This window comes from Podarcis vaucheri (genome assembly GCF_965113315.1).
Source record: "Podarcis vaucheri genome assembly, chromosome: 5".
Lineage (NCBI taxonomy): Eukaryota > Metazoa > Chordata > Lepidosauria > Squamata > Lacertidae > Podarcis > Podarcis vaucheri.
In genome coordinates, this window is record NC_138763.1 from 10,163,821 (window position 1) to 10,452,178 (window position 288,358).

The 288,358-nt window shown below is 44.2% G+C and overlaps 4 protein-coding genes and 2 long non-coding RNA genes across 17 annotated transcripts; 4 read left to right on the forward strand and 2 right to left on the reverse strand.

Annotated features, from left to right (window-relative positions):
* The first annotated feature begins 11,201 nt into the window (after positions 1 to 11,201).
* LAMP3 (lysosomal associated membrane protein 3) lies at positions 11,202 to 24,486 on the forward strand. The gene is made up of 6 exons (XM_082224455.1): positions 11,202 to 11,542; positions 13,606 to 14,375; positions 15,882 to 16,004; positions 18,838 to 18,895; positions 21,760 to 21,927; positions 23,873 to 24,486. The coding sequence occupies exons 1-6, from the start codon at positions 11,491 to 11,493 to the stop codon at positions 24,010 to 24,012; spliced, it is 1,311 nt and encodes a 436-aa protein (XP_082080581.1). The 5' UTR covers positions 11,202 to 11,490; the 3' UTR covers positions 24,013 to 24,486.
* A 5,108-nt stretch (positions 24,487 to 29,594) lies between these two features.
* LOC309533348 lies at positions 29,595 to 40,703 on the reverse strand. 2 transcript variants are annotated; one of them, XR_014220151.1, is made up of 2 exons: positions 40,586 to 40,703; positions 29,595 to 29,701 (listed from the first exon to the last, which is right to left on the reverse strand). It is a non-coding gene; the product is annotated as an uncharacterized lncRNA (long non-coding RNA). The 2 variants fall into 2 exon arrangements; XR_014220152.1 differs by lacking the exon at positions 40,586 to 40,703 and adding an exon at positions 40,455 to 40,576.
* Positions 40,704 to 40,777: 74 nt separating this feature from the next.
* MCCC1 (methylcrotonyl-CoA carboxylase subunit 1) lies at positions 40,778 to 64,342 on the forward strand. Its single transcript, XM_082224154.1, has 19 exons — positions 40,778 to 40,946; positions 43,619 to 43,665; positions 44,389 to 44,528; positions 45,669 to 45,764; positions 47,398 to 47,519; positions 48,285 to 48,432; positions 50,175 to 50,296; positions 51,705 to 51,816; positions 52,858 to 52,939; positions 54,376 to 54,503; positions 55,367 to 55,550; positions 55,763 to 55,872; positions 56,445 to 56,661; positions 56,907 to 56,993; positions 58,605 to 58,654; positions 59,172 to 59,309; positions 60,160 to 60,267; positions 61,828 to 61,899; positions 64,106 to 64,342. The coding sequence occupies exons 1-19, from the start codon at positions 40,882 to 40,884 to the stop codon at positions 64,223 to 64,225; spliced, it is 2,148 nt and encodes a 715-aa protein (XP_082080280.1). The 5' UTR covers positions 40,778 to 40,881; the 3' UTR covers positions 64,226 to 64,342.
* A 7,951-nt stretch (positions 64,343 to 72,293) lies between these two features.
* Positions 72,294 to 89,200, forward strand: DCUN1D1 (defective in cullin neddylation 1 domain containing 1). The gene is made up of 7 exons (XM_082224640.1): positions 72,294 to 72,442; positions 78,747 to 78,963; positions 79,802 to 79,970; positions 80,985 to 81,115; positions 82,184 to 82,266; positions 83,395 to 83,491; positions 85,441 to 89,200. The coding sequence occupies exons 1-7, from the start codon at positions 72,440 to 72,442 to the stop codon at positions 85,518 to 85,520; spliced, it is 780 nt and encodes a 259-aa protein (XP_082080766.1). The 5' UTR covers positions 72,294 to 72,439; the 3' UTR covers positions 85,521 to 89,200.
* Positions 89,201 to 93,551: 4,351 nt separating this feature from the next.
* On the reverse strand, positions 93,552 to 180,176 carry ATP11B (ATPase phospholipid transporting 11B (putative)). 11 transcript variants are annotated; one of them, XR_014220093.1, is made up of 32 exons: positions 179,809 to 180,176; positions 158,548 to 158,664; positions 156,565 to 156,654; positions 152,006 to 152,086; positions 149,564 to 149,671; positions 149,226 to 149,354; positions 147,816 to 147,919; positions 146,912 to 146,959; positions 144,389 to 144,453; positions 142,620 to 142,701; positions 141,611 to 141,761; positions 140,331 to 140,528; positions 139,232 to 139,390; positions 137,867 to 138,042; positions 136,854 to 136,922; positions 135,204 to 135,277; positions 134,954 to 135,057; positions 133,727 to 133,908; positions 132,220 to 132,423; positions 131,806 to 131,959; positions 128,489 to 128,591; positions 126,318 to 126,463; positions 124,427 to 124,486; positions 123,270 to 123,397; positions 120,715 to 120,853; positions 117,214 to 117,279; positions 116,526 to 116,629; positions 115,625 to 115,790; positions 110,639 to 110,724; positions 101,697 to 101,830; positions 94,064 to 95,893; positions 93,552 to 93,697 (listed from the first exon to the last, which is right to left on the reverse strand). XR_014220093.1 is itself a non-coding variant. In XM_082223945.1 (31 exons), the coding sequence occupies exons 1-30, from the start codon at positions 179,833 to 179,835 to the stop codon at positions 101,728 to 101,730; spliced, it is 3,423 nt and encodes a 1,140-aa protein (XP_082080071.1). In that variant the 5' UTR covers positions 179,836 to 180,176; the 3' UTR covers positions 93,906 to 95,893; positions 101,697 to 101,727. The 11 variants fall into 11 exon arrangements, 9 of the variants coding, with proteins under 9 accessions (XP_082080071.1, XP_082080073.1, XP_082080070.1 ...); XM_082223945.1 differs by lacking the exon at positions 93,552 to 93,697 and having other exon boundaries at positions 93,906 to 95,893; XM_082223944.1 differs by lacking the exons at positions 93,552 to 93,697; positions 94,064 to 95,893 and adding an exon at positions 96,705 to 97,722 and having other exon boundaries at positions 179,809 to 180,175.
* Positions 180,177 to 180,342: 166 nt separating this feature from the next.
* On the forward strand, positions 180,343 to 220,903 carry LOC309533396. Its single transcript, XR_014220209.1, has 3 exons — positions 180,343 to 180,404; positions 219,263 to 219,485; positions 220,629 to 220,903. It is a non-coding gene; the product is annotated as an uncharacterized lncRNA (long non-coding RNA).
* The last annotated feature ends 67,455 nt before the right edge of the window (positions 220,904 to 288,358 follow it).

The following is a 288,358-nucleotide window of genomic DNA, read 5'->3' on the forward strand; positions in this document are numbered from 1 at the left end:
GCAAGTTTGCACATGAGACTAGACGGGATATTAACAGTGTAGATGCAATTCTTGGTTAATTAAATTGCAGGTGGGAAGCCTTGGCAACCTTTGGAGTATGGGAGTCAGATGGGGACGGGAAGTTTAACACTTTCATGGTCATGATTCTGACAAAATCTCCTCTCTGATGCTGCTAGTTGCTTTTTAATGGAAGCCCTCAATGCATGTGCAGAAGCGGCCGAATCACGACCCGCACGTGCGCAGACACAGCGCTGCGGGTTGTGAACGTGCCTCCCGCACAGATCACGTTCACAACCTGAGGTTCCACTGTATTAAAATCGCCAGGACACTAGAAGATCGCAGAGCAACATGGATATCTTAGGAACTGGGATAACAGAGAGATGGTGCAAATATAAAGCACCCATACAATAAAAATGAAACACCAGCACAGAACTTGATAATATGGAGACAACTTACAAGTTCTGGTCAGCTCATCTTGAAAAGGGATATTGGAGAGCTGCAAAAGGTTTAGAAAGGGGGATCCGAAATGGCCAAAAGGTTTAGCAACTCCCGTATAATAAAAGGACATTTGGGTCTTTTTAGTTTCAGGCTGGGGGGAAGGCAAGTAAGAGGGAACATGACAGAGGTATAAAATTATGCTTTGTGTCGAGAAAATGGACAGGGAGAGATCCCACCTTGCCAAAAATACTAGAAACCTGGGCCATCTGTAGAAGCTGAAAGTTGGATGATTCAGGACAGACAAAATTAATAAATAACTATTTGCATGCATTCATTTACACATGCAAAAGGTTATTTATTATTGTCAGGGTTGCTTCCAGATCCTAGCTCACAGAGGATCACGCCAGCCAGCGATCATTAAATAAAAGTCTTTATTGAGTTACAGTCTCCATTCTCAAGCTGCTGCGCGCAACTCTACGTCTTATGCTTAGATCGGCGAAGCTCCGTCTGAGTCTCCGCCCCTTGTGCACCAACTTAATATCCTAGCCCTGCTCCACCTTTTCCGCCTGACAGTTCTCCTCTGGGTCCCTCTGCCCCCCGGGGTCTCTTCCTTCCGGGATTCTTCTGACGCTGACCCCCCGGACCCTTCTGTCTCCTTGCGCCGGGCTTTAGGACCTGGCTCCCTTTCCGGGCTGCCTACTGCGCCACCTTCCTGTGCATTTGAACTTGGCGCGCGCGCCCAACCTTCCACTTTCCGTCTAACTGTCTCTTCGCTCCCCGATGGAGGTGTGGCCACTCCTGACTCGTGCCCTCCCTCCTGTTGTGAGCTGCCAGCGCTTGATCCCTGGCGCCCTTCCTCATCCCTGCTCTCTGGCGGTGACGCTGGTCCCGATTTCCAACTGCTCCCCTCTGAGTCCCCTCTGGCTCTATCTTCCTGGGGTGTCCCCCTAGTCTCCCCCCTTGCCCTGGCCACTGGTGCTCCTTTTTGTGAATCTTCTGATTCACTGGAAAGACTCGGAGATCTCGGGTCGTCGTCATCACTCATCTTTTCTTCTGCCTCCTCCCCTTCGCTCTCTGTTTCCTCCCTTTCCCTCGCCTCTGCTCCTGAACCCCTGACATCCATCCCCCCCTCGAAGCCCCCTCTTCCCCCCTCCCCGCCTTCCGGTGCTGGAGCTGGGTGCTGCCGTGTCGAGGGAACGAATGTCGGGTACAGTTCGCTTCCCGTGGCGGGCCTCCATCTGAAGTCTTCCGGTTCTTCCTCCCTGCTCTCGTCGACGACGGTCACCTCTGCTTCCATTTCTGTGCCGCCGTGCTCGAAACCCTGGTCGTCCCCGAAAACGTCCATGTCCGTCTCTCCCTCGCTTCCTTCTGGAGGCGTTGCTCGTCCTGGACCCTCCAGCCACTTCCTGCGCCACTGCTCCTCTGGTCGATCATCCCACCAATACGAGGGTTCTGAAGCAGATCCCGAGGGCGACCCCTCTGGGGAACTGGCGTCTCGTGTCGGTTCCTCATCCGAGTCGAACCCCCGGAACGTGCTGGCTGAAAGCGTGGGCGTGAAAAGCCAGTCGTCGAAAAAGTCCGCTGGCATTGGCCTATGCGGGAAAAGGGCATGAAACTCTTCCTTGAGCAGAGGTTCGTCTAAAGCGTAGCCCGGCACCCAGCTGTTGGCACTGGCCGGGGTGCCCTCCTTAGCGAGAAGGTATTCTACCCCGTCTTTCCCCCATCTGGAGTCCAAAATCTCCGTGACTTCGTTGATGCGCACCTCCTGTGCCACTCCCCGTTGCCCGGTTCCCTCGCGGAGCGGACTCGGCGCCGTTCCTGGTTCCTGAAATCTGTGAGGTGCCTTGTAGGGAGTGAGCACCGATCTGTGGAACACCGGATGCATCCTGGAACCCTCCGGAAGCGCCAGCCTGAAAGCCACCGGGTTGACCTGCTCTTCGACTTGGTAGGGCCCCAGTTGCTTATGCCCTAGTTTCTTCTTGGCCAACGACCTGGCAGGCACTGCGTGGGCTGCTAACCAGACCCAGTCTCCCACATGGATCTCTTCGCCAACCCTTCTGTGTTTGTCTGCCTGCACCTTGTATGCGTGTTTGGCCAGCTCCAGGTGCCGCCGCAGCTGATCGTGGACCTCCTGCAACTCCGACGCGAACGCATCTGCCGTCTGCGGCTCCCCCTCCACCAGTCTTTCCAGTCCCGGGAAGGTTCTGGGGTGCCTCCCATTGTTGGCGAAGAACGGCGTGACCCCCGTGGACACGTGCTTCGTGTTGTTGTAGGCGAACTCGGCGAGCGGCAGGTAATCCACCCACGTCGCAGGCTGTTGATTCGCATAGCATCTTAGGTACTGCTGCATGATGGCATTGACCCGCTCCGCTTGCCCGTTGGTCTGCGGGTGTCTCGCCGACGCCAGGTTGATCTTGACGTTTAGGAAGCCCATCAGCTTCTGCCAGAAATTCGAGATGAACTGCCGCCCGCGGTCGGACAGAATAGACCGTGGCAGACCGTGAACCTTGAACACGTGGTCTATGAACAGTTTGGCGGTTTGTTCCGCCGTGGCCACCTTCGCACACGGAATGAAATGTGCCATCTTGGAGAACAAGTCCACCACCACCAGCACAGCCGTCTTGCCCCTCGAGCTGGGCAGATCCGTGACGAAATCCAGGGCGACTCTCTCCCATGGTTCGACCGGAGTTTGCAGCGGTTCCAACAGTCCGGCCGGCGGTCTGTGCACTGGTTTGGCCCTCTGGCAGGTGTCGCACCTCGCCACGTAGTCCGCGACCTCCCCTCTCATTCCGGGCCACCAGAAATCCCTGGCGACTAATTCCACCGTCTTCTCCTTGCCAAAGTGCCCGGCAGTGGGCGCGTCGTGCAGCTGATGCAGTACCTTGGCGCGAAGTTCGTCTCCCGGCACGTAGATGGCCCCTTTACGGATGAGCAATCCATCTCTCAGCTGGAACCCATCGGTCGCCGCCTTGCCCCTTTGCATCTCTGCCATCTTGGCTTGCGCGAAGGAGTCATTCTGCAACGCTCGTCGCACCGCCTCCAGGTCCACTGTCGCCGCAGCGCACGCCCACACTGTTGGTGCAAAGATGTGCATGGCGGCCGCTGGCGTGGCGTCCTCCAGATACTGTGGCTTACGGGAGAGCGCGTCCGCCATGATGTTGTTGTCCCCAGGGACATACTCTATTCGGAAGTCGAAGTTCGCAAAGAACTCAGCCCAACGTATCTGCCTCTGGTTCAGGAACTGTGCCGTGCGCCAGTGCTCCAAATTCTTGTGGTCCGTGCATACTTGCACCGTGTGCTTGGCGCCGATCAGGAAGTGCCTCCACGCTTTGAATGCTGCATGAATGGCCAGCAACTCCCTGTCCCAGATGGTGTAGTTCTGTTCGGACTTGCTGAGCTTCATGGAGTAAAACGCTCCCGGCCTCCAAACCCCCTGCGGGTCCTTCTGCAGCAGGACGGCTCCGACGGCCCTGTCTGAGGCGTCTGTTTCCACCCTCATCGGCCTGCTGGGGTTGACATGAAGCAGCTGTTCTTCCGACGCGAAGAGACGCTTGAGTGCCTGAAAGGACTGCTCCGCCTGCGCTGTCCAGATGAACTTCTTTTTCTTGGAGCTGAGCGTGTCCGTGATGGCCGCTGTCTGCATAGCAAAGCCTTTGATAAACTTGCGATAGAAGTTCGCGAAGCCGACAAACCGTTGGACCTCCTTCCGGTTGCGTGGGCTTTTCCAATCCAACACCGCTCGAACCTTGGTGCTGTCCATGGCGAGCCCCTTGTCAGACAACTTGTAGCCCAGGAAATCCACCTCCGTCACGTCGAATTGGCACTTCTCAAGCTTGGCGTACAGCCTATGTTGCTGCAGCCTGCTCAGCACTTCCCTGACGTGTCTGTCATGCTCCTGCTGCGATTCCGAAAAGATCAGGATGTCATCCAAGAAACAGACGCACGTCTTGTAGAGGAGCCCCGCCAACACGTGATGCATGAAAGCTTGAAAAACGTGGGAGCCATTTTGTAATCCAAAAGGCATAACTCTATATTCGTAGGTGCCCAGGGGCGTGAACATGGCTGTTTTCCACTCATCTCCTTCCCGCATGCGAATGAGGTTGTACGCCCCTCGCAGGTCCAACTTGGTGAACACGCTGCCCTTGCGTACTTTTGCGAGGAGGTCGTCGATTCGGGGCATGGGGAAGTCCGATGGCTTGGTCACACTGTTCAAAATGCGGTAGTCCACCACGAGTCTTTTTTGGGGCGTGTCTCGCTTCTTAACAAAGAATACCGGACTGCCCCCCGCTGCCCTGGACTCTCGGATGAAACCGCGCTCCAAATTATGATCTATGAACTCTTTGAGTTCCTGCAGTTCGTCCTCAGACATGGAATACAGCTTCCCTTTGGGCAGCGCCGCCCCCGGCAGCAGGTCAATCTTGCAGTCATATGGTCTGTGGGGGGGGGGTAGCTTGTCTGCCTCCTTCTCGCAGAAAACCTCCAAAAATTCTGCGTACTTGTGGGGAATCGCTTGCAGCGTGCCTAGCAGCAGCGGTGACTCCTCTTGCTCCCCTTCCTGCTGGGGCATGATGCAGTGTTCAGCACAAAAGGAAGAGCCGAAGGTCAGCTGCCTCTGGTACCAAGCCAGCGTCGGGCTGTGCTTGTCCAGCCAACTCATGCCCAATACAATAGGCGTGTCCGACAGTTGAGTGACGTTGAAGCTGATGATTTCCCTGTGATTTCCAAGCCGCAGCACCATAGGTGGCGTCTGCTTCACCACTTGCCCCCCTAACAGCTCCCTGCCATCCACCGTGACGACCTGCAGGGGCAGCGTGGCAGGCAGCAACTGTATAGCGTGCCGGTCGACAAAGTCCTGCCCTATGAAGTCTGCATTGCTTCCCGAGTCGACGGTGATTGGCACGTCCATGGTGATTCCATTGGGTAGCTGGAGCGATGCGGTGAGCCTCACCACTGGCTTGGGCGGGAGGGGGTCCATGGGCGGTAAATTCCCTGGGGACTGCTTCACTGACACGTCTGGCTGGGCCCCAGTGCCTCTTCCTCCAGCCAGACATCGTCGTTTCCCTGCTGCGGTTCTCCTTGCTGCGTTGCTGCAGTCACCATTGCCGAAGCTGCAGTGTGCTTGTGGAGCCTCCGGGGACACTCTTTCGCCATATGCCCTGGATCCTCGCAGATATAACACTTCCTGTTCCCTCTAGGAGGCTTCGCTTTCACTGCTGCCGGTGCTAGGGCTCTGACTGCTGACTGAGCCCTTGCACTCCCAACCTCCATCGGTTCCACCCCTCCCCCTGTTGGAGGCGTGGATTGCGCACGCGCTGCTTCTCTGGGAAGGAAGGAGGAGCCCCTGGCTGGTTCGCGCCCGCTGCGCCCTTCTTCCCTGCTCCACGGACGTTCTTCCAGCCGCACCCCCACCGCCAGCATCCTCTGAACGATCTCCTGCGTGGTCCGGGGTCTCTCCCCCCTCGCAATCTCATCTTTAACCGAGCTGTGCAAGCCCTCCCAAAAAAGGTCTCTGACAGGAGCCGAATCTCTGTCCCATTCCAGGGCACTGACCAAAGCGAAAAAGCGGGCATGGTACTGCCTTACGCTGGCTCTCCCTTGCCTTAGTCCATGCACCTCCTTCCGGGCACGATCCACGTCAATGCTTGATAAAAAACACCCATCCATCGCTTTAATAAAGGCGTCCGCATTTTGGAGCGCAGGATCCTTATCTCTCCACAAATTGCGCAGCCATGCTTTTGCGTCTCCATGCAAATGGGACATGATGAACCCCACTTTCTCTTGTTCATCTCTAAAGTCTTTGTGCAGTAGTTGCAGTGCACACATTACGTCTGCTCTAAAGTTGGGGTACTGTTGCAAATTCCCATCGAAGTGAGAGACCAGACCGCCTGTGCGTCTCCCCAACCCAATCCCCTCTGATTTGGGTGTCTGTTGCCCTTGCTTCGTAAGCACGTCCAACCTGACCTGGAGATCCCTGTAGGCGGCAGCTGCGTCCTCCTCTCTCTTCCTGGATGCCAGCGCCTCGGCATTCAGTCGTGACACTGCTTCTCTCAGTTCCGCTATTTGCTGTTCGGCCGTCATAGCGTCTGCCGTTCGTGAGCTCTCTAGTAGGCAACCGCTTTCTCTCCTCTCCGCGAGGCCGTGGATGCCCACAATTTGATGAGACGGAGCTTACTGTCAGGGTTGCTTCCAGATCCTAGCTCACAGAGGATCACGCCAGCCAGCGATCATTAAATAAAAGTCTTTATTGAGTTACAGTCTCCATTCTCAAGCTGCTGCGCGCAACTCTACGTCTTATGCTTAGATCGGCGAAGCTCCGTCTGAGTCTCCGCCCCTTGTGCACCAACTTAATATCCTAGCCCTGCTCCACCTTTTCCGCCTGACAGTTCTCCTCTGGGTCCCTCTGCCCCCCGGGGTCTCTTCCTTCCGGGATTCTTCTGACGCTGACCCCCCGGACCCTTCTGTCTCCTTGCGCCGGGCTTTAGGACCTGGCTCCCTTTCCGGGCTGCCTACTGCGCCACCTTCCTGTGCATTTGAACTTGGCGCGCGCGCCCAACCTTCCACTTTCCGTCTAACTGTCTCTTCGCTCCCCGATGGAGGTGTGGCCACTCCTGACTCGTGCCCTCCCTCCTGTTGTGAGCTGCCAGCGCTTGATCCCTGGCGCCCTTCCTCATCCCTGCTCTCTGGCGGTGACGCTGGTCCCGATTTCCAACTGCTCCCCTCTGAGTCCCCTCTGGCTCTATCTTCCTGGGGTGTCCCCCTAGTCTCCCCCCTTGCCCTGGCCACTGGTGCTCCTTTTTGTGAATCTTCTGATTCACTGGAAAGACTCGGAGATCTCGGGTCGTCGTCATCACTCATCTTTTCTTCTGCCTCCTCCCCTTCGCTCTCTGTTTCCTCCCTTTCCCTCGCCTCTGCTCCTGAACCCCTGACAATTATTGTTGATGATGATTTATTAAATTTGTATACCGCCGTTCATCCATAGATCTCAGGGCATTTCACAACATAAAATACAAAATAAAAACACAAAATACATGATAAAAACAAGAACAAAAAACGCAAACCAATAAACCTCTCTCCTCCCCACCCCTGAACCCATTTAAAAGGGGTCTGTGAGGTTAATCAGCCAAGGCCTAGTTGAAGAGGAACGTTTTCCCCTGGTGCCTAAAGGTGTCTAATGAATGTGCTAGCCGAACCTCCTTGGGAGAGCATTCCACAAACCGGGAGCCACTGCAGAAAAGAGTTAAAACTATGGCATTTGCTTCTGCAAGGTGTAGTGATGGCTGCTAACTTGGATGGCTTTAACAGAGGATTAGACAAATTCATGGGGAATAATATCTGCAATCCACTCTGGCTATGCTCTGCCTCTACAGTTGGAGGCAATAGGTTACTGGAAATCACAGACAGTAAGAGCTGTTGTTGCACCCAGACATGGGCATAGCCAGGATTTTTGTTAGGGAGGGGAGCCCTTTTGCGGGGTGTGTGTGTGTGTGTGTGTGTGTGCAGAACCTCAGTTAGCTATGTATTTTTATTGATTTTTTTATTGATTTTTTTATTGATTTGGGGGAGGGCAGCTGCCTCTCTCTGCCCCGCCCCCTTGATGTTGCTGCTTACTATATGTGCCAGATTTACTGTAAGGAACAGGCTACAAAAGCAGGAGAATTAAGGTTGCTTCCAGATGGCCAGTGTGTTGAGCATTTATCCCTTTTTGTTTGCACAAAATTTGCAGGGAGGTTATACAAAACCTGCTGTTTATTGAGCACATATTACGATTTGTTGGGGGGCAGGGAGTATTAAATGAAGTTGTGTTAAGTACCGTATTTTTCGCCCCATAGGGCGCACCGGCCCATAGGGCACACCTAGGTTTTTTGGGGGGGGAATAAAGAAAAAAAAATATTTCCCCCCCAGGCGCGGGGCTGGGGAAGCCCGAGATTCCCCCGACCCCAGCCCCCAGAACAGGCTGCTATCCGCAAGCCTAGGGAGCCCGGCGGGAAGTCGCGCCAGTCTCCCCAGGCTTGTGGATATCTGCCCGTGCTGAGCATGCCCCAGGCTTCGGGATGCAGGCAGCTCTCCGCAAGCCGTGGGAGAGCTACGCGACTTCGCGCCGGGCTCCCACAGCTTGTGGGGAGCTTCCTGAAGCCTGCATTCGCCCCATAGGACGCACACACATTTCCCCTTCATTTTTGGAGGGGAAAAAGTGCGTCCTATAGGGCGAAAAATACGGTAGTTGTCATCGCATACTTTAAAATGCATTGTCCCATCACTTTCCTTTCTGTCATGTTTGGGGTACAAGCAGGTTTGTTGTGCAAGAGCGCCAAATCCAGTATGGTGAACCCCATCTGCAAAATAGCGACAGCCTGGAAGTGTGGATTTCTATGACTGTCAGTGATACAAAACTTTGTCCACTAGGGGGCTACAGAGGTCTTAGGAAATATCTTGTCTTTGTCAACAGGAGGGCTTAAATAAGAAATCTGTTTCTACCTCTCAAAATGCCCTTTGCCTCCTGTGCTAAATTCCGGCAAAAAGAGATTTCCGGACCACAAGCAAGGTAGCTGGTTGTGGCAGCTGTACTGCAACTTCTCTCTCTCTTTTAAAGAACAACAACAACAACAACAACAATGATATTTCATTTCTTTTCCAATTTCTGAAAACCCCTGCCTTCCAGGACTTCTGGGTATAGAAGAATAACAGGTCAGTATGATTCCAGTCTGAAAACTCATAAAATCCTTAAAGGGGCATTGAAATGGAGAAAGAGACTGATAATAACTTGAAGCGAGATACTTATGAACTGCATCACATATTCTCCAATTGCCGCTATTTACCAGAGATAAGGGAAGGGGGAGAATTTTGATTCAATTTACATTCAAAGGTGAACTTACCAAATCCACATTTTCTGAAGCCATATGTCAGTCATCCTTCAAAATTTGCACTTTTTCTAATTTTGCAGTATAGTTCTTCAGCTATGCAATGTTTCCGGAAATGTTTATCTGGGCAAAGTGAGCACATTAATGCATATATTGGTGAAAACATCATACAAAAATGCATTGTGTTCGGGAAATTGCTTACAAAAATGTGTACATTTGTCAAAACGGTCTTTTATTCAGAGGAATTCACACTAAAACATTGAAGAATTTTCCTCTGTTTTTTTTTAATTTTATTGCAGATTGCTGCAGAAGTGTAGAGAAGCGAATTTAAAACTGCAAAAATAAGAAACTAAGAGAACTTTAAATTGACACCATTTGTCCCTATTTTTTCTTTTGGGGTGATCTTGCTAAAACTTGTCTGCATGAATGTGTGTACACCAGAGTTGTTCAGTTTTCAAGTCTCCTTCTTTGGGTCTCTAGAAATTACATCTCCAGGGAAGGGGAAGATGAGCTGTGGCTCTAGTGCACATGCATGGGAACCAGGGATTGGGATCCTCTGGCTCACGTGCCAGAAGTGGCCCATGGATGTCCCTCCTCTGCATACCAGCCGGGCTTGGAAACAGCATGCATTTTTATAGCAGAAGTACACATATAAAGATGCCTGCATGATCAGGCCAAAGATGCATTAACTCTCGCATTCAGTTCCCCTCTTTTGCTAGCCAGATGCCTTCAGGGAGCTCAAAAACAGAGCAAGGTGGCAAAGTGTGTTGAGCATGCTGGCATTCAGTGGCATCCTCTGAACCTTGAGGTTGCTGTTGTTAGCATCTGTCTGCCTCAGGAGGCAATGGAGGAGTGTGCCTTCAGGGGCAAAGTGAAACTGCTGGAGAGTTACAGCGCCTGCTGTGGCTGTAGAGACCGTTACAGGGGAGACATGTTTTGTTGCAGCTGGGGCAGATGAAGGTGTCCAGTTGTGCTGCTGCAGATGCACCATGGCATTTCTTCTCTCTGCACTCCTCCATCATTCCTCCTCTCGTCACTGCTAGGGGATGCATGACCTGTCTGTCTCCAGGCACTGCAGTCGTCTGCAGGGGATTCCCATATAGTGGGATTAATGCTGCCCACCTTCATGTCACATTTGCAGGCATCTTTGTGTCGCAGAGTTTGTAACTTGGAGTGCCATGTAGTCATCATGACTTAGGGTGCTTCCAGATGACCTGTTTATTGAGAATTTTTCCTGCTTTGTTTAGTGGGAGATAAGGCAATATTGGCTATTTAATTAGCATTCATTCTCACTGTTTGCAACGAGGTTAGATGATGTCACTTCAAAACAAGTGTTGCCCCCCATTTTCCCAGTGCATTTTCCCAACTCCTTATCACAAAAGGCCCAGTGTTTGGGGGGAAGTTTGTTGTGCGAAACCTCCCAGTCAATTATCATTGCACAACCTGAATTTGCCAGTATGTGATCGAGTCCCGCCCCAAAATAGCTACAGGTCTGATGCTTCCCTTCTTCCACTCCATCCCTGATGACCTCCTCCAGATTGAAAAAGTTGCTGAATATAAAGTGTGCAATACCACTTTAAACAATCACGCTTTCCCCCAAAGAATTCTGGGAGTTGTAGTTCATTAAGTGTGCTAAGAGCTGTGAGGAGACCCCGCTATTCCCCTCACAGAGCTACAACTGATTGCCGTCAATCCCTCTTCCCATGGGAGTCTGGGAACTGTAGTTCTGTGGGTGGAAAAGGGGTCTTCTAACAAACAACTCTCAGCACTCCTAGTGAACTACAGCTCCCATGATTCTTGTAGGTAGGTCAGGACTGTTTAAAGTGCTATCACAGTGTTTTAAATGCATGATGTGAATGCAGCCCAAGGCACGTCAGGGAGAATTAAAATGCAATGGGCGGAGAGCAATGCTAATCTTGCTTCCACTTTCAGCTCCACCAATGTTCTTCAAGCACTTTCTCAATGGTTCAAGGATGCTTCCCCACAATCCATTCTTGCTTTGCATGTAACATTCCAGTTCTTGTGCTGGACTTCCCCTTTGCTCAGAGCTCTTTGCAAGAGAACAGCAAACCTCTTGTCTCCCAGAGGAGGAGGCATGCTAGGCTGGTTGTAGGGAAGAAGAAGAAAGAAGCAACGCGTACAAAGGTTCCTTGGGGCATCTGATCCGTGAATATTACTCTTTAATTCCTTCACCATGAGCTGGGAGAAGAACCTGTTTGTGGAACTCCTCCTGGTTGCAGCTGGCGGTGAGTAGATCAGTATACCCAGTTATCACTGTATTGTGTGTTGCTTTGTAAGGATACAGGGATGCAACAGACTCTCTAGCTTTTCTTTGCCTGTGTTAAAAGAGATAGTATTTTCTACAGGTTTGTTGTTTAGTCGTTTAGTCGTGTCCAACTCTTCATGACCCCATGGACCAGAGCACGCCAGGCACTCCTGTCTTCCACTGCCTCCCGCAGTTTGGTCAAACTCATGCTGGTAGCTTCGAGAACACTATCCAACCATCTCGTCCTCTGTCATCCCCTTCTCCTTGTGCCCTCCATCTTCCCCAACATCAGGGTCTTTTCCAGGGAGTCTTCTCTTCTCATGAGGTGGCCAAAGTATTGGAGCCTCAGCGTCACAATCTGTCCTTCCAGTGAGCACTCAGGGCTGATTTTCTTAAGAAATCAGCGGTACAGCTTGTTAAAAGCTGTGTTAAAAGAGATAGTGTTTTCTACAGGTACAGCTTGTTATGCAGGAGTAGGGAAAGCCTGTACAGGATCATCTGGTGACAAGATCCACTCCCCACAACCACCTTTGAGCTTTTTCCTGAAGAGCTTTGCTGCCATTAACCTTCCTTGCGGCCCTGAATCAGGTGTGGCAAAGCTTTGACTCTCCAGATGTTGTTGGACTGTAACTTCCATAATCTTTGGCTATGCTGGCTGGGGTTGGTGGGAGTTGTAGTTCAGAAACATCAGGAAGGACCAAAGTTCCCCAGCCCTGCCCTAAACAAGGAATGTGCAGAGAGGCTTTAGATAGTACCTGCGTGGGGTTGTTTACTGCAGTGTTTTTGATAGAAAATCTAAGTTTCTGGGTGGTTTGGTCTACTGAAGAAGCCTAAATATGAGGACACCTCAGTTGTGTTTTCTGTTTTGTACCAAATACACGTTAAAGATAAATACGGAGAGAGTATCAGGCTACTGCAAGGTTACAAAATACTGTGGAAATATCCCAGAAATCAAATGTAGAAGAATGGATGCATGGGATTTGCAAGGCAATCTTGCCCATTTTGTCAAACTCCCTGACAAAGGTTCCATGGGAAAAGAATACTGTAGTTCTTTTTAGATCTAACTGGCAATTTTATTCGACTTAAACATTGGAAATGCAGAGGTGTTTATGGTCCTGAGTTCAATCAGCAGAACGTTGTTGATAAAAATGCTTGATCCAACCTAAGCTAACCACTTTCCAGTCCTATTGATTTTAGTGGAAGAGTTAAGTACTGTACATGTGCATCTTTTGCCTCCTGGAGTCAGTTTGCTTCTACCTATCAGCAGATCCTTTGCAGGGCTGCAAGTTCCTTATGTGGGGAGTGATATTAGGTTTATTAGATAAATGTGTCCCAGGAGGTCTTATTCACTTGAGACAGACAGGACTCATACATACTTCTGCTTGCCCCATTGCTTTCTCCTGGGGAAACCTGCTGTTTACCGTTGCATTGGAACAAACATCAATGGCTTTATCTGAAGATTGGTGGGACAAATGAAAAGTCACTCAGACCCATGCCTAGAAAGAGGGAAACCTATTTCTAGGCATGGGGCAAGTGGGCAGTGTGGATGAGCCCTAACAGCAACACATTTGAGGAGGAAAGGTGTACAAGTCATCACTGCTAGGTCTGGGCGATATCTGGTTTTCAACATCAAGATATATCACCCGCTAAACATTGCAATGTATTGATATAGCACAACGTCTGAAGTAAAGATAGAGCTGCTTTTCAATTTTGTGATGTATTACCGGCTATATATTACAATGGCTGAAATAAGGATGAAGCTATGCAAAGGCATTGGCTGGCTTCACGGTTTTTCCCACGCGGTGATTGTTGCATAGCACATGTGCACAAACATACATCATAATTTGCAATATATTGCCAGGTCAAAAATTATGAAACCGATATCATGATATGGACTTGAGCCAGGTTTTGGATGATATATCGCTCAGCCCTACTCACTTCCCATGTCTCCGTCTTTTCAGAGACATGACTCGAGCTGAGAGATGCTTAGAATGGAAGGGATTTTTGGAAACGGGATTAAACTTACTCTCTGCTTGTTTGCAGCTATTTTATCCTGCAGTGGAGAGGTGCAGGTTGAAGCAACTCCACAGCCCATTTCAGTCTTGCAGAGAGCCAATCAAACGATCCCGACTCTTCCATATGGTCATTCAGAAGTTTCAGTCACACAGATAGGCAAGCAATCTGTACAAGAGGCTACCCAGAGAACCCAGTCAGTGTCAGAATTACCTGAAGATGCTAAGATGGTAAAAGCAGATTCTATACCACCAGCCAAACAAGTTTCAGTCAACAAACAGACAAACACAGCAGCCACTCCTCTAGAAACATCTGCAAACCCCACAAGTCCAACCAGTCAAGCTGCAAGTCGCGGAGTGATTAAAACTACAGTTGTTGCCAGGAGCACAGCCGTACAATCTGAAACACAAACTGATGAAGCTGGAATCCACGGAGCCATAAAAATGACTGTGGCTGCTCAGAGGACAGCTTCACAACCTGCAGCCCCAAACAGCTGGAACACTGCAGCTCCTGCCCTGCCAGCGAAGGCAGGAAATGCAAAGAAGACTGTAGCTGGAACAAGCGACAAGTGCATCACACAACATGTGCCAGCCGGAACGCCAAGCACAAACAGTACAGCCCACAGCAAGATGCCAGCTGAGCATAAAGCCACTGTTCCTGAACCAACAGCCCCAGTTGGGCCAACCCTCACACCCAAACCATCGCCAGCTGCAACGGGGGCTTATAGTGTTTCTAATGGAACTGCTGAGTGTATTAAAGCATCAGTTGGCTTGACAATGATAGCTAAAAATGGAAAAACAGTAAGTTGCAGCTTCCCCCTTTTCCATTATCCCCCCCCCCATTTTTTTTTGTTCAAAATATCAAAACAATCAGTTAATTCCAGGAACTGTGATTCTGGGTTCCAAAAGCTATTTCAGAAAAGCCTTAGGTTTGCATCTATAGCATGGGTAATATCTGATGCCGCCATGCAGTCAGCGCAAATATTTCTGTTCATGCAATGGAACTTCTCCCTTCAACAACAACTACTACTACTTTCTTATTTGTACCCTGCCCATCTGACTACTTTGCCCCAGACACTCTGGGCAGCTTCCAAGATATATAAAAACATAATAAAACATTAAACATGAAAAAGTTTACCTATACAGGGCTGCCTTCAGATGTCTTCTAAAGGTTATTTAATAACTCATCTCCTTGACATCTGATGGGAGGGCATGAACCCCCAGAGCAGATTCAGGGGGTGAGCCAGGGGAGAGATGGAGGAGATTCATTGCAAGAACCCTTGCGCTAATGGAACAAGTGACTTAGTGCTACTTAGTGATACATGCCTCCCCCCCCAAAAAAATAACAGGAACTGTAGTTTACACCTCACAGCGCTACAACTCCCATCACCCAGGACTCTTTTGGAGGAAGCTATGTGCTTTAAATGTATTTGAATTGATTCAGTTCATACCCCAGGAGCCCAGGGCAGCAAACAAACAATTAAAAGATCTTAAAATTCCAGTGCAGATGCAGACTGGGAAAGATCTCAACTTAAAAAAGCTTGGTGAAAGAGGAAGGACAACAAAGACAGTGCCTAATATTCAAGGGGAGGGGATTCCATGGGATAGATGCCACAACTTTGAAGGGATGGTTCCTATATTGTGTGCATTGGACCTCCTGGCAAGAGGGTATCTTCAAGGTGCCCTCACCTGTAGAGTGCAGTGACCAGGTATATAACTAGGTACCTGAGGGGTGAGACAACCTTTCAGGTGTTCTGGTGCCAGGCTGTATTGGGTTTCATATACCAAAAGAAGTATCTTGAATTAAGCTCCATAGCTGATTGGCAGCCAATGAATGCTGTGGATGTGACCAAACTCTGACGTAAGTTATTGGTCGGACATAGCACCAAATCAGGATAAGGGAGGTATGTGGAGGAGGTATTGGGAAAGGGGTGTGTGTGTGAACCTGTAGCTCACTTCTTCGTCCCCATTAACAACCAGCAGCGCCAGCCCACTCAGATGGGGAGTGTCAAGAAGGGACTGTGCAAGAACCATTCTGACCTGAGCTATGTGATGGGTATAAGAAAAGGCTCCCAGAGGTGCTGCTGGAAGCAAGTGTTGTTGAAATAGATGGGACTTCTAATAGTTAGCAAGGGACTATAACTCTCATCATCCCTGACCATTGGCTGTGCTGGGTGGGACTGATGGGACTTGGGAGCCCCCCAACATTTGAGTGGGTGGGCAGGTGCACAGGTTAGCCACCCCTGTTTTAGAAAGAAAGCATGTGTCAGGCTGTGTTGGGATTCATGCGCCGTTTCCCTTTTACAGAACAACCTGGAATACTTCAATATCAACCCAAACACCACGCGTACAGTTGGAATGTGTGGGGTTTGGGTGTCAACTCTGAGAATCTCATTTGAAGGTGGCTTCATACGTTTTACTTTCACCAAGGTAAGCATTTTACCAGATGTTGTTTTGGGGGGAGTGAGGAGGGGCTCCCAGAACGTTGGGAATTTTCCTTGAAGAGAGTGATTTTACATTTGGCTTTGGCTCGGTTTCAGTGGTCGAGCGTGAATTTTACCTTAGTTCAGTAGGCTAGTTTCTACACATGCTCACCCCTATTTTTTCTACACACGCTCACCCCTATTTTTTCAGGTATTTTTTTTAACATTGGCCTACTAATAACTTCTGGTTTGTGCATTTAAAGTGGATTAAAAGGACGCGGGTGGCGCTGTGGGCTAAAGCCTCAACGCCTAGGGCTTGCCGATCGAAAGGTCGGCGGTTCGAATCCCCGCGGCGGGGTGCGCTCCCGCTGTTCGGTCCCAGCGCCTGCCCACCTAGCAGTTCGAAAGCACCCCCGGGTGCAAGTAGATAAATAGGTACCGCTTACCAGCGGGAAGGTAAACGGCGTTCCGTGTGCGGCTCTGGCTCGCCAGAGCAGCGATGTCACGCTGGCCACGTGACCCGGAAGTGTCCCCGGACAGCGCTGGCCCCCGGCCAATAAATGTGAGATGGGCGCACAAACCCCACAGTCTGTCAAGACTGGCCCGTTCGGGCAGGGGTACCTTTACCTTTACCTTTACTAATAACTTCTGGTTTGTGCATTTAAAGTGGATTAAAAAGCTTTCTCTGCCACACTGGAGCAGCAAATCCACTTCAAAAGCAAAACAAAGAAATGGAAATGCGGCTTAAGTAGGACAATGCATTGAGAAATATGGGGTAAGCAAATGATTCACGAGAAGCTATGTAAACACCCTGCAGGCAAATTGGGATGAAAGACGCAAGAGGGATGTTTATTGTTGTACAACTGCCCGTTAAACATGTCAGGGGATGTGTGCGCTCTGTTTTCTCAACAGGGGACATGTGAGAACTCCTCGTTTGGAAGGGCCCCTTGCCAAACCAAAGCAACACCCTAGCTGTCAAACAAAGACCCAATTTTAAGTGTTTGCTCCGGCTGCTCTTAAGAGAGCGGTGTTGTTTAACTGAAGTAAGAGGCTTAGAAACTGTTCTGTCGTTGAGAGCCACATCACAGAGTGGCTTCAGTGAAGATGCCGAGGTAAAATTTTGAGTTGGCCACCCCAAGCAACACCCTCCAGAAGCAACGCAACTATTGGTGCAGCATTGCACAATCCAGCCTCCTCTTTAAGATAAGCATTCAGAGGCTGTTGAGTTTGAACCTGCTCTTTGAAATATATGCAGGCATGAATTCGGCTGCCAGATTCCCAGTGTGTGTGTGTGTGTGTGTGTGTTTGCCTTTCAGAAACTATTACAGAGGCCTTATTCTGATCAGTTAGATGTGATTTTGTACAGAGTGTGCCTTCCATTAATATGACGCATGCATAACCTGAGATCAGGTGTTGTGTGCTACAAAAATTGGATTGTGAAGTGTGTGGGAGGGAGAAGCTGCGTACTTGCTATACCTTTAAAGCATATTTGAAGCACATTTCCCCCCTCAGGTTTGTCAAGTGTTCTTGGGAACTGGAACTCTATGAGGGGAAAACTCATGCTGCCCAACTTTTTCAGATCAAAAACCAGGATGCACGTCTTCCAGGGCACATTCCAAGGGAGCTACATAAACTGCGTGGCAATCTCACCCTGAAAAAAACACTTTTGGGGGGTGTCATCTTGCAAGGTGCCCCAAAGGCCCTTTGGGGGGGGGGACAAGAACGCATGAGGTCACTTTGGCTGGGGAAACCCAGATGGGTGGAGTATAAAAATAAAAACTTTTTCCGGGACACTTGGTGGGTATGAAAACAGCAGCGCTTAGAATTCTTTGAGGTAAAGAACGTGCTTCAAATGTGTTTTAAAGATACAGTGTAGACACAGCCAGAGAGAAAAAATGAAAGTGGCAAGCCTGCTTTGGGGCTACTCAGAAATGGCTTTCAGGAAGCTTCCAGAAAAGGAATGGGGAACTTCAGGCCTGGGAACCAAATACATCCAGCCTTCCAGTGCTCTGTTGGGCTCTTGGGACTTTCCCCGGGTCACAGCCCTCACCAGCTGACTGCTTTCGCCTTGGCAAGGATGGAGGATGGGGAGACAGCATGTGGTAGAAAGGTCAGGCTTTTCCGTGGCTCAGAGTAGCCTACTACACATAGGTTAAGAGTCATATCTGTTGCCTCTGGCCTCACCTGCCACTGAAATGTGGCCCTCAGAAGATTCCCCATAAGGAAGGTTGCATCAGTTGGCCTTGGTAATAAACATTGCTAAATGAAAAATATTCTGATGTACCCCGGAGTCCTCAGGAGAGTGCTTACCCCTCTTGCACCCTGGCACCTCTTGGATGTCACAAGAAATACCAAATTCGCTGGGTGTCTGAAGCATTTCCCCTTGCTTTACCTAATGGTAGGGCCAGCACTGACTTGGAGGCTTTGTTATTATATGGGCAAAGGTTCCAGTTCTAAATGTTTTGCTCTAAAGCGCCCAAGGAGCATGGCTACATCCCTGCTGCAGGTACCATGTGGACCAAGGAACTGCTTTTACAGACATGCACATCATACTTCCCAACTACAGAGCATGAGTCGAACACTCCAGTCCTCTATGAAGGGCAAATACACTTCACAAGCAGCTAGCACACAAGAAAGCTCCCTTCTGTTGTATTAGAGGAGGATATGTGGCCTGAAATAATAGGAAAAGGTTGTAGTTGGTTTCCACTGAACTCCCTCTATCTGCCCTTGGTCATGAACCTTCTATGCATCTTCTTGTGTTTTCTAAATTGTAAGCAGTGATATTGGATAAAGCGATGCTTGCTTCCTTCCTCCCCCACCTTTTTTTTTCCCTTCCCCAGAGTGGAGAAGTGTACTATGTCAGTGTGATTGAAGCTTCTTTAACTGTACCATCTGAGGGTAAGTGACATGGTGATTCTTCCCCTGCCTTTGAACAGTTAGCAATTACGAAATCTTGAAGCTTCTCTTAAGAGTCAAGGCACTGGGTCACAAAACTCATAGCTGGCATTTGAGTAGCTTGTAAAGGAAGTTGTCTTTTTCAGCACTTTACTGCGTGCATTGATTTAAGATGTGTTGGGGATGAATCAAGCTTTCCGTTTCATTTTCTCTCAGCTTCTATTTTCTCTAGCCTTCAGTTTGACCTGTTTCCAAATCAATTTGCATTTAAAAAAATAATCATGAAAATTTGCATGCATTTTGCTTACATTTCTCTTAATATACACATTTTTGTGCACCAAACTGAACACATATTTCCAAGCAATTTCCCCTAATATTATGCTCCCACCCCCCCAAAAAAATTATATTAGGTAGTATTCAGCTAAATTTTATCCAGCTGCTGACATGCATCTGTCTTGAGAGACAATGGAGTGTGCCTCTGGGGGTGAAGTTAAACCACCAGAGGATCACAGCGCCTGCTGTGGCTCAGGAGCATAGCATGGGCAGTGGCTGCCAGGGTGATGGCCCTGAGCGCATTTTTCTGGGGGGCGCTGCTCACGCCACCCTACCAGCCCTGTGCCACTTTGCAAGGCTAGGATCAAAGAGTGCATGGCTGCTGTGTCCTTCGTAAGCCACCCTCCCCAAGCCACTTTGCAAGGCTGAGATGATAGGGTGGGAGCTGGGCTGGCAAGACAGGATCCCTTAGCCCTCCGTGCCCTGCCCACCCGCCCCAGGCACCAGCTAAACATGCTCCACCACTGCTGGGGCTGCAGAGACTGGTAACTTCTAACTACTGCCTCCTGCATTATTTCTGCTGTATGGGTCGTTCCATGTCAGTTCAACGTGGTCATGCCACCCACCATCTCGGATTTTGATGAAACATGGTGTACACCTTTCCCCTATGGTTGAAAGAAACCCCCTTAATTTTTTTCCCTCTATCACAAACAGTTCTGATTTTATAGCACTTCAAAGTTTCGTGAAATCTGCATTTCTGTCCTTCTTGAGATCCTCGGCCTTGTGTACATTTTATTTTATTTTTCCTCCATAACCAATGATCAGATCTCTGAAATTTTACAGAGCTCAATAACATGATGAGGATTTCAGAAAAAAATACACCAGCACTCAAAAGATTTTATAAATGCCTAAAAAATGTATAAATGTAGTTTTTTTGGCGGAGATAAGAGGCAAGACGGTGGAGGGGGCTGAAGCTGCTTGCCTTGCATTATGTATGTAATGAGTTTGTGGGAGAAGTGAGATTGCATTTAAGGATTCCTGGGTCAAGACTTTCCTTCTTGCCACCGCACTGCACTTTTTCTGGATTGCACTTCTGAGGCTTATTTTATGAGGATAAAAAAAATGCACTCATGGTCACCTTTGGTGTACTCAAAATCAGTGGAACTTAAGCATACATTTCGAGTACTTCTTAAAGTACTGACTTCAAAGAAGCCGACTCTCTGCAGAATTTAGAATTGTAGCAGGCTGTTCTTTTCTTGAATAATCATCCACTAAGAGTCAGTTGAATAATAGCAACACATGAAACCCCCCTCCAATCCTGGGAACTGTAGAATACCCCTCACAAAGCTATAATCCCCAGTACCCTTAAGAAACCAGTTCTCAGAAGTCATGTGCTTTAAATGTGTAGTGTGTGCGCAGAGCTAGTTTAACCCTAGTTCTTCATAAATTTACACAAATGTCTAATGACTAGGTGGAACAGGCACTGTAGGAGACAGCTCCAGAAGAGGAGCCAAGAGAAAGCTGGTCTTGGCAGAGCTGGTGGAGGCTCCTCACTGTCTTGTCTGCTGTGGTCAGGTGGATCTAGTGCTATGGAAAGACAGTTCTGGGACTGGAGGAAATGGATGAACGTGTAGCTTGCCGTATGTGGAACATATTTGCCTTCCACCGCCAGGCACCCAGTTCTAAGTATAAAGGGGTGGCAGACTGGCCGGCCAGTTGGCAGGTAAACGGTCTTGTGATAATGAGAAGAAGAGAAGAAGAGTTTGGATTTGATATCCCGCTTTATCACTACCCTAGGGAGTCTCAAAGCGGCTAACATTCTCCTTTCCCTTCCTCCCCCACAACAAACACTCTGTGAGGTGAGTGGGGCTGAGAGACTTCAAAGAAGTGTGACTGGCCCAAGGTCACCCAGCAGCTGCATGTGGAGGAGCGGGGAATCGAACCCGGTTCACCAGATTACAAGACTACCGCTCTTAACCACTACACCACACTGGCTCAAATGAGGATTTGTATGGTGGCTTTGGGTCGCTCTTGGGGGTTATCTCACACCCTGAACAGATCTGAGGTCTTAGTGTTTGCATTTGAACTGCCTGCAGTCATAGCTGTCAACTTTCAGATTTGAAAATAAGCAATCAGCGGCCTCACCTGTCCCAGGGACCGTCTACGGGATATCTAACAATCCAGGATAGCAGTGGGAAGCAGTGGGAAATGGCGCTGGAATAAGGGAATTTCCCGCAAAAAAAAGGCAAGGTTGACAGCTATGCCTGCAACCCATCCTCTAAGCAGCAGACCTAACAGCAAACCGAACAGGGGAACGTGCTTGATCTATAGCAGGGTTTCCCAAACTTAAATCACCAGCTGGTTTTGGACTACAACTCCCACCATTCCTAGCTAGTAGGAGCAGTGGTCAGGGATGATGTGAACTGTAGTCCAAAACCAGCTGGAGACCCAAGTTTGGGAAATCCTGAGTTATAAGATCGCAGCTCAAGCTCTGCAGTGCCTACTGCAACATCAGTTGGTGACCCTTCATTCAAGGAAAGATTTTGCCTCCAACAACACCATTTGTCGTTTCTTTTTATTTCTGTATTCTTCAGGTGTGCTGTACAGTGGAATTAAAAGCGACCAGCTCTTTTCAGTGCCTTTAGGGAATTGCTTCAAGTGTCTCAGCATGCAAACCATAGAGATGTCCAACAACCTTCAACTCCTGCTTTCCAGCTCTCAACTTCAAGCCTTTAATATCGTTGGCAACCAGTTTGGGAAAGGTTGGTAGCAGTGCTTGTCACTGGACCTGTGTTAAAGCACTCCTTCTCATTCAGTTGATTTAAACACACCACTGTGAGCAAGTCCAGGCCAGTAGCATGTTTTTAAACAGCTAGACACTCCTGTTGCAATCAAAACTGTGTGAAGCATGGTTCAGTTTCAAGTTATTATCAAGGACTTTCTCTCAAAAAACATATGAAATGCAGGCTCAGGTAGTATTCCTTGCTTTCATTTGTAGCTTAACTGGAATAGCTAGTTTGTTCATTTCAACAGCAAGCACATAGCAACCCGTGTGACTGTGGCAGATGGCAGCTCCTTTCCCACGGCAATTGACAATTGCATGGGGATCGCAGGTAACCTGAATGCATGAAAGGGGATTCCACTTGCTATCCCCAGCCAATGTGCCTTTGGCCAATGGTCTGAACAAAACCAGTATGCAAGCAATCTGTGACCCTGCCATTTATGGGCGGGATTCCCAGCTGCACAGAGAGATGTGCCATTCACACGTTGCAATTTATAGGCATAACCCACACCTTCAGTTGAACAAGTGAGGACCAAGAAGGTGGGATCCAGATCCTCATACCCACGCAATGGCTGATAGGAAATGTTCGGTTCACATTTCTGCACTGAGCTTGTAAATTTCTGTTTAGTCCTCATGAAAATTCGTCAACATTCTAGCGTGTGTATCTCGGCACATTCTCACTTTTACGCAGCTTTGCCCAATATACATCTTTGCAACTCATGTAATGAATTGTGTTTGTTATTTTCACATACTTGTGCATTTTTCTCAGTGATGTGGGGGTGGATAGTTCTTTGTGGATGTGCAGGCTCAGAGGTGACTGACTCATGAGATTTCGATTCTGTGATCACTGACAAGCTCCAGCTCAGGTCCGACCATGATCCTGGAGTCTTGGCCTGCACCGAACACCTCTGCCTCCAATACTGTTGGTCCAGCTACCTCAATGATCGTACCTTGTTGCAGTCAGAGTTCAGGCTGTTGCTCAGGGTGGGGTTCATGGCACAATATTGTAGACATGTGAAGACTTGGCAGAGGAGTTTCAGGCCAAAGAGTCTTCCCCTCCACTCTTGCTTACTGACATCCTTTTAACTGGGGATGCCAGGGATTGAACCCAGAAAGGTCAACCCCTGGGCCATAGCTTCTCCCAAATGGATTGGGGAGCGACTGTCAATTAAAGTATTTAGTATCAGATAAGAGGAACCAATATGTAAGGCATTCAGGCAAAGGACAGGTAGAGGGAAACCATACATCTAGATGCGCAGAGAGAGACCCAAGCAGTCTCCCCACACTGACAAGATTCAGGGGCAGACTTTGGTAATCTTTCATAATATAGTGCCCTGTGTGAGGCCAAAATCTGGCGTCCCCCAATGGATCTTCTCAGTTATGGATCTTCTCAATTTTGCGCCCCCTCGGCTCAGCGCCCTGTGCAAAGGAACTGCCCATCCTCCCTAAATCTGGCCCTGCCAGACTGAAGGAAGTTTTAAAGCTCTCCATTGAACCAGACTGGTCTGCCAGCATCATCTGACTTCCCAGGCCAAGAGGATTCTGGGTCTCTTGTAAATTCCTAGCCAAAATGAACTGTGATTCCCAGTGCCTGATCCACAGAATCCCCAGTTTGCAGCCCTGCCATGCCCAATATAATGGTTTGAAATGGACAATAGATGGATGTCTCAATTCCTGATTAAAACTAGGAAAAGTTCCAACCTACCTCACAACAATTAACTTTTTAAAAAAACGTGCCTTCCATGAGCACTGGGGAGAGGATATGCTATGCATCAAGAAATTAAAACTGACCAAAATGGCAGCTCTACAGACAGTGCTCATGGGTTTTTGTATAATTATCAGTAGCTGTATTTTACTGAGCAAGAAACTGATGAAAGCACATGATAATTGTGTAATATGCCATAACATTCTGATTTTTATTGCAGAGGAAGAATGTGCTCTTGACAGAAACAAGAGATTAATTCCAGTTACCGTGGGCCTCAGTCTCGCAGGATTATTTGTCATTGTCTTTGCCACCTGTGCGATTTACAGAAAAAAGCGCACCTCAAGCTATGAACGAATCTAAACCACTTCATTAAAGATCTGTGCAGCAGCGAGTGAAAAGGTTGTAGATAATGGAACGCTCTGCTTCTGCCTACTTATTTGATTGTGGCAACCACAATTGTAAACTGTTTGTGTTGTGTATTCACTTGTGTATGCTTGAAAATTGACACTATTATGTTGTTATTTCTATATTCATAACTTGCCTTTCTGCTTAGACAAGAGCAGTTATATATATATATATATATATATATATATATATATATATATATATATATATGGCTATGACCTTTAAGGAGGACGCAGCAGATTTTTACAATATTTTTTCAGGTTTCCATCTTCAAAAAAGCATTTCCCCTTCTCTCGTACAACAGGGAATGCTTCCATTCTATCTTGTCTCATCTATAAACTAAGGGTGTATGCTTTTTGCTTCAAACTATGGTTGTTTTTACTCGTATGCAAATATAATTAAATTAATAAATTAACCAACTAAAATTTATTTAATTGTGTCCTACTCCTAATAAGAATAATCTCTTTTTCTTTCACACATACAAAAACATATACACATCTCACCCACATCTCTGTCTTAGGCTAGAGTGGATCTGGGAGAGCCAGAACAGAAAATGGTCCAGGGAGCCCAGTTTTTACACCCTTCTGGACAAAGGCCTCAAAAGAAAATTCCAGCACAGCTTTGATTAAGGAGGTGCCACTCCCCATGTCCTAAACCTAGTATGGACTCATGTAGCCAGAGCGATGGGAATTTGTTTTTGTGGATGCAGGTGGTAGCATTTATTATTCAGATAGTTTGATTAGATCTAGATTTGAGCAATGTAAAGACACGCAACTATTTTTGGAATGCAATGATTGCATTGTGAAATCCTGTGTATATTACTTGCAACATCACTTCCACTGCAGTGACTCATTTAACACTTTCCCATCGGGTCTCCTGAAGCCTCTTTACCAAGAGAGCCAAACAAAAGCCATTCTTATAATCATACATGCAAGACATAGTAGGGTGGAGTGTCTCCCAGGTTCGTAAGTCCCCCAACATTACATGGAGCCACTGGCGGAGGAACAAGAGTGTGGAGGGAGCGGACCGCCCCTGGCACCATTATTCCAGCAGGGTGCTATCATGGAGGCCCCCCTGGACACGTGTCGTGTACCCCCCTCATGCACCGGGTGCCACGCCCCCACAGGCAGCGTGTCATGCCCCCAGAACGTGCACCACGCCCCTGCGGGTGGCACGCCACACCCTCACAGGCAATGTACCACACCTCCGGGATGCACGCCACACCCCCTGGGGGCACCAGCCACGCCGCCATCTGCTCTCCACCCTCAGTAGCAGAGCATGCAGCTTCGCCACTGCTTGGAGCGTCCCAGAATGGTACATGGAGACATCTCCTCAGCTTTCTCTGGCCCTGGGAGCAGATCCTGTCTTTAGACAACTGTAGGGGTTTGTCAGGGGGTCACGCCATTTGGGCCCAATAAAAGGCACACCAGGTTAGCCTCACAATTTTAACACTGAAGCAACCTTGCCAAAGAGTTCCCTCCCACCCCTAAAAGTGTTTCATAGATATGATTTCCGTAGATGAAAAAACAATTACTGCTACTTGTGAAGAGTGGCATAATATCTGCTTTACTATTACAGGCGTCGGGAAAGGGTTATAAAATGTTACCATTGTGGGGAGGGGCATAATGACAAGAATATATTTTTAAAAATAATGGAAGTCATTAGGGCTTAATTGATGCCTCGACGCCTTCCACATGTGCTGTGTCAGGAAGATTTTGGGTGTCACATGGCCAAACAGCCTGTGCTTTCCCAAGCTCACATTCCCAGCACGTTCGCACGCCTGTCTCAGTGACGTCTACGCTGGCTTGGTCATAGAATCATAGAATCATAGAGTTGGAAGAGACCACAAGGGCCATCGAGTCCAACCCCCTGCCAAGCAGGAAACACCATCAGAGCACTCCTGACATATGGTTGTCAAGCCTCTGCTTAAAGACCTCCAAAGTAGGAGACTCCACCACACTCCTTGGCAGCAAATTCCACTGTCGAACAGCTCTTACTGTCAGGAAGTTCTTCCTAATGTTTAGGTGGAATCTTCTTTCTTGTAGTTTGGATCCATTGCTCCGTGTCCGCTTCTCCGGAGCAGCAGAAAACAACCTTTCTCCCTCCTCTATGTGACATCCTTTTATATATTTGAACATGGCTATCATATCACCCCTTAACCTCCTCTTCTCCAGGCTAAACATGCCCAGCTCCCTTAGCCGTTCCTCATAAGGCATCGTTTCCAGGCCTTTGACCATTTTGGTTGCCCTCCTCTGGACACGTTCCAGTTTGTCAGTGTCCTTCTTGAATTGTGGTGCCCAGAACTGGACACAGTACTCCAGGTGTGGTCTGACCAGAGCAGAATACAGTGGCACTATTACTTCCCTTGATCTAGATGCTATACTCCTATTGATGCAGCCCAGAATTGCATTGGCTTTTTTAGCTGCCGCGTCACACTGTTGGCTCATGTCAAGTTTGTGGTCAACCAAGACTCCTAGATCCTTTTCACATGTACTGCTCTCAAGCCAGGTGTCACCCATCTTGTATTTGTGCCTCTCATTTTTTTTGCCCAAGTGCAATACTTTACATTTCTCCCTGTTAAAATTCATCTTGTTTGTTTTGGCCCAGTTCTCTAATCTGTCAAGGTCGTTTTGAAGTGTGATCCTGTCCTCTGGGGTGTTAGCCACCCCTCCCAGTTTGGTGTCATCTGCAAATTTGATCAGGATGCCCTTGAGTCCATCATCCAAGTCGTTGATAAAGATGTTGAATAAGACCGGGCCCAAGACAGAACCCTGTGGCACCCCACTAGTCACTCTTCTCCAGGATGAAGAGGAACCATTGATGAGCACCCTTTGGGTTCGGTCAGTCAGCCAGTTACAAATCCACTGAGTGGTAGCATAGTCAAGACCGCATTTTACCAGCTTCTTTACAAGAATATCATGGGGCACCTTGTCAAATGCCTTGCTGAAATCAAGGTAGGCTACATCCACTGCGTTCCCTTCATCTACCAGGCTTGTAATTCTGTCAAAAAACGAGATCAGGTTAGTCTGACATGACTTCTTTTTCAGAAATCCATGCTGACTATTGGTGATCACAGCATTCCTTTCTAGGTGCTCACAGACTGTTTGCTTAATGATCTGCTCCAGAATCTTCCCTGCTATTGATGTCAGACTGACTGGGCGGTAATTATTTGGGTCCTCTCTTTTCCCCTTTTTGAAAATAGGGACAACATTTGCCCTCCTCCAGTCTGCCGGGACTTCGCCTGTTCTCCAGGAATTCTCAAAGATGACTGCCAGTGGTTCTGAGATCACATCTGCCAGTTCTTTTAATACTCTTGGATGCAGTTCATCTGGCCCTGGAGACTTGAATACATCTAAACTAGCCAAATATTCTTGTACTATCTCCTTAGTTATTCTGGGCTGTGTTTCCTTTGCTGAATCATTTGCTCCAAATTCTTCAGGTCGGGCATTGTTTTCTTTATCGGAGAAGACTGAGGCAAAGAAGGCATTGAGTAGTTCAGCCCTTTCTGTGTCCCCTGTTTGCATTTCACCATCTTCTCCTCTGAGTGACCCCACAGTTTCTTTGTTCTTCCTTTTGCTACGAACATACCCATAAAAGCCTTTTTTGTTGCTTTTAACCTCTCTAGCAAGCCTGAGTTCATTCTGTGCTTTAGCACAGTCGTGTCCGCAGAATAAAGATCGTGTCCGCAGAATAAAGATGGCAGGATCCCCAAGGATGTGCTCTAGGGGGAGCTGGCTTCAGGCATCAGACCACTACAAATATGTAAATGTGGCATGAAGGCTGCCAACATCAGCCTCGCTGTGTGGGAAACCCTTTCGGAGGACCACAGTGCCTGGAGTCAGACAGTCAGGTTGTGGATCCACAGCAGCGACCACAGGAGTAATGACCACTTGAAGGAGTGCAGAGAGAAGAAATGCCATGGTATACCAGCATCAGCAGAACTGTGCGCCTTCATCTGCCCCAGCTGCAACAAAACATGTCCCTCCCATATCGGTCTCTACAGCCACAGCAGGCGCTGCAACCTTCCAACGGTTTGACTTCACTCCCAAATGTGCACTCCTCCATTGTCTCCAGAGACAGGCGAATGTAAACAACTGACGTTATGTAACCCTGTTTATATAAAAGGTCATTGGGGTTTTGTTTTTTAGGGTTGCGAGGATCTCATCAACTGGGACATTCCTAATTTCTTCACAGCTTTCCCCGCCCTCAGCTGTTTATAATGTCATCTTCTTTGGAATCTTGGCTTCCACATGATCATATGTCTCACAAGGGATGCATTTTCTATGGTGCTTGCCTCAAATGCAAACCATCAGTTTATGAAGAAGCCCTGCTGATAACTAAACGATTTCAGAAGAAGGAATGATAGGGGAATTAACCTTACTAGATATTGTAGACAAGCTGTATGTAAAATGTGAAAATGCCTCCCTCATGTGCCTCCCACAAGGGGGCTTGTGAAGAAGGCGCAGCAGAGACTGTACTTTTTGAGAATACTAAGGAAAAACCATCTTCCGCAGAAACTGCTGCTTGCCTTCTATCACTGTGCCATTGAGAGCGTGCTCACTTATGGCTTATGTGTGTGGTACGGAAGCTGTACTACCCAGGACAGGATGGGGTTGTGCAGGGTTGTTAAGGCAGCAGAGAGCATTGTTGGCTGCCCACTCTCCACCTTAAGAGCAGATTTATGCCACAAGGTGCCATAGGAAGGCACTGGACATAGTAAAAGATCCATCACATCCTGGTCACTGTCTCTTCGAGCTCTTGCCTTCGGGACGGAGATACAGGACGATGAAGACAAGAACGAGCCGTCTTAAGAACAGCTTCTTCTCCAGAGCGATCTCGGCCCTGAATGGGAAGTCCGGACTTTGAAAGTCATCTAATCTCCCTTGCTGTATTATACTGTATTGTTTAATTAGTGTTTTTATGGAGCAGTCAAGTAATTTCGTTGTCCCCAAAGGGGGCAATGACAATAAAATGTATTTTTAATCTTTGTTGGAAGCCGCCTAGAGTGGCTGGGGAAACCCAGCCAGATGGGTGGGGTACAAATAATAAATAATAATTATTATTATTATTATTATTATTATTATTATTATTATTATTATTTGTTACAGAGTAACAAGCAAAAATAACAGGTCTCCGCCCTGAGAAGATTACAATCTAAAATTCAAGAGAGTGGCTATTTACAATTACAGGTGCCACATAATACTCATTCCACAGGGGTAAGAAATTGATACTTTAGTGTGGCAGCAGCTGCTCTTTGGAACTCCCTGCCTCCTGACATTGCCATCAAGTGCTCCTACGGAAGGGAGGGTAGGATGTAAATTCAATAAAAGCTGAGGCTTTTGCTCCTTAGCTGTGAAGATACATGGCAAAATTGGATGTCACAGTACTTAATCAATTATCACTTAAGTGTATGGTAAAGAAGGCAGTGTCCTGTGACTCTTGTCTGACTGAAGCATAATAAATGCATTATACAGTTCATTTCTGATTTTGGGTTAAGTAGCAGAGCCAATAATTTTGACAAAAACATGATTCAGAGGTCATCCTTGAAACACTGTTCTTTGTTTATAAGAGAAATGCTTACCAAAATTGGTGGAGTCCTTTTCCTTGAGCCCGCCTTTCTCTGAAGGTAGAATATTCTCCATTCCTGTAGCAATATGTCAAATTTATTTTGGCATTAGAGACATTTTAAAGGCATGCAAATATTCAGCCCCATGAACAGGACTACTAATTCCCATAGATAGGGAGAGAAAATAGTTTCCTAATCACACTAAAATATGTGTCCTCCTAATGTCAGTAAAAACTCCTATGTATTGGCTCATTAAAAACAACAACACTCTCTTGTGGTTTTTTTAATTAAAGCTTAATGAGAACAAATTCTTGTGATGATTCACATTATTAAGCTGCATATTGTTATTTTCTAATCTAAATAGACAAGTAACTTCTACACACGTTAAATGCTATTTAGCAACCTCTTTTTCGGCAAAACTCAGCATTGCTTTCCAAGACTGCTAAATGATTACATAGGTTGCCACCTAGTGTACAGAAGCACATATTACCCAGTCACCAAAGAGCAATATTGAACTTGATCTGTTCTCTTTGGAACAATCCATGAACACTCAGTCACACCTACAGAATGGGGATAACTGACAAAGTTTTCGTTGGTATGCATTTTGGGCAAACCTTGTCTAGTACGGTGCTTTCCTGTTTCTGCAATACTCTCCCCAGAGAGTCTCATCTGGCGCCTTCGTTGCATATATTTAGGTGCCAGGCAAAAACATTCCTATACTCCTGTATATCTCCAATATAAGTAGAAGCAGAGATTTCTTTTCACCAAAAATAAAAAAATATGCACAGGTTGCCTCAAATAAATATTTTATATTTATATTTTATATACTATATTTTAATTCTCTTTCTTTTTCTTTCAAGTGCTCTGTTTCTGCCCATTGTCCTGTTGCCTTTGCATTTCTTTGCTTCTGGGAAATCGAGTAGATTAACGGCCTGCCCTTTTAAAAATTTATTTTTTAAAATATTAAATGTATACACTGCCCTCCATCCAAAGATTGCGGGAATTGTACTCTTTGCAAATGATACAACGGGGTACGCACTTGGTCTTGACCGATAAACTTGTACAAGGCTGGGATGTGTGGGGAAACCAGGAAACATAGTCTGGTGCTGACTAGCTTATAGTATTTTTCTTTTGTTAACAACCACTGGAAGGAACCCCCACCCTGCCCTGTAACTCATCTTTTCAGCTTGGTTATTTAACATGCTATTATTTTCTGCTTTATACGCATCATGACAATCTATCTAGCTATGCTGCCTTATTTTCTGCCTTATACACATTATGTCTATATATATATATATATATATATATATATGCAGGTTTTGGTGTCTTCGGGTGTCTTCCCGTGTAAGAGTCGGGGTGTCTGTGCGACGTTTCGACGAGGTCTCACTCGTCATCTTCAGGCTGGTGCTTTCGGCTTCTTGTTACTGGAACAGAGCAGAGTCTGGTGTTTGAGTTCCTATAAATACTGTTGAGGGGTGTGGTGTATAGCCTCCAACGTTCTGGGTAGAGAGGAAGTTCCTAGATTAGTGTGCCTTTTCTTCTTTTGTTCCTTAATTACTTGAGGGATATCTTGGGTGATTTCATGAGTGATATTCTGAATATCACTGGGTGGGTCATTAATTACTTGAGGGATATCTTGGGTGATTTCATGAGTGATATTCTGAATATCACTGGGTGGGTCATTAAGTGTAGATTAGTTGCTAAAGCTCTCGTGTCTTGACCTCTTGAGCTTGTGAAGCGTTTTTCTGAGAAGATGGCTGTGTTGCATTTAGTTGTGCTCTGGCTTGGCTTCGTGTATAGGGGCGAGCTATGGTTTTGTGCCTTGTGCCAGCCAGATCTGTGTAGGGATTGCAGGGGGGTGCAGCATCCGGAGGTGCCACTATAGTTTGGTTGCTGGATGGAGTCTGTAGTATGTCTGTGGAGAGGGTCTGGGTTTGGGTCTGGTGTGGTTGATTGGTGACGGTGTTCTGTGTGCCTCTGGTTCTGGTGTCGGTTTTTGTGGGGAGGGCTAATTTCCAGATGTCTGGCAGGCGGGACGTGTCGTCACGCTTGTTCATGTTGTGAGGGTGTTTCTCTATCTCGATGGCTTCCATGATTATTCTCTTGTGGTGATGTTCCATGTTAAAGAGCAATTTGGAATCTGCAAAATTAATTTCGTGTCCTGTTTCTTTCATGTGTTGGAAAAGAGAGGAAGTTTTTTCTTCTTTTTTGACGGCATTCTTGTGTTCTGCGATACGTGCATTTATTCGTCTGTTTGTTTGTCCAATGTACGTGGCTGGGCAGACTTTGCAGGGTATTTCATAGACCCCTTGGTTTTCCAGCTGGATTTTGTCTTTTGGGTTTCTGAGGATATTGGCTATTTTTTGGTTGGTGCAGAAGGCTGTTTTGATATTGTGTTTATGGAGGATTTTGCTGATTTTGTCTGTAGTGCCCTTGATATAAGGAAGGAGGGCCATGCCATTGTTTTCTTCTGTGTCTTGGTTTTTGGGGGGTGTTTCTTTTTGGATTAGCTTCGTAACCCTGTTTTTCTGGTATCAGGGTTACGAAGCTAATCCAAAAAGAAACACCCCCCAAAAACCAAGACACAGAAGAAAACAATGGCATGGCCCTCCTTCCTTATATCAAGGGCACTACAGACAAAATCAGCAAAATCCTCCATAAACACAATATCAAAACAGCCTTCTGCACCAACCAAAAAATAGCCAATATCCTCAGAAACCCAAAAGACAAAATCCAGCTGGAAAACCAAGGGGTCTATGAAATACCCTGCAAAGTCTGCCCAGCCACGTACATTGGACAAACAAACAGACGAATAAATGCACGTATCGCAGAACACAAGAATGCCGTCAAAAAAGAAGAAAAAACTTCCTCTCTTTTCCAACACATGAAAGAAACAGGACACGAAATTAATTTTGCAGATTCCAAATTGCTCTTTAACATGGAACATCACCACAAGAGAATAATCATGGAAGCCATCGAGATAGAGAAACACCCTCACAACATGAACAAGCGTGACGACACGTCCCGCCTGCCAGACATCTGGAAATTAGCCCTCCCCACAAAAACCGACACCAGAACCAGAGGCACACAGAACACCGTCACCAATCAACCACACCAGACCCAAACCCAGACCCTCTCCACAGACATACTACAGACTCCATCCAGCAACCAAACTATAGTGGCACCTCCGGATGCTGCACCCCCCTGCAATCCCTACACAGATCTGGCTGGCACAAGGCACAAAACCATAGCTCGCCCCTATACACGAAGCCAAGCCAGAGCACAACTAAATGCAACACAGCCATCTTCTCAGAAAAACTCTTCACAAGCTCAAGAGGTCAAGACACGAGAGCTTTAGCAACTAATCTACACTTAATGACCCACCCAGTGATATTCAGAATATCACTCATGAAATCACCCAAGATATCCCTCAAGTAATTAATATATATATATATATATATATGCTTTCGTAGATTTTCACGGGTACAGGAATGCAGGTTTTGGTGTCTTCGGGTGTCTTCCCGTGTAAGAGTCGGGGTGTCTGTGCGACGTTTCGACGAGGTCTCACTCGTCATCTTCAGGCTGGTGCTTTCGGCTTCTTGTTACTGGAACAGAGCAGAATCTGGTGTTTGAGTTCCTATAAATACTGTTGAGGGGTGTGGTGTATAGCCTCCAACGTTCTGGGCAGAGAGGAAGTTCCTAGATTAGTGTGCCTCTTCTTCTTTTGTTCCTTAATTACTTGAGGGATATCTTGAGTGATTTCATGAGTGATATTCTGAATACCACTGGGTGGGTCATTAAGTGTAGATTAGTTGCTAAAGCTTTTGTGTCTTGACCTCTTGAGCTTGTGAAGAGTTTTTCTGAGAAGATGGCTGTGCTGCATTTAGTTGTGCTCTGGCTTGGCTTCGTGTATAGGGGCGAGCTGTGGTTTTGTGCCTTGTGCCAGCCAGATCTGTGTAGGGATTGCAGGGGGGTGCAGCATCCGGAGGTGCCGCTATAGTTTGGCTACTGGATGGAGTCTGTAATATGTCTGTGGAGAGGGTCTGGGTTTGGGTCTGGTGTGGTTGATTGGTGACGGCGTTCTGTGTGCCTCTGGTTCTGGTGTCGGTTTTTGTGGGGAGGGCTAATTTCCAGATGTCTGGCAGGCGGGACGTGTCGTCACGCTTGTTCATGTTGTGAGGGTGTTTCTCTATCTCGATGGCTTCCATGATTATTCTCTTGTGGTGATGTTCCATGTTAAAGAGCAATTTGGAATCTGCAAAATTAATTTCGTGTCCTGTTTCTTTCATGTGTTGGAAAAGAGAGGAAGTTTTTTCTTCTTTTTTGACGGCATTCTTGTGTTCTGCGATACGTGCATTTATTCGTCTGTTTGTTTGTCCAATGTACGTGGCTGGGCAGACTTTGCAGGGTATTTCATAGACCCCTTGGTTTTCCAGCTGGATTTTGTCTTTTGGGTTTCTGAGGATATTGGCTATTTTTTGGTTGGTGCAGAAGGCTGTTTTGATATTGTGTTTATGGAGGATTTTGCTGATTTTGTCTGTAGTGCCCTTGATATAAGGAAGGAGGGCCATGCCATTGTTTTCTTCTGTGTCTTGGTTTTTGGGGGGTGTTTCTTTTTGGATTAGCTTCGTAACCCTGTTTTTCTGGTATCCATTGGCGATTAACACATTTGAGAGATTCTGTAACTCAGTTGTCAAGTGGTCTTTGTCAGCCAGGCGTTTGGTTCTGGAGATGAGAGTCTTGGCTACGGAGTTTATTTGTGCAGGGTGGTGGTGTGATTGTGCATGTAAGTAGCGGTTGGTGTGTGTTTTTTTCTGGTAGATAGTGTGTCCTAGGGAGCCATCAGGTTTTTTGTAGATTAGGACGTCAAGAAAGGGGAGTTGGTTGTTGTCTTCTATTTCCATAGTGAATTGTATTTTGGGGTGTAGGCTGTTGAGATGTGTGAGGAAGCTATCTAGTTTTTCTTTCCCGTGTGGCCAAATTACAAAGGTGTCGTCAACATATCTGAGCCAAAGTTTGGGTTTGTGTTCTGACTTGTCTAAAGCATTGGTTTCAAAGTGTTCCATGTACAAATTTGCGATGACCGGTGAGAGGGGTGATCCCATAGGTGCTCCTTCTATCTGTTTGTATCTTTGTCCATTGTGGATGAAGTACGTGTTGGTTAGGCAGTGGTTGGTCAGGTCCAGGATGTATTTGGGGGGGTTGTATTTGTTTTGAATGGCTGTCAAGGCTTCATTAATGGGCACTTGAGTGAAGAGAGATACAACATCGAAGCTCACAAGTAGGTCATCGGGATGTAGGTATTGCTTCTTTATTGTTTCTATGAACTGGAAGGAGTTAGTAACGTGTGAAGCGATGGATTCTGCATAGGGCTGAAGTTGCTTAGCGAGAAATTTAGCGAGATTTTGTAGAGGTGAGCCTATGGAGCTGACTATTGGTCTGAGTGGTGTTCCTTCTTTGTGTATCTTGGGGAGACCGTAGAGTTTGGGGCATCTGGAAGATTTTTCTCTGGGGATGATTCTTAGCTGGATTTCTTCACTGATAGGAGAGGCTTTTATTTTGGATTTGGTGGTTTTTTCCAGATAGGTGGTGGGATCTGTTTTTATAGGTTGGTAGGTAGGGTCTTGGAGTAGATTTGATAGTTTTGCTTGGTAGTCCGATGTGTTCATCACAACAGTGGCGTTGCCTTTGTCTGCTGGGAGAATGATTATGTTGTTGTCTTTCCTCAGGTTGGTGAGTGCTTTCTGTTCTTCTTTGTGTAAATTGCTTCTGGGTGGTTTGCTGGAGCAAAGGATGTTGGTGACTTCAAGTCTGATTTTATTGGCTTCATCTGGGTCGATTTTGGTCAGGCTAGCTTCGACTCCGCATATGATGTTTTCCGTGGGGATGCGTCTGGGGGCGACTGCAAAGTTGAAACCTTTGGAGAGTACTTTGGTTTCAGTTGGGGTGAGGATCCTGTCTGATATGTTATGTACTGTTTGTTTCATGGGTTGTTGTGGAGGGTGGCTGGGTTTCTGGCGTTTCTCTAGTTTGTAGAGTTTGTTGGTGTGTCTGTCTGTCTTATGTGAGGTCTCAGTTTCAGCTCTCCAGACGGCTAGTTGTTTGCATTTGTCCCAGAGTGCAGGGTGGATTTTGTTACATAGTTTGAGGTGAAGAGTGAGCAGATCTTTGTTGGTTTGGTTTAGTAGGTATCTTTTCTTATGTATTTCGTTTCTGATTAGGGATAGTTCAGTTCGTTTCAGGATCCTTTCGGTAGCTGGGGTTTTAGAGTGGAATTTAAGTTGGAAGCATGTGGGAGTTAAGTTGTTGTCTCGGCAGTTGCGTAGGAACAGGAGATCACATAAGATGGTGGCTCTTCGGATTTCTAGTTTCTCGTAGGTTCTTGTCAGCTGGAAGGTTTCCTCCCCGTAGAGGTGAGATATTTGCTTTCGTAGATTTTCACGGGTACAGGAATGCAGGTTTTGGTGTCTTCGGGTGTCTTCCCGTGTAAGAGTCGGGGTGTCTGTGCGACGTTTCGACGAGGTCTCACTCGTCATCTTCAGGCTGGTGCTTTCGGCTTCTTGTTACTGGAACAGAGCAGAATCTGGTGTTTGAGTTCCTATAAATACTGTTGAGGGGTGTGGTGTATAGCCTCCAACGTTCTGGGCAGAGAGGAAGTTCCTAGATTAGTGTGCCTCTTCTTCTTTTGTTCCTTAATTACTTGAGGGATATCTTGAGTGATTTCATGAGTGATATTCTGAATACCACTGGGTGGGTCATTAAGTGTAGATTAGTTGCTAAAGCTTTTGTGTCTTGACCTCTTGAGCTTGTGAAGAGTTTTTCTGAGAAGATGGCTGTGCTGCATTTAGTTGTGCTCTGGCTTGGCTTCGTGTATAGGGGCGAGCTGTGGTTTTGTGCCTTGTGCCAGCCAGATCTGTGTAGGGATTGCAGGGGGGTGCAGCATCCGGAGGTGCCGCTATAGTTTGGCTACTGGATGGAGTCTGTAATATGTCTGTGGAGAGGGTCTGGGTTTGGGTCTGGTGTGGTTGATTGGTGACGGCGTTCTGTGTGCCTCTGGTTCTGGTGTCGGTTTTTGTGGGGAGGGCTAATTTCCAGATGTCTGGCAGGCGGGACGTGTCGTCACGCTTGTTCATGTTGTGAGGGTGTTTCTCTATCTCGATGGCTTCCATGATTATTCTCTTGTGGTGATGTTCCATGTTAAAGAGCAATTTGGAATCTGCAAAATTAATTTCGTGTCCTGTTTCTTTCATGTGTTGGAAAAGAGAGGAAGTTTTTTCTTCTTTTTTGACGGCATTCTTGTGTTCTGCGATACGTGCATTTATTCGTCTGTTTGTTTGTCCAATGTACGTGGCTGGGCAGACTTTGCAGGGTATTTCATAGACCCCTTGGTTTTCCAGCTGGATTTTGTCTTTTGGGTTTCTGAGGATATTGGCTATTTTTTGGTTGGTGCAGAAGGCTGTTTTGATATTGTGTTTATGGAGGATTTTGCTGATTTTGTCTGTAGTGCCCTTGATATAAGGAAGGAGGGCCATGCCATTGTTTTCTTCTGTGTCTTGGTTTTTGGGGGGTGTTTCTTTTTGGATTAGCTTCGTAACCCTGTTTTTCTGGTATCCATTGGCGATTAACACATTTGAGAGATTCTGTAACTCAGTTGTCAAGTGGTCTTTGTCAGCCAGGCGTTTGGTTCTGGAGATGAGAGTCTTGGCTACGGAGTTTATTTGTGCAGGGTGGTGGTGTGATTGTGCATGTAAGTAGCGGTTGGTGTGTGTTTTTTTCTGGTAGATAGTGTGTCCTAGGGAGCCATCAGGTTTTTTGTAGATTAGGACGTCAAGAAAGGGGAGTTGGTTGTTGTCTTCTATTTCCATAGTGAATTGTATTTTGGGGTGTAGGCTGTTGAGATGTGTGCGGAAGCTATCTAGTTTTTCTTTCCCGTGTGGCCAAATTACAAAGGTGTCGTCAACATATCTGAGCCAAAGTTTGGGTTTGTGTTCTGACTTGTCTAAAGCATTGGTTTCAAAGTGTTCCATGTACAAATTTGCGATGACCGGTGAGAGGGGTGATCCCATAGGTGCTCCTTCTATCTGTTTGTATCTTTGTCCATTGTGGATGAAGTACGTGTTGGTTAGGCAGTGGTTGGTCAGGTCCAGGATGTATTTGGGGGGGTTGTATTTGTTTTGAATGGCTGTCAAGGCTTCATTAATGGGCACTTGAGTGAAGAGAGATACAACATCGAAGCTCACAAGTAGGTCATCGGGATGTAGGTATTGCTTCTTTATTGTTTCTATGAACTGGAAGGAGTTAGTAACGTGTGAAGCGATGGATTCTGCATAGGGCTGAAGTTGCTTAGCGAGAAATTTAGCGAGATTTTGTAGAGGTGAGCCTATGGAGCTGACTATTGGTCTGAGTGGTGTTCCTTCTTTGTGTATCTTGGGGAGACCGTAGAGTTTGGGGCATCTGGAAGATTTTTCTCTGGGGATGATTCTTAGCTGGATTTCTTCACTGATAGGAGAGGCTTTTATTTTGGATTTGGTGGTTTTTTCCAGATAGGTGGTGGGATCTGTTTTTATAGGTTGGTAGGTAGGGTCTTGGAGTAGATTTGATAGTTTTGCTTGGTAGTCCGATGTGTTCATCACAACAGTGGCGTTGCCTTTGTCTGCTGGGAGAATGATTATGTTGTTGTCTTTCCTCAGGTTGGTGAGTGCTTTCTGTTCTTCTTTGTGTAAATTGCTTCTGGGTGGTTTGCTGGAGCAAAGGATGTTGGTGACTTCAAGTCTGATTTTATTGGCTTCATCTGGGTCGATTTTGGTCAGGCTAGCTTCGACTCCGCATATGATGTTTTCCGTGGGGATGCGTCTGGGGGCGACTGCAAAGTTGAAACCTTTGGAGAGTACTTTGGTTTCAGTTGGGGTGAGGATCCTGTCTGATATGTTATGTACTGTTTGTTTCATGGGTTGTTGTGGAGGGTGGCTGGGTTTCTGGCGTTTCTCTAGTTTGTAGAGTTTGTTGGTGTGTCTGTCTGTCTTATGTGAGGTCTCAGTTTCAGCTCTCCAGACGGCTAGTTGTTTGCATTTGTCCCAGAGTGCAGGGTGGATTTTGTTACATAGTTTGAGGTGAAGAGTGAGCAGATCTTTGTTGGTTAGGTTTAGTAGGTATCTTTTCTTATGTATTTCGTTTCTGATTAGGGATAGTTCAGGGATAGAGCAATTTGGAATCTGCAAAGTCTGCCCAGCCACGTACATTGGACAAACAAACAGACGAATAAATGCACGTATCGCAGAACACAAGAATGCCGTCAAAAAAGAAGAAAAAACTTCCTCTCTTTTCCAACACATGAAAGAAACAGGACACGAAATTAATTTTGCAGATTCCAAATTGCTCTTTAACATGGAACATCACCACAAGAGAATAATCATGGAAGCCATCGAGATAGAGAAACACCCTCACAACATGAACAAGCGTGACGACACGTCCCGCCTGCCAGACATCTGGAAATTAGCCCTCCCCACAAAAACCGACACCAGAACCAGAGGCACACAGAACGCCGTCACCAATCAACCACACCAGACCCAAACCCAGACCCTCTCCACAGACATATTACAGACTCCATCCAGTAGCCAAACTATAGTGGCACCTCCGGATGCTGCACCCCCCTGCAATCCCTACACAGATCTGGCTGGCACAAAGCACAAAACCACAGCTCGCCCCTATACACGAAGCCAAGCCAGAGCACAACTAAATGCAGCACAGCCATCTTCTCAGAAAAACTCTTCACAAGCTCAAGAGGTCAAGACACGAAAGCTTTAGCAACTAATCTACACTTAATGACCCACCCAGTGGTATTCAGAATATCACTCATGAAATCACTCAAGATATCCCTCAAGTAATTAAGGAACAAAAGAAGAAAAGGCACACTAATCTAGGAACTTCCTCTCTGCCCAGAACGTTGGAGGCTATACACCACACCCCTCAACAGTATTTATAGGAACTCAAACACCAGATTCTGCTCTGTTCCAGTAACAAGAAGCCGAAAGCACCAGCCTGAAGATGACGAGTGAGACCTCGTCGAAACGTCGCACAGACACCCCGACTCTTACACGGGAAGACACCCGAAGACACCAAAACCTGCATTCCTGTACCCGTGAAAATCTACGAAAGCAAATATATATATATATACACACACACACACACACACACACACATATACATATATACATATGCGCGATTTTAGCTGTTCTTATTTTCTAGCTATCTAGCTATGCTGCCTTATTTTCTGCCTTATACACATTATGTCTATATATATATATATATATACACACACACACACACACACACATATACATATGCGCGATTTTAGCTGTTCTTATTTTCTAGCTATCTAGCTATGCTGCCTTATTTTCTGCCTTATACACATTATGTCTATATATGTATATATATACACACACACACACATATACATATATACATATGCGCGATTTTAGCTGTTCTTATTTTCTAGCTATCTAGTTATGCTGCCTTATTTTCTGCCTTATACACATTATGTCTCTCTCTCTCTATATATACACACACACACACATATACATATATACATATGCGCGATTTTAGCTGTTCTTATTTTCTAGCTATCTAGCTATGCTGCCTTATTTTCTGCCTTATACACATTATGTCTCTCTCTCTATATATATATACACACACACACATATACATATATACATATGCGCGATTTTAGCTGTTCTTATTTTCATCTGTGAGCTGTCTTGAGTCCCCGACAGGTATTTATATGTGCTATAAATACATATAGAATAATTATCATCATCTTCATTTGGCTTCGTACCTGGTGACCAAGACCCATTATTTGTTGTTTTGCGTTGTTTCGTATTATTCTTACTATAACTTCTATACAGAAAGCTCGCTGGTAGATATATATTTCTCTTTTTTATTATTATTTAAAAAAAACCCACAAACCACTTGCAGACAAATAACAAGCGTTCGTGTTTCTGAGGTGGCCACACGTAGCCCTCTGCTTTTCCCCTCAGAGAGGCGACAGACCTTCGCCTTCGCCGTCGCCTCAACCTGAGGCGGGAACGGAAGAATTCGTTCCCTCGGCCGGCAGAAGGGCGCTCCCACTTCCCGCGTCGCCGTCCTCCTCCTCCTCCCGGGGCCGCCCATGCCCTGCCTCCTCCCGGGCCCTCCTGATAGGCCCCTCCGCCGCCGCGGCCCGGCCTCCCGCTCCCGCCCGGCCCACCTCCCTCTCAGCAGCCATGGCGGCCTCTGCTCTGGCGGCGGCGGAGTGGCGTCTCCAGGCCCTGCGGGGGCTGCAGTGCCCGTGAGTGCGGCTGGGCCCCGGCAGGGAGGACGGGGCGCGGAGCGGGAGACGAAGAAGGGAGGCCCTGCAGGAGTGGACGGGCAAGGCCGACGCCTCGGGGCCTCGTCGTGGGGGCGGGGAGGGGGGAAGCTGAGCCGCAGCATCCCTCCCCCTCCCCGCTTCTCCTTCATCCGGAGGGGGAAGGCGACGAGGCTTCACCCCGGGGCTCGGCGGCCCCAGAGAAGAGGGCGCCTCTGAGCATGTGCAGAGTGCATTTTTATTCCACCCTCCAGTCCGCAATAACAAGCAGGACACTCCCGCATGTCTTTCCTCCGAGGCAGGGATACTTCCACTGTTAATTTCCACAAAATTGCTGGGTTGGGGGGTGGGTTATGTTTGTGTGCGAGGGGAATGGGGACGCTTCTGAATAATAATAATAATAATAATAATAATAATAATAATAATAATAATAATAATAAATAATTTACTATTTATACGCTGCCCATCTGGCTGGGTTTCCCCAGCCACTCTGGGCAGCTTCCAGTAAAATATTAAAATACAATAATTCATCAAATAGTCTAAAAACAGTGCTCGTATTTAATAAGAAGCAGCTCTGGCTCCTTCAGATCTTCCAGATGCCTCTTGAAATAAATAAATACAGGTGTGCCAGGGCCAGATTTCACCTGACCAGCTGGCAGCTTGAAAGGGCATTGGAGGAATGTGTGTATGTTGTCCGGGAGGAAGCAATATCTGTTTTTCTCAGGCAAAGTGTTACTCAAGAGGTATCAGAAGGAAATGTTTGAAAACTGATGAATGACTGTTATAGATAGATAGAAGAGGATTTACCCTACTTGACTATTTTGTGGACGGGTTATAACAGGCATAGGCAAACTCAGCCCTCCAGATGTTTTCCCATCATCCCTCGCTAACAGCACCAGTTGTCAGGGATGATGGGAACTGTAGTCTCAAAACATCTGGAGGGCTGAGTTTGCTAATGCCTGGGTTATAACAATGTCTAAAAGCAGAAATTGGTAATTGAACAGTGTAGGGGGTAGAAGGGATGAATGTATTTTGAAATGATAGTTGGAAAAGTTATTTTACTGGGAGCAGCAAAGGAAGGGGGAAAATAAATTATGGAAGATCAATAAAAATAATTGGCAAAAAAATGAAAGGGCATTGCTTCGTGGCGACAGTGTTACTATAAGCGGTTTGCGTGTGGAAAACCATAGGGTCCCGGTGATGCTACAAAGCATTGCTGCCAACAAGTGGGTTAAGTTTTTGTGTTTTTGTCTGCAGAGGTTGGCTTGCATGGCAAACACGAAGATGGCATGGCTGCGTGGAGCAGCTGGAAGAAGGGTGGTGGTGTTTGGGCGAAATGGAGCTTAGGGCTGTATTCTTATGTCGCTGGATCGGCATGGGTAAACAGTTCCCATCATCTGTAAAGAGAGCCAAGCAAATTCCTGCATTGCAGGGGGCTGGACTACAAGACCCTCAGGGGTCCCTTCCCACTCTACAATTCCATGATTCTATAAACTCTTCTAGGACACAATGGAGGAGCTCTTGTGGGATCAGGCCAGAGGCCCATCCAGTCCCAACATTGTGTCCTCACAGTAGCCAGGCAGGTGCCTATGAGAAGCCCACAAGCAACATGAGCACAACAGCGCTCTTCACACCTTCCATTCCCAGCAATCGGTTAGAGGTTTACTGCCTCCAACAGTGGCTAATATATTGTGGCTAATAGCCACTTATAACCTAATCCTCTGTGAATTGGTCTGAACTTCTTTTAAAGCTACCTGTTTGCTGGAAGGAACCAGACACCCCGAATGGCTCGTCCTTGTGGAAATTGTTGAATGGGTATAGGATTTTGCCCTGGGATGGCCAGTCCAGTAACATATGAATTCAAAACAACTAGGCAGGGGTGTAGTAGGACCCAAGCAGCTGCACCCTATAGGTGAGACAATATTGCAACCAAGCTTGGTGGGATGAGCCCCATCACTGGCTTTCAGACATCTGATAAGGCAGCTTTCCGTGCTCCTAATTGAAATCATTATAGACCGGGCATACTTTTTGAGATGGCATAAACAGTATTTCCAAATTTGGCCACACCACAGAAAAGGCAATGCAACATTGATTGTCTTGTTCTCTGTCCTGGGGAAACCCAGCCAGATAAGCGGAGTATAAACAATATTATTATTATTATTATTATTATTATTATTATTATTATTATTATTATTATTATTTGCTTCCTAGCCTGGAATTTCATACTTGATGCTGTATACTGAGCTGCCATTTCTGTTGACTCCCAAGATTTCTCTTTCGGTTAGTTACCATCAGTTCAGACAACCCCATCAGCACATTGGTGAAGTTAGGGTTGTCCCTATGTGCATTACTTTACACTTAACTTACGTGGAACCACACCTGACTCTTCTTCTCTGTCTTGTTCTCAGCCATGTAGATATGACCAAGTGTACATTTTAAGTGCTGCATTCACACAGCTATGTTCTTCAGATCTGTTCTTACCATGTAGTAGCTCAACTGCAAAAGGAATTGTTAAAGATCAGTCAGGTTTTTTCTTTCTTACTGGGTTCCTCTACCCTTAACAATTGTATCCAGCATTTTATTTCCACCCCAGGAATAGCTCTATCGGCTAAATTTCTACTTTTGTTTTATACTATGTTGTTTCCCTCTTACAGAAAGTGGATCTGGACAGCAAGAGTCAGAAAATACTCTTCTGCAAAAGGTGAACTGTTTGGATTATTGTATTTACAGGGGGGGGGAAAGTGTATTTAATGTTAACATTTTTGTAGCATCAGCTCTGCTTTTTTAAAAAATTAAACGCTCACCCTGGGTGCTTGCATCTGAACGTTTTATTTGCAAAGAGCTTGCTGAAATTTGGCAAGCAGGTAGATGGCAACAGTGTTTCTTTACGTATTGAGCTTTCCTCTAGAAAAAGTAAATCCAGATTAAATGGGAGAAATACACAAGCTGACATTTCAATGGTAACCATACAGCGGTACCTCAGGTTAAGTATTTAATTCGTTCCGGAGGTCTGTTCTTAACCTGAAACTGTTCTTAACCTGAAGCACCACTTTAGCTAATGGGGCCTACCGCTGCTGCTGCGCCGCCAGAGCCCGATTTCTGTTCTCATCCTGAAGCAAATTTCTTAACCTGAAGCACTATTTCTGGGTTAGCGGAGTGTGTAACCTGAAGCGCATGTAACCTGAGGTACCACTGTATTGTGTTGATGATGCAAAAAACTTGCATGCACGAGGAGCACCCATCTCACACAAAACCCCCCCACCTCTGCAAGCACCCACTTCCTTAAGCGAAGAAGCTTTTATTCATGATGTGGAAGACATGTTAAAAATAATAATAGTAATGAAGTTGTGCTACTGTTAGCAGTAACAATCAAGGTTTAACACCTTTGAAACTTATTTTCTCCTTTTCTAAAACAAACAAACAGGACAAAGGAATATTGAGAAAGTCCTTGTGGCAAATAGAGGTGAAATAGCATGCCGAGTGATGCGGACTGCCAGGAAGATGGGAGTGAAATCTGTGGCCGTTTACAGTGATGCTGACAGGAATTCAATGCATGTAGCAATGGTAAAACACACATTCGTTAAAACATGTAAGGGGCCAACCCTGAAAACAATTGTGAAGAAGCGGAATTAAGTTGAACATGCAAAGCTGATTTAAACTGAGTCAGTAACAGATAGGTAGCCGTGTTGGTCTGCCATAGTCAAAATAAAAAAATTCCTTCCAGTAGCACCTTAAAGACCAACTAAGTTAGTTCTTGGTATGAGCTTTCGTGTGCATGCACACTTCTTCAGATACACGTGTATCTGAAGAAGTGTGCATGCACACGAAAGCTCATACCAAGAACTAACTTAGTTGGTCTTTAAGGTGCTACTGGAAGGAATTTTTTTATTTAAACTGAGTCAGATTGTTGTTCCATATGTAACCGGGTTGTCTGCTCTGCCTTCTCCCCTCCATGTGGCTGATTTGTTCCCCAGAGTTTGTAGACGTCAGCTTTCCAATTGTAAATTGAAGTGACATCTTTTCTTTTAAAAGAAAGGGACAACTGAACTTGGAAGAAACAGAAAATGCTTGTACAGCCATACCTTGGTTTTCAAACAACTTAGTTCTCAAACCTTTTGGCCCCTGAATGCCACAAACCTGGAAGTGAGTGTTCCAGTTTGCAAACTATTTTTGGAAGCCAAACATCCGATGGGGCTTCTGCAGCTTCCAATTGGCTGCAGGAGCTTCCTGCATCCAATCAGAATCTGCACTTTGGTTTCCGAACATTTTTGGAAGTCGAATGGACTTCCGGAACGGATTCCGTTCAACTTCCAAGGTACGACTGTAGTAATTAATGCAAACATTTCCACATCTGGAAACTAATGACTCAGTCCTGCTTTATTTGTATCTAGCCTTATTCCAGTTCCCTGGAATATGTTGGAAAGCCAATATACAGATTTATTCTTAATTATATTGCAGACTCAAGTTAAGGGCTCTTTCTTTTAAATTTTCAGACCTACACAGTTTCTTATGTATAAGTCTCTGTATACTCAGTGGAACTCAAAGTAGTCTATAAATTCTGATTCAATTGTGGTTCTGCTGTTTAAGGCCCCCCCCCCCCTAAAAAAGGTGTCTTGGAATGTAGCTCTAAAATTAGCTGTTCTGCAATTGTCTGAAATGTAACCAAATAATAATGTAAACACAGGTCCCTTTATTTCATTACAGGCAGATGAAGCGTATTTTATTGGCCCAGCACCATCTCAACAAAGTTACCTGTCCATGGAAAAGATAATGCAGGTGGCCAAAAAGTCAGCAGCGCACGTATGTATTATAACTCGCTTCTTCATTCAACCTGCTTATACATGTATTTTTAAATAGATGCTATTCAGTATTGAGTTTTACGGGGGCAGCCAAGGCCTTAGGAGCAACTTAGCACAGAGTTCTGTAGTTCCACAATTGAAGAGATTCTCAACTTGGTAAATGTGAAGTCCTACATGCATCATTTTAACAGTTAGAAAGACATGAACTTCACTTTAAATCAGATAATTTTCCTTGGATCCCCCACAAGACATTAGGGGTTGCCTTCCTGTTCACTTTTGCCTTTCTCCACTAAAGCTACTTGTGTGGCTCATCTGAATTTTACGGGGAGTGTGTTTTCTCATGTGCTCCTCCATGTGCACCTAAATCAGCAGCTGAAGGGAAGTTGGTGAGGATATGGGACGGGACTTTATTCGTGATGGCACACACATTGTGGAATTGACTCACTCCTTAGTGTTTACCACCAGAAGCCAAGGATATCTTAGAATAATAGAATCCCAGAATCATAAAACTGTAGAGTTGGAAGGGACCCCAAGGGTCATCTAATCCAACCCCCTGCAATGCAGGAATATTTTGCCCAACGTGAGGCTGGAATCCACAATCCTGAGATTTTGAGCTAAAACATTGCTATTTTCTTTTAACTCTGATATTCCAGTTGGTTTTGTTTGTTTATACATTTGCTGGTATTTTAGCTTTCATTTTAAGTTTGTAAGGTTGTATGTCTAGCTTTTAAAAAAAGAAAACAGAAAACATGGGTTGTGTGTTTATTTCATAGGTTTGTTGTTTTATTTTGCTGCTTTGAATGCCCGTTTGGTGGAGAATGCTGTAAACAAATGGTTCAAATTAATTATTAGGGCTTTAGCTACATAGGGATCTGCTTTATACCAGATCAGATTTCTTCTCCATCCAACTCAGCATTGTCTGCTTTGACCACCAGCAGCTCTCCAGGCAGAGGACTTTCCTACCACCTGCTAATGAGAGATGCCAGGAGCTGAACCTAAGTTATTCCACATGCATTGAGCTGTGGTCATTTCCCATAAAGCTGAGCTAGGGAAGGCTGTGTTCTTGCAGCACTGCTGATGCTCCTGCGGTGTTCTGCGCTTGGGCAGAGCTTAGTCGTTGCATCCAGCGTCCTGGTCACACTTCAATGACGCAACATGTGCTAACTGAAGCAAATGAAAATTTGTGCATTAGATATAATAGTATAGAACTTCGTGTGCCATAAGCCACAGGCATAGGCAAACTCGGCCCTCCAGATGTTTTGGGACTACAACTCCCATCATCCCTAGCTAATAGGACCAGCAGTCAGGGATGATGGGAGTTGTAGCCCCAAAACATCTGGAGGGTTGAGTTTGCCTATGGCTGCCATAAGCAGTTAATAAAACGGTATTTCCAGTATCCAAGCCTAGAACTTGATTCTACGTTCCTCACTGATTTTCAAAGAAAGCTACAAGAAACCAAGGCAGACTGTGGAGCATCAGAATGTCGTTCTGATGAACAATATCCTTCAGATATTAGGTCACTGGATTTGGGGCTCTGTGCAGCTTCTGGAATAGTTAATTGAGGGAAAGCTCATGCAGGGCACTGTGAGACCTGCCAGTCTCATACAATATGCCCTTGGTACTTCCTGTTTTAGGCTATCCATCCAGGCTATGGCTTCCTGTCAGAAAACACAGAGTTTGCAGAGCTCTGCAACAAAGAAGGAATCATTTTTATAGGTCCTCCTTCATCTGCCATCAGAGATATGGGCATTAAGAGGTACTCTGTTTTGCTTCACGGCTAAACCTTTTTGTACAGGGATGTTTACTATAATGGTTAAGATGGTTTTGGGTCTGACTGTGATGGTGCTTTACCAACCTAGTGCTCGCCAGAAGTTTTGGACTACAATTCCCATCAGCCCCAGGTGCTGCAGCTGATGGGAGTTGTAGTCCAGAGTGTCTGGAGGTTACCCAGTTTGGGCAAGGCTGTTAATATAGCCTTGTGTTTGGGCTCCCCCATCCCCGCTTCTGTATGTGCAATGAATTAAGCCTACAGCGTTGTCACTGGTTTGTGGGAATGACCACAAAGTTATATGGTGAACCTCAGCATGGAAGGAAATCTGACTGTGTACAAGGCTGTAGAGCAAGACTAGAATCAAGTTTCAAAGCGTGACATGGCACTTTTCTTACGCAAGCATAAAATTTGCGCTTTTTGAATTTAGCCCTCATAGAGTTGTGGGAAGAACTCTATAAAGAAAAATAAAACAAACAGGAATTTCCCATCTGCTAAAACTGTTTTAAATCTCATGGGCTGATCAGATAAGCATTTTATATGCTGCATGTTCGCATACCGGCAAGTTCTAGTTTGCCCCCTTGTGGCTTCCCAGCATGCATACATGGCAAAGGGTACAGTTCCTTTCTGTATGAGAAAATTGTAATGTTGGTAGCAGTCCTAGATTGTGGGAATAAAATGCAGACGATGAGATGTGTAACAATAAGCCCTCACTGACATTGCCACTGAGTATCGAAAAATATTCTTTTGAAGCACTTCCAAAGCTATCATGTCTGCTGCCGGGGTTCCTGTTGTTGAAGGTTACCATGGTGAAGATCAGTCTGACAATTGCTTGGAAGAGCAAGCCAGAAGAATAGGGTATCCAGTCATGATCAAAGCAGTTCGTGGAGGTGGAGGAAAGGTAAGGGCAAAGGAATTTGATCCTCAGCTGATCTACTGTACAAACAGAACAGAGCAAAGATCTTCAGCTCCAGTAAATGAATGCTTAAGGTGTAATGTGCCAATCACTGGGCCAGCCTGACATCTTGGACCCTGGTCACACTACAAAGTTATCCTATATGCCAAGGGTGGCTAATCTGTGGTCCTCCAGATGTTGCTACACCACAACTCCCACCAGCTTCAGCTGGCATGGTCAATGGTTAAGGATGATGGGAGCAGTTTTAGCCACATCTGGAGGACCACAGAATAGTCAGTCCTGCTGTGCATTAATAGTGAACTCAACCTCTTTGTGAGAATCTATGTATTCAAACAGCACCATTCATATTCAGGTTTGCAGGAATACAAAAAAAATAAAATAAAACCCTCATTGGGGGGAACCTAAAGGGACACGGGTGGCGCTGTGGGTTAAACCACAGAGCCTAAGGCTTGCCAATCAGAAGGTCGGCGGTTCAAATCCCCTTGATGTGGTGAGCTCCCATTGCTCGGTCCCTGCTCCTGCTAACCTAGCAGTTCGAAAGCACATCAAAGTGCAAGTAGATAAATAGGTACCGCTCAGGCAGGAAGTTAAACGGCATTTCCGTGCGCTGCTCTGGTTCGCCAGAAGCGGCTTAGTCATGCTGGCCACATGACCCGGAAGCTGTATGCCGGCTCCCTCGGCCAATAAAGCGAGATGAGCGCCGCAACCCCAGAGTTGGCCACGACTGGACCTAAGGGTCAGGGGTCCCTTTACCTTTAAAGGGTTTGGGGGCAGGGGCAAGCATGCAACAGGACTTCAGAAGCTGCCTAATAAGGACTGTGGCTGCTCAGTGAGCACAGAATGCTGACAGGGGGAACAGAAACAGAAAACCAGGGAGGCGCAGGAATGGCGTGTCCTGGAAAAGACATGATGACTAGCTGACTGGTGGAAACATGAGCCAGAGCACTCCATGTTGCAACATTTGCATGTGGGCCTCAGTTGCCTTTTATCCTTATTTAAATTGCTAGCTGTCACCTCTCCATTAGCACCAGGGCTTGTTGTTGTTGTTTAGTCGTTTAGTCATGTCCGACTTCGTGACCCCATGGACTGGAGCATGCCAGGCACTCCTGTCTTCCACTGCCTCCTGCAGTTTGGTCAGACTCATGCTGGTAGCTTCGAGAACACTGTCCAACCATCTCGTCCTCTGTCGTCCCCTTCTTCTTGTGCCCTCCATCTTCCCCAACATCAGGGTCTTTTCCAGGGAGTCTTCTCTTCTCATGAGGTGGCCAAAGTATTGGAGCTTCAGCTTCAGGATCTGTCCTTCCAGGGCTGATTTCCTTCAGAATGGATAGGTTTGATCTTCTTGCAGTCCCTGGGACTCTCAAGAGTCTCCTCCAGCACCATAATTCAAAAGCATCAGTTCTTCGGCAATCAACCTTCTCCAAGGCTGAATTACTTGGTTTCATACAACTTTGCCATAATGCATGTTTTGACCATGGCCGTAATGTGCCTAACAGGAAAGCGTGAGACAGTGGTTGCCAGTTTGGTCCCTCCTCAAAGTTATTACAACTATATGTTATGTACTCAGTGGCACCTGAACAGTAGCTGATTCAAAGTTAGTACTTGCGTGAGTGATTCATCCATATTGTAAACCAACCTAGCAAAAAAGGATTTGGGAAATCCTATTGTTTTTCACTCACTAATTTTTGCTCAATATTATTCTAATACACTGGTTTTTATCACCGTAGGGCATGAGAATTGCTCTTTCCGAAAAGGAGTTTAAGGAACAATTGGAATCAGCCAGGAGAGAAGCCAAGAAGTCTTTCAACGACGATGCCATGCTGATAGAGAAATTTGTAGATAATCCACGGTAACCAAACCATCCATCTGCTTGTAATCTCTTTAATGAGTTTGTAGAACAAAAGTAGGAGAATTGATGGGGGTGTCTCTGAGTGTGTGTCCTACGGCAGGTGAAGCATCAGCGAATTTGCCCCCCCCCCCATCTCAGAAAAGCATGTTCGGGACATTTGGTAGGTGCACAGCACTCCTGCTGCCCTGGAAAATCCAGCCATGGCTGGAGGGAGGTCAAAGCTTGGATGGCTGTTGGGGTGTTGAGCAAGGGAAACTGAAGATGCCTCATAGACAATTTCCCTAGAGCTCTTGGGACATGGCACCCGAAGGTTGCTGTTTTTGCTGGGTGAGGAATTTATGATAGTAAGAGATGCAGCTATCTCACCCCCCCAAAAAAAAACCCTCTTTCTCTTATCACTTTTTCCCACTTCAAGATACTTGCAGACCACAATGTATAGTACTATATATTTTAATAGTAGCAATGAACTATCTATTTAGAAGGCATATGCTGGGTTGTATGGTGCATGCTACAGTAGACTTCACTACAGTATAAAATATTTCAGGGTTATAGTGATCTCTCTAATCTGTGTTACCAATTGTGAAGCCCCCTTAAAGTAATTGCAAATCACAGGTCCTTCAAGATAACAGTTGTGAGAACAAAACTTACATACACTGAGAAAGCAGGCAATAATAGTTTATTTATATGTGTATACTTTGTTATCTGGTAGCCTCGTGACACATAATGTGTGAAAATGCATTCTGAAGTGTGGAGTATTGATTCCAATATATTAGTGATAATTATTCTGGAATATGCTCTGACCCTATAGACATATATAGTTGTGACAGTGCAAAGTGTAGCTTGCTATCAAAACTTCCTAAAAGGGGCACTTTAAGTTCCAGGATAACAGTTTACTACAATGCAGATCACATGCTTGGTTGTCTTTCTGATCCTTCCGTTCATTTAGGGTTTTTAGCACAAGGTAACGAGTCAAGACCTAGTATTTGATATTGCAAACATCAGACACATCGACCTTGTTCTGAATTGCTGTTTGAATTCTAGATCTCTCTGATAACTTACTACTATTTGAAAACAAAAGTGTGCTTTTGATAAATGTTTGCTTAAGTGCACAGACCTGATGTTAAAGATCAGCATGTTTAAAGTTCTTTTAAGTATGATGAAGGGTAGAAGAAAACACTGATCTTCCTGAAGTTTAACATTGTTTCCAATTCTGAAAAATAAGATTATCTTTAATATATGATAGGTTGTGCTAGTTGTCTTGAAGTGGCACAGACTACCGTGATGGAATAATGCACTTTGCTCTTTAAAAAAATGGCACTAATGCTTCATTGGCACTGATGGACACGAACCTTTATTCATTAATATTTACATCTGAACCTTTATTTGTTAATTTTTACACCCGAAACAGGCATGTAGAAGTTCAGGTATTTGGAGACCAGCATGGCAATGCAGTTTATCTGTTTGAAAGAGATTGTAGTGTACAGAGAAGACATCAGAAAATTATTGAAGAAGCTCCAGGGGTGAGTGACTAGTTTCTGAAAAGGTGATTGAAATAGATGTAAGTGCCTTTTTTGGTTTACTTTATTAACATATTTTTTGTTTTTCACATGTGATACCAATGGCTTCTTGGTATATATTATTATTATTTTTTGCAGAATATAATACTAGTTTCAGAGACACCCAAACACTTCTAACATGGGATTTTGTGTGTGGTTTTGTTTTTTGTTTTTTTGTTTTAACCACATTGAGTTTGGAAATCATGATTGCTACCCCAGTATCCTGTTGCTAAACTGTATAGCACATGCACACACTTCTGAAACTACTAGAGAAGCTACTTTTTCTGGAATGTTCTGTTAGTTTATCTGGGGTATATTGAGCTACCTAAGCTATTCCTGAAATGTGTTTTATACTGGTGATGCCTCATTGGTTCGACCATGTCTCTATTATGTTCAGCTTACTGATGACTTTGTAACTTATAAAGTAGCACTCTGTGCGTTGGCAGCTAAGAAGAGGAAAGAACTAGAGGAAGGAAAGAACTAGATAAAATAGTGGTCAACTGCAAAGGGGATTCGGATATTTAATTTGGCACATTTTACTAGAGAATCTTCTGCTATTCTGCTTTATGCAACAAACAATCTTAGTAGTTGTGACCGTGGTTTATATTGTATGTGTGGTGCCTGATGATTTTTATGGTTATTGCTGTTTTTCCTTTTGTTATTTTTCTGAATGATGCCATGGCCTATGGCTAACGCAATAAAAGTCTATGATGATTATGTTCAGCATGTGGTTCCAGCAGACTTTATTTATTTAAGCCTTCCGTCAACATGCTTATATTTAAAGGGGCTGGATATTTTTCTTTACAGGTTTTTTAAATCATAAGAGTACAGTTAGGTGATCTGTTCTGGTACACCTTCTCTGTAAGGTTCATTTTATATAGATGAAATGTGGCTTGAATAACTGCATGTGAAAAGAAGAGGGGTTTTTTAAAAATCTGTTTTTCCCCAGATACAAGCACATAAATGTGGTATAAATGTAGTAACATCATTTCAACCTTTTCTTAGCCAGGAATTAAGCCTGAAGTAAGAAGGAAACTTGGAGAGGCAGCTGTCAGGGCAGCTAAAGCTGTGAACTATGTTGGAGCAGGTATTGCAAACTTAACTTCCTTTTAGTGCTGTATTTAGTTTCACATATGTTTCACATATGTACCCATAGTTTCACATATGTACCCATATGGGAGGTATGTTTAGAGGAAGGCTGCTTTAAGTAGAATGGTAGAGTTTATAAAGTGATTCTAGCTCTAAATTGGGTGGTTAAAATTCTAAACTGCAAAGGAAGGATTAGGGAAACACCACCCAGAATAATATTGTCTGTACATTTATTTATTTTTTCAATCTAGATGTGAAGTCTGCAGCCACAGATTTAGCTAGCTATTTTAAGTGAACATGTAAAGGTCACTCATCTTTTTCTTTGTGGCTCTTGGCTGTGTGTTCCCTTTCTCTCTGCCGTTTCATTCCTTGTTGCCTTTCCCCTCTCAGTCTCCTGTCTTTTGGTTTTCTTTTCATGCCCTTCATAATTCCCTGCACCTTGTACTTTTATTTTCCTGGGATGTTCAGCCCGCACACTGAGATCCAGCACCGAGGGCCTTCTGGTGGTTCCCTCACTGCGAGAAGTGAGGTTACAGGGAACCAGGCAGAGGGCCTTCCTAGTGGTGGCGCCCGCGCTGTGGAACACCCTCCCATCAGATGTCAAGGAAATAAGCAACTATCCTACTTTTAAAAGAAGGCAGCCCTGTTAAGGGAAGTTTTTAATGTTTAATGCTGCATTGTGTTTTTAATATTTGATTGGGAGCCGCCCAGAGTGGCTGGGGAAATATTATTATTATTATTATTATTATTATTATTATTATTATTATTATTATTTTCTGCCTCACTGCTTCTGTCCAGAATAAGGGAAGCTCAGCCAGCCACTGGCCCAATTGCACACCATTCTAAGCCAAAGCATGACTTAGCACAAATGTGCTGCCTTTCAAGGAGGATATCACAACTACTTTGCTTTCCCAGGGGTTTTTAAGTCAGTGCAGTGCAGCAGCTAAGCCCAGGTTTGACTTAGTGTGTCATTCAAAGCCAGGCTCGTGGGTGAGATCTCCTCTCCTTAACCACGATCTGTAGCTAAAGCTTGTCCTATGGTTTGTCCTATGGTTGCAGGTTATGGTTTGAAAGGCATGCTGTGCCAAACTTTGGCTGTCCTGCACTGTCCCCAAAAGCCCAGGGAGGGGCAAAATGACTGCAAGCTTCTCTTCTGAAGCCAGTGTGTTTGTGTGGTCACAGTAAGCCAGAATCTGAATAGGTTTAAGACTGCATTTGACTGAGAAATATTTCCACTGGATTAGGGTGTTATACTTCCTGGAGGGTTTCCAAGCTGTGGTTTTGGATCAGGTTTTTAAAAATATAGTTAAGATGCTTCATATTGACAACAGACAGCAAACTCTGCGGACAGTGGCGTTATGCTGGGATCAGTGGGACTTTGTTTAGAGAAAGCATTTCCACCGCTATTAAATGTACCAATCTTAAATATTTCAGGAACAGTGGAGTTTATTATGGATAGTGAGCATAATTTCTATTTCATGGAGATGAACACCAGGCTGCAAGTGGAGCACCCAGTTACTGAGATGATCACTGGGACAGACTTGGTGGAGTGGCAACTTAAGGTAAGGGCTTATGAGGGCAGCATCCATAGGAACATAGGAAGCTGCCTCTTACTGAGCCAGACCCTTGGTCCTTCTGATTCAGAATTGTCAGTGCTTATTGGCGGAAGCTCTCTATAGAGTTTCAGACTGTGGGCATTCCCAACCCTACCTGAAGGTGGTGGGGATTGAACCAGAGACTTTGTGCATGCCAGTTAAATGCTCTGCCTGTGCCTCCATTTGAAGCCAAGCATTGCTTTTTAACACCAGTGTGGGGAGGTTTCTCCTTGGGACAGTGAATTCTCACTCTTTCTGTCTGGGCTGATGCTAAATTGGGCATTGAATGAGAGTATGTAAATGCAGTAATATTAGAAGTTAAGGATGCATCGAGAATGGCATGCGGGAAGTCACTTGAATGAAATTGTATTAATTGGGAAATATTTTGTATAATTAGGTTGAGATCTGGAAAATCAATAAAAATAATTGGCAAAAACGTGAACGAGGATCTGGAATAGACTTGCTTCAAGTTATTCCACTGTGTGAGTGCTTTCCCACACAACGTTTGCTACAGTCTGACATGAGAATTAAAAATGGGAAGGATTAGCTAGTTGCAGGTATTATAGAATTCAATCTTTTGCTCTGTAGATGGTTTGTGAATGAGAGTTTAAAGCAGGAATTGCCAACCTGCTTTTCTGTCTGCTGTACAGCTGTCAAAGGCACAAGAACCCTCTTTTTTTGTGCAGTGTAAACCCTAAACCTCAAATACCTCAAGGATTTCTACTACTCAAATTTTGCTGCACGATTTTTCTGTGATTCCTTGATACCCTCACAGTCCAAAGACACTATTCTCAATCCTGTAGAAAAAGCAAAACTCTTTTTCTTTACAGATTGCTTCAGGGGAGAAGATTCCTTTGACTCAGGAAGAGCTCTCTCTTAATGGACATGCTTTTGAAGCTAGGATCTATGCCGAAGATCCAAACAACAACTTCATGCCGGGGGCTGGACCCTTATTGCATTTGTCTACACCACCCTCTGACAGTTGCACCAGGATAGAAACCGGGGTAAGACAAGGTAAACTGAACCTCCTTGCTGCAAATTAGTGTCAGGGACATTCTTTTCGCTTTAAGGGGGCGATCGTAGTTTCGAAAGCAAAGGTTTAGTAGTCTACCCTTTGCCTTGACCAGGTTTTCCATACCTGACTAAAGGAAGTAACGGGGTACGAACTGACTCCTTTTTAAGTTACTCATTCTGGCAAATTGCTTCCCCAACTCTTCCTATTTCAGGGGATGAGGTTTCTATATACTATGACCCAATGATTGCCAAGTTAGTCGTTTGGGCAGAGGATCGTCAAGCAGCGTTAAGGAAATTAAGATACTGCCTTCGGCAATATAATGTAAGTACAGGCGACATTATGATTTATAAAGTTTGGGTCCTATCCAGTGCTTTTCTTCTGGGGGGACGCAGGGGTACGCGTACCCCTAAACATTTTGTGCTGCCCTGACCAACAGACCAGCTGTCTCTGCAATAGCAGCACGGACTGGACATTTGTCATTCTCCCTGCTGGTGCCCAGGGAGGGGAGTCTGGGGCAGCCGTGGTGGAGGCGATGGCAGTCCTCCTCCTTCTCCTCCTGCCAGGCTAGAGCCAGCCAGTGAGTACTTGTCCCTCCTTGTTCAAGCCAACCCCGCCATCACCATCGTTCAAGCTCCGCCACCTTGAGTCCCTCGTCTGGGGGTTGGGGGGGGGAGGAAGAGGGGGAGCAGCCAAAATGAGAGTACCCCTAAACATTTTTAAAGAAAAAAAGCACTGGTCCTCTCTGATAAAGTAGGGGAGGGAGACCTGTGGCCTTCCGGATGTTCTTGGACTGCGTCTCCCATCATCTGTGACTATGCCTGTTGGAGCACGTGACTGCGGCAAATGGCTTGCCTTCACCTGGTGTGCATTCTTTGTTCCCTTTCCCTCGGCAGATTATAGGGCTAAGCACCAATGTTGATTTCTTGCTGGACCTCTCAGGCCACCCGGAGTTTGAGGCTGGAAATGTTCACACCAATTTTATTCCACAACATTACGATGAGCTATTTCCACCCAAAGAGGCAATATCTGAAGTGGCCTTATGCCAGGCAGCGCTTGGACTCATACTGAGGGAGAAAATTGTGACCGACACTTTCAGAATGCAATCAGGAGGTAGGCTTGAGGCATCTTTGGCTTTTTAGAATCCTTTCTGTTACAGGGAAGAATGTGCCATGTGTGTCTACTCTCCCTCTCTCCCCCCTCTCTCTTTCTTTTATTTATTTGTTTCACATTCATAAGCAACAATTTTCCAGATCCTATAATTGCTTACAAGCAGAATTCTCTGCTTGAAAGAGCTCCCCCATTCATTTCAGTGGAGCATTAACTGAATCTTTCTCCCTCCATTTTTTATATTCCAGATAAGTTCTCTCCATTTGCATCCAGCAGTGGAAGAAGAATAAATATACCTTACGTTAGAAACCTGACTCTTTTAGATGGTGAAAATAGTAAGTGACTTAGTTCTGAATGCCAAGAATTTGAGTGGCAATCTTTATTCTATAGTTGAGGAGGACAAAGAGACATACAAGAGTACAATAATTCAAAATGCCGTTCTTTTATGATTTATATAGATCACTTGGCATGTACTTAAACTGCAAGCATGGCTTTTTGTTTTCTTTGTTACTTTCATCAGAGCTGCCCCATATTTCCTGTTTGTTTTTGCAAAGACCTGTTTTGTTCATGCTGTTCAACATTCTCAAAACTTCGGGAAGCAGACCTTGCCACTACTGCATGCTTACATAGGATTAGATGTGCCCTAGGTATAATACTGAGGGATTTTAGTATTTTGTGGGAGCACTCAGGGCTGATTTCCTTCAGAATGGATAGGTTTGTGGGAGACCTTTTTTGTGCTAAGGGCTGCTTCACCCTGCTGGAAAGCTGTTGGGAGGCTACATATATGTTTCAGTGTTGTATGCGCAGTCACACACCCTTAACACATGCAAAGACAGGCACATAGTCATATATGCACAGAAAGCTATTTCCCATGAAAACTCTACTCAGGTTTCACATTCTGTTTTCTCTGAAGTTTCTGAAAAGAAAGGAAGTTCTCCAACACCCTTCCCTGCCCTGACATGCAAAAAGAACTCAGTTGTCTAAGCAGCACATCTGAACCACAACCCCTCTCTTAAAACAATACATTTCAGGATGCGGTTGCATCCTAAAAATCGATGGCATGCAGTTGCTTTTTTGCAAAATGGCATGCAGTTGCTTTTTTGCACATTTGCAAGGGGCCACAATTCGAGCCCGAGCCCTAGAAGGCCTTCTGCATTGACACCAAGTGGTCATCCGCAATTGGCAGTGCCTTCTCAGAAGTTCTTAAAGATCAGCTTGGCCTGCATTGGGGAATGTGGTCTGCTAGGTAGCCTAGTCCTATGTTGTTTAGGGCTTTAACTGCTAACAACAAAACATGGAACATGGCTTGGTAGCTGACAGGTAGCCAGTGCATATCTAATACAATGGTACCTCTAGTTACGAACTTAATTCATTACGGAGGTCCGTTCTTAACCTGAAACTGTTCTTAACTAGAGGTGTGCTTTCCTAATGGGGCCACTGCGCCGCCGGCACACGATTTCCATTCTTATCCTGGGGCAAAGTTCTCAACTTGATTTAACTCTTCTAGGTTAGCAGAGTTTGTAACCTGAAGCGTTTGTAACTTGAGGTACCACTGTACGTGTAAAGCTGTGTCTCCCACCTAGCAGCTACATTTTGTACTTTTCAGCCGCTTCTGAACCAGGTGCAAGGGCAGCCTCACGTTAGTTTAATTGTGAATCACTGTAGAGGCACAGTATGGCAGAAGGTGGAAGATGACGAAGGAACAAGGAGCCCACTCTTGTGTAGAATGGGGAGAGAGAGCGGAGGTGAAACTACTTAGAGCTTTCAACGGATAAGTGGCATACAAATTTTAAAAATAAAGATAAATGGAGCAGATTTGAGCAACTTTAAAGAGGTGCAGCTCAATTGGATGTGCATTATTTTTGGGTTTTAATTCCTCCTCTCCCCTAAAAAAAAACCCACAAAAAAACCACTTGGAAGTAATTTAAATCTTTATTTTCTAACAGAAGTGAATATGACCATAACCTACAATCGTGATGGATCATATGACATGCAGGTAAACGTCCTCTATGTAATTTGAGTTCCTTTTTTTGTGTAGTTTTTTACAAATCCTTTGTGGCCTATATGTATTTGACCCAATCCCATCTTTGTGGACTGAGACAAATAGGATAGAGTTTCTAAGGAGCTTATGGGTGCCTTTTTCCATATTGGTGAGTCTTAATGTTTTCTCCTGTCATCCACCCTTGGAATACAGCGTGGTCTCTCCATCTCCCAAGCTTACCGTATTTTTTGCACCATAACACTCACTTTTTTCCTCCTAGAAAGTAAGGGGAAATGTCTGTGCGTGTTATGGAGGGAATGCCTACGGGTGGCATGCCTACGGATTTTCCTCCTCTAAAAACTACGTGTGTGTTATGGTCGGGTGCATGTTATAGAGCGAAAAATACGGTATTTCCTCAAAAGCGGTACCTGGACCAGGGAGTTAAAATCCTGTATTGCTGCATTGCAAGAGATAACCTAGATAACCCTCAGGATACCTTCCAATTGTCTGATGCTATGTAATTGTATTTCAGATACAGAATAAATCTTTCCATGTTTCTGGAGATCTTTCGAGTGATGGTGATTTGGATTGCATAAGATGTTCAGTAAACGGAGTTGTTCATAAATCCAAGGTGGTGATTTTGGGCGACGCCATTCACCTCTTCTCACCGGTAATATTTTCTACTTAATTTATCTGGAGAATAAATTCACAGCCAGGGAAATGAGTGGGTTTTTTTTAAAAAAAGGGAAACAATTACAGATCTGGATACATCTATTTACATTTGGGAGAACAGGGACTGAATGTGTGGCTCTAAACTTTTATGTAAGCAGCCCATAATATTCTTGTGACACTTGAAAATTCATAGCTTTAATTAGTAGCTAAGGCTAATTAGTCGATACTGAACTGTTCAATGAATATATTGGCTTGTAAAGCTAAATGCCTCACATCTTTAAGTCATAAGGATGGGGAGTTGGGGCATAGATCTTAAAATTTAAAAGAATATCCTAAATGACTAGATGTCTGTGTAAGCTCCTGTGAATCAGGGCTGCAGTATTTGAAATGTATTCATGAGGAATTACACATTTTTAATCCAGCCCATTCATATTCATGCTTTATATCATTTCCAAAATATGTGTTGGCTTAGACTCGCATCTTTTTCATACATTATTGTTATTGCTACATCTTGGAAGTAAGTTAAGTCTAAGTAGGCTTGGGAAGTAAATTCAATATAAGGTAACAAATTACCTTGGTGTTTTCTGAATTACATTGACAACCTCCTTTATAAGAAGGAATATTCTGTTGGTGGTCTCAGAAGGCTGCTTTTTCAGTAAAAAGTGATTAAAGGGAATTAAAATGGTTCTCTTAGTGAACATCATGTAAACTCCTTGTCAATAAATCAAGTGTTTAATGTGCATCCTAGTTACACCTGTCATTTCAGGATGTGGAAAATATAGGTTTGTACCAGCTGTAAAAAGTGTTGTTGCGCTCATCTGTTCTTGGTGTATTTTTATTTTCTCCAGGAAGGTAGTGAGCAGATTGGTCTTCCTGTGCCAAAGTATTTATCCGGAGTGGGTTCAGTTGGAGATCAGGGTGGGGCTGTGGCCCCCATGACGGGGACAATAGAAAAGGTAATTCTGGAGGGATCTGTGTGTGGGTGTGGCAGAGCTTTTTCTCTTTGTAAACTGCTTTACAGGTTTTTAAAAACAATTGGCATATGAATTTTATGAAATAAATAAATATATGAGGCGCATTGCCCTTTTGTACCAAAGGTGATGCATTGATGTGTCCTACGGGTTTCACTCCTGGTTACTTGTCATCCTTCCTTACTGTAGAGTGTGGTTGCCTTCAGTAGATTGCTACTTACTTTGCAACTAGCCGCTTCCTTTAAGCTCCTCTGCTGAAGAATCTTGAGGAATTGCAGCAAATTCTGGAGCATGTTCTCACTTCATGCAAGGCAATTAGCAGGTCTTTTGAGTCTCCTCCCCCCCCCCATGTGAACTGAGAATATGGCCAGGAACACACCAGTCTCCCATGCTTGTATGGAAGACATATAGGGGAATTGAAGACAAGATTATGTTCAAGGAAGCTTGTCCATTGCTATGGATCTTCTCACTGAAGCTCATTGAGTTCCTCAAGTAAATTTCCTGGGACTCCCTTGAAAAGGATTTCTCAGCTGTCTTCCTTCTTCATTGCCATCTGACTGTAATCTCTTTGTCCTCACAACTAGCTGTTGGTCCACATCATCTGCTGTCAAACATTATAAACCCTCTAGGCTGCATTGCTGTTCTGTGCTGCTGCTTTGTTCATCAGTTTGCTTTGTGGCTTTAGTTTATGATATTATTATTATTATTATTTGTACTTGTTTTAATAGTGGCATTTTTATAACTTGCCCTGGGACTATTCCATGAAGGGCCAGGCATTAAGTACGACTCATAAACAAAGATGGCAGGTGATTTCATGTTCTCTAATTCTTACAGCCCGTTTACTCATGGTGTGGATTTACTTGCAACTGGGGGCTCCTCTGGACTTTTTTTTTAATTGCACATGCATGATGATATGCACTCACGATGCTGTCAGGGTGGTCATACATGATCCCAATTTTCAATATTTCGGGATGCTCATACAGTACAGCTTCATGTCCAGTCGGTGCATATACTGTAGTGTCCTGCTGAAATCCTGTAACCACAAATATTCCGGGGGTGTTTTTTTTGTGTCCCACTTTCATTGCACTATTGCCCCTCCGGACAGCGATGATGTGGTCGCATTGGCGAAGCAAAGCAGAACAACTAAAGCAGAATAAATCCATTATTAATACACTCTTACTATGTCAAGAATATATTGCAGAACACACCTGCAATAAAACACCAGTCTGGAACATACATATAGCAAGAGCCATGACCAGTCATCCCTCCCTAGAGCATATGCCTCTATAATACATACATGGTGATAAATGTTCACATGAACAAATTATATTTTTGGGTGCACATTTTCATAGGTGCACTTTTAAAATGTCACTGTGTTGAAGAAACCAGCTGCAAAGGTAAACCTAGAAAAAGATTGCCATTCTTCATCCTCACACAAGGAATCTTTTGTGCTCTTTATTGCTTTCTGTAAACTTGGAGAGAAACTCTATATTTGTATAGGAGGAACGTGACACCTGGTTTCTCACTCGCTTTTCAATTTGTTAGGTGTTTGTGAAAGCTGGTGATAAAGTCCAAGTCGGAGACCCGCTGATGGTTATGATAGCTATGAAAATGGAGGTGAGTATCATAACATTTTAATCATGGAGAAGACAAGAGGGATTTGGTTTTGGTTTATTAGCACATCATATAAAGTGTGCCTTAAATGTTGCAGGCATAGTATGTTAACTGACTAGTTGTTTAAGGATTGTGCTGGTTTTATTGGCATGACAGATTTCTAGCTGTAACAAACTGTCCTAATGTTTCCCAGGAGCAAATCTTCCATTGCGTTTGCATGCTGGAATATTCTGTATAGTTTAGAAAAATGATCCCTCCCCCCCCCCCCGGTCATTTAAGCATTTCTGTTCTATCCAAGGCTTGGTGCTATACAAATTCCAACAAGCAAAGAATCTCTCTAAAAACCACTGCATTTTTTCTTCATAATGCTCCTAGTAATTAATCTAAACCGTTGCAGGGTATGCATTTATAACTGTGTTTTGGCCTTGCTGGGTTCCTTAATAATAACCTCAAACAAACTGGCTCAGTTTGCCTTATTAATTGGATTCCACCTTGCACACTGAACTATTGTTAGGTACTGTTGTAGAGCAGTGTGTAAACAAAAGTGGTGCCATGTCAGAAATGGTAGAAATTGTAACTTGATGCTAAGTGACCCTTTTCCTCAAGCATTATATCATGTGCGAGCTTTTGACCCATCATTTTGATATAGCCTTGCATGACACACACTTAATTTCTAAAGCCAAAACCCAAAAATATCCTCTTAAGCACTCAGTCTAGCCTTAAAGGTTTGGAGCAGGGGAGAAAAAGACAAAATCTAGGGCACGTAGATGCAGCTACTGGAGGGCCAGGTGATAGAACCTTCAGCATCCTACCAGAACTTTGGCCAATGTCCCAGCCACCTCTGCCAAAGTAATTAAAATGTGGTCTTCAATAGAATATGATTCGTAATATGCTTTTACAGGTATAAATCTGTGAAATTTGTAGGACAACGATCAGTGCTGTGATAAAAGTGCCCTGGGAGCAGTGCTATCATGGCACCGGTCTGTTTGGGAGGAACGAGAACCTCGGCTGAGTCTGGGTACCACTTCCTCCCCAGCAGACAGTGTGATCACCTGATTGGCTGATGGGAGGATGCCCCATAGCTCTGATGCATCACAGTGCAATAGATAACCATCGTTCGCACGGAAAGGGTTAACTTCCCACTCTGCCCCATCCTACTCTGCAGATAATTGTTGCTGTGATTGTTGTTGTTTAGTGGTTTGGTCATGTCTGACTCTTCATGACTCCATGGACCAGAGCACTCCTGTCTTCCACTGCTTCCCGCAGTTTGGTCAAACTCATGTTGGTAGCTTCGGGATCACTGTCCAACCATCTCATTCTCTGTCGTCCCCTTCTCCTTGTGCCCTCCATCTTTCCCAGCATCAGGGTCTTTTCCAGGGAGTCTTCTCATGAAGTGGCCAAAGTATTGGAGCCTCAGCTTCAGGATCTGTCCTTGCAGTGAGCACTCAGGGCTGATTTCCTTAAGAATGGATAGGTTTGATCTTTCAAGAGTCTCCTCCAGCACCATAATTCAAAAGCATCAATTTTTCAGCGATCAGCCTTCTTTATGGTCCAGCTCTCACTTCCATACATTACTACTGGGAAAGCTTTAACTGTTGCTGTGATAAGGTTACCTAAAAGCAAAGTGATATGTTCTTATCTGTTGGGATGGAATAGAGGAATCCAATACTGACGCTAGGTAGCTCTCCCTGCCCCCCTACCTTAACATTTCTGCATCCATTGTTGTACTTGGATATTTATCTGTATCGATAAAAATTAAAATTTCTGTTCAGTAAATCAGCATTCTTTCGTTTGAGCCCTGAACCATGGGTTTTGGGTATAATGTCTGCACAGGAATCCTGTACAGTGGTACCTCAGGTTACATACGCTTCAGGTTACAGACTCCGCTAACCCAGAAATAGTACCTTGGGTTAAGAACTTTGCTTCAGGATGAGAACAGAAATCGTGCTCCAGCGGCGCGGCAGCAGCAGGAGGCACCATTATCTAAAGTGGTGCTTCATGTTAAGAACAGTTTCAGGTTAAAACAGACCTCTGGAACGAATTAAGTACATAACCAGAGATACCACTGTATTGGCTTATAGATGATCTGCATATTTTAAATGAGGTGCCCTAATATATTGCTCTTATTTGTACAACTGATGGTGCCAACTTGAAGTTTTAAATAGAGAAACAGTGATTGTTTAGCTAATGTATACTTCTTTCTCTGCAGCATACCATACGGGCTCCAAAGGCGGGAATAATTAAGAAGGTTCATTACCAGGAAGGATCACAGGCCAACAGACATGCTCCACTAGTTGAGTTAGTGGAAGAAGACTCTGAATCTGAATAATCCCTGGTGAATGTCAGTGATGCCTTTCGATTTTTTCCTGATTCTTTTTTATTCCTCAAGAAAACATCTTTATATTTTATTAATTTAATTATTACTAATAAAATGCTATTATAATAATTTGAATAGTTTCTCATCACAACTTTAGACTGCCTCCAAATTCTGTGCTTCACTTGATTACTCAACAACTGATGCAAAAACGGCAGAGTTTTGCGGCCCCTTAAAGACTTAACACATTTATCACTTTCATGGGCTGCAGCTCATTTCACCAGGCACAGGAAGCATTATTCTGAGTTGTGGGCGCTTTGTGCCTGGTTGGGATGGAATCATAAGCAGTGAGGTCACTAAATTGGAGAGAAGTACAGACAATGATGATTACCAGCCAGATAGGCGGGGTATAAATAATAATTATATAAATTATTATTGCATATTTAACCGTGGTCATTCAGACACACACACACAGTTGGAGTGATTACACACCTGAAGGGGGGGCAGAACTGCTTCCAAGTTGACAATGGGTGATGTGAAAGTTCTGGCTGTTGAAGGAATTTGTAATGGCTCATTCAGACGAGCAAGGCATCACGGGATGCTGTAGTCAATGAGTGGTAAGGATGCATCATTGGGAGATTGTGGTCTCTCCTTCATTGGAGGTTTTAAAGCAGAGGTTAGATGGCCATCTGCCATGGATGCTTAAGTTGAGATTCCTTCATTGCAGAGGGTTGGACTGGATGATCCTCGTGGTCCCTGCCAACTCTACAATTTTATGATTCCATGGTACATGCCACGTAATGGCTAGCTGGTTGTGATGTACACTGACAGAGCACTCCAAACACATAGGCCGAAAGAAAGACACTTGTTAGTAAAAGTGCAGTCTCTTCACTGTTTGCACAGCTGAATGTGTTCCATGTAAATGCAGTTTAATTTAGCTAGGCTAGTTTGTACAAAACTTCTGTTACAGGAAAGTTTCATTTTGGACAGTTGGCCAAGTGTGCTCCATCAGTTCCAAAGTGCACTTAGTACAGAATGCTCCACTCCATCTGAAGGCAGCCCTGAATTGGGAAGTTTTTAATGTTTGATGCTTTATTATGTTTTATATACTCTGTAAGCCACCCGGGAAACCCAGCCAGATGGGTGGGGTATAAAATAATAATAATACCAAGGTGGCTGTCACCGATGGAAGCAAAGGCTCAGAAAAAGCTCAATATGGAGGCCAAATGGCCGAAATATTGGGAAATTTTGGAACAAGAAGGAGACAAATTGAAACTGCAGAGTTTTGAGAAATTAAAAGATAAAGTGAGATATTGGCTTCATTATTATCAGATAATGGAGGCATACAATTTGGATAAGAAAGTTGGCTTCCAGATGGAAAAATCTAAATTGGAAACAGAACTGTTAGAACCCAAAACCAAGATTTTGTCAAAAATGTATAACTTGCTGCTGAAATGGAACACTCAGGATGAGACGGTTAAATCTGTCATGATTAAATGGGCACAAGATGTGGGACATAATATTATGCTTGCTGACTGGGAACAGTTGTGGACCACAGGGATGAAATTTATGGCATGCAATGCCTTAAGAGAAAATATTATGAAAATGATATATAGGTGGTACATGACCCCAGTCAAGCTTGCAAAAATTTATCATTTGCCCGATAACAAATGTTGGAAATGTAAAGAAAATGAAGGTACATTTTTTTCACCTTTGGTGGACGTGCCCTAAGATTAAGGCTTTCTGGGAAGTGATTTATAATGAATTGAAAAAGGTATTTAAATATACCTCGAAGAAACCAGAGGCTTTTCTCTTGGGCATGGTTGACCAGTTGGTGTTAAAAAAGGATAGAACTTTCTCTATGTACGCTACAACAGCAGCAAGAATACTTATTGCAAAGTATTGGAAGACGCAAGACTTGCCCACTTTGACTGTATGGGACTAGCAGAAATGACCGGCAGAATCCGTGACCAGGGAGAAGAGTCGGCAGAAGATTGGAAAAAAATTTAAGGACTATTTACAAAAATACTGTAAAATTAAGGAATGTTGAATGATGTTGGATTGAAATTAAGTGGCTTCTAGCTGTAATGGTACAAAGGAATATGATAAAATGGTTTTCTTTTTATAAGTAAGAATTTAAGGCTATAATAGCCTAAGATGTTGGAGAGAAAATAAGGTGTTTTTTTGTTTTTAAAGCTGTAATGCTTTGAGATATGGATTTGCTGCACAAATAATTTGAACTGGATAAACAAGAAGGGGAGGTGTGAGGAGGTCAGGGAAATGTGTTATGAGAAAATAAGTTGTGAAATTTATGTGTTTTTAACTTTTTTCTTTTTATGTATGCTTTTTTCTTTTTGTTTGTAAAAAATTGGAAAATTTAATAAATATCTTTATAAATAATAATAATAATAATAATAATAAATAATAATTGTAAAAGTTGCTCCAGCTTACAGTTGCACTATTCAGTTTCTTTTCTAAACTCAGTGTATAGAAAATGCAAGTAGAAAGACATAGGTTGAAGTTGGCCTGTATCAAAAGGGGTTCTGATGCTTCTCCAGTGCATTGAAAAATGCATAGAAGGGGCTCTGTGAGCTGCCATATCCTCCTCACAGTTGGATCAACTTATGTACTAAAAATACAGTATGCACCTAGAGCTCTTCCAAGGAGTCTTTCCTTGTTTGAATCTCTTAGCACATTATTATGATTCTGTATTTATTTATACTCAATCTTTCCCCGTTGGGACTCAAGGCAGCTTGCATATAAAAATGAGAAGATGGTGATGATAAATAGTTGATAGTGTCTGTTAAAACCATACAAATAATTAGAATAGAAGCAGCACGACACCAGCCCTTTCATTAAAAGCAGTCAATTCCCAAAAGCCTGTTGCAACAAAAAAAAAAGTCTTCCCCCACTGGCGTAAAGAGGAGGAGCAAGCCAATCTAGCTTCTCTAGGGAGGGAGTTCCACAGTCTGGGAGCAGCTGCTAAGAAGGCCCACATGGAGCCCCTTAATCCACCAATCACATGTGGAGCGTAGTTAGCACCCCACAACAAACCATAGTTAAGATTGATCACAATTTGTTGGATTGACTGTCCGACAAGCTATGCTTAAATCAAAAATGGAAGTGAACACTTCCATAGGTCTCATGGCAATGTGGGAGTAAGAGAGAGCAGTGTGTGATGCTAACATAATTTATTCTCATCATCCCAAACTTGTTCAGCACAGGCGGGAATCTATGGCCCTCCAGATGTGGCCAGACTCTGGTTACTACCAGGACCAACCCTTATAGCCAATGATCAGGGGTGATGGGAGTTGTTCAGCTACAGCTGGAGGACCAAAGTTTCCCCAGCCCTGTTTTAGTGTGAACAGGCCACTGCTTCTGCCTCTGTTTACACCTGAAGGATAATTAGGTAGCAATGCCTTGAAGCAATCGGGAAGAATAATTGGGTCAGAGATTCAGGCAACACAGCTGGGACACCCTTGACCTGTAACCTCAAAACCCTGATATGTGTGCCGTAAACTAACTGCCACTTCAAAGTCGTCATACTGTTAGGAGTAAACAGGAAGAGAAAAGTTGCATCAGCCTTTTCCTACATTGTTCTGTAGGTTTGTAAGCTTTGAACAATTTAATTATCCATCAACTAAAGCTGCAATCGTAGATTTGCCGTATGATGAATCGGTGAACCAGTGAAACTCAGAAGCAGGGCTTGAAGGTTAGTATTTTCTGCTGCCCCTCTTTGGCAAGTGGTACCCAGCTGTGTATTGCCTCTGAACTTGTCACTTCTGTATTGCCGTTGTGGCTAATAGCCACTGACAGAACTATCATGCGTGAATTTGTCTCATGCCTTTTCCAGGCCAGTGGGTGAATTCCGCAAATTAATTGCACGTTGTGGGAAGAAGTACTTTATTTGGCTTCTACCCAAATCTATTCCCAATCAATTTCATAGCACAACCACCCTGAGTTCCAGTTACCTTTGTCTGCTTTCTCAACACATTGGAGACTGTGCCTTGGAAGAATAAATCAGATCAAAAAACAAACAAAACAATTTTGCGTGCTGAGTAGTTTATCAGAAATGACAATTTACAGTAATGCCAGGCAGGGGACTGGCAAGATCAGCGAAAGCTTCAATGAAGTCTGATTAAGTACAGTAGTAGGTTCTGCACTAATTGTTCTCGTTTATTGAGTCATAGAGGTACCAGGAACCACACACATCCAAGCCAAGATCCTTCAGGCTCCCCAGTAGCTGACACAATCCACATTGTGTCACAAGCAGGACTTGCCAGGAAAAATAGGGCATTAATCCAGACTTATTGCCTGATCGTGTGTAATGTTAGGTGTGCCTTGTTAAAAAAGCTGCAGTAGCATCTCTCCATGCTGGCTGCATAGCTGGAGAAATCTCACTCACAACCAATACGGAAGTGCAAGGTAGTAGCCCCTTAGCAGGTTTATAAATATATACGGTATATATGGATAGGCCCATCAGTCACCTGTGTGAAATTCCTAGTTGCAAGATGGTGAGTTGTTAAATACAATCTAGCCGAAGCTCACTGAAAACTGCAAAGGATTGGGCTGCATGATGCCTCCAGAGTAGAAACTATTTCCCTTTCCTAGTTGCCTGGCCAGTCCTGCATCTTTTCCCCTCCCTGGCTTTTGTGAAATGTATTTTTGGGAAATATGAAAATATGCAAATAGCCATGTTGGTTCATAGGAAAAGAAAACACATTCCAAAATATAGGGTATCACCTTTGTTAGAATTAACATTTGTGATTGTTTTTGAAAGCTTGGCCACTATTTGGGGGGAAATAGAGGCTTTGAACTGCATTGCCTGAAACACCTTGGAGGAGTTGGGAGACAAAGTTGGGAGTATGTATAAATAATTCTTTTCTCTTGCTTTGGAGCTCCTATATCACACTCTTGAGCAAAAGGAGATGGATACAAGAGGTGGGAAGAGCTGGACTTGCCAGGAAAAACAGGGCACTAATCCAGATAGTTGGATTCAGGAATTATCACCCCAACATAATATACATGTATTTTTGAAAGATCATTAAATAAAGAGAATTGGAAAGGGTCTCAGGGGACACCAAACAACAGCATACATCATTTTGCAAATGTTGGGAGGTTATAGCATCGCGAGCAACCTACAACTTCAAGGATGATGATGGTGATGATGATAATTATTATTTTTTTAATATTATTTATTATTTATTATTTATAACCCGCCCATCTGGCTGGGTTTCCCCAGCCACTCTGGGCGGCTTCCAACCGAATATTAAAAACAATACAGCATCAAACATTTAAAACTTCCCTAAACTTCAGTTGTCTTTTAAAAGTAAAATAGCTGCTTATTGCCTTGACGTCTGCTGGGAGGGCGTTCCACAGGGCAGGCACCACTACGGAGAAGGTCTCTTTCCCAGTAGGTGGTCAGTCACGGTGAACTGTGTGAATCTGTTGTTTACCCAATCCCCTTCTCTCTGCCCACTGGAGTTTGTGCGTGAAAGGCAATTGCAATTTTAGTCAATCTGGAGGGAGAGGAAGGTGAGATTTCCCCCCAGTACTATCTACCCCATGAGACATTCCTCTCCCCCACTGCTTTCTTCACACAATATAGGTGTTTTCACTCCCATCAAACCAGAATCTGCTGTGATCACTGCCATCACAGATCTATCCCAACCTTGGGAATTGTGGGGTGGGGGTACATTGGGGTTGCCCCGTTTTCTCTCCACGATGACCCTGTGATGTGGGTTAGGTGGGGCATATGCAACTATAGCCCAATACCATCTAGTGAGTTTCATGGCTAAGCAGGGATTTGATCCTGGATCTCCTGAGCCAAAGTCCAAAGGTCTCCTGCGTCCAAGGTTCTCCTCCTATTTCACCATGCTGGCTCTCTGGCGTTTATAAAAATCCTGTTTCGGCCACACCAAACAGGCACACACCATACAAGCATATACACAAGGATACCAGTTTTCTTCCTTTTCCTTATGAACCACCTCATTAAAGCCCAAGTGTCTCAGTGCTCCCTACTGCAGGGATAGGCAACCTAAGGCCCGTGGGCCGGATGCGGCCCAATCACTTTCTCACTCTGGCCTGCAGATGGTCCGGGAATCATAGAATCATAGAGTTGGAAAAGACCACAAGGGCCATCGAGTCCAACCCCCTGCCAAGCATCAGCGTGTGTTTACATGAGTAGAATATGTCCTTTTATTTAAAATGCATCTCTGGGTTATTTGAGGAAAGGTGGACCGGCCCATGACTCAAAAAGGTTGCTGACCCCTGCTCTACAGGATCATGATCCTCATTCACATGTCAGGGAAGGCATCATTAGCCAGAAGAGGGGTGTGAAGGAGTGACCCTGCTCACCTTTGCCCCTTAGGGGGTCTCCATCTCAGGTGTGGCCCATCCAAAGAAGGAGGGGGAGGAAAAGGACCAAATCTCTCTCCCCCCCCCATAAAGAGCCCCTGTGATAAAGAGGCAAGACTCAAATTGGCTTGGGGGTTTTGCAGGGGCGTAGCCAAGATTTTTGTTAAGGGGGGAGGCAGCCAAAGCTACTGCTTTTTTGGGGGGGTTATTCTTTATAATCACACTTTCCTCCAGGGACATTGAATAACTTACAAAAAAAAATTAAGTGAAAATCTAACTATAACATACATCAAAATCCTCCTTCTATTAGTTATGCACAACAGTATATTCTTTTATCTATCCTAACTTTCTTTTGTCCCTACTTAACTATCCTATTTCCCCCCCTTCCTCCCTCCCCTTTAACTCCTCCCCCCCAAAATTGTTCTCTCTTGAAATCTTTAACCATGTGCACAGATTATTCATTCTAATTTGGATGCTTGGGTTGGCTTCCCCCTTTTTTTTGGGGGGGGGGAGGAGATTGCCCCTTAAAGTTGTTGAACTTTTTTTTATTGGGGGGGGAAGAAATCACAGGTAAAAATACCACCCCCCCAAAAAAGAGGCCATTATGGGGAGCAAGCTTTCGTGGGGGTTTACTTTCGATGTTTTTCGATCATTTTGAAAATGCTGGCCCCCCCTATTGGGATTCGCCCGCCCCCCGAAGACAGAGGGGTGAGCAGCTCCATCAGGCCTCCCTCTGCCCTTTCCCCACATAGGTCACCCCACCAGTGGCGTAGCGTGGGGGGTGCAGGGGGGCCCGGCCGCACCGGGCGCAACATCTGGGGGTTAGGGTTAGGGGGCGCAAATCCACGGGTTAGGGGGCGAAATCCACGGGTTAGGGGGCGCAAATCCACGGGTTAGGGGGCGAAATCCACGGGTTAGGGGGCGCAAATCCACGGGTTAGGGGGCGAAATCCACGGGTTAGGGGGCGCAAATCCACGGGTTAGGGGGCGAAATCCACGGGTTAGGGGGCGCAAAACCACGGGTTAGGGGGCGAAATCCACGGGTTAGGGGGCGCAAATCCACGGGTTAGGGGGCGAAATCCACGGGTTAGGGGGCGCAAATCCACGGGTTAGGGGGTGCAAATCCACGGGTTAGGGGGCGAAATCCACGGGTTAGGGGGCGAAATCCACGGGTTAGGGGGTGCAAATCCACGGGTTAGGGGGCGCAAATCCACGGGTTAGGGGGCGAAATCCACGGGTTAGGGGGCGCAAATCCACGGGTTAGGGGGCGCAAATCCACGGGTTAGGGGGCGCAAATCTACGGGTTAGGGGGCGAAATCCACGGGTTAGGGGGTGCAAATCCACGGGTTAGGGGGCGAAATCCACGTGTTAGGGGGCGAAATCCACGGGTTAGGGGGCGCAAATTACTTGCCTTGCCCCGGGTGCTGACAACCCACGCTACGCCACTGCACCCCACGGAGCTCTCGCTGTCACCCCGGGAGACCCCAATCTCCGCCCACCTTATTTCAGGCCCCTAAGTGTATGGGTGTGTGTGGGGGGGTGTCATGATCTCTCGCCCCCCCCAAAAAAGAGCCTCCCTCAGAGGCGCCTCAGAGGCTTCCTCGCGCGTGAGGAGAAGAAGCCCCCCCGCCCTCGCGCCTCGCCTCGCCGGATCCCCCCCGGCCGGCCGGGCGCCGTTCTCGCTCTCCTCACGCCGCTCGGCCTCGGCCCGGGGCGGCCCCGCCGCAGTGCGCATGAGCGGGTCGGCGGCGGAAGGCAGGGCCCGCGAGGAGGAGCCCCGGGAGCCGCCGCCGCCACCGACCCTCCTCCCGCCTCCTCAGTGTCCGCCTCAGCCGGCCCGGGAGGGGAGAGAGGCCCGCGCGCAGCCCCCACCATGGTGAGGCCCTTCGGCCCCGGCAGGGAGGGAGAGCGGGCGGAGGGAGGAAGCGCCGCCATCGCCTGGCAACGCGGGGCCTAGTCGGGGGTGGGGGGGGAGAGAGAGAGAGACAGTCGGGGGGGGGTGCAAGGGTTGGGGGGGGGCGGCCTCGGCGCCGGGGAGAAGCAGCCCGGCCCTCACCCAGTTCCCACGAGCCGCCTATGCTGAGAGGGTGGGGGGCTTTGAGATATAGAGGCTGGGGGTGGGCCCTTGTGTGGAAATCCACCCCCCACCCCCCTCAGGGAGCTGAAGTGGGGGTGGGTGGGGGGATTTGGGGGTGCCCCGTTGGGGCTCCAAAGGGTTTGCGTGTGGCTGGGCTTCAGGGGTTTCTGTATATGATGTGTCAGGAAGGTTTAGGGTTATTTTTCTCTTCTCCCCCCCCCCCTAAAAAAAAACACCTTGGAGGACTGGTGGGGTAACTGGTAGGGGGAGAAAAAAACCCCTGGGCAGATGGGTGCTGCTTGATCTTGGGTGCCTGGGCCTCCTCTTCCTTGTTTCGTTTTTTTCTTTTTCCTTTTCCTTCTATCTCTCTCTCCAACCTGGGGGAAGCATCTCTCTCTCCCTCTCTCTCTCTTTGCATGCCTCACCTATCTCTGTTTGCAGTCGCGTTTTGTGCAGACACCTCTTTCGTTGTGGTGTGTGTGTGTGCACGTGTGCATGCAAGCAGGCGGGTACTCCAGAGAGGGTTAGCTGGGGTTAGCCTGGTTTCAGCAGAAGCTCCCTCAAGTGCCTCGTGGCACCTCAAAAGACAGTTTTAAACCCTGCGAAAGCGTCCGTGGGCAGCAGCAGCTGCATGGTGGTTGTCCTTAACTGGCAGTAGGGGTGGCATCCTGGCACTTTGTCCTCCAGCTCTGCCTTGTGGCAGGCATTGTTAAATCAGCAGCACGTCATGAGGCTGGTGCCCAGGAGTTGCCGCTCACTACAGGACAGGACCTGGAAGAGAAAGTGGAGGAAATGTGCATGTTGCCCTCTGCGGCCCCCAGCCAAAAACTGCTTCAGAGTGACATAAATGGAAAGGCCCATTTTGCCAATGGACAGCTCCATAACCCAGCGGTTGCTCACTTGCAACAACTGGCCGCCTGATAGAAGCTCAGACAAAGGGGCTGAGCCCTGCTATGAACCCAGATGCCAACTCTGCGCCTGTATTGTGCCAGGACCTAGCGCCAGTAATTCCCCTTAGGGGCTTGGTTGCTTGCTTGCTCATCCTGCAATGTGAATGTGCCATCACCTCTCATTAATGCCTTTTTGTTATTCACGTCAAAGAAACAGGTAGATGCCAAAAAAGGGGGAAATAGAGACAGAAGGAAAAACAATACTGAAAAATGGAAGTGTTCAGAAGGTAGTGGGAGAGAATCTATTGCTCACCTCAAAATCGCCACATTTCAACAGAAGACTCCAAAGTGAGGCTCCGGTTTGAAATTGATGCACTACAGTTTATGAGCAAATTCGGTTCAGGTTGATTTAAGCTTGACTGGACTACAGTTTTTCTTCCCACTCCAGATGTTAAATTAGCATAGTGCACCTCGAAAGATATTGAATAGTACCACCACTGACTGCTGTTGTGAACAGTTTGCAAACCTGTTGCTATGCTGTCACTTGGATAGCATGACTTTTTGACGTGTGTGTGTGTGTGTGTGTGTGTGTGTGTGTGTGTGTGAATGATTGCATCCCATGCTGTCCTTCTGTTCTTTGCAGTCCCCCTGTGCCAGTGTTCATGCTATTTAGAGGAGTGGGATATGCAGAGGCAGCACAGGGAAGGGGGGATTCCCCCCCCCAATGCCTTCTTACCTCTTTCATTCACAGAAAGCTTTACTGAATCAAAAAGCTTTCCATGAATGGAAGGACAACATTGGATACATACTATATAATATATATATCTGAGGAATAATCTCAGGTAACTGCTGAGTAATCTTTTATGCATCTGTTGGAATGAGATCCAGTTCACAAAAGCTTAAGACCATAGAAATCTGTTAGTCTATAAAATGCCACAAGACTGCTTGTGAATGCATATTTCATTTATGTTTCTCTGTGTTACACATTTTTTCTTGCTTATGAGGCAAGGAAACCATATCAACCATATTTATTCAGATGTAATCCCCTCTTATTTCATGGGGAAAGCATTTTAAGATGACAATCATATGCACACTTACTTTAGGAGTCTGTCTCATTTAGATTGGTAGCTCTTACTTCCAGGTTGTTGCTGCTATTATTTATTAAATTTAAATACTGCTGTTCATCCGAGGATCACAGGGCAGCTTCAGATCTGTTTGTTAGAATAGGGTTGTAAGGTGCAGTCATCCGTATTTACCTTTTAGGCTAGATTTTAAACATCATGCTGAAATGTTTCAGTTTCCATACCTTTTTTTTGCCATTAGAAATCCTTACTAAAAGGCAAGCAGAAGAGGAATAGATTTAAAAAAATGATTTTCTAGGTAAAATTATTTTTCAAAATTTTTTCAAGTTAATGGGATTGTTCCATAGTAAGTCGCTTGAAAATTGTAGCCACGGTAATTTAGTTTACATAAATTTAGTTGATTAGTGGGCTTCTGAGGTTCTTTCAGGTACTTTAGCCTGTTAAGCGGTTTGAGAACTTCTAACTACTGGCTTCCTCTGCCACATTGCACAGGCTTCAGGAAAACATCATGCAAGATTCTTCAGGAAATACAGTGAGTGTACCGAGGCTCCTGAACTACTCAAGGTGCTTTGAGTGCATTTAACTTTGGCCTCACAGCACACACACCCAGGATGTTTTCTCCTTAAAACTAATTTATTGCCTTTGCACAAATCAACACCCAACTTCCTGTGAGGAGACTAACACAATGGAGCACTTATCCAGTCTAAATATAAGCTGTGGCAAGGCATATTTATACTGTAATAAGTTTCTCAAGAGGTGTGGGACACCTTCCTCTCTCTATAAATAGTTGGGCTAAAGAACTAGAAAATGATTGGATATGTCATCTGGACTTGAAATGTTTGGATATATAATTAGGTTCCAAGTTTGTTCTTGCTATCATGTGTTGGTGTTCTTCAGTAAATGTGGGCCAGTAAATTGAAGCTGAATCTTGAAAAAATTGAGGTGCTGTTCTGCGTTCCGAGTTCTTGAGTGTGGAAGATGGAAAGATGGCCTATTTTTGATGGGATTGCAGTCATCTGAAAGGTGCAGATCTGTAGCTTGGGGTTGTTCCAGGATCTAACACTGTCACTGGAGGCTCAGATGTGCCTTTTTCCAACTCTGACTGTTTTGCCCCTCATGGATAGAGATGACTTGGCCACTCTATTGCACCTTCTGGTAACCTCTGGATTATACTGTTGCAATGCATTTTACTTCAAGCAGCCCTTGAAAACAATTTAGAAACTTTAGCTGGTTCAAAATGTGGCAACCAGATTACTGGCCAGGTTTCCTCTTAGATGTCATATAAACCCTATTTTAAAACAGCTGCACTGGTTGCCAGTGTGTGAATTAGGCCCCAGATATATGAATGAGAATGATAAATACGCTTCAGGATAAGTATTTTCGGGTCGCACTCCACGGCGACCCGGAAGTAACAGAGTACGTTACCTCCGGGTTTCGCCACTCGCGCATGCACAGATGGTCAAAATGTCACGCATGCGCAGAAGTGGCGACATGCGCAGACGTGCTGTCGCGTCTTACGTTCCGTTTGGGATGCGAATGGGGCTCCGGAACAGATCCCGTTTGCATCCCAAGGTACCACTGTGTGTGTGTGTGTGTGTGTATATATATACACACACACACACACACACACACACACGATACACACACACACACACACACACACACACACACACACACACTGCCTTCATCCAGAGGGGCTTTTCTTGGTAGTTTCACCGCCCTCAGGATTGAGAGGAATGGCAGCCCAGGGAAGGACTTTCTTTGTAGCAGCCCCCAAATTGGGGAACTCCTTTTGCACAGAGGTTATGTTCTGGGGTTGGTGCATAGACATAAAAGCACATGAACAGTCTTACCTTCTGGAGCCAGTGTGCCAAATGGTCTTTGCCCTCAAGCAGGGCAGAGAGCTTTAAAACTCCCACTCTCTGGTTGGCTTTTACAAGATCTTGTGGGGCCGTTGGAGATCTTGCGTGAGCCTCCCAGAGCGTTGTAAGAAAACCAGAGAGCTTAAAAGTTCATTCTGGCATCAGCCCAGTGCCATATAGGCACATCAGCAACAGCAGTTTGGTCGCAGTATGGGGCGATGATTACTGCTCTGTTGTCCTCAACACCTGCTCATGATACTGCGTTTTGGGATTGTTCACTGATATTTAAAGAAATGTAGCTCCATTGAAAGTGTTTCACAGGTACTGAAGTGCTGAGTGACATGGAGTTGCTGTTCAAAACGGCACTGTCCTTTCTCCCTTGTAACCTGCCACATCATAATGTCGGCATGCAACACATTTCTCTGCCTGCACTCCACCCCTTAAATGACAGGGGTGGGGAAATACACAACACAGTGACATCACAACATGGCTAAGTGCTGATGAACACTATTGTGGGGAGTGGAGTGGAGAGACTTTAACAGGTCCTTCCTTCCTTCCTTCCTTCCTTCCTTCCTTCCTTCCTTCCTTCCTTCTTTCTTTTTTCTTTTTTTAACAGCAACACACCTGTTATATGTAGTTCCACTCCAAGAAGTTTCCTTTAGCGTGTTGAGGTAGCACGCCAAAATGTCACTTCCTTAAAGCTGTGCTGAGGTGCCTTATGCCCATTGTTGAGGGCTGAGTTCGCAGCCTCACTGAACAGCCAGCAAGTAGGTTGTGCTCCTTTATCTTATCACATGTTTGTCAAAGGGAAAAAGTAAACAACCTGCCATTTTTAAAATTTGTGTAGACAGAATTATGGAATTGTATTTTTCAACTTCCTTTGTTTAAATTTGCTGTGGCTAGGATGCAAAGCTTGTTTGTTTGTTTATTAAACTTGTATACTTTGTTGTATGCATGTTTGTCTTGTTAGCCACCTTGAATATTTACTGATAAAAAAGCAAGGGAGAATCTCTTCAAATAAACAAACAATACAAGATAGAAACACTGTAATTGTTTTTTATGTACAGAAGCAATTAAAATAGGAATGCCTATAAATAAACTTGTAATATAGCATCTTTGTATAAGCTGAGAGACATGAATAGAAATTCAGTGAAGCTATATTCTGTTTGTACCATTTGTGGCTTTTATACTTGCCTTCTTAAGCCAGGGGGAAATAGGTAACCATAGATAGATGTGGATTCTTATCACAGTCGTAATGTCTGAAACCACTTGCTTTATCATGTGACTGTTTGGTGTAGTTTCTCCATCAGATGATGCTATCGTATGGCCTTGTTTACTGGCTATGAATCTCCATTAGTCAGGAAGCCAAATTAATTGTTGTGTGATAATGGAGCAAATACACCAACAATTTGCAATACTGAAGATTGTGACAGGCTGTTAGCAATAAGGCTTCAGGGAAGGTATAGGCTGTGATCTAAAGGGACATACGCATATGCCTCCTGCATGCTCCTGCATTTTTGCATTTTCATTGCAACCTCACATAGCTCTTATACAACACTTCTTCCCCACGTTCAGCCAGTAGTTTGGGGGATTTGGTGTGAGAACAGTTTATAGGAAACCTGCCGGTAGTGAAACCTGTTGTGCAGGTTTCCCTTCTAACCGCTCTCCTGGAAACTGACATATTTGGATGCATGTGTGTCTCTTTGTGTCACAGCTGTTGTCCCCTCCTAAGCCCTGTAATGTGCTTTCTGTGGAACATTTAGAGCCGTGGTTCTCAACCTGTGGGTCCCCTGATGTTGTCAGACTACAACTCCCATCATTCCTAGCCGGCATAACCAGTGGTCAGGGATTATGGGAGTTGTAGTCCAACAACATCAGGAGACCCACAGGTTGAAAACCACTGGTTTAAAGGATCTGCCATGAGTGTTTCTGTGGCTGCTACATCCTCCCTATCACAAAAGAGCGGGACACATCCATGAGCCAAGTTGCTGGTTGTCTCAAGTAGAAAGGAGAGCCATCATAGAATGTTTTATCCTTGATTCTGTTGCATAGCTTGTTTGTTGAACTTGTGAGCTGCTTTGGGCACCATTGAGCTTGGAATTAAATTCTTAATTAGAAGGAGTTGGACACTACAGGTAGACTTTCTGTATGTCCACCTTAATTCTCTATGAAAGTGGCCCTTTTGAGCTACAGGTTGAAGTTGGATATTCCTCCTCAGGTAAGCACACGGGAGATCTCACTGTTCTTGTGTTTTCTGATACTTTTCTAGAACAAGCTGAAGTCATCACAGAAAGATAAAGTTCGACAGTTTATGATCTTCACACAGTCCAGCGAAAAGACCGCAGTGAACTGCCTGTCTCAGAATGACTGGAAGCTAGATGTTGCAACAGATAACTTTTTCCAAAATCCTGAAGTGTATATACGAGAAAATGTTAAAGGATCATTGGACAGAAAGAAGTTAGAACAGCTATATAATAGATATAAAGGTAAGTATAGTGCAGTTTTTCTTTTAAAAAGGTGTGTTAAATGCATCATTTTGCTGGCAATAGATTCCATTTGGAATCCAGGCCAGAAACTTGAGTTTCAGCTGTGGCCAGAACAGACCAAGAACGCAGTGCCCTATAAGCATTACAACAAAGGCTACCCTTTATTTATGATATTTTTATCCTACCCTTCCTCTAGGCAGCTGAGGGTGGGAAACATTCCCCCACCATCCTACATTGTATCCTTGCAACAACCATGTGAGGGGGGTTAGACTGATAGGTGGTTAAAGGGTCTTAAGGTGAGCGTCATGGCTGAAAGTAGATCCGGACCCGGGTCTTCCTTCCGATTGCTACACAGATGCTTGTTCTTGCCGTCATGCTGCTAGACTTACTGGCAGAGCATCTGGGTTGCCCAGTTTGTTCTCATCCTCCCAGGCAATCATTTGTCAAGCCATCTCATCAACCCTGAGACACAGGAAAGCCTTCCTTTTCTTTCTCCCGAGAATCTTTTGTCCTGGACTGCATTTTAACTCCTCTTCACAGAGGTAAAATCCAGTCCTTCAGGGAGCACATTGGGTTGAGTCATGCTCTCTTTCTTGAAATGGGAATAAGTGACCCACCTTCCAATGCAATTGTGATTGCAGGTAAGATGAGGTTTGCAGAGGGAACACACTTAAAACAGCGCATAAAAGTGAATGCTATGTAGCAGCTGACAGCATTTAATGGCCTTAGGAAGCAGGTTCTTGAACGAGTGCTTGGCCGCCATACCTTTTATTAGAAATGGTTTCAAAAAGAAGGAGACTTCCATTCATTTTATTTTGTTTCTCTCTTATACTCCAAGATCCTCAGGATGAGAATAAAATTGGCATAGATGGCATACAGCAGTTTTGTGATGACCTTGCGCTTGACCCTGCCAGTATTAGTGTATTGATCATTGCCTGGAAGTTCAGAGCTGCGACGCAATGTGAATTTTTAAAAACGGAATTCATGGATGGGATGACAGAACTAGGGTAAGTGCTCAACAACTCTCTGAAAGTAGGCGGGCCATGCTATTCTGTGCATGGAAAGGTTTGTACTTCCATGCTTGAAGCAGAATCTTTCATAACTCGGGAAGAGCCATTCAAACTCTTATCTGGTGGAGGAATGTGTATTATGTATTTGTGTCCCTATGAATGAACACAATTTATTTCACACACACACACACTTGATTTCCCAGTGCCAGCCTCAGGTGCAGCTTTGCCATAGCATCTCTGGGCTCCTTTCAATGCCATGCAAAGGGCTCCTGGCAGCTCCCTCAGTCCCCATTAAGCTCCTAGGAAATCATACATACTGCTACTTTCAACTCAGTAACAATATAGGTCAGGGCCATACGCTGAAATTTAAAACAAAATGCTCCATGCAAATCTTCAGCTACAAGGCATTCAGACTATCTGATACATACATTTGCTCAGTGTTTTGTCTTCTAAATGCCAATAAGCATGTCGATGCAAGGTTCGATTGAGGTATGAGGGAGCACAGATGGTGTATTTGAGCATGGCATTCTTTGCGCTCCTGATCATGCATTTCTTTGAGACCTTGCCTGTTCACAAGAACAACTCACCATCTGCCAGATTGTTGAGATTAAAGAGCCTGTTTTCAAATGTTGCCCCTTCCCAGCTGTGGTATTTTGCTTTATTCTTCTTTGATGGTGTTTGCCGCTGTAATCGTATCCATAGATTTGAACAGAAGAGGAGCTGGTGCCCAAAGGGGGTTTCTTGTATTTCTTGGAGAGGTGGCCCCAGCCTCTGCCTCCCAGGAAAGTTCCACAAACGTGTTGGTGATAATGTATTTTCAGCACCGCTTAATAGAAAAGAGAGCTTCAGGAATGATCGGACTATATATATGTGACATTACTTTTTTTTTGTTAAAGCAACTATTTAGTAATGCCATTTTACAAAGTATTTAGAACATGATCCTAAACTAATGCACAGATAAACTTTTGTGTTTGTTTGTTTTTTAAACCAAACCAATAAACCCAACAACAGATGTGACAGCATAGAAAAACTAAAGGCCCAGCTTCCAAAAATGGAACAAGAATTGAAAGAGCCAGGAAGATTTAAGGATTTTTATCAGTTTACCTTCAACTTCGCAAAGAATCCGGGACAAAAAGGTTTAGGTATGTATTGCCAATATTTCATTGTACAGAAGTGAGTGATCCAAGTCAGGGTCCATATTGGGCTACAGCTGATTGTGATGAGAGAAAACACCCCTTGCCTCCAAAGTGGTGTTTACACATTGAGATTACTACAGTACTCTTCCCTAAGCAAACGTATCTTCTTGGAAAAGTGTCCTGATACTTTGGCATGCTTGCGCACTGGAGGACTGCCGATACGTTTGGTGCGTTCAGTCGTGTTTCTAAGTTCTCTTTTCCCAAAAGCATTTTCAATTGACAGGGAATTGTAAGAATTATAACAAATAAGCTGTATTTGAAACTTGGTATAGTTTAGGAGGGACGCAGGTGGCGCTGTGGGTTAAACCACAGAGCCTAGGACTTGCCGATCAGAAGGTCAGCGGTTCGAATCTCCGTGACGGGGTGAGCTCCCATTGCTCGGTCCCTGCTTCTGCCAACCTAGCAGTTCGAAAGAACATCAAAGTGCAAGTAGATAAATAGGTACTGCTCTGGCGGGAAGGTAAACGGCGTTTCCGTGCGCTGCTCTGGTTCGCCAGAAGCGGCTTTGTCATGCTGGCCACATGACCCGGAAGCTGTATGTTGGCGCGATGAGCGCCGCAACCCCAGAGTCGGTCATGACTGGACCTAATGGTCAGGGGTCCCTTTACCCTTTATAGTTTAGGAAGCAATCTTTGTCACAGCGTGCAAAGCTGTCCAGGGGGAGGGAGGGAGAAGGTGATGCCGCATTGAACATGGGCAAACTCCTGCCTGCACGCTGCCTTTAATATCTTGAGGAAAGTGCGGATACCCAGGATCATGACTGAAAAGCCTTGGGCCTTCCGGATGTGGCTGGACTACGACTTCCATCATCCCTGACCATTGGCCAGGCTGGCTGGGACAAACAGGAATTGGAGCCCAACCACATCTGGAGAACCACTCATTCCCCAGCCTAAGAGAGTGTTCTTTGCAACCCTCACTTTTACTGTGCAATTCCCGAACAGGTGTGTCTGGACAAGCGGGGAGGGGGAAAGCCTCAATTACTTATTTAATTACCCGTTTTCTTTAATGTTGCAGACTTAGAAATGGCCATCGCCTACTGGAATTTAGTACTTCATGGACGATTTAAATTCCTAGACTTGTGGAACAAATTTTTATTGGTAAGCGCAAGTATGGATTGCCTCATTAGTAATGACTAAGTGCCGAGTTCTGGGAGGTTCTGCGGCCTGACTCTTCCCTACGGGACCCAGATCAACAATCTTTGCCACACGTGGCAGTGGTCAGCAGCTAGTGGCCCACCACTCAAATCCACACTGTAGATAACCGGCAGCTTTCCTTGCCCCAAAACCTTGTTTGATTTTAAAACTTGAAGAAAGAGGGCAGATTTGAGGGTAAACCATATACAACACGGGTCTGCCCTTGTGGCTCGTTGGAAGTTGAAACTGCTCCACACGTACTATTACGTTGTCGTTTTTATGAGGATATACGTTTGACTTTTATTACACCTGTTTTGCAAAAGTCCAGGAAAGTATCGAAACTCCATAGTTTAAAACTACTGCTAGAGGACAAGAATCCCAAGACTACATTAAATGTAGCCAAATTCTGTGTGTCAGCAATCAATCGCAGGAAGCAAGTGGTATCCCATAATGACCAAACCCCTAAATGTTAACTACAGGGAGCATGCTAATAATTAATTTTAATGTTATATTTAAATCATCGTTATATTCATATTGTCCTTTGTATTTCTGATATTATTATTTTTTATGATCTGCGATCTTGTGTGTGTTGTGGCTGGTCTGTGACCGTATTAATAAATTCATTCATTCATTCATTCAAAGAGGGTGTTGGGATGACAACCAAAAGCAGAAATCCCAAATGGCATTCTTTTAAAAAAGGATTATTTTGGATAGCTCTTACAGAATTATTTTGGGGTTTCCCCCCGACCCATCATGGTTCTAAAGCCTGTGGGACTTGCAGCTGTGTAAGGCACCTGATTGGCTTTGCTGCAAAATCGGGCCTGGTTGGTGGACTGTGTTTGACTTCACAGGTCATATGGGAACATGCAGTGGTGCTGCAGGTTTTGTATCTTGAGCCACTAGCCCAGTCTGTTCTTATTGGCAGTAGCTCCCTATGAACAGGATTCATAGCCAGTCCTAAGGGCCTCTCAGCTGGAGATTGAAGCTGGGACATTCTGCATGCTCTTGCATTAGACAAAGCCTTTCCTCTGGCCCTTCCAGGGTTGTCATGTGTAGCTAATGCTTTTCACACTCTGATTTCCCTCAAAACAGGAACATCATAAAAGATCTATACCAAAGGACACTTGGAACCTTCTTCTAGACTTCAGCGCGATGATCGCAGATGATATGTCGAATTATGACGAGGAAGGTAAAGTTGCTATTTGTTCCTCTTGTGGCACTTTGGCCTGTGTGGAGTGCTCTGTCCCCAAGAAGCTTCTCTCCCTAAGTGATCCTGCTTTTGCCCTGGACCTTCTGTACTTTCCTGTTGGCTTCCCCTCCTACTATAATTTTCAATTTGTTGGAAATCCCTGATATCATAAGGGGCACAGTGGGTATTAAAACAGTTTCTGGAAAAGTAAAGCCGCTCATTTCTTGCGTATACCGAGCTGAATCCAGGACTTGAACAATTCTAGTCATTGCCATCCTCATAGTGACCACGAATCTAATTCTGGCAAGCCAGCCTCTCCACAGCAAGGAACACCTGTTGTTGTTTCCACTATTGAGTTGCTTCTCCTCTTACGCTGCTCAGTTGGGTTGCCAGGTTGGCCCCCGCACCACTGAATCTGCCACACCTCCGTGTCTGATTGGCTGAAGTAGCAACCATGTGTGACTTCCCTTTCTGCCTGCCCTTGAATGTTTTGCTCAGCTCCCCAGACTTGCTCTCTTCACGTCCCTTGGGTGCTATAATGGTTGGGAGTTACTCGTGCGTAATCCTGTTCCGTTTGAGCATTAGATTGCCTGGTTAAACCCTCCTGACTGCACAGCCCATCTCAGCGTGGCTGCCCTTAGTCACTCGTAGAATCTGTCTGTGGGCGTTTCTTAAAGCGTTGCCAACATAAGAGTTGTTTGATGCCCAATTGTCGCCTCCTCTCACTGCCCGGGAGTCTCCTGCGCAGGGTGGGCGTGGGCAGCGGGGTGCTTGGGCTCTCCTCGCTAACTTCCAACGAAGAGTCCTGGAGCCCCTGCACCTCCCTGTCCTGTTGCTCTCCTGGATCCCTGGTGTTACACTCATTCTCTTCCCCTTCTTCCCAGCTAAGTCTCCCTCTAGCGCTGGGACCTTCCCCTGCAGCATCAGAGACCCTCTCCTTCTCCCGTGCCTCTGATGGCAGTTCCCTGACAGGTGCGAACGAGGAGCTGCCTGTTTCTGCATGAGGGAAAAACCAAGATGGCGGGGCGAAAGACAGTTCTTAGCTGTGTACAGCAGGGGTGGGGGATCTTGTTCAGTTTGAGGGCTGCCTTTCCTTCTTAGCCACCTTCCTTCCAGGGGCCGTTTGGCAGTAGGGGGTGGGACCAGATGTAGATACAGATGGAACAATGAAGGTGAACTGTACCTTCATATAGTGGGCAAGCTCCTGCACATGCTCTCCCCTCCGGCCAGGCAAACGAGGCATTTTCAGAACACAATCCAGCCAGGAGTAACACCCCATGAAAGAAGCAAATTAGGACAATGGGTGGTGGTTCGGAGAGACTCTCATGGATCAGATAGAGAGGCTTGGAGCATCTCTATAAAGAGGAGTGCAGAAAACAAGGGGGGAACAAGCCTTGTAAACTTCTCTTTTGTGCTGTGCAGGGGTAAGGCTGCACTTGCATGGCGGGGAGCAAAGCTTTTTAAATATAACCCTGCTGGCCCATTGCTTGATCCAAAGATCTCCTTCTGCAGCAGGGTGCTGCTGTGTGTGGCTCTGTGAATGCTAATCTTTCTTTTCTTTTTTAAATTGTATTAAAAAAATCCCCAAATTAGCATATCCAAGAAAAAAACTTAGCATTCCATCTTATAGAACCTTGTATAAAGTTTTCTGACTAATTGCTCTCACTTTTTAAAAAGTTTGTGTCCAAAGAGTGGCTGTCCCAGGATTAAAAAAATTAAGATTCTTTAATTATTATTAAATGATGAAAATAAAAATTCTGGCCAAAATTGAAGGGCTGTTCTGAGGTCACAATGCACGTGAAGAGCTTGGAACGCATAAAGTGCTAAATATTTTCTGGTGACATTTTCTTGTAGCAGCTAGGGGGGCAAATTATAGTCCCCAACTCTTCAGATAAGGCATTCATTCTGCAAGCTTAATAATTCCACCCCTCTCCCTCTTTTCTTCCCAGGGGCATGGCCTGTTCTTATTGACGACTTCGTGGAATTTGCACGCCCTCAAATTGCTGGAATAAAAAGTACGACAGTGTAGTGCTAAATGAACCTTCTAGAATGTACATAGTCTGTACAAAATAAACAACATGGGGGAAAATTGCACAGTCAATTTCTGCCGACTGACTGAACAGGACTGAAGACCAATCCTCAAGAAATAAAGCCTGGGGGTTGAGTCAAACCTTTAAGGATCTACTTTGGACCATATCAGACGATGGGAGGTTTGGGCTTCTCATCTAGCCTGGGCCAGCCTTGCCCACTTGAAAACTCCAGCATTGTGGATATCATTCTTTTTCTTTTTTTAAAAATGAAGCACCCTAATCCTTTCCATAAATCTTAAAATGCTTTTTGGATTATTTTTTTTAAAACTTCTTGTTCCTCCTAAAGGCACATGCTGTCTTCACCAAGCAAAATCTTTTGACGTAATAATTTCACAGATCAGCATCGCAGTCTGTTTCAGAAAAGCTTCAAGTAGCACATCTTTGGGCTAGCTGCAAAGACTTTGCTGAGAATATCCTAAAAGAGTGATTCGTTGGATCTGGTTCCGTACGGTCCGTTCACAGCTATTGTCTATGTGAGTGGCAAGGGGTTTCTTTGCTTTGTTCTAAAGCAAATGTCAAAGATACCCTGGCAAAAGGTCTGGGCTTTTCTGCCCGCCAATATCGGGCTATCCATCTATGTAGGTGCTTGACTGAAGTTCTGTTGTGTGTAACAGTGAACGCTGCTGAAACGCAGGACAGATACGGCGCTCAACAGTATCCATATTTTAATAATCTAGTCGGAAACACTGGGTGCCTAATGTTGAAAGGTGAACCATCCTTTAGGGCCCCGATCCTCAGTAGCTGGGCCATGTGAATCTTGCTAAGTCTCTGCCTCTTGCTTCTTGCTGTCCCCCCTGCCAACACTTGGTGGCTTCCCTTGTCTGCCAACACTCCAGCCTTGACCACCACGTTTCTTTGCAATGCCATGCATGCAGAGATAAAGAGTTAGGGCCTGGAATACCTGTGCCCACCTAAATTAGTGATACCCTCTCCACCACCACGCCCTCAGTAGACTGTCTTGCAGCTAACTTGGATGACACCATTCCAGGGCGGCAGGGGTGTCCACCTTCTTCAGGGAATTGGGGCACTTACCATTACCCCTCAATCCTTGGGGCGAAGTATCATGGGTCATGTTATTTCTAACTTCCAAGAGTGGGGTCGGGTTTTCTGATAGAAAGACCAGCAGGATTCATCCTAGAATGTGGGTGATAAGTTGCTCACAACTGCTCTTAGTTACCCAATAAATTTTTTTGTAGCATCTCTTTGTCCAGGAAATCTTTCCCGCCCCCATTAACTTCTACTGAAATGTTAAAACTTGAATACAGTACTGAATTTATAATGTTTGCTACACAATACATAGAATCCTTGATTAGGGCCAACAGAGGTTTTTGATCGTGGGTATAACAATGAGTGTGATACACATTTTCTTCTATACTTGATGGTTTGAGCCATTAATACAAAATTTTTATGATGTTAGCGGTACTGACATTATGGTCCACGTCCTTCATCGGTGACAGGCAACTTACCATATTAACCGCAAATCGCTGTGGTTGTCAAAACAGAGGGATCCCTACTCCGAGCAAAAGTTCTGCCAGGCTCTAGCACATAGACACCTTGAGCAAGCAGGAACGCCTCAATTCATTTTTGCAATCGTGGCCACAGAAATCCCTGCGCGAGGTTATTGCTAGCACAGGAGCTCTCCTGCTTAAGTGAAGCCTTTGTGTGAGCTCCAGACTTGCTGGGTTCACAAGAATATCTTTCCCAAGCAAGTACATAGTATAACTAGCATAATCCGGCCAAATGGGTTAAGCACTATTAGTGGGAGAGTCTTAAGTGTATCGTTGACTCTTTAGTGGTGCTTAACTTTGGCTGGGTCAGGCGAAAGAAATGTTTTGCTTAACCATGGTGGAGAAACTGGGAGTGCGCTTTGGGCTCATGAAGCCCTCTTCCCTTTTAGCCGTGTGTAGCAATCCCATCTCCCCAATGCTTTTAAGATAGAGTTTGAAACTTAAGTGAAGGAGTTAGTTTGCATACCTTGGTTAAAGTTGACTACAGTATTGATCTTGGTTCAAGTGCCACACTAAACACGGTTAATAAAAGGAATGGGGAGAGATCTGGCATGGGAGAGAGTTAGTGGGCGTCCCTGGGACCTCTCCACTGCACTTCATCTGCTTCTACACTTGTGTCCAGTTCACAGAGTTTGGCTTTTCCTTTTGAGCCACGGCTTTAGTCCTTGTGTTTTTACATGGCAAAAGCAGCACTTGAAACGCCTTCTGGCTATAATGTCATGTAACTTCATGAGCGATACTAAGCTGTTTTCTGGAAATGATTTCGCAGAGGAAACAGGAGTTGTTTTCCCATCCGATATTAGAAGTCCTTTTCTAACCTTTAAAAAAGGAAAAGTTCAAGCTTGGCATATTGTGTCCTGTCTCATTTATCCATAAAATTAGAAAGAAAGAAAGAAAACACGTATGCACATGCTAAATAATTTTAGGGAAAATACTTGAGTATTAAATTGCTTTATCTTTTTTAAAACCTGTATGATGTTGTGAGAAAGGGGCTTCCCTTTTTCCCAGCTGTGCCCTTTTGGTAAAGCTCAGTCTTGTGTTAATTTAAGAAAACCATTAGATGAAAATTGGGAATCCCTTCTTCAGAAGCCAGAGTTGGCAAAGTCAAATATATTGCTTTACTGCTTGCATTCTTTCTTTTCTCTCTCTCGTGTAAATATCAGTGGAGACTTGAATTATGAAAACTACAAGGTGTGTGTGCTGTTTTCGGTCTTAAGAAAATTTGGGTACAGTTTTTTCAGAATGAGTCATTGATGTATGTATGCTGTGTATTTTTTGTGTTTTGGTGTTCTTTTTTTTTCAAATGAGATGTACTTAACTCTGTCCCTGTGGAGAAGGTTGGGGCATAAATGCTGTGCTGTTTTTTGTTTCTTTTTAAAGATAATTCCTTTTGCAATGTTAAGGCCTTTTCAACAAAATGGATTTTGCCATCAGTTTGGTACTACACAATTTATAATTACTGTGTAATTATAAAACTGCATTACATAAAGCATTGCTGTCTTAAGTAGCAGAGAAACTAAGGTTATTTGTGTGATCGCCTCTCTGAATTTTAAGAAGAGTGTTCAGTTCAACAGGCACAAACTGGTCAAATTTTCTTTTCAGTGGGAAGTGTGCTATCAAATCAGCGCTTGGTTGGATTGTGTCCAGTGGCAAGAGATGTTTGGCTTATTGTTGGCTTGCTTCTGAATGTAAATGCCCAGCTCTTCGAGAGACTGAAAAATGCCCAAACTTTATGCCCATTTGTATGTGTGTGTTGATTTTTTTAAAAAAAAATATATTAAAAGTTGTGAACCTTTTTGGGTTGATAGTATTCATAAAATCAACCCACTCTTCAACTTGGCAGTAATCTTCCCCTTCACAAATCACTTTCTTTTGCCAAATATTAGAAAAAGTGAATGCTTAAACAAAATTCAAACCCTCGTATTTGATTTTTTTATATATATATACCAATATGTAGAATTAGAAATACCTTGCTACATGAAAATATTTGGGAATCAAGGCTTTTATTTCAGTCACGTGATCAGAATCTGTAAGTTAAATTGTAACTACCTAGAAAAATCCCTCCGACAGACCAGAGGCAATAAAGTTCCGGCCCAGTTGTCATGGTGAAACTTTCTCATGAATTATTTTGTTTAAAAACAATCCCAAACTTGATGCATTCTAAAAAATTTTTTTAAAGCAAAAGCAACTCATGGCAAGGAATGAGAAAGCAGAACCTTGCTAACAGCCATGACATGCCACGACTTTTTGGTTGCACAGTGGAGGGGTTTTTATTCCCAGCCGTGGCACATTGCTTTGAGATTACTTGGGGCGGGTGGGGGAGAGAGGCTGAGAAACCTCCATGTTTAATGTGGTTGGTCCAAAAGCTACAGCATTTGTCTCTTGAACAACCTGTTAAATAAAGTAACTTATTTCTTAAAACTGTTCTCTGATGAAAATCCATTTGAGTAAGTTAAAAGACGATTCATATAGCTTTAAAAGCTTTAAGGTAACTTTTCTCACGGGTCTTGTTTTCAAGATCATAGAATCATAGAAGAGTTGGAAGAGACCACAAGGGCCATCGAGTCCAACCCCCTGCCAAGCAGGAAACACCATCAGAGCACTCCTGACATATGGTTGTCAAGCCTCTGCTTAAAGACCTCCATAGTAGGAGACTCCACCACACTCCTTGGCAGCAAATTCCACTGTCAAACAGCTCTTACTGTCAGGAAGTTCTTCCTAATGTTTAGGTGGAATCTTCTTTCTTGTAGTTTGGATCCATTGCTCCGTGTCCGCTTCTCTGGAGCAGCAAGATGTGACGGGAATTTCCAGAGGGCTCTCTTGAGCAAGAGGAGCAGGTTAACTTAGGAACGTTTTACACATTACACAGAGGCAGATCTCGATTTTGCTCTCGATTGTGCTGCGAGTGTAAACTCTACATGGCTTCTTAATGAATGTACCTACGTGCTACATGCATTTATATTTATATTTTGGGTGTACACCTAGAATTGACGTGGAGGTAAGGTTTCCACCCTATGCACCAAACTCCATACCTCTGAATAAACACTTGTAGGAGTTGTTAAGATTCTTTACAATGTTGTCCTCGCTGGAATCTAGTGAAAAATTGAGGTCCAGATCTCATCTGGTGGAAAAACCTTTTATCAGCAGTGTAATGTTACAAAATCAGCAGCCCCAAAGTATGGGACACAAAGTTTCGATTTCTTGGCTTCCCCCAATTTGTGATTGCTATAATGATGCTTAGGTGCTTGTGAGCCAACTCTCCATTCACTAGATATTTAGAACACACACCCCCCACCCTAATTTCATGTGGGTGGCAAGGAAGGGGGAAATGGAGACTGCATTGCAGAGCCTTACCCACTACCAGCTTTGTGTTAAACCACAGAGCCTAGGACTTGCAAGAAGGTTGGCGGTTCGAATCCCCGTGACGGGGTGAGCTCCCGTTGCTCGGTCCCTGCTCCTGCCAACCTAGCAGTTTGAAAGCACGTCAAAGTGCAAGTAGATAAATAGGTACCACTCCGGTGGGAAGGTAAACGGCGTTTCCGTGTGCTGTTCTGGTTCGCCAGAAGTGGCTTAGTCATGCTGGCCACATGACCCGGAAGCTCCCTTGGCCAATAAAGCAAGATGAGCGCCACAACCCCAGAGTCGGCCACAACTGGACCTAATTGTCAGGGGTCCCTTTACCTTTTACCCGCTGCCAGCTTTGTGTGCCAGCCACCAGCACTTGGCCCAAGATCTTCCCTTGGAGGAAACGAAGGTTTTTATCCCTGCACTTGAATATCCCAAGAGGTCACCTCAATCTCTTCCTAGCGCAGCGTGACGGCGGGTGCTCAGGAGTCCAAACTGAGTAATTCAAGAGCATCATTTGCAATGCTTGCTACACCTGCAGCTGCCTTTGTGGTTGTATAGCAGTTTCTGATTTGGGCAGGCAGGTTGGTGTGTACTTCGATGAAAAGCACGACATGAGCCATGGCTATTTGCTGTGGTGGATTATTCGTGTAAATATAAAGCACTGTATAACAGGTTTAGGGTTTTTTTTAGCTTGATATTTTAACTGTAGACCCGACAGTGTAGGGTAACAAACAAGAGATAATGGATTATTGTTCTATGGGTGAATGAGTGCGTGTTAACACTAGCTGCTATTGTGATGCATCCTAAAGAAAGCTTGCAAGTATTGCAGCCCTGCTTTTAATGGGACTAAACAAGAATCTAAACCAATGCGTTAAAATCTGCAGAGTAAGGATGGGGAGCTGTGGCCCTCCAGGTGTTAGAATCAAAAAGTTTGAAGGGCCCTTGGATTCAAGTGAGAGGCTACTGAAGCCTCATCCCTACTGTGGAAGCGCAATGAAACACACAAAACACTGGAAAAAGCTGCCACCTTCTATTTGAACTCCTTGCTTAAAAAAAAAAAATGGAAGATGGATAGCAGAGTTGCTGAGCTGCAAACCCTTTTCCTTCCTCTACCTGTGCACAGACAATTTGCAGAATGCACCCATTCTTAAGCAGTGAAGACAAGACAAGTGGCATAAAAGTCAAAAGATTTATTCAATAAATATAATTTCCATAAACTTTTGTAGAACAACCTATTGACATAGCAGTACGGTCAGCACGCTATATTAAACTCTGTTTCCACAGAGGATCTAAAAACGATGGTAGAGGTGGCCACAGTGCCCGGGGTCAAGATTCCTTGGTACCTATTATTGCTCTGGTTCCCAACAGGCAATGCTGCTTTAATGTCCCTCTTGCACAGTTTCAAACAGCTAAGGCGGGGCTGCATTCGGTGCTCCTTCCAACGGCACCATGCAGGGGCCTTTTCAAACCCTGAGAGCAGTGCACCCCACCAGGCTTGTCCACAACTGAGAATCAAGAGGGCTTGCTGTTTCTTCATGAAGGAGGACCAATTTGCAGGACCTTGAATCAAGCATGTTTGATGAAGCGCAGTCTTTGGCATAGTAAGAATAATGTCTCATACCTGAAACCACCCTCGTTTTAAAAATAAAGTATTTCCCAGCTTCTTTAAAAAAACACAAGTCAGTAATTATGTAATCCTGCAGCTAAGTAACAAAATAGGCTTTCTCTGAAACGGCAATTCTTGTTGAAAATGGTGAGTACACACACAACAAGCACTATCTGTCGCACGGGATCTCATTGAAACCTAAATTCTGCCCCAAGACGGAGATTATGAGCTGTGTTTTACCCGCCCCCCATTGATTTTAGTGAGACCGAATTACAGTACAATCCTATCCAAGTTCACTCTGCTACAAAAGTCCACCATGCACAGTGGAGCTAAGAGACAGGAGGTTTGAGCATGATCAACCATCCCTTTGCAGTGATTTTTCTCCAACTTGGTGGCCTCCAGCCACTGCATGTGGTACTTCAACAAGAGGACACCAAGTGAAGGAAAGCACAGCCTGCATACTTCCTAATATGTCTCTGGGCCCTTCTCAGTCACTTATCATTCTACTGTCCATCAGCTGTTACAGAGGTTCAACGCATTTACATGACACATGGCAAAAAGGATAAAGATGGCCATAGTTGTGTCTGCCACCAAATTATTGTTGGCATTGCTCCATAATAAGCACACAGGCTCTACTTGTAGTCAGTCCTTCAACATTTCCAGGGTCCAGCGTTAGTCACATTTCTCAATGTGGGGCCTGGGTTTAACGCAAACGTCCCTCCTCAAGCCAGTCTACACTGCAGAAGTTTGGGTTTGCATTCCTTATCCCCGGGGAACCCTGGAAGTTCTGTAAGTGTTGGCAAATGTGTAGTACCTGCACCCAATTGCAATCCCTGGGATTTTAGGAAGCAGAGCCACAGCAGGTTTCCGCAGCATCCTTATGACAATGGGTATGTGTTACAGGAAGCCACTATGCATCAACTTCCTAGCCCATCTAGCTCAGTAGTCTACACTGGTTGGCAGCTCTTCGGGGTTCAGTCCAAAGTGTTTCAAAGCCAGTTGACACCAGGGCCTAAACTTAGAACCTTCTGCGTTCAAAACAAGGTCTCTACACTTGAGCTACCTGAACTCCAGCTCCTGGCTGCTTTCCCCCAGCTTTTCCTATTGGGCATTTAAGTCATTCCAGCATGATATATAGAGAGATTTCAATATACAGTGGTGCCTCGCAAGACGAAATTAATTCGTTCCGTGAGTTTTTTCCTCTAGCGAATTTTTCGTCTTGCGAAGCACGGTGTCGGAAAAGTTTTGGAAAAGCTTCAAAAATCGCCAAAAACCTCAAAAAAGGCTACCACACCGCGTTCTATGAGTTGCTCCTCAAAGTCAAGTTGCAACTGTATTAAGGGTGCTAAGAAAAAGGACACAAACTTGCAAAAAACGCAAGACGTTTTCGTCTTGCGAAGCAAGCCCATAGGGAAATTCGTCTTGCGAAGCAGCTCAAAAACCGCAAAACCCTTTCGTCTAGCGAGTTTTTCGTCTTGCGAGGCATTCGTCTTGCGGGGCACCACTGTACAAATGTTCTACTGATTGCATGTTAGATACACTTGGAAAGTGAAGTTTACAAAGCAATCAAATTTGGAATATTAAATTTTAAAGAGAGATTCTATTCAGCCTTAAAAACTTTGGGGGGGCAGGTCAAAAGAATGTTTCAGACTACCTTCTTTCAGGGACGCAGGTGGCGCTGTGGGTAAAAGCTCAGCGCCTAGGACTTGCCGATTGCATGGCCGGCGGTTCGAATCCCCGCAGCGGGGTGCGCTCCCGTCGTTCGGTCCCAGTGCCTGCCAACCTAGCAGTTCGAAAGCACCCTCGGGTGCAAGTAGCTAAATAGGGACTGCTTACCAGCGGGAAGGTAAACGGCGTTCTGTGTGCTGCGCTGGGTCGCCAGATGCAGCTTGTCACGCTGGCCACGTGACCCGGAAGTGTCTGTGGACAGCGCTGGCTCCCGGCCTATAGAGTGAGATGAGCGCACAACCCTAGAGTCTGGCAAGACTGGCCCGTACGGGCAGGGGTAACTTTACCTCACCTTCTTTCAATGGCTGAGCAATGTTTAGCACTACAAAATGCAGCTTCACACAGGGCGATACCGGTGAAACTTTACATGGGCAGAGGTTGTGCAGGCCCACTGAAGGCAACGGGACTTTGCAGGGAGTGTTTTTGGTACGATGCCCCCTCCCGCAAATCTCCAAACATCCTTAAATATGCATAGCATGTTTTAAGCAGACAAAACTCTATAGTATTTGGAAATAAGTAGACTCCTTGGGACTCTGCAGATACCCCCAAACTATTGCAAATAGAGCTGCATGTAGGAGATGCCTGACCCACTGAGTCCCTGAGTCCCAAGCTTATTTCTTGTCTGTTGTCATTAGGAGTTTCTTTCTCCCAGCAGCTGAACTTCTGAGGATGGCCAAGTCCCCTTTTGTGGAAAAATCTGTAAAGTCTGAACTGGTTCTAAACAAGGGGACCTAAACACTTGATTTCCATGAGCATTTAAGTCTCCTCTCCACATTGTACTCTCCAAGCCATGGGTGAAGAACTCATGGCCTGCCCCATGTTAGTGAACTACAACCGCCATCATTCCAGACCACTGGCCATTTTGTATTGGGCTCGAGGGAGCTGGACATTCCTTACGCCTGTTCTCATGATAAACAAGGCCCAATTGTCAAAGGTTACTGTGAGAGGAGGATTCTCTTCTGTCCCTGTTGAGCCAGATACATCCCAATATTTTCTGTTGAGGGTAACATTTGGGGCAGCAGCAGAAAGCTTGTCAGCAATGCCAAAATACAACAGATGCAAGTCGCAAAAAGACAGCCGCAAAACTCTTCCCAGAACCACTCCCACACCAACACCAACGTGGAGAGCAGGGAACATGCTCCACAATCAAGGTGTGGCATTTAGTAAAGGCACACCCCACTATGAATGGGGATGCCACAAACCTGGCCATGTGCAGACTGGGGTTGGAAGAAAGAACGGACTTGGCCAACGAAGCAACGCACAGAGCTGCCCGTAAGATGGACAATCCATGTTGGCTTGTTCTGGGCACGACTGTGCCAGACAGCACGAGGCATTATATGCACAATGTCACACTCTGTAAGAGAGATGGCTTTCTGAGTCACTTGAGTACCTCCAGAAGCCCCATCTAGAAATCCTAAGGAGCAAAGTCAAGGGTTTAATGCAGGTGCAGTTCTCCGTTGCCAACGTTTTTGCAGAGTTCCTACCGTGGTGAAGGCTTCCACAGTGATATGAATGAAGAAGGCCCTCTTCGTACATCATGCCTCTTCGCAGGGTTTCAGACTGGGAATCTTGTATGAACATTTGACTGCTGAACTGCGATTTTGCAGTTCAGATTCTTCCAGGGAATCGGCAATACGCAACACTAATTTGACACTAGGTTTCCTTGTGTGTATTCCGTGAACTAGAGAGATTTAACAGAACTTACCCCTTACCTAAAATCAGTAAAGCAGGAAAATGGGCCCAACTCTACTTTTCCTGGCTGGTCTTAACAGGTACAAATATGTTATAATTCATGAATTTCACACTTGATTCATTTTGTTCGGCCTATGGCTGAACCTAGAACTAATCAGACCAAGAAACCAAAATGCACAAACGTTTTTTTTTTTAAAAAAAGATAAAATTATAAAAGCATCTGTGGTCCAATACAAAATATATTAGCTCTGCTTCCATTTGCCCCAGGTCCTGTTTATCATGCACAAAACAAATGGTACAATGAAATAAATTTTCTCTGACTTTGCTTTTTCCCCTCAGAAAGAAAATTATACCTGGGCTTGGACAGATGGACTCTTATACGCTTCCTGAATTTGTTTAAATACATGCTTCTTCTGCGCCCTTACATACACTGAGGAGGGGAGGAGAGAGAGAGGAGGGAGAAATGGGAAGTTTTGAAAAAATGAAGTCAATCACTCTTCAAATTGCGCAACTGTGGACAAAAGTATTTAAAAATCTAACTCTTCAAACACTCTCTTTTTTTAACTTAAGTTATACACTTCAATAAATGCTTGGAGCTGGATTATTTGTCAAGCCTGATGCCTTTTCTAACCTTTTGCCTGAAAAGATGAAATGAGAAGATGAAATGAAAAACCAGGAGGGCAACAGAATGTATGAATTAGTGGTTTATGTCACTGAGAAAATGGACTGAATAAGGAGAAAAAATGGAGACAAAATCATTTATGCAAACACCGGGAACACCTGCCTTCCTTTGTGCATCTAAACTGAAATGCACGGGAGCTGTGCCTGAGTGCTGCTGGCGTCTACTGAATACCCCGCCTTTCTAAGGAAAACATGAACTTGTGGCAAAAAACACTTGCAGACATTCCTAGAAATGACAGTATCTGCAAGCAGAGGACCCAACCCAGAGGTCAATGCAATGAGATCCAAACACGGAACGGGGTTCTTTGAGGCTTGCTGCATTTTTGGAAGCAGCCACCGACGCAGTTAGTTAAGGCTGCCTTCAAAAGCAGCGTGGTGGGAAAAGCAATGACACTTCCAAAGTGAACATTTATAGGGGCACGTGACTGGTGAGAGCAGCAACCCCACTGGTGCCTGGCAAAAGATGAAGGGTGTCATGAGCTCATCGCACTCAATGCAGTTGAGCCCCGATACGGAAGCGAAACACAATGGCCTCATTTTACGCATTGTGGTTTTTTCCCCCACCACCAGGAAGATGATGCTCTTCTCAGTGTCGCTCATGACCTGTTTGGCTCAAAAAGGAAACTGCAGTGAACATGCAAGCAATTTGCACAGGGGTGGCATTTTGAAATGTGAACTCCTGCACAGGGATGATACGGGATTCATAAAAGGGCTGCCACTAAGTCTGCAGTCCCTGCAAAAACCGGGAGAATAATTAACTGCTTAAAAGTGCTCTCCTATTAAGAGGATAATATTACTAAATAAATATATGGAGGGGGGGAATGTGTACAAAAAAGCAGCCCCCTGATCATGCATGCCTGGGGAACAAAACGATTATTCATTCAACAACACTTTGCTGTGATTTTCCATGTTCAAAACTTCCAGGTAGTCTAACAAGGGTGTGACAAATATTGAGTTCTCAATTTGTGGAGATGTTGGAGCTACCACATTAATAGTGCTAGCAACGTCCTATCTTGATTATCTTCTTAAGATTACGGATCTCTGGACAGCAAATCAAACTACATATTTCCTTTTAAAGTAATTCCAACATATTGTTGTTGATTGACTCGATCATGGAAAACCAAGAGTATCCATCTGAAGAATGCCAATAGGCTTCAGCTCCATTAAATGGCATTTTCAACATGGTTTGATAATCTGGAACCTTCAAAATCAATATTCTTATAGTAGGACAACCCATAACTGCTTTCCAGCGACATTCAAATGAAATACAAACTATTCCACCCAGGCTGTTTGGAATGGAACCCAGAGGAAAATCTCCTTAAATCTTCTGCAACAATTTGGGGGGAAATAAGAGACATTCCAGGACAAAAATACTTTTCTTTAAAAAAAAATTGGGGGTGGGGGTGGGTAGCAGATTTACTAAACCAGTGGTATACTACTGAATCTGTTTGTAAGCTAGCAAACTTATGGATTTCCAAAAGACACTGAGAAAAGTCTCAACATATGATTGAGTCCATTGTGGACAACGTCAAGATGCTTCGGTCGTTGGTATAGAAGGGTTCCGTAGAGCTCCATGATCTAAAGTAACAATAAGAAAGAAGTTTTGCTGACTGGAAATGTGAATTTCTGTTTGGAAAAAAGTGGGGAGGGGGATTTTAAAAGGATTAAAAAAACAAAAGCAAACGGAAGCGAGCCAAGGGTCTATGTTTCCCCCTCTGGTGTGAATAGTTTAAAAACAGGGAGGCCTTCCAGAAGTTGCTGGACTCCAACTCCCATGAGCTCCAGCCAGCACGGCCAATGACCAGGGATGATCATGGGCATCATCTGGAAGGGCCCTGGGTTTCAAATCTGGGCTTTGTAACATTTTGGATGCGATCAACAGAGATGCAGAACATTCCCCAGAAAAATGGAGAAAAGCTTCATGTTAGAAGCACCCCTATTACTAGCTCACAATTCTGTAAACAATTATGCCCCTTTACACATATGGGGCTTGTTTTCATGTAGTGGCCATGATTCGGAACCCAACTCCTGTGGAGGATTCTCAGGATTGTCTACAGGGGAATTGCTGCTTATCATGCACTAGAGGTGGCTAACCTATGGCCCCCCAGAACAATATCCACCATCCCTGACAATTGGCCACGCTTGATGGGGCCAATGAGAATTGCAAGTCAACATATGGAAGGGGCCATAGGTTAGTCACTTGTGGCATGCAGTGAAGAGCAGGATCGTCTAGCCATTGTGGAATATTTTCCTCTCATTGGAACGAGCGTGAAACCTTTGTTAAAGATGCGTATTAGTGGCATGCAATTGTGCCACACGTTTTTCAGGAGAAAGGTGTAAATGAGCACATTGGGAAGTTTAAAAAACACACACATTCGGAACAAAAACCAAAAATGAATAATAATGGAAACATCCATCTCCATCCCAGCTATCTGAAATATCTTGAGGAAGTAGCTGTGAACATGTATCATTAATAAAACCACACGATTCAGTATTAGCACTTGAGTGACTAATGCAATGACGAACAGTTTGATTGATGGAAGACAGACGAGCAACATATTTTGGCAACTTAGAAAAGTCATGCACAAATTCTTGTTTTGAAAAATCAATGAAAGCTCAGAATAGAAATCATATTTTAATTTTAAAGCATTAAAAGAGGATTTCATGTGCTGTACCCATTTCCCCTTCACTCCAAGCATTTAACACCATTAGATGAAACAAAAGCATTCCCATTCAGAATGTCACCAGGTACTGATTTCACATTCCAGTTCTCTTATTTGACAGAATATTCAGTGCTGGTAATCATGGGTGTCACACAATGTCTTCGAGCCAATAAAACAGGTAAATTGTTAGCATGGGTAAGTCAAGAGACTTGATGGATACTGTTGGCCAAAATCGTAATACTGGAAGTGGATAACTGAAATGGCTGAAACAGACGTTCTACCTATACTACCAATCATATGGAAAACAGAGCCTGAAGACGTGTGTTTCATCTGACAACAGACAATCCTGGGACAGATAACTAGAAAGTTCTCAGCTCACACCCAAAGTGTTATCAGTCATAAGCACATGGCGAGTCTACTGTCACTAAGCTTACTTATTTCACCCTGGTCCAATGACTCAGGACAAACACTGAGCCTCCCCCCCCTGCTAAGAACAGGTTCCCCATTCATTCCCAGTGCAGCAGCTGATCTGAATACATGCTCTGCAGCCTTTCATGAAAGTGAATGAGGACTTCAGGTGCCCAAGAGTTTATTCTGGGTGCACATCTCAGTGCTCCGATAGATTCGGGGAAGAAATACTGAAGACTGATACTGTCCTGTCTGTCTCAGATCACAGTGATTTGGGCAACATCTACTCCATGTCTAGAGCACAACTGCTCTAAATCCATGATTTTAGGGAATCAACTTTTACTCTACAATTGCTGCCTTATAATCTTGACGAAGAGACGAGCTACAATTCCAAACTGTCTGAGGAACGGTGCTGTGCAATTTACCAAGTAAAACTGGGCCAGGAAAATTATTAAGTCTCTTTCAAGTGATGATCTAAAGCAGCGGTTCCCAACTTGTGGGTCCCCGGATGTTGTTGGACTACAGCTCCCATCATCCCTGAGCTCTGGCCTTGTTAGCTAGGGTTGATGGGAGTTGTAGTTCAACAACATCTGGGGACCCACAGGTTGAGAAAGGCTGATCTAAAGGGAAACCAAATTATTTCAGCAGAATTTAAAACCAAAACAGAAAATGCTGCGGGGTGCGCTGCGATGCTGCCAAGTCATGTTCTCGGATTGCTTTTTAAGATGCATGGTAAGTTCGAGAGGGTACTATTCTGTCAAATAGGAGACTTTAGTCACACCATGCTGGCCATACACTTATAGATGATGCAGAAACAAAAGCAAAAACCATCAGAATTGTTAGCCAAAGTTGAACATGAAGCAGATTATACCTACCTTTTGTGAACACCAGGCATAGCCAGAACCTTTGTGATATTGGCCTGGTTTGCATATAACACTAAACCCAACGATGGCTTAGCGAGAACAAGAAAGCTTCGCTCCACCCCCCAGTCTTGCTGCTGCTGCTACTCAGAGCTAAACCACGGCTGCACACTCTTTCCTTGCATAGGAATCTGTGCTCATGATTTGTCTCACTTCCAGAAAACCATGAGCTGCAACAGGCAATTTTCCCCCCTTGAGTAGCCGCTCGTGGCATGTTGGCACGCGAGCCAGATTTGCACGTAACTCTAGGTCTATAAATGGTTTAGCTCCGAGTAGTACGGTGGCCGCAGGGCCGGAGAGGGAGTGAAGTGGCTATGATTTTCCAGAACGTGGTTATCAATCAGAGGTGTTAGGAGAAACTCAGCTGCAACAGGTGATTTTCTACCCCACAAATATCTCTCTTGTGTTTGTGTCACGCTGTTTCCTCCCGGCTACCCTAGTTTCAGCAGAAGGACGAAGTTGCAGACAAATTCTGCAGATTCTAAAATTTGCTGTTTTAAAACGGTTCCAAACATAATAGTGCTCGTCAAGGATATTTATATGGGCTCTATTGGATATACTGCTTTTTTAAAATAATAAAAAATAGGTATCTACAACTGAAAGAACATTTAGCACTGATTTCTGAATGGCATGTATTGCAGATAGAAGTAGAAAAGTCCCAAAAATTTTAAAACTGTTATATTGAGCTGCTTTGGCTCCGTCAAGTTTTGATATTCAATTGTACGTATATAAAACTCCTGTTCCATATTGTTTTAAAAGTATTTTTTTTAAAAAAACAAAACACTGCCAATGAACAAATAAAAGTCCCAAAATAAAATAACACCCTCCCCAAAGCGTTCCTTTTACATTTGCAGAGGAAGTTATATTTCAGGGGAGAAAATGCAACCTTTGTATAACTAGAATCAGACACTGCAATATATGACTAGTGAGCAGACAGACACTGAACAAACAAGGGACTGCACAAACCGTTTTCTAATTTGCGAACACAGGGAAGAGCTAAATCAGGGGAATAAATCAGGACAGTGATCAGATTTTGAGGAAAAGGAAATACAAGGCAAGAGAGGAGGAGGGAAATCACATTGATATATGCACACAAGAAAAGGAGAAGCCAAAAACGGAGCTTTTTTTGGACTGCGGCACACGCACAAAGCTTGGCATGAGCAGAAGCTACTCTCTTCTGCTCCCTGGCAAATGCACTCGGATCACTTGTTGGTATTGCAGAGAGCAGGGGAGCCCCGGCTCATGTGCAGCTTCATGCGTATGTCAAAGCCACTCTAGGCACACTGCAGCTGCTGGATCGGACGACGTTGCGGGAAAAATTCAGGAAGTTTTCGGAACAAAATACCAATACAAAGGCAGCTTCCTTTCTTGCACTCCACTGAAGGGGCTTACAGGAGAAGCAGAAACACTGATCTTTTGAGATCCAAAAATAAAAAAAGGGGGGTGGGCCCTATGAGGAGCGCCGCCTGCCTTTCCTTAGACATCTACAGCTGCCGGCTCGTCGTGCTCCAGTTTATAAGAGAACCGTCGGCAGCAAAGGCAATTGAGAGAAATTCCACACCTGTTGATTCGCGTTGGGCTGCAGCTCCCCATCATTCGCTCCAGCATTCTTCTAAGAGGCGCACATGCTGTTTCTCCATCTGAGAAGCAGCACATGGAGTCCAAGCAGTTGATACCTGCACTTGTCTCAGTAAGCTGAGGGGGTGGGGAAGACAAAGGAGAGATCAGCGTATCAGATTCCTTTTCTTACTTCCTTTCTTTGCTATTACAGGTCACAAACCTCTTTAGAGAAAAAAAGGGGGGGGGGAAGCAACACAAATCTTAGGAGCATGAAGGCAATACGTATGAGCTAGCCTACATGCCTCCTTCTTGCAGATCCTGTAAACTTATGTTGGGCAATTCAGTATAATAGAGGTGCAGCAGTGATGGGGCAACATTTAAAACAGGGGTAAGCAACCTAAGCCCCCGGGGCTGGATGCGGCCCAATCGCCTTCTCAATCCAGCCTGCGGATGGTCCGGGAATCAGCGTGTTTTTACATGAGTAGAATGTGGCCTTTTATTTAAAATACATCTCTGGGTTATTTGTGGAGCTTGCCTGGTGTTTTTACATGAGTAGAATGTGTGCTTTTATTTAAAATGCATCCTCTGGGTTATTTGTGGGGCATAGGAATTCGTTTATTTATTTATTTTCAAAATATAGTCCGGCCCCCCACATGGTCTGAGGGATGGTGGACCGGCCCACGGCTGAAAAAGGTTGCCGGCCCCTGATTTAAAACCTGGACACCTTGCCATTAATGAGAGCACTTTCTTTTGCACTAGATCCAAAATGGGAAACCAAAACAACAACATTAGCTACGAGGTCTGGGACCCAGGGTACTCACCCCTCATCCCTGACCCATGGTGCCCCACTAGCTATTTCTGCTTTCTGTTTAGGTCTCATTGGCCTAACCCAGACCATACTTTTGCCCCTGTTGTTATTTTCCCCACTTTCCAGCAGTGCCCGCAAGGTCAAAAGCAGCTTTGACTCAGCAACCTACTGACAAAGTCTCATTGGCCTGCTGGGTTTGAACTCAACAAGTGGGAATCACTTCTGTGGCTGCGTAAATGGAGAGAAATAAAAGGAAACGACGAGGAAACCATTTTGAATTGGCATATGCCTGACATCCTGCCAACAGCTGCTGCTGCTGCTACCGTGACAGCAGGGATGATTTTTATCGAGAAACAAACGAAGGGACATCCGTTTTCTTATGTGGCGTCAAGGTGCTAAACCTGAGAAGGCAGGTGATTGGAGCTCCTTGAAGGAAGTGTGTGGTACAAATACCAATCAATAAAATTATTTCCACTTGAATTAGGGAGTTTGGGGAGACAGAGCTGGGCAAAGGAGGGGGGAAAACATGTTTAAAGTAGTAACATTAACAACCACCAATAGCACAAAGGGTAAGCAAGCAGCAGGGCATTCAAGCTGAAATGAACAACAAAAAAGTAGGCTTGTCTTATTAGTTAGTATGAAACCGGCTAGCGGAAAGAAAGGCACTGAGGACACCCCCCCCCCCAAAAAAAAACCCCCAAATGGTTAGTGAGGGGGAAAGCAACAATTACATACACGCTTGAACATCTTAGCTGAAACCCATGTCAGAAGTGTCACAACTTTTTGTACAACTTCAAAACCACATTTCAGAAATCTCACAAACGCTGCAATTGTCAATTGAATTGAAGCTTATCGCTGGCACTTAACAGCCATTTTCTACTGTAAGACTCATAAGCCTAAAGTCTGCACACCCCTGCCCTAAATGGCCTCAGCCCAGTATAGCTGAAGGAGCGTCTCCACCCCCATCATTCAGCTGAGTTCACTGATGTCCAGCTCCAAGGGCCTTCTGGTGGTTCCCTCCCTGTGAGGTTACAGGGAACCAGGCAGAGGGCCTTCTCGGTAGTGGCACCCGCCCTGTGGAACGCCCTCCCATCAGATGTCAAGGAAATAAACAACTCTCTGACTTTTAGAAGACATCTGAAGGCAGCCCTGTTTAGGGAACCTTTTAATGTTTGATGCTTTATCGTGTTTTTAATTTTCTGTTGGGAGCCACCCAGAGTGGCTGGGGAAGCCCAGCCAGATGGGCGGGGTATAAATAATAAAATTATTATTATTAGACAGCTTAATGCCCTTCTCTCCTCTTTCCTCCATTCACTCCCACATCACCACAGTCCTGCCGAAATAAAATCCATTTTCTCCCAACTTCGACTTACCAAGACATATTTGACTACATTTGAGAACAGTGCCCCTGGACGCTTCAGGTTCCTTGCACATACCCACCCATCCCACCTCTCTGGTGGGTCCCCAACCCTCCAGTGGTGCTCAGAGAGGTCCAAGAGACTACAGGAAGAAGAGAAAACTAATGGGCCCTCCTACAGACAGATCTCTTTGGGTCCTACCCAGGAAGTCCTTTCCCAGAAAGGGAAAAATGTTCTATGGACACCAAGCAACAGACCAGACTACAGGCTACAAAAATAAGAGGAACTAGCTGAAGTCTGCTACATTTCCGAGGGGGATAACCAACAAGTGGCCTTCCCATCATTCTTGAACACTGACCATATTACTTGGGGCTGATGGGACTTGGGAGTTCAAAAACATCCAGGAGGACTAGCCATCCCTACTTTAAATATAATCAGTGCTCTTAAAACACTTTTTAAAAGACTGCAGTGCAGCGCGTCCCACCCCACCCTATTAGTTCTTAATGGAATTAAGAAACCAAATTAAATCAATGTGACAATATTAGTGATCAAGGTTTGTTAGGAAAAACACAAAACCAGAGGCATGCCAAGATGTCAAAAGTGCTTCATGGTGAAAAGTGCAGGGCACAGGGCACCACAGATGAATCGATTCATGATGAGCTAGATTATTAGGATATAGAACTCGGGTACTACCTAGGGCACACGGTCACTCTCGCTGCCTAAGGGCATCTGCTAGCAGTTGCCTGCTGTCCTCCCCTCTGTGCCTGCCTTCAGTAAAATCACATGCTGGGGTGACTGAACCCCTTTCTTCTTCCATCTAAAAAAGGACACAAAAAGCAACAGACCTTATAAAGCACCCAGCCGTTCTACAGAAATAAAGACAGCCGTTACACTCAAGTAAACGAGGCGCTCAGGGCAACATTCTCAGTGCTAGCGTACGCAATTTGCTTACCCACAAGCTGAAATGCCAGCAATCAGAAAACAAAAATTAAACAGAGAAGATGCAAATGTTTAATCAGCAATCTGTCGTGTTTTCTGAAGAGAGCTGGGTCTGTCCTTGACCAATGCAGCAATTGTGGCACTTTAATCCACTGGGGGGCGTAACCTGCAAAGCAGGGTGTCTTGAGTGCCCTCCCCCGTGTTCTGTATAGCACCTTGCACAATAATGGTGAGGAACATGAAAAAGGCTACAGGCGTTTGCTTTATTGGACCCAAGAGAAGCATACTGGCCCTTGAGCAGGGCTGGTCTTGCAGTTTCCACAGCTGGTGGCTGTATAAATTGTGATAAATTGTGGGGGGAGATGCGTCAAAGGCTAATGGCTTAAGCAGCACACCCTGGTAGCTGAACTAGACCCAGGGACAGTGGCTAATTTAAGACAAAAGATGTAGAAACTCAAGCCTGTGATTAGTGTCAAGGTATAGTGATTAGTCTTGATACAACGACTTGGGAGACCAGGTTTCAAGCCCCAGTCATCCATGAAGCTCACTGGCTGACCTTGGGCCACTCACTGCCTCTCAGCCCAATCTACCGCACAGGGTTGTAGGGATTAAGTGAGGAGGGGAAGAACAATGCTTCCCATCTTGAGCTCTCTGGGGGGAAATGCAGGATATAAATGCAATTAATAATAATGATAATACAATCAACCTTTCCCCCCTGCTCCTACAACTTGCTCTGAGAACAGAATGAAAAATTCCAGGAGTTCTCTTGGTTTGCCAAGGTATCTCTGATGACCACAGAGGGAGTGGCTACCTTCTCTCTTTTCTCTCTCTCTCTACAGCAGCTTGCAATGACTTATGGTCAAGTTGCCAGAACGCTCCTGGATCCACCCCCTGCCTCAGTTGTGATTTCACAGAATATGCTCTTCTTTGCAGGGTAAATACGGACCTGAGCATTACTGAAGACAGTTGCTTTTCAGTAATGCAAGTGAGCTTCGTTGAGAAAAGATGAAATGGGCGGGGATGAATTTTCATATCTTGTAAATATAATGCAAGAAATCCAATTCATGACGTACATAAACAAATTAGGGCTTTAAAACAAAATAAGGGGACCACTGGTCTGCTGTTCTGCATGTGCTTCTGCTAGAAAGGAGTTAATTCCTAAAAGCCGCTTCAGCATCCCTTTTCAATGTACTTCATGTACAATATCTAATAGCACTATTCTATCAACTGTTATAACTTTTACTAAAAGCATATTTAAACCACCTTACTATTGCTTTGGGTCAACATGCTCCTGGTTCCTGCCTGATTTACTTCACAACTTCAGAATGAGCAATGAGGGATTCATTCCTGGGGAAATAATGTCATTTACATGAGATATTGTCCAAGATTAGATCTGGATGCTCTGATGGCAAGACGTTGCACAATAATTATTTTATATTGGTAAAAGCAAAAAGCATGAGATCTAAACCAGGGTTTCCCAAAATTGTGTCTCCAACTGTTTTCGGACTACAGTTGCCAACATTCCTGACCCCTGGTCTTGCTAGCTAGGGATGATGGGAGTTTGTCCAAAACCGGCTGGAGACCCAAGTGCGGGAAACACTGATCTAAACAAATCTAAAGGTAATTACTATGCTCATTGTTTTTCAGTACAGTACTGATTTGCAATGGGCTTTGATAATTGGTATTTATTTTGCATTTGACAAGATTCACATACTACTTGATCAGTAAAAACCTCCAAGGGCTTTTTAAAGTAGCATACTCCCAAGTCAGCTTTCCATAAAAACTAGCAATTCATTTTTAACTGCAGTATCTGCAAGCTTCAAAATTAGAACTTCAGATTTCAGAGCGTCTTTTGTGAAGGCACTCTGGCCAATGCCCCGGGCTTGGAACACAACTTTCTCCTGGAAACAGGGAATTAGGCAGAATAGCTTTAAATTTGAGGGGGCTTGCAGCCTGATCCTCAGAAGTAAATGTCACCAAGTCCAATGGTATTTACTCTCGCGTGTGCAGCCTTAGTCCCGTAAGGTCAGTGGCACTACAGTCTATCAGACATTTATCCATTAAAGCGATCCATATCCTGCTTTACAAATTTGTTCACAAGCTTTAAAGATAGAAAGCCGTTGAGTTCAAGGCTTTATGCTTCTGTGGCTCTGTAATATGGTGGCATGCTCATTCCTGCACCTCCAGGCAAGGAAGAACTGATATGACCTTAAACACTACACTGGTCCAATTGAGTTTTTAGCATATCAACTCTTCCAGCAGTGGATACTTAACAAAATAGCCAAACCACATGTCCTAGGCTCAATACATTTACCGATGAAGCTACAGTGCCATGTGGAGTCCTTTTTGGCCTTCCTTGTAAATGCTAATTAACATTTTACCTGGGAGGGGTCATTTATCAGTAAACCTGAAGAACTGTTAAAGCAGGCTGCCTCAAACTTGGCCCTCCAGATGTTTTTGGCCTATAACTCCCATGATCCTTACCTAGCAGGACCAGTGGTCAGGGATGATGGGAACTGTAGTCTCAAAACATCTGGAGGGCCAAGTTTGAGGAAGCCTGCGTTAAAAATGGGAGGTCATAAGCGAAATACTTTATCTTTTGCAGATTTAGCAAGGTATGCTGGGAAACACCCACAATTATGAGGTGCTGAATTAATGTTTCTGTCAAGTCTTAACTCCGTTCACAATCAACATTATCCTTAATATTTCTGTTCCTTGAAAGCTGCTATTCTGATGAAAGGTGCAGAAATGCTTGAGAGTTTATTGGCAACAGAAGAAAAGCAGCATATAAACGGAGATACAGGGACCCATTTATTCATGTCTGCAAAACTAATGTCCGGAATGACTTACTCATGTCTGGAAAACAGCAGAATCCACCACTGCTTCCAGATTAAGGTTTTCTTCATTTCTATTGCTAATACATCATTAGAATTTGTTATTGTTGTTGAAGATCAAAAGAGAGATACTGGGTCATTGATTGCAGCAACCATGGAATCGGGTTTTTGATTCTGACATTTAGTAGCCGCCAGCGACTGACTAGGAAAGGGATTTTGGATCATAGTCGATAGCTCAATGTAAAAGTTGCCCCTGCATGTGGTTGCGGAGAACGGGGCGAATTCCACGGAAAGAACCCAAAAAATAAAACCGGCAACATCATAATGTCTTTATACAAATTTATGGTCGGATGGCACTTGGAATATCACGTATGATTCTGGTCGCTGTACCCCATTATATTATTGCCAGGAAAGCTGAAGAAAAGGGAAACCAAAATCATGAAGTGGTTGGAACAAGTGCCCTATGAGCAAAGGCTAAAATGTTTTGGAGAAAAACGTGAGGAGGAGGAAACAAAAGAGAGGTATGTAAAATTATGCATGGCATGGGGACGGTGCAGAGAGGTTTCTCCCTCTCTCATAATGCCAGAACCTGAGACCATCTATTGCAAGATGGATGGCTGAGGATTGAGGACAGACAGAAGGAAGCACTTCACACACTGAATAGCCAGACCAGGGTTTCCTGAATGTGGGTCTCCAGCTTTGTCGGACTACAACTCCCATCATCCCTAGCTGGCAGGACCAGTGGTCAGGGATGATGGGAGCTGTAGTCCAAAAACAGCTGGGGACCCAAGTCTGGGAAACCCTGAGCTAGTTTATGGGATTTGCTGGCTAAAGCTGTACTACTACCAACTTCAAGAGGTTTAATAGGTTAACCAAATTAATGGAGATTAAGGCTGTCCGTGGTTACCAACCATAGTGACTAGTAACCACTGTTGGAGGCAGTGTGGTTCTAAATACCTGCTTCTGGGGACCGCAAGTGGGTAGAATGCTATGGCATGTAAATCCTGGCTTGTGGGCATCCCATAGGAAACAGGATGCTGGGCTAGAACACGCCTTTATCAGATGGAGCAGAGTTCTTCTTGTGAGATTTAATGCCTTGGGAAACATCAATATTTACTATTAAATGACAGAAATCAAGCTGAAACTCAAGTCATTCTGCAAAAGCACTCGGATGGTTTGTGTTTTCACTGTTCTGTGTCAGCTTTCTGACCTCTCCCACTACACTTCCACACCACCACCATAGCAGAAAGGCTGCTTACGACTTTTGAAAAGAAAGATAAATGGAATGAGCCACTTGTATGGTGTGGTATGGCTAGAAGAAGCACACGTACTTCAGTGGCCAAGTTTCATTTCTCCCAGTTTCCTGCCTTTGAGCAACAGGTGATGCTAAACCCACTTGGGGGCATCAACACCCAAAGCAGAGGGCTGGCCACACAAAAAAATGCGGAAGGAGTAGTCAATCACGGTAAGATATGCTATCGGCTTAAAACTATGCGAACAGGGGAAATGTGCTTTGGATAGGCTGAAAACCACAAAAGCCTGTGTGATGCCCCAGGAGTACCTAAGACATCATATGAGTACTTCCAAATATCCAAGTAAATGCTGACACATTATTAGTACTTATTGTGATGACATTCTACCCGCCAGGGACGTCTCGACAGTTCAAATTTTTGACAGGTCAGATCAGAACGTGTTTGCTTACATACTGCCAAGGAAACATCTGTATTGACTCCGCTGCAAAACCAATTCGGTTTTTTTTTCTTGTGCTGTCACACACCAGCCCAGTTCTGAGAAATGTATATTGACTTAATTCACTAAGGTATGCACGAGCCTTGTGTGCACATGCTCTGACCTTGAACTGCCCCTTTCTCGGCCCATCATGAAAGAATACTTCCAAGTTTAATTGACTGTAGCTCTCCATTATGTCTGAGCTGAAAAACTACAGTTACCACAGCCAGAACAGACCAGGACCTTAAAAGCAACTTCCAACTGTGTTTTAAAATTCCCCGATTCAGAAGCAACCTGGAACTATGGCAGATTGATCCAGGAAGTGAATTGCAGAGCATCCAAAAGGCAGGAAAGGGCCAATACGAGGGCAGAGCACATGGGCAGAAGGCTTGTGCATATCTTTGCATGTTAAGCTCAGAAAGGTAGGCATGTCTGAATTTGTAATTCACAGTTTAATTCAAGATGTCAGTTTTAAACCTTGGATGAGAAACACCACCTTATAACATGGATGAAGAGCAGAGCTGGAGGCCTAGAGGCCTTTAAACTGGGCCTTTATTTTTGTGCAAATTTCTCCTTTATTTGCTCTCTTTAAGTCCCTGTAGATTATCACCTGCTGTTCAAGTGAAGTATGTTTCGGCTGGTAATGCATTCACTCAGTCTAATCAACACCGTCCCATCAACCCCTTGCTTACAATAAACACATCCATAGGGCATTCCGGTGCAAAACACAATATAAAGCTGCACAAAATTTACACATATATACACAAACCACAAGGAAGTTGCCCATCACTTGTGCTTTTTTTTGTTTTTTTAAAATCAAATTAGCAAAAGTCAAAGTAGTCGAGAATGAACAGTTATGTTTGCTGCAGCTGAAACTGTCCGACATGCAAAAAGCAGTTAACATCATGGATGGTTAAGTTAAGCAGAAGCGCTGGGACCATGCTTGAAGGATTTTAGTTATTTTATACAGCAGAGCGGGGAGTAGACTTGGGATTCTGAACATTGATCGTCATGCTTGCAACCTCTCCCCCACCCGCCCAAGCCCCCCAAGAAGAACTATTCATGTTTTTAAAATGCATGCTGCGTTTGGGTCTGCAAACACAGAGCGAAGCTAAGGGCTGTGTGGGAGACAGGAAGGCACGAATGTGCGCTGCCACTACTGCGCTCTCAGTCCACACCACTGTCCATGCCTCTTGCCCCTTTCTCTCTCTCATTGCTGGTTAGCTGGCCTTCAGCATGCATAAAAGTGGGGAAGGAGCTGCTCCTCCTACTCTACCTAATTTTGCTCAGCTGACTCGGAGCCCTGGACAATGGCTGCAGTGCGATGCATTCCTCGCTTAAAGCAACTCTGCTGGAGTACATCTACAGGTGGACAAAGAAGGGATGGAACACACAGGTCAGTGAGAAGCAGTCACCTTTATATATATATAAAAAGACAGACACAGGACAGGATCTTTAAAGGCAAAGATCTTTTTTCAAAACGCAGGGACTAATCTCGGAGGGAGAGCACATAAGCGCAGGGACACTGGTTTCCGAATGGTTAACACGCGTCACCTAGCCCAATGTGGGCTGTACGTAATGGTTTGATAAAGGAAGAGGAAAAGCTTATGTTTGCAGTAAATTAAGAATGCACTGCGCTGAATTAACACACGGCTCAGCCTGCACAGTGTGGCTTCCTGGCTGCGTTTGTCTTTTTGCATTTGTTGCAAACCAGTGTTCCTCCACACAGGGGATTTAATACAAGCAGGTCAATTTCTAACACCATCCATGTCATTTGGCCTTTGCCATCCCATTTTCTGATTCCCGTCATGTGGGTGGGGTGTGGAAAATAGGGATAGGCGAACCAAAAACCTGACTTACATCCCATCGTTTGTACCAGTATTTTTAATTAAGAGGTTTCCTCCGTGGGTCATTTCTTCCCACAAAGTTTTACATAAGCTCTGGTACAAACGCCAAGAGAAGGAGGTTGCACAGCAACCATGGACTGGTTTGCACATCATGGTAAGCCAGAATACAGTTTACTGTGACCACACAAACGCACTCTCTCTCTCTTCCGGAGGGGAGCTTGAATCCACTTTGCTCCTCCTTGGGGGTTTTCCGGCAAGTGTGGGGTGGCAGCTAAGCAAAGGTTGGACTCAGCGTGTCGTCCAAACCAGGGATCATGGTTAAGGCACCTCTGTCTCCTTGGCCATGATTTGTAATCAAAGGACAAACCTTGGCTACAGAACATGGTTAAGGAGGAGTGACTTTAAGCACAATCTTAGGTTCGGACAACATGTTAAGTCAAACTATGGCTTAGCTACAAGGTCAAGAAAGCCAGGGAAGGAGCTAGTGGGCTCATGCTAAGCCACAGTTTGGCTTAATGACATCTGCAAACTTGGCCGCTGTGAACTGAAGCTGCGGCTTTGAGCCAAAAAGGAACATTTTACAGGCACACAAAACGGGAAACAGAAAAAAGCACACCCTTAGCAGACTCCCCACAAACTATTCTTCATTAATAGGAACTGGAGCACATAATTTTAATTTAAGGCTTTTTCAAATGCCATTGTTGGTGAGTGTTTCTATTAGTACGTTAACAATGCACGCTGTAAGTGAGGGGACCTGTCTCTACAGAGGATGGATTTGAAGCCATTTATAATTAATGGAGCTACTATTTATTTCATATTTTCATCAGTTATTGGCATCGCTCACGCACAGCAAATCAACACTAAACACATTTAATGCTTTATTACTTAAGCATGAAAGCTGCAAGCTATAAAAATCGTTAGGGGATGTGTAGTTTAAGTACTCTTGTTGTGGCACAAGACTAATTGTATAGTTAAATCACACAAGCAGCTGAACAGTAAACATTCACTTCAGCTGTTTTAGTGTCACTTCGGAACAGCTAGATGTCTACTTTCAACTTTGACTCCCTAGCCATAAACTGACATGAAATTCATAATTTTTTTTTGAAAAAGACACAATGTGGGTCTCATTGCATTCTCCTTTACAGCTAAATGCTCAGTGCTCGGTTCCAAATATATTTTTTTCTCCTTTTCTGAACTGAAAATAGCATCTTAAATGCCAGCTTCAGTCAGGTAAAATAAATCTAGCTTAACAACTGATGAACTTAAACAGGAATTTCAGATAATGCATTAAGTGGTGTGAATATCAGCAGAGAATTCTCTAATCTGCTCTCAAATGCAGGACTAGTTGTCACTTGAGTTATCAACTGTGTCTGGGCTATCTATACCAATTCAGAAAACAGGTGGGGGCTGAGGTGATGTATATGCAAGATATTTATATGGAAGACGGCTCAGACTAGCACATCAAACAGGAGGATTCTAGCCTAGCTGTCTTCTCCCTGATGTGTCAGTTTTCTAGGAATAGGGGTAAACCCCGGTCTAATGTGTAGTCGTCCAGATACAGGATTGTTGCCTCTGCGAGAGGCCCACTGTTGTCCATTCTGACCACAACGTTTGGATACTTTTTGTAGAAAGGTCATTAAGAAAATTTAACAATAAAGTTCAATAAAAACAATAAATAAAGATCAATTAAACTGAGATGTAACGAGTCACTTGCGTGATGAGTTAAGTGGGGCCATGAAGTATGGCAGGCGTAAAGACTGCCAGGAGAAACAGAAGTACTGCCCTAAAGTGACCATGTTTGATTTTCACTTCCTGAGAAAGTATTTTGTATTAGAGGGTTGCCTGCAAAAAAGTAGTTAGAGATACAACCCAAATGCATGGAATGAATTTTGCATCCCTTGCACTTAACTAAACTCACATTCAAACTGTTTTAAACATGTCTTAAGGCATGACTCAGTATGGTTGGGAAGGATGAGACTGGTTTCAATAGGCTGTATGCAAACAACAAGGAAACATGACTGGTGTTTTCAGATGCAGCTCAAATGAGACATTCCATTAATGCACAAAATACAGATCACATTTTATTAACTGCACATCACAAATTGCTGGAGGACCATTAAATGTCTTGAAAGACCACTGATAATTATATGCAGATATTAGCTGCTGTGTTGGCAGTCATGTTTAAGAAATACCTAGAACTGGACTTTCCTAGCAACTGCCCCTTGTACTGCATCACAGGTGGTTAATGGACCGCCTACCAAGTTTAAGCTGAGGAAAATAAACATCTAAATGGAACTGAATTCCCAAAGCATAAAACAATGATTCACACACCCCGGGCTGGATCCAGGCTTCCTGTGAACTGAGTTCTGCTTGTAGGGAATACCTGCTGGAGAAAAGCAATTTTCGCCAATTCTTCTTTCCTCCTGTAGCCCTGTGTCCTATGAAAAGCGGCCCCAGAGGGTTGGGAACTCCCCCACAAACAACATGGAAGATGGTGCAGAGAGCTGCAGAGTGAACTGGGGTCTCCCTGCTTTTCCTACACTGGGAGCCCCTACAGTGGGTCTCCAGCTGTTTGGGGACTACAATTCCCATCGTCCCTGACTACTGGTCTTGCTAGCTAGGGGTGATGGGCTATGTAGTTGGAGACCCACGTTTGGGAAACACTGCTCTACGGGATCCAAGCCAATGATTTCCCCCCCCCCCTGCTAGTTGCATATGGAGTCTACTTCCAAGACAAATAAGAAATGAATTACAGATATTGGAAGTGCTGGAGGAGGCTTCCTGTGGCTTACAGACCTACAATTCAAAGCAATAAACAAGTCACTCTGATTGGACAGAGTGTTATTCTGTGCCACAACATGCTCCGGTCTTAAGGCATTGTTTATAATGGGCTGTATTGTGGAAGTCGGAGTTGTTAAGTACAGATTCTGCGCCACTGGCACAGTTTGAGACTTTGTGGCATCCTGAATGTAAGAGGAGGATTGTTCTGTTTATCAAATAATCACACACACAAAAACCAGGGATGGGGAAATACCAGCAGGAGACCAACCTTCACAAGACTCACCCTAATACGAATCACCATGATGCTTCTCCATGCATCATGTCTAGCAGGAGTAGTTTGTAAGAGGCCGAGGCAGGGCTCACAGAGACTGCCAAGCACAGAGTATTACAGCAGGTGATTTACTGCCTGCTCAAGGAGGAAGAAGCTACTGGGAAGGGGTTCTCTCATGTAACTCACTAGAAGACAGGACCTTCTACTGTTTGGCGGTACACAGAGGAAGCGCTGCCTCTACATCATCTTCTCATACTTGGCTCTGCTTGTCCGGGAAAGGAAGAACCTACTGTGCATTCAGCTGCCATCCGCTGAATGCAGAATAGTGCATCTGTATAGTTAACGGGCAATATTAGCACACACGTGTGTGTGTATATATAGAAACGGCACATTTGTTGCCCAAATGGCTCCGACCAAGAAGTTCCCTGAGCTTGAACCGAGACTCAGAATGCTTAGGATGCACATTTATAAGACATGCTACCATGTCAACAATGGCTGATCTCCCACTAGGACTTAAATGCCGGAATCCACGGAACATGACCCAGGAACTAGTGGCTACCGACAGCACTGAAACACAGCCCCAAAAAGACAGGAGCACTACAGGGGAGGCCGTTACAGAGTACTTTGGGCTGCCAAGGATCAAGAGGAAACCTGGTATAGTATCTGGTGATCTGACAAATGCAGAGGGTTGGGTTCACAAACCAAATTTTAGACATTTTCCTATCTCCCCAGATCCATTGCAGATTATAGAGCTCAGGCTTCCCGGGGTCTGGCCTCATCCAAAACAGATCCATAATTGCCTCAGCTCTGTCATGGCGTTACTTGAGGAATTAAAATCACATACACATGCCCTTTCTGGACAACGTCCTAGAGGCAAAGGGAAAATAATGGGGGCAGATCCAGGCACAGGAATTATGATCCAAGGTGCTGTGCATGCAAGAGAAGCTGAGAACTGTGGGGAGAGTAGTTCCCCTGATGCTGTAATCATGTGGATTATCAAATCATCATCAGTGAGTAGTTGCAGTGATCCACTTGTGACTAAAAGTAAAGTGAGCTAGACTGCACCTGGAAGAATTCGTAAGATCTTAAGCAAGAATATTTATCACTGAAAATTTCCATCCCTGGCAATAGCCACACTTTCACTTCCATTCTAGTCAAGAGACTAACAAAAGAAAAAAAGCCATTTACAATCTTCCATGTAGAAGGAGATTTCTATTTTACGCTCAGCAGCATCACAGTGATTCATCCAAGAACTGCAGGAAAGGTTTCATATGCAGAGAAAAGTTCATCAGACTTGCAGGGGGTCTCCCTGGTAAAGTCTCCTCTTTTAATGTTAGAAAAACCACATGTAGGTGCAAGTTACCTGGGCTTTTTCTGTACTTGTGGGCTGCAGGTGTCTGTACAGTACTTTTTTCACAATATCGAAAAACAAACAAGTGACAACTATGATGATTATGGCAAACCAAGCAGAGCCACTGGAGAGCAACTGGACAAATACGAAGTACATGTCTTGGGTGTGCAAAAATGGCCTGGAATAGTAAGAACAAGTTACAGGAAAACAGATGAATGAAGAAGAACAAATCAATTTTTATCACTGGCTAAAACAGAAAAGCATGCAGAATCCCACACCCCCCAGTCCAGCTGCTCAGCAAGGAACCAGTAGCAGAAGACTCACATTTTATACTATTTTCTAGGGGTAGCTTAAAATTTCTGGTACCAGTCATCACTCCTTTTTTTGTCTTTTGAGCAGATTTTGGGAATGGCTATCAAACACACTGTTGGGATGTATGCATGTTCACTGACTCAAGTCCTGGGATGCTCCTTGGTTCTAGAGCATCTAGATCAGAGGTTCTCAACCTGTGGGTTCCCAGATGTTGTTGGACTACAACTCCCATCATCCCTGAGCTCTGGCCTTGCTAGCTAGGGGTGATGGGAGTTGTAGTTCAACAACATCTGGGGACCCACAGGTTGAGAAAGGCTGATCTAGATGATATACCACTGAAATACTACCCACCATTTTCTGATCCATGGGGCTGTGACTTGCCTGCTCAGGGAGTACTTGAAAGAGCCAGTAACAGCAATCCAAGTTTCTTGGGCACATGCTCAACTTCTGCTCACTGACCTTTTAAAACCTGTCACTTAACTTATTCCCATCAATCCACTTCACTGCATTCATGGCAAACGTTCCCCTCCCACCCCCTGCACATAGTACAGACCACAAGATACTGACTCTTCTGTTGGCACACAAACACACACACACTTACCAGATAATTCCCCCATAGAACAAGGAAAAGACAAAGTAAAAGACAATGGAACCCCAGGTAACAAAATGGTTTATCCAGGTCCAGAAATGAGTCTCTAAAGCCATCTGAAAGCAAAAGAACACAACAAAGTTGGCAAAAAAAAAAAAAAATCACCAAATAGAAAATACATTTAATTAGTATAAAAGTGGTCCCCACTCTTTAATGGGGGTTCACCATAAAGCTGTGAGGTTGTTGGAAAAAAGCAATGCTGGATTCTTTCCCAAGTTGACACCTTTTGGCCTAGGCTGGTGGCAGAACAAGTTCCCTTTAAAGAAGTCTTCCAGTACTTCCTCTTAGGGTTCACTGGGAACTACACCATTTTCCCAACTGGTGTATTCTTTTAAAGTTTGCCTGAGAACTCCAAAGCCAAGGAGATCCCTTTTAAACAACCCAAATCCAAAAAGGTATTTGACACAGGATGCCTACTTTCTCGGCCTCACTGAAAGATGAAATTTTCAATGTGAAAGTGAAAAATGGTGAGAAGTTAGATGACTAATTCAGTTCAGCCCTAGTTTACATCTAAATCTGGTCGTTCTTGAACATTCAAGAAAAAGCTAGAAAAGGAGCGTGAAAGCCTCGCTTTCTAAACCGTTAGGGAAATCTAAGACAATTAAACATGCACAGCAAAGTCACAACTGTGTTACTATACCTTCATTGTCACTGTTATAACCATAACCGTGAAAACCAGAGTACCAAATGTCCAGTTTCCAAACATCTGTGAAAGGAGAAAGAACAAGATCCAGTGTGTTTAAAGCAGATGAAAGTTACTTTAAACCCCCCCCCCCCCCGTCCCCATGAATGCAGCTACAAGTGATGCAACTACACTGGTCAAACTAATTCTACTGAAAGCAAAGAAATGCAAAATGCTAACTATTTAGTAAGGCAAGAGGGGAAAGTGCAAAGCAAAACAGGGAAGAGGAGTATGAGTTACAACATTCAGATCCCCACCAGACAGCCAATTATACGTAAACACCCGGCTACTGAAAAATTCTACAGCGGTGGGAAAGCAAGTAGCCTTGAATTACTGGGTTTGGGATATTTTCCTTTCAATGCAGCATCACATTTAGATTTTGCAAACCAGAGCCTGCAAAACTCAAAAATAATGGTGGGCACTTATTTCAAGGATCAACTGTACAACAATCTAGAGCAAGGCTGTGCAGACTTTTATGAAAGAAACAGTGTGAACTAAGAGAATTCAAGCACATGTCCATCAGTTGTGGTATCTGTATTCCTGCTACAATAAATGCAATCACTCCAAGTATGTACCGTATTTTTCGCCCTATAGGACGCACTTTTTCCCCTTCAAAAATGAAGGGGAAATGTGTGTGCGTACTATGGGGCGAATACAGGCTTTCGCTGAAGCCTGGAAAGCAAGAGGGGGTGGTGCGCACGACCCCTCTTGCTCTCCAGGCTTCACAAAGCCCTGCGCAACCCTAGGGAGACCAGCGCGGCTCCCTAGGCTTGTGGTTAGCAGGCTGTTCTGGGGGCTGGGGTCGGGGGAAGCTTAGGCTTCCCTCATGCCAGCCTCGTGCCTGGGGGGGAAATAATTTTTTTTCTTTATTCCCCCCCAAAAAAAAACTAGGTGCGTCCTATGGGGCGAAAAATACGGTAATCATTCACATCCTCCCATCTTAAATCTGATCCAGATAGCTTTGTTGATGTTTTCGTCAGAATTTGGGATATACTCCCTGGACTCTGCTATCAAAATCTGACCACATATTTTTAACTGCTACCCTTAATGACCATGAAGTCTTAAAATATTGCTGTGTAGATTAGATGAAGGTGTGAGAAGATGCATTTCATCTCACGGGTCATTCCGAGGATTAACAGAATGGAGACAATGAAAGACTCTAGCCAGAAATGTACAAGGAAGGAAAGAATATTCTACTAAATTGTATTCAATGGAAACCTATAGAGGAGGAAGGGATCTTCACTTCACCCCTTAGCCACACACTGGAGGAAACCAAGTACATGAAAAGTGCTGGCTGGGCATCTTCAGCCCCAACACAATAGCTGCTTTAAAGAAAGGAACACACGGCAACTCTGAGGCCTATTTGTTGAGATGCTCAATATGAAGACACCATAGTCTCCTAAAGAGGAAATTTATCCCACACCCCATTTCTTGGTTTGCCCTTCCAATTTCTCCCTAAGAATTGTACAGCAAACCCTCTTGAGAGCTACCAAAAACTGAAAACCAGGAGCACTTCTGGGCTCACTTAAAGTGTGGCCTGTGTCCTGCCCTCACCCAAAAACCACTTAATGGACGACTTGTCCACAAAGACTCCCCCTAGCAAGCAAGCAAGCAGGAGGCACTTCTGACCAACAGCTTGTGGCTATGGTGATACTATTCCACGGAGAAGCGCTAAATGACGGTAAACATCCGAAATCAGCAACAAATTTTTGGGATGGGGGAGATGAAGAGAAGCAGCCCACACTTGTGCAAGCAGTTATGCTCATCTGCTCTATGCTCAGAATTGTAAGAAATACACTGTCAGTATGTTTACACAGATAGTCCTTTAATACTGGGTTTAGAACAATGGTTTCTTCATCTATTCCAGGATTATAATATAGAAGTACTTCTAGAGGAAAATTACACTTAACACATAAAGTGCCTATCCATCACACGGTGTCGCTGTCACCTGAAGTGAGACACAGACAGACAACTTCTTGCCACCATATATTTTTGAATGTATTCATGGAGGATACATGCTGCATTCTTCACCACAGATACAAAGACACTGTATCTGCTGATTTCTGTATCGCTCTTCCTACAACACAGACTCTTACCATTTGCCTGTTAGATTTCAATATCTGATGACATGCACAGCGTGAAAAAAGGTGGGGAAAAGAAAACTAAAAGATCAAATTGAAGTACAGTATGACAGAGTAAGGCTGTGAATTAGAAAGAGAGAGGAGACAGATAGGAGAGAGAGCAAGAGAGAGGCAGAGACATTCACAGAAAAAACATTCTCTCTTAGCTTCAACCGTGACAAAATTCTTGGTTGAAACCACTGTGTCCCATTCTGCCGCAGATTTCAGGTTGGTTAAAAGGATCTCATGGGGAGGGAAAAGAAACTCTGCCTGCGGCGCAACTATGACTGATAACAAATAAGCATTTAGCCACAGCTGATGCATGGCCAAACTGCTCCTTATTGCTTGACAGGGTGAAGCCAAGATGTACCCTGGAGTGATTTTTATTGTGGCAGACCTGGACCATCAAAACCCTCAGTCTCACTTTCAATGTGGACAGGCTACGAACGGCCTAGGAAGCAACCGAAAAAAGAGAGCCTGGAGGCTCAAACTGACTACTGAATTAGTTCAGCTATGGTACCAAGGTTGCTGGCAACTGCCAGCAATAGGTGAATTTTGCTGCAATGACATGGATAGCACAGAACCAAGTTGCTGAATTCTGTTGTGGGACGCCACCTCTAATTGCCACTCCCCGATCCTATGCATGCACAGACAAGGAGGAAAGCAGACACAATCCTCCTTCACTGCTAAATGGAATAAATGTTGTGACTAAGTTATAAACCCAGAAGTCCTTGTTCCGATGGCACTTCCCCCATAAACTTGCCAGGTAGCCTTAATGTAATTCCCAACCTCTCAACCCGCCTACATCCAATTTGCAATACAGGAAAGAGTAATGCAATCACCCCGTAAGGATTAGAGAGAACATATGTCAGCCCAATTAACACAGTTAAGTGCTCTGTAAAAATATTTTGAGTTATTCGCCACCATATCAAGGCACTGAGTGCATTGACATAGTGATCCTCAAGTTGGGCAAGCCAACAGCATTTTTAACATTTCCAAACAGCTGGAATTAAGAGACTGGACTAACGACCACATGATAAACACAAAGACCATTATGCTCTGCTATGATCTGGGCAGCCCAAGAACAAGATCTCTGCGTTATCCACGTGGAGGTACCCTCACATTATTCTTGTTTAGAAGGCCACCATATGCTTTTGCACACTTATAACAATGGTTGCATGAGAGGTCAAAGCCTACAGAAAATCATATTTAAATAGCTTAAGACACCCATGGTTTAAATATGCCTAACAAGTGATTTTGCAGTCGATGGAACATAAACTTCCCAGGAACGTTACAGGTGATTGTGATTTCTCTATCGTAAGTGTGCATTCTACCTTACCTGGCCATTTCCCAGCAATGAAGTGTCTTCTCCCATCAGAATATATGAGCCAAAGAAGAAAACAAAAGCATGAACGAATCCCAGGAAGGTCCAGTAAAGGAAAGGCTTAAAGCCGAGGTGGGCATTTTTACTGATGTCTCTGTAAAGGGAAAAGGATACAAGTCCTTTACTGCTACTTTCCAATTAACAGAAAGCCCATTTTACGTAATTCTGGATGCACTTGAGATACAATCACCATTGCATCAGAGAGCACCTCTTCTGGTAAAACCATAAAAACGTTCTCTAGCCACCTGAGATGCAATAGGATAAACATCTGATAGCGTCGCTGCAAAATTAAATGATGTACTGACCTTGCGGCCTCCAGGAACATTCCCCAATGAGCCAGTTTCCCCCATTTGTCAAAATACAATTGGCTTGATTGATGAATTTATGGGAGCCAGGACTTAAACAGATAAACTGACCTTTTAACAGATCAAGCAGTACATTTCAAGCTTTGAAACCAGAGGGCTTCACAGGTTCTTAGCTTTTGCAGCTCTGTGGTGATGTGGTTCAGCCCAGTCTCTCAAAAAAAATCTCTTGGCATTCTCTAGCAAAATTCTTAAATTAACAAAACCTAGGATTCAAATGTTAAGGGTAGCGTCTCCGTAGTTTTCGGAGCGGAATGGAAACATCTGTGTCTGACCTCCCTCAACAAATGAAGGCAGCCAGCTATCCATCCTGACATTTGATTTTTAAGTTTTACTCCGTACCCGATTTGAAGAATGAAAAGTACCATGGCAGGTTCAATAGTTTTCCAAGCAAAGAAAACTATTTTGCGTATTCTGAGTGTCATTCTGTCAAACAGATGAGAAGATGTTCTGTCATACTATCAGAGAAGGGAGAGGAGAGGACAGCTTTTTGGTGTTCCCTGCACCGACACAAACATTCCTGAACGTTATTAAAAACTGACCTCGTGAAGTACAGGGTCAGATTTAAGGTGCTGCTTTTGACCTTTAAAGCCCTTCACGGCCTAGGACCCTCGTACCTACGGGACCGCCTCGCCTGGTATGCCCCACGGAGAGCCTCAAGGTCCATAAATAACAACACCCTAGTGGTCCCAGGCCCTAAGGAAGTTAGATTGGCTTCAACCAGAGCCAGGGCCTTTTCAGCACGGGCCCCAACTTGGTGGAACGCTCTGTCTCATGAGACCAGGGCCCTGCAGGATCTGATTTCTTTCCGCAGGGCCTGTAAGACAGAGTTGTTCCGCCTGGCCTTTGGATTGGAGCCAATTTGATTCCCTCCCCCCCTTTTTCTTTTTTCTTTTCCTTCTCCTGCAATGAGGCTTCATTTTAATATTTTAATGTTCCATTATTTTAATGTTGTATTTTATTTTTGTTTTTAAGTTGTAATCACTCATCTTGTTTTTATTATTGCTTGTAAGCCGCTCTGAGCCCGGCCTTGGCTGGGGAGGGTGGGGTATAAATAAATTATTATTATTATTATTATTATTATTATTATTATTATTATTATTATTATAGCAGGGGGTGTGGAACCTGTGGCTCTTCCAGATGTTGCTGAAACTACAAATCCCATCATCTCTCACAGTTGGGACCAAGCTGATGCGGATGGGAGTTGCAGTCCAGCAATATCTGGAGGGCCAGGGACTCCCTAGCCTCAGAGTTACAGCCTGACCCTTGGACTCATTTAGCCTAGTGTCGCCTCCCTTTCTTTGCAACAGTCTCAGCCCAGTCCTGCTGTCATAAACGGGAGATGGCTAGACTGAGCAAGGAATCTTCCATGTGCAAACTATATACAGTGGTACCTCGGGTTACAAACTTAATTCGTTCCGGAGGTCCGTTCTTAAGCTGAAACCATTCTTAACCTGAGGTACCACTTTAGCTAATGGGACCTCTGGCGCGTGATTTCTGTTCACATCCTGGGGCAAAGTTCACAACCAGGAGCAGCTACTTCGGAGTTAGCGGGTCTCATAACCTGAAGCGTTCATAACCAGAGGTACCACTGTATTTGCTTTGACGACTGACTATGGCTCATCCACTTTTCAGTTACAGTGGTGCCCCGCAAGACGAATGCCTCGCAAGACGGAAAACTCGCTAGACGAAAGAGTTTTCCGTTTTGGAGGTGCTTCGCAAAACGAATCTCCTATGGGCTTGCTTCGCAAGACGAAAATGTCTTGCGAGTTCCTGCGGGTTCCCCCCCCTTTTTCTAAGCCACTAAGCCGCTTATCAGCTGATCCAATAAGCTGATAAGCCGCTAAAAGCCGCTAATAGCGCTAATCTGCTAATCCGTCAATGGGCTTGCTTCGCAAGACGAAAAAACCGCTAGACGAAGAGAATCACAGAACGGATTCTTTTCGTCTTGCGAGGCACCACTGTATTCAGTGTTCACAAGAAGAATATCTGCCAGTTACATGGAAACAAGCAGGCTGGGATCATCTAGTACTGGTGCTTTTAGCAGCTTCTGGTGCCACTGTTTTTCTACCACTTGAGGTGGTGGTGGGGGAATGCCCCATTACTCATTTATTAATCACAGCCCTCCCCCCAGCAGAGCATGCTTACCGATACAGCGTTGGCTTGCTGTGTAATACATGGGGATGCACGTGCTGTTCAAAAAGACTGTACATGAGGACTGGCAGGGAGGTGAAACAAATGTTGTACAAAGTCAGGTACACACTGTCGTACAGAGTCTGAAAAGCAGGAAAGGAGGGGAATTAGCGGTTCCGAAATGCAGAAACAGGAGACAGGACTTACGAGTCAAAAGTGCTCAGTTGCGAGCAATTCAAAAGCCAGGTTTTATTTCTATAAAACCAAAAGGCATCCAGTTCTATAACGTCAAAGATACACCACAAAACCAATATGCCCCCATTCCCTCACTGCAGTTTACTTACAGTGATGCTTCAAACCACAAGAACTAGTGAATGTTACGAGTTCATTATGCTCTAAATGTGTTTTCAGCTTCCTAGCACAAGGCTACCTCTTTTGAAGTTTCTCGTAGACCCTAACACCTCAGAGAAAGGAAAAAGGTTGGCACCCAACCAACTGGTACAAAGATGGGTATCACTTCACTTTGTGCATCTCTCATTCTGTAGGGCAAAGTCTTTAAATGACCCTTGAGGCTATTTTCACACTGAAAATAAAAATCTTCCCCACAGACACGGAAGAGTTCTTGTATATTTCTATGACTTTACAAATGATAATTTTAAAGGAAGATAGACAAAAAAAGGGGGAGTAGAGAAGAGAAGTGATACCAAGATGTTAAAGGTAAAGGTAAAGGACCCCTGACAGTTAAGTCCAGTCACGGACGACTCTGGGGTCGCGGCGCTCATCTCGCTTTACTGGCCGAGGGAGCCGGCGTTTGTCTGCAGACAGTTTTTACGGGTCATGTGGCCAGCATGACTAAGCCACTTCTGGTGAAACCAGAGCAGTGCACAGAAACGCCATTTACCTTCCCACCAGAGCGGTACCTATTTATCTACTTGCACTTTGACGTGCTTTTGAACTGCTAGGTTGGCAGGAGCTGGGACCGTGCAACGGGAGCTCACCCTGTCAGGGACCAAGATGATACTTAAGGGTTATTTGGCTGTAGGAACAGTCATTCTGTTTTAGCTATCGTATAATATAAAATCTATTTTTCTTTCTCTCACTTCTCTATATCCACCCATAAATGCATTGCGGTGGGGTGAGGAACTGGAAGAAACATTCAAATGAATACTTACTTGTTGTGAAAACAAGCAAAAGAATTGATATAAAAACTGTGGTGTAATAAAGCACACATTCTGGAAAACAAAAAGTAGAGAAGAACCAGTTAAGCGACATCAGGCAAGTACAGCATATCACGGATATTAAAACGGGTCTAAGTTTATATAGGCCACTAGCCATAATATTTAATTAGGAATCCTAGGAGGAACAGAGCAAATCCCAACCTTACACAGATTTTTAATCCAGGACACTATCAAATTCAGGGTCAGGGTAATAAGATACAGCTAGCTAGGACACACTGGCTGGACTAAAAAGGAAAGTTCTAATGTGGGTAATATTCATGATACATTAAAATGCTCTCCTGTATCTCAGATACCATCGTTTCCATTACCAAATGAAGAATCTCAGGTCCCAAGTCTACACTAGAGTGAAGACTTAACAGCTCTGGCAATTATGGTTTACAAATAGAGAGCATGTGGACCCTACCTCCCCCCCCCCCCAGGGATCCCTCCTTCCTTGTCTATTGACCATGGTTTTTCATTATGTGTTCATCACATGGAAGCCACAGGTGCTACTGGAAGGAATTTTTTTATTTTGACTATGGCAGACCAACACGGCTACCTATCTACAAATGGAAGCCACAGTTACCTTATAAAACTAGGTAAAGTATGATCACATCTTGTGCACAATGAACTTGCACAATTTCAACCTTGTGTGGTTGAAGGCTGGCTGGCTCAAATCCTAAAAATTAATTGCACATAAGGCAGAGAGCTAAAAAGCTCCTTTTGCACTGGGTTTTCCCAGCATGGAAAGAGATGTTAAGCTCTCATACTTACTTCCTGGGCTCCAGGATGCTCTTGTGAGATTTTACAGGAACTCAGATGGCCCTGTGAGATCTTGCGAGAGCATCCCAGAGCCTGGAAAGCAAGCTGGCAAGCTCTCTGCCTTGCCTGGAAGGTAAGGTTCACCATATGGGGGTGTTGGTTACAGATAGGTAGCCGTGTTGGTCTGCCATAGTCAAAATAAAAAAATTCTTCCAGTGGCACCTTAAAGACCAACTAAGTTAGTTCTTGGTATGAGCTTTCGTGTGCATGCACACTTCTTCAGATACACTGAAACAGAAGTTGCCAGATCCTTCTATATAGTGAGAAGGTGGGGAGGGGTATTACTCAGAAGGGTGGTGGGAATGGGAGATTAGCAGATAGCTGAGATGAGCCTGTTGACGACTCTTAACGACTGCAATAGGTCTTACAGGAAAAGGCAAGGGGTGAGAAGGTGAAAAATGGCTTAGTCATGTATAATGAGATAAGAATCCAATGTCTTTGTTCATATGGGGGTGGTTCAAGTATATACACATTTTTTGCGTAGATGTGCCATCCCTGGAATGTAACCCCCTACCCATGACACAATACTACTGTACTGAAACTACCTGGTTTGCAAACCATGCCATTTAAATGACAATCATTTTCAGCTCGAATCCCAAGTTAAGGGAAGGGAAGTTACCATACTCTTATCCCATCTGCAAACCCCAAAAGGCCTATCTGGAAGACCAGAGGGCGTTCTTGAGGAATGCAGGATGGAGCAAAAGAAGAAGAAGAAGAAACAGGAAAATTCCCTTCTCTAACGTAAGAAAGTTCCAGACTGAGCTCTGCCAATAAATGTTAAGAATGCAAAGTACCATGCTGAAGACAATTCCATATTATAGCTTTGAATGATGTGTGTGGCAATGCAGGGTCCTTAAAAGACCAGCAGTAGATAACTTCTGAAGTTATGTGTTTGGTTAACTGAGGTCCTGTTTAGGCATTTCTGAATGTTCTTCCACCTGGTGCAGTTAACCTTAAGGAAGTACCATCAGAACAAAATGTTTCTAGCAACAGAAAGATGCAGTCATGATCTGCAGGAACTTACCTTGTAAAAAAAGTACTGTACAAGGGTTGCTATTCTAATATAATAAAGGTGGCCGTGGACCAAAAGTAATTTGGAAAGAAATTTAAATCTTGCAATTGCATAGTCACTGTTTCTTACAGCTTGTCTTCCTTCTTTACCCATAATACCTGTAATATATGGAGAAGAAAAGAAAAATTAAGGTGAATTTATCACCTGCCCCCAAGGCATGCAAAAATCAAAGGCAGTGGCCTGAAACACAATAAAACTAACACAAGCAACTGGAAAAAAATGACTAGAAGAGAGGTCTTGCACGTGTAAGGCTGTGTTGTTGTTGTTGTTGTTGTCGTCGTCTAGTCTGGGGCTTTTAATAACAACAAGCCCAATAATGCTCAGTTCCGTACTGCAGGAATGAACTCAATTCATGTAGCACAAGTTTCTAAAAAAATCACTTGCCTGTTGGTTTGGATTAGAAATAAAAAGGCCACATGTAATTAGCATCACTGTGTGAGAGCAAGGTGAATAAAAATGAAGGCTTCTAATTTTTGCAAGAAAATACTGGCGTAGTATTTTCCCTGTGTAAATGGTCTTCTAGAACAGATTCTGCCCAACTCTATGCACTCTTACAGATGCTGTAGTGCTACAGAAAAGGGCTGGTGCTCAGCACCTCCTTCTGGCATTCTGAATTGTTGCGAGTGTGTATTGAATTGTATTAATTCATCAATGGGGTTTTTTGTTGCTTTATTTGTATGCTACTGCATTTTTGATACTATTGTAGGGATTGTGATGTTTGCTAATTTTCAATGTCATTGCCATTATTGTGAGCTGCTTTGAGCACAATCCAAAGGTTAAATCAATGGAGTGGAAAGCAAGCTAAGCGTCTACAAAGTAAGGACACACAAACTCAAGTCCCACGTATGCTCCCCCCCCCCCCGCTTCTTTACATAGGTATTTCCCCTATTTTCTTTTTGGCGCCAGGAACTTGGAAGGTCAATGGAAGGGCTGCTTCTGCAGACTGGCATTTTCACCATCTGCTAGCCCTTTCCGTCATGTCCCTCTGGGAGAACCTGGACTGGGTCATATATTCCTGGGGATCAGAAGACACTGCCTCCCCCCCCCCCCCAGCATATCCTCCTTCCTCAGACAAAATAAAAAAATTCCTTCCAGTAGCACCTTAAAGACCAACTAAGTTAGTTCTTGGTATGAGCTTTCGTGTGCATGCACACTTCTTCAGATACAGTGAAACAGAAGTTGCCAGATCCTTCTATATAGTGAGAAGGTGGGGAGGGGTATTAACTCAGAAGGGTGGTGGGAATGGGAGATTGGCAGATAGCTGAGATGAGCCTGTTGATGACTCTTAACGACTGCAATAGGTCTTGCAGGAAAAGGCAAGGGGTGAGAAGGTGAAAAATGGCTTAGTCATGTATAATGAGATAAGAATCCAATGTCTCTGTTCAGACCAGGTCTCTCCATGGTTTTGAGTTTGGTAATGAGTTGCAATTCAGCAGCTTCTCTTTCCAGTCTATTTCTGAAATTCCTTTGTAGTAAAACAGCTACTTTGAGATCTTGTATAGAATGTCCTGGGAGATTGAAGTGTTCTCCTACTGGTTTCTCTGTTTTGTGATTCTTGATGTCAGATTTACGTCTGTTTATTCTCCCTTTCCCACCACCCTTCTGAGTAATACCCCTCCCCACCTTCTCACTATATAGAAGGATCTGGCAGCTTCTGTTTCAGTGTATCTGAAGAAGTGTGCATGCACACGAAAGCTCATACCAAGAACTAACTTAGTTAGTCTTTAAGGTGCTACTGGAAGGAATTTTTTTATTTTGACTATGGCAGACCAACACGGCTACCTATCTGTAACTCCTTCCTCAGCTGGGTGCCCTCTGGATGTTTTGCGCTACAACTCCCATCAGCCCAAGCCAGACACCAGGCTGAGGAAGGCTGTTCTAAACTATATCATACCTTTGCTTTAAAAATTGTAAGCCTCTTTAGAAGAAAACCTTGGCTAAAAGGGAGCTATAAATACATTTTTATATGTCATCCGTGTGCAGACAGAGTCTCTTGTTTATCCCCCAGGTCTTTCGTGCACAGAGCAGATACGTATCATAACTCCGCTTATTGAATGCAAGGAGACTCTGAAGACTCCAAAACAAAAAACCTAGATAGAACTGCACAACAAGAAGGCTCTTACCTATCCCAACATGAGCTTCCTGTATCATGCTCACATCATTAGCTCCATCTCCTATAGCTAACGTGATAGGCTTCTCTGGAGAGGTTTTCAACAGCCGCACAACCTGTACAGAAAAAAAGGGTTTTAAAAAAATGGAACCCCAAGTACTGCCTTTTGGGGTAGTTGTTTTTTTGGAGCTGCTCAAATACAAAATGCCATTAGCAATGTCAGTACGCAGGACAGTAATTAAGAATCCACCAAAGCTTGCATACATTAAAAAAATAAACACTTTAAGCTTCTTGGGGTAAGGACCTACCACCTCTGTTCTCCAGATGCAGATTAAGGGAGTAATGTATTCTTGGATGGTAGCTGGAAGTCAAATTTTTGATGCCTAGAGTAAGAATGTGGACTGTAATGTTTTCGCATGTTTCAGGCTTGCTCTATAACCATTCAAGTGTGAGAGACTACATCAGTATAGAGTACTTGAATGGGAGATAGGAAGGGCGTGGCTATGCTGCTGTTTGACTCTCAACCAGTCCATTAAAGGTAAAGGGACCCCTGACCATTAGGTCCAGTTGTGGCCGACTCTGGGGTTGTGGCGCTCATCTCACTTTATTGGCCGAGGGAGCCGGTGTACAGCTTCCGGGTCATGTGGCCAGCATGACTAAGCTGCTTCTGGCAAACCAGAGCAGCACACGGAAATGCTGTTTACTTTCCCTCCAGAGCTGTACCTATTTATCTACTTGCACATGCTTTCGAACTGCTAGGTTGGCAGGAGCAGGGACCGAGCAACGGGAGCTCACCCCGTCAGGGGCGCCGACTTATAAAAAATATTGGGGGGGCCCATACCGGGGTTCTGCCGCTGGTTCGCTCGGGTAGCCGGGAGAACGCAGTTCGAGGTGGCTGTGTTGGGGAGAGACCCTCGCTCAGGGCGCCACTAGACTTGGCGGCCGGCGGCCTATCTGGGGGGTTTTGGAGCGTATTTCGGCGGAGCGATTGGGGAGGAGGGGGCTTGTTGCCGGATTCTTCAGCTGAGCCGGAGATCCGCTGCTGGGGGTCCCTGGGCCGAGTTGTGAGCATGGCCTGCTGAAGGGAGATCCAGCCGATTGCGCGACGGGGACGGCCGGGGCTCTCCGGCTAGGGCGCGCGGCTGGCTGGCTGGCGAGGGAGCAGGTGGGGAGGAGGCGGGGGTCCTCACTCTCTTAGGAAACGCACCCGCGCGCCCGATTGCCACGAAGTCCGAAGGGTGCGTGTGTGGAATTAAAAAGCAAAAACGAGATACGGGCAGGGCAGGCAAAGAGTTTTCTGCAAGAGGATGGAGGGCAGGTTGAAGAGAAAATCACTCAGGATGAGACAGTCAAATCAGCCATGATAAAATGGGCTCAGGATATTGGGTATAACATCATGTTTGAGGACTGGGAAAGGTTATGGACCACCGGAATGAAATTCACGGCATGTAATGCCTTGAAGGAAAATATTATGAAAATGATTTATAGGTGGTACATGACCCCAGTCAAGCTTGCAAAAATATATCACCTGTCTGATAATAAATGTTGGAAATGTAAGGAGGCTGAAGGGACATTCTTTCACCTCTGGTGGACTTTTCCAAAAGTGAAGGCCTTCTGGGAAATGATCTATAATGAGTTTAAAAAGGTATTTAAGTATACCTTTCCCAAGAAACCAGAGGCCTTCCTCTTGGGCATTGTTGGCCAGAAAGTGTTAAAGAAGGATAGAACTTTCTTTATGTATGCAACTACAGCAGCAAGAATACTTATCGCAAAATATTGGAAGACACAAGATTTGCCCACACTGGAAGAGTGGCAGACGCAATTGATGGACTACATGGAACTGGCTGAAATGACTGGCAGAATCCGAGATTTGGGAGAAGAAACAACGGAAGAGGACTGGAAAAAATTTAAGGACTATTTACAAAAACAATATAAGTTGTATGAATGTTAAAAATTTACACGATTCGGAAACTATAGCTTCAGCAATTAGATTTGGGAAACAGGAAATTATATTTTAAGTAAGAAAAGGTCAAAATCTAAGGTAATACTATGTTTAATTTAAGATATAAGTAACTGATGAAAAGTATGTTAAATTTAGAGGTATAGTATTTGAAAAGTACAAAATAAGGTACGAAACAAGGTAATAATTTGCTGATATCTTTATTATAAAGAATGCAGGGTAAGGGAGATGCGAGGAAGTCCAGTTAGTTATATAAAAAATGTGTTGCATGGTTGGTTTTCTTTTCTTCTTTTTCTTCTTTTCTTTTTCTTGTTCTTTTACTTTTTTCTTCAGTGTATGTTTCTAACTTTGTATTTGAAAACTTAATAAAATATTTATAAAAAAAGAAGAAGAGAAAATCCTTTCGCTTTTCTGGGGCGCAGGGAAGTCTCAGAGCCGGAGGTTGGGGAAGGGACCCCCTTTGCTCTGCCCTCTTCTCCCGTCTTACATTCGCATGGGGGTCCCCGCCTGAGCTTGCCTGGCCACCGGGCCACACAAGGGCCGCGCTCTACGCGGTGCACCTTGCTAGCCGCGCAGCTGTCCTCCGCGGCTGTGGAGGGGCTCTGCGCCGGTGCCCAGCCCCTCTGGGCGCCCGCTGCGCTGCCAATGACAAGCGGGCGACGTCGCGGGCGGGGAAGGCGTCGCTTTCTTTCCCGATCCTTCATCCTCCCAGTCTTCCAGCCCTTTTTTGGGTTGGAAGCTCGTCTCGTTCGCCCTTCTCCTTTCTTCACCCTGCGCGCAATTTTCCTCCCTCGTCTCCCTCCCCATTTCTCCTTCCTTCCTTCCTGACTGACGGGCTCGGGCTTTGGCTCGGGCTTTGGCTCGGGCTCCAGCTCGGGCAGCCACAGCGTCGGCGGTGTTGGCGATCGGCGGCGCGGGGGGATGGCCCTCCCGGGGGAGCCGACGCTGCTCAATGGGGTTGCCAAGGAGACAGGCCGGCCGTCCCCCTGCCCCGGCCCGGCGCCCCCCGCCGCGCCGGTGCCCGTTATCGAGCTGGTGCGCGCCGGGCGCCCTATAAAAGCCGCGGACGCGCCCACCGCCGCCCGAGATTATTGGGGGGGCTGAGCCCCCCCAAACGAATTTTTGAGGGGGCTCGGGCCCCCTCAAGCCCCATGGAGTCGGCGCATATGCACCCCGTCACGGGGATTCGAACCGCCAACCTTCTGATCGGCAAGTCCTAGGCTCTGTGGTTTAACCCACAGCGCCACCCGCGTTCCCAAACCAGTCCATTAGCAAGGCATTAAATAAATAACAGAGGATGCTACAAGTGTTGAGGGCGCCTCCACACCAGATTGTGGCTGCTAGATGACCCTGCAACATGAGCAAATTACCTTTGCTTTCTGCAGAGGCGCCATGCGACAGCACAGGACAGCAGAGCAATTTCTGCAGACTTCCATGAAGAGCTTCTCGTGCTGCCTGAGTGCGAGGGAGAGGCTTGTCCCGTCCACCACCAGCCCATGCTGGATTACATGGTCCTCCTCTATTCTAACAAGGGAAGGAGGAAATGTTACTGCTTGCACTCCATTCCTAACCCCCACCCCTTTTTGCTGAAGTCCAAATCCTCAAAAGAACCCGAAGGACAAAGATTCCCTCTCCCTTCCCAAAGCAACAGGCTAGGTAGCATCAGGTGAAGAGTCATGCAGCAAAGATGGGAGATGCAAAGCGACTGGCTTATTTATGTATCGACAGAGTTCTGCATTAAGAGCTGTTAACGTTATCCACCCAGACACAGCACAGCATTTTACCTTCTGGCTAGCTGCCTCAGCTGCTCTGCACATGTACTGTCTGATTTGTGTTGCACAAGTTCCAGGATGTTCATGGTTCTATGGAAGTGTCCGCAAGATAAACTGACACTGACAGCGGTTTCGTGCTTGTCGCCAGTGAGCACCCACACTTTAATACCTGCCAGTCGGAGCGCTTCTATGGTTTCCTGGACTTTGTCTTGGAGTCTGAAAGTAAAACAAGCCATTCTCGTCAACAATGCTACAACTGATTTGTTTATGATTACAATGTGTCTCCCTGTGCTTGATTTAGTCTGGTTTTGCTAAAGAAGCCCTGTTCTCAAATCACCGGAAGAGTTATTCTAGAAATGCTCTGGCTTCTGAGATTATCCTATCCACAGTCTGCACACTCTCAAGCATGCCTTTTCCTACCACAAATGTTTAAAAACCCTCCACAAATTCTCATTACGCTGAATTCCAGTTTTAATACCAAGTTCAGTGTTTTGTTTCAGGCCCCAGTAGAGCGCAGGTGGCGCTGTGGTGTAAACCACTGAGCCTTGGGCTTGCCGATCAGAAGGTAGGCGGTTTGAATCCCCATGAAGGGGTGAGCTCCCACTGCTTAGTCCCAGCTCCTGCCAACTTAGCAGTTCGAAAGCACGTCAAAGTGCAAGTAGATACATAGGTACCTTCTCCAGCGGGAAGGTAAACGGCGTTTCTGTGCACTGCTCTGGTTTCACCAGAAGCGGCTTAGTCATGCAGGCCGCATGACCCGGAAAAACTGTCTGTGGACAAACGCCGGCTTCCTCGGCCAGTAAAGCGAGATGAGTGCCGCAACCCCAGAGTCGTTTCCAACTGGATTTAACTGTCAGGGGTCCTTTACCTTTCACTGGTAGAGCTTATAATGCATATTATGTATGTATATTATGTATATAATACCTGCACTAGCTTCAAGAGGCACCCATTATCTTAGGTTACTACACCAAGCCTTTACACACCTCCCTTTTAAACATTTGTATTTGGTAACATACTTCACCAAATTCAATGAATGCTCATGCCTGCTACCGAAGTGGTCAGAGGACAATCCCAAGGAGGACTATTGCCAGGCGTTTTTTCTAGTGTCAGGCTGGCTGGCATAAGGTATATAGCACAGCCACACAATTACGATTTTCCAGCCACTGAACACCCAAGGTTTTGATGCCGAGAGCATTGATTTCAGCCCAATACGTAGAAACTGCATGCTGCCTATTCACTTCCCATGACAGTATGGAGTTTAGAGCGAAGTTACTGCACTTGCAACTACAGGTGCAATGGCCCTGACTGTACTCTCTTGCATTCTGAGAGGGTGAGAAGCATCACAGACTCTGGCTACTTCCACACAGCTTATCATGTGATTGAGGGGTGGGATATATGCTCAGATCACCCCCACAGGAAGGGAACCAATTCCCAATTTGCATGGAACAGATTAATTTGCAAGCTGCCCTGCAGTGGGCAGAAGTCCCACATCCGAATAATTAGTTCAGGTAGTACATACTTGTCTTCCACTCCTGTAGCTCCAAGTAGTTCCAGGTCATTTTCTATAAAGTTATACACCTCCGACAATCGCTCTTCCCGCTGTTGTAAAGCGGTTTTTGCCTCAAAAAGGCGTTTTTCGACTTCCTGATACTCCTTAGCGGTGAATTTTCTGTAAGCTACACACAGAGTTCTTAATCCTTTCTGTGAAAAGGCAAAAAGGGTTACTTCAGCATTAGATAGCTGACATCCATCAGATTTCTAAATGATTTACTGTTTATTTACAAGCTGGGCGGTGACCCATTCTCTACTTTACTCTCTTTCATGTATTTTGCTTTAGTTCCGTTTGCCATGTGGTGTTAAATGAGATCTTGTACGTGGCATATATTTTATATGCGTTTGTGGTACAGAAATAAATAAATCACTGACACCCAGAGGCCTGTTGTTGCCCCATATCTTGCAATAAACAAAATGAAGAGAAAGGGTAGGAAGAGCGCCTGAAGGACAAAAGCAATGCAAAAACCAATTCCACAATACAACTGGTTGACCATAATCTGCAGGTGCTCAGGACAAGGCAGCTTTCATTCTATTATTATTCAGATTCAAAAAAGGGATAGCCCCCGTCTCACTGCTCTGGCCTCTCGCAAGGGAGGGGCACTTTTTCAAGGCGTTCACATCACGGGAATGACAGTGGCCATAGAAGCCTATCAGCAGGGAGTAGCTGACACAAATTCAACTTTCACTCAACCCTGCCTGGGTGTGTGAGCTGACAAGCCCCTGAAGGAGACAGCAAGGGGCGGGGAATCCCCCATGTATGAATCAAGTTACAGGGAACCAGGCAGAGGGCCTTCTCGGTAGTGACGCCCTCCCTGTGGAACACCCTCCCACCAGATGTCAAAGAGAACAACAACTACCAGCCTTTTAGAAGACATCTGAAGGCAGCCCTGTTTAGGGAAGCTTTTAATGTTTGATGTATCACGGTATTTTAATATTTTTTTTGAAGCCGCCCAGAGTGGCTGGGGAAGCCCAGCCGGATGGGCGGGGTATAAATAAATAAATAAAATAATAGTAATAATAATAATAATAATAATCAGCTCTTAGACCCACATTGAACAGTCATCAATCTTCTGTATCCATAAGTCATCTGTGTCAACCACAGCACTAACTGGTTCTCAACTTTGGCAGAAGTTTTACGTAGATCTACTAGCAAATTTGAAAGAAAAGCAAAAAAAAACCCACTTCTACATACCAAAGCAAATTCATCCACATGAATTCTGGTTTTTTCTACCTCTCCACTTGTACTGCGAGGAAGAATAACGGATTCTGCACCTTTGGTGAATAAGAGCTTCTCACCTGCAAAGGATTTAAGTGTAAATCATGTTTACAGTTCATAGTAACCTGTTCAGCATCCAGAAGAGTCCCCAACAAGGAAGCTGATTTAGGAATTTTTGGTTTAAGAAGCAAGGTAAGGAGCAATAAATATGCATGATGTTTCTTACCTGATGGGCTTTCTACAATTACGCTCATTCTTCTGCGATTTGCATCAAACTCCAAAACATGTAGTAATTTGTACCTTCAAAAGGAAAAGATCATGTTTACAGTATGTATTAAAAAACTGAAGGCAAAAATATCAATACAGTATTACTTGTAAAACCTAACGAAGAGTCTTGTAGCACCTTAAAGACTTAACAAATCTATTATGGCACAAGTTTTTACGGACCGTACCATAATAAGTTTGTTAGTTACTTAAGGTACTCAAGACTCTTGCTGTTTGCTGCCCAAAACTAAGGCAGCTACTCCTCTAGAAATTGTTGAATCTAAAGAACCACAAGAGAGCTACAGAAAACTACATGCCTGCTGTTGTACTGATGAGGCTGGAGAAAAGAAGCAGCATTCTCCCAGCTCAGACACTGGGTGGCTGCAGGAACAGGGAGCAGCTTTTAACCGAGACTCAAGGGGCATCTGAGACTCAAATGGCAGGTGGAGAAAAAGGGAATGCGTGTACAGAAACAAGCATGTTTCTAGATATAATCCTTCTACCAAAGCTCTTCCATTTATCTAGTCTACGTTCCTTGTGTTTTCAGAATTCCTTTCCTTTGGAGGAACTCAATTTAGGACCACACACTTCTCTTCATTGTATATTAGAATATACACTTTGAACAAACAGAATGCTCGCTACATATTTATCCGAACGTGTTTTAAAACACTAGAATGTTTTAAAGCTGTGACCTGCCAAGCGACAGTTAAAAGCAACAAGCTTCTCGTTCGTGGCTTATGAAGAGCCACTGCCAATCAGACAAGAAGACCGACATACAGCTATCATATTTTCAAGCAAACATATTATATAATTGGCATTCCCCCCCCACCTCATGCAGTTGCAATGTATCATAGATAATGACTAAATAAGCTAACTATGGTGTAGATATTGCAAGCAAATCTGCCTTCAGGCCTGCCTCCATTTGTCATTTATGAATAATATGACATAACTGGACAAACTGATCAATAGGCATAATAAGTCCAACCAATGGTCCATCTAACTAAGTCTTGTTTAACTTCCACCCTAATATATAAGAATCTATAACTGGAAATGCCAGAGACTGAACTTAGGAGCCCAATGAGTTTCCAGTTAAACTTGAAAATGGAAAGCGTATTGCTGGTGGTCAACAAAGACTCTCTCAAGGCAATTTTTTTTTAAAAAAATGTAATATAAACATTGTCAACTGGGAAACACTGGCCTGCAAGCTCTCCAGTTGGAGAACAGCCTTTACCAAAGGTGTCATGGGCTTTGAAGATGCTCGAAGTCAGGAAAGGGAGAAATGTACTAAGGCGGTGGCACGCTTGGCAAACCCTCACTGTGATCAACTCCCACCTGGAAACCTATGTCCCCAATGTGGAAGGATGTGTGGATCCAGAACTGGCCTCCACAGTCACTTACGGAATCACTGTTAAAACCGTGTTTATGAAAGACAATCTTACTCAGCTTCGAGTGATTGCCAAAGAGAGTTCTCCTCTGAGATTAAAGGCAAGCCAATTAAACTGCTTTTTGCTAAGAGGGCATAATGCCGATTGGTTTGATGTATCAACACTGATTGAGACACCTTACAGAATCTTAGCGGTCTGAGAAACATTATTACTGCTTAATTACTAACCTTTCTGGCTTTCCACAGCTTTTAAGCTCCATACTTTCTGCGCTTGCTCCAGTAAACACAACACCAACCCTTAAAAATTTGGAAGAAAGAAGTCAGTTTAAAAAAGTGTCCCCATGAAAACAATTTGCTTGGATAATACCAAAAAGTATACTGCCCCGCTCCAGCAGGAAGAATTATCTTAGAAATAAAACAATATTTTAAAGAAGAATTAAAGTCATTGTACAAGAAATCGTGATTCCAGACATAGAGCTAATCGTTAATACTTCTTAATTTCCCCTTCTGTGTCACTGGCCACTAATCAAGCTCAGAGATCAGTGAGCTGTTTGGGGTTGGTATTCTTTTTCTAACATTTTCCCTGCAAATCTTTTGGTTCCTCTAAATATCATGGTACGTCTATTTCATTACCCAGGAGCTGCATTTTTACTAAAAGCTGCAAATTTTTTGTATTGGAAAATTATTGTTTGATTAAGTTTTATATTATTTCAATACAGTCCTTTGTCCTATCAATGAAATAGTCCGTGTAATAATTTAAAACCTCTAACAATAACCCACTCTGTATATATTTGTATATACATCATACAAAAACAGTACTGGCGGCTGACGTTCCAGCTGACCTTGTCTCAAAAGCACCCTTTCATTAAAGGAAAGTTACCAGTGAGGAAGGGATATAGCTTGAAGAGGAAAGGAAGGGGCTAAAAGTCACTGCTACCCTCCTGCCAGAGATCTGGCCTTGTGCAAAGTTCCTCTGGATGATGACCTTGAGTCACTACTTCATTATGCATAGCTGCTCCAGGGGCCCCATGAGATGTTAAAGAAAGTTATACTCTGACTGACTGGCACTCCAATAGCTACGCTTGCTTTATGAGCTAAATCAAGGAAAGGCAAAAAGCTTGTTTCATCACTCTCCATGCTCTTCTGGGCTCAACGGGACAAACGATGCAAGTTTCAACTTCTCCAGCGTTGCCATTTTTGCCTGCTAAATAATGCACAGAACCTTGGCTTCTAATCCTCACCTGCGGGCAGCTTCGACTAAAGCCTTTTCATCTGGGGAGGAGGCATAGTATTCCAGCTGAGAGGATATGCCATTTCTACGCCAAGGACTGTCACAAATGCCGTCAGTTTGGTCATTATTAATTTGTACCGTGTGACAGAGGCAAACAGCTTTCAGGAAGATTTCTTCCTCTTCCGTCTGTTTTTAAAACATGAAGGCAAAACATGGTATTAATACAAGTTAACACAAAATTGACAAGCAATTCTTTTTATTCTTCTCTAAAGAAAGGAGTTACTAAAACCTGCAGAACTTTCAGACCAAAAGGGAAGAGAAGCAACTTCTCAGCAAACAGCATAATCACTTTCTTCTCCTGAACCCTAAGACTGTGACACTTGTCTACTGCCAAACCTTGGAAATATCCAACCTGGCATCATAAAATATCCTAAGTGCTGCAGGGTTATAGTGGATCCGCATCTTACAGCAAACATGGTGCTACCAATCCTTTGCAGCAGTGGTATTGTGAGCTTGGGCAATACACAAGGCAACATTTCACAAAATCTAGAAGTCTCTCTCACACAAAAATGAGCCAAGAGGATGCACAACATATATAGTCGCTCTTGCTAAAGTTGCACTCCTATGCAGCACTCACTTGGGGTAAAGCCCCACTGCAAGAAATCAGATTTGCTTCCAAGCAAGAACATGGATAGGCTCAAGATGCATGACTTGATGCCTTATGAGGAACGGCTAAGGGAGCTGGGCATGTTTAGCCTGGAGAAGAGGAGGTTAAGGGGTGATATGATAGCCATGTTCAAATATATAAAAGGATGTCACATAGAGGAGGGAGAAAGGTTGTTTTCTGCTGCTCCAGAGAAGCGGACACGGAGCAATGGATTCAAACTACAAGAAAGAAGATTCCACCTAAACATTAGGAAGAACTTCCTGACAGTAAGAGCTGTTCGACAGTGGAATTTGCTGCCAAGGAGTGTGGTGGAGTCTCCTTCTTTGGAGGTCTTTAAGCAGAGGCTTGACAACCATATGTCAGGAGTGCTCTGATGGTGTTTCCTTCTTGGCAGGGGGTTGGACTCGATGGCCCTTGTGGTCTCTTCCAACTCTATGATTCTATGATTCTATGACTCCAATCCAATGAACGTTAACTTGGAAAATGTCCCATGGAACACTGTTCAAAGTAAGTGTGCACATCATCTGGCTGTTCTCTCCATATAAACAATTCACTGTCCCTCAAAAAAAAAAGCACCTAAACCTCTGCTCAATGATCATTCAGTTCTCCTACTGAACACTTTTGCAACACAATCTTGAGGAGTGTTAAGCTACTTAACCGGAATATTACATGAGACATTAATCAATTGAAACTGGGAGAAAATCTTACCAGTCTAGGCTGTATTCCATCTGGAACATCCTCAATCAGCCCTTCTGGAACCAGTTTGCCATTGATCTCTTGGTATTTTATACCATTAATGGAACATTCCCGAAACTGCATCACATTTTCAGTTAATGTACCAGTTTTATCTGTAAACACATACTCCACCTATGGTAAGTTGAGAAGAGAGATAAGAAAAATAAGTTTAGAAGCAGTGAAACCAACTTTGCCTGTTCCCCCACCTGTACACAAAATGTTGATGTGATCTGTAGGACACAAGGCTGAACCGAGAGCGGTACTCAAATCCCATTACATAGCAAAACACTGGGGGAAAGCCACTCTCTCACCTTCAGTGCATAAAAGTACTTTCTTTTGTCTATCATGAATCGCTCAACACTGTTGACCTTACAGACAAACACGCATCAAGATAACACAGTTCTCTGGTTTCTGCAACCTGCATTATGGAAAAATAAAAAAATTCCTTCCAGTAGCACCTTAAAGACCAACTAAGTTAGTTCTTGGTATGAGCTTTCGTGTGCATGCACACTTCTTCAGATACCAAGTGTGCATGCACACGAAAGCTCATACCAAGAACTAACTTAGTTGGTCTTTAAGGTGCTACTGGAAGGAATTTTTTTTATTTTGATTATGGCAGACCAACACGGCTACCTATCTGTAACTGCATTATGGAAAGTTAGCATAAGTTTTGAATGTACAAAACTGTTTTACTCTGTGCTATACAATTTGTTCTACCGTCAGTGAGTAATAAAAAGGATCAAGGCACTATTGCATCGCATTGAAGCCCCAACCCACAGCAACTAAAAATCCCATTCAATTCTCTCTGGTCTCAGAGATTTCTACACATTTTCTAAGGGGTAGTAAACGGCTTTTTAAAACTAAAGTTCTCAAGATAATGAATGTCAGTTCAAAATTCTGCAACTTTCCCATGCTTGTGTGAATTGTGCATCACTCTGCTTATAGGTAATGCAAAGTAAGTACACAAAATCACTGATCAATAACAACTTTAGAATAAATTCAGCAGATACTGGAATTATAGACTGTTCTGAACCTGGGTGGGGGAAATCATATTGAAACATCCATTCTATACCTGTCCCAGCTCTTCATTGAGGTCTGAAGTATTCACTTGGGCCTTCTCATTTGTTTCTTCATGATAGAGGTCAAGATCCCAACCAATAAAAAAAGATCCTAGAAATTTCTGCATCTCAACAGTCACGTACAGTGAAATGGGAATAATGAAGTTGTAAAGGACCAGGAAAGCAAGGAAATCTGAAATAAATCTCAGAATCTGAATGAGAAAGAAAGAGAAATATTATTCACCAGACTGAAAGTGAAACATATTTATTTAAGAAGAAATAATAATCATTGCAAAATGCCCCACTGTCCTTTAGTCACTTGTTATCAAATGGACACTGCAACACCTCCTTCGAAAAGCTAACCTTTCTGTTTGGGTTTATATAAAAGCTTTGAACTGGGATGATTATTTTGTTTTTATTTTATTTAGGTTATAGTTGCATCCCACCTTCAGATAGCTTTGAGCGGCATCCATGGTTGCTCCCCCCCCCACTGCCATATTTTATCCACAAAGCAATCCTGTGAGGTCAGTTAATCTGAGAGACAGCGACAGAACCAAGATGACCCAGTATGCTTTGTTGTGGTTCAGTCAGGAACAGAACTCAACTCTCTGCAATGTAAGCCTAACCACCGTGCCACATCTTAAAATACACCTTTGCTAGGAAATACTGGACCCTTTGCAAAGTGCCACCTAGGATGCAGTGCACCATTTTCCTAGGAAATCCTTTTGCAGTACTAACTTCATAGGCTAATATGCCTCTGTAGACTTGGCTAGTGCACGCACAAACCAATGCCAGTATCAGTTACTCAATGTGCAAATAAAAAAATTCCTTCCAGTAGCACCTTAAAGACCAACTAAGTTAGTTCTTGGTATGAGCTTTCGTGTGCATGCACACTTCTTCAGATACACTGAAACAGAAGTTGCCAGACCCTTCTATATAGTGAGAAGGTGGGGAGGGGTATTACTCAGAAGGGTGGTGGGAATGGGAGATTGGCAGGTAGCTGAGATGAGCCTGTTGACGACTCTTAACGACTGCAATAGGTCTTACAGGAAAAGGCAAGGGGTGAGAAGGTGAGAAATGGCTTAGTCATGTATATGTGCAAAATGGCTTGTAACAATGGGATGTCTCTCAAACTTGGGAAATTTACTTTCTTGCACTGCTCCCTAGAAGTGAAGAGAAGGAATCTCTGAGCAAGTAACTGTCTAACCAGTGTGACTACATCCCTCTAGTACTAGGCAAGGCAGCATGGGGGGGCGGAAATCACCTAGAATGTGCACATAATTTTAAACTGTACCTTGCTGCTGTTTCTTTCATGATCAGTTTGCTGGTTATACCAAGGCTCATGCCACTTTTCTTCAGACTGCCAGGCATATTTCAATATTGTACTCAAGATTGCTTCAAAGAGGAGGATTATTAGATAGATAATCAAAAAGGAATTCATAGACCTAAGGAAACAAAATTGGCGGGTGCCCATTTAATGCACAAATATCCACAGGATGGCAATAACCCTGTGGAAAAAGCTTCATTAGCAAGCATGGAAGACTGGGCACAATTCAAACACAACCACACATTGCTGCAAAAACACATCCTCATGCATGTTTGTGGATGGAGATAAAAGCAACTCCAGTTAAAAAATAAGAGGGTGATTCGGTCTTTGCGTGAATATGACCTTCTAGTTTGTAGCCAGAGGTCAAAATTGCCCACAGTAGAGGAAGATTATCTTGCTCAGGACAGAAGAAAGGAAGAACTGTTCAGTCTTATGTTCCCTTCCTGTTTCTAACCATCTCTGGTTGCGCAAGAAGAACGCTGCTCTTCCCTATGAGGAACAGGGGATGCAAAGTCAGGAGGAGAAATCCTCTGTTCCCAACCTAGGGAGAAAAGGGACTGGAAAGACAATATGGCTATGGGGGAGTTTGGAAGGACAGGCTCATTAAGCAGAAAGTGCAGCAAAGCAAATCCTTGGAGAGTGAAGGGCAAGTAGACACGGCTGATCAGTCCTAAAATACTCTGGACTACGTCAAACATTGTTGTTGTTTTTGTTGTTGTTTAGTCGTGTCCGACTCTTCGTGACCCCATGGACCAGAGCAGGCCAGGCACTCCTGTCTTCACATCAAATATAGAAGGCCCAATTCTCATGTCATTTTCCAGCACAACACCTCAGTTCTCTTCAAAAACATAGGAATCTTTTTCCATTCCCCCGAAAATTAGCACTTAAAACTGCCAGTTTTGCAGCTTACAATACCCTATGAGAACTTCTAAAGCATTACAATTTTCCAGTCAGTGAAAATCTGCAGGACACATACTTTTCTACTGCTGATCGCTTCTGTGATTTACTCTTGTAATTTAATGCCATCTTCGTCTCCATTCCTGTATACACTGCAACACCTACAACAAACAAAATCGATGTTTAGACTTGGTATCTGCAGCATGAGCTGATTAAAAAAGAAAAAAAGCAGAGTGCTATTTTTATCGTTGTGACTGCAAAGCCATACAAGAAACATTAGATTTGTAGCAATACTCTGTTATGAGAAACTGTGGGCTTGTTCAGATACAAAGCTAAATCCCAGCTTAGCGTCATGAGAACTATCTGCAGTGCACACTCCCTGCCACCACCGCTGCCTCCGGCAACAGCTGTAAGGAGGCATCTGAGAGTTGTTCCTTCTGTTTTAATTTAACTGCAGCTTGTTTTGCCCTCCCAAACTATGGACTGTCGCTCACTATGGTTAGGGGGAAACCAACTGCTAACCATTGTTTATGAAGCTGTTTTATTTCAACTAATTGTTGCTAATCTTAACTATAATCTGGATTAACCATTGCTTATGCTGAACTGTGATGCATCTAAATGGAGGAAGCAGCCTTTTCTCTTCTCATGGTCATGCCAGAAGGGGGAAACAGGCCTGCCTTGTACAAAGTTATGTCCAAACACAGCCAATTTAAGTCCTATTGTGAGCTTGTTCTGAAGTCTGTGCTAATAGCCATTATACAAGGGGTATGTGAAACCCGTCAGCCATAAAGTTTTCATTTGTGGAATTTCCTCCCCGAAGAGTTGTGTCTAGCATTTTCATAAAGCAGTTTGCGTTGCACACTGAAGATAGACTTCTTTACTCAGGCTTTTGACCCCAGAGAGAGAGAGATTTTTAGGACCCAGACTACTCTTGTGACTGCCATTTGTTTTCAACTGTTTTTAATATTGTATTTTAAATTGCTGCAACCCACCCCAAGACCTTACGGTGAAGGGCAGGCAATACATCAAAGTATTAATTATCATTATTATTACATTTCATCTAATATACTGCAGTTGCACATGAAATTTGCTTTGAAAGTAACAGCCACCCAAGTCAAATGCTCTACAAAACTGCATCAGCTTTTTCACTCTTTGAAACATGCTTGGGAAACAGCTGGTCAAGCATATAACCACCAGGGTATTAATTAAGGCATTCCAAATGTAGATATGCTGGTTTTGCAACATCTTCATTGACTTTCAGTTGGTTTCAGAGTCCAATTCAAAGTGCTGCTTTTGCCCTTTAAAAGCCCTGTATTGTTTGTGTCCAGAATATGGCAAACTCTTATCTTTTCCTAAGGGGCTCTGCTCTGTGTTCACCCAGAGTCAAAGTATGGTTGGCAGAACGGTGGTACCTGGGACAAGGCCATCTTTGGAATGGCAGGAAGTCGGTGGAACTCCTTTCCCAAGGGACCAACTCCAACCTTTCTGTTAGTTTTTAGAAGCCAGACAGACATTTTACTCTAAAAGGAGGCTTTGCGGGGCTGGTAACTGCATTTCTGGTTGATGGGTCTGTTGGGTTTCTGCAGCACATTTAGTCTGTGACTATTTTAGCAGTCTGCAGAAACTGTACATTACTAATTATGGGTGTGGGCCCTTAAGCCACCCTGATTACTCAGGCTATGCTGGCGAATGGCAATGCCAGTGGCCTAGTCAAAGGGAGAGTGGGAAGATGATTCAAGGTACACCAAAGTGTTCCCCTCTGACTGACGCTCAAGAGATAACTACATTCTGGGGAACCTGCCTCAAGAATCTTTGAATAATTTGTGAAATACTTATGTGGTTACAAACCAAAAATTTCTTTGGTGTTTTTCAATCTTGCTCCACGAAGTAAGAGACTTTCAGGTCCAAGAGGTCTGAAAAAGAAAGAGCTCAATTTTTATGTTGACAGAACACAGTATATCAACAGCCATTTGCTTAGATGTCCACTCCATCAATTCCAAAATGCAACTTGCACGAAATGAGAATAAACAACAGGGATAAAACTAAGGTTCATTCAAGGTGAAGAAAGCTATGCGTAACATTTCATCCTTGGTAACAGTCAAGAGCCAAACAGAACAGGTAACATTCCTATTTTGCCTAAAGTAACTCAAAACAGAAGATGAAATGGGGAGGGAGGGGAAGGAGGTATAAACTGCAGTTAAGATAGCTTGTTCATAAAAGGGGCTACGACAAGTTAATGGAAGACTGCCCTTGACAGACGTCTTAACACTATATGGACTCTCTCTGGTGTGGAGGCTACTAAATACCAGCTGATGGGGGTGGCAGTCTCCTACTGCTGTTGATCCTCAAATCTAGTTTCTGAGTATCCTGCAGGCATCTGACTGGCCACTGGAGGAAAAAAGTGCTAAACTAAAATGGACTTATGGCATGATCCCGAAGGACTTTTAATTCTCCTGTGCACGTCTAAGAACTAAAGAACATTTGGTTTCAATAAAGTCATCCAACATTAATTAGCTGCACATTTCAAAAATGCCTGCAGTAACTCCAGGATTATTTGTACCTGTAGCAAGTGTAGCATCTGCATGTAATGCTCACAGCACTGAACAGTGGCTGTATTAGCTTGTGTTTCTTTTAGAACGTCATTATTATCCTGCCATTTAACAAGACGCAAACCTTGGGCTACTCACAATTTCATTTCCCTTTGCAAACAGGAGGTTGAACTTGTAAAATTACAGTTCTGTGTTATTTTTTACTGCAAGGACAAGAGTAACAACTCCAACTCCTGCAGTTACTCTTAACAGATACCCCTGGGGTGCTTGAAACCCCTGCTGTTCCAGTAACTACTGTACCAGTATTTAAGGACGTGTTTATGACTCCAGGAGAGTTAAGTCAGTAAATGGAGGCCCTCGGTCAAATAAGGCCGCTACCCAGATGAGTGTTGTCAGTCTCTTTCCCACAGCTATCACGCCAGAGAGGAAAGATATGGGGAATGTTGGTGCAATGACTTGTTTGTAAGCTGCTTTAGGAGAGAAGCCTGGTGCACATCAGAAACTTCTCTGATTGACTGTCCACAGAAACCAAGTTGTTTAGGCATAAATGGGGGAACAATCATCAATTGCATTAGGTCACATTTCATCTAGTGGTGGGGCAGTCCACTTAGGGAAAAACAGTTTCTATAAGACATCTGTAAATTCAGGATTAGTATATATGTGAGAGATACATCTTCTTAAAGGATTGACATGATTAATGGATCTTATCAGCAAGAAATAAAAACTGGCTTTGCAAGTTAGTTCACTCCAAACTGGTCAAGCTGGGATACAGCAGTTCATGGCATTGCTAACTGCAGAAAGAAGCCACAACCTGTAGCCACCTCTTCACAGTTTCTGCTACAAAGAAAGCCTAATTAGCTGTCCAAGATTATGTAAGAAGCACTGGAACTGAAGTTGGCACACTCCCTGAAAGTATTTATGTGCTAGCAAAACAAGCTCTGGAATAAGGAAGCAAATTCTTTACTAACTACCTGAACGTTCTCTGCTACACAATTAAGATGGTCATTTTCTCATAAAAATGCTATCAAAATATTGAGGAAGTAGGATGCTAGACTAAAATAGACCTACGGCCTAATCCAGCAGAGTTTTTGTGGGTTTTAATTCTGTTATGAATACCTGTCAAAGAAGACTGGTGGTTTCAATAAATACACCAAATTTTTCAAGTAGCACAAAAGAAGGAAATTAGGGGGCAATCCTAAATGTGGGAAGACAGCATAAGTTACAATGGGTTAAATAATGCTAGCGTAAAGTATGCCAGAGCCAATCTCCATTCAGGAGTTTGGCCTAAGTCCGGAAGAGGAAAAACAAGTCTTTAAAACAGAGTTGCAACACACTTTTTGCAAGCTTAACTTACACGAGATTGGCAGGTCATGTAATCAAACTGAATGGGCTTAGCATAAATTAGAGAGTGGTTGTTTTTTTTTAAATTTAACTCAACTCAGTTAAGGAACTGCAGCTCATGCCTCCATGATCCAGCAGCCACACCTATGTCTGATCTGGGCAGTCCCAGGCAGGCAGCAAAAACACAAAATTGTCCCATACAGAGCCAGGTCCTTGGCTCATTTTGCACAGTATTTTGTACTGGCAGCATTTCACCAAGGTGAAAGCATTTCTATGAACTGGAGATGCGAGGCACTGAATCTGGAAAAGTCTTATGTGCAAATTATGTGCTCTATCACTGAGCTTCAAGCCATTTACTGAGTCCCTGGGGGCTGATGGATTGCCCCCAGCTTGGTGGTTCACAAGCTGTGGAGCCCTGCTGTAAACACATGCTGTTTAAATTCAAGGCAAATCACATGACCTTTACCAACGCTTGGCTTACCGTACTATTTCCTCAATTTGTTGACTTATTGTTATTCGTCCAACAAATCTGCAAAAGAGATTAATGTGTCAGAAAGACATATTTCTTCTATTCCAGCTCTGCGAGTTAGCAAAAACTATGCAATAGAAGGAAGAGAATGTTTATTTATTTATAAAATTTGTCTACCACCCTTCATCCGAAGATCATAGGGCAGCTGACCAAAAAAGAAAATAAATACGAAACGAAAACACAAAATACATAATAAAACAAAAGCAAAACAAACCAATAAACCCCCTCCTGTGATCTGACAAAGAAATCCTCTTGGTTTGTGAAGGATTCTAGAATGTTGCAGAGATCTATTCCAAATGCTGAAGAAACTACACAGATCTCCAGAGTTTTTGAAAATTATGGACAGTTGTTCTCATTCTGCAGCTGCTCAGAGTGATGCAGATGAATGTTCAAATCAATTGACCCATTAAGTCAGGCATTGTCAACCTGGTCCCTACAGTCCACTAGTGGGCGTTTCAGGATTCTAGGTGGGTGGTAGGGGGTTCTGCAGGGGAGCTGAATCCTCCTTCCATTGAGCACTGATGGGCGGTAAGAAAATTTTACCATCTAGAAAGATGCATTAGTGGGCAGTAGGTATAAAAATGTTGACTACCCCACATTAAGTAATCTGGTCCTTGCCAGGCCTTGCAACCAGGTTTATCATTTAAAAAGTGGATGTTTAAGTCAGGAGTGTTATGTATGCACTGTCACTGCAAGATTCTCTGCTAGTACTTACAGATTTAAGTAGCTCATGCATTCACATAAAGATGAGAATTTCTAGAAGAGTTTCCTGCAAAATCATCTAATCCTTAGAACACTATAAACATTGCTTTCCAAATCTTCTATGGGGGAAAAAATATATTTTTAAAAATGACACCTGTATAGATCTGCTTCTGGTTGCTGACATTCTATAACAGCTACAAGTTTGTCCAGATTGGCAACTGACTGCAATACTGCTGTTTCGGGGACTGCGACATGCGTCTGAAATAAAAAGAAATAACCACTCAGGTTCCATTAGGCAACAATGAGCAGCACATTCTGTAAATGCTATAAAGACATAGGCTTGCAACTTACACACACATATATACACATATTAAACAGAGCTGTCTGGTTAAGATACCAACTGAGCCTCCAAACCGCATCTTAAATTTTCCAGTACATCATCAGCTCCCAAAGCAACACTGAGTGAACATAAACACCGATTTGTCAAGTGCTAACTTGCCAAAATGTGCATATTACCTTTTGAAAAATCAGTCAGCTGTACTGTGCTGCATCTGTTCAGAAATCCAAAGTGTTTAGATTTCTCATCATTTAGCAGAGCAATGCAGATGACAGGCTTATCAGGTGATTTACATGCACACCACTTGATAAAACTGTTGCAGGCTTTTGACTGATGAGCAAACGCGGAATATCAATCTTGGGTGGGGCAGCCATCCCCTCAAGTTACTGACCCCTATGCGTACAGAATGCACACATCATCACATGCACATAAGCCTTGCATCTCTGGTACGCCAGTAGTACGCAAACAGTTTTGTTCATAGCACAGCACATGCTTTTCTTACAGATTCTTCTATCTATAAAGGTAAAGGTAAAGGTACCCCTGCCCGTACGGGCCAGTCTTGACAGACTCTGGGGTTGTGCACCCATCTCACTCAAGAGGCCGGGGGCCAGCGCTGTCCGGAGACACTTCCGGGTCACGTGGCCAGCGTGACATCGCTGCTCTGGCGAGCCAGAGCCGCACACGGAAACGCCGTTTACCTTCCCGCTAGTAAGCGGTCCCTATTTATCTACTTGCACCCGAGGGTGCTTTCGAACTGCTAGGTTGGCAGGCGCTGGGACCGAACAACGGGAGCGCACCCCGCCGCGGGGATTCGAACCGCTGACCTTTCGATCGGCAAGCCCTAGGCGCTGAGGCTTTTACCCACAGCGCCACCCGCGTCCCTTCTATCTATAGAGAGTTATAAAATTATTTTCAAGGGCAGACGGTAGTAACTATTTCAGAATCAGAATACCGTAAACACATACATCAATTGCAGTTCTGTCACTTGCTATTTTAACTGTGTACAGGTATAACTGAAATTAGGTTCATTTTTCTCCAGGTCATGTCACTACTGATGCAGACCTTGGTTTGAACAACATGCTTTGAGATTCTGATATTCTGAGATGCACCCAGGGGAATTCAACATTCTCCTTTTCTGTAAGAGGGATTTGGAATATATCAATCTTGGTTATCAGGAAACAAAACCTAAATCTAACTTAAGGTATACAAAAGGTGATGAAAACATACCTTAAGATTGGTTTCTCCGTCCAAGCTTGCAGTAGTAACATAGCAAGAGCCATCTGCTCTGTCAGATGACAGAAGTACGAGATCAACAGGGAAAGTTTCATCTTTGGCTACTCTGACAATATCTCCCACCTGAGAAGACAGGCAAAAAAATCTGTTCAAATACACCTTCACAAAAATATTTTTGTAACTTTCATTAACATACGCTATGTAAAGCAACGGCCCTTTAAATTGCCTTTTTAATTTGCATGTATATACACACAAAAAAACACACACATTTATAAACATACATGCACACTTTTGAAATGTTCAAAATCATTTTGCACCACTCACACACATACCCGAATGTTCTTTGATCTTGTTTTTACAAGGCCACCACTGCGAACAACATACACTGGAGCTCCATTCACTTCATTGTCTGCTTTATGGCGTAACCAATCTTCATAGCCCTGGAAAAGATGCAAAGAAGCATTGGGGGGGGGAGGGGAAAGCCAACAATACACATAACTGCCTAAGAAAAAGCACCTATGCAACCAATTTGCTGATAACTACAGGCAACTCCCAATTTATGCACATTCTATTTGCTCGCAACCGTGCACACGAGCAGTGCTGGGGAACTGGAAATGGGGAGCATCCTAGAGAGTCTGCCTGGCTGGCTCACAAACAGACCCTCCCCGAAGAGGATGTCCTCTCTGGGCTCCAGGCAGGTTGTTCTCACAAGCTGGAGAGGCAGCAGGGTTTTATTGAGCAGCTCAGCCTAAGAGCTGACATTTGGGGTAGCGCAGCAACAGCTGTGGCTTCCCTGTGTGTCAGCTGAGAAGTCCCGCTGCCCATCCAAGCTCACGTGGAGGCTGTCACCAGAGCCCGAAGAGGAGCTCCTCTTCAGACTCTGGGGAGTGAGCCTGAGGCTTGTTGAGGTTGCTCAGCCGATGTGCGCAGGAAAGTTTCTTTCCTGCACGTCAGCTAGGCTGGTTGACAAAGCTCTGCTGTCCCTCTGGCTCACGTGAGATGAACTGTGGCACTTTTTTGTGCAATATGGAGGGGCAGCGGGGCTTGGTTGACCAGTCCAGCTAACGCACAGCGAAGGTTCCTGCACATCAGCTGAGCGAGCCAGGATGGGGAAGCAGGGTTTCCTCAGCTGACACGCAGGAAAGCTGCTGCTGCTGCTATTGCACTACCCTGCACATCAGCTGTAAGGCAGGGAGGCCGAGCAGTTCAACAAAGCCCCACTGTCCCTCCTTGAAGACTCTTCCAGGGGTGCTCCCCATTTTACGCAATTTTATGCACACAGGAGTCCAGACTGTAACCCCCACGTAAATGGGGAGTCACCTGTATAACATTATCAAGTCAAGAACAAGGATCAGCAACTGGCAGCCCAGTTGGCTCTAGGGAGGGTGTTGCTTCCACTTTAAATTGTGTTCCATGACCAGAAACGTAACTTTTTAGACGGCTTTGTGATAGTTGGGCTGAGAAAAAAATGACTTAGGATAGAAAAAGAAGGGGAAAATAAGCAGTATTTTGTATTGTTGATATGCAACTCAAATTCACTAGGCAAGAGGTGACACAGATAGCCTCAGAAACTTATTAGAATTTCCATCACAGCACCTGCCTGCAGACATGCTATGACACATGTCCTCTACAAATGGTCACGTCCACTAATGGGATAATCTGCTAGGTGTTGCAGTTCAGCTCATGTGGAATCTCCCACTACATTGTCAAATACAGTTAATGCCGCCTTCAAGACACACTCAAGTGATTTTGCCTTATTTATGGCCAGCATGTGTATTACAGAAATGTTCCCAAAGAAGACAGAGCTGGTGTGAGAAATTCTGTAGGCATGCCTGGAGAAGGGTCATGAGAGTCTAGAGGAAGCCACAGATGTCTGGTCTTCCCTTAGTTACCACTAACTTGACTGACTGCAAGGCAGTGACAGGCTGTGACAAGGCAATTACAATAGGCCTGGAGACTGGGAAGAACAAAAACAAAAACAAAATGTGTACAGCTTTCAAATACAGCATAGCCTCTCTCAGTACATAAGCTATTGTTATGCAAGAACTTACTCCTCTGGGTAAGTGTGAGGATGCTGGAAATAAGAATTTATGATGCATACTGACATACAAAGTCCTCGCACAAAAACTGGGGGTGAGTCTGTCACTGCCCACTTAGGGGTGTTGCTATGAGTCACTGACTGCATGGCAGCGAGACAAAAATAACCCTAGGCTGACCTGCTTGATTGGCAACATAAAACATATTTACTTGTTTTCAGCTAGAAGCTAGAGTCTAGTAGAATGCTACTCAAATTTCATGAAGGTCCAAACAGATTCAACAGCAGCAGACATGCCCAGACCTTGGCTGGCTGAGCTCCATTACATACAAAGCTTCTCTCATTCTATCTCAGATGAACTGACAAATCCATAGAACATGTATGACAAACTCATATCTGAACTCTGCTCCACAACTGTCCATTTCTGCCCAAGATTCTCCACTCACTGGTGTATAGAAATGATGAATTTGACATGTTTCAGGTCAGAATTGTAGGTCACATAAGCCATTCTTGTAGCAAGTTTATCCTCTGCAACATACAGGATTGCATAGAGTGGCATCATGACATCATGTTAAGCACTGCTTTGCAGTGTGATGATGCCACAACACAAGGTAAGCAGCCCTACACATGCTGGAAGACAGGGAAGTAAGCTGAACACAGGGATGTTCTGTTCTGTATTACACAAAGCATGTCCATCTGCCCTAAGCGAGTACCTTCTAAAACACCTGTGTTTCCTTACCTGCTTTATGGCAGTCACAGTTATTACAAAAAACAATGGCAATCCACTGGTTATTGGACTTGTAGGTGTATCTATCATAAGCTGGAGAGGAAAACAAAGATGAAGACAGCGTCAGCACATGCCACAATAGTACACTGAACGCAGGGCTCTACAAGTCTTAGCTGGGCTTGGTAGCTAGCCAATGTTTGTGGCTAGCACTGACTCTGCCCCATATCCAACTCTTCTCCTCTACCACATGAATGGTATGCTGGTTCCAAGTGGCTGCAAAGCCTGGTTGAACGTTAGGCATGTACCAATCAAAATGCAGGGCTCATCCCCAATGTCATGTTGGGCTTTAGAAGCATTTAGGACAACAGCAAGTGAGAATGAAGAAAACGTGGTGTCCATCAGTCTAGGCTGAGCACAAGGAGTGGACACAGGTCTGAAAAGTGGCTCCCTAGATTTCCACTCTCAGCACAGAGAGGACTGCTCACAGAGCTGCTGGGAGAAGGGCACGTGTGAAACAAGATTTCAGCATGACAGAGAGACTGAAGTTGCACAATGCCTAGCAATGTACCTTAATCCTAACTAACAGGTTCCCTTTGCTCTTATTGCAAAATAGGCAATCACAACCTGCCCTATTAACACTGTTGTGCTAACTGCAGCAGAAAATATCAACAAGCTCTGCTTTTATTGTTTTCATGTTGCTGGAAAGAAAACGCCATCTTGCAGGATATGATGCATGTCTTCAAGAAAATAAATGAATGGAACAGCAATTATTCAGAAACTAACATTAATCCAAGAGACTTCCTACCTCTAAGGAGGATTTAACACATCTCTAGGAAGCTAGAATAAGAGATTTTATGCAAACAATCACGAAGGAATTTCAAGGATTAGCATCCTATATAGCCAATCTTTATTGAAAAACAGTTAGGGCAACGTAGTGACAATCTGTCATCCACTTTGAACACTGAAGTTTCACTTAAAGGAGCCAATATGTGGGGGGTTTTTTAGTAGTCCAAATTGCTTTGTTTGTAGAGAACTAGTTTTAAGGCTTGCCTACTTATTAGGTATCAGTTTGCAGCTAAGTACCACTTGGTATTTGTTTTGACAACAAGCTTAGTCACACTTTCATGCAGCGGCATGGGAGGTGCTGCCTTGTGGTCAATCTAAACCATCTGGAAGACTGTGTGGTGCATGCAGCAGATAATGTTAGCAAGTGAGTGAAGTAACCACACAGTGGCACCAATTAAGTTCTTTCCCACCCACTCACTGAGGCAAATGGCACCGACCAATTCAAGCATACACAGTGGCGTAGCGTGGGTTGTCAGCACCCGGGGCAAGGCAAGTAATTTGCGCCCCCTAACCCATGGATTTTAGCAGGGGGCAGAGAGCTGCAGGTACGAGCGCCCCCCCATGTTGCGCCCAGTGCGGCCGGACCCCCCCTGCACCCCCCACGCTACGCCACTGAGCATACACCTAAGTAGTATGGCACTGAACAAGAGGCGAGCATAACCCTGTGTAGGAGAGAATACAGTGAACACAGAAACAGGGCTCACACAGCACAGATTTGACTAATGGCTTGTAGCTTTTTACAATCCCAGGTGCTAACGCTAACCACCATAAGCACAGCACCACAAACATGCGGGAAAGGATATCTTCGAAACTGTTGGCTAGCAATGCATTTATCAGGACATGTTTGCAACTCTACACCAAGAGTCCTAGATTCTGCACTCCTGAGTTACAAATTCATTTACATCCATTTTGCATGCTCCAAAGGCACCTTTTCCAGCATCCTTTATGTTCCGTAAGGACTTGTATTTTTTAAATTTGTAAGTAGCATTTGACATCAAAAGGCATCGAAGGCATCTCTAATGAAAACAAAGGCTATACCAACAGCCAGGTTGAAAGAGCCTGGGCTGCAGATTCCACTGTGCATGATAAGCCATGAAACCTGTATGCTATCTACAAAGCTCTAAAGCTCTACAAAGAGTGAAATGTTTCCAGTTCTCATAAACTGCAGCCGGTATGTCCAGTAATCAGGGGTGGGAGCTGTAGTCCTGCAACATCTGGAAAGCCACACAGTCTGCCTTTTCCAAGTTTAGCATCATGCATGAATGTGGCCTATGGGACTTCCCTTTTGCAACCATGAAGGCAGTCAGTAGTCTACTGGAATGAGGTACAATCATTTGAAGAGCATTTAAGTCGGTCTTTTGTCCTGGGTTTTGTTTGTTAACTGTATGCTAGATGGCTCCTTGCTTTGTTTTGTGTTTTCATTTTAAATCCAGTCTGAACTCCTTTATGGAATAGGCATAAAAAATGAAATACGCAAGTTCAAGCCAATTTCATTGGGGGGTGTGTGTGTGTGTGTGTGTGTGTGGAGTGTGTATATGTGTGTATACATATGTGTGTATACATATGTGTGTGTGTGTGTGCGCGCACGCTGAAATCCATTAATATTATCCCAGTATTGATTCTAACCTTATTTGCAAACAGAACAAGTGTTGCAAATTAAATTGCGTTTTTCAATTTGTTTCCCTGACAGAAATTGAAAGCATTCAAGTACCAACTAGGAAATAAACCGGTACGGAAAAGTGAGACAAATGAGCCAAAGTAGTTCATATTGACAATACAGTTCAATAGAACTCGCTGCTCAAATATTAACATTTGTGTGTTTTCTTATGAACCAGCTTTTCCTGGATGTCAGGATTCCTTTCTTTCTCAGATCTATTTTTAGAGGGGCAGAGGCTTCAACAGAACTTGTGAAATAAGCTGTAAAAAGTGTAAAGGAAAGCCTGTTCCCGATGACTCACAACTAGATGACATCACTATATGCCAACCTGCACAGACAGGAGGAAAAGAACCTTTAAACACATTTATTGAGAACCTGATTTTCCAGGTTTCATGGTTTCCCGCCCTCTTTGCCCTCACTTTTTAAAAAATTATTAAATGGCTACAAATGGATTTTTAATGTACTATTTTTATGCAGAAATCCCAGCGAGTATTCTGTGATCACCCAGTATAGAACTGACCTATGAGTCAAAATGAAACAAACAAATGAAACCAAACCAAGCCCAGGGGTGTGCATGTGCACAAGATGGAACCAAAGGTTGTGTCAACACTTGTGTCCTGTTGTTAGGGGCCAGTTACTGCTACCACACAGCTCATGCTGCACTGAATCCAACAGGCTGGTCCTAGTTGTTCCTGGTTGTGACACATCAAGGGGACATGTTTAGTGCCAGGCTGAAGCTGAAGAGCCCATGCCATGAGGAAGTACTTTTGTTAAGACCCTCCTAACACAGCTGGGGCAAGGAAGCATGTCTAATACCTTTAGAAAAGGTTGCCTTGTCATGGACTGCAATGACAATATCATGACCCAATATTACAACTGGAGGAAAGGTGCGTTAGACCAAAAGTAGAAGGGGTGGGTTGAGGTTTACACTGCACATTTATTATCTATCACTGAGAGACATCAAGGTTGTGAAGGAACACTTCAGTAATGCTCTCTTAGGAAATTATGCTCTCTCATATACATTTCTAGAAGGGTGCTTTATGACTTTGCAGTCTAAAGTGCGCTTTGAAATTACTTAGCAGTTTTGGACAATATTCAAACTTTAGGTTGCCTGATAGGTGTTGCACCTGTTATTACAAAGCAATTTAGAGGCATTTTAATACTCTGCTACAGCACTGCAGCAAAACAGCCAATATAACTCCAAGCACAGCCAGCCCAAAGGCCAACTCAACCGAGTAAGAGGGCTGATCAGGTCGCCAGGGAGAAATCTACCCTGCCATCTGACTGGTTATTAAATAAATAGCAGAGGAGAAAGAGATGATTTAACTCTCAAGCTCTCCTTCATATGTTATAGAGGATGCTCCTTATTGACAGGGGTTTGAGAAACTCCTTATCAGATTACCAAAACAAGGAAAAAGGATGTCCTTTCTTATTTTGACAGTGATGGAATACATGTCACCATGCATTTATGCTCCAAAGCTAATGCCTGAGTATTCTAGCTTTCCTGAATTCTTTTCTATTCGTGGTAGGTGGGTAGTGAGAATATGCAAAGTGTATCACATCAAGCAAGATACCTGGTCATTTTCTGGCTTAGCGAGAAATGAATAGAGATTACCTCTCCCACTCCACCTCAGAGCAAATCCATTATTACTGGCTATCTCACACTTACCAGCAACATTTGACTATAAATTTCTTTCAAGGTTTTAACTCTTCCTTCTAAATTATTCAGGTAGGTAGCCATGTTGGTCCTACGAAGTTGGTCTCTAAGGTGCTACTGGACAAATTTTTTATTCTAAATTATTGTATTAAAAATCAAATTCACTGGAAACCAACCCCTCATATTTGCAAAATGTCAAGGCTTAATTCTATGCATTAAGAGTTACTAAACCAAATCCTCATACACTAGCATCCTTATATTCAACAATCAACAACCATAACAATCAATTCCCGTATGTGAGAGTCCACATCTGTTATATATCCTAAAGCAATGCTAGATTATCCAATCACTTAGAAGCCTATAAATTACTTAAAGCTTATTTTGGTATTAAGCGGAATATAAATTACTTACCTGAACCAAAAATATAATAAGAAAATAAAAGTTGGCTACCCTTCTGAACTGCTCAAATAAATTTTTGGGAACAAAATTCCATACAGTATACTGTAAGAGAAAGAAATATCAACAGTTACAAGCAGAGTCACAAGCCACACTGCAGAAGATAAAACAATTTTCAGCTTTAAATATGAGGGAGTTTCCCAAAGAAATTTATTAAGTGGATCTAAAATAAGATAACCCTCTTTCCAAAATCTCATGTCAAAATTTTTTTTACCATTAGTTTAACCCAAGGAAAAGACTTGAGAGATAGCAATTAGTGACTGAAAAACTTATTTTCCAAGTTCAGCTTTTGACCACCTAAAATCTGGCAGAGGAATGACAACCTCCAGTCCAGAGACCTAATTTGGCCTGGTTTGGATTCTACTTTGGACCATAAAATCATTTCCCCCAAATCACAGTCACCTTCCCCACACTTGACATCACATGTGGTGCGTCTTATACATGGAAAAATACGGTAGATTATATTATACCTAATAAAGGATTTACATGTTTATGAACTTACACCAATGCATTATAAATGTACTTTCCCCCCACAAAATGGCCATAAAATTGTTTGACCTCTCTGACTTTGAATACATTAGTCACTTTGATTGTTTATACGTTTTACGAAGTCAAACTGGACTGGATAAAATGTCTTTCTTTTTTTACAATCCTCTATAGAATTGAACTTTTGGGGTTAGCAACCACACTTTATCATACCAAGTTTACATCGTGGCTTTTCCCTATTATTTCCAAATGCATGTGATGGGCAGTCTTGCTGTAACCTGTAAATAACCAGTTAATCCCCCCCCCCCCCTTACAAAACACATATACACAATATAATACACAGAGTGGGAACTGGAGATACTACATCTCCAGTACCTCTGAGAAAATGATGGTGAGGTGGAAGACAATTTAATAGGCATGAAGTGCCAACAGAAAATGTTTTTATGCATTGCTTGCTTTCCTTACATTGACACAGAATGCACTGACTTCTTACTCCATAATTTTGTCCATGCAGCGTTGCCTATTGCAACTATTGCCTATTTTCGTATTGCAAAGCATAAGGTCCCATTCCCAACATTCTTTTAGCCTTTGCAGCGTTCTCATTTCTAAAAAGTTATCTAAAAGAATAAACTGACAGCGGGTTTTAGAAACCTGCCCTGTAGAATCTACGGTTGCCGCCAGCACCATTCATTTAAATTCCACTCAGATTTCTCACCAGCCAAGTTTCACCAAAATATTGTGCTAATAGCCATTCACACTCTGCTATTCTTTTTCAGCATCCACTGTCATGACATCTGGCCAGCACTTGGGGGAGTTTAACTTCTTATTCTTTTATGGACACAGACACGGTCCCTAACAAATTCTCTTTTAAGCAGTGAGCAGAAAATCAGTGTACTGACCAAGAATAGGTAGCTTGGGGAATATACTGTACTTTGGTTTAATGGATTAATTGGAAAGGTCAATCATACATTAAGTATTAATTTTAAAGAAGCCCCGATCTCTATGCGGGATTGCTTTGTAAACATTTCCTACTTAATCATCCTCACACCCTAGATGTGCTGGTGTATGTCAAACCATGCCCCAAAACTCAGAATTAGGACCAACCCAATGATTTTCTTGTACATGATACAAATGGAGACGTCAGCGCATATTCAGCAGGTGGATGAACGGTTTTGCATTGTTTGATAATGCTGTAACAGCAGTTTTAGACTTTATAGGAAAACAAGGCATTCAGAAGTTAAGTGTGCTACAATCAATGTGAAAATACACTAATATGTAGGTACATATTATTGCTGGTATGAAATCTGAGCTTTTGGACATATGTTTTTGAGTTGGGCTGCTGGTTGGTTATTTTTTGTATTCTGACATGACCTGAATAGACAAAGTCAAAACCTACCTTTATCCAGCATGCGGGACAAAGCAAAAATTCAGGTAGGTAAAGGTTTCCCTTACCTTAGAGGAGATTATTCTGTTTTCTGCAAACTTCTGAGGAACATAATGACCATGCTGAGGAAAACGATTGGCTATATAAATAGTTCGGTTATCACTCTGATGTGGTGGGTCAAAACCCTGAAAGAAGAAAAGTGATTCCACTTATATCCACAAATAATTTCTACAGCATTTACAATAATTGATATCAAGTAAGCCTGGATTTTATCCTCAGACGATAGTGGGTGGTACTCAGCTAAGTTTTACTCAGAGTAGATCCATTGAAATTAATGATCCTAACTATGTTATGGCACTGTCTTCAATAGAACTACTCCAATACCACCAAATGACTCCTTGCCCAAGGACAACCAGTTGACCTCAGTGATAAGCATGCACTGGAACTAGCATTCAACATCTAACCCAAAGATTATGTTTACTGCTATAGAAATCCCCAACAGTTTAAACAATTAATTTCCACAATTAAAAAACCTCTGCTGAATTCAACATATGGTAGAAAGAAGGAACATCTGCTATTCATTCCTGAAATGCTCTTTATTATAATTTAAATACATTGATTAATGGTATTATTTTAACCTTTGTAGTGTTTCCCAAGAGTTTTGGACAAGAGCCATGAAAACAAGTATGAATTTAGGCAAGTGTCAAAAAGTATACAAGTGTCAGAAGAAATTAGCACCTGCAGGTAGTGCAAGTTAAGGGGAAATTACTGGTTTTCTGCCAGAGCACATAAAAAGAAGGAACTGGGGTGATGGTGCAGAATGAATACATCAAAGCGAAGTGGAAACAGATACCAAAAGGCAGAAGACATTTGTACAGAAAGTAGCAAGTGAGGTGGCAAAGGTTTGATACAGAGCAAAACCCACAAGAGTTAGTCACCGAATAGGAGACCCACACATCCATTGCCCGGATTTCACACTCTGAGAAGTGGGGGAGGGAAGGAGGGAGGGAGGGAGGGAGGGAGAAGAGCACCCACCCCACCCTTTGCCTCTCCCAGCCATTGTTCATGAACACAAAACTAAGTACATATCTCCTCACCCTACAGAGAGGAAGGAAATACAGGCACTTGGCCATGCAGCAGAACTAGCTACTGACCAGGGATGTGAAGACTACCTCCTCCTCTTCCCCAAGTCCTCTGACTTGTACAGAGAAACCTGTGGGACTGGCATCTCACTTTGCTGGAACACACTCTCAAGTGGCAAGAGTCAGAGAATTTAGGGCAGGCACAGGCAAACTCGGCCCTCTAGATCAGTGTTCCCCAACCTTGGGCCTCCAGCTGTTTTTGGACTACAACTCCCATCATCCCTCGCTAGCAAGACCAGTGGTCAAGGATGATGGGAACTGTAGTCCAAAAACAGTTGGAGGCCCAAGGTTGGGGAACACTGCTCTAGATGTTTTGGGACTACAACTCCCATCATCCCCGACCACTGGTCCTGTTAGCTAAGGATGATGGGAGTTGTAGTCCCAAAACATCTGGAGGGCCGAGTTTGCATATGACTGATTTAGAGGAATGTGAGGACATTCTCTCACTATTTCTGACTTTCCCTGAAGCATGGAGCCAGGACGACTCCTCCCACTGGACCTGCAAGTGAAGACCAGCCTACCTTTTAGAGCTGCACAGTCACAATCCGACAGTGGACCAAAGACTTCCCTTATCCTGCCCAGCCTTTCCCACTGAGAGCTGGTGATGGTGCAGGGAGAGAGAAGACTGCATTTCACAACCTGTTTCACATCCTGTCTCACTCAATTTCCCTTCCTGAACCTCAGCTGCTAAGACCAGACTACTGCCAAGTGAGCAAGAAGAAGCTATACTTCTCCAGCCCTGTTCCAGAGTTCAGGATTCCACCTCAGGCCCCATTGCTACCATGCAATTTCCTTCCCAATTTCAGCCTTGGCTGCTTTGAAAAGGCACAAACTGACAAAGGCGCTTTCTAAATTGAGGATCAAGCTGGACTACAACTCCCATTATCCTTGGCCATTGGCCATACTGGGTTGAGCTGATGGGAGCTGGAATCCAACTACATCTGGAAACACGACTTCTCTTTCAAGGATGGAAACTGGGTCTGGAGCCCCAGCGGGTAGAAGAGTGGCAGGTGGGGCTGCAAAGTGGGGTTCAAAGCCTACAGCCCCTCTCCTGCAGTTTTCCCCTGCAGATGCCACCACACATGACTTTCTCTGGCTGGGATGTGTCCTTGAACAGTGATAATGTCTCATGTTTGGGTGGATGAAGTGTGTATGGGGAAAGCGCTGGCTTTTGTGTAGCCTACTGGACGAAGGTGAAGGTCACTCCTATTATCTTGCTCACTTTAGCCTGTAGCCCCCCACACCACCACCAATCTTCCCATCAGGGAAAGTGCCCCTTATGACTGGAAAAAGGTTCCCCACCCCCAGCCTTTATTAAGACCGAGAGGCTGCAAAAGTGATTATGCACTGGCATCAACCTGCATGAATTACTATATAGAACTTCTGCACAAATTTGGGTTCAGTACTTCCAGGCTAGGGGATTCTCCTCAAATTAGCTTAAAGGGGTAGGACTTCCTTTCACTGATGGGCATTTCAGACTGGAAAGCAAACACACCAGCTATCCAACATTTCAAGAGGTATTATACCAAAGGCTATACCCCTTTCTAAAAAGTCTACAGAACTCACTTGTAAATACAGGTTTAACTGTGGGCCAACATCACTAAGTCTGAAGCATCTGGCCATTAAACAAAATTTCCTCTAATGGTTCATCCCATTCCCTAGTAAACATTATAAAGCCAAAATAGAGCAAGAAAACTCATCAATACAGAGAACAGAAAAAAACACTACTTGCAATCAAAATGACGTATAAAGGACAAGAAGTAGAGTAACATGTGCAACTGAAGGTCAATAGAGAATTAAAACCATCTGACCTGAAAGATAAATGTGTCTGGTGCCAAACTATGGTCTGGGTCCAAAAAGTGATTTTGTGCCATGACCAAGGAATTGACTGTGACCAGTGGCTTTCTTTTTAACAAAATTCTGAGATTTTTATATATTAAAAGCAGTTTAAAGCCTTTATAAACAATAAACTCTCTTTTAAAACTCCCCTGGGCTTCAAAGATGTTTGTTATAGGGCAAAATGAACTGAAGATCCCTTGGGCCTATGGTTTTATGAGCCAGATTTGGGAATTAGAAGATTTTATACCTTTTCTGAGTATCCTATACAACTCAGCAGTTATTAAACAAATTGTAGTTGCAACACTGGCAAGTTATTAGGCAAGACGGACCTGAAAAAGGTTGGAAACTATCTTTTCATCAAAATTACTTAAGATGCAAAATTCTTTGCCAATGTTCCACACAGCACTGGCAAAATACCATGTTATTATCTTAACTGGAAGGGGTAAGTCCATTACTAGTTGTTTTATTATTTAAGAATGAGTCAGTGGCAATGAGTTTGAGATTTTTTAAAAAATTGCTGGTGCACAATAATTTTGCAAAGTTATTTTCCTGCTATATTTTCCTCTCCAAATGCACTAATTCAACGGCTGGTATTTGGTCCTGTGTAGATAAAATGTTTGTTGTCAAATTTTTCAACTGAACGCCATGGCCAACTGCTCCTAGTTAGAAAGACTTGGAACTGGACTTTCCTGATGTGGGAAATTGCTATGAAGAGCCTTCAGCTGTTCAGTTTCGATCAGCCTTCTCCAGAGCATTTGGAAAGCACGATTTCCATCTTTCCTACCTACACATTGGCCATGTGACTGAGGCTGATGGTTGCTGCAGACCGAAATAGTAGAGAACACCAAGTACATGAAGGCCAGTTTAGACAGGTTCTTACACTCAGAAGCAATTATTGTCCCCTGAACTGTTCATTATTAAGGTGATTTCTCCCTTATCTTACATCAACTCACACATGCTGTGACCTAGTAGACCAGGCATAGGCAGACTCGGCCCTCCAGATGTTTTGGGACTACAAATCCCATCATCCCTAACTAACAGGACCAGTGGTCATGAATGATGGGAACTGTGGTCCCAAAACATCTGGAGGGCTGAGTTTGCCTATGCTTGTAGTAGACGAAACTAGAACACATGATCAGCTAAGAGGAAGTAAGAAAACCTCAAAGGTAAATCAAGTTATGAAGAAGCAATGTAAGTTGTCTCTGAAGAGGTGTGTTCAAGATCACGGAATGCCATTTTCTTCTCTCAGCTGCTGTATCTTCCAAAAACAAAAGCAAAACACCCCCTCTCTCTTGTTAATAAACAGTAGCAATAAATAAAAAGTATTATTAAAAGAAAACTGTGTACATCTCATTCACTAGTACAGAGACAAGGATGCTTGTCATCTATAGGTAGATCAGGTTATAGCCAAGTACGCTCCCCACTGAAATCAATGTACTTAAATTATTCACCCACTGATTTTAATAGGTCTACTCTAAGTAGCTCAATTGGCTACAACTAATCGTAACTAAACCCTTTCCCTGATGTATTTTGCATGTTAATTACAAGACAGAGACTAATTGTTGGGAGCTTGTTCGCATTACGAACAGACTCCATGACAAAATGTTTCATGTAAACAAGCCATCAAGTGACAAAAATGTCATCTGGCTCTTATCTAACAGAGGCATATTTTTGAACATTACTTATTAAAATTCAGCTCTCTCTCATATCCTCTAAGGATCTCAAGGCAGTGTAGATGCTGCTCCTCAATTTATCCTCATAGCCACCCTGTGATGTGAGGCTGAGGCACAGTTACACTCTGCTATAACAACACTGGCTCCCAAAACGTAAGTTTTTCCATTCTTTTAAGCAGGGCACTCAGTTCACTGCAGCCTGATGCTTACTCTACAGCAATGCTTCTGCATAAAAACTGCAGTGTTTAATATTTCAGTTTCCAAGCCATAAAGTAAACGAGAGCCGTTCCCCGTTTCCTAAGTTTCAGCATGAAAACGTTGCCACTATGGCACATAAATCCTCCTCAGAGCCCCTGAATTCTGTAATATAGAAAGTTGTGTAATATAGTTCTATACTAAAGTTCTATAATCTAGAAAGCTCTCGCTGAATTGCTGCATTTCAAAAATCTGACAAGGCTGTGGGTTTTAATTAGGTTTAGACTGGGATTCATGCTTCCATTCCTTTTTCAAGCATAAACGCATTTCATTTACTAAATTGTTTCTCTCCAAAATCTTTTCACAGGGAAGGAGACATTTACATAAAATAGAGCTTAGCTGCAATCGTGCCACCTGCATTCTGCCAGGCAGAGATGACCTTGTGTTTCAGGAAGTGCTTTGTCAGATCAAATCCAGCTACTGATATTTGCTGGCTCTCAAAACTTTCATGCAAGCAATTAAAAGGCTCTTGTGCTTTTTTTCCTAAAAGGCATGGCTACAGAAGGAGGGTTAGAAGGAGTTGTGAGTGCTCGGCCATAAGCTACAGGGGACCATTGAAAATCAGGTCAATGAAGTAACTACTGAACACTACAGACAAGATGCTATGCTTTTAAATGAACCTTTTTAAAAAAAGCAATTCTATTCCTCCTCCAGGCTTGTAGGGTCAGCATCCTCCTCCCAGCCAAAACAGAGATAAAAGGTTAGCAAACACAATTTCTAACTGCAAGCACAATCAAGGAGTGGAACAAAGGATGTTTTATTGTTAACTTACTAGAAACCTTCCAGAGCACTTTTCAGCAACATTCAGTTTCTTGCTAAGAGCTCTCACATCCTCTGGTTTCATTTTAATTATAGTCCTAACCCTTATTGATTGAAAAGATGTGTTCGTAAACAGGATAGTAAAGCTGCAGAACTGCTAACAAGAATAGAACCAGGCGTGCTTCCACTACTTGAGAGAACTAGATAAAATCAATATTGTAGCATGTGAAAAGTGTGTTGTTTATGATTATTTATTGCATTTATATACCACTTTTCTGCCAAAGCTCCCAAGGTGGTTTACAATTTTAAATATTATTACAATCTCCTTAAAGAGAGAAATAGTTCACGTTCAATAAAGATTTGGTACATAGAACTGTAGAGATGGAAGTGACCCCAAGTCCAATCCTCTGCAATGTAGCAATCACAGCTAAATAATCCCTGATGGATGTCTACATGGAAATCCATCAAGGAACAGTGTATGAGCTGCTCAGTGCGCAAGGACAGTGTATGTCCACTGAGAATAGTATATAAGCAGAAGCACAGCGGTGTTAGAAACTGGGATAGAAAAGCTAGGAGTCAAATGGCTTCTGGGACCTGGTCTCAGGCACCAAAACAGAATGCCTAGTGACCGGGGGGGGGGGGGTCCAGCAACACTTTTTATTAATACACAATTCGCATAAGTGACACATTATTAATATCACATTTTTAGCAGAAATTGTTAATGCATGTTTAATTTTGTGTTTACAATAAAAATATTGCTACCATACTTGCTTTCAAAACACTCTACTATTTATTGTTAAACTCTTTAACATATTGTCTATCTTTAACATATACTTTGAAGCTTCAAAGTGCATGCATTTCAGTAATCCTTGAGTGTCAGCCAGGCACAAAAAATGGCACCCGGACTTTTTGAGGTGCTCGCAAATGGAGAATCTTTAGATGTAAAATGCGCCTGGTGCCCTGCTAATTTTGAGCCCTGAGAAGCAGGTGTATATACCGTATTTTTCGTCCTATAGGGCGCACCGGCCCATAGGACTCACCTCGGTTTTTTTTGGGGGGGGGGAATGAATAAAAAAAAATTATTCCCCTCCCCAGCCGCGGCTTCCGCCCCAAGCCTGGCGTGCCCGGCAGGCCCTCCCGCCGGGCGCGCGAGGCTTGAGGACACCCGCCCAAAGCACGGGGCACCCTCCAGAGGCGCCCTTCATTTTTGGAGGGGAAAAAGTGCGTCCTATGGGGCGAAAAATACGGTAGTTCACCTAAAGTCAGTCAATCTTGTCAGCTTTTATTACAAATTTTTATCTTATGAAGAGGGGAAAGTAAACCCCACCCACAAAGAACAAGTTTACTGAACTTAGTATGTCCTGGAAGGGGGTGGGGAGAGAGGGAGTTGGGATTTTGTTTTAGTATTCTTTCTTATCTTTTTTGTAATTGTTATATATTGGAAATCTATCTATCTATCTATCTATCTGAGCTTTGCATGTCTATAGCAAAATGATCCACCAAGCGTATACGCAAAACTATTGGTCTGCCATCCACACCAAGGGAGCCCCATTAGTGCAAACATTCCTGGATCAGAGCCACCACCAGTCCATAGTTAACTGTGATACGAAAGAAAACAATTCCATAACTAACAACGATAAGCACTGATCTTTAAGCTTTACTCCACCTTAAACAGAGTTATGATTCCATAATATTCACTCACACCCTGAAGTGACCTTACAAATGTGCTGGGCCATGTTTAGAAAGAAAGAAACATTTGGGGGGGGGACGTTTAAGCAGTAATTGTCTGCGGCCCACAGGACTCTTTGATTGCACACTGCTTGAGGTGAACACTTTGTCCTTCAATTTGATTGATAAAAAATGTAAACTGTGCACTTGGCAAGATGAGCTGGCATATCACCTCACACAACAAGCATACAGATGGGGCAGGGTGGGCAGCACAGGATCTTGGAAATTACTCTTATGCAGACGTTCCCGAGAAATATTCCTACACTCCCAAGTGTGTAGCACTGGACAGCACTGGCTGACAGTATTCATATTGCAGGTGGAAGCTCTATGCACATGGAAGTTTCCAAAAGGTTCGGGAGACACTTTCACAAATCCTAGATGGAATAGTTAAGTCCCATGGAGAGAACTGGGCCTACTCAATAGTTCATTTGCAAAGTTGCATTCATATACAGTGGTGCCCCGCAAGACGGAAAACTCACTAGACGAAAGAGTTTTCCGTTTTGGAGGTGCTTCGCAAAACGAATCTCCTATGGGCTTGCTTCGCAAGACGAAAATGTATTGCGAGTTCCTGCGGGTTTTTTTTTCCTCCTCCCCCCCCTTTTCTAAGCCGCTAAGCCGCTTATCATCTGATCCGATAAGCCAATAAGCCGCTAATAGCGCTAATCCGTCAATGGGCTTGCTTCGCAAGACGAAAAACCGCTAGACGAAGAGAATCACAGAACGGATTCTTTTCGTCTTGCGAGGCACCACTGTAGTGGAAGATTCAAAATACCATTGTAAATAATCTAGGCTACAGAAACTGGGCAGGTATCAAATCAAATATCTTTATAGCGGTCCATAGACCCACAAAAGTTTCCAAACAAGATACAGTTAAAACAACCAAACAACAGGTGAAAGAGACCAAGGTAGTCATTTTGTTATGTCTGGAGCATGATGGTCTTTTGTTTATTGTGACCTCCGAAAGAAAGTTTGCCACGGTCAGTGTATTATCATTTGACCTAAAGGTATTTAATATGGGAGACTTCAGATTTCCCCGGCAAATTTGCTAGTAAGGGTATCTGAAAGCCTTCCTATTTGCCCAGACATTTCAGAATATAGATGAGTCTCCTTGGAATTGTTTTATATTGTTCTTAGCTTTTAATTTTTTTTGCCTGGTTGCATTTTTATTTGTTAAGTTTTAAACTGTATATATACGCTGTCTTGAATATATTAATGAAAAACAGCTAAGAATTTTTTTAAAATATACACAATGAATAAATCATCACCAATGGGAGAATTTTGCAGGTACCATACATAGACGTTGTGAACATCCCTTTCAAATGTAGCACACTCTCTCAGTCAAACTAATTTTCATGACGATGTGGGATAAACAAGTTGATATCTGTATTGAATTTTAAGTTATTTTCACATTCCGTGTGTGCACACATATTGGTTATATATGAACTGCATTTAAACATGCAGATGTTTTAGCTGCTTTCATATATTTAAGTGTTCTGTGTGCACGTGTGTGTGTGTGTGTGTGTGTTAAACCCCAGCTACCGAAAGGATCCTGAAACGAACTGAACTATCCCTAATCAGAAACGAAATACATAAGAAAAGATACCTACTAAAGGAACAAAAGAAGAAAAGGCACACTAATCTAGGAACTTCCTCTCTGCCCAGAACGTTGGAGGCTATACACCACACCCCTCAACAGTATTTATAGGAACTCAAACACCAGACTCTGCTCTGTTCCAGTAACAAGAAGCCGAAAGCACCAGCCTGAAGATGACGAGTGAGACCTCGTCGAAACGTCGCACAGACACCCCGACTCTTACACGGGAAGACACCCGAAGACACCAAAACCTGCATTCCTGTACCCGTGAAAATCTACGAAAGCAAATATCTCACCTCTACGGGGAGGAAACCTTCCAGCTGACAAGAACCTACGAGAAACTAGAAATCCGAAGAGCCACCATCTTATGTGATCTCCTGTTCCTACGCAACTGCCGAGACAACAACTTAACTCCCACATGCTTCCAACTTAAATTCCACTCTAAAACCCCAGCTACCGAAAGGATCCTGAAACGAACTGAACTATCCCTAATCAGAAACGAAATACATAAGAAAAGATACCTACTAAAGGAACAAAAGAAGAAAAGGCACACTAATCTAGGAACTTCCTCTCTGCCCAGAACGTTGGAGGCTATACACCACACCCCTCAACAGTATTTATAGGAACTCAAACACCAGACTCTGCTCTGTTCCAGTAACAAGAAGCCGAAAGCACCAGCCTGAAGATGACGAGTGAGACCTCGTCGAAACGTCGCACAGACACCCCGACTCTTACACGGGAAGACACCCGAAGACACCAAAACCTGCATTCCTGTACCCGTGAAAATCTACGAAAGCAAATATCTCACCTCTACGGGGAGGAAACCTTCCAGCTGACAAGAACCTACGAGAAACTAGAAATCCGAAGAGCCACCATCTTATGTGATCTCCTGTTCCTACGCAACTGCCGAGACAACAACTTAACTCCCACATGCTTCCAACTTAAATTCCACTCTAAAACCCCAGCTACCGAAAGGATCCTGAAACGAACTGAACTATCCCTAATCAGAAACGAAATACATAAGAAAAGATACCTACTAAAGGAACAAAAGAAGAAAAGGCACACTAATCTAGGAACTTCCTCTCTGCCCAGAACGTTGGAGGCTATACACCACACCCCTCAACAGTATTTATAGGAACTCAAACACCAGACTCTGCTCTGTTCCAGTAACAAGAAGCCGAAAGCACCAGCCTGAAGATGACGAGTGAGACCTCGTCGAAACGTCGCACAGACACCCCGACTCTTACACGGGAAGACACCCGAAGACTCCAAAACCTGCATTCCTGTACCCGTGAAAATCTACGAAAGCATATATATATATATATATATATATATATATATATATATATATATATATATATATAATGGTCAAACTTAGTTGGTCTCTAAGGTGCTACTGGACAACTGGTTTTTGTTATTATTTTTATATATATTTCTACCACGTCAGACCAACACAGCTACCTACCTGTATGTTTTTACTTCAGGATGCCTCATGGGAAACAATTTATTCATTAAATAATTAATAAAAGTAACTTTTTAAGGAACATTTGCAGTAATCTCTGCATATCCATATGCACTGCCAACTCACCCCTGCAAAGGCTGCCCAGTTGTTTGTGCCAGCATGGTGAAAGATACAAATAACAAGTTGGCTATATTGAAAATTGGCACACAAAAGAGGTTTGAGTGCAGAAAAGCAGCTGGCTGACAAATAACACTTGGAAAATTCTCAGCTGTATTTGTTCCCAGATGCAGCCTAAGTGATGCTTATTTTATAAATTTATTTTCCAAATGTATGCCTAGTCTTGTGGAACAAGCAGGACTATCTGACCTGCACGTTGCTACTGTGTGGCAGGAAGGTAAACAGTGTTTCCATGTGCTCCAGCTTCCATCAGTGTTCTACTGCGCCAGAAGCGGCATAGTCATGCTGGCCACATGACCCGGAAAGCTTTCTGTGGACAAATGCCGGCTCCCTTGGCCTGAAGCGAGATGAGCGCTGCAACCCCATAGTCACCTTTGACTGGACTTAACCATCCAGGGGTCCTTTACCTTTTACCTTACTGCTTTTTTAAAGGGGAGTTTTTACGAAAGGCAAGCTAAATGTTTCTAGAACAGAGTGCCCGCTTCAGGGAGAAAGACAACAGCAGTAGCTGGGACCAATAACAAAAGGACAAGTAAAATGAGAAGAGATTTATTAATGGAACATCTGTAAAATGATTACAGCAAAGGCAATGTTTGTGCGCAATATCAGAGGGGAAAAACAGCTTCTCCATCCTTCATGACACAAATGAAGACACTTGTTCTTATACACACAGAGTCAATTCAGTACAGGATGAGTGTGAAGCACGGCAATACGTTTCAGGTGTTGTTATAAACCAGACTGATTCTCAAATGACTCTAGCTTTATGTGATGCTCCAATTACACGTTATTGTGAAGCTCAAGGGACCACAGACCACTGAGAATTCATGGAGTCAAGCCAGGGATATCCTTTATTCAGCCACTGTCGCCGCCAGAACCCTCACCATCTGTTCCACATAAATGATGTAACAATGCCAGAATCCCCAACAGAAAGGCTGACCTATTAGGATTACTGCACATTATCAGGAACTAGCTAGTTGCTTCAAAAGGAAGCTCAATAGCAGTTTAAAAATCCACCCTTCTTTCAGACTCAGAGATGCCTTCGGTTAGGTTAAGTTAAATCAAGCTTCAGGGGATGCTCAGACGTAAGTGCTTCTAAATGCTTTCCCTTGCAAGTGCAGCAAGTTCTGTCTCCTTCAGGCTACTTTTAACAGCTGCAACCTGTGATCTCTGTATTTAATTCAGTTCAACCCCTGGCTCAGGGCTCATCTGCACTTACCTTTGGCCTTGTGCTTTCTAAGCCCAGATCTGCACTCTCCTGGTCAACTTTCGGTTTTGATTTTTTTTGCCCCACTGCTTACCACTTTCTACACGAAAACCCACTCTTTACTGCTGAATTGGAGCAAAAGTCAATTCAGGTTTTCTGCAGATTGCTGTTTGCTCCGATTCAGTGGTAAAGAATGGGTTTTCGTGGGGAAAGAGCCAGTGCAAACCACCACCACCAGACCTGGACCTGGAAAGCTCAGACATGTGCCTAGAAATGCAGAGCAAAGGGAAGTGTGGAAGAGCACTCAGCTTTCCCCATTCTCCAGGCTGCATGGAGGCAGCTATTTCCCCAGCTTTGCCTTAAGCTTAAGGAAAGCTGGAGAACTAAAGCAGATGCCCAATCAACAGCCAGGGATGAGCCAGGCTCTCTCCACCCGGGGTCAATTAAAGTTCACTTTTAAAATAATAATAATCATAATAGTAATATGAGATTTCAATAAGGCTAAGCCTTACTTAAACCACATTAAGACCAAATCCTTAGAACACGAAAACCCTCTCTTCCTCATACACACATTTAAAATTAAAGGCTGCTTTTCTATGGAAACACCCATAAAGAAACAGACATGAAGTACTCTTGAATGACACAATGAATTGCAGGTTCTTTTTATGAACTTGTTGAATAGCAAGTTAGCACAGGTGATTTCACCAGGATCATATAGAGCAGGTGTCATCAAGCTCTTCAGACCCAGGACAAACATTCCTTTGGGTACCAATACTTTAAACTTTTACCATATAATGGCATGGACCAGGCCACAACCCACTAGCGGGTTCTAAGATCCTGGCCCACCAGCTGAAGACTAGTGTTCTAGAGAACTTCTAGAGATGGAATTTTGTACTCATTCCATGTCCTTCCAAACACCTCTGCAATCTATTCAGTTCTCAAATTTGTGGCTATTTACAACGCTTCCAAACACGCTCTTGGATTATACAAATGCTCAATTTAGCTCCTAACCAATATGCTTTTTGTTATAGCAACTAGTTAAAATGCATGCCTGCTCAAGAAATATAAGAATTTCAAAATGGGTAAAACTTGGTTGCCTTGAGGAATCCACCCTTTCTCCACCACTTTGCTTCCAAAGTCCCGCACAACACTGCAGGAGCTTATCTAGGGCTCATGCTTCAAAACCAATGTCTATTAAAGGTAAAGGTACCCCTGCCCGTACGGGCCAGTCTTGACAGACTCTAGGGTTGTGCGCTCATCTCACTCTAGAGGCCGGGAGCCAGCGCTGTCCGCAGACACTTCCGGGTCACGTGGCCAGCGTGACGAAGCTGCTCTGGCGAACCGGCACCAGAGCAGCACACGGAACGCCGTTTACCTTCCCGCTACACAGCGGTCCCTATTTATCTACTTGCATCCAGGGGTGCTTTCAAACTGCTAGGTTGGCAGGCGCTGGGACCGAGCAACGGGAGCGCACCCCGCTGTGGGGATTCAAACTGCCGACCATGTGATCGGCAAGTCCTAGGCGCTGAGGTTTTACCCACAGCGCCACCCGCGTCCCTACCAATGTCTATTAACACAGTATTTATTACTAAATCAGTGCAGCTGGCTTGCTAACTGCTTCTTTCCAATTTGGCTGGGCTTTTCTGCACAAAAAGCTGCACCTAGCATGTTATGCAACTTTCCACAAATTCACTCAGGCTAGAGAAGGTTACTGGCTCCTTCACTGCTGATAAGCAGCACTGAATTTCATTTACATAGCACTCCTTATCTCTTCGTACTCCTCACAATAGTCCAGTTAAGTCACTATTCTTCCTACTGGGAAAAGGTGAACTATGGCCGAGACTTTCTTATCTGCATTCACCGCAAAGGAAGCATGTGAAACCAAGAACCTGAAGCCCATGCCTAGCATTCCATTTACTGCATCCATATCAGCTTTCGGAAAGGTTTCTCCCAGTGACAGCAACGTTTTTACAATATCCAAAATCTTTTTTACCACAAGGTCTGTTTGCAATACAAGAATAACCCAGCTGGCTCACTCCTAGCCCTTCTACTAATACTTCTACTAATACTAATACAGTGCTAGAATCATAGAGTTGGAATAGACCACAAGGGCCATCGATTCCAACCCCCTGCCAAGCAGGAAACACCATCAGAGCACTCCTGACATATGGTTGTCAAGCCTCTGCTTAAAGACCTCCAAAGTAGGAGACTCCACCACACTCCTTGGCAGCAAATTCCACTGTCAAACAGCTCTTACTGTCAGGAAGTTCTTCTTAATGTTTAGGTGGAATCTTCTTTCTTGTAGTTTGGATCCATTGCTCCGTGTCCGCTTCTCTGGAGCAGCAGAAAACAACCTTTCTCTCTCCTCTATATGACATCCTTTTATATATTTGAACATGGCTATCATATCACCCCTTAACCTGCTCTTCTCCAGGCTAAACATGCCCAGCTCCCTTAGCCGTTCCTTGACCATTTTGGTTGCCCTCCTCTGGACACGTTCCAGTTTGTCAGTGTCCTTCTTGAACTGTGGTGCCCAGAACTGGACACAGTACTCCAGGTGAGGTCTGACCAGAGCAGAATACAGTGGCACTATTACTTCCCTTGATCTAGATGCTATACTCCTATTGATGCAGCCCAGAATTGCATTGGCTTTTTTAGCTGCCGCGTCACACTGTTGGCTCATGTCAAGTTTGTGGTCAACCAAGACTCCTAGATCCTTTTCACATGTACTGCTCTCAAGCCAGGTGTCACCCATCTTGTATATGTGCCTCTCATTTTTTTTGCCCAAGTGCAATACTTTACATTTCTCCCTGTTAAAATTCATCTTGTTTATTTTTGCCCAGTTCTCTAATCTGTCAAGGTCGTTTTGAAGTGTGATCCTGTCCTCTGGGGTGTTAGCCACCCCTCCCAGTTTGGTGTCATCTGCAAATTTGATCAGGATGCCCTTGAGTCCATCATCCAAGTCGTTGATAAAGATGTTGAATAAGACCGGGCCCAAGACAGAACCCTGTGTCACCCCGCCAGTCACTCTTCTAATGGGACTTGAAATGGGACTTGAAATGACTCCAACAACTGCTGTAGGATCTTGAACTTCTGGAATTCATCTTATTTATTTCCTCCTTTCTTTATTCTAGTACCAGCTCTGTAATCTCCATTACAATATTAGATTTTTTAAATTCCATTACGTTGCTCTTATGTACTGCGTTATTTTTATTGTAAACTGTCACAGAATCAATTTAAACGAAAAGTAATACAAAAATATTTTGAAAAAGTAATGCCTACAGATACTTCTGCTTTTTGATGATTAGAACTATACAGCAAAGATTAATCCTGGCAAAAAGTAGATTTAGACTCATATAGTGACAAATTTGTTTGTATCCTGATGTTTTCTCTCAAATCTCTACACATAACATGAGGATGTGAAAAGTTTTCTCACTGTATAACTGAATAATGCCATTTTGGACCAGACAGATTTGGTGGTGGTGGTGGTGGTGGGGACTTAATCCAAATGAGATGGAAGTACTGTTGACTGGGAAATTTGATGACCCCTGGAGTGGTGTTCAACTTGTCCTGATTGGGGTTATATTTCCTCTAAAGTAAGAGATTTGCCATTTCGGAGTACTCCTAGATACTCAGGTGTGGGGTAGAATTGTCTCTAATCAGGTTGATCTGGAAAGACAGCTGCATGCTTCTGAGCAGGAACCAAACTTAGTTTAGTCATTCATTCATTCATACATACTCTAGTCTCCTCCAAGTTGGACTACTGTAACATGCTCCCCATGGGGTTCCCAGGGTTTGGGAAGGGACTATGAGATCAGAGCATATTACTCCAATCCTTTACTAACTGCGCTGACAGCCAATTTGTTCCTGGACTGGATTTAATGCACTGGCTTTGACCTTTAAATCAACTAACTGTCTGAGGCCAGGGCATCCCTGAATCGTCTCCTTGCATATGAACAAGCCTGAGAACTCTGCCCCTCTATGGAGACTGTCCTCTGTGTGCCCTTGCCATCTGAGATGTTATGGATGGGCAGAAAGGAGGGGCCTTCCCAGTTGTGGCAGCCATGTACACTTGGCCCGTCACTGCATGCCACAGTGATATATTATCATTTTGCTATACCAGTCCTTTTTTATATAGTGAGATGCCTCATGTACACTTGGAGAAAGGCAGGATATACAGTAAACATATGTAAGGAACACATCGAATAAAAAAAATCATAGACACAAGATTAAACTGTGTATATAGAAACTGTAGTGCTCACTGCCATATAGAAGTGCTAGATGTAGGCGTTTAACAGCTGTACAATAAATTGTGATTGTCATTCTCCTTTATTATATAAATTAGGAGGAGTAAAAGAACACTGTAAAGAAAAACTCCTACTTCCTAACTGAACTCTATAGCAAAGCATTTGCAGATCTTGGTGCCTGTTTGCAAAGATGTGAGGTTGTTATTCTGTTTGGACATTCTGACAGCACCATCATACATGTTTATGCATTATAATGAAAGCAAACAACTCTTTCAATTATTATTTCAGAGAACAGTGAGACACTAGAATTGGCTTCTTTGCAAGACAGTAAATGCTAATAAGCCAGTGGTACATGATATAACACTCTGGCAAAAATCAATGACCATTAGAAAATAAAATAATTTTGGGATTCTATATCCTTCCAAGTTGCTTGGGAAGGTGCTTTTGACCCCTGATTTTCCTCACCCCAGTCATAAGTGTTCTGTAGCTGGAATCTCATTAATAATAATACGAGTGGGACCTGCAACAAATGTTAGGAGTTCTGTTCAGGGTTCCAACCAACCATGTTCTCCACTAGGAGACTCAATTCTACTCCACCTGCTTTTCAATTCCCCTCCCACCCTCAACAAACATACAATATGCTTATTACACAGCATTTTGCTGGGCATGCTCATTGGGCTCTTAAGGTGGGTATGGGTTTTTAAATATATTTTTAATGTACTTCTTGTAACTATCAGGTTTCCCACAAGAATGCAGATTTTTCCCTTCTGGCTTCTCAGTGACCCCATTTTGGCTCCATTTTTACGGTATTCACCATCAGAGTTCAGAATTAAAAGGGAGCAATAGGAAAGAACCACCATTCCATTTCTCAAGGAATGCAAATGCAAATAGGTAAATGGTATTATCTGGATGCTACAAAAACAATCCGGTTAAATAAATGAAATAATTAAGTTATCAAACCTTCCTCTTTGCTATGGTTGCTCAAAATTTTATTCATGCTCTCATCACTGAATCTGACTTAACTTCTACACTCTTGGCAACTGCATTAAGCCTTGGATTTTAATCCAATTTCAGAACAATCGACTGTGCTGACTCTTCTACTTTGCACTGCAGATAGCCAATCTTTGGCAAGTGCACACACACAAGCTCCCTATATAGCCATTGCAAGTGCTATTGTGACAAGCTGGAGGAGTGGAACAGCTATTGGTTTCAACGGGGCACACTGATCTTACAATTCAAGACCCTATGCCATGAAGTATCCCATCCATCACATTAAATTGTTCACCATGTGGGGTCTAGTCTAGACCCCAGGGATGTCTGAAGTTCGATGAGGCTAAAGGATCTAATTGCCTTTAACTTTAAATTCCCTGTCTCATTGTACTGAAACACTAATTTTAATAAATTTTAATAAATCCTCCTTATGAACTGCTGCTTCCAACACACAAATTCAACTTTTGCTCAGCTTACATCTGTTTTTCAAATCCAAAGTAAACATTCTTCCCACTGTGTTTTTAACAAGTATGCTACCCACACCTTGTCTCTACTGACAGGTATCTCTTCCCTATTCAAGGAACATTCATCTCCACACCTTGATGAGTTATTCTTCTTCCCTGCTATTCAGGAAGTGTTACATACCTTGCTGCTGCTGCTGCAGCAGCAGCAGCAGCAGCAGCAACCACCACCACCACCAACAACAAAAACAGAGGAAGAGAACAACCTGGCTTTGAAGAAATAGCCCTGTGGGATATCACAGGTAGTAAGTGCTGCAATGTGAAAGCTAAGAAAATTGACTATCCTAACAAAGAAGCTCTCCCATGAGGGTAGAGGTTTGCAAAAAAACCAAGTCAATCAAACATGCATTTATTACATGCAAAACCCCCAGCTTTTGAGCTTGCAGATAAAGCATTGTCTCAGCACCACATTTAGCTTATTATACAGTGGTACCTCGGGTTACAGAAGCTTCAGGTTACAGACTCTGCTAACCCAGAAATATTACCTCGGGTTAAGAACTTTGCTTCAGGACGAGAACAGAAATTGTGCTCCGGCGGCGCAGCGGCAGCTGGAGGCCCCATTAGCTAAAGTGGTGCTTCAGGTTAAGAACAGTTTCAGGTTAAGAACGGACCTCCAGAACGAATTAAGTACTTAACCCGAGGTACCACTGTAGTATCTGGTAATATCATAATAATGAATGAATAAAGTTAGCTCCATGTAAAAATTACTCATTGTAATGTTAAAAGGAAAAGATATCTGGTTGTTCATATGCAAGTGACCAAAATGCACAACCAAAGATTTGTTTGTTTTTTTAAAAAGGCAAAAAATAAAAACCAAGTTCCCTCCACCAAACACACATAAAACTTTTGGTCATAAAATTGACATAGTTCAGTTAAATATAATGGCCAGGGGGCCAAAATGTGAACTATTAGAATGCAACTAAAAATAATTATCTTTCTCTGCTCCCTGTTTAGAGCAGGGTTCCCACTGCTGAGATGTACAACTTTATGCCTGCCTTTCCACAGAGAGTGCCCAGTGTAGCTACTATTATTTAAAACTCAGGGTTTGCTTTTCTGAATTAAAATGAGAGACACACTGCACTCAGATGCAAAAAAGCTTAAACTGAGTTACACTAGAGGAGTCTAACACATATTTTTTCTAAGAGGGTCACAGTTCTGAGCATGACAGCTGACTTGGAAGAAGGAAAAGCCAGAGGAGTGAACTGTACAGTACAGAGAAGCATCTGGTTGGGTGCTTTCGACTCACATGAGTCTTTAAGCTATTTCTCACAGCCCATTAGCAGATCTATCATAGCATGCTAGTGCCACCCTACACACATACAATAGTTTCAAGATTTATGTGTTAGGAAGCTATTAGTTAGCTGAACCCATAAATAAAAACAGCTATATGTAAGTGAAATACAAGACCAAGTATCAGTCATATCTAAAATATTAAGGCAGCCAAGATAAACCAAAAAATCTGAAAAACCTTTCCCAACAGCTGTAGTATAATAAAAACGAATCCATCCTAGACAACAGATTAGCAAACTGCACAGGGACAAAAATAACCCTTTCATAAAGAATTGTTCCTAGTATCGTCTCAATGCGATAAAGTATCATTGTACTGACAACCAATATAAACTGAAGCTCCAACTGAAAATGCATCACTATATGGGCAGTTTGCAAAAAGCTGCCTCTCTCAAATTCTTTTAGAACAATTATAAAGATTCCTAGGATATTTATAAATAAACCACATGCTACTTTAACCATGGTATAAAAGCCAAGGCATGCAGTAAATGCAAATATAATCAATTGCAAAACAAACAGGATCTAAGCAAATATAATATACTGTACTTGAAACGTTTTTATTCATTTAGTATAGCGTTCTATAAATTTAAGTACATTGTTGTGGTTTACTTCCTAGATGACTTATATGAGCAGACAGCTGATATCCATAGTTGTTTCTTCCCTTGTAAACAAGCTGCAGATTTACTGTCTGTTACCATATCATGTCACTGTTGTGTAGGCGTGTAACGCATTAGGACGCAACTCCCCTTAAGTCATTACTATCAATCCAACACTTTGTTCCAAAAAGCAGGAAGTTGTTGCATTTTGAATTACATTTATTACTTTACTTATTTTGTTGTAACAGTTTTCAAGAGCCTGAGTATTGAGAAATGAAGCTGAAGCGGCTGTTAGAAGATAATCTTCTCTCTCTCTTGTTCTGAAGGCATCCCTGTCTAGGGAAGTTTTTAATGTTTGATGTTTTATTCTGTTTTTAATCTGTTGGGAGTCGCCCAGAGTGGTTGGGGGAAAACCAGCCAGGTGGGCGGGGTATAAATAATAAAATTCTTCTTCTTCTAAGAGGGAAATAGGCAAGAGGCAACAGTCCTGACCCTCTGTACCAGAGCTTTCTAAAACTTTTTGAAGTTGGCTTGCAGCCTGTAGCAGCCAAAAGAATCTTATTCAAATACAGTATTTACAAACTTCCAATAGGCTTAAACTTTTGCCATTGCACAAAAGTGATCCTAATCCCTGGTCAAGCAATCAGGGAAGACCCAACAATGACTTTCTGGTCAAGTATCACTGCCATTTATCATAGTTGCATTCTTGGATCAGATACAAATTATTTTGAATCGTAACATCTTGGTTAAAAAGCCAGAACTTGCTGGCAATTGCAAGCTGTTATCATCAGCCCAAGAACTGCAGACCTCACCCCATGATTCATTCAAGAAACAACGGGATCCTAAGTGTCTACTCTCTAGAAGGAATAATGGAAAATAAAATATTACATTCAATATTAAATAAAATTATAGGTCACATTGTAGAGTAAAAATCTTGCCCCCACAAACACCTTCAGGCTTGTGAGTACCCCCAGGCTACTTCCTTCTCCACCTGGCCCCCAACCTAACTTTCCCTATATCTGTTTCCTTCACCTACTGCTACTAAACTGGCTCAACCAAAATGCTTAAATTTGAAAGTAGGAAATTGCACCTGTGGGGAGACAACAGCGAGCAGAAAGAGAAAAAAGAAGAAGATTCAGCCGCCACAAACCACAAGGAAGCATTTTTTAACACACTAGGCTGGGCAAACTCAGATTTGTCACCGAGCAGGAAGCTAGCTACAAGATGTCCCACATCTCCCCAGAGAGCACACATACATGTGCAAACTGACGCACCCTTAAGAAAAGCCATTTCAGGCTTAGTCCTAAAAACTTAAAGGGAACAGGGCGCAAAAAGCTGGGTGAGGTGGGCGGAAAGAGGACCCACTTAGCAGGTGCTGAAGTTGAAAGCAGGCAGGTTTTATTGGGGGGTGGAGTAGTTAGCCCCCCCCCCAATTCACCACTGGAAAAGTAACAAGTGGGGCGGGGAGAGAAAGAAAGCAAGAAACTAATGAAGGCAGGAAGGGGGGGGAGAGAGAATACAGTATATTATTTGAGGAGGGGGAGTGAGGAGAAGACACCCCCCCACACACAAAAAGCACGGGAACGGGACCAGGTGCGACACCCGCCTCAGAAAAAGAAGGAGGGGGGCGAAGTAAGAAAGTAAGTTGCAGGGAACCCCCCCCCCCCACACACACAAAAAAGGTTGGGAACGGGACCAGGTGTGACACAGGAAAAGAGGGAGGGGCGAAGTAAGAGAGAAGAGAAAGTTGAAGAGGACCCCCCCCTATACACACTTTCCTCGGGGGGGGGGCAAAAGCGAGCCCCCTTTTCCTGAGGAGAGACCCCCCCCCTCCCCACCCCAACGCCCCACCTACCAGCTGCTGCCGGATCCACCGCCACATCCCCTCGACGGGCCTCTTCGCTGGCTCCCAGCCCCCGCTTCTCCGCGGGCGAGGCTTCCCCTCCCGAAACCCCCCCCCCCACCACCCGCTTAAAATACAAAAACGGAAGCCGCCGCCCCTCGGTCCGGCACTAGCGGTGCTGCTGCTGCTGCTGCTGCTCGTGCTGCTGCTGCTGCTGCGGTCGCCTCCTCCTCCGCCTCCTCCGCCGCCGTCGTCTTTTTCTTCGTCTTCTTTCGCAACCGCCGCTCCCGCTCCCCATCAGCGCAGGGGCCGGGCGCTTCCCTTCAGCGGCAAGGCGGAAGCCCAGCGGCGGCCGCCGCCGGCAGCAGCAGCGGGGGCCCGGAGGAGGTGCGCGAGGCGCAGGAGCCGCTGCCGACGCCGCGGCCCCATCCCGGCCGCCATCCCCGAGCACCAGCCGCTCGACGCCGCCTTGCGCCCGTCACCAAAAAGGGTCCCCCCGCGCGCCGGGACCCGCCTGGCGGAAGTGACGGCGCGCCGGGGGAAGCGGGGCGGGGCCCGGCCGAGCGCGCGGCGGGGAGAGAGGCCCAGTCGGGAGAGAAGCGGCTGAGGTAAATTCCAGTCCCTTCCAAGCGCCGCCTTTCCAACTCCTCGCAGGCGTGTTTTTAAAAGTAAGGTTGTGGGCTTTCCTCACGCCCCCGTCGTTTTTGTTTTTCTGTAAAAATGGTAATGGTGATGGTAGTTTTTGTTATTATTATAATTTTAAATAATAATAATATTATTTTAAATAATAATAATTAATAATTAATAATAAATCCTTTATTAGGCACACCACACCACACATTCACAAACAAACAAACATCACATACAGACTGTATAAAATACGGGCTCAGCGAACACAATTTATCCTAGTCCTATTCTTAACTCCAAGAAATGAATCGATGTACAAAAACAATATATATTATTTTAAATATATAATATAAAAATAATAAGTTTTGTTTTCTGTAGAAATAATAAAGATTTTTTTTGTTATTTTAAAGATCTAATATAATAAGTTTTTCTGTAAAAATGGTAATGATAATGTGTTATTATTTTAAAAATATAAAATAATAAGTCTTTTCCTGTAAAAATAATAGTGATAATGAAAAGCGTATAAGACTCCCCCATGTAAAAGACGGCCCCTATTTTGGGGGACTCCAAGTTAAGAAAACACACCTCAGCACTACACATGTATAAGACAACCCCCAATTTTAAACCTATTTTTTGGATAAAAAAACCCTAGTCTTATACACGGGAAAATACGGTAAGTGGTGTTGTTATTTTAAATGTTTTGTTGACTTTTAATTATTATTAAACAGCACCATGATCAATAGCCTCCAACCTTTCCTCTGATGAAAATAGGGACGTCCTACTCAATAATAATATTTTTACTATTTATACCCCTCCCGTCTGACTGGGTTGCCCCAGCCACTCTTGGCAGCTTCAAACACATATAAAACATAATAAAATATCAAACATTAAAAAGTTCCCCAAATAATAATAATAATAATTGCAAACCACTTTGAGGTGTGTACAGTGGTGCCTCGCAAGACGAAATTAATCCGTTCCATGAGTCTCTTCGTCTTGCGGTTTTTTCGTTTTGCGAAGCACGGCTATTAGCGGCTATTAGCGGCTTAGTGGCTTTAAGAAAAAGGAAACAAACTCGCAAGGACTCGCAAGACGTTTCGTTTCCATAGGGAAATTCGTCTTGCGGAACGACTCAAAAAACGGAAAACTCTTTCGTCTTGCGCGGCATTTGTCTTGCGAGGCATTCGTCTTGCGAGGTACCACTGTATTTGCTTTTTTAATAGTCAAGGGGTGCACAATTTTTAATGAAACAGAGCAATGAATGAGACAAAATTAGGCAGCTGCTCTATGCCAAGTCAGGTTTGCCTAGCTCAGGGCTGCCTACACTGACTGGCAGCAGCTCTCCAGGGTTTGTTTGTTTTTAAGGTGGAGGAGTGGGGCATTCCTTTCCCTGTCTTACTTGGAGAATGCCCTCCGAGGGATTAAACCTGGGACCTTCAGCTATGTAAGGTTTTGCCACTTAGTGGAAAGTCGCCTGGCTCACAAATATGTGGTAGAATTATTAGTATTATTGCACACAGGGTCTGCTCTCTGGACACAGTGTGTTCCTAGGAAATTGTTTGCTGGGCGATTGTTCGCATGATGAGTCTAGGTTTCCCATTGATTCCTATGGGGAAATTTCTAATGCTTCCCAACCATGGGATTTTGAGACATACACACATACACACACACCCCAGAATGATGAGAAAACCCAGGAAAACCCTTTGAAACCTTGCAAAAGGAAAACAAGGGGAAAATTGCTCTCTTATTTGTCCGATCTCTTCCCTCCTTTCCCACATGGATCCTGGCAAAATGGCTACAGCGGACTAGGAAAACACACAAAAAAGCAATGCTTTTTAAAGGTTGCTTACTCGTTTAGAGTGCTACACTCAGGTCTGTGGAGTGTATAGTGAGGTTTGGGTACTAATTCATTGTGTTTGGGTAAGTGAAATTTTCATGTAACGAGCTTTTGGAACATGGGATCTGCTTGTCTTATTCTTTATTGAGTTTGTTAGTCACTTTATCTTGCCCAGCGCAACCCACAGCAATTTACGACCAGACAAACAAACAGACAGTAGAGCCCAACCCAACACAGATACTTTAAAACCAAGAGGAGAGAGAATTCCTGCCCACTTCTAAAGGTCTCAGATAGTTACGAGATTAAAGGCCTGGTTATAGAGAAATGTTTTTGCAAGGCACATAAAGATATGCAATAATGGTGCCAGCTGAGCCTTCCTGGGGTGAGCATTCCACAAATGAGGAACTACTGCGTTTTACATACAGAAGGGGGGGCAGAAACCTATGGGCCCTCCAGAAGATTTCGTACTACAACTCCCATCAGCCCCCTGCCCCAGCTTGTAAGGCCAGTGCTGGAGGATGATAGGATTTGTAGTCCAACAACATCTGGAGGGCCACTGGTTCCCCTTTCCTTCTGTATGTAGTATTTCAGGCAGCAGTTTAGGAGGTGGTGTTGTATTTGAATGCCCCTTCCTGCCAATGTGTAAAAAACAATTTTAAAATAACATCCTGCAAGTAAAATATTAACATTTCAGAGCAATAACTCTACCCCACCCCGTTCTTTGCTAGTTTTCTGCCTATAGGGAGTTGTAGGTTTTGTTCTGTTTTACTTTGGTGAGCACTCAGCAATTAAACACTGGGAAAGATTTCTGACAGTTGGTGAGTTAGGAATCAGTGCAGCTTTGAAAGGTTTAGTCATTCATCTTGATTCAAAATGGCATTTAATTGCAGCCAAAGCAAAACCTGCATCTCTATGTCAGGAACCACCATGCAAATTTTTGTGACGATATCTTAAGAAGCACCCATACCTGTTCAGTTTTTAAAGGTTCAGTCTGCCCTCTTGAGTCATCATGTCTTTCAATTATAGGGAAACATAAACTTACTTCTTGATCTTGGGAACCATAATGCAAAATTTGGTAAGAGGTGTCCAAATGCATGCAATTTGGAATGACTTAGTCCACCACACTGATTCCAAATGACATTCGGTGGTGTTCAAACATAGTAAAAAAAAACACCTCAGTTTCAGGAACCATCATATTTTATGAGGTGTCCAATGTATGGAGAAGAGATGGAAAGCGAACAACTTTCCAAAATATAAATATAGTATACGTACTTGAAAATGTTTTCTTTATGCTACAGTTGCAGCAAGAATACTCATTAAGACAAACTGGAAAAGTGCTAAAGTCCCTTCTAGATTAGAGTGGACTCAAAAAATCATTGAATACATGGAATTAGATAATTTATCAGAAAGAATAAAAAATAAATAAAAGGAAGTATTTATCTCAAACTGGGAAGTTTTTAAACTTTATTTAAAAAACAGTAATGACAGTTTAAAGTCTGTAGCAGCATTTGAATAACTTCAGTAGGAGTTTTAAGTTTGTTTTATATTTCTTTTTTGTGATGTATTAAAGTGAAACAATTATAATAAAAAAGGAAAGAAAATGTTTCTGTGTCGTGTCAATGAATCTATTCTTGTGAGCCTTGGAGTGAGACAATCACTACGGACTTGCATTGAGTACATTTCCTATTTTTCAAAAATGTTGTTTTGAGCAGTATTTTGAACATTAGAGAAAAATACTTTATCTCTGTGTGACCTGGGTCATGCCTTAATCTCAGTTCAATTTATTTTATCATAGTCAAAGCATCAAACTGAGTAAACCCTAAATCCCTATTCAGATGACCTGTTCAAACAAATAGTAATTCCTGTTTAAAATCTACTTTCCAGGGACTAGTTTTGAAACTATGGGAGACCAGTGCTATTACAAACTTGAAGTTAGCATACTACTGTGATGAGTACCTTAATTTCAGAACAGAGGTGGTTGGTGGAGGAGAAAGTGTTTTAACTGCAGTGGGAGAAACATCTTACAAACTACTGAGTTGTGTATGTAGAGAGGGAGGTAATTACAAGTTGTTCCTTTTTAAAATTTATATTCCAGTCCATTAAATTTATCTCTCATGCTTAAGTTACATCCCTGAAGTACAGTCCTAATGCCCTAGCTGTAATGCTACACTGATTTGGGTCCATTATCCTAGGGATATAGAGCATGACACAGCAGCCCACAAACCTGCACCAATTAGACCTAGTTCACCCAACAGCACCTAGGAAATATTTAGAATATTTCTGGGCTGCACCACTTCGTTCTTCAGGTGTGGAAAATCACATGACCTAAATGCTTTTTCCTATTAACACATACAAAAATGTAGAAAAGTAGACACTGGGGATGTGAATTTCTAGCCTGTACTTCTGAACTGATATATGAACATTTGGGATTCAGCCATGCATTTCCAGAATTTACCACCTTTAAACAGGACCTTAGTTCCTTCGGCGTCCCATCAAAGGTAATGGAATTGGAGGGTATTGGTGCTTTGACTAACTTGAGACCCGCTGATTTGATTTTAGAGGGAGGGGCACTGTCCAATTGCACTTGGGCTGAAATCCCTTAATGGGGCTTAAAGGTAAAGGTAAAGGGACCCCTGACTATTAAGTCCAGTCGCGGACGACTCTGGGGTTGTGGCGCTCATCTTGCTCTATTGGCTGAGGGAGCCGACGTACAGTTTCCAGGTCATGTGGCCAGCATGACTAAGCCACTTCTGGCAAACCAGAGCAGCGCACAGAAACGCTGTTTAACTTCCCGCCGGAGTGGTACCTATTTATCTACTTGCACTTTGACGTGCTTTCGAACTGCTAGGTTGGCTGCTGAGTAAATCATACCATAGGATTAGGCTGCACAGTTTCCAGACTAAGCAGACTTGCTAGTAGTAAATACAGGATTCTTCTAGACAATGTTTATTGAGCATTCATCCTGCAGCAACTGATGTGAGGCAAAGGTTGAGGAATCTGACACAATAAATAGCAAACTGCTCTGACTCAGTGTAAAGTGGAGATATAAAATTAGAAAGGGCACACAACATAAGCATGTGTGTGTGCTGTCCAGCACTGGATATCATTTTTAAATCAGCATAAAAAGGGCTACCCAAACCTCAGTGTGATACCTTTCTCAGAATATATCATTAACCAATAAGTAAGCATCCTTATATGGTATTACTGTGTGAAAGCAAGCCTGTGGTTGCCATGTGTTTATCATAAAACATTGGACAATGAACCTGAAATAAAATGCACAAATTAAAATGCTCTATTTGGCAATTAAATAAGCTGCACTGAGCCATTGTGGAATTTACTTGGAAGTTTACGCAGCAAAGGTAGCTGGACTGCTGTCAAAAAAGAAACACACGCCACACACATGGCCAGACCATCCATGTAAAAAGGTAAAGGGACGCCTGACCGTTAGGTCCAGTCGTGACTGACTCTGGGGTTGCGGCACTCATCTCGCTTTATTGGGCAAGGGAGCCGGCGTACAGCTTCTGGGTCATGTGCCCAGCATGACTAAGCCGCTTCTGGTGAACCAGAGCAGCGCACGGAAACACCATTTACCTTCCCGCTGGAGCGGTACCTATTTATCTACTTGCACTTTGACATGTTTTCGAACTGCTAGGTTGGCAGGAGCAGGGACCGAGAAACAGGAGCTCACCCCGTCGTGGGGATTCGAACTGCTGACCTTCTGATCAGCAAGTCCTAGGCTCTTTGGTTTAACCCACAGCGCCACCCGCGTCCCTTTAGACCATCCATGTAGCCCAGTCTTATACAGTGGTGCCTCGCAAGATGAAATTAATTCGTTCCGCAAGTTTTTTCTTCTTAAGAGTTTTTCGTCTTGCGAAGCACGGTTTCCCATAGGAATGCATTGAAAATCAATTAATGCGTTCCTAGGGAAACCGCTTGCCAGGCTGGCGGTGCGGAGAAGGGCTTTTCTCCACACCGCAAGCCTTCAGGACAGGTACGGGAACAGAGGGGAAGGCGCGCAGCGCTTTCCCTCTGTTCCCGGGGCTTGCGTGGGAGGAGGGTTTTTCCTCCCCACCGCCAACATTCAGAACAGCATTCTGAATGTTGGCGGTGGGAAGGAAAACCCTCCTCCCACCCCAAGTCTTCAGGAAAGCCATCCGAAGCTGGGCGGCGGGAGAAGGTGTCCCCGCCCCCCCCCCCGCCCGGCATCGGAGCTTCATTCCGATGCCGGGCGGCGGGAGGAGGCGTCCCCCCCCGCCCGGCATCGGAGCTTCGTTCCGATGCCGGGCGGCGGGAGGAGGTCCGAGGACAGTGGGGAAGACGCGCTGCGCTTCCCTGCTGTCCCGGAGATTTCCCTATGGGCTGTCGTCTTGCGAAGCAAGCCCATAGGGAAATTCGTTTTGCGAAGCGCCTCCAAAACGGAAAACCCTTTCGTCTAGCGGGTTTTCCGTCTTGCGAGGCGTTCGTCTTGCGGGGTACCACTGTATATGCTTGACAGGCAGAAGCCCTCCTGTGTCTCAGGTAGAGGGTCTTTCCCCATCCTTTTTAATTGGAAGTGACCTTCTTTGAATTTTAGATCTATTGTGCCTTGGATATGAAGTGGGGTTGGGGGAGAAATTAGGTTTCGTTCACATTTTAGTACAAACCTGCCTAATTTGCACTTCCCAAAGCAATATGTGAACCGAATTGCAGCAGTCTTTCGAAATCCATGCTTCTCCCTATTTTGTGATGTAGTTCTGCAGCCAAAGAATGTGTCTGCTAAGGGGAAAGTGTGCATGTATTTGTAGAAAGAACATAGTATCATTATAGTAGGGGAAATTACTTGTCCAAATGTGCACTGAAATTGTGGGACATTTTCATAAGTACATCCCCAACCCCCCAGTGCAAACTGATGTGGAAAGGTGGCTAACTGACCTTAAGACTGGAAAAATGAGAAGAAGAAAAAAAAAGACTTTGTCCATCCCTAATGGAGAGTAGTAGTGGTAGTGGTGGGTTTGGGGAGATGGGAAGTCCAGATAATGACCTATGAGAAACCATCCAGTTTTGTGATTCAAAGGCATAAATATGAAAAAAGGCTTTGATTGAGATTTTATTTATTTAAGAATGTGGATCCTTTGTCCTTCTAATAAATATTTACTGATATTTTTAATTAATTTTTAAAGGGTGCTTTTATTGCTTCTATTGTGTATATACCACCTGGATTTACACTGCTTCAATATATTTTATGGAAATGTGCATTGTGGATATTTCAGTACATAAATAAATAATGAAACACTCAAGTAGGCCAACTCTTAAGCTAAAAACAAACATTAACAGACTAGTTATTATTATTAAAAAACCAACACTATAGCAATTCATGGTTGGGTGGTAAACCAAATAAAGAGCACCTAAAAACTGCAAAGCAATGTCTGGAAAGAGCAAAATGCAAAGTTATGGCTGGTTAAGACAGAAGAGCGTAAAAAGGTGGCAGTACATTGACAAAGAAGGGGCAAGCAAGTCTGATTCTTGGGCAGGGAATCCCACATCCATGATCAGTTATGCTCTTTCCTTTGTTCCCACGTGATGCTACTTCTGATAGTGATGGGAAATGTGTCCGAGCCTTTCTGATCACAGTGGACAAGAAGGTTCATATGGGAGAGATGGTCCTTTAGGCATTCTGGACCTTAGCCATGTAGAGCAGTCAGTGCAATTGGTGTAAGAGAGGAGTCACATACTGGCATCCAGCACAGACTAAGATTATTGCTGCAATACTAACAAAACACACCCACACAAAATCCTGTCCCCCTCCAACCCCATATTTCACTATATGACAATGTGATGTGCCTTTTATCTTTACGTTGCCTCACTACCAGGATGTGATTTACGGTTGGGAGGGGGCAGCAAAGAAATTTCGGCAGTCATGGCAAGGACTTTGCTTTAATACAGCAAAGGCTATATTAAAAGAGTTAAATAAAAATTCAGCATTCTGTTCTAAGAGCATTTGCTGTGATAACTTTTTATTCCTAACTGATTGCCTTATCTGGCAACTGTTTGAAATCTTCAGGATATGACCATTGTTGGCCTAAGAGTGGGTCATGTCCGGGGCTGCAGCACAGTTCGTAGCAACTGCTGCAGAACATCCTTTTGGATCAGCCATGGCAAACGCCACTAGAGCTGACAATCTAAAGCTATAAGGAAGAGGGTGAACCATACAGAACTGTTGGTAGGCATGTTTAATGTTTGTGCTTTGGGGAGCGGCAACTTCTCCTAGCACATTGCAAGATTTAATATGCTATTTGCCCAGGATTTCCGGCATGTTTTATGCCTGGCTTTAGTATTGCTTTATAGCTCTGCTGGATTTTATAGTTGATTTTTGGCTCCTCCCCTCCTCCTTTTGATGTTTTATATGGCATTTCTATTCTATTTCTCATTTTTTAATTTGATAGTGCCCTATAAATTTGTCAGGGAATGAAAGGTCTTAGGCAAGCTGAACTGAAAAATAAAATTTAAGGAATATTACAAGACAGACCGGAAAGGTTTGTGGTTGCAAACTGGAAAGTTAAAAGATGCACATTTAATAAAATCATCATCATAACTACTATTTAATATTTATTAAAGGCCTGTACATAGAACAATGATGATACTGTTCCTGCCTTTACACTGGGATGGGAAACCTGTGCCCCTTCACCTTCTGTTGGGCTCTCATCATCCCTGACATTTCACCATTCTGGCCAGGCCTGATGGGAGCTATAGTCTAAAGCTGGGATGGGGAACCTATGAGCTTCTGGGTTTTGCTGGAATAAAACTACCATCATCTTTGGCCATTGGCAACACTAGCTGGAGCAGATGGGGGCTAGAGTCTAAACAACATTTGGAGGACTATGGGTTTCCCAACCCTGGTCTGCATGCATGAACCCTGAGGACAGTAATGAAGGTAAGGAGATGGAAATTGGAAATGGGAGATGGGAGGCTAAGCTAAAGTAGGGAGGAGAGAAGGATAGGCGGGTAGGGAAACCCAGCCAGATGGGTGGGGTATAAATAATAAATTATTATTATTAAAGAAAAGTCAAGTTTTAAAGATTTTGAATATTGTAAGCTGAAGTGCCCTTAGGAGCAATGGTTGAATTCTAATTTGGTTTGCAGTAGTGGCACTGCATTGTCTTGTTTGTGCTTCTAGTATGGATTTTTCACACACAATACAGGATAAATCTGGCTATCCCACTGAGAATGCAGTAGACACAGAGCTGCAGCCAGTTTTGGCTTCATGATGATGTTTTTGTTCGTGAATTTTTATCCATGTTCACATTTCTTCAAGTGTGCACTTAAAATGCCTTAAGTGTATACCTTAAAAAAAAAACCTAATATGTAAATCAGACAGACCTAAAAGTGGTCATGCAAGTATTAGCTGCCCTGGGCTTTATAGCCCTTGAAGAGAAGTTTGGCTGATGCTTTAATTATTGAAGTTTAAGCAATAAGAATTGAAGACTATACTAGGCACATACAGGGCATAACCCATCTGTTATTTATCTCAATAGCAAAGTCCTCCAGTCCAGTGCATCAGTATTACATCCACCGTGTACATGTGTAGCAAAATGAAATAAAGTTTAAACATGCACGTTTTATTGTTTTAAAATAACTTTTACCTAAGCAAACAGTAATTGCCATCTTTGGGACACATTTATGTTTGTAGAAGGCAACATTTCATTTTGCTCACAACATGCTGCAGAGTTGAATTTCAGATGGTATTACAATCAGAACTATTGATCCTGGGAGATCAGTCAACTTCTAAAACATCAGAATGACTTCATAGCAGTGGCACTTTGCCCAGACACGCAAGCTTTGGAAAAATTCCTGGCCAAAGATTTTAACCGATCCGATCAGCATTCTTATGCTTGCCTTTCAGATACAATGGAATCCGAGGCAGAAGTCAGGCTCTCTCCCAATAGGACAACCATTGCTTCTTATACTTTGGCCATAAAAGCTGCATTCTGTCAGCCTGGCTAAAGAAGCCTCCCTGCCACACCCATCTGCAGATGTTCATTGTAATGTATTGTGAACGAAAGCAGCTTATAAACATCAAAAATAAGATTGCAAAACTATTTTTAAAGGTTTTATTTGGTAAGCAGTGCTAGGATCAAATAAAGTTAATGGCTTCATTGTAAGTTGAGGGCAGTGGCCAGGATAGTCCAGGCGTGCCCAAGGGCATGGACATGCTTAGGGGTTTTCCTGACTTTTTATCTTTAACACCAATTCCATATGACAAACTGCTTAACTTGAAGGTCCCCTCAAGTCACTTCCAGGACACCTGGAACGGTTAAGTCCAGTCAAAGGCGACTGTGGGGTATGGCGCTCATCTCACTTTTCAGGCCAAAGGAGCCTGCGTTTGTCCACAGACAGCTTTTTCGGATCATGTGTCCGCATGACTAAACTGCTTCTGGCACAATATAACATTGTGACGAATGCCAGTGTGCACGGATATGCCATTTACCTTCCTCACCACAGCGGTACCTATTTATCTACTTGCACTGGTGTGCTTTCGAACAGCTATGTTAGCAGAAGCTGGGACAGAGCAAAGGGAGCTCACTCCATTACACAGATTCGAACCTCCGACCTTCTGATTGGCAAGCCCAAACGGCTCAGTGGTTTAGACCACAGTGCCAGCTGTGTCCCTTCTGGAGGAATATGCTTTGCATGAGAGGATAACTGCTCATCACCCAAGGAATGGGCCCCTTCTAAGGGATCACTTCCCCCTTCCTCAGAGTGACCACCTCATTCCCTGCTTTAACCCCCATTCGCCATGACAGCAAGGAGTGGAACACACAGCTATAACATCCCTGAAGTCCTCATCCACCAACCACTCTTCCTTGCTCAGCTTCTCCAGGTTGACCACCATGGCTTCAATGGACGAACATCTCCACTCAGGGCCAGAAGCTCATTGTAGCCAAGTGTCACATCTCGGTTCACGGGCGATCGAATTCCCAGCAGGGGACGTCAGGACCGGGGGTAAGATGGCAGGGTGGGAGCAGGAACGGGGGTCCAGAAGCCAGGAGTCAAGAGCCAAGAGTCTGAGGGTCAGAGAGCCGGGAGTCAAGAAGCCAAGGGTCCGAGGAAGCCACGAAGTCAAGGGTCCGAGGATCAAGAAGCAAGGAGTCAAGAAGCTGAGGTTCAAGGATCAGGAAGCAAGAAGCCAAACACAGCAAGGCAGGAAGTGTGTTGCGGTGGCAAAGAGCCGCAGGGAAAGGCTGACCTTATATCCCTTCCGAGCTCTTGCCATCAGGTGCTGTGAGTTACCAATTGGCCTCACCTGTTAGGCTGTGCCTTGCCTCTTCAGAACAAACTTAGGAAGGCCCCAGTCCTGCAAAGTCCTATTGGTCACAGGACCTGGCTCCTGCACACACACACCTGATACCAAGATACACCCACAACTTTTGTCCAGAAAGCAGATAGTTGTATGTGTGACAGACAGTGCAAAACAATGGAAAGCGCTTTCTACCTGCATAACTTCTTTTCTTTTCTTTATTGAGGAACTTAGTTTGTGTTTAGGCCAAAGAGCAAAGAGGCTTCCTCGTTCTGCTGCTTAACTTGCCTTGACTCTTTTAGCTGGGGTAGAGAGACCCTTCATCAGCTGGGGCTCCCTGTTGCTCATGGAGCTGATTGCTGATGGGTTCTGGCTCCTTCTCAGGACTAGTGTGACATATAGCTACTTGAGACTACACAGGTTCTCAAATATCTGATTGGGACGATGCATCTTAACTCTGGTAGCGTACCTCTAGATAAAGCCATATGCATCAACACTAAGGCAGTGTGTGTGTGTATGCCTTTAAAATGGCTTTTTAATGAATGGAGACTCAGATGTATTTAGAGTAAATGCAGCAGCTGAAAAAGAGGCTCCAAGTACTGGTGACAGAAAAACTCACAATTTTTTGTGGCAGGAAGAGAGACATCAGAAGCACGGTCTTCTCTTCCCCCATAAAATGATTGGTGTGTGTTTTTTTCCTATATGTCATATGATTTCAGAAAAAAAGAAGAACTTGGTTGTCTTTGTAATAATCCAGAATATGATGCTCATGCAACCAGAGGGGAGATGTATGCAGTTATTGTCTTGCTGCAGTGGAAACGTTTGTTGAATAGACATGCTTTTGTAAGCTCAAGGAATTAACTGAGAAAAAGTTGAAATATGGGTCTGATTTTGAGGTTACTTTAAACTGCCTGTAGGTAGGTAACATAGGAACAGAGGAAGCCTTATACTGAGTCCAAATACCTGAGTAATGTCTACATTGACTGGCAGCCCCTCTTCAGGGAGCTTTCTCTTTGGAGGTCTTTAAGCAGAGGCTTGACAACCATATGTCAGGAGTGCTCTGATGGTGTTTCCTGCTTGGCAGGGGGTTGGACTCGATGACCCTTGTGGTCTCTTCCAACTCTAGGATTCTATGATTCTATGATTCTCAGCCCTTTCTGGAGACACCAGGGATTGGACCTCTGGACTATTTGCATGTAAGGTTTGTGCCCCTCCACTGAATTATGGCCCTCTCCAAATGTACCTACTCATCCAGCCTTCTTTACACAAGAAGTTACTTTCTTCAAAAAATGAAATTCAAAGTCACTTACACAAAATTAGTAGTCTGTAGCTTTTCCAGACATAACGTAAGTTAGCCTTCGTAATTGCCACCTGCATTGGACGACATGGATGATATAACTGTAACTTTATTTGTAATCATAATGAAAACTGTTGCTTTTTTTTTAAAAAAAAGTCTCATATAAACTAATAATAATAATAAATAAATTATTATTTATACCCCACCCATCTGGCTGGGTTTCCCCAGCCACTCTGGGTGGCTTCCAACAGAACAGTAAAATACTATTAAACATTAAAAGTTTCCCTAAACAGGGCTGTCTTCAGATGTCTTCTAAAAGTCAGATAGTTGTTTTTCTCTCTGACATCTGGTGGGAGGGCGTTCCACAGGGAGGGCGCCACTACCGAGAAGGCCCTCTGCCTGGTTCCCTGTAACTTGGCTTCTCGCAGTGAGGGAACCGCCAGAAGGCCCTCGGCGCTAGACCTCAGTGTCCAGGTAGAACGATGGGGGTGGAGACGCTCCTTCAGGTATACTGGACAGAGGCCGTTTAAAGGTCAGCACCAACACTTTGAATTGTGCTCGGAAATGTACTGGGAGCCAATGTAGGTCTTTCAAGACCGGTGGTTATATGGTCTCAGTGACCGCTCCCAGTCCCCAGTCTAGCTGCCGCATTCTGGATTAGTTGTAGTTTCCGGGTCACCTTCAAAGGTAACCCCACATAGAGCACATTGCAGTAGTCCAAGCAAGAGATAACTAGAGCATGCACCACTCTGGCGAGGCAGTCTGCGAGCAGGTAAGGTCTCAGCCTGTGTACCAGGTGGAGCTGATGTATATGAGATGCGGGCAATGACTGTTTTGCGCGTGTTCAATATGTAAACAACTGCACACACGCACATTGCCGCAACCTAGAAGTGGCTGGAAAAGAGGGGGGGCAGGCTTATGTGCACTCTTCCAACGGGCCTGGGTGTCAGGAACGTAACCCCCACGCAAAACAGTTGTTGCCTCTATAGAAAAATAGTGATGGTATTATGAGATATGCGTGAAAAAGTTCACCCAAGAGATACAGACTTAATGCATTCTTGTTCCCCAGGCATCCAATTACTGAACAGGAGCATCAATTACATGGGAAATAAGCAGCTGGTTTCCCATCACAAGACCCAGTGTTTACACAGGCCAGACCTGTCTAACTTGTGATCCACCAGTGCTTGCTCAACCCTCTAGCCATACATTCTGACTTTCCTAGGACTGAATGAACCTCCTGTTTGTACCATCTACCAGGAACTGTTCAAGAGGATCAGAATTGCACAGGTCTATTGATCTCTCATTTGGACAAAGGCGTGCTTGCAAGATTCTATGACCTTTGGCTAAACTTGGATCAGAACCAGAATACATATATGAGAAAATGGGTGCGAGAAGTGGGTGGCGGAAGCATATCTCCTACTATATTTGAATGGATCGAGATAATTAGGTCCAGGGCTTTTTTTAAAGCCGATACTCACCAGAACTCAGTTCCAGTACCTCTCAGGTGGGCACCATTGCCATTATAAGAGAACAAGGGAGGTGATCAGGGTGAATTCTGGCACATCTTTTTCTAGAAAAAGAGCACTGATCGTAACTACAATTCAGCTAACTTATTATAAAGTAATATATATAAACCAGCTTAACAGGTTTATGGAAAAATATGTATTTCTTACAACATTTTAGAACAGCAAGTTTAGTGATAATGGACAGCCTTACACTGCTTTCAACCTGCCGTAACGGTATTTCTTTATGCTCTTTTTTCTTTCATTTCTTTTGTTTATTAATAAAATATAATTATTTGTTTTTTTAAAAAAAAATAGTACAGGTCTGAGTCAGATCGCCCAATTTCATTCTGTTTTGACAATCCTAGAACGTCTTGTGGATGTTCAAAAATTCAGAGGTACTGGGAAGTATGACAGTCACAAAAGGTAGCTCTGTCGATCCATCCTTCCATCCATCCAGATATTCATAAAAAGTTAACTAGACAACCTTTCTGGTGTAAATATCAACATTCATGAAACTTTGGATATTCACTATAGCAGTAACTCAGTGCCAGACTTTTAGTGTGTTTGCCCCTGTTCTGTGGAACAGTATTTCTGTCGAGATTCAACAAGTACCCACTATCTACACTTTCCAGAAACAACTGAAAACATTTTTGTTCCAAAGAGCTTTTCCAGTTGGAAGGTCTTTGCTGTGGGCGTCTACCTTGCAGTGTTTCAAAATTTATCTGCTGTTGATGGTTGTGTTATTGTCAACTGTTTCTTTTAGCTTTATTGTATATGGTACATCACCAGATAACAACAATATGACATAATAGGCATCACTGAAACCTGGTGGGATAAGTCCCACGATTGGAATGTAATAATGGGGGGATACAATCTATTTCAGAGAAACAGACCAGACAAGAAAGGAGGAGGAGTGGCGTTATATGTCAGGGATGTGTATACCTGTGAAGAGATCCAAGATTTAGAACCTCAAAGCCAAAGTGAGAGCATTTGGGTCAAAATTAAGGGAGAGAAGAATAACAGAGACCTCATTGTGGGAGTTTACTATAGATCCCCAAGCCAAACGGAGGACATAGATGATGCCTTCCTGGAACAGATGGCCAAGCATGCAAAAGGAAGGGAGATAGTAGTAATGGGGGACTTCAATTACCCGGATATTTGTTGGACGTCAAACTCAGCCAAGAGCATAAGGTCAAACAGATTCCTCACTGGCCTTGCAGACAACTTCATTGTCCAGAAAGTGGGAGAAGCAACAAGAGGAACAGCCATTTTAGATCTGGTCCTAACCAATGTCGATGACCTGGTTAGTGGGGTAGATGTGGAAGGATCATTAGGCGTGAGTGATCATGCTCTTCTGAAGTTTACTATACAGCGGAAAGGAGCAGCCAAGCATACTAGGACTCAATTTCTTGACTTTAAGAAAGCCGACTTCACAAAACTTAGGGAAGTGCTGTGTGAGATCCCATGGACAGCAATACTAAAAGGAAAGGGAGTTCATGATGGCTGGGAGTTTGTTAAGAGGGAGATAGTAAAAGCACAACGTCAGGCAATACCAATGAGACGGAAACATGGAAGGTGCCTAAAGAAGCCAGGGTGGCTATCTAAAGAACTTTTAACTGAGTTAAGATTAAAAAAAGATGTGTACAAAAAATGGAAAAGGGGGGAAACCACCAAAGAGGAATTGAAACAAATAGCCAGCACGTGTAGACACAAAGTCAGAAAAGCTAAAGCACAGAATGAACTCAGGCTTGCTAGAGAGGTTAAAAGCAACAAAAAAGGCTTTTATGGGTATGTTCGTAGCAAAAGGAAGAACAAAGAAACAGTGGGGTCACTCAGAGGAGAAGATGGTGAAATGCAAACAGGGGACACAGAAAGGGCTGAACTCCTCAATGCCTTCTTTGCCTCAGTCTTCTCCGATAAAGAAAACAATGCCCGACCTGAAGAATTTGGAGCAAATGATTCAGTAAAGGAAACACAGCCCAGAATAACTAAGGAGATAGTACAAGAATATTTGGCTAGTTTAGATGTATTCAAGTCTCCAGGGCCAGATGAACTGCATCCAAGAGTATTAAAAGAACTGGCAGATGTGATCTCAGAACCACTGGCAGTCATCTTTGAGAATTCCTGGAGAACAGGCGAAGTCCCGGCAGACTGGAGGAGGGCAAATGTTGTCCCTATTTTCAAAAAGGGGAAAAGAGAGGACCCAAATAATTACCGCCCAGTCAGTCTGACATCAATACCAGGGAAGATTCTGGAGCAGATCATTAAGCAAACAGTCTGTGAGCACCTAGAAAGGAATGCTGTGATCACCAATAGTCAGCATGGATTTCTGAAAAATAAGTCTTGGCAGGGGGTTGGACTCGATGGCCCTTGTGGTCTCTTCCAACTCTATGATTCTATGATTCTATGATTCTATGAAGTCATGTCAGACTAACCTGATCTCGTTTTTTGACAGAATTACAAGCCTGGTAGATGAAGGGAATGCAGTGGATGTAGCCTACCTTGATTTCAGCAAGGCATTTGACAAGGTGCCCCATGATATTCTTGTAAAGAAGCTGGTAAAATGTGGTCTTGACTATGCTACCACTCAGTGGATTTGTAACTGGCTGACTGACCGAACCCAAAGGGTGCTCATCAATGGTTCCTCTTCATCCTGGAGAAGAGTGACTAGTGGGGTGCCACAGGGTTCTGTCTTGGGCTCGGTCTTATTCAACATCTTTATCAACGACTTGGATGATGGACTCAAGGGCATCCTGATCAAATTTGCAGATGACACCAAACTGGGAGGGGTGGCTAACACCCCAGAGGACAGGATCACACTTCAAAACGACCTTGACAAATTAGAGAACTGGGCCAAAACAAACAAGATGAATTTTAACAGGGAGAAATGTAAAGTATTGCACTTGGGCAAAAAAAATGAGAGGCACAAATACAAGATGGGGGACATCTGGCTTGAGAGCAGTACATGTGAAAAGGATCTAGGAGTCTTGGTTGACCACAAACTTGACATGAGCCAACAGTGTGACGCGGCAGCTAAAAAAGCCAATGCAATTCTGGGCTGCATCAATAGGAGTATAGCATCTAGATCAAGGGAAGTAATAGTGCCACTGTATTCTGCTCTGGTCAGACCTCACCTGGAGTACTGTGTCCAGTTCTGGGCACCACAGTTCAAGAAGGACACTGACAAACTGGAACGTGTCCAGAGGAGGGCAACCAAAATGGTCAAAGGCCTGGAAACGATGCCTTATGAGGAACGGCTAAGGGAGCTGGGCATGTTTAGCCTGGAGAAGAGGAGGTTAAGGGGTGATATGATAGCCATGTTCAAATATATAAAAGGATGTCACATAGAGGAGGGAGAAAGGTTGTTTTCTGCTGCTCCAGAGAAGCGGACACGGAGCAATGGATCCAAACTACAAGAAAGAAGATTCCACCTAAACATTAGGAAGAACTTCCTGACAGTAAGAGCTGTTCGACAGTGGAATTTGCTGCCAAGGAGTGTGGTAGAGTCTCCTACTTTGGAGGTCTTTAAGCAGAGGCTTGACAACCATATGTCAGGAGTGCTCTGATGGTGTTTCCTGCTTGGCAGGGGGTTGGACTCGATGGCCCTTGTGGTCTCTTCCAACTCTATGATTCTATGATTCTATGAACAACTTCAGGCACCTCTACCTGAATAGAAGTTGTGTCACCAATACATAGCCACATAATGTACCTGAAGTTTTTATTTAAAAAAATAAGAAGAAAGGTTGTTACAGAAATTTTACAATATACACATAAGTTTATGGAACAGAAGTTCAGTCATGTTCCATAAACATATAGCTTTTTCCCTAAGTAATCAATAGTAGACATAATTCCCCCCCCCCAAAAAAATGATACTGTTACAGGTTTTGAGTACCAGTCTGTCAGTGCAGGTCACCCATAAATAATAAAAAATATAATTATTATTAACACCAAACCCTGGTTAAGTGCTAAGAACACTAATAATAATAATAATAATAATAATAATAATAATAATAATAATAATAATAATAATTTAATGATTATTAACTCTTGACACTTGTGCACCACTCGGCAGAGACTCGGGTGGCCAGTAACATTGCATATACTGATTGGCACTTTCCTCCCCATGTGTACAGCAAGTCGTGAGACTCCTGGACCAGACTTGAGTCTACAGTGGGGACAGACCCTCCCCATTGTCTGGATTCAGATGCGCTCTGGTGCTTGCTTTTTACTATATCAAAAGGTTCAGGGGAATGCTGATTGCATTAATGATGTTACATGAAAATTGGCGCACACAGCGAAGACTGGTATGCACTGTGTACCCATTTAAAACGTAGCACGGGAAGTATTCCTCACAGCCACTCAAGCTAGCCCCATTCTGCTTTCATGGCTTCAGATCCCAGATAACAGAGTCCTAATGTTTTGTCCTCCTAAATCATTTTTGTTTACTGCAGGCAACACTGAACTAGACAAACCATTCTTCTTTTTAAACACTCCACTCATTATCTCAGAGTTTACTTTTGCTTTTCCTCTAAAGACTGAAAGCTCTGAGTCATAATCAACATGTATATTTAGATATTGGGCCTTATGATGGGAAATCAGCTGTTGACGCTGTGTAACCGGTGTTCCCGCCTAGTAATTGAATATCTGGGGAATAAGAATGCCTTAAGTTAACTATTTATATCTTAAGCAAACATTCATTTATGGGTCTTGGCAGGCCAATCATTAGTTTCCTATAGATGAACAAACACAGAAAATATATTATCATTTCCTTCTTTGGCGATCACTCATAGCCAAGATTGTCTTCCATGAATATGGTCTTAACAGTTGTGTCTGTAAGTGACTGTGGAGGCCAATTTTGGATCCGCACATCCTTCCACAGTGGGGACATAGGTTTCTGGGCAGGAGTTGATCACGGTGAGGATTTGCCAAACATGCCTTCCTCTTAGCTCGTTTCTCTCTTTCGTCCTGAGTTTGAACGTCTTCAAAGTCCATGATGCCTTTGGTAAGGCTGTTCTCCAGTCGGAGCACTCACAGGCCAATCAGTTGGAGCGCTCATCTTGGCAGGCCAATCATTAGTTTCCTGTGGATGAACACAGCCACATGGAACCCTGGTTATCAGTAAAAAAAATCCGAAGGGATGAGTTGAACCATACCTCTGCCAAAAATTACCATACTTTTCGCTCTATAAGACGCACCAGACCACAAGACGCACCTAGTTTTTGGAGGAGGAAAACAAGAAAAAAATATATTCTGAATCTCAGAAGCCTGAACAGCAAGAGGGATCGCTGCGCAGTGAAAGCAGCAATCCCTCTTGCTGTTCTGGCTTCTGGGACAGCTGCGCAGCCTGCATTCACTCCATAAGACGCACACACATTTCCCCTTACTTTTTAGGAGGGGAAAAGTGAGTCTTATAGAGCAAAAAATACGGTATTTTTTTAAAATTGAGGGAACCAAAGAAGGGGGAGTGCTTGAGGGAATGTGGTGCCCACAGGTGCCACATTGAGGATCCCAGCTTTGGACCATGATCTGGGATCAAATCTTATATGGGGTATCCATCGACTGACACCACCAATTCTATACAGTTGAAAAATTCAATCTGTTTAAAGGTAAAGGTACCCCTGCCCGTACGGGCCAGTCTTGCCAGACTCTAGGGTTGTGCGCTCATCTCACTCTATAGGCCGGGAGCCAGCGCTGTCCGCAGACACTTCCGGGTCACGTGGCCAGCGTGACAAGCTGCATCTGGCGAGCCAGCGCAGCACATGAAAACGCCGTTTACCTTCCCGCTGGTAAGCGGTCCCTATTTATCTACTTGCACCCGGGGGTGCTCTCGAACTGCTAGGTTGGCAGGCGCTGGGACCGAACGACGGGAGCGCACCCCGCCGCAGGGATTCGAACCGCCGACCATGCGATTGGCAAGTCCTAGGCGCTGAGGTTTTACCCACAGCGCCACCTGTGTCCCATTCAATCTGTTTACCTACACACAAAGGAATAGTCGCTTGAGTGGAACAGACAAGGTAATGAAATATATGCTTCGCAGGAAGAGAGGCCATTCCTAGACGAGATGGTAGTAAGCCTTACACCGCTTCATTTGCTTCATTGCATGATGATCGCTTTGTGCGCCGCTTAATTAAAATACGTGCCATTTGTAGCTATTAAGATCGATTTTCCTCCTCTGTGATTGCAGCTGCATTGTGCTCATTGACCTGTTCGCTGAGTGGGTTGTTTGTGTTGTTTTTGTGAGCCAGCCCGATGCCAATGCATTGCTGCTAATGTGCTGTTTAATTTCGTCCTGCATCAATCATGCACATTGTCTCTTTTGTTTTTGACGTTTCAAAGCCAATAAAGAAAGCCAATTCTGATTAATGGGGCCCAGAAATCTTGACAGTGGTTGTTTATTTGTTGAGGAGAAAGCATAGGCAAAAGATTTTCGTGTAGAGAAAGTGGATAGAAAAAAGTTTTTCTCCCTCTCTCTAGAACTTGAACTCAGGAGCATCCAATGAAGCTGGATGTTGGAAGATTCAGTACAGACATAAACACACACATACATCTTCTCCATTACTCTGTGCTACAAACGTGACATGAAGGCTGGCAACGTCCAACACCCATCCTTGCAGATGACTGCAGTGCCTGGAGACAGACAGTCAGGCCCTGCATGTATAGCAGAGACCAGAGGAGGAATGACTGCTTGGGACACCAAAATCCAGCACCCCTCCACTTCTCATGCTCCTCTCTATTATGTCATCATTTTTATTGGTTTTACAAATACAAAGTACAAATAAACACAAGCGAGTAAAAACATATTGACAACATTTTGGAGGTCCCAAGTCACAAGGTGGTTAGGTTGGTCTTAACTCGGGCCAGGGCCTTTTCAGTACTGGCCCCAACTTGGTGGAACGCTCTGCCACAAGAGACTAGGGCTCTGTGGTACTTGACATCTTTCCGCAGGGCTGCAAGACAGAGCTGTTCTGCCTGGCCTTTGGTCTGACCCTTATGTTTCCCTCACCTTTATGGTTTTGACTTTTAAAATGAGGCTGCATTTTAAATTGCATTTAAACTTGTATTTTAAATTGTTCTTTTTATTTTTTATTTTTATGTTTTTACTGAAATTTTATTGGTGTTAGCCGCCCTGAACTGGGCAGGGCGGGGTATAAATAATTTTGTTGTTGTTGTTGTTGTTGTTGTTGTTGTTGTTGTTGTTGTTGTTATAATATCGGTATACAGAGATTCTCCAAATCTCAAGACATCCCCTCCACGGGGGTCTCATTTTAAACATCTACAACTGCATATTCATCCGTACTCCGTTTTTTATATCAAACCATATTGTCCATAATAATTTTTACACTACAAGTGAGTCAAAATCCTGCCCTTGTTTCCATCTGCTTACAGTGGTCTCCTAAATAACCTTTCCCCCATTCTTTTATAAAGTATCCTCTTGGTTTTTGAGTCCTTTCTAAATCACAGTTGGGGCTTCCCTGAGGCTCCCTGCTCAGTGTAGCCGAAGCAGACTCACTCCTATAAATCCGCCTCTGCTGGGTGGAGAGCAGTGAGAAGAAACACCATGGCGCATCTGCAGCAGCACAACCAGATGCCTTTGTCTGCCCCAGCTGCAACAAAACATGTCTCTCCCATATCGCTCTCTACAACCACTGCAGGCGCTTCAAACAGTTTGAATTCATCCCCAAAAGGTGCGGTCCTCCATTGTCTCCAGTTGTCAACCAACCAACCACACCACTTTGACAGTTGTTGCTTCCCCCACCCCCCACCAAAATCATGGGAACTGTAGGTCGTTAAGGATTCTGAGAGTTGTCAGGAGACGCCACTCATAGAACTACAATTCCCAACATCCTTTGCAAACAACGGTTCCCAAGATTCTTTTGGAGGGGGGAGCCATGACTGTTAAAGTGATATAAGAGTGCTTTAAATATGTGGAGGGACTCTTGATATTAGTGGCATCGTACGCTGCAGAGTTTCACACACAGCAATTGAAGTGCTAGCTGAAAGGTGTGGAGAAGTACATTTGAGCATCACTGAAATGTGGGTTCAACATTAGGTTTTCTGCAACAGGTTCACCCGGGAGGAAGAGGTCTCCATCTCGTGTCATGCAGCAGAACAGCTCCAAGTGAAAGTGCCCTGCTCTCTCCCCTCCAACCTCCCCCCCCCCAACCTCCGCGTGACATCTGTACAAGCTTTAAATGAACAAAGAGAGCATTAGCAGCAGTTACAAAAGCCAATTCTGGGCTAATTTTTAGCACTGACATAACTACGTTCCTCCCAGAAACACAAACGGACCTCTTGAGGGCGGGGCGGCGGAAGTCTCCGATTTCTGCAAATATTGCCCTGCAGCAATTGCTGTGGCTGCACATGCTGGATAATGAATTGGTGTTGCTCGGAAGTCAAATTTAGGCCAAATATTACATAAGTGCATAAGCAATGCTAATCTTAATCCCTTCCCAGGCATCTCCCTTGCTCCATCTAGGCCTGCTGCTGCTGCTGCTCTTAAGCTAAAAAGCTCGTCTCCCATTTGTGAATTGCCCAGGGCACTTTCATTTCCACGGCCAGATTTGTTTCTTGGGGGCAGAGGGGGTGGGGGATTTGTGGGCGTTAGAGGGAGAAGCCACCAGGGCGTTGCTAAAGACAGATAATTGCTAGATAAATGTCTGCAGTCGGGACGCGTGAGCCATGTGCAGAATGCAGAGGAGAAGGATCTGTATATTGCAGAGACCCTTGGAGGGGGACCAATGGCACCGTGGGCAATTCTGGAGTGTAGGCACTCTTAATCTATTCATTATTAAATTTATATCCTGCCTTTCCTCCCAAAGGAGCCCAAGACAGCAAGACAGCAGCCCATCCATCCCACCATGTACCCCACTACTGCCACCACATATTGTTTGGCTGAACTGTATTATTATTATTATTATTATTATTATTATTATTATTATTATTATTTGTACCCCGCCCACTGGCTGGGTTTCCCCAGCCACTCTGGGTGGCTTCCACAGAGTCCAAAAATACACTAAAATGTCACACATTAAAACTTCCCTGAACAGGGCTGCCTTAAGATGTCTTCTGAATGTCAGGTAGTTGTTTATCGCTTTGACATCTGATGGGAGGGACTTCCACAGGGCGGGCGCCACTACTGTACTTCTTGAGACAGATTGTGTTTTTTTTTGCCAAGAAACAAACAAACCAGCCATATTCCTTCTCAGGCTATACAGCAAAATGATTTATTATTATTTTTTGACCCACACAGACCTGATGGCTTCAACACATTGCCTAACACTGCTTCAATACTCAGTCTAAACCAGCCTGCTTGCTATTTTGTGACATTTTACTTGGTCATAATAGAGGATCCACCAGTGCTGGGCCCGGGGGTAACCCGTGAAACACGTTCCAGGTCCGGTCCAGAATCCAAAGGTTCCACTGGGAGTCAGTCCGACAGGGCCAAGGCAGGACACAAGGCAGGAAACCAGGCAAGGACAGGTACGGGATCTCAGGCAGGATCTAGCATACAGCAATGTTGATCCCGCAACCTGGAGCGGGGTTCGACAGCCTTTTATCTTTGTCGGGGTAGCAGCCGGTCCTGATCCCCTGGCGACTCACCTCTCTGTTTTGCCCAAAGGCGAGTTCTCCTCCTGCGAGTACTCAGGTCTCTCCTTCTCTTCGACCTTAGTCTCTGCAGCTCGGGAGACGTCGGTGGGTTACTAGACCCAGGGGCCACCTCAGCCTCCCCTGACCCAACCAGTAGTGGAGCAGCTGTAAGTGATGGCCCAGCTGAAGGCAAAGAGGTCATCCCCGCCTCTGGAGCCAGGGCAGGCTCAGGCCCCAGACTCGGCCCAGCTGGTGCTTGTTGCAGGGGGACCTGTGCAGACTGGGACTCTTCAGGATCAGACCCTAGACCTAGTTCAGATGATGCCTGAGGCAAAGGATCCAGTGCAGACTGGGTCTCCTCTGGTTCAGAGTCTGAGTCTGAGTCCCAGGCCATCACCCCCCCCCAAAAATAATGGCAGCCATGCATACTACCCATTCCTTTGCTTAGTATATACAGTGTGTTCCCCTCTGAGAAAACTCAGTAATTGGGCATGTGGAGGATTGACAAACTGCATCCCAAGAAATGACATCATTCGCCTTTCTGTGACCAGGGCCATCTTTATCTGGGGGTGCAAGGGGTGCGGGCACCCAGGCGCCAAATTCTGGGGGGCACCAAATGTATACCTACTGTATACCGGTCCCTCTCGATTGGCGGCAGTGAAAAGCAATGGATCGAAAGTCCCCGGCCACCACCACCATCGCTCTGTTACTCCGTAGCATCAAATATTCCTACCGAGTCAGGAAACAAAAATCGCCGTTGTTACAGGTGAGTGATCCCCCCCCAAAAAAGCTCAACAACTTTGGCTTCCCCCCCACAAAAAAGCTCAATAAAAGTTAATTTTGGGGCGGCTAAACTAAATTTGGGGGCACTGGGCGGATCTTTGCACCCCAGCAGCACATATGCTAAAGACGGCCGTGTCTGTGATATAAGCATTCGTGCTTTGTCCCTGGAGTGTTTCTGCTCCACTACACGACTGGAAGCTATGTAGTCATCCACTATGTTTCTGTGCAGAGTAGGAATGTGCCCATTTTGGTTCTCTCCATTTCCCAGTTCTCCATATTTTGCAGCAGCTTATGGAGGTGTTTTTTTAAAAAAATCCTCATGAAAACTCATCAGCATGTTAGTGTGAACTTTTCCCAATGAACACTCTAATACACAGCTTTGACTAATGTACACATTCTTGCAAACGACTTCCCCCTTTTACAATGCATTCTTATCTGCCGTTTTCACTAAAATCTTCACTCTTATGCACCCTTTCCCCCCCAGCATTTGCATTTTTGTAAACATTGGTTGGAGAACTGCTTTGCAAAATTTGGATAGATACGGATAGCTGTGTTTTGGTTTGCATAGTGTTTTGGAATGTGCAAATTGGCAAGATTCGGCTTTAAATGAATAGAGTTTCTCCTGCATCCCTAGTGCAAAGACATGGTGCTGTTAGATATGGAGCTCTTGCATTGGAGGCTGGGTCACCAAGGGATCTCAGGAAGATCAAAGCTCGCCTGGATGACTTGTGTCCACTTCTGGACATAGCCGTCGACTTACAGATTTGAAAATAAGGGACCAGCAGCCTTGAAAATAAGGGATCAGCAGCCAAAATAAGGGATTTTCCAGGCACAGATATGTTCAACTTCTGAGCTCCTCCGAACAAAAGGCAGAGAGCCCAGCCAGCAGCCAAGCGAAGCCTCAAGCGGTGGTTCCCACAGCCCAGCAACCCGACAAAGGGGATGCAGCAAGGAAAACCACCGTCACCTCTCCGCTGGGAAGCACTGAGCAAAGGCGAGTCCCCAGGCAATGTGGCCGATTTGATCGGCACAAGGCATGCAAGCTCCACCCCCCCAGTCGTTCTTAGACTCCTTATTGGGTGAGCAACACAGCCAAGCAACACAGCTGGAGCCTCCCTCCTCCCTGGCCGGCAGGGAGGGAGGGAGAGGAGCTGCTTCCTTTGAAACCCGGGAAAGTTAAGGGACATTATCAATAAGGGACAGCAGCAGGACACAGCGCTGGGATAAGGGACTTAACCGCCAAATAAAGGACGGCTGACAGCTATGCTTCTGGATGATGCAGTTTTTTAAAAAAATAATATTTATTAAAACTTTAAGAATTAAAGAAAAAAAGTAAAAAGGAAGAGAAAAAACAAACAGTACAAATCAACACATTACAATACATATATAAAAAACAAAAAAAACACGATACATCAAAACAAAAGCAAAAACAGTTAAAAACATATCCAATATTTCCATATCTTTATCTTTCCTTAGCTTGTTTCATCGACTTCCTCACACCTCCCTTTTTGTGTTCTAGTTGTTAATTGTTTCAGCAAATCCTTTCCTTCTTTCACTGTTTTCTGTCATTTGATTATCTTAATTTAGTTTAACCTTATCTTACCATTAAAACCCTAAAACTTATTTATACTTAACTCCTTATAACATTTCTACTAAAACCATATAATTTCATTCCAACATTTTTCTATCACTCATTAATTTTGCAACATTTCTCTAAATAATTTTTTAAAAAAACCTTTCCCCCCCAATCTTCTTCCACCGTCTCTTCTCCCTGGTCTCGGATTCTGTCAGTCCTTTCTATCAATACCATATAGTCCATTAACCTGGTGACCTTCTGTCCGAGGCTCTTAACTCTCTTCCATGTCCCTTCTGCAGATCTTCATATATGATCTTGTTCTTAATTTCCTTCCTTTGGCACTGAGGAGTAGATCTCGGGGGAGCTCCAACCTAGCAATGTCTTTATTCCTTCTCAGCAGGTCAGCCCATTCTCCATAGTCAGAACTAAAGTCCGAAAGATATTTCAGAGCGCCACTCTCCCCCTGACCCAAATCCAGATCCCAAAGGCCAGAGCATCCCTGCATAGGAGGATCTATCCAACTTTCCTTCTCCAATCCAAGCAGGGCTCCATCCCACCAAATCTGGCTTTCTCTAGATTCAATCATAAAGGGCAACAGCTTATGTTCATCAAATTGCCTCTGTGAGGCCGGGGCTCTCTCCACTTGAGTTACTTGAGGTTCAACAACAACTTTCTCCTTCGTCTTCTCCACAGCTTGCCATGTCAAACCAGATTCCTGGGTCAATTCCTGAGTAATTTCTGTATAGGTAGTCCCTTTTTGTCCCAACTCGGTCATTTTTTGTCCCAAATTGTCAATTTTAATAATCCTCACATCCATCTTCTCATGAAGCTGTTCCAATAAAGCACTTGTCTTGCAAAATGCAATCACTAGGGCTTCTTCTGTCAACATTCTTGTCCAAGGTCAAACTGATTCTCACGCTCTTTAATCTCTGCAGCTGGAAAATTCCCCAGCTCCACTCCTGCAACAGTTCCAAAAGCTCCCTCTAGGGGAAACAATTTCTATTTGTATCCATCCTTTTAAACACAGATCCAGCAACAGCTAGTTTCGATTTTCAGTTACTTTTTTCCCTCCTTTTAAAGTGTAAAAGGAAAAAATGGAAACAATGTATTACTCTTATTTAACTGTCTGTCAACATCATTTTATTCACAGTCAATGAACTTCCCCAAAACGTCAATCTTACTGGCAGTCCGTTCCCAGGTTCGAAATGGTGGTGATTTAGCTTTCTTTACTCTCTCTCCTGCAGGCTTAAACGATAGAATTTCCCCCCTTTTCTCCTGCTTCCAAGGGGGGTTTAGTTATTTTAACCGATGGAGATTTAATCCTTAACAAAAGACTTTCCAGGCTTTAGCTTGCAACGTCTTTGCTTCACTCTATTTACAAAAGAGGAAGGCAGACTTCCTGTTTGAAACCTTCCCGTTTCGATGCCAAATTAAGAAGTTTAGAAATCCAATTTTCGGTTTTACTCACAGGTAGTTGTTTAGAGTCCAATTGTCCACAGGAAAAAGTCAGCGTTCTCCGGCAACAGCAATGCGGCTTCACTCCGTGAAAGAAGCAGTTGATTCGAAGCACCGCGCCGCTCACCCCACGTCGCTCCGGATCCCCGAAACCGTGTTTCCCCCGAGTAGGGGAGGCGCAAAAGGTGCCTGCCAAATCCCACGTCCACAGGCTTCTCCCGCCTGTGGTTTTTAGTGGGTCTCCGCCTCGCCGTGGCGGCCAGACCCTGATTTCCATGGAGCGGATTCCTCCCGATCAGAGGAAATCCACCATTGCCGGAGGTGCTAACCCGGAAGTCCTGGATGATGCAGTTTAAGGAAGATCTCAAGAAACGAATGCTTCCGGAGAAGTGTGATAATGATGACGAGGGGCCTGGAGTCAAAATCCTATGAGGAAAAGTTGAAGTAGTTGAGTATGTTTACTGTGGGGACAAGGGACAATTAAGATGACATATGAAAGCTAACTTTGAATATATGAAGGGCTGTCATACAGAAGATGGAGCAGACTTGCCCTCTGTTGCTCCAGAGGGTAGGACCTGAACCAGCAAGTTCAAATTAAAAGGGTGTAGAGCATGGGTAGGCAAACTAAGGCCCGGGGGCCGGATCCGGTCCGATCGCCTTCTAAATCCGGCCCGCGGGCGGTCCAGGAATCAGCATGTTTTTACATGAGTAGAATGTGTGCTTTTATTTAAAATGCATCTCTGGGTTATTGGGGGGCATAGGAATTTGTTCATTTCCACACACCCCAAAACAATATAGTCTGGCCCCCCACAAGGACTGAGGGACAGTGGACCAGCCCCCTGCTGAAAAAGTTTGCAGACTAAACAAGAGGAAGAACTTCTTGGTGGTGTGAGCTGTGGAACAGGCAAGCTCTGACGTAGCCTCCAAGTCAAAGCTTGCATTGCTCTGGGAAGAGATCAACTGATGTGGTCAAATCCAGTTCCAACCCAAAGATCACTCCTGAAATTGGCCCACTCTGACTTGAACCAACTAGAAAGCAATGACCAATAGCTCCATATTTCCTTTTATGCTTCAGTATTGAGCTCTATTAAGTTCTTGCTGTTAGCACTGGGCTGTTAGCTTAAATTTTGTAGCTTCTGGCTGTCCACAAATTGAATTCTCAGGGTAAAGGAAGAATCTTAGGCAGAAGATACAAACAGCTGCTTTTATCAGTGAACTGTGTCAGCCCTTTGGAGCACGGCTGGAAATGTTCCATCTGAAACTAATGGCACTTGAAACTGATACAGTCAAAATGCATTCTTTGACTTGCATATATTTTTAATGAGGTGCTTTCAGCTTTCAATTAGGTGGTGACAGCAGAGGTAGCCCTTATTCAAATATCCCCCCACCCCAGTACCTTGGGGTGACCTATGGTGTACATAAACTGCTGCCCAAAACTTTTAGGTTGCATATAGCATGGCAGAGATTTGAATCAATGTAATTAAAAGGTTTCTCTCTAAATAGATCTGGGTTTTCCCTCTTTTCCGGCTCATTGTTTTATTTCAGCGAGAACCACAAAGCTCAACAGCATATGTGACGTCTCCTTAGATATGGTTTTGATGTGCTGTTTGATTAACTTGTTTCCTAAGAATGTAAGAAAAGTCCTGTTGGATCAGAACGTTGACCCATTTCATTCAGCAGCCTGCCCCTGGGAAGCCCACAAACAACACCCAGGTCTCTGCTGGCGTTCTCTTACCAAAGAGTACCTGCCCCAAACCTGGCTCTTAGCATCTAGGAATTCTCCTTTCTGTGGGGGATTTTTTCCCCACTAACACAAAGCAGGTGGGAGGAGGCAGGCTGAGAGTAAGTGTGCTATTGTGTTAATTCACAAAACCTGGCCCTTACCTTAAAGGCCACCTGATTCATATCTTTCTCCTTGGTCACTGAGGTCTTCTGATGGGGAATGGTGGCCTCACATGCCCCTCAGGTTCAACCAGCCTTTACCAGGGACTAAGGCTTTAGTGTGACAGGCCCTATCCTTTGGAACTCCTGGGCAGTAGAAGTTCGGCAGGAGACATCCTTGCTCACTTTTAAAACTTGTAGATCCTGAAGCTGAGGCTCCAATACTTTGGCCACCTCATGAGAAAAGAAAACTCCCTGGAAAAGACCCTGATGTTGGGAAAGATGGAGGGCCCAAGGAGAAGGGGACGACAGAGGATGAGATGGTTGGACAGTGTTCTCGAAGCTACCAGCATGAGTTTGACCAAATTGCGGAAGGCAACGGAAGACAGGAGTGCCTGGCGTGTTCTGGTCCATGGGGTCATGAAGAGTCGGACACGACTAAACAACAACAATTATTCAGACAGGTTCTTCAAACTTGCTAGGCTTTGCCACCTAGCCTTGACTGATGTGTTTGACATTTTAAAATTCTTTTTACTGTATTACTGTGTTTTTGTTTGTTTGTACACCACTTTGTGATATTTTTACATGAAAGTGAAGTTTAGAAATGCCTAAACAAATAAAACATGCTGCATTTTGATTTAATGCAATTACTGCTAACACTGAATCTATACATATAAATTAAAAAGGTAAAGATAAAGGATCCCTGACAGTTAAGTCCAGTCGTGAATGACTCTGGGGTTGCGGCGCTCATCTCACTTTACTGGCCGAGGGCGCTAGCGTTTGTCTGCAGTTTTCCTGGATCATGTGGCCAGCATGACTAAGCCGCTTCTGGCAAAACCAGAGCAGCGCACGGAAACGCTGTTTACCTTCCTGCTGGAGTGGTACCTATTTATCTACTTGCACTGGCATGCTCTCAAACTGCTAGGTTGGCAGGAACTGGAACCGAGCAACGGGAGCTCACCCCGTCGCGGGGATTCGAACCACGACCTTCTGATCAGCAAGCCCAAGAGGCTCAGTGGTTTCGATCACAGCGCCACCCGCATCACACATATAAAATAGGACCTGCAAATTTCATGTATACTTGTGCCCTTTTCAGTGGGGATGCATTTATGTGCTTTCCTTTTGGAGATAGTCATCTTTTTTATATTAAGCTCAATAGCCCCTACTGTTCAGCATAAGACGGGTTGTGGGAGGCAAGTTGTCTTCCAGAAAACCTGCCTGCCGTGACTCATCTCCTTACTGATGAACCTTTTCTAAGCTTGGGGGGAAGCTTAAGGGTCCTTCGAACACTGTTTGAAAATGTCTGTCTTTGATATAACACCCATCCTTCAAGCTGATGAAGTTGCATTGGAAGTGAAGCTTCAGAATTTGCCTGCATTGTAACACATGATTGACGTTTATTGCCATAGAAGATGCATTTTTTAAAAGTTGTTAGTGGCTGTTTTTTTAAAAAAATGTTGCTGAGATTGGGAAAGGTAAAACTGCTGCTTAGACTTTAATTTGGCTCTCAGGTTTACTGCCTCTCTCTCAATGCCAAAATATATTATATTTCAACGTTCTAGTGTTGACTACCAACCTATTTAAATATTCACCAGGAGCCCATTGCCAAGATAGATTAATTCATGGCATCGTGTCCTAGGCAAGCTGTCAGATTGTCAGAATTATTTGAATTGTCAGTGCCCTTTGTGACAATGTCGTAGGGGAAGAAGCAAAGACTCCCTTGCAGTTTGATGCATCTCCGGGAATATATTTGCCCCTTGTTTATTTAGCATCCCCAACCCCTGACTCAAAAGAAAACTGAATGTGTTAAGTGATGCCACAAAAAGGTCAAAGCATACTCTGAGTTGAAGCCTATTTACAAACATCCCTACAAGTAGAGGTGTTGATGGATACTTAAAATCCACAGGGCACAGGCCCATGGCACAAGTTTGCATGAAATCAGCCTTCTGAGCAGATTAAGGCAGTGAGGCTGAGGTCTCACCTGCACTGCGCTCTGCAGTCTTGTGTTAAGTCAGCAGGTCGAGGGACTGTTCTTAGCTATGGCCCCACCGATCAATTTGAAATAGGTCCCTAGAGAAAAATGAGTTTGAAGGGATGCGTTCCCCACTCCCCTTTTAGCATTATTCTTAGAGGTGGCATGCTCAGATTTCTAGCATTTGTAGAAATAAATTGTAAACAGGCGAGTTGGTGACGGGGGAAACACGAGGCCACCTTTTGAAGGGCAGATTATATTTCAACACAGGTTCACACTTTCAGTAAACAAACAGTAGCATTTTGCATCTCATTTCTTCTGTTGAGAAGTATTTCCCCTGATGGGCCCGACTTTTGCATTCATCTTAAGCAGACTTCTCAATGAAAGATCATTATCCCTCTTTCTTTCTTTCTTTCTTTCTTTCTTTCTTTCTTTCTTTCTTTCTTTCTTTCTTTCTTTCTCCTTCCCACTTCTCTCTCTCCCCCCCCCAACCTCACAATGCATATGGCAGCAAAGTCTCACATTGAATGTACTGACATGTAGAAAGGACTCTGAACTGAAAACGTTGATACCCTCCAACATTTCTCCAATGAAACTAGGGGCGTCCTAAGGAAAAGCGGGACATTCCAGGATCAAATCAGAAACTAGGACGGCTTCTGTAAATATGGGACTCTCCCTGGAAAATATGGACACTGGGAGGGTCTGGACTTTATATGTACCTTTGTCATCCATGAAAATCTTTTTTAAAAAAGAAAGAAAAACAACAAGCCTTAGGAGTGCAAAGACACCATTTGAACTTTGTACAAATGAAGTTCCTTGCCACCTCCTCACGTTTCTCCCATTAGAGTTAATTGCTTAACATCTTCAGGTGATTAGCACCTCCTCAAGGGGGTTATATGAAAGAGACCATGGAGAAAAGAGTGGGATGGATCTCTTAGGGAAGCAGGATAGCTAGAGATGGTTAAAGGTAAAGGGACCCCTGACCATTAGGTCCAGTCGTGACCGACTCTGGGGTTGTGGCGCTCATCTCGCTTTATTGGCCGAGGGAGCTGGCGTACAGCTTCTGGGTCATGTGGCCAGCATGACTAAGTGAACCAGAGCAGCGCACGGAAACGCCGGTTACCTTCCCGCCGGAGCGGTACCTATTTATCTACTTGCACTTTGATGTGCTTTCGAACTGCTAGGTTGGCAGGAGCAGGGACTGGGCAATGGGAGCTCACCCTGTCGTGGGGATTCGAACCACCGACCTTCTGATTGGCAAGTCCTAGGCTCTGTGGTTTAACCCACAGCACCACCCGCGTCCCTAGGATAGCTAGAGATGGTTAGGCCAGGTCAAACACTTGAGTCTTCAATCATTTCCTGGGGTATCAGGTGGCGGTTGACTTGCCCACATCTCCAGAGGCATTCTATGTTGCTGTGTTGAAAGCAACCATCTTACTTGGTACTGGAGCTTGAAGTGAAAAGAAGTTTAGCAATAAAATAAAATCAGAATTTAGCTGTTGGGGTTCAGGAGTCGGATTTCTCTTCAGCAGGTGATGGAGGTGAGGGCTCCACACCTGAGGGGGAAAGGGCACTATCCTCTGGCTCGCAGGTCTCTGCTTGCAGTGTTCTCTGTTTAATGATGATCAGGTCACAGAAGTTGAACATAAATAGTTTTATTAAATAACTATGTACATCTTGCCTTTTCTCCCTCAGCTACCGTACTTTCTTCTCTGCTTCGCACCCTGCCCCTTGCTTCGGTCTAACCTCTTGAACTAACTCATCCCCTCCCACACTTTGAAGCCAAAATCTAGGACGCCATTTTTCCAGATGCCATCTTCCATGCCACGCCCCCCCCCCCAGCGTTTTCTTTGGGTACGGTGTGCAAAACGTGTGTTTTGTGGCACCGCATGAGATTGCGGCCCTGAAAAAGTGCTTTTTCCATGGGGAAATCACACTGTGAAATCGCACAAGATCACAGCAACAAAAATGGCTGCCATTCTCTCACAAAAAAAAGAGATGTCCTGGAAAAAAACCTTGCAGGATATGCTAACTAAGTGAGATGCCCCTAAAGGTATAAACTGCTGCAGAAGACCTGAGAGTTCTTCTCGGCAACATTCAAGAAAAAACACCATAAAGCCTTAAAAAATATTTTTGTGTCATGCACTGTTAATGAAATACACCTGTTTGTGTATTAAATTTGCTTACTACTTAAATATATTAAATCTATTTTTAAAATTATATTCTACTAAGTTTCAATCTTTTTAACATATACAATCAAAACATATAAATACATTAAATCTCTTAATTGTGCGTTTAACAATATATATTAAATATATCATTTGTGTATATGAAATAATAGTAAATATATTGCAAACACTTTACAATGTGGAAATTCAGTTCAGTGTGTGGCCCGCAGGTTCTTTGGTGAAGTACTCTTGCAGCCCACTTGGCATGAAAAACATTGGACTGCCCTGTAACATCTTACATCTCAGGTGATTTTAACCATCAGCCTGCACCTGCTGCTATTACTATGTAAGGTCTCAGTTTCAGCTTGCTTCTTGCTAGAGCAGCTTCAGATGCCTGTGATTCCTACAGGACAGCCTTAACCTCACCTGGTCCTGTGCCTCAGTTGAGGCTTGCCACAGAACAGCACATTAGCCCGATTCAGAATTTCATCCTTCTGACTTTTGACTATGAAATCCTGAATTTGAAATTCAAGGTGGCTGGGGCTGGTGGGAGTTATTGTGTGGAACATCTAGAGAACGCCAGCCTGACTGCCTTAGACCAGGCTTCCTCAACCTCGGCCCTCCAGATGTTTTGAGACTACAATTCCCATCATCCCTGACCACTGGTCCTGCTAGCTAGGGATCATGGGAGTTGTAGGCCAAAAACATCTGGAGGGTCGAGGTTGAGGAAGCCTGCCTTAGACCTTCTGTTACACTTGGCTTTTAGTGTGGTTATTTTGCACTAGTTTTAGGACAGTTTGTTCTGTTTGAAATGCAATGAAATCACCAGTTTTGTTGCAGTATTATTATTGATTTGTTGATATATATTGTTGTAAAGTGCTTTGGGAAATACACATCTGGAAAGCAGTCTATATAAATTACTTAATTTTTATTTATTTTTAAGAATGTGAAATTTTGTCCCAAAAGATCAGTGTCTTTGACTTGCAGGCACCTCTTTGTTGTTCTGCATTTGGCAGGGAATCTCATGAACTGTCACTTGTCAGATACTGTCAGATATTGAAATCAACTGTCTACCACAGCTCCCAGACTGTTGCTATATTTTGGGGTGGGATTTGATCACATACCAGCAAATTCAGGTTGTGCAATTGGAAGTTCCTTTGACACTCTTGTACAGCAAACTGACACACACACACACACACACAGAGAGAGAGAGAGAGAGAGAGAGAGAGAGAGAGATACTTCCCTTGGCCCAACATCATCTAACCTCCCTGCAGACAAATCAGAATGAATGCTGAATAAATAGCTGTCATCATCTAAGCTCCCTGCAAACTTTGTGCAAGCGAATAAGGGTGAATGCTTAATAAGCAGGTTGTCTGGAAGTGACCTAAATTACCGGTTTATTTTCTTCCTTACCAAGGGGATGGGTAAAGATATAGCTGGGGAATGAAGCAAGGAAGGGAAAAAATACAGAAATGCAGTGAAAACCCTCTGGCTGCATGAATCTCTGCCCTGTTTATGTCAGTAGCTGCACCAAATTAAGGCTATAATCATTCATTCCTGTTATATTGCCCCAGTTTTATCATCTGGCATTTTCTTCTTAGGTAACCCTACTAAACCGGTTTTGCATTAAAACTCTGCTTCTTTGTGATAACTTCCATCACTATAAGGCTCTCTAGCAACAAAATCTAAACCAGAACGATGTTATTTACCATCCTAAAGAAAGCATTTTATTTATTTGTTTCACTTATACTTCACTTTTCCTCTAAGAAACTCATAAGGCATGAGGCAAATCTCCAAGAAAGATGTTCTCAGAGTAAACCCATTGATTTTAGTGGTTCTACTCTGAATATGGCTAACATTGAATCTCACCCAAGGTGGTCCCTGCTCCAAGTGGATTATAGAGCCAGATCTCCTTAGCATCTTGATATGCACATGTTTAAAGAAGATGAGCATATTTTGGGGATGGGATTCACAGGTCAGCAGAGGCAAATTAGGCCACTCACTTTTAAAGAACTGGGGTTTGGATAAGGGCTAGCAAGCTAAATGGACCAGTGGCCTGGCTCCAATATTCGGGACTGGCAACCATGGCAGTGATTTTTTAAATTATAAAAGCTATTGCCTTCCTTTGTCCCTTACCCTTCTTCCCTCAGGACCCTTGTTATTCTAACAACAGCTGTTTAAAATGGTTTCTTTTGTGATTGCTATTAGCGCTTCAGACTTGCAGGTCTTGAGTCCTTGTATTAGCTTCTGAACCGGTTACAGGTTTGGAAGCTGAATCAGGACTCGGATCTTGGCTTGTTCCTCTTTTGTGATGGAATAACGCTGCCCACGAAAGCCCACTTTGCTGAGTTCCTGAGGTGGTCTGCATCTCTCCCTCCTGAAACTAGATTGATTCTGCAACGCCTGAAATAGCCAACTTGCATTTGTCAGCAATGGCGAGAAGCTAGGGCACTTGGAAATCAGATCTCTTTGCTAAGGAGGAATGATTTTTGAACAGGCACTTTTCCCATCTGGCAGGAGCATCCTCCCTTCCTCTTCCCGCCGCCCTCCCAGATCGCAATTCTCCCCTGCCCTGTTTTGCATCTCAAGTGCCATAATGCAGAAGAATGCATCTGAAAGTGACAAGGGAGCCTGTATGCTGGAACGCCGCCTTCCACGCAAGGAATCTATTATAAATGGCCTGCAGTGACTCTAAATGGATTACGGAGCCCACTTCCAAAGCGCCGAGCAGTCCCGCAAGCTGCTCTTGCGCTATTGCATATGATGTTACTTTTATGGATTACACTGTGTAATTGCTCATCTGATTGAATTACTTTTATCAAAGCACTCTGTGCCGAACAATGCGGCTAGGTCAGGGGAGGCTAAAAATAGATTGGGAGAGCAGAGAGTTAATTAGATTCTATGAATGTGAGAAGAAGGGAGTCAATCCTACAGCCTTTAAGGCAGGGGTAGGCAACCTAAGGCCTGGGGGCCGGATGCGGCCCAATCGCCTTCTCAGTCCGGCCCACGGACGGTCCAGGAATCCGTGTGTTTTTACATGAGTAGAATGTGTGCTTTTATTTAAAATGCATCTCTGGGTTATTTGTGGAGCATAGGATTTCGTTCACCCCCCCCCCAATATAGTCTGGCCCACCACATGGCCCGAGGGACAGTGGCCCATGGCTGAAAAAAGTTGCTGACCCCTGCTTTAAGGGGAAGGCCGTGGCTCAGTGGCAGAGCAGAAGACCCTAGGTTCAATCCCTGCCATTTCCAGTTAAAAAGGGACCCCTGACCATTAGGTCCAGTCGTGACCGACTCTGGGGTTGCGGCGCTCATCTCGCTTTATTGGCCGAGGGAGCCAGCGTACAGCTTCCGGGTCATGTGGCCAGCATGACTAAGCCACTTCTGGCAAACCAGAGCAGCACACGGAAATGCCGTTTAGCTTCCCGCCAGAGTGGTACCTATTTATCTACTTGCACTTTGACGTGCTTTCGAACTGCTAGGTGGGCAGGAGCAGGGACCGAGCAACGGGAGCTCACCCCGGCGCGGGGATTCGAACTGCCGACCTTCTGATCGGCAAGCCCTAGGCTCTGTGGTTTAACCCACAGTGCCACCCGCGTCATTTCCAGTTAGGGTTGGGAAAAACTTCTGCCTGAAACCCTGGATAGTTGCTATATTGAACTATCACTGTAAGCTATACTGAGCTTGATGAATCAATGGTCCATCTCAGCAGAAGGCAGCTTCCTATATTCCTTTGTTAGTACAGTGGTACCTCGGGTCACATATGCTTCAGGTTACAGACGCTTCAGGTTACAGACTCCGCTAACCCAGAAATAGTACCTTGGGTTAAGAACTTTGCTTCAGGATGAGAACAGAAATTGTGCAGCAGCGGCGCGGCGGCAGCAGGAGGCCCCATTAGCTAAAGTGGTGTTTCAGGTTAAGAACAGTTTCAAGTTAAGAACGGATCTCTGGAATGAATTAAGTAGTTAACCCAAGGTACTACTGAACCTCATGAAGATGCCATAGAAATAGCCACAGAGCAGATGGGAGCCTATATTCTGAATGATGTGGTGGTTACACTACGGTTGTCACCTCATGAAAGAAATGTTGGTCTGCTCATCAATTTTGCTGTAATCAAAATCCACACACATTCAAATGTCTCAACCTACAGTTTTGAAGGGAAACCGAATCTTTCTTGTAAATGGTTAAAGTTGTTGGGTATTCTCTCTGTGTGAGAGAGAATCATTTGTTTCAGAAACGGAGAAGAACAGAGAAGAAGTTCCAAGAAGCAGCAGAAGGCTGAGATTGTTTTGTCTATGCAAGGACGTTTTCTGGGGGAACTCTTCTTTGGACATGGTCAGTGTGACAGGAAGTACTGATAACAATGTGATAACTTGTGAGTCTCTTGCTTGTGCCTTGCGGCGAGAGAAGCAGAGTCTTGGACTCTAAGCAATGCTTTGACCACGGCAGTGGTGAATGTCTGCATATATTTGCTACCAATATGCTTTTATGCCTGTCAAGTCAGCTTCTACGCTTGACTGAATCGTTATGGCGCCCAGGAGTGTTTATTGCATACTGTGTGTACCTTCAACCCTGAAGACACTCCCAAGGAAGGAGCTGCGTTGAGATGTAACTCTGCTGAGTATGGATCCTGGCACACACACACACACACCGCGAAAGTATGCTGGACCCAATCCTTCTAAATCATCCATCAGAGGTTGATGGATTGATCCAGCACAAGTTTGTGGCAGCAGATGCCATCTTAGAATAGCCCGTTCTTCTTGTGTGAGAGAATGAAAGCAAGGCAGCACGTGGGGATTCCTCTTCTAAAATGGTGGCTGTCACCTGCAGTTTCTAGAAGTGCTTTTATGAGAAGTAATTTCTGGGTGGTTTCTTTCTTCTTTCTTCTTTCTTTTACAAACCAGGTTGCCCCATACAGGTACCTCAGGTTAAGTACTTAATTCGTTCCGGAGATCCGTTCTTAACCTGAAACTGTTCTTAACCTGAGGTACCACTTTAGCTAATGGGGACTCCCGCTGCCGCCGCACGATTTCTGTTCTCGTCCTGAAGCAAAGTTCTTAACCCGAGGTACTATTTCTGGGTTAGTGGAGTCTGTAACCTGAAGCGTCTGTAACCTGAAGCATCTGTAACCCAAGGTACCACTGTATATGCATTCCTTTTCTGTGCTGTTAAATTTACACACTTTACAGTCATACCTCGTGTTACGTTTGCTTCATGTTGCAGCTTTTCAGGTTACGAATGTGGCAAACCCAGAAGTGTTTACTTCTGGATTCACCGGATGCGCTGAAGTGCTCTTTCGTGCTTCACGCATGCACAGTAGCGGCACTTTACTTATGGACTTTTCGGGGTGCGAACGGCACCCCGAAACGGATTGCATTCATAAGTAGAGGCACCACATAAACAGAACCAGGAGATGGAAATGCGCACAATCCTAATTGTCATCATTATGTAATTCTCATTATTATAATTGCATTTATAGAATTGCTTTGATTTTTCTGTTGTATAGATATTCTGCTATGGAGTAGCATTTGTGTTCTAAGTTGCAAACCACCCTGTGATCTTTTGACAAAGGAGTTCTGAGCCAGTTCTGATGTGGTTGTGGCATCTATCCAGCTGTCAGCACAATAAGGATGGTGTCAGCCTTTGCACTGAGCTTCCTTTGCCACTTTGGTTCATGACCTGAGTGTTACTTAAACTTGAGAAGTGAAGCTATTACCAGGCTCTGTAAGGTAAGCCAAGGAGACAGTGTGCATTACCCCCTAATATTTAATGAAGTCTCAGTCCGTTTACATCCCACACCTGCTATATCCTTCTTTGTCAGTTTAACCATTATGGCCTCCATGTCGGCAGGTACCCCATTAGGCACATAAATTTCCACACCTCCTCTCCTGACTCGTATTGGTCCTCCCCACCCAACTCTCATGATAAGCCAGTGTATCAACCTGCCTGTTAATTACTATCAACAGACGAGGCTCTCTTGATGGTCCCTGCTCTGAGTGAGGTGTGCAGTGTGAGGGACCTATAGAAGAGTCTTTTCAGTGTTGGCCCCACAGCTGTGGAACAATCTCCCCACTGACATGGACCTTGTTTCTATAGTGTATTTGTTTTGGCACCAAGTGAATATTGCAGATATTAATATTGTGCAGCTCGAAGCAATCAGATGAATTAAAACTGACTCCTCTTGGAATAAAAATGGTCCAGACCCATAAATATGATTCAAAAGCTTTACTAACACAACTTGTTCCAAAAACAGATACAAAAAGAAATAATGATACATCTACCTATTTATATAATGTCATGTGCATGTCCAGCACAGCTTCATCTTCTTACAAATTTGAAGTAACTCCTAGCAGACCTAAAATTAGAGGCCTCTCTCTCCCCACAGCCTCCATTAACCTGGAACTATTATCTCTCCAGGAGAGATCTCATTACCACATCCTTTGTTCTCTGTAGCTTCCAGAGAAAAAAAGGCAACTCCCTTCAAAATGATGATTTGAAACTGAATAACCCTCTCACATGATCTAAAGTTAAACACCATGTGAGACAGCAGAGAACATCAACCGCTAATTATCAACCAGTCAGGTGCCCAGAGAGCTCATGCTAGTTTTAGTATAGCCCAATTGAATTTACCATGGCAAACCTTCAGCAACACTTATACAAACACACACAGGGTTATTTGCCATTTCATTGTCAATTAAACAATTATACTTAACAGTGAAGACACACCTCTCTCACCAATTAGCAGTGGAAAGGTGTGATGGGTGAAGTCAGTTTTAAGTATGACGCTGCTACTTTAATAGTTATGGAGGTATTTTATGTGACTCTGTTCTAACAATTGTATTATGCATTGTTTTGTTGCATTTACTTTACAGTGCATTGCGGCTCCTGTTGTGAAAAGCAATATAAAATATCAGAATAAATAAATGTTGTACTTTCCACCCCCCACAAATACCTACAATTCACTGTCATAACCCATCAGTTGAAGTCATTTGGATCAGTTTCCCATATGAAGATCACCACCATCCTTCTTAGACTTATTAAATTACAGTAATCATTACTGTTTTTGAAGTGGCATAGGCAAATTTTATGCAAATCTCTGCCAACTTTTTTTCTGCTGACCTGTTAAGTGGGCACCCTGTATGCAATCATACCCATGTCTACTCAGAAGTAAGATAGAGTAGATCAGGCCTTGCTCCCCTGGTACTGGTCCTTGCAGCTGGAATACCACTGCAATGAAATGCTCTGATGCCAATTTTTGTTAAATGTATGCTTTGAAAAAAAAGTTCACTGGTGTCAGGGAACTGACATCGGAGTGAGAGGCGAAGGAGAGGCTCCCAGATGATGCTGGCGAAGGACCCAGCAGCAGGGGGAGAAACAGCTCAGTAGAGGGGGAAGCCAATCTGCGCAACACCAGGGATAAAGGGGGGCAGACGGGGGAATTGGGGAGAGGGCTCCAGGACTCTTCACTGGACATCAGTGAGGAGAGCCCAGGTCCTCCGCTACCCACGCCTTCCCTGCGCAGAAGACTCCCGCGCAGTGAGAGGAGGAGGAGACTGGGTGTCAAACAACTTTTATGTTGGAAGAGGTTCAAGAAATGCCCACTGACGGATTCTGCCAGTGACTGAGGCAGCCATGATGAGAAGGGGCTGTGCAGTCAGAAAGGTTTAACAAGGCAAACTAACCGAGAAAGGCACCAGTTTACGCACGAGTAACTCATACCTATTACAATTGGTAAGATATATATTTTCTTCTATTTCTTAGGCATATAATCAACTCCCTCTCTATTTAGAGCATCCAGTTATAAAATGCTCTTATTTTAGTATTTTAGATCTCTTTTCCAGATGTTCTGTTTTATTGACGCAACTTTCAGCCATAGAACAGGGTCTTGGATCCAGAGGAGCTTGTGTGCATGTCAGGGACTGATCAGAGGAGACCACATCCCCAGCCTGACTCTTCTGGAGAAGAAGAAGGCGACAGTTCAGAATTACAACAGGGCTTTGAGGGAGGTCACAGCTCAGAGGCAGAAGAGGGAAAAGCTGGGAAATAATGGGAGAAGAGGAATCACTAGGAGTGCAACAGCCGACAGACACAGTGTCTTTAGAAAGCATTCCAGACCCCCCTCCTCCCAGAACCCGGAGAGCCTTGAAAGTAGTAGAGCATAGAGCTCAGAAGCCGAGGGCCCTCAGCGTCACCCGTAGGGGAGATGATGACAAATGAAGAAGTGGGAGAAAAGGGGGCTGGAGAGTCACCCGGGACAACGCCGTTATCCCAAGAGGCTGAGTTCCAAGCCTCTCTCTGTAAATATTGAATGAAAAGCAGATGGAAAGAACTTTACCTTGTATTGTATGTTCCCGGCACCCAGCCGTGGGAGTTGCTTACTGTCGCCTGACAATGCATGTGCGAAGTGCTGTTGGCCAGTTTTACCACATGAGGTCCTGTTCCAGAGGGCCTTGAATCTTTGGGGGAAGACTTTCCATGGGGCTGCCGCTAGAAGTTAAAATCTGAAAAGCTTCCATATACCAGCAGAAGTCACCTTGTGTTTTTCTGGAACTAAATCAGCATTTCCAGCTCTGAGATTTTAAAAAAACAGCAGCTACGAAGCAGCGAGGCATTCAGCGACATATATGCTACCTTTGGGAAGAGCTGACCTACACCAGAGGAGGACCTTGCATCTGAGCTGTAAAGCTGCTAAGCCGCATTCTGTTCTAAGACGCACATTTAATAGTCTTGGCAGTGACCTTGCCGCAGGACAATGGCTAGTTCCGATATTTTCTCACTGCCATCCTCAAAAAGCACAATTGCCTTTGCTTAGTTTGCTTTTGCAAAATTGCAAATCCACCCCACTAGGCTACCAGCAAATAGGGCACTTTCCCCCTGCATATGGTGTCATTGTGCAAATTGTTCAGTGCCAAGTCGGTTTGCTTATTTATTTTTAAATTTATATCCCACCCTTTCTCAAAAGACCACAGGGTGGTTTGCAACACAGAACGCAAATGCCACTATATAGCATCGTATCTATATAACATGGAAACCATGCACTGGAGAAGGTGAAATTCCCAAATAAAGTAACAAGCTTTCTGCTATGGAAAGGCTATGTAAGTAAAGTGGTTTGTATATATATCCCTTTCAAGGTTGAAACAGTGATACGTTTGTGTCATCTCCTTCGTACAGCGCTTTTTCCGGCGTATGAGCTGACTCCTCAATAACTTTGTTCTGGGCACAATCCAATCATTGGTCAGATCATTACAGTGGCTTCAACCTCCAAATCCAGTCCTCTACTGAATGGGCACAGTGTTCCCGTCGAAAACTAGATTGCTTGCCTTTCAAGGAAACCAAAGTGTAAATGGGATTTGCCCTCTTTTGAGACCCCTAGGCGAAATTCACTGGCCAAATTAAAAACTGAAGATCAGGCCAGCATGGCCCTCATTTGGGCCCCCAAGGCTGTTCCACCCCCCCACCCACCCCCACCTGTATCATACTTGACATCATATTGGCTACAAAGGACCAACTGGGAACTTAAAGTGAGCCCCAAGTTGTTCCGATCAGCGAACCCCACTGGGACTGGCTGCAGCTGAAAGAGTTGCCTGTTAATGCTGGTCTGCTGATTGGTGCTTTCACCAAGCCTTCCTTTGTCCATTTACAGGTATGGTGGGAATCCAAACTGCACCTGCAAATGGACTTCAGGACAGCTCACTGTGACTCTCAGTAGGCAAAAACATCTGGAGGGCCATGGTTGAGGAAGCCTGGGCTAGACATCCCGTCCAACTCTAAAACTCTTAAGATGAAAAGCAGTGCACATGCAGGGAAGTGTAGCAGCGCTTTCAGACTCCGAAGGGTTCTTGCGGTTTTAAGGATTGTGTGTGTGTTTGTTGCACATTTCATACACAGTGGTACCTTGGGTTACAGATTCTTCAAGTTATAGATGCTTCAGGTTACTGACTCCGCTAACCTCAGGTTACCAGATGTTCCCATTTCCCGAGGACAGTCCCTGGATTTACAAATCAGTCCCCATACAAAATCCATTGAAGTTGAAAAGTGTCCCCGGATTCATTGAAAAAATCTGGTAACCTTACACTAACTCAGAAATAATACTTCGGGTTAAGAACTTTGCTTCAGGATGAGAATAGAAATCGCACGGCAGCGGGAGGCCCCATTAGCTAAAGTGGTACCTCAGGTTAAGAACAGTTTCAGGTTAAGAACGGACCTCCAGAACGAATTAAGTTCTTAACCTGAGGTTATAATTATATAATTATAACCTGTTTCCCATTTCTGACCTGCTAACGGCAACCGTTGCATGCTTGGAGATCTCCTTTTGGATTTCTCTTCAGAGCTTTTAAAATGAAGATTGAAATTGCAGTGCCACCTTGTGGAAAGCAGTGCAAGGCAAGTGGTCCTTGCTGCAGCGAAATTGCTTTGCTTCCTTGGTCCTTGTGTTAACTCCTAAACTTTGCCCCCCTCCCCAATCCCTGGCCATTAGCTATGCTGGCCAGGGTTGATGGGATCTGGTGTCCAGCAACTACCAGTTAGAAGAGTGACTAGTGGGGTGCCACAGGGTTCTGTCTTGGGCCCGGTCTTATTCAACATCTTTATCAACGACTTGGATGATGGACTCAAGGGCATCCTGATCAAATTTGCAGATGACACCAAACTGGGAGGGGTGGCTAACACCCCAGAGGACAGGATCACACTTCAAAACGACCTTGACAGATTAGAGAACTGGGCAAAAACAAACAAGATGAATTTTAACAGGGAGAAATGTAAAGTATTGCACTTGGGCAAAAAAAATGAGAGGCACAAATACAAGATGGGTGACACCTGGCTTGAGAGCTGTACACGTGAAAAGGATCTAGGAGTCTTGGTTGACCACAAACTTGACATGAGCCAACAGTGTGACGCGGCAGCTAAAAAAGCCAATGCAATTCTGGGCTGCATCAATAGGAGTATAGCATCTAGATCAAGGGAAGTAATAGTGCCACTGTATTCTGCTCTGGTCAGACCTCACCTGGAGTACTGTGTCCAGTTCTGGGCACCACAGTTCAAGAAGGACACTGACAAACTGGAACGTGTCTAGAGGAGGGCAACCAAAATGGTCAAAGGCCTGAGAACGATGCCTTATGAGGAACGGTTAAGAGAGCTGGGCATGTTTAGCCTGGAGAAGAGGAGGTTAAGGGGTGATATGATAGCCATGTTCAAATATATAAAAGGATGTCACATAGAGGAGGGAGAAAGGTTGTTTTCTCCTGCTCCAGACAAGCGTACACGGAGCAATGGATCCAAACTGCAAGAAAGAAGATTCCACCTAAACATTAGGAAGAACTTCCTGACAGTAAGAGCTGTTCGACAGTGGAATTTGCTGCCAAGGAGTGTGGTGGAGTCTCCTACTTTGGAGGTCTTTAAGCAGAGGCTTGACAACCATATGTCAGGAGTGCTCTGATGGTGTTTCCTGCTTGGCAGGGGGTTGGACTCGATGGCCCTTGTGGTCTCTTCCAACTCTATGATTCTATGATTCTATAATTCTACCAGCTAGGGAACTAAAGATGCTTCAGTTTTTGGAGACATGATAACACAAAGGTAATTCTTTTGCTCGGAGTGGAGAATATAGACATTTGCTTTCTAAGTTACACTACTGGAAAAACCCCATTTTCTGTTACTTGCCCTAGATCAGTGGTTCTCAAACTGTTTCCTCTGGGCCACACTTTCAGAATAACAATTTACTCACACCACACCATTTCTTGTTTTGTTTTATTGGCAAGAAATACATTGGAAAACAAAAAGAAACAACTTTTGCCAGTGCTTGAATTGTAACACAGAACATAGAATATGATCATGGGACATCAAGGCAGTATAAAACAATGTCGCTATATAAGAACACGAATCATTCCCGAAATATAATTATAAACGAGTCTCTTACATATGTACCTTAAGCATGCATGCAGACTCAGTGAGAGGTGTGAGCTTGCTTTTGCTGGGTAATCTCATTTATATGGGGTCTAATTTGAGACAGACAAACTCTCATCTCCTCATCAACAGAAAGAAACCTTTCTCTTTCCTGAGAAATTCATTTTTGTCAGAGTTGACAATCCTTGATCACAACAATACAGGGTACCTCAGGTTACAGATGCTTCAGGTTACAGATGCTTCAGGTTACAGACTCCGCTAACCTAAGGATGAGAACAGAAATCGCACGGCGGCGGCAGTGGCAGACCCCATTAGCTAAAGTTGCAAGTTTGCAAGTTTTATTGCGGCCAAAGCCAGTGACACTAAACACCACAAGATCAAACAACAAGAAATCAACAACAACCTCAGAAAAAAAGAAGAAAAAAGGTTACACAAGGGAACTTCACAGCGTATTAGCTAAAGTGATACCTCAGGTTAAGAACAGTTTCAGGTTAAGAACGGACCTCCAGAACGAATTAAGTTCTTAACCCGAGGTACCACTGTATGTCATAGAGAACTGCAGAAGAATAGCAAATGCTCTTGAATATCTATCCATATTCAGCAAGTAAATAAATAAAATACTTTGATACTATACCAGGGGCCAGCAACATTTTTCAGCCGTGGGCCGGTCCACCGTCCTGCAGACCTTTTGGTGGGCCGGACTATATTTTTTTGGGGTGAAATGAACAAATTCCTATGCCCCACAAATAACCGAGAGATGCACTTTAAATAAAAGCACATATTCTACTCATGCAAAAACACCAGGCAGGCCCCACAAATAACCCAGGGATGCATTTTAAATAAAAGGACACATTCTACTCATGTAAAAACACGCTGATTCCCGGACCATCCTCTGGCTGGATTTAGAAGGCGACTGAGCTGGATCTGGCCCCCAGGCCAATAGGTTGCTTACCCCTGTACTATACTATACCATACAATACAATATTAAAAGTTGCTTTGATTGTCCTTGAATTTTCCTGCCACATCAATGTAGCATGCCTGTTCAAAAATTGTTTTGATGTTAGGGATGGGGGGGTGAAATTTGATTCAGTTTGCACCTAAAAGCAAACCTATCTAAGTCACGTTTTCTGAAACAATACTAGAACTGAAACAGCCATCCTGGGCAGTTCTCTGAATTTTGCAGTGCAGTTCTCCAGGCAAGTAACGTGTGCAAAAATGCACACAGGAAGGAGGGTAAAGTGTGAGGTGGGGGGGGGGGGAGCATACAAACATGGATTATATTAAGGTAAATTGGATTTCAAAAACATTTGTGTTAGGCAATTTGCATACAAATGTGTTTATATTACGAGAAATTTGCACTCAAATGCTGATGAGTTTCCAATAATAACAACCTGAAAACTGGTGTGGGAATGATGTGAAGCTAAGATCGGAAAAAAAGAGAAACTGAGAAAAACTGAAACGAACAGGTTTCCCTATCCCTAGCTGATAGTAAATTTTGTGTAAAAAGGAAAAGGAATTAATCTATTTGGGTCGGAATATTGGGGAAATAGCGCTTAACGGAAAGTAGATCAGTTGGGTGTCGTTCCAGAGTAAGTATTTTGAATAATTTATTTTGTGTAACTGACGGAAAATCAGAAGTCCTTTTTATTTTTCTTCTCTTTTCTTCTACTTTTCTGATTTGCCTTTGGTGCTTTCTCTTTCTCTCTTTCTGTATATCAGGCTTCTGTTAAAAGCACAGGAGCAGAGGCGGCTAAAGAAGAAATAAAGGTGGCAATGGCAGGCTAATCAGAGTGCGGCCATGTGCCACCAAGTGCATAGCCTGGTGCCATGGAAGAGTTAGCACCCGTGCTTTATTGAGGAACATCTACATCTCTTATGCCTTTGCTTTTCCATCACCTATAATTCTCTAAAGAGAACCGCAGGCTGGCACATGGCCTGTGGTTTGAGCGAAGGTGAATAGAGAGAAATCAAGCATTTCATAGATTAGGTGGTACAGTTTCAAAGCTGTTTAGGGAGCTGCTGTGGATTTTACAAGGAGGTTGCCCCTGTTCCTCTGGAACTTTCTGATTTTTTGACAACTTCCCTATAGCAACAAAGGGCTCACCCACACTTCCACTTGTCCCACGCTTTCTAGTTTTTCTTTTGTCCCACCACTTACCCCTGGAAAACCCGCTGTTTACCTGTGAATCATAAACATCAGTTGGGTTTTCTGCGGATTGACGTTCGTTCTGATTCAGTGGCAAATGGCGTGTTTCCCTGGAGAACGCAGCAGAGCAGGAAAAAACCCCTCTCCGACCCATGCCTAGAAAACACAGGACACTTGGAAGAAAACATGGGACAAAAAGAATTGTGGATTAGTCTAAGGCAGGGGTCGGCAAGTTTACCTCACCTGGGCCAGTTCACTCCAGCGGAGATCCCTCCGTGGGCCAGAGCATGCGTGCATGTGAGTGCGCACGACTGTGATTTCTGGCATCTGCATCTGCGCAGACACAATTTCCAGAGCCACGGAAGTGAGTCCCCATGCCATGCCGGTTTAGCGCAGCGCGCGGGGACTCACCAAGTGGGCAACTCGGTTGGGGGGCGGCTGATGGGCTGCTTGTGGCACATGGGCCTTAGGTTGCTGACCCCTGGTCTAAGGTAAGGTTACCAGACGTCCCTGTTTCCCGGGGAGAGTCCTCAGATTTACAAATCTGTCCCCTGACAAAATCCACTGAATTCGACTGAAGTTGAAAAGTATCTCCGGATTCATTGGAAAAAAATCTGGTAACCTTAGTCTAAGGAATATCCTGCTTTACAGCAAAGCGATATGGAAACTGGCAGGAAGGTTGCCACATCTTATATGCCCAGAAGTGCAAAACACAAACCCCAAACCCAAAGTGCTGTGAATCAGATTTCCTAAAGTTATTCATGTGTTAACGCTCCACTTGGAGGGCTAATGTACGGTGGGGAGAGTGGGACTGTGTCTCCTGGCCTCACCCCTGATGCCAAGTGTCCCTCTACCCACACCCCAATTTCCATACACCCTCCCTGCTCCACCGCGTGACTGCCATGATTGGCAAAAGCACGTAGGTTGGCTCTATTCATAAAGGTTCCTCCACATGTTCTGGAGACCCTGCCATGCCTCAGCCGAAGGATTCCTTATGAGGGGACAACCTGTAGCCCCTGCTACATAGTGAAGCCACAGACACAAGTTGATCTGGCGATAAGGATGAGTTGGGACTCTCGGACAAGCTTGCCAGGCAGTTGTTGGTGCAGCAGGAGAGTTCAACATGGGCCCTGAGCCAGTGTGAGCAACAGCACCTTAAATGGCAGGTGGAAACCTGCCCCAGGAGGAGAAGGTCAAGACTTTAAGGAATGACTCATGGTTGGAAGGAATCCTAAGGGAATCTCAACTAAAGCATCCAAGGCAGATGGCCATCCAACCTCTGCTCAAATTCCTTGAGAGTCAAGGTCCTCCTCGTGGGTAAGGTCCTCCTTTTTGACAATTTTGTTGTTGTTGTTTAGTCATTTAGTCGTGTCCGACTCTTCGTGACCCCATGGACCAGAGCATGCCAGGCACTCCTGTCTTCCACTGTCTCCCGCAGTTTGGTCAAACTCATGCTGGTAGCTTCATGAACACTGTCCAAGCATCTCGTCCTCTGTCGTCCCCTTCTCCTTGTGCCCTCCATCTTTCCCTACATCAGGGTCTTTTCCAGGGAGTCTTCTCTTCTCATGAGGTGGCCAAAGTCTTGGAGCCTCAGCTTCAGGACCTGTCCTTCCAGTGAGCACTCAGGACTGATTTCCTTAAGAATGGATCCGTTTGATCTTCTTGCAGTCCATAGCTTTTTTTTTTTTTAATAAAATTTTTATTGGTTTTACAAAAGTTTTTATAACAAACAAACATAAAAAAACAGACAAACAAACAAATATAATTTCATAATGTCCTTTCATAAACTTCTTTCCTCGGACTTCCCCATACCTCCCCTTTCTGCATCCTCATGTCCAAATTTTTATAGCAACTTGTAAATGTTTTTTCCCGTCCTAATTCATCATAGTCCTTTCTTAGTCTAATCTTATATTACTGCAACCCTTTCTCTCTGTAAAATCTCGACATTCTAAGCTTCATCAAGTTTATAATAGTCCTTAAGATAAATCTTAAATTTCTTCCAGTCTTCTTCCGCGGTCTCCTTTCCCTGGTCACGAATTCTGCTCGTCATTTCCGCCAGTGTCATATAGTCAATCACTTTCATCTGCCATTCTTCCAAGGTGGGTAAGTCTTGTGTCTTCCAATACTTTGCGATCAGTATTCTTGCTGCTGTTGTTGCATACATGAAAAAAGTTCTATCCTTTTTTGGCACCAATTGGCCGACAATGCCCAAGAGAAAGGCCTCTGGTTTCTTAAGGAAGGTATATTTAAATACCTTTTTCATTTCATTATATATCATTTCCCAGAAAGCCTTAATCTTCGGGCATGTCCACCAAAGATGATAAAAAGTACCTTCAGTTTCCTTACATTTCCAACATTTGTTATCAGGCAAATGGTAAATTTTTGCTAGCTTAACTGGGGTCATGTACCACCTATAGATCATTTTCATCACATTTTCCTTTAAAGCATTACATGCCGTAAATTTAATACCGGTGTTCCACAACCTTTCCCAGTCAGCAGACATAATATTATGACCAATGTCCTGTGCCCACTTAATCATAGCTGATTTAACTGTTTCATCTTGTGTATTCCATTTCAACAGCAGGTTATACATTCTTGACAAGTTCTTAGTATTGGGTTCTAACAATTCTGTCTCAAGTTTTGATTTTTCCACCTGGAAGCCAGTTTTCCTGTCTTGTTTAAAAACCTCCATTATTTGATAATAGTGGAGCCAATCTTGTACTTTGGGTTTTAGTTTTTCATGGCTCTTTAATTTCAGTTTCTCTCCATCCTGTTCTAAAATCTCACAATACTTTGGCCATCCGACCTCCATATTGACTTTCTTGTGGGCCTTAGCCTCTAAAGGTGACAACCATCTAGGGGTTTTGTTTTCCAACAGATCTTTATATCTCATCCAAACATTAAACAACGCTTTCCTTACAATATGATTTTTAAAGGCACTATGCACTTTGATTTTGTCATACCATAGATATGCATGCCAACCAAATGCATTATTGAAACCTTCTAAATCCAAGATATCTGTATTCTCGAGGAGCATCCACTCTTTCAGCCAGCAGAATGCTGCTGCTTCATAGTACAATTTTAAGTCCGGCAGGGCAAATCCCCCTCTTTCTTTTGCATCTGTTAATATTTTATATTTTATTCTGGGCTTTTTGCCCTGCCAGACAAATTTCGCAATGTCTTTCTGCCACCTCTTGAAACAGTCCATCTTGTCAATAATCTGCAAAGTTTGAAATAAAAATAACATTCTAGGCAGTACATTCATCTTAATCACTGCAATTCGGCCTAACATTGACAATCTCAAAAATGGACCATATTTCTAGATCCTTTTTAATTTCTGACCAACATTTTTCATAGTTGTCCTTATACAAATTCAAGTTTTTAGATGTTAAATTAACCCCTAGATATTTCACCTTCATAACCACCATCAAACCTGTCTCTTCTTTAAACTTATTCTTCTCCATGTCTGTTAGGTTTTTCCCTAAGACTTTAGTTTTTTGTTTATTCAATTTAAATCCAGCTACCTGTCCAAATTGTTGGATTATTTCCAACACTCTTTTTGTACTAGTGTTTGGCTCTTGCAAGGTCAATACAAGGTCATCTGCAAACGCTCTCAACTTATAATGTTTAACTCCGACCTTTACACCTTTAACTTGCTGATCCTCTCTAATCATGTTCAGCAACACCTCCAGGACCGAAATAAAAAGCAATGGGGAAATTGGGCACCCCTGTCGTGTTCCTTTTTCTATCTTAAGTTCCTCAGTTATTACATTGTTTACAATCAACTTAGCTTTTTGTTCAGAGTATATTGCACCTATACCATTCTCAAATCCTTGTCCTACCCCCATCCCATGAAGATTCTTTTTCATAAAACTCCACGAAATGTTGTCAAAGGCTTTCTCCGCATCCACAAATATCAAAACTGCTTTAGTATTTATGTTCACCTCTAACTTTTCCAAAATGTCTATTATATTCCTAACATTGTCTGAGAGGTGTCTCTTTGGGAGAAAGCCTGCTTGGTCTCTGTGAATCTTCTCCATCAGTACTCTTTTAAATCTTTTTGCTAAAATGTCTGCAAAAATTTTGTAATCCACATTGAGTAACGAAATTGGGCGGTAGTTCTTCAGTTGAGTCTTTTCAGTCTCTGTCTTTGGTATGAGTGAAATATATGCTTCTTTCCACGATTCGGGTGCCCTTTTTCCCTCTAAGATCTCGTTGCAGACGTCCTTTAACGGTTGTATCAGCCATTCCTTTAGAGATTTGTAATATCTGGAAGTCAGTCCGTCTGGCCCTGGAGATTTGCCCAATTGCATGTCCTGAATGGCACCCTCTATCTCTTGTTCTGTAATTCTCTGGTTTAGATCCATCTTGCTTTGATGAGAGATTTTCTGTAATCCAAATTTATTAAGGAATTTATCTATGTCCTCTTCATTTTGTAATCCTTGAGAATAAAGTTTTTTGAAATAGCTCACAAAACAATTTCTTATCTCGTTGGGTTTAGATTTAATCTTTCCATCCACTTCTAAACTTGTAACTGTATTTAATTTCTGTCTTTTCTTTAATTGCCATGCCAAAAGTTTACCACATTTGTCTGCCGACTCAGATGTCTTTTGTTTCATTTGCTTTATTTTCCACTCTATCTCTTGGTTCATCAATTCCATATATTGTGTTTGATATAACTTAATCTCCCTCAAAATCTCCTGGGACTTTGGTTTTAATCTTAATTTTTTCTCTCCTTCTTTTATCTTTTCCAAAAATTTTTCCTTTTTCTCATTCTGCTTTCTCTTCTTTATTGAATTTTGTTGAATCAAAAATCCTCGCATCACAGCTTTACTTGCGTCCCAGATCACTCTTTTTTCCACATCGCCCTTTAGATTAATTTCAAAATAGTCCTTTAGAGTTTTTTGGGCCTTCATGAGGATCTCTCTATCTCGAAACAGGGTGTCATTCATTCTCCATCTAAACTGACCAGTTGTTGTAAATTTCATTTCCATCTTCACGGCGTTATGGTCGGAGCAGGTTTTTGGGCAGATTTCTACCTTCTTAATCTTCGGAGCCATTCCACTAGTGACCCATATTTGGTCGATTCTGGTCCAGGTCATCTTTGCTTGGGAGAAAAAGGTTCCCTCTCTTTCAAGAGGGTTCCTTGTTCTCCAAATGTCTATTAAGTCCATATTTTCAGTCATTTCAAAGAAAGTCTTCGGGAGTCTCCCTTCTTTAGTAAGTGTCAGTCTTTGTGTCTTATCCATGTTTGTAGAAACTACACCATTCATATCTCCCATGATTATCATATTATATTCCAAATAGTCCATCAAAGTTTCATGAAGTTTTTTGAAGAATTCTGCTTTGCCTTCATTTGGTGCATAGATCCCAATTATCAGAATTTTTTCTCCTTGTACCTGTATCTCCACCGCTAAATATCTTCCTTGTTCATCTTTGAACATCATTTTTGGGGCCCACTTCTCTTTTACATAAATCACAACTCCTCTTTTTTTCACTTTGTCCGACGAAATAAATTCTTGTCCCAATCTTTTATTCATAAGTAGTCTCCTGTGAGCTCTAGTTATATGAGTTTCCTGTAAACAAATCAAGTCCAGTTGTTCTCTGTACAAAATATGGAATACTTGTCTTCTCTTCAAAGGCATATTCATCCCATTACAATTCCAACTAAGGAATTGCAGGGCCATCTTGTTATTTTTCTGGTATTCCTCCAACAGCTCCCAATTGTTGTTCCTCCTCTGTTGGTGGTGGAAGGTTCTGTCCAAACGAGAGGTTCAAGATGTCTATTACACTCTTTTGCTCAGCAATTGGGTCTACAGTTCCTTTCTGTAAATCTTCTTGATTTCTTTGCAGGAACCTGTCTTTATCCTGTATCGTCTTTATTTTCACCTTCTTCCCCCTGTAGTCAAAAGACAATCCCTGTGGAAATTCCCACCTGAAGAGAATGGTGTTCTTCTTCAACAGGTAGACCAAATCCTTATAAGAAGCTCTCAAGTCCAAAATATGTTTAGGAATATCTTTAAAGATCTGAATCGTTGAGTTCCCGATTTGTAAGGCCTTTTCAAAATGCAGTCTTAAAATTTTGTCTCTTTCCTCCTTCGATCTCAAGGTAATCAAACAGTCTCTCGGTGCCTTTCTGTTCTGTCTTTTGCCCAGTCTAAATGCTGTTGTGATTTTAAATTCGTCTTCCTCTAGATCTTCCCAGGCGTCAGCAAACTCTTTCGTTAAGAAGTCCGTAAGATTGTCTCCTTCGTCCTCTGGAATTGATCGTAATTTCAAATTCCTTTCTTTTCTTTGTAGTTCCCACAATGCCAGAGTTGCGTCGTGGTCATAGACCTTCCTGGCAATCGGTTCTAATTTTTCTTGGGTCTCTTCAGCAATAGTTCTAGCTTCCTCCGCAATTTGGCGTGTGGCAGAATTTTCTTGCGTAAGCCTGTTTATAGATTCTGTATTCAGGTCAAGTCTTGTAGTTAAATCTGTCAATTTCTGTGAATTCTCTGTCAATTTCTTGGTATTTTCTGCCGTCTGCTTTGTTAGATTCTCCAGAGATTGGTTTATCTTAAGAAGGGCTTGCGACACTGCATCCATGGAGACTGCTGTGCCTTTTTCTTGTCCTGTTGTCACTGTAGGGGTTATACCTGAGATCGAGCCTCTTTTCTTATGTTGCTGTAGCTGTTGTTGATGTTGCCTTGTCTTGGCTCTCGTGCTTATCTCGTCTGCTGGGCCACTCATATCCCAAGGTCGTTTCCCACGAGAGCCTTCTCCTAAAGGAAAATTCCACTGTCCCAAGGTGTAGCAACTTTTACTTTACCCTCTAGAGGGAGCAAATCAAAATGTCCACAAACAAAGACAAAGAGTATTTAAAAAGCAAATTTATCAGGAGGCTTCTATATGTATATTGCAACACTTTCCCAATAGATAGAGTCCCAGCCTTCCCTGATATATTGTAGCCACAGAGTCCCAAAACTTTGTAACAAGTAAGCAGTGAAACTTCCACTTTGTTACTTTCACAGGAGTCTAGAGTCAGTTCAGTGTTCCTTTGTCTTATGAGCAGTTTGTGCCAGGTTGGAGGCTGCAGAGAATTTCCTTTTCCTTTAAATTGATCATGCAGCTTATAAAGTCACTTTTTCCTCCCCTCTGCCCTGCAAGCTAGAGGGGATAGTCAAAGTCCAAATGTCGGATTCAAGCAGTTAAAAACAATATCCCATACGGATGCAGCTTAGTAAGTTTCGTTGCTTTGGTTATCATGCAGTCGGGGGAAGGCAGACTTCCTTAATTTTCGCCTTTCCCGTTTTCAGCCTAATTTCAGGTACTTTTGACTCGAATAGAGGTTCAATCTTACTCACGGGTTTTTTCAGTCCAAATTGTTCAGGAAGGAATCGGCGCTCTCCACTAATGGCGACGCGGCTTCACCCTGCGGGCTGGGTAGCGATTCTCAGCACCGCGCTCCCCGTTGTCGTTCCGGAGCCTTTAAAAAGGCTCTTTCTGCGGTAAAGGGGGGCGCTTCAGGTGCCCACCGAATCTCCTTGTTCACAGGCTCCGTTCCTGTGATTTTAGGGGTCCCCCGCTTGCCGTAGCGGGTCAGACCCGAACTCGCAGAGCCGTCCTCTCTCCGGAGCTCGGAGAGGGAGCAGCCATTAGCGCTGGCGCCGAACCGGAAGTCCTATCTTCTTGCAGTCCATAGCTGATGGAATTCAGGTGGACCCTGGGTGGGGTTCCAAACTTTTTTTTTTTAGTTCTGTCAAACACACATTTTCACAGCTGAGGCCAATTTCTAATGAGCAGGCTCTGACTCTGACCTTGAGCACCCAAGAGAACACAGGTATTGGTTCTTGTGATCTCATCCCTGCTTGAAGAGAAAGAATATTTTCTCAGAGGCCTAACTTTTGTGCCTGAGTTGGGAAACTATTTTCTAGCACACACAAAAACCACTTTTCTTTCAAATAAGATTTTGTTAAGCCTTTTTCATAATACAGTAAGATAAAAGAAACTAATATAAACAAAAATAAAAACGGAGAGAGAGAGAGAGAGAGATAAAAGAAAAAACAGGGTCCTCTCTCAAACATAACTTGTCTCACACAGGAAGTGGTGGATCCAACTCTCACCTGTGAATTTTCCTTTCTTCTCCCAGTCTCTCACCTTGGGAGGTCTTCCCTTTGTGTGTGTGTGTGTGTGTGTGTGTGTGTGTGTAATACTTGCACCCCTAAAACGGCCCAGAGCAGAGGACACCAAAAGAAAAAAAGGGGGGCAGAAATTAAAGAGAAAAGAAGAAAAATAAAAAGGATTTTTTGTCTGTCAGTTACTTAAAAGAAATTGCTCCAAATATTCACTCTAGAATTACATCCAACAGATCTACTTTTTGTTAGGCAATATTTTCCCAGTCTTCTGACCCAAATGTCTCAGATTAAATCATTTTTTTGGAGTCATAGAATCATAGAGTTGGAAGAGACCACAAGGGCCATCGAGTCCAACCCCCTGCCAAGCAGGAAACACCATCAGAGCACTCCTGACATATGGTTGTCAAGCCTCTGCTTAAAGACCTCCAAAGTAGGAGACTCCACCACACTCCTTGGCAGCAAATTCCACTGTCGAACAGCTCTTACTGTCAGGAAGTTCTTCCTAATGTTTAGGTGGAATCTTCTTTCTTGTAGTTTGGATCCATTGCTCCGTGTCCGCTTCTCCGGAGCAGCAGAAAACAACTTTTCTCCCTCCTCTATGTGACATCCTTTTATATATTTGAACATGGCTATCATATCACCCCTTAACCTCCTCTTCTCCAGGCTAAACATGCCCAGCTCCCTTAGCCGTTCCTCATAAGGCATCGTTTCCAGGTCTTTGACCATTTTGGTTGCCCTCCTCTGGACACGTTCCAGTTTGTCAGTGTCCTTCTTGAATTGTGGTGCCCAGAACTGGACACAGTACTCCAGGTGTGGTCTGACCAGAGCAGAATACAGTGGCACTATTACTTCCCTTGATCTAGATGCTATACTCCTATTGATGCAGCCCAGAATTGCATTGGCTTTTTTAGCTGCCGCGTCACACTGTTGGCTCATGTCAAGTTTGTGGTCAACCAAGACTCCTAGATCCTTTTCACATGTACTGCTCTCAAGCCAGGTGTCACCCATCTTGTATTTGTGCCTCTCATTTTTTTTGCCCAAATGCAATACTTTACATTTCTCCCTGTTAAAATTCATCTTGTTTATTTTTGCCCAGTTCTCTAATCTGTCAAGGTCGTTTTGAAGTGTGATCCTGTCCTCTGGGGTGTTAGCCACCCCTCCCAGTTTGGTGTCATCTGCAAATTTGATCAGGATGCCCTTGAGTCCATCATCCAAGTCGTTGATAAAGATGTTGAATAAGACCGGGCCCAAGACAGAACCCTGTGGCACCCCACTAGTCACTCTTCTCCAGGATGAAGAGGAACCATTGATGAGCACCCTTTGGGTTCGGTCAGTCAGCCAGTTACAAATCCACTGAGTGGTAGCATAGTCAAGACCGCATTTTACCGCATTTTTTTTGAGGGACAGTGAATTGTTTATATGGAGAGAACAGCCAGATGATGTGCACACTTACTTTGAACAGTGTTCCATGGGACATTTTCCAAGTTAACGTTCATTGGATTGGAGTCATAGAATCATAGAATCATAGAGTTGGAAGAGACCACAAGGGCCATCGAGTCCAACCCCCTGCCAAGAAGGAAACACCATCAGAGCACTCCTGACATATGGTTGTCAAGCCTCTGCTTAAAGACCTCCAAAGAAGGAGACTCCACCACACTCCTTGGCAGCAAATTCCACTGTCGAACAGCTCTTACTGTCAGGAAGTTCTTCCTAATGTTTAGGTGGAATCTTCTTTCTTGTAGTTTGGATCCATCTTTTCATGCAAAAAGTCCAAAAGGGGTTCTCTAATTCTTGTCATTAATAAATGCCACCAATGGTTTCTCTCTAGCTTTCTTGACAAGTGTCAGGCTGAAAGAGTTTCTGGAACAATGCATTAAAAAAATTATAATATGCCTTCTGCCTCATCTTCTGCTTGCCTGGAATTTATGTGCCTTTTTATCGGGGTCCATAGCTTCCCATTAGATTCTCCAAGGTGTTTGCGACCCGAAAAATGTTGAAACACCCACTTGCCCTAATCCAACAGGAACAGCTTTTCTACCCTGACTTTTCTTCATGGTTTTTCAGAGCTGAAGTGTCAAGATTTCAGCTTACTATTCCAGGTATCTATCGGCTGAAAATTCAAAATGTTTGCCATTTTTGGTAAGGTCTTTACATTTTCGTGTGCTTTGACAGGAATCTCTTTCAACAAAGAAATAAAAGTTCATAAAAATGTGGATATTGTAGAGGGGCTTGGAAGGGTAGAATTGATCCCTGGACTTGAGGTTCTGTGTCCCTGCCTTACAGGGTCACTGTAGGAGTACAGCTGCAATAATATATGTGAAGTTTTCGACAGCACAATATAAATGTCAAATATTATTTCACCCTGAAGAACGGCTTTCCCCCTCCCCTCGATGCACCAAGCAACCACCATCTAAACTTTAGGAAGGCCAGTTGGTGTTCAAAATAGTGGGATCAGCTGGCAACTCATTTCTCCACCTAGGCTATTTGCATGCCAATGAGATACTTGACAAACAGACAAAAGTATGTATAACTCAACGGTAGCTATGAACGAGGGGCTACCTTTAAAGGAGGAAGGAGAGGAGGAGGAGGAGGGAGGGAGGAAAGATACCATCTCAGCAATATTGGTACTTTTGATAAACTTGTTTTATTTAATTCCACAGTCTGAACATATGTTCTATCAGCCCTTCGCGAGCGTCGAAATTGCATTTTTCACAGCGATGCTAAGGGGTGCGTGATTAATGCAGGATGTGGGAGGTGTGCTCACAAATCCTGTTATCAGATAATGGGATTAGCACGCATACCTCCCGAGCGCTGCCGCCGCTTTGAAAAATTTATTTCCGAATCTACATATTCAGCTACACAGAACCAGCCACATTATGGGCATAACAAATAAAAGTGCTGGGGATGCAGTTTGAAGAGCTTCTATCGTGATTACGTTTGCCGCGGCGGCAGCAGCAATGAAAGACTAAAATCGGAGGCTAGACACAGCACTGTCTCTCTTTCTCTCTCTTTTAGGGCTGCTTCATGCTATTGCTAATGCAGAAGACAAGTTTGCCAATTGTCTGCGATACCTTGCCTTGCGAATACCATAGGGTTGGAAGGGGCGGGTGGGGTGGAATGTGCATCCGAACTCCAAAAACAAACAGCAGACACACACCAGAGAATTCAGAGCAGGGCATCGCTGCCTGTTTTGGTCATGGCTCAGTAGAATAGAGCTCTCAGCCTCCTTCATATTCCTCCAAGAAGCTTGGGGGGTTTGTGCATCATTCTCCTACTCGCCACTTTGTCCTCAAAATAAAGTAGGATAGGCACAGTGACAGACACAAAGTCACCCAGGCCACGTTCGCACCGTACATTTAAAGTGCTGTGATACCACTTTAAACAGTTGTAAAGGTAAAGGGACCCCTGACCGTTAGGTAAAGTCGTGGCCGACTCTGAGGTTGCAGCGCTCATCTTGCCTTACTGGCTGAGGGAGTCGGCATAAAGCTCATGTGGCCAGCATGACTAAGCCGCTTGTGGCGAACCAGAGCAGCGCACAGAAACGCCGTTTACCTTCCTGCTGGAGCGGTACCTATTTATCTACTTGCACTTTGACGTGCTTTCAAACTGCTAGGTTGGCAGGAGCAGGGACGGAGCAACGGGAGCTCACCCCGTCACGGGGATTTGAACCGCTGAACTTCTGATCGGCAAGTCCTAGGCTCTGTGGTTTAACCCATAGCACCACCCGCGTCCCCTTTAAACAGTTGTGGCTTCCCTCAAAGAATTCTGGGATCTGTAGTTTATTAAGGGTGCGGATGGTTGTTAGAAGACCTCTCTCTCTCCCAGAGCTACAGTTTGCAGAGTGGTTTAAGCAGGAAGGCAAGGTGTGGAAGGGTTGCCAGAAAGGAAAGTGAGGCATTGCCATCCAAAGGTTCAGGCTGCAATCCTATATACCAGTGGTTCCCAATTATCTAAGTGCTATAGACCCCTGTTTTTCAAAGCCAAGCCAGAGACCCTCTACTTTCGAAATAATAATAATAATAATAATAATAATAATAATAATAATAATATTTTTATACCCCGCCCTTCCAGGTTCAAAAACTGGGCTTAGTGAAGCTAACAACAAATTTAAAACACTTAATTGTAAAAGCAGCATAAAATACAGTATAAAAACATGAGTAACAATAAAATTCAAAATTCAGAAATCAGTTTAGGGGAAATAAGCATTAGATAATCCCCAGGGCTGGCTGGCTGAATTGGTCCTACTTGGTCCAGCGAGGAGGCCAGGGGAGAATTAGCTGTGGGGTCTCAGAGCAGGTAATCTTCATAAAAGGGGAGGGGGAGGGAAGGGAAGGGAAATAAAAGAAGATATATTTGTGGTAGTTTTTGCTGTGTGTCACGGACCCCTGGGTGGACCCCCCAAGGGGTCCATGGACCACCAATTGTGGGCAATGGCTATATTCTTTTGCATGCCACCTCGATTTCTGGGCTGTATGAGCTTCCAGGGGTTTCAGGTGCTCATGCAGGGTTCAGTTTCCTTGCAAATAGGGACAGCAGTGACTGTGATGCCTTTATGATACAGCATACAGGCGGTGACCATTTCAGGCGTGTCAAATTGTGTGATGCTCCAGTGTGAACTGCCAAGAAACCTTTTTTGTTTTGTTTGAATCTGTATGTTAAAATGAGTTTAGAGACTAAGGGAGCTTCCAGGCTATTGCATACCCCACAACTGTCCTGTTTTAAGCGGGACACCCCCAATCACAGAAGTCCATCCCGGCTTAAATAGGATCCCAGAATGTCCCATTTAAGACAGGCACCCTGGCGTGACCCAGGTGATGAGCGCCAGGGCACCTTCCAGGATCGCTTTGGCAACTGTGAAAGGGTCACGCCAAAGCACCTCTGGGAGGCTGCAGGCTGGGGGGGGAGGTGGGGGGACGGGAGAGAGAGAGAGAGAGAGAGAGAGAGAGAGAGAGCAGGCAAGGGAGTAGGTGGGTTCGTAGGTGGCAGTGACAAGTGTGAGCAGGAGAACGGCAGTAGGATGGTGTGTGTGTGTATTTGTGTGTCCCGATTTGCCCTCACTAAATGTTGGGAATTGGGGTGTGGGATTCAATCACATACTGGAAAATTCAGGCTGCACAATTAAACCTAAGCTCTTGTGCAACAAACCAAAATACTGGTCTGTTTGCAGGGAAAATGCACCAGAAAGTACAAGATAGATTGATGCTATGTTGTCTAACCTCTCCAGAAACAAATCAGATTGTAAATAGCTGGTGTCACCACATCTCTCTGCAAACAAGCCAGAATGAGTGCTCCATAAAGAGCAGGGGTCAGCGAACTTTTTCAACAGGGGGCCGGTCCACTGTCCCTCAGACCTTGTGGGGGGCCGGACTATATTTTGAAAAAGAAATATGGACGAATTCCTTTGCCCCACAAATAACCCGGAGGATGCATTTTAAATAAAAGGACACATTCTACTCATGTAAAAACACACTGATTCCCGGACCATCTGCGGGCCGGATTTAGAAGGCGATTGGGCTGGATCCGGCCCCCAGGCCTTAGTTTGCCTACCCATGATATAGGGGCTGTATGGAAGTCACCTCACAACTGGACCTTGAGAAGGAGATGGCTTCTATAATTTTTGCTACCATAGCTTTTCTTTTTGGCTAGCTTCTGTAGGCTAAAGATGTACTGAATATCTACCTCCACTAAGAGGAGCCCTAGGCCTGGAACTCAACTTTCTCTTCGTCCTTTTAAATAGAAGACAGTAGGGCAGATGGAAGTGGAAGAAGCCCTTTTTTAATTTTCCGACTGCAGCATAAATAGAATTAATGAGTTGCTTGTGAGTGCAAGTGATTTTGCATGCTTTTTTTTTTTTTACAGGGGCTTGCGGTGTGGCCATGAAGAGTGCCTGGGCACTTAAAGGCAGAGGAAAGATGTAGAAGCAAATGCAATTTTGAATCTTACTAGCAAATGTAATTGGACATCTTCCTAGCTTTGGTACTCAGCGAAGCCTGTTTTCAGAAAGGCTCTTCTGTACTCAGTCTTAGATGAAAGGAAAGACAGACAGGCCTGAACTATCTAAAATATTATCTGCAAACGGAATGTAGACTTCCAGACAATAGATTTCACCAAGAACTTGTTGACATGAGAAAATATTGGTCTGCAATTTATTTTGAAAGTTGCTCTTAGTAACAGGGTGGAAATAGCTAATGGAAAGTACAAACGAGCCTGAGCTTATAAACTTTGGTATACTTCTGCATTGTAATTGTTGTCTATTAAAACTGAATAATGTGCCCCTTATAGTAGGGGGAAGGGCACTCTAGCCAATTCTGGGATTCCAAACATTTTGTCTCTCCCCGTATCACTGAAATGTCCCACCCATTGAGACTGAGATCAGGATGATAGAAGCTCTGCAAAGGGAAATGGGAGGGATTCACCAGCAAAATTTTCTGCTCTGTTACCATCCTTTTCTGCCTTTTCACCCCTGTTGCCGTCTTCCTGATTGCTCCCAAGCTCAGACCTTATGCCTATTGTAGATATTAATATTGTGCAGTTTCAAGCAACTGGAATCAAAAGAACTGACTCCTCCTTCTGGAATAAATCATTGTCCAGTCCCATAAAAATTATTCAAACTTTTACTTGCAGAACTCTTCAAAAACAGAACATAAGCATCAAAGATGCATCCAAAATGTCCCTACAATGACTTCTGCTGTCCAGCAGAGGCTCCGCATCTTAGAAAATATGAAATAATTCAAACAGACCTAAAGAAGCAGAGGCCTGTCTCTCCCCACAACATCCATTTTCCCTGGATCTGTTTTCTCTCACACTCATAGAGGGTCATTTACATGTCCTTACTTCCACAGAGTTTGGGACAAAATACTTAAAGGCAACTCCCTGCAAAATGGATACTTGCAACTCAATACCTTTGTCACTTGATCTAAGGTTACAACACTCACCTGTTAGCCAGCAGAAAACAACAGTTAGTTAATTATCAACTCAGCGAGAGCTCAGAGTCCACTTAGAAAACTACTGTGGAAAAACCCTAATGTTGGCAATACACATTTAGCCATTTTCCTTTTTAAACCTTCATTAATATACAGGCATTATTATTTCAGTGTCAATTAAATCAACCAATACTTAACAATGCCCAGGACAGATTTATTTAAGAGCCAGTTTACAAAGTCATAGGTCCAAGTACATTGATAAACAAGTAACTTAATGCTCCCAGTTAGGTCAGCTCCTGCCTTGCAGTTGTCTGTTTTATCAATGTACTTGGACTGACCTGAAGAACGGAGACAAAACAGAGATTTTACCCAGATGTCTCACTGTCTGAGTCCTCCTCAAACACAGCTTCTTATCTACAAGATTTAGCACAGAGAATCTGCACTCTGGCCTTCAGTACATTGCAGGTGAACCCTTGAACCCGATGACATTGAACAATAATTTGTACTATTGTATATCTCTTTATTTGAGACTGCGTATATACACGACTTCTGATTGGCTGTGGGAGTTTTCTGCAGCCAATCAGAAGCCATGATTTGGTTTTCCAACGTTTTGAAAGTCGAACAGACTTTTGGAACGGATTTCGTTTGACTTTCAAGGTACGACTGTACAGTGGTACCTCAGGTTACAAATACCTCAGGTTACAAACACTTCGGGTTACAGACTCCGCTAACCCAGAAGTAGTACCTCGGGTTAAGAACTTTGCCCCAGGATGAGAACAGAAATCACACGGTGGCAGCGAGTGGCCCTGTTAGCTAAAGTGGTACCTTGTGTTAAGAACAGTTTCAGGTTAAGAACGGACCTCCGGAATGAATTAAGTTCGTAACCAGAGGTACAACTGTATATTCTTTGAGCCTGCACTATTTTGAGTTTTACCACATGTTGCATTGAGGTATTTAGTTGACAATGTACTCTTATTCTGCATACAGAGTTGTGCTTGATGAGATTCTACTTTCTGCATTCCTTCTTTATTTGATACTGAACTTGTGCATAGCTAGTGCAGCCAGCCAAGTGCTCGATAACCAGGTAAACAGTAAAAGCAGGGGATGTTTGCCTGCTGCTTGGTGATCTGCCTACCCTGGTCGAATGGCCTGCAGCTGCGTGTCAGCTTGGCGGGTTCCACAATTTTCCAGGCCTGGGACGGAGAGCTTTTACATTTGCATCTGCAGAACTGGCCTTTTTCCTTCCAATTCTATATGCATAGCTGTTAACCATCCCTTATTTGGCGGGAAAGTCCCTTATCCCAGCGCCGTGTCCCGCTGCTGTCCCTAATTGATGATGTCCTTTAAATTTCCGGGGTTTCAAAGGAAGCAGCTCCTCTCCCTCCCTCCCTGCCGGCCAGGGAGAAGGGAGGCTCCAACTGTATTGCTTGGCTGCGTTGCTCACCCAATAAGGAGTCTAAGTACGACTGGGGGTGGAGCTTGCATGCCTTGTGCCGATCAAATCAGCCACGTTGCCCAGGGACTTGCCTTTGCTCAGCGCTTCCCAGCGGAGAGGTGACAGTGGTTTTCCTTGCTGCACCCCCTATGCTGGTTTGCTGCGCTGTGGGAACCACCACATGAGGCTTCGTTTGGCTGCTGGGCTTTCTGCCTTTGGCTCAGGAGCTGGTTGACTAAAATCCCTTATTTTGGCTGCTGGTCCCTTATTTTCAAATCTGTAAGTTGACAGCTATGTCTATATGTATGGTCTAGTTGAGATTCCTGCGTGGCCAAGGGTTCGACTAGAAGCTCATTGGGTAATCTTGGACCAGTCACTGCCTCTCAACCTAGCTTACTTCCCAGGGTTGTTGTCCATATAAATTGGAGGGGTAGGGAACAAAGTACACTGCCTTGTGGTCCTTGGAGGAGAGGTGAGATAAAAAATGATGAATAAACTTCAGATTCAAACTGAGTCATTGTGTGACTGCCATTTTCCCATCCCCCAAAACAGGAATTAAGTCATGTATATAGAAGACATTTCTCTAAGCTGTGCACTGCACATCCTTTGTGATAGCTTTTCTTGTTGTTGTTGTTTAGTGGTTTAGTCGTGTCCGACTCTTCGTAACGCCATGGACCAGAGCACGCCAGGCCCTCCTGTCTTCCACTGCATCCTGCAGTTTGGTCAAACTTATGCTGGTAGCTTTGAGAACACTGTCCCATCATCTCGTCCTCTGTCGTCCCCTTCTCCTTGTGCCCTCAATCTTTCCCAACATCAGGGTCTTTTCCAGGGAGTCTTCTCTTCTCATGAGGTGGCCAAAGTCTTGGAGCCTCAGCTTCAGGATCTGTCCCTCCAGTTTGCACTCAGGGCTGATTTCCTTCAGAATGGAGAGGTTTGATCTTCTTGCAGTCCATGGGACTCTCAAGAGTCTCCTCCAACACCATAATTCAAAAGCATCAATTCTTCAGCGATCAGCCTTCTTTATGGTCCAGCTCTCACTTCCATACATCACTACTGGGAAAACCATAGCTTTTACTATACGGACCTTTGTTGGCAAAGGAATGTCTCTGATAGCTTTTCTACTAGCTCAGAATTACATTATTGAAGGCCCTTTGTGTCTCTAGATGGCCACTAGAGGGCAGGGTTGAATTTGGATAAGGAAAGAAAGAAATAAGACTGTAGAAAGAAGGAGTATTGAGTATTAGAGAATCCTGCTTGACCAGGAAGATAGAAATAAAAGCTCTAATTGATTTTCAAGAGGTAAAATCTCTAGAAAGCAGCTGTCTGTGATAAAAGGCAGGTAGAACCTGTGGCTTTCTGTGTTCTCGGCATATCCAGTGACGTTCTGGATCGCAGATCTGTTGCTGGGTGAGCCATCAGTTATGATCTGGGCTATAGCACCATTGGATATAACAGAGGCAGAGCTTGATTCCGGTTTACAATGTGGTGCACATTGTGAACAAAGAGGAGGCAGTCTTGATTCCAAGCTGAAATGAACTTTAAAGGCAAATTTCTATTTTTCTACGTAGAAATCCAGTTTTTAAAATTCAGAATCTCAACTTATCAGATACTGAAATTTAAATTCGAAATTCTGAGTACATTAATGGATGTATTTGTGTGGATGGCCATATATCAGTGGCAAATGGCATAGGTTTTCGGGTGCTCAATTTTGATTCGTCTGACCATGTGAAACCACACTTTCAAATGTTGAAAATGGGGGGGGGGCAAGGGAGCCTAGGCTACAATCCTAAAGACATTTTCCCAGGATTAAAACCCAGCGAATTCAATGGTCTTGTTTCCAAGTAGACATGAAATTGTGTCCATTGATGTCAATAGCTCTACTCTGAGTATGGCTGCTACCACCCATAATTTATGAAACAAAAAATAATATGATAAATATGATTTAGTGACATCTGGAGGGCTGAAGGTTCCCTTAATAATTGATCTTCCATTGTAAACTTTATCTTTGACTTCATTTAGTAATGTTTTATTTTGATATCTTTAATATAATACTTTATTTTCCTGTTAACTATGTTGCTTTCTATTTGACCTCCTTCTACAATGTTTTATTTTGGATTGTTTTATTTGATGTTTTAAGGTAGGCTAAGGTAACCAGATGTCCCCGTTTCCCAGGAACAATCCCTGGATTTACAAATCAGTCCCCATACAAAATCCTATCATTCCTACTGAAGTTGAAAAGTGTCCCCGGATTCATTGAAAAAAATCTGGTAACCTTAATGTAGGCTGTAAAACATTTTGAGGCCCCCCCCAATATATATATGAAGCAGTATAAGAATGAAATGAATAAATGAAAAATGAATGCGATGTGCTCAAAACTATTATGTCAACATACTAACTGTATTTACACAAATAAGTAAATAGTAATTAGGACGGGGATTCTTAAAGGGTGCATCCATATCACAATGTATTGTGAATTCAATGCTGCTCATGCCTGCATGAATGATGGTGGTTCAATCCCATCCAGGGACAGCTGTGGGCAAGATTTCTGAATTGCAGGGGGTTGGACTAGATGACCCTTAGGTCCCTTCCAACTCTACAATTCTATGCAGTGGTGTAGCGTGGGGGGTGCAGGGGGGCCGGCCGCACCGGGCGCAACATCTGGGGGTTAGGGTTAGGGGGCGCAAATCCACGGGTTAGGGGGCGCAAATCCATGGGTTAGGGGGCGCAAATTACTTGCCTTGCCCCGGGTGCTGACAACCCACACTACGCCACTGATTCTATGAGTCTATGTTTTTCCTCAGCCTCTATGCAACGTCCTCATCAAAATGCCGTTCCACATCGCTCCTCCCTAGTTTAACTCAGATTTACTGCTTCAACATTATTATTTTTTTACTTACTGATTTTCAGCAGAAGCTCTAAATCCGGATTAAAATGGGAAAATGATACAGGCATTTGGTTGAGGACAACAATGTGTGGATGTGCCATAAACCTTGAATGTATGAGCAGGCAGCACCACATCCGCAATAAACTGCCTTCCAGAAGTACCCCAAAACTGCAGGGCGAGAGGACTATTTCCTACCCTACCCAGAAAAAATACTCTAATCATAACCCCCAAAAGTCTAGACGAACGAGTCTTTGCTTGGTGCTGAAATGACAAAAAGTGTCATTGTGGCTTCTGTAATTTCCACGGCGGAATTTCTTCCTCGGTGAAAGCTGTTAAATTTCACCACCCATTTTTTTCCCCAGCCGCGGAAGGAGCTTCAAGGACCACAGACAACAGTGTGGCCTTGCTGTGTGTAATTGCCTGTAATTGCATTGAAGGCACTGAACATTACAGTCTCGGAAACTCAGGCGTATCTGTTGTTATTGACACATATTGATCGCATGGGCTGGAGCCCCGCAGGCTGCTGGGAGGGGGGGGCGGTCTCTTAACTCTGCTCTGTTGCCTACACACCTCACACACCTCAGGCCTACTTTGACAATTTGCAGAGACCGCGGCAAGCCACATATGCTGCTCCCCGGGGATTTCCATCTCTTGCGCAGCAGTTGCGAATACTTTACAGTGTCGCGCAGTCTCCATTTTCCCCAAACGGTGAGAAATTTTCAGGGGTGGTGTTACTCAGGTTTCCTTTCCTGTGAATATGAGAGAGAGAGAGAGTGCACAAGGATCATGTCGTTTTTGTAGAATTTATTTATTCACAACTATAAACGAGAATAAATATGTTTAGTGAGCATTCATACTGATTTGTTTTCAGCGAGGTTAGACGACGCTGCTCACTCGAGTGTTCATTATGATTTAAAAGCAGGGAGTTTATATGACATTGGGTCAAGCAATTGTTACCTCTCGCTTTCTAGTGCATTTTCACATCACTTTCCTGAACTGCAAAAAGTCTTATCTTTTGGGGGAGGCAGGTTTGCTGCCCAAGACGTACCCATAAACTGTAATGGCACAACTTGAACTTGCCAGTATGTGACTGAATGCCACCTGAAAACAGCAGCAGTCTGTTATTGTTGTTGTTAAAATATGTATACCACTGTTCATCTGAAGATTGTAGGGTGCTTCACAACATAAAAAGACAAAATGAGAACACAAAATACATAAAAACAAAACAAAAGCATAACACCCCTTCCCACATACAGTTAGCATATGCAGATGAGACCCAAATCTTATCCTCTTTATTGAGGGACACAGTTCCTCTTTTTCTTGCAGCTGTTTCAAGTGGCAAGTGGCTATCCTTCTGCAGTCCACTGAGCATTTTCATAACACAGTAGTTGTAAATTCCCTGCTAAGATTTTTTTTGGCCACATTTTGCATCTTTCAGCAAGTCATCAAGGGGAGCATTTGTTGTTGTTGTTGTTTAGTCGTTTAGTCCTTTTCATGACCCCATGGACCAGAGCACACCAGGCACTCCTGTCTTCCACTGCCTCCCGCAGTTTGGTCAAACTCATGCTGGTAGCTTCGAGAACACTATCCAAACACCTCGTCCTCTGTCGTTCCCTTCTCCTTGTGCCCTCCATCTTTCCCAACATCAGGGTCTTTTCCAGGGAGTCTTCTCTTCTCATGAAGTGGCCAAAGTCTTGGAGCCTCAGCTTCAGGATCTGTCCTTCCAGTGAGCACTCACGGCTGATTTCCTTCAGAATGGATAGGTTTGATCTTCTTGCAGTCCATGGGACTCTCAAGAGTCTCCTCCAGCACCATAATTCAAAAGCATCAATTCTTCGGAGATCAGCCTTCCTTATGGTCCAGCTCTCACTTCCATACATCACTACTGGGAAAACCATAGCTTTAACTATACGGGCCTTTGTTGGCAAGGTGATGTCTAGGTTGGTCATTGAGGGGAGCATTAGGGAAGTACATATTGCAGAGCTGTAGGCATCATGACCCTGGAATCAGATTCTTCATCTTCAAGGGACTCTGAAGCAGAAACATGCCCACCGGAGGAGCCATCAGTGCTTGTGTCCTGGGTCTGAATGTACAGCAGTTTAATCCTCAGACTTTGGACTCAGCTACATCACTCAGTCAGTTATAAATGTGTTATAATACCGTGGCACCAGATGGCGCTGCAGAGCTGAAATTGCAAGTCAATGATATTTTCCATTGTGAGCTTTACAATGGTTTTTTCTCAGAGCGTTTTTAAAGTGTCTTTTTTCCAGCTGTGTAGATCTAGCCTTAGAAGACTCCAGTGCCAAAGGCCCAGTCAGACCAGAGTTTCTCCTGCCCTGTCACAGTAGGTGATAGGACCCTAAGTTGGGGACAAACAGCAGACGTTCTTACAAAGCAGCAGGAATACATATGATGGCTTCGGACAGAGGATGTAGCTCAGTGGTGGAGCATCTTAAAACAGGTGTGGTGAAATTGAGAATGTCCCCATCAGCTTTCATTGCCATATTTCCATCTCTAGGTCACTGTGGTCCTGGGGAAAGATATCTGCTTGAATTCAAACATGAAACATAAAATTGCATGTTAAATATACACACAAACACATGATATTCCATGTTTCTTTTTAAAAAATAAAATCATTTATCAAATTTCCGAAACATAGAAACACAGGAAAACCTCTTTGAAGGCAAAACACAAAATGTATAAAAGGGCACCCATGTAGAGAGAAGGGATGGGGACAAAGGGAACACCAGGCACATATATTTTATGGTCTGCATGGACTTATTAACATCTTCCTTTCCTTTTCCTTTTTTAACAGCGGAACTACCATATCCCATGCTTCTGATACCTCACTGCAAAAGAGAAATTTCAAACAAACAAATTTGTAAATTGAGAATGCCAAACCGTTGAGTTAAACCAAAGGCCTCGTTTAGCTTGGCCAAATTATCTCCAGGGTGTTCACAACACATAAAAGTATCTTGATTGGGGAAGGGATAGTCGAGGATCTCTAGACAAACTGCCCTGCCAACAACTCCTCCGGCTTCTCCCTCTCCTCCTTCCAGCACCATCCTGGCATTCGTGGCACAAACTACAGATTCCCGCAGGCTGTTGCAGAGAACCCTGAAATCCATCCAGAGACTTCTGCTGATATGGAGCAAGATAGGGACAAGAAATGGCACCCCTGATTTGCACTGAGCTTCCACACACCCAAAATTCTGCTGAGCATCACATAGGGAGTTGCTTCTGCCCTTGCAAAACCTTCCATACTTTCATTTCTGGTTCTGCACAAAACTTCATCCAGGCCTCAACTCCCAAAGTTCATTAAAAATGGCATCTTCTTAGCAGGTGGACAAATACAGTCAGAGATGCAGGTAAGGACTGTCAGTAAGAAACCCTTTAGATAAGCAAAAGAGACGTTTTCTAAATACTTAAATCTGCTGCCTTGGGTATTCGAGAAACCTTTGATAAATATTGTTGTTCATGTGGGCAAAAAAAGAGAGAGAAAAAGAAGAGCAAAATCATTTTTTTTTCATTTTGTATCTCAGACATCCGTGCTGAGTGCTACATAATCTTTGGATTCATGTGTCGGACAATTACTGTCTAATTAATTAATCATCTGATAATTAAAATGACCTCCTTTGGGCTGATACCCGATCTGCGCGAGGTTCAAAGGAAACTTGACACATCGTGTTGTGTCCTGTTCCAGCATGACCTAGAGGCATGTTATCGTGTTATGTCAAATCTGGTTTTCCACAAGGAAAGCAAGCCAAGGTACAAATTAAAGGAGGCAGGGGAGGAAGGGCACAGCTGCACGGGATTAGAAACTGTGCAACTGGTCCTTCTACCTGGCAGAACGCATACATCAGGAAACTCCCAAGAGCATCCGTGCACAAAGCGTGGGATGGTAACGGCTGAGAGTGTTTGTTATGCTACGGCTATAGTACCATTGTAGGTAAAGTAGATTTTGCATGCCAATTAAATTAGCTAAGCCACTGTTATGGACAACAGCCACCATAGGTGGTGTTTCAATGGGGCAAGTGGAAGTTGCAGATTGTTGGCGCTTGCAAAGGCAAAGAGGGAGCATCACACAGGTGTTCGCGAGAGCCACAGGTGATGCCCAGCCACATCTTTACCTGCCCTGTGCCTGACGTCAAATATGACATCAGAGGTGGGTTGTGGGCCAAATGGAAAGGAAAACCCAGGCTTATTAGGCTCACAGGTTGACTTAGGCCAATACAGTAGAATCATAGAATCATAGAATCATAGAGTTGGAAGAGACCACAAGGGCCATCGAGTCCAACCCCCTGCCAAGCAGGAAACACCATCAGAGCACTCCTGACATATGGTTGTCAAGCCTCTGCTTAAAGACCTCCAAAGTAGGAGACTCCACCACACTCCTTGGCAGCAAATTCCACTGTCGAACAGCTCTTACTGTCAGGAAGTTCTTCCTAATGTTTAGGTGGAATCTTCTTTCTTGTAGTTTGGATCCATTGCTCTGTGTCCGCTTCTCTGGAGCAGCAGAAAACAACCTTTCTCCCTCCTCTATGTGACATCCTTTTATATATTTGAACATGGCTATCATATCACCCCTTAACCTCCTCTTCTCCAGGCTAAACATGCCCAGCTCCCTTAACCGTTCCTCATAAGACATCGTTTCCAGGCCTTTGACCATTTTGGTTGCCCTCCTCTGGACACGTTCCAGTTTGTCACTGTCCTTCTTGAATTGTGGTGCCCAGAACTGGACACAGTACTCCAGGTGAGGTCTGACCAGAGCAGAATACAGTGGCACTATTACTTCCCTTGATCTAGATGCTATACTCCTATTGATGCAGCCCAGAATTGCATTGGCTTTTTTAGCTGCCGCGTCACACTGTTGGCTCATGTCAATAGTCTTCAGCTTTCCCAGATCCACCTTCGACTTTGACCGATAAGGGACTAACTTCTAATTCACATCACCTACAAATTTTAACCCTTTATCTGGGCTCCTCCCATCCCTCCATATGGTTCTAATGCAAACTGCTTGAGGTTGGTTCAGACCAGGCAAAGACAATCTCGGCCCTCCAGATGTTTTGGGACTACAACTCCCATCATCCTTGACCACTGGTCCTGTTAGCTAGGGATGATGGGAGTTGTAGTCCCAAAACATCTGGAGGGCCGAGTTTCCCTATGCTTGGTTCAGACCATTGTAAATCTCAGCTCCCTGGGAGACATGTGCTGAGGGTTGCCATATTTCAAAAAGTAAAAACCAGGACAACCCTAAAGTTGTTGGGTTGGTTTTTTTAAAAAAACCGAAAGTTGATGAGCTTTCTTTTAGACAAACCCCAAAGCACCGCCTTTTGGAAATCCCCCCCCGGGTGTCAATTCTGTCTTTGAAATCCCAGTAATGTGCTGTCATGTGTTGATAGAATACAACAGTCTTCCCCAAGCAGGTGCCCTGAAGATATTTTTTTGGCTTAATAATAATAATAATAATAATAATAATAATAATAATAATAATAATAATTTTATTTATATCCCACCCTCCCCAGCCGAAGCCGGGCTCAGAGTGGCTAACAACATTAAAATGATACAACATTCTAAAATAATTTCATTATAGAATCAATTCAAATCAGATTAACGGCAACCATTGGGTTCTGTGAGGATTGCCAAGGAGGGAGTCAGGCTGTGCCCTGGCCAAAGGCCTGGAGGAACAGCTCTGTCTTGCAGGCCCTGCAGAAAGATGTCAAGTCCCTCAGGGCCCTAGTCTCTTGTGACAGAGCGTTCCACCAGATCGGAGCCACAGCTGAAAAAGCCCTGGCTCTGGTTGAGGCCAGCCTAACCTCTCTGTGGCCCGGGACCTCCAAGATGTTTTTGTTTGAAGACCGTAAGGTCCTCCGTAGGACATACCAGGAGAGGCGGTCCCATGGGTACGAGGGTCCTAGGCCGTATAGGGCTTTAAAGGTTAAAACCAGCACCTTAAACCTGATCCTGTACTCCACCAGGAGCTGGTATAGCACCAGGTGAATGTGATCCCACGGCGAGGACCTCGTAAGGAGTCTCGCCGCAGCATTCTGCACCTGCTGGAGTTTCTGGGTCAGTCTCAAGGGCAGCCCCACGTAGAGTAAGTTACAATAATCCAGTCTGGAGGTGACCGTCGTGTGGATCACAGTGGCTAGGTCAGAGTAAGAGAGGTAAGGAGTCAACTGCTTAGCTTGAAGCTCCCATCACTCTTGACCATTGGCCACGCTGACTGGGGCTGATGGGATTAGCAGTGCAAAACATCTGAAGTGCACCACATTGGAAACAGTTGCTCCAGGAAGCCAACCAACCAGAGTGGCTGGGGAAGCGCAGCCAGATGGGCGGGGTATAAATAATAAATTATTATTATTATTATTATTATTATTAACGTTTACAGAGAGGCATGGTTAGATTGGAACTGCGGATGGGATGGACATTTGCACTTCCAGCCCATAGAAGCTGAATATAGGTGGAGACCACAAACCTCAACTCACCGTGTCAGCACTGAGGTTTTGTTCTGTGCAGCCAAGGTTTTGTTCGGCTTTTTGATTTTTGCAAGGCAAAACTGAATCTTTTTGGAGCTAAGGTGCTAAAAAGACACATCAGACTCTGCTCTCCTGCTGGCAGGATAGTAGCTAAGAGACTGAGCTGTGAATCCAGGAGTCTCCAGTTTAAAAAATCTCAAGTCTTGTCACTAACTCGTTTGGCAGTCTTGGGGAACCTTCAGAATCTTTTGAACCTTCCCGCTGACTGTATTGCAGATATCAATATGGTATTTTTGCTTTGGCTAAGAGAGTCAGTTCCAGGGAAGGCAATTGCTGCGAAGACAACTAAGACAAAGAATTTTAGGCATTTCACAAATTTTAGAAGTGTCATATAAATCATAGGTGATAACCTTTCTTAGAGTTATGCAGACATGGGGAGAGAAAAAAAGATGAATTCTTTAAAAATGTAATTGCAAAAACAGAATAGTTGCTCTACAGGTAGAGAGACTCATTTACAATCCTTGTATTTGGAGCCATCAGTTTTTTGGACTATTTTCAAACTATTTGGGAAAATTTCTATTTGAGACTATTTGTATATTTTCTACAGATCCCATTTTGAATATTAGTGTGCCTTGAGCTTACAAGCTATTTCCCTAGAAGAGCGTTTACCTTATTATACAGCTCCTGTTTCCTTTTCTCTTTCATTGTTTTGTACTTTAAATATATAGATTCCGAAATAGGCTTCCGTACTAAATGTGCACATGTTTTGGGTGGTTGTATTGAATTCTTGCGACCAGCGTAGATGATCTGACCTTTGAAACCCTGGAAACAAAACCGAGAAATGGATTTGCAAGAAAGCCGAGCTGTTCCAGTTTAGTGGCAACGGATTTGCCCAACTACATCAGATATTCTGACTCTTTCAGAAGTTGTGGGTGATGCTGGCCTCATCTCCAGGGGATATTAGTTTTCTGTATATAATTAATAACAAGAAAACTGTATCCTGACTTGAGGGCCTGCATGAGCATACTGGAACAAAAAGGGCCATAAATTAACATCAATTATGTATTAAAGTTCCAATTAACCTGGCTGATACTGATATACTTTAACAAGGTACACTTAGATAAAAGAAGCCAACTCTCTAATTACTTGGAATGGGACCTTCTGACCCCCTCCTCCCTTTTATGCCAACACCACCCTAATGAGGAAGGAAGTGAGAGGTAGGGGACCCTTACAGAAGGTGAGGTTCTGAGCACCACCAGATGCCCCCCTGGGACATGCCTCTACCTTCTTCTTAAAACTGTCAATGATGAATATTTCATTGCTCTTGAAGCCTTTTAACCCTTGGAGGAGGCAGATGGTTCAAGCTCAAAGGGGATAGGAGCATCCTTCAAGCGCTGAACGTTGAGCGCTCCATCTACTTTACATATTCACTTCCCCAACCTTTTATGAGCTTCCTCGTTTTCTACTCATAAGACGTACGTGTTGGATTTGTTTCTAAACTTCACCGCTGTTTTGCTATTTAGATATCCTTTCTGCCTTAACCCAAGAATGGGTCAGTGTGACCTGTTCCAGCAAGTATCATCTACTAACTTAGCTCCTGTCTCTTCCTTTCCTTTCTCTTTGTCCCTACCTCCCCTCTCTTTTCATCATCATCATCATCAATCATCATCTTTATTACGGTCCAGAGACCCAACAAATCGTTACAAAGCAATACACAATTCATATAGCCTACCTCCAGGTTAAACAAGCATTTTGTTCAGAATATAGGGATCATTGGTTCTTACAACCACTGATAAAAACTTGGCCACTGCTAATGTTCTAGCGTTTGTCCGATCTTCCAATAGGAACCTGACATAGTGAGCCTCTGATTTTCCCGGGAAAGGTACCAGCAAGGGTAATATCATTTCAGCCCTGGCTTGCTCATATTTTGCACAGTGCAACAAAATATGTTTTATGGAATCGATGTCTTGAGCACACGAGCAAAGTCTGTCCTGGTAGGGAACTCCTCTCAACCTGCCATCCAACACTGCAGAAAGAAAGAGGTTTAGTCTGGCTTTGGTGACTCTTTTCAAAAGATGGTCCTAGTGCCACTGATATAACCTACCTTAGCTAACACGGTTTACTTGAAGACCAGGGAGTCACAGCCAGTTTTTAACCTCTCGGGATCCCTGTAAAGACGATTTAAGGATGCTTCCAATTGGGCGCTTCCATGGCAACAGGTCATTGAGATGTTGCAAAATGGGTCATTGGTAACAGCTATATTTTTATTTTATCAAATCTCCCCAGAATTAAATGGGGGAAAATACTGGCTGGCATTTTTATGCTAGTGATGTCATGTGGACACTGAAAAGAAGAATACAACTTGCATGCGTGAGGAGCGCCTTTGGAAGTATCCAAATTCCTCAATACTACACGCACTTCCGCAATCCTATGCAAATTGGCGTAAACCCCACTGAAAACAGTAGGATTTACCTCTGAGTAAAAGGCAAGTTGAGAGAGGTGGTAGCATGAATTTCTTTGGATCGCTCATGAATAACAGGACTCCCTTGAATAACAGGACTCCCTGCAAATAGAAAACTAGCTCAGTGGAACAAAGTTTCAGCTACGGTCTTCTTTTTTACTGATGCGTAAATTTTATATTTGCAAATGTTGTTGTTTACATAGGGGAGCATCCAAACATCTCTGTGTGCATAGGGTTCCTCTACGCAAGTCCCCCGTCCTCCATGCTTAGAGAAGTTCCACCTCCTAACTCTCCAAGTGTCTCTCAGAAAGATGGGTATAAAAACTCCCTACATCTTTGTGTGAGAAGAGAGTGTGGTGTAGCGTAGTGGTTAAGAGCGGTAAACTCGTAATCTGGGGAACCGGGTTCACGTCTCCGCTCCTCCATCTGCAGCTGCTGGGTGACCTTGGGCTAGTCACACTTCTCTGAAGTCTCTCAGCCCCACTCACCTCACAGAGTGTTTCTTGTGGGGGAGGAAGGGAAAGGAGAATGTTAGCTGCTTTGAGATTCCTTCGGGCAGGATATCAAATCCAAAATCTTCTTCTTCTCCTCTTCTACTTGCTGTTTGGTAGGTGGACCATTATAGGGGCAGAAAGAAAGACCTGTAAAGTTGATGGGGTTGCAGGCAGAGAGGCAGGACCATTGAATTAGCTGCCCTGATCCCCACTTCTTACCTGAAATGCTCTTGGTAGGTATCCTGTCCCGCCCCAGTTTCAAAGCTCTGCTTTCAAAGTGGTATTGCAGAGTTTGTGTGATTTTTTAAATAACTCTGACCCAGTCTTCAAAGTAATATTTTTAACTACTTAGAGTTGTGGGTGCGGGGGGGGGGGAGAGAAGAAAGATAAAATATAAGCACTTTGACACAGAATTTCCTGTTATCTGGCTACATGGGGGCCTTTCCAGATCTATGATGCGTTGCCCACATACTTCTCCTTTTCACCAGGAATAAATTTATAAATAATCTTGCCCACTCAGGAAGCCCCATTCTCTTTAGAAAGACCAGGGATTTGGCCAGAAAGAGGATTATTGATAACACGGAATATCTTTATTATAGTGGTGTCCGCAAGCATGGCTGTACTTAAAGGTCTGTCAGCATTTTGATTTTATATATATTTCTTCAGAGGTTTATAAACTCGCACGCAGGGGAGAAAAATTAAATGCAAAAAAAGTACTCAACCCTAAAACTTGGCATGCAAAGGATTTAGCTGCCAGAAAGTTGGGTTTTATCAGTGTTATTTTTATTTTCAATTAAAACGAAATTGGGTTTGCCATGACTTATCGCAGATTAAATAACTAGCTCTGCCTATTGAGCTGCATAGCTTAACCCCTTTGCTCCTGCTGAGTCTGGACTGAAGAAGTGGCAGAAGTGTGTGTACTACGTCTCCTGACCGTGCTGGGACCTCCCACAACAGCCCTGTAAGGAAGAGCAGATGATGTGCCTCAAACGGGCAATGGCTAGGACACCATTTAGGGAAGGAAGGAGAAAGGGTGCCCTTGATTCCCTGATGTTTCACATGAGAAGCAATGCAGTACAGTGGTGTGAAAAAATATATCAGCTTCCTTCCTCTTTTTGGGCTTCTGCAACCTATTTGATTTGCTTCCACCAAGCTTCCACCAAGGCTAAAGGTAAAGGGACCCCTGACCATTAGGTCCAGTCGTGGCCAACTCTGGGGTCGTGGCGCTCATCTCACTTTATTGGCCAAAGGAGCCGGTGTACAGCTTCCGGGTCATGTGGCCAGCATGACTAAGCCGCTTCTGGCGAACCAGAGCAGCGCACGGAAACACTGTTTATCTTCCCGCCGGAGTGGTACCTATTTATCTACTTGCACTTTTGACGTGCTTTCAAACTGCTAGGTTGGCAGGAGCAGGGACTGAGCAATGGGAGCTAACCCCTTCGCGGGGATTCGAACCGCCGACCTTCTGATCGGTAAGTCCTAGGCTCAGTGGTTTAACCCACAGCGGCGTCCACCAAGGTTAGATTAGCTTTATTGAGAATTCGTTCTGTTGTTGTTGTTTTTGTGGGAAAGTTATACAACAACAAGCATCCACACTGCATCCTGATGTGGGTGTGGGGTGTTTATGCATTCTCCTATTAATCATTTGTCCGTTCCACACATATTACTTTCTTAACTCCCAACTATTCCATTTTTTAAAAAAAATTAAAAGGTGGCTTCGTCGTGCTACCGCTTTATCTATTTTAATTGTGCAAATGCAAATTGCCTAGTGCATTGCTTGAATTCATTCTGCAAAATGCTGACTGCATGGGGGTTCCCTTTGTCTGGTTCCCTTTGTCCAGACCTCTCTGGACAAAGTTTTGCCCAGCTATCTGTGGGCACTAAAATCTGCATTGTTCCACATCTACAGATAATTTCCCTGCTTCATCCTGCCCTCCTAACTGCATGGCTCACCAAAATGCTAACTGAGGTACTTGCAGGAAACTCCTGAAAGATGCACATTTGCTTTCTGCTACCCTATTGGACTCCTGCTAACCTAGTAGTTCGAAAGCACGTCAAAGTGCAAGTAGATAAATAGGTACCGCTCCGGTGGGAAGGTAAACGGCGTTTCCATGCACTGCTCTGGTTCGCCAGAAGCAGCTTAGTCATGCTGGCCACATGACCCAGAATCTGTACGCCGGCTCCCTCGGCCAATAAAGCGAGATGAGCACCGCAACCCCAGAGTTGGTCACGACTGGACCTAATGGTCAGGGGTACCTTTACCTTTACCTTTACCCTATTGGAGCCCTTGAAATCCCTACCCTTCTTGGTGAGTTTCCTGCCCCCCCATAAACAAGCATCTTTGCCTGATTTTCTTTGTTCTTCACGCTCATGGCTAGGAGTCAAGTTCCTGACTCCTCAGCCCCAGGAGCTCAGGTGAGTTTCTTTGCCTCCTGCCTATAAGCTGGTTTAGAAACACGAGTTGCTCCATTTAAAGTTTGCTGTTATTGCAAGTGTAGAATATCCCCAAGTTAAGAATCAGGAAGATGTTCCTGGCTTGAATTTTGCACCTGCTATCAATTTATTATGTGCTTGCTTGCTTGTTTTTTTACTTTTATTCTGCTTTTCCTCAATGAGCTGTGCCCAAAGCAAATTACAACAAACATTCAAAACATCAAAACAGAGAACACTGGAAGTAAAAATATACAAAATGCAGAACGTGTAAGCAAGTTCAAAATAACAAAAGCTAACAATTTAGCAAACACAGAATGAGCTCAATCAAAGAATCACAGAATTGGAAGGGAATTTGGGGGTCATCTAGTCAACTAAAGCATCAATGACAAATGATCACCCAACCTCTGCTTAAAAACCTCCAAGGAATCTTGTAACTTGAATCCATTGGTTTGCATCCTAGCCTCTGGAGTAGGAGAAAACAAGCTTGCTCCATCTTCCATGTATCAGCACTTTAGATGTTTTGAAGATGGCTGTCATATCTCCTCTTGGTCTCCTCTTTTCCAGGATAAACATACCCAACTGTCTCAACCATTCCTTATAAGGTTTGGTTTCCAGACCCTTTATCATCATGTTAACCAACCAACAAACAAATCTAGGATCTAGAAGCCTGGCTTAGATACATTTCAGATGATGTTCAGCTGGCGCTCACATCTCTCCTCCAGAGAAGATGGACAGTGGCAAAATGCAAATGTCAGGGAAAGCGATGATGGCAAGACTCTTCCACAGCCTCCTGGAAGTACCAGCTGCTGGTGCAGGTCTTATTGGCCTAATCCAAGTCACTCTACTCCATTCTCCCCATCTGTAGACTGAAGGTAACAATATCATTCCATACCTCGCAAGTGTCCTAGAAAAAACGGGCATTCTGTTTTTTCTCGTCAGAGAACAGCGGCTCTTTTGGACACTGTGATCTTGCACAATTTTGCACTGAGATCCCCCCCCCCAAAAAAAACGCTTTTTCTGGGGCCACAATCTCACTCAAAATGCACAGAGGGTAGGAATTAGGGCTGCTGAGATGGGTCCCAAAGGGCCGCATTTGACTCCTGGAACTGAGTCTACATAGCCCAGCTATATTGGGACAAAATAGCATTTCTTCTTGGGTGGTGAGATGCTGCTCTTATACAACAGAGATTATATGCATACACACCATGATGGGGTGGCACAGTTAAAAAACACCATTGCCATCCTGCTTTCCTCTTGACGGCTAGAGCAAATACCCATATCATGTTTGCCAAACATACACGGGGTTTTTTTTATGTGCTTTAAGCACAGTTAAGTTATTTAAAGCCCTTTCTTCTCACTGTACAATTTATTCTTTCCTTCATGTCTCTCAGCATTTCCTATTTGTGGTCAGCGGAATTGTATCTTTCCTGTACTGAATCGTACACAAAGGATAATACTGTTCTGTTTTGTCTGTTGACAAGATCTTCAAATCCTACTGCCCCACGGACGCATAATCGAAATTTAAAGGAAAATGTTTCCATCTATTTCCCCACCACCACCACCCCAATATATACACATATATATGTAGGGATTTAGCTAAGACTTTGACACCATGGAAACTAGGCCCTAGGCGATGATCCTGTTCCTTCGAAATATTATCCCTTGACTTTCAATTTTGCTTGAGGTGTGTGTGTGTGTGTGTGTGTGTGTGATGAAAGAGCTCTTTCACAGAAACTTACTTTGCCCTTTAGCTCACATGCTCCCCAAACATCTAACTGCAGCCGATGTGTTGGTGCTTATGTACAAACGTTGGTATTCATTTAAAGCACAAGCCATAAGGGCATCATTTTGACATGTGAGATATTTGCAGAGGGAAGGCGTTCACTGCAAGGACTCCCATGCTGCATGTATGCACACTCACATGTACACACATACTTGGGATCCTGTCAGAGGTGATAGGTAGCATCTGTGCTTGTCTTGTGCTGTGTACTGTTCAGGGCCCTTAGCTCCAATGATAGTCTCCGCCAGTAACATACCCACCAACATCTCTCCAATGAAAATAGGGACATCCTGTTCCATAACGATAATTTTACTGTTTATACCCCACACATCTTACTGGGTTGCCCCAGCCACTCTGGGCAGCTTCCAACACACATAAAACCATAACAAAACATTAAACATTAAAAAAACCCCTTCCTTATACAGGATTGCCTTGGAGCGGATAACTCCATATCCTCCAACATTTCTCCATTGGAAATAGGGGCATTCTAAGGGAAAGTGGGACATTCCAGGATCAAATCAGAAACAGGGATGGCTTTCCTGGAACATCCCTGGAATAAGGGACATCCCTGGAAAATAGGAGCATTTGGAGGGTGTTGCTGGAGTGTATTTTTACTGAGTTTGCAGCTGTGGAAGGCGTACATCTCCTCACCCTGTGAAGCCCTCTTCCCTCTCTCTTTCTCACACACACCTTGTGACTTTAAATTTTTTAAAAACCTACACGATCAGTCCTTAAGAGGAGATTTGCTATGTCTGAACAAAACGTGAAGCATTTGTTTCCATTGCTCACATCTCACATAATGTATGTTGGTGGAATGTCTGCACCCTTAGTGGGTAAGATGAACAATGATTGCCATTCTTCTTTCTTTCGGAAATCGTCGTCAGTATTTTGAATTATTTTGGGGGGGAACGCTTGGCATTTTAACCTTCTCTTATCCAAATCACATTATTTCTCTCTCTTTCTCCCAAGTGTGCTCTGATCTTTCTTCTCCTTCTGCAAACCTGTTTTCTGGCAGCAACCTTATCAGACCTAAGGCCTACCTTTAATCCAAGGTGGCAGCATGGGAACCCAATTTAAATTGTCCATCTTTCTCCGTTTCCCTCTTTAGGATGGCCACATGTGACAGATGATGGCAGGGCTCTTGCACCATTAATACTTGCACAGAAGAAGGAATTTTAGCAAGAGCAGTTTCACATGGAGAGCTGAGAAAAGGGACACATCCTGGAATCACCTATGCTACCCAATTACAGTGGTGCCCCGCAAGACGAATGCCTCGCAAGACGGAAAACTCGCTAGACAAAAGAGTTTTCTGTTTTGGAGGTGCTTCGCAAAACGAATTTCCTATGGGCTTGCTTCGCAAGATGACAATGTCTTGCAAGTTCCTGCTGGTTTTCCCCCCTCCCCCCCTTTTCTAAGCCGCTAATCCGCTTATCAGCTGATCTGATCAGCAGATAAGCCGCTAAAAGCCGCTAATAGCGCTAATAGTGCTAATCCGTCAATGGGCTTGCTTCGCAAGACGAAAAAAGCGCTAGACGAAGAGAATCACAGAACGGATTATTTTCGTCTTGCGAGGCACCACTGTATTGGAGTCACAGGAATCCACATCCTCCTTTGTTTAAATCTGGCAAGTTTCTTTCTCTTTCTCTTGTTTATATTTTTTTTCAGCTAAGTTGCATTGAAAATAAAAAAAGATGCTGATTCTACTAGTAAGACCCATGAAGTTAGGTTGTGACCCACTTGTGCCCCCAGCTGTAGACCAATGCTATATAGAATGAAAGTGATGCATATTTTCACTGGATCAGTGTATGAACATGATATTTGAGAGTATGGAACCTTAAAAGGTTGTCTTGAAAATGATTGTCCATTTTACATGCCATTCCATTCAATGTTGCATTATTCTGTTCAATTATTGAATGAACGGAACTGGAGAAGGGAAGGGTTGACTCATACCGGTGTAGGGATGAAATGTGAATATTCACAAAGTTTCTACATTTTGTACACATTCTGAAGAAAAATAAAGCCCTTTCTTCCATCTCCTCCTGCCTCACATCTGATGGGGGGCAGCCTGAGAAATGGGGGGGCAGCCTGAGAAGAGCTCTAGACCCTCTAGAAAGACTCTAGAGGGTCTGCTCTGGAGAGCCCCATACCATCTGATTGTGGGAGCTGGAGGGGACAGGAGTTGAAGAGGAAGCTCTGTTGCACACACTGTAGTTGGCTGCACCAGCGCAGCTGCAACCTTGGAGACCCATATTTCCGAACGTCTTTTCTTTCAAAATACACATTTCTAAACATACTGGGTGATATTCAGCTGGGTCATATTAGAGGCCCATTAGAAGTCTTGGATTTAAGTCACTTAAGTCCATTGGTTTCAATGGGTCTGCTCTATGACTGTTGGATAGCTCCCATTTTCTCTCGAAATAGCATTTGCCACTTATCGTGAGCTGGAAACTCAACGTTCGATCGGCGGCTACATTTCAACCCACACGTTAATCTTGAAGGTGTGGATGAGGTCAGTCAGCACTGGAACCCACAAAGATGGATTTCCCCAAACACAAACCCTGGAGGCTCAAATGAAGAAGGAAGGAAAGACGACCTCAGGACACTTATATTTCTCTCCCTTCATACATTATTCTCTCTCCTAGACACAGGAGGAGAACAAGAGACTCACCTTCCTTCGCATGGGTCAGCTTGCTAATTCTAACCAGCTTGTTTTTATTTTTAAGTGCCAATCAACGAGAGTTATTTCTTGCCTGCTCAAGACAACAGAGTTTAAAGCTTAACGAAGAAAAGAGGAGACACACAGGAGGGTCTGGTGCTAATGTCCTCTGTTCTCTGAACCTGTCTGTTCTACCAGTGACCCATAGAGGAGCTGTGTCAGCTTATCAGTTAACCAGCCATCGCTGACAGACAAATACCTTAAGACCGAGGTTGGGCAAAACTGCTACAAATGTGCCAACCATTTCAGAGCCGGCAAAAATCCCTTCATTCAGGCTTTTCAACCATGGCTAGAGATAACCACATCTGCAATAATAGGCTACATGCTTTCAGGAGTATTAGACTCAATTTTTTAAACCATGAGATGGGCTTTGTATTATTTTTATTTTTTTGTTTTGTTGTGGTATTGATGGCACTGAAATCACAATGGGAGGTTTCCATTTCATGGTTTCAATTAAAATGATGAATAGTGGTATGCCTTTCCAAGCCCGAGAGTCGTATGGGTTTAAGCAGGCCTCAATTCAGTTTGCCTGCCTAGTCTGAGCATTCCAAAACTACTTCAACCAAGACGCAGCCATCCTTCCAAATGCACACTTTTCCAGATTTTGTGAGGGAGTCGTCCAGCCCAAGTAATGTGCACAGAGATGCATTCACTAGGTTAAAGTGTAAAATATTACTGAAAATACAATACAGAAATGCATTGCATTAGGGGGAATTGCTTTTTGAACAAGAAGTTTGCATTAGATGAATTTTCAGGAGGACTTAAATTGCAAACGTGTGGGAATGTGGAGAACTGAACTTAATATTGGGAAAACGGCCTAGAGAAACAAAAAGTGACAGATGAGCCTCTGTTTGGATCTGCCTCCATAATCTGCTGGTGCCTGGTTGATCATGGGGGCAGGGCTGGGTTGCAGGGTCCTGGACTTTGGATTTTGGGGTCCAGCCATCTCTGCACTGTATGTTCAGTTCAGCTCCTTCACTGCACAAAAGATGCCCTTTTAAAATTAGGCCAATCATCCCTTCATTATTTAGCTATCTTGGAGCCAGATTTTTTTCCTGAGCCAAATGTCTTGTCTTGTTTTTTTAAAAATGATTCGGCAACCCAGAGGGGTACAGTTTTTAGGCTCTAGGCATTACTGAGCAGCTGGATTTTGGTACCCCAGAATATATTTAGACTGAGCCATCTTTTAAATATATAGAGCAGACATCACTTGGACAGGAGTTCCATACATGGGTGCCAACACTGAAAAAGCCCTGCTTTGCCTTCCAAATGGCATTCCTAGGAATGATCCATGTTTTTTCATGCATGTCTGCCTTTCCTTACATAATTTTTACAATGACCCTCATTTCAGATGACGTCCGCACTTAAAACTACGGTGTTAAAAAATAAAAATCATTTGCACTAATAATATCTCAGTCCCCACTCCACAGATGCTTTATAGTTTTAAGAGAAAAATGCAAGGGCACTGCGAAGAAAGGAAGGAGGAGGGAGAAAGGTTGTACGGCTGAAGTGTGCTCAGAGAAAGCTGATCTCATAGTTGGAAATGCCAGCGGGTTCCTAGTCCTGAAACCCAAATGCTTGTTGATTTTGGCTGAATGCATCTGTTGAGTACCGAGTGACATTTACCTGTGCAGGCAGCATCTTGGATTTCAACACAAACTAATCTAGCCATCCTTTTGGCATCCATCATTCCCAGTGACCCAAGCTAAAGAGCTGCATGCAACGCCTTGTATGCTCTTGCTTTCAGGCGGGGTATCAGCTAGCAATTATGGCTAGCCATTTGTCCAAGCGCTTTTGGAGGAAAGGGGTGACCTGCTAGGGTCTGCAGGTATTGTCAAACAAAGAGAAGCTTGGATCATGACAAGAATGCCTTCGCAAGTTCCCACCCAGCCAGCAATCAAGTTCCATCTTGAAAAAATAACAGGGAAGGCAGAACACACAACGTTATCTCCCTTTCCTATCCATTTGTCCATTTTTGCATCACTTAAGAAAACACATTTGGTATGGGGTCTGGCTTCTTAATGTGACAAGCTGGCTTTATTTTTGCAGGGAGGGTTCATATTAACAGCCAGCTGATGGCAGTAGACGTGGAGGCTGAATGACAGGACCCATGCCAAGGGGAGAGGAGACAAAGGGTTTCTTCCTGAAAGAGAGTGAGTGTGTGCAACAGAACGCATCTCCCCCCCAAATACCTTTGTTTTGCTGTTCTGCTTTCCTAGAATATCTAGATTCGGGTAAGTATGCAAGTAGAAGACACCGTTGTTTTTACTTTAGGAGTGACGCAGGAATTCCCATTAGGACAGCATAACATTGCTAACTTTCAATCTGTGGCAACATGGAGACAGCCCCAGAAAATGGAAAAAAGCAAACAGAGAGATTGGTACCATGCTGAAAGGTTTAGTCATGCAAATAAAATAAAGTCATATCAACCCCAAACACATGCTGAATGCAACCTTTCTCAATGACAAAAGAGCCTGTTGTTCCTAAGGAAGTTAGATTGGCTTCAACCAGAGCCAGGGCCTTTTCAACACTGGCTCCTGCCTGGTGGAACGCTCTGCCTCATGAGACCAGGGCCCTGCAGGATCTGATTTCTTTCCGCAGGGCCTGTAAGACAGAGTTGTTCCGCCTGGCCTTTGGCTTGGAGCCAATTTGATTCCCTCCCTCCCTCTCTTTCTTTTTTCTTTTCCTTCTCCTCCTGCGATGAGGCTACATTTTAATATTTTAATGTTCCATTATTTTAATGTTGTATTATACTTTTGTTTTTAAGTTGTAATCATTCATCTTGTTTTTATTATTGCTTGTAAGCCGCTCTGAGCCCGGCCTTGGCTGGGGAGGGCGGGGTATAAATAAAAAATTATTATTATTATTATTATTATTATTATTATTATTATTATTATTATTATTTCTTTTCTCAATCAGAGTTCCCTTGGGAGCCTTTTTTCTAGAAGGATGCCTAGATCACTCGAGAGAGGTCCCCTGCTTTTCATATATCTAGAAAGCCTCTAGGAATGCAGAACCTGTTACTCTCCAGAGGTTATGAAACTTCCAATGCCTGCCAACCCTGGCCAGCATGGCTAGTGGTCAGGGATGACGGACATTGCCCATCTAGAGGGCCACAGTTCCCCCAGCCCTGTTCTAAAATCTAAAGTGAGGATGGCTTTCCAGGTATTGTTTGACTCCAGCATCCATCAATCCCAGCCAGCTTCAGGCCCATCACTGTTCATCCTTGGTTAGGTATGATATTGACTAAACATCAATATCTTATGGCGAGAGCTACTTGACAGTGGAACAGACTCCCTCGGGAGGTGGTGGACTCTCCTTCTTTGGAGGTTTTAAAGCAGAGGTTGGATGGCCATCTGCCATGGATACTTTAGTTGAGATTCCTACATTGCAGCAGGCTGGACTAGATCATCCTCGGGATCCCTTCCAACTCTACAGTTCTGTGATGGGAACTATAACCCTCATCTCTCACCTGGAGCAAGATTGCAAACTCTATGAAATGCAGCATGGGAGCTATTTAATGTGCCTATGACTGTATTTCAGTTGGTTTTTATAGTTGTAAGCTGCCCTGAGAACTTGCTTATAGGATGGCAAAGGAATGCTTAATATAACAGAACATCCAAAACAGTTGCATCTATATTTAATCACTTGATGTGTGTCTGCTTCTAGCTCTTTATCATCCAAATCCCCTTTGTTCTGTTCTGTTTGTTTTTGGTTGTTTAATTACCTATTACACATGAATATCCCTTTTGTTCTTTATGGGGCACTGTATTGTTCTAAGTAATTGTTATATAAATGAAAATTTCTTGAAATAAAGGGTATGTACTTAAAACAAACAAGGAAATGACTGCCTCACCAAAACAAACTCTCACACATCTGTTGCAGCTCTCCTGGCCATGCTTCTGGGTGAGAGCCCTGCAAAGCTATTGCCTGTTCTGAGAACAGTGGTTTTTAGATTTTGAGAGCCAGCATGTTGGCATCCATCTGTCTCAAGAGGCAATGGAGTGCGCCTCTGGGGGTGAAGTCAAACCGCTGGAGATCACGCCGCCTGCTGTGACTGCAGAATCCAAAGCCATAGCTATGGGGGAAGCAAGACCCTCTTGGGGTGTTTATGCTGTGAATCCCTTCATCGTAAGGTTCAGATTGTATATCTGTGTAAGTAAACACAGGCTGAAGTACTGTTTTGGGGGGACAGGAGGAGGGCGGGTGTGGAGGACTCCCTGGTCCTGAATGGGGTAACTGTGCCCCTGAAGGACCAGGTGTGCAGCCTGGGAGTCATTTTGGACTCACAGCTGTCCATGGAGGCACAGGTCAATTCTGTGTCCAGGGCAGCTGTTTACCAGCTCCACCTGGTACGCAGGCTGAGACTACCTGCCCGCGGACTGTCTCGCCAGAGTGGTGCATGCTCTAGTTATCTCCAGCTTGGACTACTGCAATGCGCTCTACGTGGGGCTACCTTTGAAGGTGACCCAGAAACTACAACTAATCCAGAACACGGCAGCTAGACTGGTGACTGGGAGCAGCTACCAAGACCATATAACACTGGTCTTGAAAGACCTACATTGGCCCCCAGTACGTTTCCAAGCACAATTCAAAGTGTTGGTGCTGACCTTCAAAGTCCTAAATGGCCTCAGCCCAGTATACCTGAAACAGCATCTCCATCCCCATCGTTCAGCCCGGACACTAAGGTCCAGCTCTGAGGGCCTTCTGGTGGTTCCCTCACTGCGAGAAGCAAAGCTACAGGGAACCAGGCAGAGGACCTTCTCGGTAGTGGCGCCCGCCCTGTGGAACGCCCTCCCATCAGATGTCAAGGAAATAAACAACTACCTGACATTTAGAAGACATCTGAAGGCAGCCCTGTTCAGGAAAGTTTTTAATGTGTGACATTTCAATGTACTTTTAATCTTTGTTGGAAGCTGCACAGAGTGGCTGGGGAAACCCAGCCACATGGGCAAGGTACAAATAATAAATTATTATTATTAATATATTCTAAAGGAAACACGAACCCTGGGTGAACTCCTGGAATCTTGCACCGCTTGAATATTGGGTTGGCGTACAACAATGTGTAATGCATTTTCCATCCTCCAGAAAAACTTTCCATGAAGACTTGAATGTGTTGCAGATGATTATTGCAGATGATCAAGGGCCAGGCATCAGCCATGCCTATTGAGGGCATGACTTGGAACATATCCCACAGGCTGCTATGGCTGCACATTGCTGAGGCACATTGCAGAAGAAGATTGGTGGTGATGGACGAACCGTCATTCAGGGAAGCTTGTTTCACCAATCCTTTCAATGAGGACACCCCTTTCCCAATAAACCTCTAGGGAACAACATTCTAGGGAAGGTACTGCCTGAAAAGAGATGGACCTAGAAACCTGTAATGGAAGCACTTTATGAACACAGGGAAAGAAGACCCCACCATCTGATGTTTAGCAGCAAGGAGGCCTCAGTCCATTGCTACTTCCAGCTTCTTCATCTGTTGTCATCACATATATCGCCATGATGAAACTAGGGACTAACATGTCGCTGAAATGGAGCAAATGGTTTTGACTCAGGCTTCTTATGTGAATTTATGATGGCTTAAAGAAGAGACGGTGGTCCTAATAATCCAGGATTAGAAACAGAAAATGTAGAAAACCATGGGGTCGCAACTGGAAGGAAGATCATTCATTTCAGCTGAAGACGGGGAAAAAATGCAAAAGACTTCGTTTTCTTGTGTATGGAAAGCAGACCTCAGATAAACAACGTAGTCCAGAAAACACACGTTTGTGTGCTAACTCTGTTATACACACAGAGCTCGAGGCGAAACGCGTCTATAAATAAAAAACGCCCCACCCACCCTTCGTCGAAATCTGTGGGGAATTTAGTGAGTGTGTGTTTTTGTAAGATATTTCTGTTCAATTAGGCCACACCGTACAGTGGCTTTATATGAAAGGCGACCTAGAGACAGAGCGAGCGCAGGGTGGCTCTGTGGAAGTGAGAGTACATTGTAATGATAGCAGCCGTGCTCGGGTTGTGAGTGTCATTCACCTCTTATTCTTAATCAAAAGGCTTCCAATCCCTTCTTGAGGCACGTCCTCTGGAAATGAAGGGACTGCCAGAGGAATCATTTGAATGTGGCAGCCCTTGATAATGATGAAATGAATAAAAGGTTCACTTTTTTATTTTATTTTATTTTATTTGGTTTGGGTGAGGAGGAATTCAGCTCACGGCTCATGAAAAGGCCGCAGTTTAATAGTGGCCGACGGCAGCCGCCAGGGCTTCTAGTTATCTGCCGTGCGGCCTCCTTTGCAGAGATAATGGCTGCAACAAGGGCTTCCCCTCAGTCTACTCTCAAGGACTGACGGAGCAGAGGGAAGCAGCCTGAGAGGAATGGAGAGCCTGGTTCACACAATCGCTCCTTGGAAATGTGCGCCATGTCATACCCGTGAGAGCATGGCAGCCATTTTGGGCGCCGTGCTCTTGTGTGTGTGTGTGTGTAGTTTTTTTGGGGGGTGAGATCTTGTGATCTGATTAGTGTTGGGCAGCCCCTAGTGGAAACTGCCATTTAAATTTCCCACAATGCCTCAGTGCAACTCCGTATTATGGGCATCCTAAGAAATGGTGGCTAGGCAAAAACAACACCCCCATCGTTCTACCCGGACCCTGAGGTCCAGCACCGAGGGCCTTCTGGCGGTTCCCTCACTGCGAGAAGCCAAGTTACAGGGAACCAGGCAGAGGGCCTTCTCGGTAGTGGCGCCTTCCCTGTGGAACGCCCTCCCACCAGATGCCAAAGAGAACAACAACTACCAGGCTTTTAGAAGACATCTGAAGGCAGCCCTGTTTCGGGAAGCTTTTAATGTTTGATGTATTATAGTATTTTAATATACTTTTGGAAGCCGCCCAGAGTGGCTGGGGAAGTGGCAGGTAATTGCAGGTATCTCTGCTGGTCTCTGAGAGCATGCTGGGATCCTGATAGCTTCCTGAGGCTGCTGAGTGCAGATGTCAGGCCAGCCTGGTCCTAAATTGCCCTAATAGTTATACAGTGGACCCTCAGGTTATGTTACCTTCGGGTAACGTAACTTTTGGGTTGCGAACGCGGCAAACCCAGAAGTGTATACTTCCGGGTTTCACCACGTGTGCATGCGCAGAAGCGCTGTGCACACCACACACATGCGCAGAAGCGTTCTATCGCGCTGCGTGTGCGTGCGCAGAAGCAGCACCTCTAGATGCAGATTTTTCGGGGAATGTATGGACCCCCGGAACGAATTAAGTTTGTATCTGGAGGGTCCACTGTAGTAGGGTTTGGTGTTGCCAATTTGATGCAATCTGAAGTGTTGTTCAGTGACTCCTCTCTCTCTCTTTGTGTGTGTGCGTGTGTGTGTGTGCACGTATGCAATACAATATTTGTGAAAATTGTGTGTTTGCACGTGTATATTTATTTATAACATCACTGGGTATACGCCTATGAATATCTTCAGGGCCGGGTACTTGCATGTTTTCATTTGCAGAGCTCAACATTCTATTTGAAATGGCATCAAAGGACAGCCCTTTCTTTGCAGGAGTCCCCTTATGAAAGTCCCCTTCTGGTCCAACTCAAGCAGGGGCGCCTGGGTAGCAGATGGAGCAGACACACACCTGGCCACAGCCTTTCCTGTTATGGTGAGATGTATTGTCGTTCTCTTTAAATAGTTGTCATTAATAATAAATGTGCCCACGTTTATACAGAAATTAGCACAGGCAAATTTCACACAAACCTGTATCCTTTTTTCTCCTCGTTTTTAATGATGCCTAAGTTGCCGCCTTACAGCAGGGTCTAGCTAAACTAATAAAAACTATTGGCAACTGACTTAAGAGCTGCCCCTCACTCCACTGCCTCCTTCAGACTGTCTAAAGTACCGGTAATTTGATATCTGCAGGTTGATTGTACGTCTCAGATGCACAGAAATAGGAATTCATGACACAGTTGTGTACAAAGGAGATCTTTTTTTTTTTAAACAGTTTACTTGTTTATAACATCTATCGGTTTCACTCTCAGTCCTAAGGCACACATTTTAAAGATATGAAATGATAATCTTGTGTACTGTTATTTCTTTTGTAGGGCTGGCAATTAGGGGGTTTGGAGACTCCATTTAGCAGCCAAGATTGACACACACACACCCTGTCTCCAACAGGACCATCCTAAAGATGCCCCTCAGCTGCTTGGTATTAATTAATTAGTTAATTAAAATAATGTAAATGCCTATTTAAAAGATAACTAAGTTTCAAAGCAGCTCGCAACTGAACTTAGAGAATAAAACAGAACACAACAAAATAGCAAAATAATGACAAGCAAAGGCCAAATGCAAATCACACACACGCACATACGTTTGGAAAATAGAATATTCTCTTGAACATGAAGACATCGCAGAGAAAAATCAAATGCAAAAATATAACAAAACTTCACAAAACAGCATCATTAGCTGAGATAGAAGCTGACCCCCCACTTCCCCCCATAGCAACCTGTCCCAGATACATTCCTAGCAGTCTTCCCCATACAAAATTCTCTCTTTAGCATTCTCACCAGCCACACAGCTAACACAGATAATCCCCAGCCAACCGCTTGTTACAAGGCTAACGTCTGGACTACAAAAAAATACCTGGCAGCTTTGAGCATAATTTGCAGCCAGCTCATTCACCCAGCTCCATCTAGGGCAATACAGACCCACCACGCCCTCCTTGTCTGCCCCCCAGGTGGGGCCATACTCCCTACCGGTTCAGTCTTTCACACTGAGCAGTATTAAGCAACTTTGAAACGCACAAAAACATTGTGAGCCAGACCCTTTTGTACAAGCTGAGACACAGTTTGCAGAGGTTTTTTTCCCCCAGAGTTGAGTTACTGAAAAAGAATTCTGGTGATCAGTCCAAAGGTCCGTCTAGAATTCTGCATTCTTGTTTCTCCCAATCTGATGCCTCTAGGCTGTGAATGTGCAGTTGTTCCTTATGCTGTGATCCTTTCTAACAACTGATATTCGCTGGCACGCTGACACTGTGGGATAGTGGTTAGAGCAGTGTTTCTCAAACGTGGGTCTGCAGCTGTTGTTGGACTACAACTCCCATCATCCTTGACCATACCAGTTAGGGATGATGGGAGTTGTAGTCCAAAAACAGCTTCAGACCCATGTTTGAGAAACACTGGGTTAGCATATCAAACTAGGACCTGGGAGACCAGGTTCAAATTCCCACTTGGCCATGAAACTCACTGGGTGACCTTGGGCCAGTCACCAACTTTGAGGCCATCCTACCTCCCAGGAATGTTGTGGCAGTAATGTGGAGAGGCAGGGAGTCCATCACCTTGAACTTCTTGGGTGGAAGGTGGGACATGAACGTAATAATAAATACTGCACCCAAAAGCATTTTACAGTAGAACAACACATATATTGCACTTGGGCAAAAAAAATGAGAGGCACAAATACAAGATGGGTGACACCTGGCTTGAGAGCAGTACATGTGAAAAGAATCGCTCAGATTCGGGAAGAAGTAGACTCCACCGTGGGAGCAGGGCCGGGGCGGGAGAGTGCTAGAGTTCTGTCTGGTCAAGTTGAGTGGGATCAATTCCAATCTGTTACCCCCGAGGATGTGGACAGGCTGCTTGGACGAGTGAAACCAACCACCTGTCTCCTGGATCCTTGCCCATTCTGGCTAATAAAAGCAAGCCGGGAAGGGCTGGGCGATGGGCTTCGTGGGGTGGTGAATGCTTCCCTCCGTGAGGGAGCCTTCCCAGACCCGCTGAAAGAGGCGGTTATTAAACCGCTTCTTAAAAAACCATCTTTAGATGCGGCCACGATGGCCAACTATCGCCCAGTCTCAAATCTTCCATTCCTGGGCAAGGTGATTGAGCGAGCGGTTGCCGAACAACTCCAGGCACGCCTGGAAGAAGCGGACCATTTGGATCCCTTTCAGTCGGGATTCAGGCCTCATCATGGGACTGAAACTGCCTTGGTCGCACTGGTTGATGATCTCCGGCGGGCTAGGGACAAAGGTGAGAGTTGTTTCCTGGTTCTGCTGGATCTCTCAGCGGCCTTTGATACAATCGACCATAGCATCCTTCTGGACCGTCTTGAGGGGCTGGGAGCTGGGGGCACTGTTATACAGTGGTTCCGCTCCTTCCTCCTGGGCCGTGTTCAGAAAGTGGTGGTGGGGGATGAGTGTTCAGACCCCTGGGCTCTCACTTGTGGGGTGCCTCAGGGTTCTGTCCTCTCCCCCATGCTTTTCAACATCTACATGCGGCCGCTGGGAGAGATCATCAGGAGGTTTGGGCTGGGTGTTCATCAGTATGTGGATGATACCCAGCTCTACCTCTCTTTTAAATCAGAACCAGTGAAGGCGGTGAAGGTCCTGTGTGAGTGTCTGGAGGCGGTTGGAGGATGAATGGCGGTTAACAGATTGAGGTTGAATCCTGACAAGACAGAAGTACTGTTTTGGGGGGACAGGAGGCGGGCAGGTGTGGAGGATTCCCTGGTCCTGAATGGGGTAACTGTGCCCCTGAAGGACCAGGTGCGCAGCCTGGGAGTCATTTTGGACTCACAGCTGTCCATGGAGGCACAGGTCAAATCTGTGTCTAGGGCAGCTGTTTACCAGCTCCATCTGGTACGTAGGCTGAGACCCTATCTGCCTGCGGACTGTCTTGCCAGAGTGGTGCATGCTCTGGTTCTCTCCCGCTTGGACTACTGCAATGCACTCTACGTGGGGCTACCTTTGAAGGTGACTCGGAAACTACAACTAATCCAGAATGCGGCAGCTAGACTGGTGACTGGGAGCGGCCGCCGAGACCATATAACACCGGTCTTGAAAGACCTGCATTGGCTCCCAGTACGTTTCCGAGCACAATTCAAAGTGTTGGTGCTGACCTTTAAAGCCCTAAACGGCCTCGGTCCAGTATACCTGAAGGAGCGTCTCCACCCCCATCATTCTGCCCGGACGCTGAGGTCCAGCGCCGAGGGCCTTCTGGCGGTTCCCTCATTGCGAGAAGCAAAGCTACAGGGAACCAGGCAGAGGGCCTTCTCGGTAGTGGCGCCCGCCCTGTGGAACGCCCTTCCAGCAGATGTCAAGGCGATAAACAACTACCTGACATTCAGGAGACATCTTAAGGCAGCCCTGTTCAGGGAAGTTTTTAACGTGTGATATTTTATTGTATTTTTGGTTTTTATGGAAGCCGCCCAGAGTGGCTGGGGAGGCCCAGCCAGATGGGCGGGGTATAAATAATAAATTATTATTATTATATTATTATTATTATTATTATCTAGGAGTCTTGGTTGACCACAAACTTGACATGAGCCAACAGTGTGACGCGGCAAGTAAAAAAGCCAATGCAATTCTGGGCTGCATCAATAGGAGTATAGCATCTAGATCAAGGGAAGTAATAGTGCCACTGTATTCTGCTCTGGTCAGACCTCACCTGGAGTACTGTGTCCAGTTCTGGGCACCACAATTCAAGAAGGACACTGACAAACTGGAACGTGTCCAGAGGAGGGCAACCAAAATGGTCAAAGGCCTGGAAACGATGCCTTATGAGGAACGGCTAAGGGAGCTGGGCATGTTTAGCCTGGAGAAGAGGAGGTTAAGGGGTGATATGATAGCCATGTTCAAATATATAAAAGGATGTCACATAGAGGAGGGAGACACGGAGCAATGGATCCAAACTACAAGAAAGAAGATTCCACCTAAACATTCGGAAGAACTTCCTGACAGTAAGAGCTGTTCGACAGTGGAATTTGCTGCCAAGGAGTGTGGTGGAGTCTCCTACTTTGGAGGTCTTTAAGCAGAGGCTTGACAACCATATGTCAGGAGTGCTCTGATGGTGTTTCCTGCTTGGCAGGGGGTTGGACTCGATGGCCCTTGTGGTCTCTTCCAACTCTATGATTCTATGATTCTATATAAAACAGTTAAAAGCAATATTAAAAAATGCATTTTTTTAAAACAACAACAACAGTGCATACTTGATATCAATGCCTCTAAAGCCAAAACCTATTAATTACTACAATCACAATAACAGGAAAAGCAAAATGGCAGGACTGAATGAAGAAAAACAGCCGATATCATTGAACAATGTAGGGTCAGACCAGAATAATCCATTAAGGAGGATGTTTGTTAAAGTTTACTTAACTCTTCCATATATTGAGAAGGTTTCTAGTCCCTACGGGAAAGGCTGAAAAGCCTTGAGGTGAAATTTAATTTATCTAACTCCATTTAATTCATCTGACTCAATAGTTATTGTAACGAACAAACAATATTCACTCAATATAATGTCAATTTCAACTCCAGTTTTTAATACCTAATGTTATTGCCTTCGAATTCATCAAGAGGACAAGATTTAGAGTGCTGCTTGCTGCTTCTTTTTTTTAAGGATCCATCCAAGTCAAATGTCAAGAGCAGAACTGGAATAGTTTCAACATTCTTCCCCACGGAAGCCTGCCAATGCGTTGAGTAATGAACTGGGAGCAGCAGGCAACAGGAAATGGGTGCTCATGAGTCAAACGCAGAGTCTGCAGGGCCTAGGAAATCTCCCAAAGAATACAGATGCTATTCCCACAAGAGCCAGGGCTCGACTGAGACTTAAGTATCAGCACACACTGGACACCAGTCGGTCGTCTTCTGACTACCGTTGATGGTGAGAGAAGAACAGTTGTGGGTCTAGGATAGCAAACTTACTTTTTGCATCAGGAAGAAGGCAGTTGCTTGTGAATAGCAATTGCAGGGAATTGCAAGTGGGAAGAGGGCTGTTGCACCCAGGTCTTACTTGCAGGCACCCTATGGACACCTGGTTGGTTACTGTGAGAACAGATATGCTGGATTTGATGGGCTTTTGGCCTGATCCAGCAGGACACTCAGGTCCTCATTCCTATAGCATCCTCCCTGTCACTTGGTTCCTGCTTTTATGATGGACACTTCTCAGACGCCTTTAGTCATTTTTTTGTGTGGATTATCAGGATCCCTCCTAATCTCGTGATGTGGAACAGCACTTAGATTGAAGAATGTCACACCTAATGCCTTAAATAAATAACCTTGGACAGCGTGTCAGAAATTTAGCTGCTGAGATCCTTCATTCTTGCTTGCCCTTCCCCTCAATGTCCCTCCCTTTCTGCTGCGTGCCAAACCTGTTTGCCAAGTACGGCCATTTTGCTAGGTCACAAAATTCTTTGTGACTGCAAAGGAAGGTGATTTGCTTTGGGCAATCGGATGTCTTAAGAAGATTAGGACAAAGGAAGAGCGGAATGAAATTAATGGAGTACTAGGGTGGCGCTGTGGGTTAAACCACAGAGCCTAGGACTTGCCGATCAGAAGGTTGGCGGTTCGAATCCCTGCAATGGGGTGAGCTCCCGTTGCTTGGTCCCTGCTCCTGCCAACCTAGCAGTTCGAAAGCACGTCAAAGTGCAAGTAGATAAATAGGTACCACTTCGGTGGGAAGGTAAACGGCATCTCCGTGCGCTGCTCTGGTTCGCCAGAAGCGGCTTAGTCATGCTGGCCACATGACCCGGAAGCTGTACGCTGGCTCCCTCGGCCAATAAAGCGAGATGAGTGCCGCAACCCCAGAGTAAGTCATGACTGGACCCAATGGTCAGGGGTCCCTTTACCTTTACCTAGGCAAGACCAAGGGGTCAAATACTGGAAATAGAGAGAGAAGCAGAGGGTGGTTAGATGGTTGGTTGGTTGGTTAGTAGGTTAGTTGCGTCAGCTGGGGAAACTGATGGTGCTAGAGATAACTGGGAGGAGGAAGTTGACATAAATTAAGATGGGAGCAAGATTTAAAGGCTGCGGAAGGAATTTGATTCATTTAAAGGAGAACCTATCTAATTTGCACTTCCTGGGGAAAAAACAATTAAATGAAACACAGCCAGTGTTTGAAATAATTGCTTCTCCAAATTTTGCAAAGCGGTTCTCCAGACAAAAAGGCATATATTCGGCTAAAGGGTGCATAAAAACCACAAATGGATGTGCAAATGTGGGAAACCGGAATTAAGATTGGAAAAAGAGGAACGCCTTTCCCTAGGTGGAGGTAGCCCAGGCAGGTTAGAAAACAATGTAGTTCAGGGCCAGATTGGCTGACTGACAGGTGGAAGGGGATGCGGCCGTGCTGGATGTCGTGGACAGCAGTAACAATAGTGGTTCGCAGTTGTTGCAACCTACAGCTAGAACAGTCGATGCCTCTTCCAAGCGTTATTGTGTCTTGACACAATATGGTGATACAAGGGGAGTTTCTGTAGGAAGGAAGCTCTCAGCTACCAGAGGACCACCGTCACTAGGCTCAACGAAGCAGGTAACATTGCCAAGGAAAGTGTGAAAAGGGGTGTATAGTTTTACTCTCAGCTGGAAGTTCTCAGAGAACATTCGACCTAAGGAGCGCAGCCTGGGAGTCATTCTGGACTCACACCTGTCCATGGAGGCACAGGTCAATTCTGTGTCCGGGGCAGCTGTTTATCAGCTCCATCTGGTACGCAGGCTGAGACCCTTCCTGTCCGTGGACTGTCTCGCCAGAGTGGTGCATGCTCTGGTTATCTCCTGCTTGGACTATTGCAATACGCTCTACGTGGGGCTACCTTTGAAGGTGACCCAGAAACTACAACTAATCCAGAATGCGCCAGCTAGACTGGTGACTGGGAGCGGCCACCAAGACCATATAACACCAGTCTTGAAAGACCTACACTGACTCCCAGTACGTTTCTGAGCACAACTCAAAGTGTTGGTGCTGACCTTTAAAGCCCTAAACGGCATCAGTCCAGTATACCTGAAGGAGCGTCTCCACCTCCATCGTTCTGCCCAGACACTGAGGTCCAGCACCGAGGGCCTTCTGGCGGTTCCCTCGCTGCGAGAAGCCAAGTTACAGGGAACCAGGCAGAGGGCCTTTTCTCTAATGAGAGCCAGTGTGGTATAGTGGTTAACAGCGGTAGTCTCATAATCTGGGGAACCGGGTTCGAGTCTCCGCTCCTCCACATGCAGCTGCTGGGTGACCTTGGGCCAGTCACACTTCTTTGAAGTCTCTCAGCCCCACTCACCTCACAGAGTGTTTGTTGTGGGGGAGGAAGGGAAAGGAGAATGTTAGCCGCTTTGAGACTCCATATCAAGTCCAAACTCTTCTTCTTCTTCTTCTTCTTCTTCTTCTTCTTCTTCTTCTTCGGTAGTGGCGCCCACCCTGTGGAACGCCCTCCCACCAGATGTCAAAGAGAAAAATAACTACCAAACTTTTAGAAGACATCTAAAGGCAGCCCTGTTTAAAGGTAAAGGTAAAGGCACCCCTGACCATTAGGTCCAGTCGTGACCGACTCTGGGGTTGCGGCGCTCATCTTGCTTTATTGGCCGAGGGAGCCGGCGTACAGCTTCCGGGTCATGTGGCCAGCATGACTAAGCCGCTTCTGGCGAACCAGAGCAGTGCATGGAAATGCCGTTTACCTTTCCGCTGGAGCAGTACCTATTTATCTACTTGCACTTTGACGTGCTTTCGAACTGCTAGGTTGGCAGGAGCAGGGACCGAGCAGCGGGAGCTCACCCCGTCGCGGCTATTCGAAGTGCTGATCTTCTGATCGGCAAGCCCTAGGCTCTGTGGTTTAACCCACAGCGCCACCCGCGTCCCTGCAGCCCTGTTTAGGGAAGCTTTTAATGTTTAATAGGTTATTGCATTTTAGTGTTTTGTTGGAAGCCGCCCAGGGTATAAATAAATTATTATTATTATTATTATTATTATTATTATTATTATTATTAGAGTGGGATGACTGTATTCTCACATGGCGAAACTCTGAATTACAGGCACTGAAAATGATAAAGGTGTTAAAAAGGATGGTTGCACCTTTGTTTCACCACTTGGGGGCGCACTTGCACAACCATTAATGATGGAAGACTAGCAGGTTTTTCTGACCTCATAGTTTCGAAAACCTGCGAAAAACACACACGGGGTGGTGGTGGTGGGGAAACAAACAACATGTAAAGCTCACCCTTTCTCACGCAGATTTCAAAACCCTGCTATTCAGCTTGAGCAACTGAAGAAAGGGTAAATTTAGCTGAGGAAATAGTTTTTGTCATGCTTGCGCATAGTGTAATTAGCTTAATAAGAGAAGCTATTTTTAAACGTTCGCTCCGGTGAAGTGGTCTTGGCTTCTCTCCATGCACGTTAATTCACACGGCGAAAGGGTACCAGCCCAGTAGGTCTGGTTAGGCCTGTGGCTCCAGCCTGGAAGACAGAAGAGGGTCCCATCAGAACTGTCACTCACTTTGACAACTTGATTTGCCACACAGCATTCGATGCCATGGCAACAGGAAAATCCCAAATTGAGCAATGATTTGCCGAACATTACAGGCAAGGAAGGGCCTCTCCAATTCTACTTTACAAAAACAGATCTCAGAGTTGCTAAGATTGAAAAAAAGAAATACGTGCTTCGGGATGCGAGTTTCACAATAAAAATAGCATCACGAACCAAAGCCACAGCACACCCATTTGCAGTTGCCCCTTCTGCTTCTGGCCCGCCGTTTAAAAATAAAATAAAATCCAGACTTCATTTCTTCTTCTCCGGCTATATGCAAGTACCTCAAAACTGCCTCGGACCTTTTTTTTTTTTTTTAAAAAAAAAAACATTTTGGATTTTAGCCTCCAACTCTGACAAGTTCCTGTGACATATGCTTCAGCTTTAAAGAACATTAAATTCATGGCTCTGAAATCTGCACCTTTCGCTAGGGAACTATAGAGAAGCCTTCAGGAACTACAATATCTTGACTTTGAAAAGTGAAGAGTGCAGCCCTGGACACCCTTGTGTGGAAGGATGGGTTATAAATTGAACAACAACAGCAGCAACATTTTATGGCTGCAATCATGGCAGGATTCAGATAAGCCCTTCACATGCTCAAAGATGGAATAATCTAAGCTCTGCCACCTACTCTGTGTGCCTCATGACTAGGTTGCATATTTGAACCCAAGTCTCCCAGGTCAACGTTTGACATTCTAAGCACTACAACACTCTGGCGCTCCCTAATGAAAGTAATGTGCCCCCAAGACATTTCAACTGGAGATACTACCCCTATTGATATTGCTGGCATCCTCCTGAAAGTTCATCTTATATGAATGCACACCCCACCATCAAATCTTGACATAGCCAATATTAGTCAGAGTCCCTGACATCTGGATCTCCCCTCCACCTTTGAAGATGGAGACAACATTTGCCCTCCTCCAGTCTGCAGGGACCTCACCTGTTCTTCAAGATTTCTCAAAGATTATAGACAGAGGCTCTGAGATCACACCTGCAAGCTCCTTTAGTACCCTTGGGTGCAGCTAATCAGGCCCTGAAGATTTGAATTCATTTAAAGTAGCTAGGTTGGGCAATGCATTCCTTTGGGTGAAGACAGTGACAAAGTAGGTGTTGAACTGTTCCACCTTCCCTCTGCACCCAATAGCATTTCTCCATCTTCTCCACATAGAGAACCTACTATTTGCGTGTTCTTCTTCTCAACCCACCAGGTTTCAGTAATGCCTAATAGGTCATATTTGCCATCCTGTATTAAAAGCTCCAATTCGTTTTGCTTGTTTCCCATACTCTGTGCATTAGTATAGAGACAGCTGAAACCACGAGCCATTTCATCCAGCTGCTTCCTTCTTGTAGTTTCCTGCCCTTTAGCAAGTTTGTTTATTCATCTCAAGTTTGGAACAGAACTCAATCCAGTGAATTAGCATTTGCAGTTGTTGCTTTCGGTCTATAAATGATACATTTCCCCTGGATTTGCATTGTGTTTCCTATGCCTTGAAACGATCGGAATAACATAACAACCATGTAACTTACTGACATAATTTCTCTACAGCAGCCAGTGAGGCAAATAATGTAATTTTTGATGGAAGGAGAGATGCAGTGGAACAGAAACAACGCTGTATGCAACTAGTAGATGGCGGGATGGAACGATGCCTTCTTACATCCCTCCTTCCCAGTAACTCTTATCTATTTCATTGCAAGTATATTGTAAGCAGCCTCAATAACTAGTAGGTGGGATGTAAATACTAATTAATAAATATTGCTTTGGAGATCCCTTCCCTTTTCTGCTTGGAAGGACGCCAGAAACTTTCTAATCTCTTGCATGTTTGTTCTGCCCACACACCTTGATCATATAACCTTAAAGGGGTGGGGGTGGGGGGAGCCAAGTGCATAGGAGGCTGCTTGTGTGCTTTCTGTGGCATTAGCATCTGCCGGGGTGCTGCAAGTCCCTGTAAGAGAAATCCTCCCCGCGGGATTTGCTTAGTGCGAGAGAATGATTAGCAATTGCTAGCGATTAGTAATTTTCTCCCACAGATGGCTTTTCTGCATTCCTGTAGAGCTCCACATACACGGTGGCTCTGCCAATGCCCTGCAAAAGCAGAAAACACTATGTGGCAGGAAAGGAAGAAATATCTGGCAGGCTTCTCCCCCCCTCCCTTTTGTGTTATTGTTATAAACAAGCAGCCTAATCACACTGGCAAATAAGCAAGAAGGGGAACAAATGAGCTGGGTTCTGAATTATTTTGTACACATGGGGCGAGAAACATTCCATGTAAATCAAAGTTCTCCAGGGGATCAGGGCTACATTAAAGTGCATGTTGGGGTGGGGGGAGGTAGATGCCTGGTGAACCAGGCAGCTTAGAGGTTGAACTGCACACTTCCCATAAGTTTAGGAATCTATCGTTCTACAATAATAATAATAATAATAATAATAATAATAATAATAATAATAATAATTTATTTATACCCCACCCTCCCTGGCCAGAGCCAGGCTCAGGGCGGCTAACACCAGTAAAATTACAATAAAATATAACAGGGGAAACAAACAAACAAACAAAAACAAAACCAGTTTATTAAAATACAGGTTAAAATACAATTTAAAATGCAGCCTCATTTTAATAGTAGCCCATAGATCAAAACCATAAGGGGAGGGAAACATAAGGGTCAGACTGAGTCCAAACCAAAGGCCAGGCGGAGCAGCTCTGTCTTGCAGGTCCTGCAGAAAGATGTCAAATCCTGCAGGGCCCTAGTCTCTTGTGACAGAGCGTTCCACCAAGTCGGGGCCAGTACTGAAAAGGCCCTGGCCCTAGTTGAGACCAATGTAACCACATTGCGGCTTGGGACCTCCAAAATGTTGTTATTTGTGGACCTTAAGGTCATCCACGGGGCATACCAGGAGAGGCAGTCCCGTAGGTACACTCTCCCCAAATCTGCTCCTGAGGCTTAGGGAAAACCCTAAAACAGATTTAGGGAGGTGCAGGGGAGGAGAGGCAGAAAGTTCCATTGTGTGCTTTGGCTATACCCCCACATGTCTTAGTTTTAACCTGGGCCTAATCCTGCGGCCACCACCACATCTGGTAGCAATGAGTTCCAAAGGATAACTGCACAAAGTGTGTAGACAGAGACGCGGACTTAGAAAAAATATTGGGGGGGCCCGGGAAAGCTCATGAATAATAAATAAGCTCATGAATATGCAAATAAAGTGGCTCCGGCCCTAAATAGGGCAAGCCACGCCCCCCCAGCCAGCCGATTGGCTGGCTGGGAGGTGTGGCCAGTCGGGATTCCCCTGTTCTCGCGGGATTTCCGGCAGTGCCTCCGATTAGGGCGCGCGGCTGGCTGGCTGGCGAAGGAGCAGGTGAGGAGGAGGCGGGGGACGGCGGCGGCGCTCTGCTGGAAGGGCGCCCGCCCGAGATTATTTCCTTTTTGTCAGGCCTCAAGCTCTTGTCTTACTCATTATTTTTTGTTTGCATATTTTGCAAAGAGCGTTTATTAAGCCAACAGTTTTAAGGCCAGAAGCAGCAGCCACAACAAAAAGGATTGTCATCATATCCCTTAGAGATGGCGGATGATTCAGGAAAAGACTTGCCAAGGCCACACAGGTAGACATTCTCCCGTCTAAACAGGTGTAATGACTGAGGGGACGGAGAAAAGGAGAGAAAGTAAGAGATTTTTTCACAGTACAGGAAAAAGAGTGATTCCAAGTAAAATGAATACTTGGTGGAACTCCTCCACCTGAATGGGACTGAAATATACTCAGAGACGAGAGTGGATTTCATGCTCTTTATTCAGCTCAATAGTGGTGAGGAGGAATGAAAGTTCCTCCAGAATGCATGCTTTATATACATTATTTACACAATGGGCCCCACGTGATTGGCTAAGTCTGGGATTCTCCTGTAGGCCAATCAGGTTGCGGATTCACTTACACCTGGAGCTGGACTGGGTGGCTCCTGTGGACCAATCAGACTGCTGCATTCTGGATCCTATTGTTCTAGGACCAATCAGACTGCTGCATTTTGAATCCTATTGTTCTAGACCAATCAGACTGCTGTATTTTGGATCCAATTCAACTCAGTACATAACAGGGACGTTTCCATTAACAAATATGGCCTTCATGTTGTTTACTTTTGAGAGTGTGTGCGTAGGGGGAGATTAATACATCCCTGCAGCTTGAGCTACTGGGGATTTAATTAAAACCACCTCTAACCCACATTTAAAAAGTCTTTTGATTTTGCTCTGTACAATGAGATGGACGTTAGAAACAATCCACAGTGAAATAATTTCCACGTGCCCAGGGAGTCGCGAGATGGGGAGGGGGGGCGAAATTGCACAGGCTTCACCCAGAGTCTTCGTTGATCTCTGCTGTGGGCAGAAAGGGCCTTCAGCATTTCTCTGAGGACAAAATGTTGGAGGGCAGCTTGAGCTCTTGCTGCGATAGCCTTGCTATCCACCTTTCTGCCTTAGCTCCAATGGGAGCTGCATGCAACATTTAGCCAACTTATTGGTTAGTTGCTCACCTGGTGCCCCTCCAGATGTTGGGGTGACTACTCCCATCATCCCCAAGCAATGTGCATGTTATTTCTGTTGCACATATAGGTAGCTGCTTCTGCTGCTGCTGTTCATCAATGTACATGTTATTTCACAGAGTCAACTTATGTGCAGTAGGGGAATAGCATAGGACTAGGACCAGGCAGACCAGGGTTCAAATTCCCACTTCAACGGGTGACCTTGGGCCTGTCACATAGAAGATGGAACAAGCTTATCGGCCATGATCAAATGGGCACAAGATATAGGACAATTTGAGGACTGGGAAAAATTGTGGAAAGTAAAATTGAAATTTACAGACTGTTCTCTTTTGAAAGAAAATTATACGGAAATGATGTATAGATGGTATATTAAACCAGTACAGATAGCAAAAATGTATAAAATCGGGTCAAACATATGTTGGAAATGTAAAGAAAAAGAAGGGAATTTTTCATATGTGGTGGGAATGTAGAGAAATTAATTTTTTTGGGAAAAGATATACAATGAATTGAAAAAAAATGTTTAAAATGACATTTGTAAAAAAAACAGAAGCATTTTATTAGGGATTGTAGGATAAGACCTGCCAAGAAAAACAAAGAACTTATTTATGTATGCTACAACAGCAGCAAGAGTCTTGATAGCACAAGGATGGAAGAATGAGGAAATCCCAATGAAAGAACAGTGGCAAGATAAATTGATGAGTTATGCAGAACTGGTTAAATTGACATACAAACTGTGGGACAAGGACAACTGTGACTTTAAGGAAGAATGGGAACTTTTTCCAAATTATCTAAAAAGACAACAAAACGAACTGGACTCCTTGGCAGGTTTTGAATAAACATACACAAATTTATTGGTTGACAACATGACAGACAACGCAAGGACATGTATAATTCTATAACATGCAGAGAATAATATGTGCAGAGAAATCACAGAGAGGAACTGAGTGAAGTCCCTTGTGCGGGAGGAAGGGAGTGAAAGAAAGGGGGGGGGAGAAAAGGGGAAAAATACTGTATGTGATTATACGGTTTGATACAGTGGTGCCTCGCAAGACGAAAAGAATCTGTTCTGTGATTCTCTTCGTCTAGCGGTTTTTTCGTCTTGCGAAGCAAGCCCATTGACGGATTAGCGGATTAGCGCTATTAGCGGCTTTTAGCGGCTTATCTGCTGATCGGATCAGCTGATAAGTGGCTTAGCGGCTTAGAAAAAGGGGGGGGAGGAAAAAAACCCTGCAGGAACTCACAAGGCATTGTCGTCTTGCGAAGCAAGCCCATAGGAAAATCGTCTTGCGAAGCACCTCCAAAACGGAAAACTCTTTTGTCTAGCGAGTTTTCCGTCTTGCGAGGCATTCGTCTTGCGGGGCACCACTGTAATTTGTTATGTTGAAATTGCTCAATAAAAATATTTTTTTTAAAGAAGAAGATGGCGCAAGCTTGCTTTCTCCTGCTCTGGAGGGTAGGACTCAAACCAATGGCTTCAAGTTACAAGAAAGGAGATTCCAACTAAAAGGAAGAACTTTCTGAGAGCAAGAGCTGCTTAATAGTGGAAAGGACCCCCTCAGGAGGTGGTGGACACTTGGAGTTTTTAAGCAGAGGTTAGCTGGCCATCTGTCATGGCTGCTTTCATTGCATTGCTGGGGTTGGACTAGATGCAGGTATAAATGCAGGAATCTTTGTGCGAATTAATAGAAGCATGGTGTTCAGATCGTGAGAAGCATAGTATCTCTAGCACTGCTATACTTCCCATCACTTGATGTGGAAAACTGTTATGGCTCCTGGTCGGGTGAGTGGCGTATATGGACAAAACTCAGTAGACGTTGGGTGTGTGTGGTTTTGGTGGTGGTGGTGGTGGGGAATAAGTCATTCTCTCATAACTCTGGCAAGCGACAAGTTGACATGCCTGCTTAGGTGATGCATTGGCTTGCAGTGCACAGCAGAATCTCATGTTAAAGTCTGCACAGACTGCATGTAGGAGATGTCGTCTCCCTTGCAATGCTCCCCTTTTGAAATTTATAGAAAATTAGCATGCCAGAGAGAATGAATCCCAAACTGTGGTCCACAGACCATCCGTGAACCTGGATGTTCATGCAGGTGGTCTGTAAAAACAGAATTAAAAATGAGGCAGCGTCTAGGATAGCACTTTACAATAGCGACAAGTGGCAGAAAAAACAGACATTAAGGAGTCCTCGAGAACCACTGGCCTAGCCTTTGCCCTGTTGTGTTGTTTTTCTACATGCAAGGGGATTTTTCTGTGCATTAAACAACACCAAATCAAATCAAAACAAAACAAAACACAACAAAACACAACACCAAAACAAATCAAAACAAAACAAAACAAAACAAAACAAAGCAAAACAAAACAAAACAAAACAAAGCAAAACACAACAAAACACCAAAACAAAACAAAACAAATCAAAACAAAACAAAACACAACACAACACCAAAACAAAACAAAACACAACACCAAAACAAAACAAAACAAAACAAAACCACAAAACAAAACACCCTCCTTGTGCAGCCTGTAGTGGTATAGACTGAGGAAAAGTTGACCACTTCCCTGCTGGTTGTATAACCTGGCCCAGAGTATCCAGTCCTTACACTGCCTCCTGAAGCCTAAATGTGAAAATGGACCCTCTGTGCTCAGCACAGGCCCTGGCATGTGGAACTGAGAGACCAGGGTTCAAATCCCCATCAGTGGGTGACCTTGGGGCAGTCATTGCCTCGGTTTACCTCACAGGGTTGTTGCGAGGATGAAATGAGGTGGAGCTATGCATACTAGTTGAGCTCCTCCTAGGAAGCGTGAGATATAAATCTAACAACAGCATAGAGCAAAGGTACATCTTTGGTACGCAAACTGTGCTGAGGACGAGAATTTCTCCAACACCAGGTTTTCTTGGACTGGGAAGCGTGTTTCTCAGCCCTGCCTGCCTGTTCACTCCTGTCAGACATTCCTGGGTTGAGTTGAGGGCCAAAACTGAAGGACCGACCAGCTGTGTTTGTTCTCCTTAATCCTCTGTACAACTACAATCAGGTGCCAGGTGACGGGCATCTCCCCCCGCTTTCTGCCAAGGCTTATTTCCGCATGCGTTTTTATATTTACCTCATACGGGGCGGGGGGGGGGGGAAGAAGTCAAGGGGAGAGAACTGGAAATCCTAGTTTATTTGGGGACTTTTGTAAAGTCCACAAAACAGGCATTTGGGGGCAAAGTCCTGACAAGGGGTGGAAATGAGACTGAAGCCATGTTTAAAAAGGTAAAGGGACCCCTGACCTTTAGGTCCAGTCGTGGCCGACTCTGGGGTTGCGGCGCTCATCTCACTTTATTGGCCGAGGGAGCCGGCGTACAGCTTCTGCGTCATGTGGCCAGCATGACTAAGCCGCTTCTGGCGAACCTTCCCGCTGGAGCGGTACCTATTTATCTACTTGCACTTTGACGTGCTTTCAAACTGCTAGGCTGGCAGGAGCAGGGACCGAGCAATGGGATCTCACCCCGTTGCAGGGATTCGAACCACCGACCTTCTGATCAGCAAGTCCTAGGCTCTGTGGTTTAACCCACAGCACCACCCGTGTCCCTCTAAAGCCATGTTTAGAGAAGCCCTATTGAAATTCAGTTACTATACTTAACATCATGACTCCAGGCCCAATGGCTCCCGACTTTGGCCTTCCCCTCATTCTTCATACTGTAACCGTCTGTGTGGCCCTTGCAAGGATTTCAGCTGCTCAGCCCCATGGCTGGAGGAGACATTTAGTTTGAGGACTGCTAAGCCGCTGGTGTCTAGAGGACTTCCTGGCCGCACAGAGCACCTCAGGCAGCAAAGCTACCCCTCGTCAGGTGCTTTGTCACCATCACAAACAAAATCCCTTGTGTTCAATGGGGCGCATAGTGTGCATAGGACTGCAGCCTCGGTGCATGGCAATGTGTGGCTTGATAAGGGCCTACAATAACCATTACACCATTAGCGATCTGTTACAACCTGTGGTGTTGCAAGAAGCCCTTTGGTGCTGTATTAATTTTGCTCCACCAGTGCTGAATGGTTGAGCTTGTTCATAATTCAACAGCTTACAAAGGGC

Coding starts and splice junctions, on each gene's coding strand:
- DCUN1D1 (XM_082224640.1), top strand. Junction 81,116..82,183: donor TCCGGGACAAAAAGGTTTAG/GTATGTATTGCC, acceptor TTAATGTTGCAG/ACTTAGAAATGGCCATCGCC. Junction 82,267..83,394: donor TGTGGAACAAATTTTTATTG/GTAAGCGCAAGT, acceptor CCCTCAAAACAG/GAACATCATAAAAGATCTAT.
- ATP11B (XM_082223941.1), bottom strand. CDS start 179,835: ATGTGGCGGTGGATCCGGCAGCAGCTG. Junction 149,672..152,005: donor CTGTGACTGCCATAAAGCAG/GTAAGGAAACAC, acceptor CATCTTTTCCAG/GGCTATGAAGATTGGTTACG. Junction 123,398..124,426: donor TTTGCTTGTTTTCACAACAA/GTAAGTATTCAT, acceptor CCTGCTTTTCAG/ACTCTGTACGACAGTGTGTA.
- LAMP3 (XM_082224455.1), top strand. CDS start 11,491: ATGAGCTGGGAGAAGAACCTGTTTGTGGAACTCCTCCTGGTTGCAGCT. Junction 11,543..13,605: donor CCTCCTGGTTGCAGCTGGCG/GTGAGTAGATCA, acceptor GCTTGTTTGCAG/CTATTTTATCCTGCAGTGGA. Junction 21,928..23,872: donor TGGCAACCAGTTTGGGAAAG/GTTGGTAGCAGT, acceptor TTTTTATTGCAG/AGGAAGAATGTGCTCTTGAC.
- MCCC1 (XM_082224154.1), top strand. CDS start 40,882: ATGGCGGCCTCTGCTCTGGCGGCGGCGGAGTGGCGTCTCCAGGCCCTG. Junction 40,947..43,618: donor CTGCGGGGGCTGCAGTGCCC/GTGAGTGCGGCT, acceptor TCCCTCTTACAG/AAAGTGGATCTGGACAGCAA. Junction 55,873..56,444: donor ACTGCCTTCGGCAATATAAT/GTAAGTACAGGC, acceptor TTCCCTCGGCAG/ATTATAGGGCTAAGCACCAA.